Here is a 263,624-nt window from a genome sequence, read left to right as displayed (position 1 = left end):
AGATGAGGTCTAGGCGGTCATGCTGTCAGTGCATGTTTTGTCCAACCATAACAACTCTGCAAACCTGCTATCTGGTTTCAATCTGCTCTGACAAAGGAGTCAATGTCTGAACTGGTGAAGTTCCTACACGTGTTGGGACAACAGGAAGAGAAAATCCTGCCAGCAAAGTAAAGCCTGAAGTGCTCGCCCACAGCTCTGTGCCACAGATTCTGGTGGGATGGGGGATCAGGGGGCAGCAGCCAGGGCAAGAGGCATGGAGAAAAGCAGGATGCAAGGCTGCACGCAGACAGCACAGTCAGACAAACTGTTCTTTCTCACTGTTGGTCTTTGTCTACAAAAAAGCTTTCATCAAATTAATTAAGCCCTGGGAACACACTGGTAATTGGGGAAAGGCTCATTCAAGGATATAAACGTACATTGAACACTTAAAGCAAAATGAAAAGATGCCTCTCTAAGCTGGAAGAAGTTTGTCCTGTTTTGTACTTCAGTTTGACTGAAGTCAAAGACAACTGTAATTAAACCAGAGCAAGTGAACGGACAAGCAGCCTAGATTCCTGAGCATCCCAGACTCAGTGCTGGCATCCTGCACGCTCCCCCGTGGTGGTATGTTTTCTCTACTCACTTCACTGGGGTCAAATGCCAGGGCTTGTATTGGTTTAGGACTACACTGGATTAAATCTTCAACTCATATGTATAAAAAACGTCTGTAAGGGAAGGACTTGGTCCTCGGATTGTCTAAATTGGCCAAGCTCCACCCAGAGAAGTCACCTGGCTTAACATCAAATGCAACCCTTACCTGGGGACTTCCACTAAGGGTTACTACAGTCTGACCACTGACAAAATGGAAATTGTTCCTTTGTGTCCAGATGTGCACGATAAACATTAGAAAATGATAAAAAAAAAAAAAGAGAGAGAGAGAGTTAATAACCACTTTCTGAGTTTCCTTTTAAAGCTGCACTTTACATCATTTACAGAAAGTTAGGAAATTTCATCCAGCTTTCCATTTAGTGCTGTGACAGTGACTTTTGCAATAACATTTCAGAAATAAATCATTATACTCCCAGCCTGTGGTAACTAAACAGAAGATCCTGCATATTTCAGGTGATTCATACTTTCTCCTAAAAACATCATAGTCTTTAAAAAGGTGCTGCTCAAACACTCACCTCCCTGCATAGCACAGAAATCAAGGTAGATTATTACCAAGTCCTCCACACTGCTTCTTCTGGCAGATGCCAAAATATAGATAAAGAGAAACATGAAGAGAAAATCAGGTGGGATGTTGCAATGTTTTCAGTGGGTCAGGCAATGAAAAGCAAGTGATTTCCATTCTGAAACTTCATTTCTTAGGTACTGGAAAACCTGCTGTGACAACAAATCTCTCCTCCCAACCTTCTCCTTTATCATTCCAGCAATGATTTGTTTACTTTTTCAATAACTTTTAAGAAACAAATCACTATGCTTCCAATATGTGATATGTCACAGGTTGTATTAAGTTTTGTCCAGAGCAAAGTCCAGAACATGTAGCATTATAAAACACAAATTAGGAAGGAACAGCTGAAATGTTTCCCTTGTTCCTGATTCAAAAGTGGCTGCAGTAAAGGGCATTACTTTCAGTTTCCCTACAACAGCTCTCTAGCTCTTTGTGTGGGTAACACTGTAATGTGAAGATCAACTTAACTGCTGCTTGCTACTGAGAAAGATTTAGTGTGTTGAAAGTGAGGAGTGAGAGGCACCAGGAAAGGAGAGTCCCACGTGGCTGTCACTTCAGCTACCTTGAGGTTGTCTTGAGTTCAGGGAGTTAGCTCTGGAGGAAGGAAATGGTTTGCACAGGACCCTGGAGGGTTTGCCCGTCTCCTGCAGCAGCGTGTGTGATCTTAAATGTTTTGGCAGTGGCTCCCAGCAGTTCAGCTCCCTAACTGGATCTGAGTAGGGAGTTGGGAGAAACCGGAGAAAGCCTGAACCTCCCAAGGCTGCTTAATGCTGCAGTTCATCCTGCTCCTCTAGACACTAGTCTCTAAACAGGATGGAAGTGTCCTCTTCCGCTCTCCTAAACAATCCACTCCTCTGTCTTCACATTTTTCTTGACAGATCTGTCTCCTCCTCCTGTCTACCGTTGTATAAGCACCCCAGACTGGAAGTTTCTCCTCTAAAGACCGCTACGGCACCACTTAGCCAAACTGCCCCATGGCCCAGAGACTCCCCTTCTGCTCTGCCTTCTCCCTGTGCAGCAGCACAGACCTGCTCATGGTCAGCAGCTGCTGCAGAGCACCCACACACCTTTTATCCACCAGCCTCAGTGGCTCAGTGTTTCTTTTATGGGCAGAGCATAATCACTGAAATTACCAGGCATGAACCGCTTGCCTCTTCAAATCCAAGTGTATTTGTTTCAAGTATTTACATAAACTCTTGCATGGAAAGCCATTCTTCAAGCATGGTACAGAGCAGGACTGTTCAAGGATGGGTGCTTTAGAAGTCATCCTTTCTCTGTACCTGTTAAACCAGCATTATAGTATCATGGTATGGAAGGAGTTCTTACTGCAACCCCAGAGCAATTATTGAGAAGGCCTCACTGTCCCCTTTCTCCACCTCCTCCGTCTTCTTCTTTCTGTTTCCTGTTTTGTTTTTTTTTCAGTTTAGTGTTTTCAATTATTCAACACAAGTTGTTTATTAACTTTGCTAGAGATTATTGCAAGGGGTCCAGAAAACCCAAGTGGGGGCACCTCCTCTTTGACACTAAGTCACAGGCAAAGCCCGATCTCGTAATCAGCATCCCACATCCATTTCTGATCAAAACTATCCTGGGAGGCTTTAGAAGAGAACACTCAGGACTCAGAGCAGAAAAAAATGCTCTCTGAATAAGGAGTACAATGACATGAACAGAAGCAGAAAATGGCCATGAACACAGAACACTTTCAAACTCACTGTGGCCGTTCAGATAAAAAGGAATTTTGCTTTACTTTGGATGTGCGAAGATTTTTGTCAGGAGGTTGCTATGGTGACTTTTCAGCTTTCCCAAATCTCTTCTTACTGTAATTACATCTCATAGCCTTTGAGCTGGGAATCTTTGATTCTTTGGATGAAGAATGTGGGTGGCTGACTCTTCAGGATGTTTTTCAACCAGCCATATTTATTATAAAGCAAAACAAAAAGATTCATATCCTTGTGCCTTTAACAGCTGCTTACAGTTCCTGTTAAACCTTCTGGCCTCATTGGCTGTCATCCTCCTGAGACCTTCTTGAATATTTTTTAACTAAAAGGCTTCCTCTTCAGAACACTTCAGTACTGCACTGACCATCAGCTAAGGTTGTTTAGAGAATGCTTAGATATCAACTGGACTGAGCTTTCTTCACACCACTGTACATTTACTTTTGGTCCCTTAACTAAAATATGCATAATGACAGGGTATTTTTGCATTTCCTTAGCTTTTGTTATTTACATCAGTTGTCACTGATTGAAAGTTGAAGGCAAATATCCTCCTTATTTTCCTGTCAACAGACACCCCCATTTATGCACAGTTCCCCTGGGATAATGCACCATTAAACAAGAGCTACGGCCAAAAATACATACCTGTCAGTTGAGCCTGTGTTCATTCCTGGACCACAGATCTCCCTGTGCTGGCGATGGGGCTCTGGCATAACATGAAGAAGCAGCAAAGCACCGTGCTGGATGGGGTTTGTTCACAGGGCAGCAGCTGACCGGGGCTGACCTCTGGACACTGCCCTTCAGCACATGGCAACGGCAGAAATACAGTCTGTAAATAGCACGCTTGATCATAAACTGCAATCCTTCAAATTTTATTGTAGAAGATTAGATTAGTTCACTAAATAAGGGTGGGAAGGAAAAGATTAGCACTGTGTTAATCTTCTCTTTCAAAAACGTTGAAGGATGTAAATATTATAGTTGGGTTTGGTTTTTTGGTGCTTTTTTTGTTTTCGGAGGCAGCTAACATCTACTCTGTGCAAACTGTTAGGATAAAATTGGTTTTAATATAAAATGATTTTTTCCCATTCCTTTTTCATTTCAAAGCTATGAGAAAAGCTTTTTGATGATGATTTATTAAATCCCATAGTAGGTATGTTAGAAATCTGGGCAAAATCCTTATGAAGTTCTAGGCATTCAAGAAGTATGACTTTAATACAACCAAACTTTCGGAGTTATTCAGGTCCTTTGCTACAGGCTGATTCTGGAACAACATATATATTTTTGATTCTGTCAAAATATCCCAAGCAGCTATTTCAAAATTTTTCTACATTTGTTTCTAATTTTTTAAAATATATACTTTTAAAATTCAAAATGGAACAAATATTTTGTGACCCAAAATAATGTGTTCTGAAACATGTTTTCCTCTTTCCTTCTTGGTTATGTTCCCATACAAGAAATAGTAGACTTTTTAATGAAGTGAAAATCCCACTCCCCCGTGGATGATTACCAATGAAAGAAACTAGCCGTCAGCAAACATCTTGCACCTTGTTTATTGCAGTCTCCTGTGCCGTCACCTCACACTGCCTTTCTATGTGGCAGAACTGGATAAACTTCCAGAACATGACACTCAACAGGACCACTGCCACTTTCTTTTACTGCCACTGTGAGACAGCACTGCTGTTTTGGCAGAGTTTCTTGGGCAAAATATGCATCTGTGCATCCCCCACTGGGCAAAATACACCACAGGTGTTTGTTCACTTGCATCAATCTAATTGCATGCAACTGCTAAGATGTACAATCACTTTACTCACCACATTTTACAGCTGGAGCACTGGGTGCAGCTGCCTGCACTGAGAAAGGCCTCATGTGAGGTTCCTGACAGCCGGAGTGGCTCAGCCTTGGCCTTTCATCTGCCACAAATGTTGCATTAGCCCCAACGATCAAGCCTCACCAGCATTTCGTCCAGCAACTTTAACAGAGAATCTTCTACATGACCCCTGGAAGCTCTCGGCAGCACTTACTAGCTGGCTCATTGATCCAGTCCACTGCTGTTGCTATTACAACCACAACACATAGTCTCTTAATGCTGGGATGGAAAATGCCACTTCCATGCAACACACCCATGCTCCACTCCCTAGCTTAATGGCCCTGGAGTGACTGCAGCATGAAGGCTTACATAAATTGCAATGTTAATCTGATAACTGATTTTATTAGCAGTACTGCCTCTTGGTCCTCTGGAGCTGTGGATTATGAAAATTGCTTTGAAAAGTCATTTGACATGATGAGAATTTAAAACAGGACCAGAATGACCAGAGTAGTTAATATTGTTAGACTCACCTTGTGGGACATTTAAGCAATGAAAGAGAAGAAAAGCTGAGGTAGATGTGAGTGGCTGTAGTGGGATTTTAAAAGAGGAGAGACAGATCTGTAGCAAAACATAACTGAAAAAAAAAAATATATATATATATTCCAGAAATGACCTGTTTAAACCATCCTGTGTCCACGATAGAGTATGATTGAAGACACCTGGTCTGCTCTGAAAACAGTAACTCAGATGCCCTGCTCTGCACAAGCTAATTTACAACATTTATAAAACCCTAGCCTGTGCAAAAGACTAGTGTGAGCCCCTCACAGGGACTCTGATGAAATCCCCCACCTTTGTCACATCAGTCTGCACCACCCTGCGGTGCTTGAGTGCATTTAGCTGTCCTCGATGAAGCCAGTTGTGCCTTAGCTGCCCCCTGCCCGCCCAGTCAAGGGGATGCTGCAGACTCACGTGCACAGACTGGACTTAGGAGCAGACCACAGGGCTTTGGACTTGCTGGGGTGGAGGGGGATGTTCCTCACTTTCCTTGGCTTCTTTGGTTTTCCCCACTAGAATCCCATTTCCAGCCTACCTCACTAGGGAAAAGCAGTGATTCTTTCCGCTGCAAGAGTAACTTCATTAAATACATCCCGGGGTGTCTTGCTGCAGAACTCTTGACTCGTGACTTTAAACTTCACCTCGAGAAACATGAAGAGTGGGGTCCTTAGACTAACAGTTCAGCCTCACTAGACCTCCCAGTAGGTGAGCACAGTAAATATATACAATAAACAGCAGAAGGGCCTACAGTCACATACCATAATAGTTACGCAGGTAAGCTACAGATGCAGCTTTCCTTTTATGAGGTATCTGTGACACATAGGAGGAAATATTTTCATGGAATTGCACTTATATTTTATTCTAAGCAACTTCTCACCCTTCCCTTGTTAAATCATGTTACAGCCACGCCAAGGCACGCAAGGTGCTAACAGCACAGGGTGAAATCCTGACTCCGTGGCAGAAGTGACGAACAACCACTGACTTCAGTGGGGATCCAGTTCACTCGCCACATGGAGCTGAACCCTGGCTGACTGATACTTGCAGATGTTCGCAGATTCTGGGCTGACTCGGGACCACTGGATGTCACTGTTGCCCCACGCAAGTTCTGCTGATGGGCCTTTTCCTGGGCTCACAGCAGGTGGCTCCTGCAAAGAAAATGCCGTCGCTGAAGCAAGAGTGAAAGCAGCACAAAAAGGAGACGAACGCTGCTTATTTTTCCAAAACAGCATTTAAAAGAAAGGGTAGAATTGCAAGAAGCAGAGTGTGAATTTTGCTCTCAGTTCATTGCTTCCCCCCGGCAGTGACATAAGCTTGTTTCCTCGGGGCTCGCAGCAGCGTGAGAGCAGCTGCCCTGCGGAAGGAAACCTGTGCCAAGCTGGCGCATGCTGAACGAGGCACAGGCTGCATCCCTGTCAGCTCCGTGTTGCTGCTTAATGTATGAGCCTGAGAGACTAAAAAGGTTGCTAAGCACGGCTCGCGGTACACTGTAACCCGTCCGAGGAACCGCAGGGCTGATCTGCAGCATCCCTAGATCCTCCTCGTCTCCTTTGCTGGGTTCAGCCCCTTTTAAAATATGCTCCTCTCCATTTCCCAGGCACACGGACAGTACAGGAACAAAAATAGTCATTACAAGTACTGTCCAGTGGTTAATAATTCCTACCGCCATTCTTCTTAAAACAGAAGCACCTTCTAGAAGAAGAGTAAGAACCATTGGCATAACCTGGCCTCAGAAATTTCTTAAAGTCTCCTTTAGAATCATTTGTGCCAGTGAGACAGAGTCCCCCTTGGCATGAGGCCACCAAAATTACAGAGATCTGTCCCTGTGCCTTCAACATCTGCCATGTTACACTTTAAATCTCCCGTTCCTCAGTAAAATCTTAGTGGTATTCATGTACACACAATGAAGTAATGGTTCTCATCTGAACCAAGCGCTGCTACCCAGGCAGAGTTCAGAAAGAACAGAGACCTCAACAATAGCCTGCAAAGGGAGCTTCCTTCAAGCTACCACGGTCTCATAATTATCCGTGACCTTTTCATGCCTGGTGGTTGTGGTTTCAGTAAAAAGGATCCCCTGCTCTGAATTTTGCATCGGACCTTTTGCATTGGAAACCTGTGCTGGACCTGCTCTCTGGCTGTCCGTCCCATCTGCCGCTGCCACCAAGATCCAGTGGTTCAGTAACGGTAACATTTCAGAGAGTCAGCTGGGGCTGAAAACAGATAAAAGCAGCAGGAAGAAATCTTATTCCAGAATAGCTGAGGGGACACATGACTGCAGATGTGGAGGAGAGAGCACATCACGGTGACTGTTGCAAGGGGTGCACCCCACTGCACCCGGCTGGGGAGCCAGAGCAGCCTGAGCTATGAGAGCTATTCTGCTAGGAAAGTGCAGATGACGCAGAAACTCAAACAGATAAGTGTCATAGCCAAGATTTTTTCCACAGCCTGAATTCAGTGTGTCACATCACTGCTGCTTTTCTCATTCCTGTGGCCGGGGAATGTCTTAAAGTGATCATAACATTCTCACTAAATGTGAACCAAAACCCTGCAAAAGCTTTGTGGTTAAACATACGAGGGTGAGATTCATATCTCGTGTCAGTGGGTATAAATTCCTGCTTACACTAGACCAGGATTTAGCCCTGGTTGTGCAGTCAGTGGCCCAACACACGAGGACATGTTACCAGCTGGCAGCACACCACACCGTCCCATCAGCACCTGGTTTTCCCAGGACGGCCTGACTTGCTAAGGGGCAAGAGCCCTTCTCTGTAATGTGTCTAACAGGCCATGATTTATTACTAGTTTGTTTGTTTTTTTTTCCTATTACCGAGCAATGCCAGGAGTCTTTTTACTTAGTCTCTTACCAAAGAGAAATGCATTTTATCCATTAATTTTGCATATTAAATGTGAGTGGGAGGAAGAGCTACTGTTTTCTCTCCATTCCAGCTAGTCAACTGCTTGCATCTGGTGAGAAGGCGAAACACTCACACAGAGGTAGAGCCTGATCATTGGAAACGTTGCTCTGGGGCCTTCCCTGAAGAAGCTGGGGGTTTTGGTGCACCTCTCATGTAGGCGGTGTGCACCACACAAACTGCTAGCAGATCCCACTTACCCCTCTGCTGAAAAATGAGCTACGCCTATCTTTTCCCACCAGACATCCCTCCAGACAAGTGATCTGCAAAGGGAGAAAAGGAAGATGGTGCCCTGTTTTAGGATGGATGAAGGCCGGAAGGACTGCCTGTTCTCAAACAGTACCTCAGCCCTCGCTTGCCATCAAGCCCGGGGTCCAGGGGCTGGCCAGCAGGGGGGCTTCCTTCCCCTCCTGCAGCAGCCAGACCATGGGCACAGCAGCGCTCACATGGCCAGCATTTGCCCTGGGTACAAAAGGCTTTGTCCCGTGGCTTCTGCCTCCTGCCCGTGCCTGCGGTCAGCTGTCCATTTTACCTCTGCTAGCACAAGGCAAACCGCAGCGGTTTGAACCAGACAGGTTTATTCTCAGTGCATTCTCATGCCATCTGCACTTTGTGCAGAAAACTTTGACTGGGAATTTCATAAGGCACCCTTTTAACTCTTTTAATTCCTCTGTAAGTAAGCAACGGCCTTCACTTAGCAACTGCCTGACTCATTTCCTTTCTGAGCAATCCCCTGGGTTCACTCGACATTACTTCCTGTTCACATTTTCTGCATCTTCTGATATTTTTTCCTTTTACAGCTGAAACAGGCAGTTAAAAATAGCAACAGGATTGCAGTGTGTTTGTAAAATCAATACTGTCACCCCAGAGATCTTCTCAAGCCCTTTCTCTGAATCATTCCATTTTCTGTTGCAAAATTAGCATTAAGTCTTGAGAAAAGACATATTTTAGTAGTCCTGAAAAAAAATCTTTATGAACACGTTAACTTCTTCAATACAATTCAGATTTATGTTTTTTAAATACCTCTGAAATAGTATTGACATTAACAATCTTGTCAGAGTAGAAAAAAACAGACTGAAGGGATGAAAGCTTTTTGCCATCTTTGTATTTTCTCCAGATGCCTACAGGATATATGGGCTTCTGATACACTCTTCTATACTAGTTTACATTATCATCTAAAACTGTCCTAACACGGAGTTAATTTTTTGCTGTACAGAGATACCAAAATTCCAATACACGGAAGCCCAAACCCTGTAAATACTGAGTGGAATGAGCTGTGGTGTGCCAATCAAGATCATTTCAGCAAAAAAAATAGCCCTGATTTTAGGTTAAGGAGGAGTTTGGGATTTACCAGCTGCAACAGCATTGCTTGAAGAAAAGAAAATTGGAAATACCAGTTATTTTTTCGTCATGATTATGCTAGCTGTAACCCAGAGATCCCAATCTGCCAGTCAGCGTGCAAGGTGCTGTACCCTCACACCATGCATATCTCTGCTACGTACAGCAGGTGATGACCTGCTCCCATTCCAGGTGATCCTGGTCCCATTCCAGGGCAAAGGCCTCACTGAGGTCACAAGGAATACAGCTTAAATCTGAGACCTCACTACCCATCCAGTAAAATGTCCTTTTGAAACCAAAAAGTTGTGATCTACAGCTAGTGATATTTTTGTGACCGCCATTTGTGCTGGCAGAATCCCAGCTCGTGCTGCTCCCAGGTCGAACCCATCGTCTGGCAGCTGTCAAGGGCACATCTCTGCCAGGAGTACCACGAGCCACAGCCAAAAGTGCATCTCCAAGCCCTGGGTGCAGGAGGTGCTCCTATCTAAGCCTAGGTTTGAATTCTGTGGGATGGATTTATCTTTGTAGCAGCCACAACACCCTCCCGGTTCCCACCCTGAACATTACATCTGTGCTGTTCAGGAAGTCTGGGAGCTGGAGAGAGCTTTTAATGGTGTTCTCCCAGCTCATTTCTAATTGAATTTTGCTTTAGCGCTTGTACATGAGAGGAGCAATAATTGAAGGGGTAGGGACTCTGCTTGAGTCAGAAGCATACATGTTGAGCTGATTTATAACAGGTAATAACTGGGGCCTTACTGCATTGTTCCCATTAGGAAGAGAGGCTAAAAACCCCAGCCAGATATTTACATTATTGCACATAGTCTCGTTTTCTTGAGCACAGTAGAAGAAAACCAAGCAAAGTTTCTTCTGTTAAGCGTTTCCAAATCAGGGTCATTAGCACGGCCTACCCCCAAGACAGTCTGTCCTTCTGTTATTTCATGAGTCCATTAGATGAGTCCTTTTCTCACTGACACACAAACCACATGGCCTTCAAATCCTCTAGCCTTTACATTTGCAGGTACAAGCTGTGACATGTAGACCACTGTTTTGGCTAGGAAACCAAAGAGAAACATTGACTCTTAGCTGTCATTACAGAAATAGGTGGTAATTGCTCTTTCTATTCAGTTTCAAAGAGCAGAGTGGTAAGAGAACCACCAGCTTTAGCCATGTCTGCAATTGATGCACCCACCACCCCAAGAAACTGTCATAATTCCCAATTTATTCTGTTCTTCTACAGCTTGCTGGAGATAAATTTCAGATCAGATGCTACAAAGCACCCCTGTGTGCTAAATCCTACATGTAATCACTTCACACAGGTATCCATCTTGTTTCCTTTTCGGTATTAAACCACGCAGTGTGTTCAAGTGAATGGTAACTTAACAGGCCCTACTGCATGGAAGGCTTTTAAGGAAAATTGTCCCATGACAGCAAGATGAAATCCAAATGCAGAATACAGCTTTGCGCTTGTACCATTTCCCCCTGGAAATGAGCTACTTGTCAGAAAAACAGCAAGCAGGCATGAGTAGTTCTTTCTTTATCTCTGCAGGTGGCACCAAGCATTTAGTTCTGAGACATACTTGCTCTTTTAAAGCTATTTTGAATATCTAAAAGTTGATCTCTGTGCTATCCTATCAACCCTTCCCAAATCAATCTATATACTAGAATGATTCATAGCTAAGGCAATAGGTTCTGTTCTGATTCTTGTCCCTAGATGGTGGTGACATCAGATGCATCTCACTGAGGTGATGCAACGCTTCTTCCACCAGCACCTGAGTAAAACCATGACATTTTCAGGAGCTTCCTCTCCCTCGCAAAGAACAGGAATTAAGCAATTTTGGCTAAAAAGTACCTATCTTTCAGGAGGCTGTATATGCATACTCCTTTAAATGTTCCTGCTAGGGGAAATGAAGCTGCTCCTTCCATCCTGACCACAGCAGAAGCCCTTGCTCAGCCAGGTCCTCCTGTGCACCATTTTCTTGCAAGGGCTCTCATGCTGTGGGTCAGCAGACAGCCCCACCTCGCCCACCCTTCTCCTTTCCTACTGTGAAGGCCCCAGTCCTGTACTACTGGATGCAATGGGAATGTGTCTGAAGCCTACAGAAGGAAGACTGAGTCCCATCTCTCCTCTGTGCCAATCCCCACACCTATCTGTAGGATGTTTTTGCAACCTCGTATGCCTCATTTAATTTTTTTAATTCTTCTCTTTTTCTTAGCTTCAAGAGCTTTTCCCAGCCCTCGCTCCTCTGCTCTCTCCACAAGAAGTACCCTCTGAGCGATGAACACTGCACCCGGGATGTTTCAGGCTGAAAAGTCATAGTGACAGTGACATCTGCTTTGCTTGAGCTCTTCCATCCGGAGTGAAGGGGATCAAAACTTCACCCTGACATTAACCGAGGAGAGAAACTACGGACACGGGGAGGAATGCTGAAAATGTAAAGCTTTCCTTCTTGGATAGGTACCTAGGCAATATAAGGCACAAAAATAAAGGCAGAAAATACACATTATAGGGACATGTAGAGTCAAGATGTGCCGTACCGTACAGAGCCCCTCATAGCTCAACACGCTGCTCAGCTGCACGCCCGCAGTGGCAGCACAGCACATGGCCTCTCTCCAGCTCTGGGACTCGTGGACCAGTCCCAGCTGCCAGTGTTTCGCCCATCTGCCTGTGTTGTCCCTGGGACTGTGAAGGGAACTGGGGTGCAGCCCTGCGGAGGTGTGAGGTATGGACAGGCCGAGCCAGGGGGAAGGCTGCGCAGACGTTGGTGGCGTAAGGGAGAGTGGGGTTACAGCTGAGGCAAGCCAGCAGCTTGCTGCTCTCTGGGAGAGGACAGCAATCACCAGTCCCCCGTCCCCAGCTCTGGAGTCAACCCACACCTTGCACCATCCATCAACCTTGCAGGAGCTGCTGCAGGAAGCTGTACGCTCACACCCTTCACAAGGTCAGTTTTCTGCTGATTTAATCCAGCATGCCACAAGGACAGATACACCCAAGTGCTGGCAGCAGAGAAGCAGTGGCACCGCGTGGCCAAGGCACCCTTTCCTTTCAGCTGAGATCTGCATAGCTGGATGCTCACACTGCACCAGAGCATCCTGCCCCACGACAGCTCTGGCTAACCGACATGCCCACACTGATTTGGTGAACCAGTGGAAGACCCAGAAGTAAAAGCGGGCCCTGGTGAAGAAATATAAACTAAATATCCTTATTCCCAATCACTTGCAGTCACTGTAAAACTTCTATGCCACAGTCACAGCTCTCAGATTTGCAAATTATAAACTCCCACATGGTTAGCCTGGGTTCTTTAAGCTTTCAGGGCTCAGCTACGGATTATCAGTCTTTGCCAGTTACCTTTTTGGGTGCTCCTTCACACAGATGGCCTGACTTACTGCATTGTGTCAGAATCATACTGCATTTCACTGCAGCGTTTTGGAGCTATTACTCTTTCCTCAGGCTAGTGTATTTGCCATACTCACAAGCAAAGCAGAAAAAGACAGCTTCATGGCCTGAGCCAAAAAAAAATGTTATGACTTATTAATTTAGCAACACATTTTATTCACCACTGGCAGTACAGGCTGATGAGCAAAATAAGGAAGTCAGATTCATCCTTGACTCCCGCATTTCAAAATAAACAAATCCATCTATACTACTGCACAGTCATCCTCAGAACAACCATAGGATGCTGGGCTGGACATAGAGGGAAATAACTGGAAATAGATGATATTATACCTGTTTCATCCTCACCCTCATCCTGCTCCACAAAGCACTCTGTTGTTCAACTGGATTGTACGCAGGTTTGGAACTACATCCATCACATCTGACAGCTATCAGCATTATGCTTGATTTCTTAGTTGGGCTATCCATGTACTCAAGGTACATACACAATAAATTTAGAACTAATGAAGATTTTCCTTTATTTCCTTGTGTCTTTGGGACACGGGGTCATGTATTATTTCATTTACGTAGCGTCTCTGGGCTACAACTGAGTGTGCTGCTGTACTTGTTACAATGTTATAGAAACATTATAATACTTAAAACGTAGATAATGTCTTATAGTTTCAAAGCACTGTATAACCGTGAACTAATTGAGGTTCATGGCATCACTTTTAAGCAGATAAGGAACTACCACTGGAAAGTAAATAGCAGCCAACATTTATTACCCTGAGGTCACAACTACAGTAGTTTTTTTTCCAGGTGTGGGATAGCAAAACAATTGAGTTTGCTCAGATGTCACTGTTCAATAATAACTGGTAAATGTCAGTATTCAGATGGAAATTTGAAATGGAAACCCCCTCACCCCCATATGTTGTTCCACCCACTCACCAGCAAAAGTTGCACAGCTACGGTGCTGTTATTGCAGAATTTGTCACAATTTCTTTTCACACAAGCTACGCAGCCTTGATACTGCCCTGAGTCAGGGGGTACAGACTGTCTGAAAATCATGCCCCTGGGAATCCCCCGAGAGGAGGCAAGCCTACAAACCCGGTAGGCAGAGCAGGTTGCTGTTGTACCAAGAAGAATAACCTGTATTGCTGGTGGATGAAAGCACCACACACTCAGATCTACCAGAGCACTGGGTGCTTCTTTCTTTTTCATTTCCTGTAGCAGAGCAAGCTTCAAAGGGCCTCTGCATGAGCCTCCTGCTTTCATCCAGCGATAAAATGCCTTGAAATTGGGAATCTCATATACCAAGGCAGGTGCTGCATCACCCTGGTAAAGTAAATGATACTCTTCAGGCCTTTTCAAATGTCTCTCCCTTTTCTTTTTGCACTGGACAAACCGTGCAACCTCAACCACTGATTTGCAGCTGAGCCTATACACATATGGGTATTATCGCACTGTGTTCACAGTAATTTGTACTAGGCCACGTACCACAGGATTTCAAACCACTTAGTGCTCACCACTGTTGACTTGAGCCAAACCTTCACATGTCAAAGCAGAAGTCCTGGCAAACAAGCTAGTAGAAACTCTATTAGCAACTCTATGCCCTGTGCTAACAGCAATCACACCAAAAGCCATGCCAGTCCCAGCAAACAAGAGCCCTGGAGTTTTCCATTGGCAGGGAGAGAGGGCTGAAGAGTACCCAAACTAAAGAGTTTGTTCTGAAAAGCTCACTAGAGCATGAGTTTGACTGCTTTATGAAAACTGTTTTTTTGGCTACTGGCCATTTAGATGATTGGTGGCTGTTGGTCATGGCATGCTGTGCATGGGCATGGGACAGTGATGGTGGGTACACTGGAGGGTTCTGCTTAAATTAATGTCATTTATATGGTCAACAAGCATTGCCACAAAATGTATGTAAAGGATTCACACATGCTACTCCTATACCTCATTTATTGCAGAAGTGTGTAAATTTCTTGCTAGTTTGGCACTCATATTCCTTGGGGGAAAAAAAAATGTAGCTGTCCTTGGTAAAGATACAAATAAATGCAAGGCTAGAAGGTAACAGACTGGAAAGAGTGGATTTCTTGGAGGGCTACAACCCTGCATTTTGCTGAATCCATTGCCCACAGCATCAATTTACTCATCATGATGCACTTACCTATTACCTTATACTCACAATGGTAAGAACTGAGCCAGTGCTCATTACAGACAGCTACACTGGAGGCCTAATTGCAGAGTACATCACTGATTATATTAGAGGGATGTGTAATAACTGATGGGCTGTGCATGTAAAATATAAGTGGCGCACTTGTAGCATGTGCATGATTTGTATCTCTTATTTAGAAAACTCTAGTTACTATAGACAAGCCTGACATATGCCACCTCTACATAGCAAAATCTTGCTGCCGGCTGTTCATTTTATAGTCTTAATTTTGACCAATTTAGTTATTTTTTGGAAATGGAGATGTCCTTTCTCCATGGTGGAAAGCCTACTTCCGTTGCAGCTCCCAGCTGTATTTTGAAAATGACTTCTGCTAGGAAAACTTTGCAAGCACATTCTCCAGCACTCAGTGATGCTCCAAAGAGCAAAGCACAACTCTCTGCAGATCCCTGAGGAGGGGAAGCACGGAGTGAGGTGCTGGTGTCTGCTTCCTGGTCACTAAGGACATGACGTGCAGGAACGGCACAGAGCTGTGCCAAGGGAGGGTCAGACTGGACATCAGGAAAAATTTCTTTAATGTGAGGTTGGTCAAACACTGGCACAAGCTTCCTAGTGAGGTGGCTGATGCCCCGTGTCTCTTGGTGGTCAAGAGACATTTGGACAATACCCTCAATACTACGCTTTAAATTTTGATTAGCCCTGAACAGGTCAGGCAGCTGGACTTGATGGTCTTTTCAAGCCGCTTTCAACTGAACTATTCTGTTCTGTTCAGTACTCCTTGCTGTTATTGCTTCAAAACCAAAATGCTTTCTTTAGACTGCAATGTCAAAGTCTTCCCAAAACTGAAGTTAAAAAACAGATGTGAAGCCAAAGGGATCATGGAATGGTTAGCTTTAGGGTGACAGATGATTAGAAGATGCTCAAGGAGAAACATCTGGCCTTTCTCTTCATACTCCATGCCACCATTCAGAGCTTTAAATGAAGAGTAATCCAAATGGGAAAACATGAAACCTGCTTATGACAGATGCTAGATTTATTACGCCTGTCCCTGCAATACAGTCCACAGTTTGAAGAGTAAATTGTACTGCTGTTATTCTGTCAATGAATTCTCTAAACAACCCCCCAAAAATCAAACAGGGAAAACAGCCACAGATGATCTGACGCTTGTGTTTTAAAGTTCTCAGCTCCAAATCTAGCCACTTATCACTCCTTTCTGAAACTGAACTCCTGACTTTCCCAGTAGTACAGCTCTAGGTGGGCGACTGTTTACCAAGTGCCATCTAATGGGTTCAAAACTGACTTTCAGGTTAAATTCAGAGGGGAAAAATGTGTAAAAAGAGAGTTTTATCTGTGTAAAATAAGCACAAGTCTGATCAGAATCTGACCCTGCATCCCTCACTATGTGTGTGCATGGATGTGTGGGTGCAGGGAGGCAGAGGAAATATGTGACAGAAGTCATAAAAGCTCCTAGATAATGCCTCTAAAGTATTTCTAAGGCATTGCACAAGTAACAATATTCAGAGACATAAATTCAGACAGAAGGGATTTATTTTACGTGGACAGAAGAATACTCATGTAGAATACACGCACAAAGAAGCTTCTTTAGGCAAAACAAACAAACAAACACTGGAGTCATTTATCTCCTTGCCCTCTTTTTTTTTGCTGGAATACAGGAACTCCACAGTGTTACAGCCTAAAACTGTGGAAGAGGCCTCCCTCTGTCCCTGCTGAGTTCATCTGCAGAATCCCGCTTCAGCCTGTTCAGCTGGTCAGGGGTAGAGGGCCCATTTCATGGGCGGACAAGGTAGGGTCTATGGAAAAGCAGCCTGCGAGACCACGGCAGTCTTTCAAAATCACATAAGAAGCCAGCGGGAATTGCCAAAGCAGCAATCTCCATGCCAAAACAGGAAAGAACGCCATAGATTTCAGTAACAGCTACACTGCTGAAGCCCCTTTTCTAAATATTTTTCTTACAAAAAGGAACTACTCTGTTTGCTCAAGTGTTATATCAGAATGAAATTGGTCTTTGAAAACTTATTAAAGCAAACCAAGAACTAAAATCTTTCTTGATATAGTTGAATAGAACTTTTACCCCTCATTGAACTTGATAAATTTGAATTAATTGCATGGGGAGAGGCAGATTCAACAGCAGAATTAACAGACTACAGCTTCCATATGAGAAATGGAAATACAGCTTCTTGACACTGCAAATGCAGCCAGTATCCATCTGTGCCAGGCACACAGACTGTCATTATTGCATAGCCCTAGCAGTATCCTTCTCACACCAGAAGCATCTTTGGCTTCTGACAGAGAGGAAAACAAACTGGGTGTTGTCACCCTAAAGTACAAATTGTTAGCGCCCATTCCAGTGGAAGGGTCCCCTTACAACCTGCTTGGAACTGCAGCTAGATGGCAGTGGGACAGAGGAGGGCTTTTCAATTAGGTACCTCCCCAGATACTGCAAAAAGTTGAAATTTGGATGAACGTAGTTCCAGCTATTAAATGCATTAGTAAAATCATTATTGGTCTTTAGAGTTTTGGTGGATTTTTGTTGTTGTTGCTGAAAAGGATTTACTGCCTCCTCTCCCCCTCTGCGAGCAGGGTAGCGTAGCTGTCACCGACATGTTCTCCTTGGCTCGACTTCGCTCTCCTTCAGCATGGGAACAGCTGAGCAAAATGCTGTACAATTCCTATACTAAAACCGCACAGGGAATAAAGATGATGCGAGGAGGCCATTAAATCTAGGCCTGGCAATAAATCTGGGAAGAGCGAGCAGGAATATGAAGCAAAATGTCTACACAGAGCTTAGAAAATAGGAGCTGTTCCTGACAAATCTCACTGTTACTGCAGGTAGAGTCTCTATTCAAACTGCAAGCAAACAGCTTAAATCAGCTTAAGAAAGACAAGAATTCAGCCACAGCTTGTATCCTCGCACTAAGAACCTTCCTTATCGTCCTCATTGCAATCTGCTCTTTATTTTTGCTTTCTCCAAAAGCAGAGAGGCATCAGGAACTCTCCTCTGCTCTGCCAAGAAGCTCTGCACATAATGGAAAGCAGCGTGACCAACTGTTCTTTTTCATCCAAGGAGACTTACTGGAAAACTGATCTTTCAGAAGAACCCACCCTTGAGCTGATAGAGAGAAAAACATCTAAGCAGTCTTGAGTTACTGAGAAATATGTTAAATTCACAAATAACTGAAAAAATTACTCTTTATTCTCAAAATTCCCATGAGTACTCAGTTCTACATGGAGAACAAACAGAAGGATTTTCAGATCATTACCTAGATTTGAGGGGTCATATAAGAGTTTTCAGAAAACATCCTCTCAGTGAGATGCACAGCGCTGTCAGCACAGTACTGTAACTCTCCACAATGGTGTTTTATCTCAACACCACTTTGAACAATACAATATTCATAAAAAGCCACTGCTGGAATATATTATCTCACCAGCACATGATGATAAGATTAAATTGTTTGGTATTAGAAGTGATAAGGATTAGCGTATCAGTGTTCGGCTTGTTGGACTTGTATTACATAGTGCCATTGACAATAATCACATCACAATTTCGGATAATTTAGCAATAATTCAGTAATGATTACCAGATAAAGCTGTAAGGCAAAAAACAGTGCAGAATTTGTACAATGACTCAGTGTGATAGCTTTGTACCTAAGAAAATTGATTTTGCTGATTCACCTTAGCCTTTTATTTGGGGAATGTATGCCTTCAAATGAGAGCAGGACAAGACATGAAGGATATATAAGAAAACTATTTTCAGAACCGGTCAGCTGCTCTTCAAATCCTGCAAAAAATTCTGGCCTAGATTTTGGCTCGTTGCGGCTGGGAGTAGCTTACTGTGGTTCAGCCACTATTGCTGCAGGCTCCCAGGCACTGTGGCGATACAAATAGCTAGTGAAGACAGCACTAGGTGTTTACACATGCCGTGAGCACTTGAACACAAGGCATCTCAGTTCAGATAAACAGATGCAGCGTTCACGTGTGTTGTTTAGGCAGTCACTTTAGCAAATTTCACCCAAGAGATTAACTTTTGTTATTTACCATTATTTGCTTACTATCTTCAGCATACTCAACCTACCAAACACATGCATATAAAATGCAAATAGAGTGACTGTTAACCTCGGAGGGCTCTGCTTGAAGGAAAGCCGTAGAAGAAATAAGTAGTTGTATGAACACTGAAAAGAAAAGAGATGGTAAGAACAGGATTTTATATTCCTATTTTGACCCCAGTTATAACTACAATTTGGATGTCATGGGGAATACATGTGCTAAGGCAACACCTAGCTGTTATTCTGTTAAATGAGACCTGGTGGGCATGCACAGGATTACAGACAGGAAAGGAGTGGACCTCTTTCCATATTTATTATGTTCTAATGCATCTATCATATACCTAGTGCTTGTTCATTCTCACTTTATTCCTTTTCATATATATTGGACTCCTGTGCTTACAAAACTATTATATAGCAAAGGATTTAAGATACAGAATTGGTATTATGCACTGAAGCATCAAACCATTTCTGCCAGCTACCCAAGGTAGCCACATTGTCACGTTGCCTTCCCTTGAACTCATTCGTCACAGCTTAGTACACTCTATCTAAATTTAGAAGGCAGTTTTGCAACCCTTACATGGAATAACCCTTGTTCTGGCCAATAGGCCCAAAACCCACAAGCAGGAATTGTAGAACCACAGAGCTAGAAGAGACCTCGAGAGGTCATAGAGTCCCTTCCCCTACCCTATGATCAGACCTCTCCTTCTGGGCTGATGCTCATCCACCTACAGATCTCCATTGTCAGAGATTTACCACTTCCCACAGTGATCCACAGTTCCCTATTTCTACCTGATAATGTTTTCCTTAAAATTAAACATTAATCTTCCTTGATTAAAATCAAGTCTGTTGTCTTTTATGCTTTCCACTGCAGTCACAGAAAGCGGATTATCACCTTTCATTTGTCTCTTCTTTAGGCCTAAAAAAAATCCCAATTCTTTAACTTTTTTCATTAATCATCTCATCATCCTTTTTCACCTCCTCTAGATCTTCTCCAATTGGTTTATATCTTCAAGTATGCTGCCCTAACAGTTGTCCTGCTGGTGTCTTACCATTGCTGAGCTGAGTGGAAGTGCTGCTGTACGTCTAAGAGGCTACCCTTCTGGTCATGCTTTCAGGAAGGGTGCTTCCCTTCTCACAATACTGTGACACTGTTGACTCACACTCAGCTTGTGACACTGCAGATTTTTTTCTGTTCAATTTGCTACTTAGCAAGCTCTCCCTTCTTGTCTTTCTGCAGCTATATGTTTCTGTCCAAATATTTCATCTTGCATTGGTCCCTATTTCTCTTAATTTGTCATGGTTTATGAAAATTTTTCAAGATCATTTTAAATTCTAAGCTTGTCCCCTATATATCAGCAGTCCTTACAAATGCAATAGGAATGCCTTCGGTTCTATTATTCAGGTAATTAATAAACATACTAGACCACAAACAAAGGGCTTGATGCTGCATCTCTTATATTAAGCAATGTTGTCTGCTAACTTTACATCCAAGGAATTATTCATACAGATAAACAGAAGTGAACTTGAGCTAAGACTGAAAAATGCAGTCCTTAAAGTGCAGATGTATTAGTAACACAGATTGTTACAGGTACTTGTCCCAGCAGGAGAGTAATAAACAAGAATGTGCAGTTAAAGTCCATTTGGAAAGAATGTTCAATAGGTACAGCAGTTTTCATGCCACCAATTTTCTTCCTATCAGTGATGGCAGTTACATTCACCACAGGAAACCCACTATAATCTGCCACAATATATGCTTTATGATTTTGGATTTAGAACATTTTGGAATACTTTCTCCTGATTTTTTTGAAATTCTGTGCACAGATATATAGATAGATCTAATTTCCCTGGTTTCTAGTTTTAGCCCATATTCACTGAGATTCTTACATAAATGAAGCTGAACACACATGGACATTTTACTGTTAGATACTTCAGTGATCAAAGCAATTAGCATGCAGACATGCTTACAGAAAATTTGGGGGCTCTTTTGAACTAGAATGTAAAACCTGTTATAACAGATCTCAAACTGAAGTCCAGTCAAGCACCACATCTAATGGTGTGTAACACTAGATAACTGGGGAAAAAGGGTAAGAAATAGGAAATGGGTGGGTGCCTCTTCTGACACCAGATCTAACAATGGCCTTAGTATTTTCTGAGCTGGCATTTTTCAGCATCTGGGTCATTATATGCACAAGCTTCTACTTGATTAATTTCAACTACTATTATTTTGATTAATTTCAGTATTGTTTAAACTGAAATAGAGAGTATAAAACCCCTAGAACCACAAATTGCATACAGTGCCATAGCTCTACTGACATTCATCTCATAATGCCAATATGCACCAATCAATGATTTGACCTAAAACATTTTGGAAAGAATTGTCAGAAACTATTGTGTGAAAACTAAAAGGATAGAAGAAATGACTGTAAAATTAAATTATTCACGTTTCCACGGGGACAATGGGAAAAAAAAGGACAGTCTTTAAAGGATTAGAATAAATCAGCTACTGCAATCAAATCTGCAAATGCAGCAAAATTGAAAGATGATTGCCAGTGCTGCTGAAGCCGTGCTAGGTCAAAATTTTAATGAAGTTCTTCTAAAAATGCATAAGCAGTAATTGCACGATTGAACTGAAAATCTGAGAAACAGGGTTAAACAGGAAATTAAGATGGAAGTTACAGTTATGATTGCTGAAATATTACCTCAAACATTTCTAAGCTGCTCACTGAAGAAAAAGATATAATGCATTTTCCACATTGGGGCAGATTTTCTCAGATCAGTTGTTGTGTGCTTAAAGATGAAAGATACGCGCATCAAGCAGTATGTATATGTAGGGAGATCAGGAAGGGACAATGCCCTACTTCTAACTCAAGAGTTCTTTTATCATTCATGAATTTGATGTGCGTGCCCTTTTAAATTGCTTCCACTGTCCCACCACAAATATACCAAGTGTGAAACACTCGGTTTATTGGCCTTACTATAATTTATATTCTGAAGCTCTGCACGTGCAGAGTATCAGACATTAAATTCCAAGGACTGAGGCCACTTGTATTCGTGTCTATTGAAATGGAAAGAACATAAAATAATATCTCACTGGAAAACTCATTTTAGCTGGCCATTCCATTTGTAAATGTTATCTTCAAGCAGAGGGATTCCTCCCATGACAATTATCCTATTTTTCTCAGAGGAAAAAAAAAAAAAAGGATAGACATTGACCCTTTTTATTGCACAGTGTGTTAAACAAATTCTGTAACTTAAGGGACATAAATGCAAATTAATCAAAATTTAAAAGCACCCCAAACATTCACGAGCACCCTATGCAGATATGAAAAGTACAGCCTCAGAAAATGTATCACTTATAGAACTTGCAAAAACATAAAAATTACATTTTTTCAGGTAGTCTGACCGCTTTTTGTACCATGACGATTGTAGTTTATGCTGTAGAGAATCAATATAAGCCATACTGGTGATATTTTACAATAGCTATTGAAAGAAATAGGGAAAAAGACGAGGATACAGAACAAGGAATCAAGACACCCCAGCTGTTTTATTTGCCACACTGCTTTGTACATGACATAAGTAGAGACTTTGATTTCAGTGACTCAGTTTTCCCACCTGTAAAATGAGGATAACATATCTACATGTCTCTCAAGGTAATGGTGCAATTTAATTTCACCGTGTGTATAAAGCTCATTTAGATTGCTAAGTGGCAAATGCTATATAAATGCAAGGTATTATTATTACATTACAAACACAAATTTGGGAAATTTGGCACAGAATGTTTTGGTTTTATCTCCTTTAGCTGCCCTTTTATTTTAAATAATAATTATCATTGGTATTCTATAACATTGAGAGGAAACAACAAAGGATTCTCTGTACACACATGCTGAAGTGGGGGAAGCCAATATAACAAACAAGAAACAAAGAACAGGGCAAGTCTGTAGTCCGAAAAAGCAAGTTAAAATGGAACCCTGCTCTAAATTTTTGTAAGGTTCCTTTTTACTCTCTTGAAATACCACATGCATGATCTTACAGCTACTTTTTCCGCATTCTTCCCATTTATGGGATAATGCCGTGGCCCTCTGGCAGGTAAACTTTCCATTTGTGATTTCAAAGGGAGCTTTCAGCATAAGATCCAAAGAAACTAACCTTGAATAGAGCCACTGATGCTGTTTTATCCTCACTCTTCCAAAAGCATAAACCTAGAGGCAAATCAAGAAGAAACTGCTCCAGAATTCATTGATAACCAAGGCAGCAAAGTAACAAGAGACAAATTCAAATTGTCATAGAACAATAACATCTGGGAATTTATTCAACATTTTTAAGCAATCTTTTTTTTTTTTTTTGAAAGCCTTGACCACCTCACCTCACCCTTAACCCCATTCTTCTTTTGGAAATGTGTAGAGAAACAGTGGTGCTTGAAATACAGGACTCAGTCCCCAGCACAATCGCAAGCCAGTGTGCACTTAGTTACAAACTGGGTGTAACCCAGCTCATTCATTTGTGGCTGCTTGCTTCTTTTGAATTCAGTGAATCTGAATTTCCATAGGACTGATAAATCCCCGGACGTGCTTCACCTTTAGATCTGGGGACAACCAAGTTTAGCAAATCATCGGCGGCACATAGCAGTGTCTGACAGCATCAGCAGCTACAGCCCCTGCTAGCTCATCCAGTTGTGTAAGTCTTCTAGAGCTTCAAGCCAACTCGGCATCTGTCACAGCAAGGTGACTCCACTGAACTACGTCAACCTTTCAGCCATCCAAGCTGAGGCTAAAACTGGGTGCACCACCTGAAAATTCACCTGCTTCTGCTTCGCCTGAGCCCCTTTACCAGGCTATACAGTAGGAGCGGTTATAACGGCTCGCTCTCCTGGACATCTGGACAGCCGGCTGAGGAGTTTATTTCTTTGAGTGCTCCCTCTTTGCGGGCAATTTATCACTAACAGCGGGGTAACGTTTGCAGTTGCTGCAGGGCCATGCGGGGCAGCGGGGTCCCTCCGGAGCAGGCCGCAGTGGCGGCGGGGGGGGAGGCAGCGGGCGGGGGGGAGGCACCGGGCCGGGGCTCGCCCCGCCGGGGGCCCGGGGCGGCTGTGGGCGGCCATTTCTCGCAGCCTCGCCAGGCGTGGCCGTCCATTTCGGCGTGCCTCCTTGCGGGGGGGGATGGAGAAGGGGGCCAGCACACCGCTCCTCGACCTCCGCCGCCGCTTGAGGCAGGAAGGGGCCAAGCCCGGTGGTCGCTACGCCCCGGCAGGGAAGCACCGCCCTGCCCGGCCTCGGCGAGCGGCCGGAGGTGCGAGGGGCCGGCGCCGGGCGGCGTGGCGGCTCGGCGCAGCCCTGCCCAGCCCTTCCCGGCCCTGCCCAGCCCAGCGGCGGCCCTGCCGGGCGGCGCAGAGCCTGCGCACTGCGCTCCGGCTGCCCCCTCCTGCCCGGCCGGCAGAGCCGCGCGTCCCGGCGCTGAAGATGGCGGAGGGCGGCGGCGGCGGAGCGGCGCCCCACTCCTGCTCTTCCTCCTCCTCATCCTCCTCCTTGAAGGGGCTGCGGGAGCAGATGGGTGAGAGCGGCCGGGAGGGGAAGGGCGGCTGCGGCCGGGCGGGGGGCGGCCGGGCGGGCGAGCGAGCGAGGGCACGGCCAGCCGCCGCTGCTGCTGCCCCCCCCCCCCCCCCCCCCCGGTCCCCTTCGTCCCTGCGGGGGCCGGGGCGGCGGCGGAGCGGAGCCTGGGGCCGCCGGGGCTTTGTGTCCGGCCGGCTGGCGGCGGGGCGAGGAAGAGGAGCTCCTCCCGCCTTCCTCGCCCGGCCCTCAGCACCCCGCTTCTTCCTCTAGCCCGGCTGGGGCTGCGGGGCTGCGGCGCGTCCCCTTCCCCTCGAGGCGGGTGGCGGGCGGCAGCCGCGGGAGCGCCCCAGTAACTGGGTCCCCTGGGGGTCGCCCCGCTGGCGCGGCTGCTCGGGGCGCTGCGCTCCCGGGGGCCCCCCGCGTTCGGGCCTGCAGCCCCTGCAGAGGTTTCGTCCCGGCGAGGCGTCCTGTGACTGCGCCGGTCCCTGCAGAGGGAAAGGGACAGGATGTGGCATTGCTTCCGAATCAAAGATTTGATAATAACTTGTTTAAAAAAAAAAAAACAAACAACTGAAAAACTGGTGTCTTAAGAGAGCTAAGGAAACCCTGCACTTCTTTGCTTTTGTCCTCCAGTGCATTTGTGTGGCTATTTGTACTTAAGACCCCTAATAATTTGTACTCTGAAATGTGTATTGTGCATGCCTGATGTATGTTCCAAGCATAATTTCATGGCACAGCTGCACACATTAGCTTTGCGGGTGAGCCATTGTAAAAGATAAATATTTTCTTTGCCCAGACTAAAAAAAGTAAGGACACGGAATCATGGATTTTGATTTAATTTCATCTAAACTAACCTGGACTATGTACAAAAAAAACTAGCGCGGCAACCTACCGTTTAATTGTTTTCAGTGTATCTGTGTAATTACACAAAGAAGAATGCTGGCAAAAGGTCCTGAATGATCAGCTCATATCTGGCAGTCTTTCTTGTTGGCTGTGTTCTGTGTCAGAAATATATTTTTTTTCCCTTTTGAAATTAAGACAATCTAATGTTTGAGAAAGATAACAGCCTGCCAAAAGATAGCACCTCTCACCTGCACAGGCCATGTCTATTTGATCCTTATCCTCACTGCTAGAACTGCAGAATTTCCTTTTGTGCATTGGATGCTCTTATACTGTGGATCCTACATTTTTCTCTGGCAGACAGCACCCATATTTGCTGACAGCTGTCACGGCCCAGATTTAGTCCCAAAAAAACAGAGGTGAAATGTTCCGTGAACCAGTCAGCTTCTTCTCTCTTTAACTACACACATGTTCTACTGTGCACATTGTGTTTAAAAAACAAAAACCCCTCACTAGATCCTAGAAAGGATAGACCTTGAGTTTTTTGTTTCCCCTGAGGCAACAGAAATCACTGAACCAGAATCTAAACTTCAGTTTATATAGAATGGATTTCTACCACTTACGTGTTGGAAGATGAGCTCATTGCTAATCTGAACTGAAGCAGTGCTGTCTGTGAGCGTACAGTTCTGTTCCTAACTTCTCCTTCACTATCTGGAGAAAGCAAATAATGTTTAGAAATCATCCTCACAATCCAGCGTTTAACAGCGGAATTTGTGAGATAATTGCCACCGTATTTGCTGCTGTTTGGCAGAGTTGTGAGCAGTAACTAAGCGATACAGCAGCTGTTTGGGGAAGATCTGTTAAAAAAAAAAACAAACCGTGAGGAACCTTGTTCTGTCCCACGCTGCTGTTTGTCAGGTTTGGAGATGTGGGGAGAAGGACATAACATTCTGCTTTTGTAAGGTCAGATGGCTGAGCGGGGACCTTCTCAATTCCAAAATACCTGCTAACCAGAATTCTAACACCCAGCCTCTGCTGGGCTGTGGACAATTACCTACTTTGCTGTCTTAATCTGCAGATCAAACATCTCTGCAAACAAATACAGTGCTGCAAGTACATTCAGTCCTTTGTCTTTGAACTTCTGGTTGGGAATCTCATGTTTAAGGCCAATAAATATAAGTGGGCAGCATCTTGCTGAGAAACCATGGCTCCTTCTGGTATATGTGTGTGTATATATATGTATGTGTATATATACATGCATATGTATGTATATAGACACATACCTTTTGTGAAGTTATCTTTTGCGTAGGTTCCTTTTGTAGGTCTTTAGTACAAGACACTGCCATGTCCTTGTTCCCTGCCTCCACTCTCTGCTACCAGCCTTTTGATACTGGTTTGATTTTTAGCTGATTGATGCTGGTTAGTTACTTTAATCCTTGAAAATGTAGAATCCCAGGGTGCCAGTAACTTCCTTATCTATGTGGTAAGTTTAAAGAGAATATTTTTCTTGCAATTCAGGCTGGTATCAAGATAAGGAAAAGGTGTTTCTTTTTCTTTGAGTATCAGCTGTAATTAAGAATCTGCGGGTCAAATCATGCTTGCTGTATCAGTTCTGCAGCTCCTTGGCAATATTTTTCTGCCCTACACACCTGTCCAGTCTTATTTCCTTTAAGAAGGTGACAAAAAGCAGAATTTGCTATTACAGCTAGAAGCTATTTAACGTTGCAATCAGTGATGCATGAACAGGCAACTTCCATTACATATAAATTGTGATTATACGCTATGAAACAGCAGCATATAAATGGCAGTTTGTTTCTCCATTCTTGTGGTCCACACTTGCTGTTGTCATCATCAGGGACGAAGAAGAATTTTTGCTCAGATTCTAATACTGTAAGCACTGCTGAGGCTCATAAAGACTGAAGAAGTGGGGGATAGTCAATTACTTGGTAGGTTACCCAGTAAGTGAGGGGTTTTGAGTAGTATGGGTAAGCAGAATTTTTAAAATACATTTTTAAGCTGTTGTAGTCTGCATTTATTTTATTGTTTAATCTTCATTTTCACCGAAATATGAAGATCTCATCTTGTCATTTGTAGTATCAGTGACAGGGGATGTGTCTTTACTTTTGCCAGAGCTTGGATACACAGTGGCTAGGATTTCCACTTGTATTTTGAGTCATTGTAGTGAAGGTGGTTCAAAACATGCATTTTGTATATTAAAATGCTGTATGTTAATTTTCCCTTCCAAGGCCTACATAGGTTTCAGGAAACCTGTTGCATGACATGGGACAAAACTAAAGAGCCTTTTTTCTTTGGCCTTTTCGACAAATCTAGCTGCAGGCCTGATTCCCATTACCTTCATGGCCAAGCCCGGTTTGGTCAGTTGTCTACTAAAGCAACAGCTTCAGTCAATCCAATTGTTTGTATCTGCCCTGCTTAAGTGACTGTCTGCCTTTGTCCATTTTGCCTGGAACACAGCTCCTGGTAACTTCTTTACCAAACACCTATATACAGAATTTACATTAAAAGAAGTCTAAATGGATAACTAATAGGGAAAATTAATTGCTCAAGCAAGTATTGAGGAACATGTGCAGATTTGTCTGGTCTCCAGGTAATAGTCATCTAATAAAACGTGACTTCAGTGCACAAGTTCATAGCAACAGCTATGGAGATACTAGAGAAGTGGTGTGTAGAGAAAATGCTTTGGGACCCAGCAGCCTCATCAGACAACTGATGATTTGATCTCTGCATCAGAGCTTCTGGCTGGGAGAGAGGAAGAACTAACATTCAGATTTGGCTCTTCAAAAGCCTTTCAATTTTACAGAGTGGTTGTGACTAAAGGTGGTCTTCAGAATTTTTCTGGGAAACTGCAAGATGAAGAATCTGCCTTTGCCAAGTTCCTGATAGCATGGAGGGTGGTACAGTAAAAAGCATCTTCAGTATTCAGTTGTCTTACTTGGTAGCATTTGTACAGATGGCTCATGTGTTTTCCACCTGTGGAGCAAAGGCAGCCTGGTGACTGGGGCATTAAAGTGGCATTTGGTAGATATGGGTTCAGCTTCTTGTGTTCTCAAACTCCTCATGGCTTTGGAGAAGGCCTTTAAGGTTCTCCTGTGCTTCATCTTACTATGCTTATACGTAAAGCAAAAAAAAAAAAGTCTCAAAACCATATGCATATACAACATATTTTGGGAAATTTCTTATTCACAATGTTCTATTTCCTCCTTGCTTTTTCAAGCATTAACATTACAAAAGATACATTTGGATTCCATGCTTCAGTTGAGATGAAAGTATTGAACAAATAATGACTTGCAAGGATCACAGCTGTAATGGTGGAAGCCCAGAGATTCTGTCATTTTTACTATCCCTAACTGTATACAGCCTTAAAACATGATTGGAATTAAGGACTGCTTTTTCTTTATATGCTTGTCTTTTGAAATAAGAAAACGGATAGGAGTATTTCAATTACTGATATATTGTTATTGATTCTCAGTTCTTAAAAGCAATAAGGCAGTTTAAGCAGAAAAGTGAGGAAAATGGAAGAAATATTCTGGGATAGTCATAATTATAGAGGTATTGAATTCTGCTATCTTTATGTAAACATGATTAAATAATCAAAGATACTAACAGTCCTGTTGTGAAAGGATATCCTGACAAATAAAATTCCAAGCATGCAATTCTAATGACTTCTCTGAATATGACTTACCAGATGACTTGTGATGCTTTAAAAACAAACTAGGGACGACAAATTCCTGTCAACCACAAATGTATTAGAACCATTTAGCTTCTAATTATGCAGCTTACAACCAGGTAGTTCTTAATTGATGATATGCTTTTGATACGTTTGCACATGCCTGTCCAATAATTAAAACTGTTCTAGATGTTAGTGATTAACTTGCTAGTGGTGTAGGATTCGTGGAACAAAACCAAATGTTGCTCGATGTGTTTTCATTTGAAGGAGAACCAGTAGCTGCCATGCATAATGCCTCAGCAATCCACAGAGTGCGGCTGTTGTTCACGGCATACGTAAATGGACACAAGCATTTGCTCTTAAGGAACGATGCTTTAGATGCTTGACATTTGTTTTCTTTTGAATTATTCTCATTTTCTGGTCAGTTTTAAACTTCGGCCTTGCAGGTGAAAGAGCCCACAGTTGTAGTTGCCTTTGACAAAAATCGTTACCATTGATAGTGTTCAGAATACCTCTTCCTTTCCTCTGTTTTCTGTCTTCATAATTCCCAGGGAACTTCTAAAATACTGTTTTATGAGTATTTAGCTGGCTCTTAATTCACTGACACCCTCTGCTGTTTAAATGTACTGACCCAAATCTTGGGAGGGAGCAAAGATACTGCTGTGGCTTTTGAATAGCCTTCTCCAAGTAAGAGTTTTAGCGCTTTTTAGTGTTAAAATCCTCCCAAATCAGAGGGGGGTTGGCTACAAGAGTATAGAAATTCTGTAGAGATCTTTATACTAAAAGAACATAAATGAATAAATGTGTTCTATGAAATTGAATGTTTACCCGCTTCGTAGTTTTCTCGAGATAATTTTGTAAAGAAACATAGTTTGGTGTAACAGTGCTGATCAATGATACGTAAGTTGAGTTCCGGATGTTCACAGCCTAGGACAGCAGTCTCAAGGCCAGATCAGCAAGTGTCACCTTACATTCAGATTTCTCTGAAAGATTTTCTGTCACTAGGTAATGAATTAAGGAAAACCATAGTCTCTCGATTGTTCTCTCATGCCCTTTTATCCTGCTTGTTGGTGTTTTTTTTCACCCATTGGTCATTTTTAACTTACCTTACTTGTAGTGGAATGCCTCAGAACTTTTTATTTTTTAATTGCTTAGGTTAAGCACACAGTTTTAATAAAATTTACAGTTTAATTCCTTTTGCATTTTGTGCCACCATGTTCTCGCTGTTGATCTGTCAGCATCTGGTAGCACTGAGCTGGTGCACGGCCGTATGTGAGTGCTGTATGGGTCTGGAGGTTGGTCTCTTGGAGGTAAATGCCAGCGTAGTCTCCCTACTTCTGAAGCCGAGAGAGTGTTGGAATGGGTTTTTAAGCTGCCATAAGAAATTCATCAAGTGTAAAAGGCAAAAGCAGTAGTTTTCACTGCTTTCGTGTAAAGGAGCTATTATCCTTCCATCTAAAGAAAGCTCAGAATTGTTTTCGCAGGGTTTGTCTCAAGTTAGTTGTGACTTGTAGCGCTAGGCTGTGTTCTGGCATTGTTTTGGCTGGGTGAATTAAACAATTGGCAGCCAGCAAATAAGAGGACAAAAGCATTTACAAGAAAATCCTTTGAGCAAGCAAAAGAAACCAAACTATTCAGGAAAGGGGGAAGTAGGGGATAAGAGAAGTTAGCTGATTTCCAGTGTTACGGATAGTGCAATATAAAAGAAAGAAATCATAAAATAGATGTGAAAGAGGAAAGGAGAACAGAAGTTTGTCCTGAAGTTACTTTTCACAGTGGCTGTGCAGGTGTATGAAGAGGAGTCAATTTAAGGCAACCTCCATAGCTGGGGGAATACACCAGGTTTGGCTGATGTCTGTCTGTCTTGCTTTTGTTGGCTCCTGGGCTGGAGAAGCACAGCAGGAACTAAACTGCTCTGTGCAGGTTCGCAGTGGGACTGCTCTGACAGCTGTTAAGCTAGTCAGCATGAGGGACAAAACACATTAAAAATGATTTTTGAATTTATTTCAGGAGTCTGAGGCATTTCAAAGTGTTAGTAAAGAAATAAAAAAAATTATCTGTACCGAAGAGCGAGTATGTACCATGCACCATGTATAAAATGTCACTATTTTACCTTTTTGTTCGTTCTGTAGCTGTTGAACCTGTCTCATTCTGTCAGGTTTGCATACACCTATATATAAGCATATAACCTATGTCATGTAACACTTAAATTTCATAGTGAATCCACATATAATGATGTACGGGTATATTTATTATATAAATTACTTTCATTTTAGGACAGTGTATCAGGATATTAGGATATTGAAATTTCCACAATGCAGTAATAGGTAAATATTGATTTCTGCTATGCTTGTGGATGTCCACAAGAGATTTTCAGTCACAGTTTATTTCATCAGCTTTAAAGTCATTGTTTAATAGCTCTTTAAAAGAAATCACTCAGGGTGGATGAGAGCAATTTTTGTTTGTTTTGCAGTTGGCAGAAGGAGTTTGTGGCTGCCAACCCACAGAAACTTTGTGCAGAAATATTCTCTTTACATCTAAAATGCAACTGTAATGTGTTCTGTTGAAGAATTTTATTGAGGCATTTTAGTGCCTTGCTCTTTCACTGAGAAACATAATGAGCGTTCCAAACTTTCCAAATCTGTGGCCTCCCTGTACCTGCGTCCAAGTAGGACTCTGCTTCTAGACAGCAAGGAAACAATAGCAATGCATGGCCATTTGCTAAGGAGTACAGTTGGGACTGTAAGCTTTGTGTATGCCTTATGTAGGAAATGTCAGCTCTAAAGAGAGGTCATTGTGCAAATGAGCTTGGTAAGCACAATGCAATAAAGAGATTAATAACTAATACCACATAGAGCAAAGAAGTGATCCAAGTTGCATTAAACCTTTGCAGAGAGTTGGGAATATGTGCGTTGGGGAAGCATCCTCTTGGCGTGCCTTTTTGTACAAATCATATCATGTCAAAAGAGGTCAGTGAAAGAGTACTTTCTTATTTAAAAGGAAAAAAAAAAGGAAAAAAAGGTGAAATCATGCTGAACGCAAAGCCTTTTCACTTTACTTTGGGAAGGTGAGGAAGAACTGTGGGGAAGAAGAGAGTGGCAAAGGAGAAAATGAAGGGAGCAGAAAGCCACTGAGTAATTGAGAATAGAGTATCTGCCATGACTCAGTTTCATTTCTTTCAGGTGGTGAGTAATAACATACCTTACTAGTAAAGAACCCCAAGCTGTGAAGCCTGGTCTCTTTTCCAGAAAAGGGGGGTGCATGTAGCTAGTCAGCCCTGTAGAAGTCCTCTGTGTACATGGTATAGAGCTTCCTACCAACTCTGTGATGGCTTCTTGAAGAGTTGGTGACATCTCTTCTTCCTCTTTAAGCCTTGTGCGGGAAGTTGCTTCCCCCATTAAGTAGAGAGAAGCATAACTCTGGTCTGAGTGGTGTGAGTAAGGTTAAAGTAACAGAATATGAGAGAGAGTAGGAATTAGTAAGACTCTCCGTAGGAGGTTGGTTCACAGTATGTATCGCTAGCTTTTGGACCAAGCATGGTACTCAGCTGATGCTGCTTTTGGACAATGGGATAGCTTCTCTGGCTATAGAAAGTTTTTGTAGATGGCTGCCAATTCATTTAAGAACAAATTTTGATTCTTTGGCCTGTGCTCTTACTACATTCAAGTTTGGTTTAGATTGTATGCTTCCCTTAGGGAAACGTGTACAGAGATCAACCCACAAATTAACTAACAATCTTCCTGGTGCCTTGCTGAGCATGCCCTAGGCTGAAAGAGCATGTAACATCTTTTTGAGATTGCTTCAGCCACATCTTTGTAGAGTTCCTAGTAAGAAGTAGTTTTTTTTTTTTAATTATGTGGATTTTTTTTGATGTTTCCAGTTCTTAATCTGAGTATGGGTATTTTAAGGGTAATTGAAAACTTACTTTCTTGCAAATATATCTCAAGTATTTATTTGTAGAGCTGCTAATTTGTATACTACACATGCTTGTGTCAAGCAGTTTTCCAGTGGGAGCAGTACTTTTGGTGAGCTGAAGAAATCATCCTAAGCTGCCTTGAGCATTGGGAAGAAAACCAGATTGTAGTAGAGAATTAGGTACAGAAACAGACTTAAACACTGCAGGACAAATGCTTGGGGGGAGGAAAGCACATAAAGGTGATAAAATAGATATCCCATGTAGGGAATCCGTCTAAAATGAAAGGCTGCAAATAGAAACTAGAATAAGGGTAGGACAACAGGAAGCTCTTCTGGCCTGCTGAAGCTGAGAGACGGCGCGCTCTGTTTTCGGAAGATCTGCATGCTTCCCATCTGGTGACTGCCCAGACAAAACAGGAGAACCATCTGCCTCCCAGCTGGTCCGTCAGAAGGTGCCTGCTGGGCGGCACGCGTGCCGCTGGTGGAGCCCGTCGGCCCTTGCAGCCCGAAGGTGGGACGTGAGGGGCACCAGGGAAAAGAGAGAGAAGGGGGAAAGCAGGGAAAAGAGGAGTGCGTAGGGAGGGGGCTGTTCAATTCATCATTAAAAACCTTGTTGTCCACCCGTTTAGGAGAGGGTGCGGTGCGTCCTGCTGCCAAGGAGTAATGCTGTAAAGACAGTACCCAGTTTTTCAAACTGTCTAATGGATGGTCTTGCATCTGTTTATCTTAACCTGTGGTAATTGATAGGTGGAAATCAGCTTAAAGGAAAATACATGGAAATCTCAGCCTTGAATCCTAACTTCTTCCTGCTTTGGAAAAAATGTTAAAAGACATAGGATCTGAGGAGTGTTACCGAAAGGGATTACTAGCAGCTAGGCAAAGAGTTACTGATTGAGAAAAGAGTTAATGCAATACAAAAACGACATCTTGCAAATTTGACACAGTCTGCTATAAAATCAGAGATGTTTAGTGGGAAGTTCAAATTCATTCTGTTTTATGCGTTGCTCGTTGGCTTCTTGGTACCCGATTTAAACATTTGTGAAAACGTGTAGATTGATAATGATGCTTAACATTGAAGAGATCTTCTAACTTTAGTTTCAAAGGCTTACCCTGGGGTTTTTTTGTTTGTTTGTTTGTTTTACATAATGAGTCATTAAATCGTAAGAACCAGGATTGCTGTGAAAGTCAGCATATTCTGCTCTCCCTTCTGGTTTGGCACAGGAGAGGAAGAGAGAGTGGGGCAGCATCTGGTCGGGTCAAAGACACCGTGAAAGACGATGCGATGGAAGCCCTCAACCTTGCTAGGTAAAGGGACGGAGCCGGTTCAGGTCCTAATGAGGCTTGCTAAGAACAGCAACTGTGTGGGTCCTTTGACAGTCTTGGCAGTGGCCAAGAGCATTAGCTCGGCGCAAGGATAGAAATAGAAATAAAGCTTTATTTATAGCAGCGGGCTCTTCAGGGCATATTGGAAACCTAATCAGAGAGGGAAGTGTCGTCATGCTCGGTGCGAGGGAGGTGCCACCAGACCAGCGCTGTTAGCTGGGCTGCGGGCTGGAGGTGAGCTGGGAGACGAGTCTGCCTTGTCCGGCCCGTGGCAGCTCTTGGTGCTCCGGTTGGGTTGGGTTGGGTTGGTTTGTCTTATCCGAGATGTGCTGGGCCAGATGTGTGATGTTAGGTGGTAGTGACAAGGCAGAAGGAAAACTGCTGCCCAAGTTACCTAACCATTTTCTGTTCCAAATGGCCCTATTTTATTATGCACGAACGCAGATATTGGTACTGGCCACATGGATGTCTTGTGCCTCTATTAATTTTAGCTGAAGTATTTAGACTGCTGTAAAATAAGCACACATATCATGCTGCTAACAAGTAATTGTTGTGAAAGCCTTTAGTGACTGCTGTGGGAGGGAAGCTCAGAATAGAAATGAGATTTAGTTTGCCTCTAAGAGAATTTTTCTGCTCCAGGAAGTTTGCTGAATGTGTCCGTGAAGGCATCCCCCAGTAATACAGCACATGATACAGGCTGTAGTGAAGTGGTTGTTAACTGGTTTCCTGTTCTGGGGTTTCCTGATTAATTACAGAAACACTAGGCTTATTTTACAAAGATAGATAGGTTTTGTGGGAAATTCATTTCAGTGAAGCTTTGCTACATAACAGATTGCTGCATTTATTATGGGAAAGTATTCTAAAAAATCACAGGCATCTTATGCTAAAGAATATTAAGATCTAGTAAAAAAAATATCTTTTACCATATTAAAGAAAAATAAGATCTGTGTTCTTTAGAATTTGCACAGTACAACAGTGTGTAGTTAATCTCCCCATACAGTAGAATGTTGATGTTGAAAATTACAGATTTTATCGTAAATTTACCGTAAAATTGACAAGGGCCATTAAACCTTTCTGCTGATGTGAGATTTGGTGAAGTTGAGCTCACACGTTTTGAGGATACATCTAATGTGATAGCTGTTTCCCTTTTAATAATCGTGTGCTTAAATCTGTAGTTCGTTTTTAATTCTAATTTTGTTAGTTAAATGGATCGTTTCGGTGTGACATGAAGGTGCACTCCTAGTGCCTCTGAATCTGCCACTTTCAAATTTGTAAGCACATTATTTCTATTAAAATTACAGATTGCTGAATCAGTGATCAGAAATGTTTTAACTGCCATGCAAAATCCTTTGGTTAAGTATTTTTAGACCTTTTCCTTCTCTGTGCCCTTTGCAAGTTGTACTGGTTTTGTAACCCACTTTTATGTTCTCCTATAGAACCTCAAATATTTTTTGCAACCTTAATTATATTTTTAAAATGAACTAATTGCCTTGTAGATAGGACACATTTTTAAATGGTGCCTTCTAATCATAAACATTAGTTAAGCGTTTGTGTTCTTTTTTTTAGTGAATAAATACATAATCCCATAAATCCATAATAACCAGTTTGTTCATCAAGATTTCTAATAGTAAAATACTTCTGCAGGTAAAGTAAGATTAATTTGGTACCTTTTTACATTACGGCTTGCTTCTTCCTGTAACTTTGTTACGGAAATTTGGGTGTTTAAAGTTTCTGGGAGTACAGACAAAATTCCAGTGTTGGTTTTGACTACAACCTGTGTCCAAGTCGGGTGAATTTATTCCGTTGTGCTCAGTTCCCAGCTGAGCTGGGCTGAATTGGCTCAGCCCACCCGCGTACCTCTTCCGATGGAGACTGAAGAAAAAATGCAACTGGGTTTCTATATTTCTCTTAATTTAAAATTGTATTTGAGGATGCTCATTTTTTTTCAGTCTTTGTGGTCTACAGGGGTCTCACTGGGTATAAATGTTCTGGCTGTATGTTCTTGTGCTCAGAAAAACCTGCAGCAGGCTGTTCTTTCTCAGTGTTTTCACGTCTTGTTGTGTGCAGCAGTTACAACTTTCCTGTTTTCTGGCTGGTGACCTGAGCTAGATTCATGTCCATGTGACGTGCAGTACTCACAAAATCAGCTTTTTGCCTGACTTTCTGTGTGGTGAAATTACAGCGTGCCCTGTTTTAGCTCTTCTCTTTGCAAATTGGTAATCTTACCATGTCGCGTTATATCAGGTCTCTTATTTGCTTGAAAAGAGCCTCAAAGATGCATTGGGTAGAATTGAGGAAGACTTTTGTTTGGGGCTGCAATGAAAAATTAGTTCAAGACATGGCAACAGCTGCGGGTGACAATTTAGAGTTGCTGAATAAGTATTGTAATCAGCATTTATCACAGACATCACATGGGATTAAACACTTTGAGGTGATTGTTCTTGGGCACAGCCTTAGGGAGGATTATTACCATGACAGAGCTAGTTGTCATGGCAATACATGAAGAGGAGAGAGGCTCTTCCTTCCTCTTTTGCAGTTTGCACTCCTCTATTAAAGGAAAGCCTGAGATCATTGACAACGCTTTTTTTTTTCCAAATATATATATATTATAATTTTTTTTTTAATATAACACCAAATTCTGCTATTCATCCTCCGTGTTATGGTTTAAATTATAATTAACTTTGTGCATTACCCTTTCTGTTTAAAACAGGCGTTAACTTCTACTTCTTAGTGTTTAGTTGATGGCAAATCTGACCGTCTGGTGCTGCCTGGTGCTTCCTCTCGCTTTTTCCGAAGTTAAGCTTTTCTGAAAGACCCCAATTGATCTCTCTGTATCTGTCAGCCAAGGTGACTTGATGCTGATGAAGATGCATCACTTGTGTAAAGATTGTCCCGTTCAAAGCTGGGCAGGAAAGTGGGGTAAAGCTGTCTGTCCCGCAGCCTGCCCTCCCTGCTCTCCGTGCAACACTTCGCCTTCAGACCCTAAACATCACTAATTAAAGTGAAAAGGGATACTAAAATAAAGCAGATTTGTGAAAAGTGATACAGTAAATAGTCTCCCAGACTTCTTAATGGCTTTTGTCATTTAGTGAAATTAATATGGCCAGCATTCAATTTCTGTATGATTAACTGGGAGCCATAGTCCCGCAGTTCTCTGTATTCACCTTGGTAGAACTCAGAGAAGGTGAATTGGTCTCTCCACAATTGCTCAAATTACTATTTTGGAAACTATTTTATAATTAAAATTTATTTTTGAAGATCCAATTTCAGAAGTACAATGTGAGCATTCCTAATGGTTTACTTTATACAGCTAATTCACTTTCGGTTTCATGTCATGAAATAATGAAAGATGCTTAGAAACTTTTTCCTGCTTGGGTCTCATCAAAATATTATTCTATTACTGCTAACAGTTTATTATGTTTGTTTAAGCCTGCAAATGTAAGTGCAGTAGCAAAGAGTTTTTATTAAGTGCTTAAGTGTAAGTCAGACTCATAACTTTACTAAATATTGTTTCTCTTATAATAGTTCACTATTAAATAAGTTTGATTTTTTTGAAACTATGTAGTCCTTTCCTATGCATTGTAAAACATAAGCGTTTGTCTCTGTTGCTTTTACAAATAAAAGCTGTGTCACCTCTGAAATCTCATCTGAAAAGTTGTTTCTTCTTAAAAAATAAGCATACCCAAGTTAGTTTTTGAATTAAAGAATCTGCAGCCTCAAATAGAACTTGATGCTTTTATTTTATGTATTTATTTCATGAGTTAGGGTTGTAGAAATTTTCTTAATATGGAATGATTCTTTCTCACAGTTGCTGCAGCCCAAGCCATAGCAGAAGAAAGAAGAAGCCAAAGTGGTGTTAGCCCTATTGCAGTCCAGACCTCAATAAACATAAAGGCAGCAACTAAACCAGGTATGATTATTGGTCATTGTTCTTAATGAAGTATTGGGTTTACAGGGTGGGGTGGGGGGTTAAAAAGAAGTTTGATGCTCTTTCCTTAGTAGAGATTAGAGCATGAAGTGCTTGTTTAGATGGTTCACAGGTTCATTGAAGGTCTAGTTCTGATGACAGGCTTTTTGTTCTTGGTGCTCTCTGAGTTCAGCCGCTGAAGTTGCCTATCATTTCAGCAGGACATAACAATGAAGATAAATGCATTCTTCATGTTCTGGTTTGCTTACCAGTTCGCTTCTGGCTGAAATTCAAGTTTTTATACCTACAAAGACTCAGGCAGTCTTGGTTCTGCTTAGCCTGCAAAGTAGCTATCCTGCAGCACTTTGAATTTGTCATGATGCATGAACTATCTGTTCCCAGATGGAGTTTTCCTAGATTCCTGTATTTCTTGATCACGGGAATTAATATGTGCAGGAATAAGGATCAGAGTTGAATTTGGAATAAGTGTACATTCTTACAACGTCTGATGCTTGCTCAGGCTTTCTTTTGACTGTACAAAGTGGGCCTTTTCATCTTGTGCATACTTTCAGGTGCACATTAAAAAAGGATCAGTTGCAGTGAGGGAAGGGAAAGGGGAGGGTATTCTGCCTCTTCTTAGTTTTCCAGTTGAGATCTTTAATCTCTATATAAAATGTGCAGTGCTTTGGTGGTATGCATGTCTCAGGATGTTCCATAATCCTGTCAGTAGGAAAGACTTTACGACTACTTTATTTAGATTTAAATGTTCAAAATAACTGACAATTACATGTCTTCAATTTTTCTTTTGACAGTGATAGACGGTTCCACTCTAAGAACAGAAGAAAGGCAAAGGCTAGCCAGGGAGCGTAGAGAAGAGCGGGAAAAGCAACATGGTATTTTCTTGTTCCATTTGAAATATAATTTCTGAAAATCTTTGTGATAAAAGGATAACTCACTCTCTTACTCCTTGTTTAGTCACTTTTTTCAGCTTGCTGGAGACCACCAACCAGGTCTGCCCTTGGTCTTGCTTCAGAGACCATCTGTGAGCCTGAATGGAGAAAAATTAGAGTTGAGAGGAAAATATTACAGAGATTTTTGGCTTCTTGAAGCTGTATATTGCTTCTGTCCTTCCAGTTCTGAGGGACCACCAGGCAAATATAGCCAACTTCTTGTTGGAAGCCTCAGCAAAAACATTTCTGAAATGATAACCTTTATCTTAGAGCTTCCTGTAGCCCTGAAGACTGAGGTTTGGGAAACACTGATTCAGAGAAAACCAAAAAGGGCTTAGCTAGTTGAATGGCTTGATTGCCTTGAACACTGCTTCTCTTGTTTCCTAGCATGCTGAAAAGACTCGTGGATTTAAGTGTCAGCAATATATGCTTTATTTTAGCTAAGAATCTGAGACTTAGAGAAGAGTAAAACTCTTGCCCAGCTTTATGCTGTTTGTGATGTGAATCTCAGTTTATATATGTGAAGCAAGAGATGAAAGGGTCACGGTATGCCCTGCAGTCCTTGTTCTCAGTCTCCCAGCTGGTGAGGAGCAGTGTCTTACTCTGGCCTGCATGTCTGTGTTGCTTAATGTGTGATCAAAGACACACAGAACAGGAATGATTGTCTTATCCTAACATGAAGAGAGAACAGGACTGGGATGTACGTAAATTCAGAAGTATTTTGGGGGCCTTGTACGTAGATAATGCCAGTGCGTTGTTAATATAATTATCTGGTCTCTAAGCTCATTTCATCTGTCTAGCCACAGAAACTACCTCTACTGTGTATTCAGCCGCTAGATTTTTGTCAGAGGAGGTGAAGCTTCTTGTTAAACTCTGCGCAGCTGTATCTAGGTGGAGGCTGTGGAGAACAGTGACATAACTATTTTGTACTCAGACGCAGTATCTGCAGCGTTTTTCTGTGTTGTTGCCCAACACTTTACATCTTTTCCGTATATCTTTTATTCTAAAAAACTGAGAATTGCAACAGAAAATTCCACACTTTGATACTCAACTTACTACTTACTTATTAAGACTTCACTATTATGATGGCAAGGAAAGTGTTTATATACATATCCTGGCATTCCTGTCTAGACAGTGAAGTGAAATGGCAGAAAAGGTTCAAATTCATTGCCATCCTGGGGACAGAATTAGACATCTCTGTCATCATGTGAAGTGTCATCCAGCCCTGCTAGCTAATCTTGCTATGTGTTTTAGTTTGAAGGGATGATAATTTGGTTGGTAGTCTCTTGCCTGTAATCCGTGTTGTAATATCAATGAATAGTTAAGTTTGATTTTAATTTTTTCTTAAAAATTTACAGCTGCCAAAGAGACACAAATCCTTGAAAAGGAGAGAAAAGCAAAACTTCAGTATGAAAAACAGTTAGAAGAAAGGCAGAGAAAGCTAAAAGAACAAAAGCAGAAAGAGGAACAACGGAGGGCAGCAGTAGAGGAAAAAAGAAAACAGAAAATAGAAGAGGAAAAGGTACTGTGTCTTGAAGTTCTGTAGTTTTATAGGAGCTCCTACATTATGTTCTTACCATGCTCTGAATGATGAAAAATAGAAAGTCATCGGAATGCTGTGTGTGTTAGAATGTGAAAACATTTTACACATCTGTACAGTGAGCACATGTCCTCCATCCCCATCCCTGGCCTAGTTTTAACTGTACCTGAGGAACTCTGGACTTTGGGAGCTGTGTTTGCTGTTTGGCTAGTGATTATTTTTCACATTCACAAAAAAAAAAACAACAAAACACACTCTATATTCCTAAATATGTTGCTTCTTTTTGGTGCACTTAATAGATCCCATTTGTAAATTAGCATGGGTGACAGGTTTTAAACTTTTTTCAGCTCTATGTCTTGCTTTCTGGGAGCCCAGCTGTGGCCAAAGAGTCTCACATTCTTTCAGTTCTCCCAAATTATAATTTGTTACTGTATGTTGTGCAATTGATGTTACCTGTGTACTTACCATTTACTGCTTTGCACTTTGTATCAGCTGTTCTTAATTGACTGTCCCTTTGCCTTCGCTTTGATTGCACATGGACCAGCAGAGCAGTATTTAACGTGTGGAGCATGTTGCTGGCTTCATAGAAGCTGAAAACAGAAATAAATACATTACTGTGTGCCATCCCCTTTGACGAGTTGTTCTGCCGATGCATGTTAAATGTGTTGCAAGTTATGAAAGGGTTGATTTCCAGAAGTGGTGTGTGAGCACTAAAAGCATAACACACACACATGCTTTCATAAGCTAGCTGTAAGAACTTGCTGTGGTCATTGATGAAGAGGATGTAAGCCTGGCTGGATGTCCCCTTGGAGTCCAGCTATTGTCATGCTGTTCTAGGAATAGATTTTGTGTGGTTGTTTTTTTGACTGGCAGTATTCTACACTGGTGTTTTGTTATCTGTAATCAGCTTCTGGGTGTGTTCAGATGGATATTCCGTTTGAACTTCATGGAATAATTTACATTGCTGAAGAACAAGCAGAAATGTTTGGGGTGGGCCTTGACTGGAGTCCAGTGTGGTATTATCTCTTCAGGCAACTACTTTAAGCATCAAACATCCCTTATGCTTCAAGAGGTGCTGCCCCTAAGCCTACAGTATGTTTATTCATGAAATTTAGAGGACGGTAGGTATGTTTTAAGTAGCCACTGTGGTGAGTGGTAAAGGGACTAGCCGATGAGTTTTCGATTGATGTTAACCTTGTCTTTTAATTGGTCCCTGGAGGAAGATGATCTTGTACATAGAGATACGTGAAGAATCAGGGAGGTAAGAAAATAGTGTGCACTTGACCTGTAAACCTTGCTTTCAACCAGAAAAGGAAAACAGATCTTGACTTTTCGACTCTCACACCTGAAAAAAATTGCTTCTAAAGAAGCTATCTTAAGGCAGTATTTGCCAGCAAGATACCATCTTCTCTTGTAATTTAGCAGATAGAAGTGCATCAAAAATACATAGTCTGCCACGTGCTTGTAGGGTTCTTTAGCCAAGTCTCATTTAGTTAATTGCCTTCCTTAGATAATGCAGAGGAAGAAACACAATAGCGAGCAATGTGGAAAAATAAGTGGTTCTCTGTCTAAGCCAGTCTTGAAGACAATTAGCAATGGCTACCGTTGAGATACCTGTCTTACAACAATTACTCAATTATTCTGTACAGCTGTGCAACTGATTTTGCACAACTTATGTTGATGTCTTGAGTTGATAACTGATTTTCCGTTGTTTATAAAGCAAAGTCTTTAACTCTGACTTTCAAGAATTACCACACTGCAAATACCTTCTCATCTACAGATTACATAAAGACTAGATGCTTAGGCATGTTAGGTAAACTCTAATTCAGCTTTGTTTAACAAGGGATGGGGGGCAACAACTAAGCTTTATGTTCCAAAAAAAAAAACAACACCATTTCGTTTTATCTTTTGTCAGTATATGGAATGCTGCTTTCCTTCCTTCCTTCCTTTCCTCCTTCCTTCCAAGTTTACTTTGCCTGTTTTACACTGTGACCGTGTCAGTCCGTGTTGTGAAATGGTGCTGAAAGAAGGTGAAAGTCTTACGTCCTCAGGAGGGAGGGACATTTGGATAATAAGTCCCCTTGGCATCTTACTGTAATGTATCGGCAGTAAATACTGCTTCAAGAGGTCGCTTGGGATATGACTGTTCCAGAAGAGAAATCTGTTGTTGACACGTGTATGGAATGGTATGATCACCTGGCTGATCATGGAGAAGGAATGGTCTAGCATGGTTACATTTTGTCTTTGTACACAGTAGCTAAAGTTCCCACATTAGCAGTTCTTAGTCCTGGGTACAGAAGACAGCATTGTTCGGTACTCCTCATCCTGTCAGCAGTGATCGCTCTAGTCTAGAGCTGATTAATCTTTTTTGCAGATTTTTTGCTTTCATATCTTGCTATATCTGGTTTCATTGTGTATCTGTTGATGTCAGTATCAGTTAATATTTGGATCAGTGTTCATATAGTTCTCTGACAAACAACCTTATACTTACTCTTGGTATTTTATAATGGAGAATGTCAAGCACCTCTTAGAAATAACTTGAGAATATAAATAGTATAAAGAATAAGCAATTATTTTTGCTCTGTTTGGGCTTCATCCCTATTTAGAAAATAAGTAGTACTGTTTACTGAATAGGAAATCTGATGGCTATTTTAAGTAAAGAGTAAAATAGATTACCTGTGCTGTCACTCAATCTAATCATGTTTACAATTTTGAAACAGTTAATTGTCATTAACATTTTTGTGTGATAGTTTTTGCAACAAAATAAAACATTTTAAATCTTGCTGGAAAAAAAAAAGATCTGTATTTTGTCTTTAGCATAGCTGTGCTTTATAGTTACATAACTTCATAGTGGTGTTGTTTAATAATAGGAGCGATATGAAGCAGCTATGCATCGTACCTTGGAACGGAGTCAGCGACTGGAAACACGACAAAAGAGATGGTCCTGGGGAGGGTCTGTAACACCAGATTCAGAGAGCAAAACAGGTAAGTAATACCTTTTCTAGCATGGCTAATATTAAGTGTGAACACTGGCAGGTGTAGTACTATTCGTAGAGACCTGGGCATCTTTTCCTATGTTGGATCTTGTAACAGGATCCACAGGTAGGTTTGGGGGGAAAGATTCCTGTCTGTACTTGTCCTGAAAGGGTGCACTGGGAGAGATCTTTTCATGTACTGCCCAGCTGGAAAGCCCCTGCCAATAAGTAACTTTAAATTAGTTATTGTCCAGGAATAAAGTAAAGCCAAAAACTCTTCGATTCAGCCTATCTTCTGAATTGCTGGAACTGTACTGAGTGTGTTTCGACTTTTGTCTTAGTAGTGTCTTTTACTGCCAGCTTGAATGTTAATTTTTAAGTGTTTGTTTAAAACGTTTGAATGTGCTTATGATAGAAATAATCATGATATCCAACTTACCCATTTTTTTTTGCTTGACTTACATTGTTTATTATTTGACCTTGTAACTTACAAACCTTCTTCTTCCACAGAGCAACAGACCACAGATGAAGTTGGAGCTGGTGGTATTGATTTCTAAAATTTTCTTTTTCTTTTGTTTTACACTCACTACTAATCTTTTAAACTTGAGTTCTTGTTTCTCTAAAACTAAGAAAAACCATCTCCATGTAGATCTTCTGCTGGATCTTGGCCAGCTATGCAACAAATGTGATCCCTAAGTGGAAAGCAGTCCTCTACGTTTTTAACTATCCCTCCCAGCTAATTAAACTACAGCTTTAGTTGTGGCATCCTGAGGGAATTTTGAGGGAGAGGATATGTGCATTTAGGTTTTTAAAGATTACTAGATACAGCATGAGGGGAGGAGAAGAGAAATTCTTAGAGGATTGTATTTGAAAATAAATTAACTCAGTAGTCAGCTTTTTTTCAAAAATGGAAATTTTGAACCCTTTCATTGTTTCCTACTTTGCAAAAAGTGTGGGGTTGGTTTATTTTTTGTTTTGTGGTTTCTTTTTCTATTTTTTTTAATGAGCAATTGAAAATACTTGTAAAATCAGATGATTTTTGCTAAAATTTTGTAAAAGGGAATGGGTCCTATGTGCAGTTTGATTCTTTTTCCACGTAGGGCTTCGCAAAACTAGATGTCTTATTGTCTAAATGTAATTCTATATATTTAATGTATTTTGATTGTAGTTCTGGTATTTGCCAGTGTACAGAGTGAGCCATTCATAGAAACATTTTGAATCACTGATATATTTGTGAAGTCTGTATGTTTAATAAGTAAAATTATTTCGTGTAGGTAGTTTAAGACGACAGCTCTCAGCTGAGACCCGGCTAAATCTGAATTCTGAAAATCTGTGCATGCTCACAGCATTACTAATTCAACACAGCTGTCTTGCAATGCTGACAATATGAGAATTGAAAATGCAATGAAAGTCTGAGTGAGCATGATTTAACTACTGTGGCTTATTCTGGCAACACAGCAGAAGCATATGTATTTTATTTAAACTTCTCTCATCCCTTTCTCTGCATAGCATGAACCCCTAATTTTCTTCAAAATTAGCCACTTTTCACTGTATTGCTTTACCTGTTAAACATGTGTTCCTTAGATATATAAAAATTTTTATATATAATATATATATATTATATATATATATTAAAGATATATAAATATATATAAATCCAGATAGCATATTCCACATTGCCAAAAGTCTTTGAACTTGGAACGTAGGATATCACATTTGTCATGGATATTTAGGAAAGCATTATTTTTTTCTCCTGAATTCTTTTCTACCTTCTCTAATTTAAAAGCTAAACTTTATAACCAACATAAAGTAATGCCTTTGCTCTCTTCTAATTTATGTGAGGAAATGAGTCCTGTCTGTCCCTTTAATCATGAAGACTAGAATCACAGTACTGCTGAAGCATGTTACAAATAAACAGTCTTCCAACAAACGTGTTCCTAATGTGAAAATAAAGACTTAAGCTGTACCTTATGCTTCATGAAGTAGCAACAGGAAGGACATGTATGTTCTGCTACATTAGATCATTTGAATAACTTGGCACCAATTCTGAAAAAATTGACTGTAGAAATAAACAAATAATGCAGTGTTTGACCAAGGCACTTTTATGCACACTGTTTTAAATTTCTGTTAGTCTTTAGATTGAGATTTCAAACATACAGCTGTCTTTTCTGGGCTGAACAATACGAAATCATGCTTGGATTAATTCTTTTCATATTTATTCCCGTTTCAGGATTGTCCCTGGCTTCTTAACTTTCTGGAGCTCATTGCTTAATAGTTGTTAAAAATCTACAAAAAACATATAGGATGCATAAATCCAGCCAGCTTTCGAAGAAAATAATCTTTATTTGATCCCTTTCACCTTATATTTATATAATTGCTGGAAAGAAAGCAATTACTTTTAGAGTTTGGAATGAGCTCTGCTGCATTACATCACTGTGGCTGAGTAACGCACCTGCTCTGACAGCATGTCTAAAGCAAATTTCTATAGGGTATTTTTCCATCATCAGTTTCTGTGGCAGATTTGGGCTTAAAGTCTCCATCTCCATTTCTTGAAATGAAAAACACTGTGGGGCAGATTTCAAATATTCTTTATTTTATATGCTAGTCTTTCTTGTCTTTTGTGTTGCTGTGCAAAAAAAAAGTAAGAAATCAGTCATGTCCTTCCATGAACCAGCTATGCCAGCGGTAATATTTAGGAATGTTGACTGGTAAAGCAGTGTTTGTGGGTGATGGAGATAGCACGCTCTTGAAAGTAAACCCCATGTAACTGAACATTTCACCAGCCATCAGGTGTATTATGTACAGAATGTGATTCATTGAGACTGCACCAAATACCCCGCTGATGGTCTGAAATTTAAAAATTGATGAAAGCCCTAGAGTCTAATGTTGCATTAATGACATTGCTGTCAGTGCTAAGATGAAACATGCAGGGTGTGGGTCTACCAAGAAAAATGGCAAGGCTGTGTAATAAAGCATCCCTGACAACAGAGCCATTATAAATGAGGGAGGTTTAGTGATGACTGCTAAGCAAAACTAGACATTCAGGTGCACTTGAAGTGGAGACTTGTGCTATTAGAATAGAAATTGGGTTGCAAGATTTTCCCCTTTCTAAATAGATTCCCTGTCCTTGTAGAAACTCAGAAGGATCTACAAAACCGATAATTTTATTTTGTTTAGCCTAATTTTATGCGACCCCAGGTAGGCAGTGCTCCAGCACCCTCTGTCTCTCAGTGAAACTTGGTTAGAAGCCAGGGTTGAGAGCTGTTCTCTCAGTGATATTTGTAAGATACCATGTTCCATAGCTCCTTTCCCCATTGCTAACCTTGATGCATGGTAATCATGTTCTTTCTTTGGCTTTGTTGCTGATTTGTTTTTCCATACCGTTAAAAACCAGATGTTTGGTACCACGTGAATTATGCTATACGCTTTTTCCAGTTCAAGTCCCTTGTTGCAAATAATTTAACTTTCCCATCAAAGTACAGAAATATTTACCTATGTTACCAGACTAACTTACTTGAGAAAATCATGTCTGTCTTCCAAAGTTGTTTTTTTTTTTTTTAATAGCGAACTGTCCAAAGCTTTGAGGTTTTCAGAAGCAATCTTGTGCTTGAGGTAGGGAAAAATATGAGGCCACCTGATCGTGTATTTTCAAATGTATTGATCAAAAAAGCATTGAGTTCTAACAATTCTAGGCAATTAGTGCAAAGTAAACTTTTCTGGAAAAAGGTAAATTCAAATATCTGTATTAGTATGCTTTACCAATTTGATTTTTTTCAGTCAAGGTGTCAATTGTGTTTTTTTATCTGAACAGTCACGTATAGACTGTACATTTTTCTTTCGAGTCTTCTAGCAGCAGTTTCATCATTTGTCTCTACTAAACAGCACAGTTCACCTTCAGAACCTGTAAACTTGCTGAAAAAGAAGTATTTTGCATAGTGTAATTTTTCTCAAGGCAAGATTTAGTTTTCAGCCCTCTGGGTCTCGGTAGGTGATTGACTAAAGCTCATAATTCATGTAGGTGCTGAAGTCTTAATTTGAACAAAGAGAAATTATTTATATAAAGTATCTCCACGATGTTAGGCATTTGACTCTCGTGTGCTTAAATTAAGGCAGGAGCCGAGTGTTTTTTTGTTGTTGTTTGTTTGTTGTTTTTCAAATCAGCCACTAGAGGGGAGTGTTTCCCTTCGGAAAGACCCAAATACAAAAATCACAGGTTCCTGTTTTTTGTATATGAAACCTTGCAACGCTGTTTTAGTTATCAGAGTACTCAGGCTTCATTCACAAAATACCATTTTTATTACGTTAGGAAAGTATCATCTAAGCTCAGATTTTGTTTCTCAACTAGATTGACTAAACTCCCCTTTCTCTTACCCCATGGGGACTTGTCTTTTAATTCACTGTGACAAGAGCTTTCCATTTCTTTAGATTCAGCTTCAAAAGGTGTTTTTCACTTCACATGGATTCGCATTTGTTCCTTTGAGAGGGAGAACCTTAGCTCATGGTGTTTCAGGAAGTCTGGGTTGGATACATGAATCAAAAGTAGAGGTAGGGCTGTCCATAGGAATGCTTGTGCCCTGGCTCTTGCTGTAAGGAGCTGCTATAGCACACTAGCCAAAGGGAAAAGAAGCTGCCCCCTGTGGTGAGTAGTGCTGCTTTTTCCTTTGGCGTGTCGTATGCACTGATGTGTTCACATTAATCATCTTTGCAGTCCAATATACCAGCACAATCAATTATTTGTGTTAGATGTACAGAACTTTTCATGTTTATTATGCTAGTCCATAATGCTTTGCATGAGTTATCATTTTCTACTTATTGAGTTTCCATTGCAATAGATACATGCTTTTTCAAGGCTTTCATGCTCTGGAGTAGTGTTCATCCTGAAAGATCATTATTTGAAATTAAAAAGCAGGTCTTTATCTGGCTTCTGGTAAACTTAAAATTTTGCAGTGGGAGTTGCGATTTTGTGTGTGTGTGTGTGTGTTTGTATACTCATATAGAAGAATTAATTAATGTCTCAGGGTGTAGTTGTTTCAGAAGAGTTGGAAAGCTGGTTGGAAACATGAACTTAAGGAATAGCTTTTAGAAAAAAGAAATAGGAAATTTCTAAAATAAAGCAGCCCTTCAGAAATAATCAGAAATAAGAATGCTTTCTTGACTTCCTTTGGGACTTGGTTTTATACTTCCAAAAGCGTTTATTTTGTTTTGCTTTTCTTAACTAGTGAACGAATAACTGTTTTGACATACCTGAGCGGAAGTTACAAAGAAGGAAATTACTGTTATTGGGGTTTTTTGTTACTTTCTCTGTCTTGCCAATCTAGTAACAACACACAACCTCAGTAGCCTTTGTCTTTGTGTTAGGAGCAGAGAGTTTAAAAATAACTTGTTTGCATACACATGCTTAAAACCTATGCTTTATTGTACTAAAACTGAATGCCTTTCCTCTGCATGTTACAACTGGTGTTAATTGTATCAAGTACAATCAAAGGAAAACAAACAAACAACAACAACAAAAATAACACTTTTGTTTCTCATTAAACAAAACTTGAGATAGGTTTCAGGATGTAATACTTCCAAAGTTGTCTCCAAGGAAAATGTGAAAGGTTCTTCTGCAGGTATGAAGATGAATTCTAAAGTAACCACTTCTTTACACAGCCAGCAAGCGGTCCACCTCCACTGCAAACCTCAAACAAACGGAAGCTGTCATGAATAAACGTTTATCATCGTCTGCAGCACTTTTAAATGCTTCTGATCGAAGTAAGTGTTTGTGTTCCTGCTGGTAGCAGGTATACTGCTTAACTGTTATTTGGGGAGGAGACATGAGGACAAATGATACTCCTCTTCCTCCCTTGATGTGTAATTCACTTCATATTTTGATCTCAAATGCATTTCGTGCAATTTGTTAATCCAGCTTGACTGTTCAGGGCTTTGACCCAGTTGATGTGATCTCTATTAGAGGAGAAGAGTAACGGTAAAGATTACTGTCTTTTTTATTATTATTATTTTTATTTCTGTAATCATTTTACTAAAGTCAAATCTTGGTGAATGATTGATTCATAAATCATTTCCCATCATCTTTAGGGGGTTGCATGCCTTAAATCACATCCTAAAATTTCAGCAAACTAAAAATAGTACAAAAGTAAAGTTTAAATTTTGTTAGACAGCTTTAGTCATTTGTCTGTCTGTGGGGAGGAAAAAATCAGCTTAGTTTTGGCATCTTTCTTTTGTGCAGGTCCTGTACTCTATAGACACACTTTCTTTTTAATCTTAGAATTCTGCCTTAACCAAATAGAAGAGAATGCGTAAAAAACTCTTGACACTTCTGGGAGTTTTTTGGATGGGAGGAGGTTGTTTTGACTGGTTTTAACAGAGATCTAGAGGGATGGGATAGATCTCTGTTTTTTTCATTCTGACAAGCTTAAACATTTCAGTCTTCTCTCTTCCTCCTCCCTTCTGCCCCATCCCAATATGTGTACACTACCGGTAGCAAGGAAATGTGAAACAGACCTTCCAGAACGTAACATCAAGGTCATTCTGTAAATCCTAATGATCTGCCTTTTCCAATTAAAAAGAAAATAATTATTTAATTAAAAAAAAAAAAAAGAATTGTACTAATCTACTTGTTGTTTAGAAAAGTAAAGATTTGTATTAGCACATATCAGCTTGTTTTAGCATGAGACTTCCTTGTGGGAATCTCTTCTGTTTCATAGGAGCCTGCCTGTAACCGAAATGTTTCTTCCCAAGGTAATGAAAAGTATTAATAAGCCAAGAGCTGTTTAATATGAAATCACGTTCAGTTAAGTCTACACTGAAGTGTTCTGTCAGTCTTACAACGTTTGATCAAATTAGCTGTGCTAGAAAAATCTCTAACATGGACATGGCTAACAGTATTTTTGCTGGTTCAGGTTGGAAGGTGATGCAGCAGAAAAACTTGTATTCATGCACTGTTTGCCTGGTAGGGGAATTGGTGAATATATCCATACTGGCATAGCTGCAGGGGCAGTCTCTCTGAGTCACTGGAGACTGCTTGTGATCTGAAGTGATATTTATGTATAATGTGTCTGCAGGGTTCAGCCCGGGTATGAGTCAGAAACAGGGCTGTAGAGTAGAAATTAAGCACCTAACAAAGGAAGTCAGTAATTATCAGCTAATTGGGATTGCTTTCGAACTTACTGTCTACTATGAAATCCTTTGTGAATCTTTGTATGCATTGGAGAAGAAAATCTCAGGTGGTCTGAAATGGAAGAAATTGGGTAGGACTTGTGACCTCTTGGATTAGCTGGATGTAGAGGGTGACTTACTGACAGATTTAGATCACCACAGCAAGTTAGAACAATTCTGTGCTCCTGGTCTGGTGCTCAAGAAAAATGCCTGTTTGGTGAATGATGACTAAATTCAAATCACAGAGGAAAATATGGTCACAAAATTGACCAAATTGCTTCTGCCGTGTGTATGTGTCTGGGAAGGTGGAGGAGCAGAATGCATAAATGAGAGAAAGGAGCTTATTCCTGGATCAGTGGAGTATTTCTTCAGCTGTGTTAAGCTGTGTACACTTTGTTTCTGTCTCTTACTCATTCATAATGTGAACAGAGGCCTTTTAAAATTATTTATTCAGAAAGGCCTACAAAGATGATCCGAGTAGCTCAAACTGTTAAGATTGGCATCATGTCTCTGTGATAAGCAATGTACAGGAGTTTAAGATATGCATATATGGAGTGATTCTTCCCTATTCCAGTTTTCCTGCTTCTGAAGGATCTGTACTAGGAAGTGACTTAATTGCAATTCTGTGTATTAGGGAAGTGGGGCTGGTGTTGGAGGGGACCTTTTAGGCTTTTCAACAAAATTAATCCATGCGCTTTCACTTCCAGGTACCACAAAGCGAAGTGCCTCATTAAACAGGCTGAATAACAAAGTTCCTCTACATTCTCAGCAGTCAGCACTCAAAGGTTCACAGGTGGAACAGAAAGGTGCTAGAAACAAGTTCATTTTGAGAACTGGGAGACGGTAGACGGGGTATTTGATATCGACTTTAAACCATGTCCCAGTTTCATTATCTGGGTTTTTACTCATGCGTTCACTGCTGTAGCTGTGGTCTATGCACTGTGGCATAAATATTGTTATGCCCATTCCAGTGCCAGATATTAGGTGATTTCTTATAAACCAGACTTACTCCTCTGAAAAGTGTGGGGGGAGGCGGGGGGCAGAATAGACAAATGTTAGCCAAACCATTTCACTTACAAGAAACTGCTGGTTCATAATGATAGATCAGTGTTTTTAGCTGATTTCTTGGCAAAAGCAAAGCATGAGAATGACAATTTAGAAAATCATATATATATAAATACTATGTTAAAAATAATCTTCCATACGCTTGGTCTCCAGGAGGAACAGAAAAGAAGAGGAGCACATCTTTGAATAGAATGAGTAGTAAACCCCATTCCTCTCCTGAACTAGAAAAAGTGAAAAAGGAAGAAAAAACAGGTGGTTGTTTCATAAAGCTGAATATTTCGTTTAAAAAACATTCACAGTAAAGTTTGGATAGGCTTACTTTCACTAGTTTCCTTTGGTTGTTAAATCTCTAGGACTTTTTAAGGGCTTTTTAGTTATCCAGTGGTAAAGATAAAACTGTGAATAGTAAAGATTGAATTTCTAACTTGGGGCAGACAAAAAAATGCTGTAAGAAGGATATGACTTTGTTAGATTGTGCTCTAAGTAGATTGCAGAAAGTCTCTGCTCAGGAGAGAGAGAGGTGTATTTGAAAGCTGGTAGGATTAAGTGTAAGATACGGTAAAAATGTTAGTGATGTTTTCACTTCTTAGTTAAATGTTACTTTTGCTTTCTAAGCTCTCTTTCACTATTCAGTTTAATAGCAACTTCTCCGGTCCTGCTGCTGGTCTAAACTTTCTGCATGCAAATGATGAGGGAAACCTGCTTTCACTTCAGTCTCCTTTGTTCTGTGTATTCCCCACTAGGTTACAAATATCTTTTTTCTCTAGGGACTCTTTCTAAAGCAGAAGACTAGCAACTTTTCTAACTCTTTTTTTTCCCTTTAACAATTCTGAAACTTTCCTTTTTAGCAGCTGTTGCCAACAGTGGGAAAAAACATTCTTTTTCAGAATCTTTCCTGTTTGAGAGAATGATGAGTGCTGTCCATTTGTCTGTGCAAATGACGCCTGATGATAACCATTCACTTTGGCTTGAAAGCCTTCTGTTTATGTCAGAATAACCTTTCTTGCAATCTAGAGTGTATAGCTCTGAAGAGCTGGGTCAAAAACTTTTCATATTTTGACTGACTTCAGCCCTGTTATATGCATCTGTCTCTATCTATTAAATTGATCGGTATTAAGCAAGCCGAGGACAAGTGCAGCATAAGAGATTGCAGTGTTTATTCTTTCTGGATTCATCTTTTTTGGATTTCTCTCTCCATGACTTCAGTGTTTTTCTTCTAAAACTGCTATGATTTGCAACAGTGCTCACAAACCTCCTTTGCTTTGTACTGCTTGTCTTTTTCATTATATGATTTCATGTTGGATCCTTTTTGATTTGTTCCCATCATTTAGCTCGCCGCTCCCAGGTCAGTCCTCTGGACAGTAGCGTTATCAGTCGCCTCCTCGCCCCTACACAGGCATCCTTAGCTAGGAGTAAAAGTGCTGCTACATTATCGGCTGATGGACAAGATCCCTCAGGTAACAGGAGGGCAGCAAAGTGAAAGTTTTTTGCAGTCATTCTTCAAGCAAGAACTTAACATGATAGTTGCTAACTGCTGTGTTTCAGTCTGAATCAGACAGTTAATGTATGGTTATGTATAATATTACTTATCCAATATTTTCTTTGGTCAGTGACAACCGATTCGTATGCTATGTTGCATGTTTATTTAGTAAAACCAGAGAAAAACACTGGCTTTTAAAACTTAAACAGTGCCAGTTTACTTGGTTTGTGGAGAACCAAAATTCTGATACTTGTTTTGTTTTTTCCTTTTTTTGTTTTTTAACTGACTTGGAGATCTGCATTTGGGTGTATACTCAAATGAATCTGAGAAATACTAGTCAGAGAGCAGTGCTAGAAAATTAACAAAAGGGAAGAATAAATATATATATCATTTCAAAGGAGGCTGAAAGAAGTTAGTTCAAGGCCTAAATTTCTTTAGGGGGAGAAACTCTTGTACAAACATGGCAAAGGGGTTGTCTTAACATAAGTGCAGGAGCCCTGAGCTGGCTCCACTCAGGACGACTAGGAGTAGTGGCATAGCAGAAAGAGAACATAGTGGAGAAACCCTGTCTGGCCCAAGTAATTTTACACTGCTCCAGACAGCTGGGAAGCTCACACAGTGGCTCAGCTTAGTACTAGCAAAAGAATCTCTACATCGTGTTCTGTTGCAAGGAAGGCCTAGCTGCATTCTACATGTCTTACAATTATTACTGGTGTTAAGTATGCCCCAGTAAATATTTGTGTGGAACCAATGTGGAGTCCTTTCTCCTCTCTTACCTTGTAACTTGCATTCCCAGTTTTGTTCATTTCCTTAGTATATTCTTCCATCTTTTTTTTTTTTTTTTTTAATCTTATGCCACTTAACTTGGTCCTTGTTAATGGCAACATTTCTGCACTGCTCCCCTTGTGTAATAATCAGGTTTTTGGTTCATAGTCAGTGGTCATGTTTTTGCGCGGCTATCTATGTGCCACTTTTATTTTACCATGAATATTTCAGATCATGTCATGTGGGGAAATACCATCTTTTTCACCATTACTGACAGCATGTGACTTATTCACTATTGCTGAATTAAAGATAACTTTTACATTCTTATCAGTTTACTTAGAAGTACTTTCTTCTTTTTGGTAGAAACCTACCTGTGCTTTAGCACAAACTAAGCACAAACAGAATGCAGTTCTCCTTCCACAAATGCTGCAAATATAAAAATAAAATGTATTTTCCATAAAGTTACAAAATTAAGTGCTGGCATCTGTCACAATTTGTTCATACTCTAGAAGAATCACTTGTCTAATTTCAGAAGTAGATTTTTACATATATGTATGCTTGTCCATCTATGATTATTTTAGTAAAAGAAGTAATTAGAAGATATAATTTCTTTCAATATTGTATTATTTGTGAAGAGATTGACACCTAAGATAGAAAAGCTATTTTAGTTTAACAGTTGTCTCTTCTCTCTTATATGTTTATTTTACGCCACTTAAATTTGATTTGTTAACGTGGATAAAGGGTGCACATATATAGTAATAAAGGGGTCAGAGAGGCAAAGCAGAATAAAATACTGTTGCATAAATGCTTATTTCACAAGAAAAGTTTGTGAAGTAATGCTCAGATTCCTAAGGTAATGCTGCTTTGTAAGTACGTTGTGAAAAGAAGGAAGTTTTCCTCCATGAGTATGGGGGGAATGTACTTAAAATTTGAATGAAGAACTTGTAAAGAATCATGCTAAGCCATTAAAACTGTTCTGAAGTATTTGTGATGAGATGCATCTTGACTGAAATGAAAGTAATACTGGTGTATTGCAAATTTAGGCAATGTTTGGAAAAGCATTTTATTTTTATCTACTTCAGACTCTGCTTTCAGAATGGTTTTATTCTTAGTGCTGTTGCTTCCAAAGTACTAATCGTGTGGTGGTGGTGTCTGTGTCCATGACCCATTGCAATGTGCACTTCCTGTGATGTTTCTCTGTATGGTTTCTAACACACGCAATCTTTCTTTCTCTCTTTTTCCCTCTTTTCTCCTATTCTTATGCTGTGCACTTGGTTCTTGTTTTGTCTTGTCAAATTCCTAACTTTTATAGAATCTCACCTCTGTCCTCGTTCAGCTTCAGCCAGTTCCATCAGTTCCCCAGTCCCAACTCCTAAAGTGCCCGTGCGCAGTCGTAGCATCGACAGATTGAAGCCCTCTGTACCTTCATCTGATGCAAGTTCACCAGATTCAACCCAGGTTTGTTGAAAATCCACAGGAATTAGGTTTGTATTAATCCAGGGGTTTGGAACAGCTCAGGTTTTGTCTGCTTTGTTATTGAGATGTTTGATAGTGTGTGCTTCAAAAACATAGTATTGAAATTGAATTGGAATTTTATGGTCCTTGGTCTCTGTGGTATCTTAATGGCAAGCTGTTTTCTTCTTATGGTTCCTAAAGTTTCATTTAGGTAACAGACTGATTGGGTCTGTATTTTGGAACATAAAGGAAATGTAAAGTACATGTTTTTGAGGAGTTGTATGTTTGTAGTGGTAGCAGCTACTCTGTCTTTAATGTATCCTGGAGTGAGCATTATTTTATTCTTACATATCTTCTTAGAAATCAGAGATGGAAAAACCATCCCCAGGTTCTGGGTTAAGACGCCCTCCCTCACCATCTGTGTCTGCCCGTAGAAGATCCCCTTCTCCTGCTAATTTGGTGAAGCGTCCTCCATCACCTTCTACAGTTAGGTATGTGTCCTGGTTAAATAGCTTATTCAGAACAAAATGAAGGCTGCTTCCTGTCTCAAAGAAAGCTGTGCTGTTAGAATTCAGATAACACGGTGTAGCATAGGTCGATATACACAAGGATTTCACTTGTGGTCTGATTTCTCTTTCTTTGCACATTGAGGAATGCAGCACTTACTTAAGCCTTTGTCTCCTTTGTGCAGACAAAATACTCCTGTTTTTTTGTACGATCTTTGCACTGAAACCAGTAGGAAGCGTTGCAAGCTTCTGAGTAAGTCAGTCTACCTGTATTACGGTAGGAATTCCTTAGACTGGAATCACAAGGTTTATCCTTGACATGGAGTAAAAGCAGAACTGGTCTAAAAGACCTGTTTGGATGTTAGCCCATGAGTAGGGAGCCCAGGTGCCCAGGGTATTTCAGAATCCTCTGTTTAAGGTTTATGAGGAAGGCAACAGTATTTGTGTATGTATTTATTTTTAAAAGCAAGGTACATAATACAAACTAACTGAATAACAAGGTACATAATACAAAGTAGACCACTGTCCTCTTTTGTGTATTTGAGGTTTTTGCTGTTATCCCTGAAAAATATTCTTTACTTCAGCAGACAAAAGACTCGCCCACCTTCACCTAGTATATCAAAACAAAGGCCACCATCTCCTACTCCAGTCTCTAAACCAGCACCCATCCAACGTCCGCCTCTCACACCAGGTGTTATAAACATTACCAAAAAGAAAAGTGAAGCAGAGAGCAAACCAAAGGAAAAGAGCACAGAAGGAATGGGACAAGAGCAAGGTGCTTCACCAGCCTTGGACAGGGATGCAGTAGCAGCTAGCACAAAGACCAAAGAAGGTGAGTGCGTCTCCATGACTGAGACTCTTACTGAAGACATCTCCAGCATATATTAGAACTGATGAAATAATTCATTCATGAGGCAGACCACTGGAGATTAGGATGCTATGAGGTGGAAGCTGTGATTACTTATATAGTGATTACATGATTACTTATATAGTAGTTCTATGTGGTAGTGGATTTTAGTGCAATAGTCGGTTTATTCAACTTGGTGATTGAAGACTTAAGTCAGGAGCTTTCAATATTACTGCTTATAGTATAACTTTAAGAAAAATAGAAATCCTGTTCGCCTTCTGGACTTCAGGTATAATAGTTGAGAGATCTGTTAGCTTGAGGCTGGCAAAGTCAGTATTTAAACTATACAAAGGTCTTTCAATCCATTCAATAGTTCTTCTAATTGCTTGTGTAGAAACTTGCTTGTGGGAAGAAATCAACTATTGGTGCATCTCTGAGAGCCAGTTCTCACATAGCTAGAAGGCTGCCTCACTCTGGATTCCAGTGAACATGCTGCCTCAGGGAAAAAGTGGTCAGTGAATGTATCACGCTGAGAAATTACTGTGGTAGATTAAGGAGAGCCGTATACTGGATAAACAATTAGTCTCCTAGTCCTTTTCATTGTGCCAAGTAAGCACAGCCTCTGTCCCTCTTACTGGAAGAACACCATGTGCCATCTCCAGAACAGAGTCTGGGAGAGCCTTCTGATGAGGTCTTGCAGGCATTACTCTGTGGAGAAGGACTTAGGGGAGACTTAAGAGGAAAAGGTGGGATCTCTGGAGTTTAAACTACAGCCAATGGGCAGTACTGAGGGTGAAAATCCTTCAGAAATAAGGTAAGTGGGAACATATGCTTGCTGCACGTTACTGCATGTACAGTTCTTGTTGTGCATTCCTCAGCTGCTACAGTTATCTGTGATTTTTGAGACACTTCCTGACACTACTTGATGTTGAATGTGAAATACTCTTAGTCACCTGTAGAACTCATTTATGGTACGGTTCTTTGAGCATATGTTCCTGTAGAAGGAAGCTCAGATATTGTAGTCAAATGTCAATGTTACTATGAGTTGCATATGCGTCTTTAGTGTCACGTCATCCATCTTTGCAGTCAGAATGTCCATCTCTCGATGCACACTGTGATAAATGTCTTGCATGCCTCAGAGAGGGCATAATCAATTGTCATCGGTGTCAGCAGTTGGTTGAAACCTCTATAACATGTCCTATTCCTGTATCTTCCAGCTGTTCTGGAACAAGAACGCCTGTCCTTGTTCCTTGGATGCTCCACCTCTCTCCTGTCTGCACTGACTTCTGGAGCTGTATTAGCCCAGTTTATCTGTTTCCATTTTATTTTATTGCTAATCTCCAAGCTAGCTATCTTTGTAGTGGTTCGTAATGGGGCTGGGTGAAGCTCTTCATCTTTGGCACATATGAGGAAATTGTGGCCATATTCTTGAACCTAGATACGATTTGGTTTATCTTTTTCAATGTTTTGGTACAATGCAATATTGCTGAGAGAGGCAAAATCTTTGCTCTTATAAAAAAAAAAAAAGTTGCTTTCACTTTTCACAGTGTGTGCAATAGATAATGGAGAAAAGGAACTAATAATGGACATCTGTGTAGACAGTTTACCTTGTGGGTTGGTGCAATACCGTATTCCAGGCAGCTTCTGAAATCAAAGCACACCATTGGCATACGGCAAATCAGTCTCCAGGTCTCGTAGGTTCAACCTAATTTCAGCTTTGTGTACTTCTGTCTTCATACCAACTCTTCGCCCTCAAACTAAGCTTGATTGCCTGTTGCTGACAGACGGCAATCAAGTCTTTGTCTTGCTCTTTGTGTCTTCATACTAAAATACACTGTTCTGCAGTAAAACACTTTTTTATTTTTCAGTGACTCGGAGCAGTTGTCATTTCTGGCAGCAGCCTTTCGCAGCTTCTTTGAGAGTTAAAAGGCTCGTTTCAACTTTAAGCATAAGTGCTCCTTCATGAGCTCTCACCTTATGCGTGATGATAGGTAATAAACTATCATGGAGCCTCGCTTCTTTTCTAAGTAGTGAAGGCTTTGGAATATGATTCCTAAATCAACTGTGAATACATGACTTGCCTTGAAATGATCTGGAATCCTCCGTGTCTCCAACTAATAGTGCAACACAAACACATTTGTGCTCTTGCTGTCAGGCTAGAAAATAACAGTCCGGTAATGAACTGACACCAGTTTCTCCTCACATAGTAGATCTGTGTAGTATTCTTTCCACCTTGTTAAAAAAAAAAATAAAATAAAAAAAAATCCTGATTAATGGGAGAAGAGGAGGAGATTCAACTTCCACCTCTTCTTAAGTTACAGATTTCCTGCGTCCTTTCTACTCAGCTGTCAGGATAATACTGCTGGAGAGGAACTACTTAGAGCAGTCCGTATTCCTAATGGCTGCAAGAATCTTAAAAGCACCTCTTTGCTCTTAAACCACAGGCTAGAACTAAGTAAGACCGACAGATCAGCTATTAGTCCTTCAGATGCATTTTACAAATGTTCTGAGACATCTCTCCTACCCGTTTCCCTCTTCACCTTTCTGTCATGAAAATGTCCTTTGAGAAAAAGACAGTTCTTACCAATAATGATAGTTGGGAGTACAATGAAAATGGAGCTGAGGAGCTGAGTATAAAACTCTGGAATAGTATTCTTAAGGCATGTTAGCCATCATGTTGGGAAGTCCCATGTCCAGCCCTATGGAAACAGACTACAAAGGGCACATGGGCATGAAAGCACTATTGAAGTAACCGTATGGAAAGTGTCAGTAAAGTTTCAGCAGTAAAAATGCAATAGAAAGATCTTTCATAGACTTGAGGTCTCCTACACTTTGTTTTTATGCTCCCCCCGTTCTTTCCATATCTGTGGTATTCTGAATATTTTTTGACTAGTTCTATCATTTTTGATACCAGGTATTCATAGTATTTCAAGCTATTATTACCATGTGATAATCCTAAAACCTATACCTGAAAAGCCTAAAGCCTTTAGGCTTCCTGCTGAGAATTAATTTATCTGTTTTAGGTTCAGTTTTGATGGGGGAAAGAGTTAAATCTGACAGTAAATGTCAACCAATTTTGATATCATTGAGATTCCTGTAGCGTTGAAATAGGGCTGCTGTGCTGGTTGCTGTGCAAGTGCATAATGGAAGATGGCCTTTGATGTAAAAAGTGTCTAGTTTAAACTGGCAAGACACTTGAGTGGTAGAGAAGAAGAGAGGCGTTTTGATTTTCTTTAGGGTTGTATACTGGCAACACTAAATAAACCTCCCCCCCTTTAAATGAAAAATTTGCGGAATATAGAAAGAAGAACACTTAGTTCATGCAAGTCTTGAGTAGGCAGATTCTGCTAATATTTCTCACAACTGCAAGGAGCCAATCTTTCGTACTTGAGGAGGAGGTGGAGGAGGTTCCCTTTTGGCTGATCTTAGATTTAGAAGCATCGTGGTTGGATTCTTGTTTGTACCGATATAACTTTATTTTTGCCCAGATAAGATGCAATGTGCATTCTGGGGAGGTGCTTCAGTTTCAGCATTGGGTAAACCTAACTATCAGAAAACTCTTCTGTGACTGCCCTCTGTCAGTGCTGTAATCCTTTTCCTGGGACTGCAAGAACAATTTTTATGCACAAAGTACTACTATGATTCAGCAATTAAGAGTGTACTCAGTGAATTATGCCCTATAGCTGCAGGTAGTGATTACATGTCCACAGGATTTAAACAGATTTTCAGGTATTGAAGTGCCTAATGATGGCATATGTTTTGAATGATTTGTCTTTAGGTTGGAAGCAAAATAATGGATAAAACCCTGATGTCAGTGTTCATTAAAATTAACTTGGCTTGAAGGCTTTCTGAAACTTAAGCAGACATATATGTGCTAATTTGTGAGATATTAAAAAGAAGAAAGACACATCCTGACCAATGTTATGGTTCTGTTGCTCTACTGACACCAAGAGTGAATATTCAGATGACCTCTAGTTATGGTAGAATAGTATTATTTTTAGAGAGTGGGAATAACTGATAAAAATTATAGGTCTTTCAATATATATTGAGAGCAACTGGGTGGCAAGGGATTACTTTTTTTAATGTTAATTTATAATAGTATCTCTGAGGTTCAGACATTATAACACCAGGCAGGGTGAACAAACAAAAACTGCAGAGCTATATAAATATCTACTAACCTGGTGGTTGGAGCTGTTTTGATCTCTATGTAAACTGGAGAAGGATATGTTGCTAAAATATGATATTGCTGAAGTCATTAGTATGTGCCTTCAATGCCAAATTAAATGGGTGATCATTTGCATCCAAAGATACCCTATAAATATAAAGGCGTTAATGTTATTCATTTTTAAATTTCTCTTGTTTCATATTTCCTTTTTATAATCACAGGTGTGCATTCAGTTTTATTAGAAGGAAGTTAAATGTGTTTCCTGAAGCAGTATTTCTTCAGTTTTCTTTTAAGTGTTTCTAATTGTATTAGAATGAAAATATCTTTTTTAGAAATATGTTTTTAAGTTCCATGGTAACTGGAGAATACCATTAAACTGTATTGTCTGAAATACGGCTGGAACGCTGTAGTTGAAATGATTTGTTATCTCAGTGTTAGTGAGATATTGGTGCGCTCCGCCTTCTCTTTAGGACTGCCCTTTGGCTCTTGTGGGCCTCTATACACAGAGTATACTTACTGAGTGATGAGTGCTGATCTAAAAGTTAGTGGGTTGGTTGGCCAAGAAAAAAAATCTCACAGTTATAATGTCTTAATTTTAAGTTGCTAGGTCTTTTTAACAGTAATTTCTTTAAAACTTTGCAGAATCAGGTAGCAAAACAGTAGCAGGGACCACCACAGCTGAAGAAGCTGCTAAAATCTTGGCAGAGAAACGACGTCTGGCACGAGAGCAAAGAGAGCGTGAAGACCAAGAAAGAATTCAGAGAGAGGAAGAGGAAAGGTAATAGTTCAGGAGAAGGAAATGTTTTCTTTGGTGGGTGTGGTTGAAATGGACACTTCAGTTGTACATTTTCCTAAGCATTAAATTTGAGGTAGGACAAACTGCTGTGTATATCATTAATCTATACCTCAGTATATATGTAATGCATAGTCACAGTGCAAATCACTGCTTCCTTTTCCTAACAGTCACCAGTACTGCTTTTACTTCAAATCTAGAATGTGGTTTTTACGCCATTTATATTTGTTTTGTTGTCTTGAAATAATCAGCCTCTCTGTATGAAACTTTCCTTTGATGAACTCAGGAAGTGAGTACATTAAATCTCATTTTAGTGATCCTAAATCTGGATCAGAAATGTAGTAGCCAAATAATTCAAAGCAATAAATCAGTATACATTTGGTTCATCGCAAAGAAGTTGTTAACAATTTTGTGCTGACTAACTTTACTCCAGGTCATGGAGTAAAGTCTGAGTAAAGTCCTGTCTGAGCTTCTCTGAACACTATGGAATACCAGATTTTGTCTGTTTTCTGCTCATGGGTATAAAGCTGTCATGAACTTTAATAGAGTCTGCTGCAGATCAGAAATACATCATGCCCTTATTGGATTAGATCTGATGTGTACATCTGCATAATCTGGCAGTGAAACACCTAGTATATCTCTGGAACTAGGACTATAGAAGAAAAAGTGTTTTAGAAAATCTGACTAAATTCGTTTGACAGTGATTGAGAGCTTCATTCATGTTTTGGATGCAGGTGGTATTTATTAAATAGTTGTCTCTTAATCCAGTTCTCAATCAAACATTCCATTATTGGAACAGGTGGCTTTAGACTTGTTGTAATCAGCAAAGAACATTTAAGTGTATAGATAGTTTCTTTGAAGTTATTCTGCTTTTTCCTTTGACCGCTCTGGATGGTGGCATTTGTAATTCCACACCAGAAAGTATCATTATGCAATTATTCTATGGCTGACTAACTTAAAACTTTCTTGCCTAGTCTGTCTCACATGCATGCACACTCTTAAAGAACGAAATGCCCAGTCAGTAATCTGTATCTTGGAAACACTAGAATCAGAGAAGAAGAAATGGCCAAGAGAGCAGTTGAAGAAAAAGCACGACGGGAAGAGGAGCTCCGCAAACAGGAGGAAGAAAAGAGAGCGGCTTATGAAGAACAGCAAAGACAAGCTGAAGAGGAAAGAATCCGTCGAGAACAAGAAGAGCAGGAAAAACTTGCAGAGCTTCAACACCAGGTCTGTTTATTTGTACGCTTCCGAGTGTGTTCCTTGTACAAAGCTGCTGGTGTGTTTTTGAGGGGGTTGTCTTTCATTTTCTTTCATAGAACAGTTTTGACAAATCTCTGTGAGGAATGATGTAAAGCAGAGTTCATCTTGTCTGTGACAGGAGATTGGTTTAAAGAATATCTTGCAGTTCTTCCTTGCCCTAGTGTATGTGTTTTCTTTCAACATTTGATGAATTCAGGTGTGGGACAGAGGCAGATATTTTGGAAGTTTTCAAAATTTTTTTTTAGCCATCTGGGATGTTACTTTGCACACACAAAAGTATTTGTACTGAGACCACTTTACCACTGTATTGCTGTGGGTTATAAGAAAATGGTCTGATTGGAAAGTCATCCAGCCTCCTCTGATTCCAGATGAACAAAAAGAAAGATTGGTAGTGTTTCCAAGTCTGCTTTTCCAGTTGCTTGATAGTCTTCCACAGCTAATATATGTGTACCTTTCCAAAGGCGTCTTTCTAAGTGAATGAAACTGTTTTGAAGAAAGTGGACTTTCTTTAAACAAGATTAATTTTGAAAATCAAAGCAGCTTTACAATGAAGTCATTTGTGTTTAAAGAGTTGTATCTTATGGACAGCATTGAAATGTGTCTGAACATTTCTTTAAAAGCTTGCTTAAATGTAGTTAACACTTAAGTAATTGTCATATGCTTTTATTTTCTTTCCAGTCTTAGTGGAAAAGATTTTCCAGTGTAGAAGGAACAGACGATGCTCAGCACAGAGTATCTTGCAGAGTATACCTGACTGCCAAGATTTTTAAATTAACCTTGCAACATACAGAATTCAGTTGCTGTCCTGTTACTTCATAAATTATCCTTCTTAGAAAAACTTCATCCTGAAGTATAGTTTGAACTCTGACTAGCTAATCAACATCCAGAACATTTGCATAATCGTAATAAAGAAGTGCATACTATTTTTCTTTTCAAGTCAGTTTTTAAATGTCATAGTAATATAAATTTCGTTTCAGTAACTGTATCATTGGCTTTTAGCTGCAATGCATGGTACTATTAAATAGCTATTGTCTGCTATTCCTGTCTATCTTAAACCAGAATCTCTGTAATGGCTCTGCTTTTAACTCTTGGAAATGAGTTGTGCATTAGATGCTCTTTTTCTTTCTTTTTTTTTTTTTCTTTTTTTTGGCCTTGCTTTGTTTTCAGAGAGAAGAAGCTGAAGCAAAAGCTCAAGAAGAGGCTGAAAGACAGCGGCTGGAAAGAGAGAGAATTATGCAGCAAAATATGCAGGAAAGGCTTGAAAGAAAAAAGGTATGCTGTTTTGAAAGCAGAAAGGTTTCTCAGCCTAAAGTAGTCATTGAAGTGTTAGTATTAAAATAAACTGAGCAGGCAGACTGTCTCAGGTGCATTTAAATATAAGTAGTAGGTTTTTTTAAAGCTAGCTCTGGTTTGTGAGCTGTAACAACAGTGAGTAAAGCAGTAAATTTATGAAATATATGATGATTTATATGATGAACATTTAAACCAGAATGCTGAAACATAAAACTCTGTCATTGCAAATATTTTCCCCATTTTAACAGAGAATTGAAGAAATAATGAAAAGAACACGAAAATCGGATCAAAACGAATCCAAGGTACTTGTTTGCTTATATCTGTAGAATGACCCTTCCCAGAGAAGGCCTTGTCTTGTAGCCTATGTTCCTCTGTTACCTTTGAACAAACTGGCTTCCATATGAGGGTAAAAGTTCTGGTACGCTAGAATAATGTTCAGTAGCTTTCCATGGTATACATTCTTCTGCATTGCTTGTTCAGACCAAAAGTCTTTGATGCATTTTTGTTCTAGGCATATAGAAACAATGCGATCTGGCATTACCACTTGCAGATCAATTCCAAAACCCACTGATTGGTAATGATTTTATTTTTAAACATTACCTGTTCTTCTTGGGCTTTTTTTTCCCAGAAAACTTACATTCCTGGCTTCAACTGTTTGCTTAAAGGAAATCTTGGAATCCCTTTTGGATTTCTGTGGTAAACTGGATGTATTTTTGTTAGGGTAGTGATCTCTGACCTAAGGTTTGTGGTAAATGATGAGTATTTTATTGAGGAATAGTCATCTTTTCTGGCTATTCAGTGTGCAGACTCAAATCTCCATATGGCTGAAAACCAATAAATACTTAGTGCACACCTTGGAGAAGTGAGGGGAAAGGAAACTCAGGAATAGTGTATAGGTGGGAGGGGGCAGCAGGTCTCCCACATGTTCCTTTACAGACTCTGGCTCAGCAGAGCATGTTGTGGTGAGTGACCTGAAAACTCAAAATTAACTCCAACAGCCCTCCTTAGTTGACTTCCTTTCCCAGCCATGGATGCAGATTGTCTGTCATCCTCTGCACTATAGCATGAGAGCTAGAATTGAACCATTTGTGAAATACTGGATGGCAGCGAGCAATTGTGAATAACACTTCCTGAATTCAGTTGCAGAGTGAAGGGAAGTCTGCCGCCGAGGTTATCGAGGGAGAGGATATTGAAGAGGAGGAGGAGTTGGGACTTGAGAAGACCAGTCAATCAGGTAAAGAAATTTGATGAGTCAGATCTAAGTTGCTGCCAGCGTCTCAGTGATATTTTAGCAGTGTTAAAATGTCACTCAATTTATAACATTGTGGTGAACTGAGACACAAATTCCAGAAATGTCACAGAATCTCTGCTTAAATAGAGTACATAGTTGCCAGTTATAATAGAATAATCCTTATAATAAAATATAATAACATAGTATTGTATATAATTAATATATAATAATATGCTCATATAATATATTATTATATATTAATTATATCTAGTAATAATGTTATAATGTTAAAATATTAATAATATAATCCTTAAAAGATATGCAAAATGATTAAATGCAAAATGATTTGTGTGTGAAATGCAGACAGCATGTTTTCTTTTTACAAATGTATTTTGAAGGTGAAAAACAAAAATCATGTTGTTACAGCTTGTCTTTAGATTAACTTCTCTACAGAAAGAGGATGCATCAAATTTTGGCTAGGAAAGGTCTTTTTGACACTTGTATTTTATTCATTTAGAACAGCAAATCTGTTACTGAAGCTCTGTTTTTGTTTTTTCCTCCACACTTTCAGGAAAGCTAAATGGCGTTGACTTACCCCAGGAAGTCAAGGGGGAGACAGAGGTTTGTTTACAGACTGCACATAGCTTGATCTCTACAGAATTTGAGCAACAAGACGTGTCAGAGTTGAAGGCCAGTGAAGTATTTATGAATGGCAGCGATTTGAAAAGCGATGACGGGTCTCTACTTTTCACTGAATTAAAGGATTCCAGGTGAGTCTGTGTAGGTGGCTGGTTTATTGGCAAAGCAGTTATCTGTCACACAAGAAATCCCTCTGTGTTTAAATTCAATTTACTACTGTACATAGCATTGGATCAAATTTTGCACCCCACTAGTTTTCTGGTATTTCTCTGGCTTGCTCTAGGTACATGGTGTGTACATGCTGTCAGTTTGCAGGTTCACGCAGAGTCAGTTAGCTCAGGGTAATTGTTTGTTTAGGTGGCACCTTGTTGACAGTACAGGCTTTGCTAAGTGAGACACATAGCCAGCAACATGGCAGTGTTACTTATAAAGAATGGTATTGGCTTGAAAACTTTTTCAATTGAAATAGGTAGCAGTTCTTTTCGTTAACAAAATATTAAACAAGAAGGGAGGACAAAACTGAAAAGGAAGAATAGCCTACAGAAAGCTCTAGAACAATTCTAGTTGTGCTGAAACAGCAGATAAAACACAGAAACCTCCCTTAGTGGGATTTTTTTTTTGGTATTTCGAATTTTATCTCTTTAAACATAAATTTATTTCTATGTAATAGTGGAAAACGTGTCCTCTTATGCTAGTTCCATTTGTTCATCTAAATGCTAAAGGTTTAGAAATGACATTGAAAACTTTTTTTTTTTTTTTTAAGTAAGAGGAGAAATGCACAGTGCTAAAATACAATTTTAGTAGAGGAGGGCTTTAAACTTGCTGGTTCTTCATATCATTTCTGGAGCCAGACCTTACCTGAAAGTTATTAGTACAGTAAAAAGTTGTTATATGCTGGTGGGTCATTCTTCGCCACTGGCTCTTGGATGGGAGATCCCATGTGGCAGCTGGAGGAGCTCGTCTAGGAATGCCCTTCAGGATATGCAGTGCTTTGCAAGCCGTGTAGACTGCTAATTCAGCTGGCCTGTAATGAGTCTAAAGAGTAAATATCCAGAAATTGTAATACTAGTATCCATTTGCTTTTTCCAGCCATCCTGCAAAAGAAATGGTTATTGATGACTCAGTGAAGTTGGGTGTTAATGAAGCTGATCATACAAGTGGACTTACTCAGAATCTTAATGGAAAATCTGATTCATGGACTTTTGAGGAGTTTATTGACGTTGGAGTACATTCCAGGTCAACAAAACTGAGTTCAGACAGCCTCTCTGCTGGTAACTGTAATCAAAACTTGAATGATGCTGCTACAATACCTTCTAGTCCCAAATTGGCTTATGAGGAAGATGGTGCAGTGAATTCTTTGACCAAACCTATAGATTCTTCATCAGGTAATCCAAGCTGATTTCCCTATCTATCCCCTCCTCTGGCTGGATAATTAACTTTGTTGCATTTTTATTCTCCTTGCCTTAACTTCAGCTTCCTATTTTCAAGGCACTTTTTCCAATGTGTAGACTGGAGGGAAAGCTCCTTCTTTAGTGCTTGTAACTTGAATTCTGTCAAAAGGAGTCACCAACTGATGCCTTTTTAGGGATTTGCTCTATACAGCAGCTAAGGCCTGACATTAAGGGTCTTCCAAAGACAAAGCTGAGCCCCTGTGAAGCTCCAGTTTCTCCTACCAGCGCTCAAGCCCATCTGTTGTATTTTAGGCTTCTTCTAAAATGTCTTAAATGGCACATGTTACTTTTGAAGATACTAACAGTTTAAAAGGTGTCTGATGTAACTCTACAGACAGGACCTGGCTGCTTTCCCCTTTCCACTCCTAGGCATGTTCTGTAACTTTTTGATGCTGATCTGCACGGTCTTAAAAGGTCTTCCAGGCTCTGGCAAGATACTAGCTGTCCTCTATACTTACCATAGAATAGTCTCTCACGTCACTGATGGGTGTAACCCCAACCTTGAATTCCACAAACGGTTGTATTGCATTTTGGGAGGAGTAGTAAAGCTACACACACAATACTCAGAATTTTCTGAAAGAAACAGGGTTGCATCTGAAGCCAGACGTACTCGCCAACCCAGGCCCTGATGCAGTACAGCACAGTGTGTCAGAGAGGCTTCAGCATGCTAGTTTTCATGAGACTAAACTGCTCTGTTGTTGTAGCTAAACCCCAAATGAGCGTACTCACAGCAGGAGATCTCTGTCCACGAGATAAATGACTGCATGAAGAGTTGAAATAAATGACAGTGGGGAAAAAACAAGACTTGCTATCCACATTTTCTTTAAGTGATGTGTAGCACCTTTCTTGATTAAAGTGTAGCACTTTTCTAGACTGAACTGTTTCCTGAGTCTCCTCTGTCACTCTGCGTCTTGTGAGTTTTGGTCTTATGGACATAGTTATATTGAGACTTTCCTCCAGGCCACTACTGTGTAGGCTGTGGGAATAAAATGATTTAATGTGATATTGCTGATCACATTTTTTTCTGATCATTCACTCCTTAGTGAGGAAAGAGTTGCCTTTTAATTTTGAATGTTAAATGTGTTTTGAGACAATCTGGTTTAAGAACTGTGTATGCAACTTTGGAAACAAGTGCTCATATTTAAAAAAAAAAAAAAAAAAAAAAAACAAGCTACTATGCTGATTTTGGACTGTGAGTTACTAAGTGGGTCTGTGTTCACCCCCCCTCCCACATGTAGACTGACAGTGATGATAGATGTATGTAGAATACATGCAGTATGATGGTTAAACATTTTCTTTTCTTTGCTCTCTGGACAGAACTGTGAACACTAGAGACCTGGAAATAATCTGATTGCACTGCAGTAATCCAGTGTTTTATCAAGTACCGAAGGCCTTGCTTTGAAAAGCTGCTTGTTTACCTTTATCCATCTTCAAGTTTGAAAAAAAAAAAAAAAAAAAAAGCCATCAGGGGAGGGATGACAAACTTCTAGATTTGCACCTTGAAACATTTCAGGGAGACTATTGTGCTGATGTTCCTTTTCCATTTGTTTAGTTAATTGTTGGATAGAATTTCCTTGTCTAAATATCACTTACTTCCCTCTTACAGACTTTACGCTAACCTGTTTAAGTCTTTTTTGTTTTCATACCAGTAATGTACAGCAGTGTGCCACTGCAGACTTCCCAGTTTGCTACTGGTCAGATTTTAGATATTCCTAAAATGGCACTTGATGAAATAAGACTTTTTCAGTGTCTGTTAAAGCTCAAGTCCACTTGTAATGTTCTAAAAAAAAGCTGTACGCTTTCATTCACATGCTATTTAAAAAATGAAAAATTGAGTATCTTCAGTTTTGAATTGAGAAGGAAAAATTCGTATTTTCCAGCATCAAATTCCAGAATATTTCAAAAATGTTGAAATTTCAAAAGTTTCAAAATGCAGTGTTGTGTAATCACTAATATGTTTTAATCTATTGGAAAACATCAAAACATTTTACAGGATATGCACTAATATTACAAAAAATGTTGAATACCTAGATTTGTTTGTCATAGCGCAGTTTAACATGTCATGCTTTTAAAAATGTTTTCCTTTTGATTTATTTATCTACACTCATGTAAGTATTATTTTATTGTGTACATAACAGTATTAGACCATTGAAGTCATGTTTTGTTAATGTTAATTATTCTAAGTGTTCCTGTTCTAGCTCTATAACATTGACTGCAAGCTGCATATATATATTTCCCTTTCCCTAAAGCCTGTATTAAGTAATCTATTTAACCTAAACTTGCCTGCTTTTTACAGCATGAAGAGATTAACTAAGCATCTTCTGAAAACTGCTACTAAAAGTAATAATGCAGTCTTGTTCTTATGTCTCCTGTAATAGATATACTAAATAAGTGATTAATTTGAAGAATAGCTGTCTCAAATCCTGCTATAAACCATTGGCTGATAGTTCAATTTAAATGAATCATCCAAATGGCAGCTGTATTTTCAGTGGTTAAATGCAAATGTTTTTGCTGGAACTGCATTCTTTCCTCAACATCTGCAATTACAATAGGAAACCCTCAACCTTCTTAGTCTCACTATTTGCTATTCAGAATATGTTAGAACTGTTTTAGACTTTAGAGCAGTGCCTTAGGTAAAAAGAAAAATGTATTTTTGTATGATAGTTATTTCAGGCAGAGACAATCACTCTAACAAAGATGCTGATATTTTTTCTGTGCTGATATTATTTGTCGAATGGTCTGTTACAGCTCTATGTAAATATGTGCGCACTGTTAAATAAACTTTGCAGTTGAACAATGCTTTATTTCTGTAATGCTAAACATTACCTTACTAGGAGTCTCCAACCCCTTGCCGTGCTGAGATGCGCTCTGGTACTACTCTCTAACTACTCCACACTGCAGATTCCCAAAACTAGTAGCTTCTTTGGCAATTGCATTTATGTGGTTGGAAAGGTATTTGTACTAACACCTTTAGATTTTGCTGTGTTTGTACATGCCTATAAGATTGTTCATAACAGTTGAATTCTTTAACTTGCTTTTTACTGCAAGCCTTTGCCTTTCACTTGTAGCACCAACATCTTTATGTTCTAACAGTGAGTCTAGCAGCGTTCTGTGGCCATTGTGGAGCAGCAACCATCACAAAAACAGCAAGATGCTGCTTTCTGTTTATCCTGAGAGATTTCGCTGTTTCTGGTAGGTGTTTGTGAATGAAAGGGAATGACTGTAGTAGCATCCAGTTTATAAATATTTCTGTATGGTATCATCATTGCTATGGAGAAGAAAAAACAAAAAAACTTTAAACCAGCATTTAGGGCACTGAAGGGTAGTAGACTGTGTATGGACTATTTCTGTACATGTGTTTTCCAAAGGGTTTTTTTCCACACAGGTTGTTCTTGGCAGAGGGTCTAGTGTCAGTTATGTATTTTTTTTTTTTAGTTTATGTAAATTCTTGCTTTGGTCCTCGTGTATTTAAGGACACTATGGCAGAACAGCTGACTCTCTACTTTGCTGTGTCAAGGCATCAGACTTGATTGCAGTAGCTCAGCCATAAAAGATGTCACTCATGTAAGACAGAAAAATAGAAAAAAAAAAGTTTTCCAGACTGTAGGACTCCAAGCAGGCACTAGTCTCATTTTTATTAAATCATAAAACATACACTGACATGATAGGAGAGCTATGGTCATCTGAGCTATTTTTAAGGCACTTCTAAATGCATGTGCATTTTGCTGTAGTTGAAAGATTTACTACTTATTAATGGATTAATAATTATATGTAGATGGCCTCATTTAAACAATAATGTAAAAAAAGCTAGTGAGCAAAACTTTTGACAAACCATGCAAAAATCATAACCAAAACGAGTTTATGGAAACTTAACTAAAGCTAAGGCGTACCGCCAAAATGTTGTTATATGTAAGAGAAAGCCACTCCATACACTTGCTGCAATTTGGTATGGTAGGATAAGCGAAGTTAATATTGAGTTTCTGTTAATGGTGTGATATATATGTACCTGTACTTGTAAAAGCATAATAATGGATCTCTCTGATCCTGGGTGCAATGTTTGCATCTCTGTTTCCAAGGTGCTGAGGCTTGTGCATGCCTTGTCAAAAACACTTCATGTAAGTCTGAGCATAAATGTATACTAAACAAGTTTAAAATAAGCTTTTTTTTTTTTTTAGTTTAAGCCACACACAGATTATGGTACTTGGATTTCTAATGCTAAATCTAAATGGCATTTCAGGCCTTTACACCAATAGTTACTTGAAAGCAAAGTTAGCTTTTTGCAACAGTACATGCTTTCTTGCTGCAGGAGCTTCAAAAGTCAAACCTGATATATTTAGGCTATTTTAGTTTGTTTTATGCTTAAATGGAAAAAGGTAAAATTCTTAACATGCAAAACCTGCACCTTTACCAGGACTATTTTGAAAAGCAGGCCTTTAAAATCCATTTTATAGTAGTTGCTGTCTGCTCCTTACAGTCGTTTGGGACACTCAGCACAGTAAATTTTTCCATTATGGCAAACAAAGCGCTTGTTGGCCAAACCACGGGCACACTTTGTGCATTTGAAACAATAATCGTGCCAGGATTCATCTTCGTAGTTAACCACACTGGTTCCTCTTCCAAATCCTGCTAGGAGAGAAAACAATTATAGGACGGCGATAGTAGCTTTTCCCGTGGCTGGGTTAGCCCATCAACCAGCAGATCCCATTCTTACTGCCTCTTGTGTGACCGTATTTGTAACATTTAAAATACTAGCCCAAAATGCAACTGAACTGCAGTGTTTGCTGCTCTGTACTAGTGAGATCCAGGCACTTTAGCCTAGGCATGTGCGGCTTGTCTACAATAGGCTTTTCCCTTGGATCTTTTTCCCAGGGAGCTGTCAAGCTAAAGGAAAGGTCAAGACAGAGCAAGAAGAGGTTGGGCTAAACAGCCCACCTGGTTCTTACAGGCTCAGATCCATGCTCTGAAATGCTGAATCAAATGCAAGACTTACAGGACTAGAAGGATAGTGCACACATTTCAGAGCTGAGTTCTGTGCGATTTTCATATGCAGTAACTAACTGGGGCATGTAAAATATATTAAAAGTAAAACAAATAGTCAGTTTGGGGCAATACGACACTGCTCTTTTTAGACTTCAAGTTCCCAGACTAAGATTGAAGTGGGAACAATTCTACCTGGGGCAGTTTTGGAGGTAAATTTGAGGAGTTCAAAAGTGAAGAGCTCAGTTACTAACTCAGCCTCCATCCAGCAGGAGCATGTGGGTTATGTAAATTGTTGGAATGGGGCTTGGGATATTAGAACTGCTTCTGGCGTTGGTGGCCTCTGAGCTTCATGTCTTTGGGGATCACAGTTCTGACCTTAAGCACCCAGTGCCCTCAAGCTGCATTTATTCCAACATACCTGTAATAGGATTCTTGCAGCCAGCACACTTCTTGGCAACACATTCCTTGTAGCACTCAACACAGTAAAACTGATCCTCTACGGCTGTGAAGCGCTTCCCACCCAATTGCTTCTTGCAGTTGGAGCAAATGAAGCACTCTGAATGCCAAGGCTGTTCCTGGTAAGTGAGACCTCCAGAAGTGATGGGCTAGGAGGAAAAGAGCAGGGAAGAGGATTCAGAATCAGTACGGAAGAAAACAGGTGACACAGGCATGGGGTGTATGGTATAGGGGAGCTTTGTTATGGTGAAGATCGTTTGAAAGTTTTCATTAAAATGAAATATTGCAACACTTAAGTTCCTCTGGACTGAAATCTTGCATGCCTGGAGCTTTCATAATAGTTTACTTTACCTGCAATGACACTGCAATTCTACATTAATCAATTGCAAAAGTGTACAACAGCTGTTTTGCAAAACATTGTTTTGTTGCTAGAATATACAATACATGCTAGACAGCTATAAACCTCCTTAGCCTTGCCATCCCTAAAGCTAACATAATGCTGGTGCTCACTTTGTTTCAACAGATTCACACCCTGCTCAAGTACTCGTGCCACAGCCTCTAGCTCTCACATTATTATTACATTGCCAGCTGCTTGCACCAGTATCTCAAGGAAGAAACATAAGCAATGGTACAGCTACAAGATGATACGTCTACTGGTTTACTCTCCTAGCTTCTAACAGACATGTCAGGGCCAGTTTTGGCAGCTGCCACTGCAAAGTGGAAGGACTTACATTCTTGCATTTAGCACAGGTCTTGGCAAATTTATGCTCGTGGCAGGAGACACAGTAGAAGTCATCACCCTTTGGGAAGAAGCTCCCAGATCCAATCACTTGCTTGCACTGACTGCAAGTGAAACAGTCCTTATGCCAGACCATCTTCTTGTATTCAACATTTTGGTCTCCTACAACAAACAGAAATAACTTGTTAGGTGGGATTTCAGGCCTGTGACAAGCTCCGCAACCTCATGCAATGTAACATACCTGTAGGCAGGACCTGCCCATACAGAACTTTAATCATAACATGGACAAGGGAAGAGCTGTTAATTTCTACATCCGACTTTAACTAGCTAAGGCCTTCCAGATTTTCTTAGATATTTAGTCAGTCAGCTACCAGATCCTTTCTGAGAAGAGGATCTTCATTTACAGAGCAAAGCTTTTGGTAGAACTTGTCTAATACTGACTATTAAGGTGAACAATCCACATGAGGGTTAACTGCAAGGCAGCCTTTGAACACTTCTCTAAAAAGGACAGGTAAGAGCAGCAGTCAAAACGCGTACCACTTCTGTAGTTCTCCAGATTTTCACCATGATGCTCCTAACTGCAGCCTGCACGGCTCTTTTAACTTAACTCCATGGTTTTGCCCTAGAACAGCACTCAGCATTCGTATCAGTATTGCTAGTACCAGTACCTGCAATAATCGGCTTGAAGCAGCCCTTACACCTGGGTGCATCCTCAGTGGCAGTGCAGTTACTGCACCAGACCTTGTTGTTCTCCCTTAGCATGAAGGGCTCATTCACCAAGGATGTATAGCACTTGAAGCAGCGGAAGCAGTTGTCATGCCAGTAACGGTTCTTGAAATGCAGCTCCTGCAACAAACAGAAACAAAGTGAGCAATAAGCCCTTTGTTTTTTTGCTGAGCAGCTCTGAAACGACCGTTTCACCAGCCTTGGCATGGAAGTATCGATCTGCTAGTTCTTAAGCAGGGCTGCATTCAATGTTTGGAGGTGCAACTCAGCTGCGAGCAGCTGGGGAAGACCATTTAACCAAAAGCACTGACACAAGGGCCTTACTTATAATCACATTCAAAAAGCTACAGCTACGCGGGGTTTAAATTCACTTTGGATTTTCAAACTTCAAGCTTTGAGATTCAATAAGTGTGGTCTTCTCTGGTCATCTTGTTCCTTCTAGTTTATGTGTATGTTATTACTGCCATAAATGTGAAGCAATAAACATTTGACAAATGAAAAAAAATCACATCCTATGTTTCCAAGTGCTTTGCCCATAAGATGAGTTTTTGGGAGTCTTATGCAGGCTGGATAAACTGCTGTACTTTCTTCAGGACAGTTCAGCATTTGCAGCAGTTGGGTGGTCCTGTATGGATCCAGGAGTTGGACTGAATTATCCTTGTAGGTCCCTACCAACTCAGGATATTCTATAGTTCTATGATTCAGCTTATTGGGCTGAATCTAGATCCTGGAATTAGATCCAGAAGCAGCCCATCGTGAGCAGCCCAACTGCAGTGCCCCACAGCCTCTGGCTCTTTGGCTGAGGAGTGCATGCAAGCATGGCCCAACAGCCAGAGTACTCACAAGAGAACTTGCTTTTGCACAGAAGCTTGCAAACAGGCCAAAGCCAGGAAAATAGACACACAGTCTAGTTCTCATCACCTACGTGACCGCTCAGCATACCTTGGAGTCGGCACCGATGGGTTTCTTGCACTCAATGCAGGTGTTGGCACAGAACTTCTCAAAGCACTTGACACAGCAGTGGCGGCCCTCCTTCTGCACGTACTTCTTCCCTTGCAGCGGGTCACGGCAGTAGTGGCAGTCAAAACGCTCCGACATGGTGCCCACAGTGTAACTGCCAGGCCCTGCAAGAGGAAAAAGGGTAAAGTTAGAACACCAAAGGCCTGATAACTGCTCCAGCTTCTTGGGTCTGGGCAGATGAAGAGTAATGGGAAGGTGGCTCAGCCATGAGCATATAGTGGTGTCATGTGCCTCGAGGGCTTGTTGCTAGAGAAAGCAGCTTCTGGAACAGCAAAAATTGCCCCAACAGTGCTATCAGACAGCTCAATGGTTTACAAAACAAGACAGTTCTCTACCCACTGCACAGGCATTTTCCACATGCCTCCTGCTTTGCCTTTAGGGTCTAGGATAGGCTAACACACCATCATGCTCAGAGAGGCTGGCTGCAGCAGACAACCTGTGTTCAGTCACAGCAATCATGAACTCGTACACCTCGTAAAGGAGGTGGCATCCCATGTCACGTATTGCCATTCTGGATGTAGGGAGAGAAGTACCAGGAATTCAGAAAAACGTGGGCTACAGCGTTCAGCTCTGTGGGCTGGCTCCTGGCTGTGCTGCGGAGCTCAGCAAGGTCAGGGGCCGCCCTGCCTCCTGCAAGCGCTGTGCTTGCCACTGCTCTTAGCATAAGCAATCTGTTAGTAACGCAAATATTTTCATTTCCCTTAATAGCCATCCAAGATATGAATGCTAGATTTCTGCCTACAAAGAGGCAGGATGGGCTCTGGCCAAACACAAAAATGCAGCTCTCTGCCTCCTGGAGTGCAAACCGCTGTGCTTGCAGCGCTGTCCAGCTTGCTCGCTCCATGGCTCAAGGAACACAGTTGCTGGAGAGGGGAGAAGAGTCACACAACAGTCTTCCCCCATCACCTTCTTAAGAGGAAGGATACTGGACTGTTTTATTTACTTGTTTCACATCAAGCAAGGATAATGATACGTAATCAGTCAGAGCGACTTGGTTCATTATGGCAGGCCCACTGCAGGGCTGGCGAGATCCCGTCTGAGGCACGGCATAATCTGAGCAGAAATCACCGCCAACCAAGAGCAGAATAGTTTCCATGTTTCCAGCCTAAGCCTGCAGCCAGCTGCAGCCCTCCGAGGCCTTTTGTGCCAGATATTTGTGCAGCTTCCAGCTGCCTGTTTCACTAGGCTTTCACATATAAAGTCATGAGGAAAAACAAGAAAAGACCTTTTACATTCTTACATTTAAAGAAACTTCTTCAGCTCGTGCCAGCAGGATTGGCCCAACGGATGACTGCTCCCCATGGCCAGCTGGCTAATGCTCCAGCTGCGAGCCCAGCTGGGTGTGGGGGTCTCTTGACCAGAGGATTTTCCACTTTGGCCAGAGATGCAAGCTCACACTTTCCGCAGATACTTGCCCCAGCCTGCGCCCAGGCTCAGCCTTCCAGACCACCTCTGCTAAGAACGGCTCTCTTCATTTCCCCACGCCCTTCCTCAGAGGAAGCCAGCAAAGCCCAGCCCAGGAGGCTGCAAAAGCCCCTGGGGGTTATACGAGGCCCCATGCATGTGTCTCCTGCGTGCCTGTGGCCCCAGCTCAGCGGGGCTCTGCTTCCCCGTACTACAAGCAAGCTGGGATGCAACCTGGAACCTTCATCAGTAACCAGACGGGAGCTGTGGCAGCAGTCTGGCAATGGGACGTCAAGAGGAAATTTAATTATTCTTTTCCTGATGGAGCTGAAGCACCAGCATGGAGTGAAAGAGAGAAGGATGCAACCAGGCAATTATATAAATATAATATAAAAATATAAATTGCTGCTGCTTCCTCTTGTTAGGTGCAGGAGGCCTTTCACGCTTCCCCGCATAGCCTCACCTTGGACCCTGTCAAGCCCTGGTTTCAGGGTCAAAAAGCACTGAGACCAAAGTCGCTCCCACTGTGGTTGGCTGCTTTGCTGTCTGTGACAGCAGAATCAGCACGACAGTACAAATCAGAACCAAGCTTGGGGTTTTGGGGTGTAGAGAAGATGCTCTAGGGTAGCCGTCATCCCTAGAAGGCCTGTGGGTCCCCTAGCACTTGCCCTCGGCTGCTGGGTGCTGCGTGGGCAGGACTACCATGTTGTTAAGGCATGAGGGCCCGCTTACACAACTTCTTGGGCACCTGCCCACCCCAGTAATTCTAGATTTACCATCAACTGTGTAGCCCATCCTGACAGCCACCGAAATCCCCCGCTGGCATTAGAGCCCCAGGCCCCAGGATCGTTGCTGCTGCTTCTGCGAGGAGCAGGGCTCAGCAAACACAAACGCACATCAAACCGAACAGGTCCTGACCCGGGCACAGCCCCGCCAGCGCTACCCTGCAAGCCCAGGCAGCGGAGCAAGCTGGAACATTTCTGTTCCAGAAGGCTGGACAGAGGATCCCAGGGAGAGGAACGTGACACAAGGAGGCTGCAGCAGAGGCAGGGACTGGGTTCACACCCTTCCCTTCCCTTCAACTTACTGAAGTGGAGGCCGAGCTGGCCGGCATTGCACTCTGTGGGGACCGGGGCTGGAAACGCCGCCTTGCCAAGGTCAGGAGACGGCCACGTCCTGCTGACAACTACGCCAAGGGTTGTGTTTGTACCGGTTCAAGTAAATGAAACAAACAAACAGCTGGGAAACATGGAAACTATGTGAGCCACCGCCAGCCCTGCAGAGCTTTATCAAGCAAGTGGGTTTTATTTAGAAGAAACGCAGTTGCACAGAGTCCAGGGCAAATGGTATCGAAACGCTCCTGATATCAGGTTTAGGGTTGCTTTCAACCAGAAGATGTAATTGTGAACATATGGCTCAGGGAGTAACACGATCCAGTGTTCCCGTGCAACGCATCATCTGCTAACGTGAGACACACATTTATCACAGTAGCTTTAGAGCCCCACAATTAACATCGGGCCTGGCAGCCCCGGGAGCTTCTGCCCACCTTGTGCCATCTTATGGACCAAAAAGCCCCTCTCATACCTAAGCTGTGGCATGAATTTGCTCCCAGCTCTTACAGGAGCTTTCTGCCCTCAGCAGAACCACCCCTGCCCTAATCTAGACCTAGAAAGGCACCTCTGTCCCCTTGCCTGCCGTGAGGACACAAACACTGACCACGTTGTCCCAGCAAACGTGTCTGCCCACCCCTGCCATGCCGAGAGCCCACATCAGCCACACTGTCCCCTACAACCCTCCCACAGGAGCAGCCCACCAGGGGCTGGTGACGAGAGCCCAGAAGTAGCGGCAGCAGCTACACTGGGACCGCAGGGACGTTTCCCTGGGGTGGAGCAAACGTCCATCACGGCTTCAGAGCACGCTGCCCCCAGGAAGAAACGTTTGGCACCCTACTGCTGCTCCTCCGTGCAGTTCAGTCCCCTCTCACAGGAGGCAGACAGAACAGAACAGGTACTTGTTCTGTAACCAAATAAATACATTTTCTGACTGAGTCTAGATTTTGACTGAGTCTAGATTTTGGGAATGATTTCTCATGATTTTGGAAATGTTTGTCTCCTTAATAACTTCAGGCTCCAATTGCTCTGTGTTCCCACCACTTAACTTTCCAAAGCTTAACCCTGGCCTGTCTTTGCTGACTTGGAAAATAGGCAAATCATGAAACTCCGGACACACCAGAAACTACCCCCACTTCAAGCAAGGTGTCCCTCTCCTACCAGCCTGGCAGAGTGCTGTCTAAATGTAGCTCCCTGATGAATTTGGCTACAGCTAAGGGGCGGCTGGCCAGACCAGTGGCCTTCTCAAGTATCAGGGTATTTGGCACAAAAGGCCTGCTGGAATTCAACCCTAACATTTACCTGAACACAGAGGTACAAGTTAGCCACTTGTCCCAAAAGAGCATCTGCAGCTTTACAAAAGCAGCCCCTCAGCCCACACACAGACGACCGTGCCTTTCATCTTTCAAACAAAGGTCTCAAATGTTCGGGCCCCACAGGCTTCCCGTGCACCTCAAGTCATGCTGATACCGTGCTGTGGAGCAGCCGCAGAGCTGTCCCAGCCTGTGGTCAGCGCTACACCACTGCAGCACAGCAAGCTTTGGGACTGGAAATGGTGCAGAGCTGAGAAGCGCAGCCCCACAAAAGCTACGGCATTAACACAAACCCTGCCGCTCCCTTCAGTTCCTGTCTCCCACGGCCCCGTGTTGGTTCATCCCGGGCTGCGTACCACCACACAGTAGCGCAGTGGTTTGCAGAACAAATGAAATCAAAGCGCTCAGCAAATGAAGCTGAAGCATAGCTGATAAGCAAAGCACTTAGCACAGGATATGTGTTAATGTCTCTGGGGAGCATGTTTAAATGTGATAAACCACCAAGGAAGAACTTGAAGTGTGGTCTCTGAAAACAACCAGGGAAACTGTACTTAAACCTTACGGACTATTCTGTCACTTAGGAAGGAAGAGGAGGCTGAAGCTGTTAACCCTCTGCTGGGGTACTGGGTACACTGGGAAAGAGCAATTGCTTTTTGGCTCTCCGTCAGCTTTGTTGTTCTCAGCAGACCGAGTAAACAGCCCCCACGTCACCAGGTAGTGACAGCACCTGCCCGTTTCAGCTCACCTGAAGTTGTGTCACCTGGGTTGCTACTCTCAGCATTCTTCTATATGTTTTGTGGTTTGCTATAAATACCAGGCAATACCCTTAAAAGAAGGGTCCTGTTAATCAGAAAGGAGAAGCAACGCTGAGAGCTGCATCTCAAGGTCACTGGCACACTGCCCTGGACAACAAACATTTCTCTCTTTTCTTTGGCTTTGCAAATCACTTGCAGGTCATTTTCGCTGGGAAGGGCTGGCAGTAAAGAGCGAAGAGCTATGCTCTCCCATTGCCAGGCTGGGGCACGTGCAAGTCTCATACTCTATAATTCAAAAATTAGTCTGATGATAAAATAGAATCTTATTTATTTAGAACAAGAATGGTTCCAAGTTTCTCAGGCAGTTGCCAGAATCATTCCCTATGGTCCTATTGCCACCATGTCTGAGCACATCCCAATCATTATTAAATCTTCACAGTTCCCCAGGGAGTAGGGACGTGCTATTAAAAACACCCTGCAAACACATCCCCCAGGGCTGCCTTTTACACTTACTACAGAGCTCAGCTAAGGCTAACGAGGCTGTTGGAGTGCACAGCACCACTGCCTAGAGTAGGCCTGAGCACCGAGGCAGAGTTTAAGCAATGAAGTCCAAACCTTTCCAAACAAGCTAAATCAGTTAAGGCAAAAACAGTTCTGTTCAGCACCTGTGTGTTACTTTCTCCTCACTTACACTCCCAGCTCTGCACAGACCTGCACCATCTCAGTAGCTAGGCGCCCTTCCCATGCCCAGGAGTCCCCAGGAGCCTGACACAAGGCTTTCTCTGGCTGTGGGGTTCCTGCCCCGGGGCAAGCGCTGTGGCACCCCCCAGGTGATGTGCCAGAGAATGGGGCTCCCTGCTGCTCTAGGAATGGACATGGAGCTAAAACTTGGTGGTGGCAGCACTCCAGCCGCAGCACCTGCTCAGCAGACACTTCAGCATTTTATCTCAAGTACAACAACGAATGCTGGCAGGGCAGACCCTGGAGGGGTCAGGAGGCAGGACCAGCAGCCGGGCTGGACAAAGGCCCCTCGCACAGACCTGAAGGCTGAGGCATTTCTGCACCCCCTGAAAAGTGCACAGGATGTCAGGTACCACTGCTGTCATTGCTTCAGTTTGAACACTGGCTACTCTGGCTCGTGTTCATTGCCGAGGAGCCAGGGCTTTTGTGACCAGCCCCAGTCACTTGTCCAGGGAGTCTGGTAATGCAGGAATTCAGACTCGGCTCTCTCATCATCTGAGCGCAGTGCCCGAACTGCCCAGCCGGAAAGAAGCACACAGCAGTGACAGCTATTTTTATTATGCATGTGTGTTAATTGTGATTACTGCTATAGTAGCACTGGAACCACAACCACTCCAATGCCAAGCAAAGCCTGGTCCTTGCATCTGGGGCAAGGAACATCTTGGGACAAGGAACATCTCCCCACAGGAACATGAGAAAGAAAAGAAAGAAACAGCTAGAAGTAGAATGAAGTGATGCTATAGTATCAGTCAGTCTGGTGGGCTGAAGTTAGCAAATAAATGTATTCCTACAACTGAATTGAATGAATTGCACTTTTTAAACACCTTTGAGATGTTTAAAAAATGATACCATGGAAGTCAAATTTCACTCAGAGATATGTTGCGTAATGTGTATCTGCCTCACACAAGCAAATCCTAAGTGAGTTACATGCCATGCAAGAAGCCTCATGCTCATGCCTTGTCCCGGGTGGCTGAGCGTGAGGCTGACTTCCCTCCCTAATTTTTAAGGAGCTCTGTGCCCCCAGCCAGGTGAGGAGCACCACAGTCCCCTAGCTCTGAGTGTGCAGCAGCTTGGTCTGATGCCCACAGGAGCTGCAGCCCTGTGCTCCAGGCCATGTCCACCCCTCGGGCTACGTCCCATCAAGAGATGCAATAGCACTGCAATTGTATGTTGTCACTTAGGGCTGTAAATACATGCTGGGCACACACAAAATCAGTTTTTAAAAACCCCGAAGAGCTTTCAATGGCTTAGTAATTGCAGGGCTAAAGGAGACTAGTCACAGGTGGGGAGACACCAAATACCAGCATGCCAATGGGAACATGCAAAGCAAGAATCCTGTCAGTGTTAATGAGAAGGAAAAAATAGGTTTTTATATTATTACTACTGGAGAGAGTCGACCTGTTTGATCTACAAGATAAACACAGAGAAGAGGGAGCAAGCACACACCGCCCACTAGAGCAGAGCAAACCATCTGGGTTTACCCAGTGGGCTTCTGCTGCAGGTTTCCCTGCCCCAGGCAGTAATGCCACAACAAACTAGCTGCGGGGAGAAGCGCCATCCCCCACGTTCACCCAGCCTTCCCCAAGTAACAGCTGAGCCCCAGCCCTCTCACAGCAGCAGATACAAAGCATGAACCCAATGCATTTTACAAACGCGTAAACATTTACAAGGCATCCAGCCCATGCCACCATGCTCTTCCCAGCGCCAGTCCCACACACCAGTTATAAGCCTGTTTGTCATCATTAGTTACAGCTGCAGGTTGCAGAGACTTAAGACCACATTTAAAAGAGTTATTTCTCTGTTCGCAAAACCTTCCTCCCTGTTTAGCAGGCATTGCACGCACAGGCCTTCTCCCACAATGCAGACTGCAGCATGTCCAATTTACCTGTGTGCCTGTGGAAAGCCATGATTAACAGCCCAAAGTCACAGGCAGCCCCTGAGGCAACAGAGCGCACGGTCTCTTGGCTGATTAGAAGCTGCCTCTTTTGATAACATACATTTAAACGGAGGCTATTAATACAGACGGGACTCCTACCAGATGTCCACTCCCCTCCCCAGAGATCACAACCTTAATCCCCCTTGAAAATTCTTACCATTTTAGGTGATCCGAGAGAGAAGAATAGGATCCAGAGACCTCTGTAGGCAACATTCAAATACCTGCCCAGCTACTCAGCACCCAAATTAGTCCCAAAGGCAGAGAGTGCCTTAGGAACTTGACCCCATGCTAGTACTATTTGGCCTTGGCTTTGGAGCTAGACTGTGTCTCGTAACAGTCCTGAGCTAAATTACAGACCCAGCGTCAATTCTGCACCGCTGCTGCCGAAGGGAAGAGGAGAATCACGGTCCCCAGGGCCAAAGGGGCTGTGGTCTAAGGAACCAGCTCCGGACCGTACACGAGGAGCTGTCCCCTGGCTGTAGGGCCCAGAAAAGCCAAGGGTTGCACACCTGGGGACCCAGCAGAGATTATGGAGAAGCACCAGGAGCTACATTCCTGGGAGCTGGACTTGTATTCAGCATGAGAGGCAAGCTGAAGTTTTATTGCCTGTAAAACTACCATGCCTGGTCCTCCTCCAGCTTTTACCCTAAGGAACCTCAATGCATTAATCATCCAGAGCGAATGAGTCCTTGAAGAGCAGTACTTTAAAAGCCAGGTTTCATGATTATGGGGCTTCTCTAGCATCTAACAGTATGGTTGGGCTCATTCCCTGATAGGATTACAGAGAGCAATGGCTCACAACTCTGCCCTCTTTGCTCAGGTGTCCCCAAAGCTCTGTAGCACAATGGGAATTTTGGCGACCTACTTCTACTCGAGCTGTGGCAGGGAGCAGAGGGAGCTCTGGTTCCAGGCTCGCTCCTGCATGTAGACACAGGCTGCAGCAGCAGAGGCAGCTCCACGGCCACGCGTGCTCTGGGTCATGCAGTCAGCAGCAGCACGTGTGGTCGGGGCCGTGGCCAGGGACGCCCAGCTGCTAATCCCGCCTTGACACTGACTCACGGCATGGCCGTGGGAAAGGCGGTTAACCTCCCTGACAGCCAATGTTTATCATTCCAGTCGCAGCCCATCACGGTGGTGTCTGGCCTCCGAACAGCCCGGCACTGGGCACGTCACTGCTTCCCACCACAGAGGTGCCAAGGAACTCCTCAACTGCGTTTGTGGGGCGGGGAGTAAAGAGCCTTCACCCCAGCACCAGGCTTGGTGACCGCCCAGGGCCTCCATGGCCATCATACAGCCCCCACATAGCACACGTGAAAGGTCAGCATCATTCTGACATTCCCAAGTTTTCAGCATTGCCTGGAAAAGGCCACACTTGACAGTGTGCTGTCCCAAAACAGCATGGCACGGATCCACTTGTGTAGCAGTATGAGGCTGGGAAATGTGCTAACATACTAGCGCACCAAAATACTTTGGCTAGAAAAAACCCTACGTTACTCTGCCCCAGCTCATCTATAAACTCAAGCAAATTGTTTGCATAATTCAGATGGTAACAGGAACCCTAACAACTGGTATTTTCCTGTGCTAATCTTGCTGAGTGCAGTGTAATATTTACAGACATGAGTTCATTTTTGGCAATGCATGTCGAGTTTGCACCATTAACCATTCTCATTCCTTTCTAGTTCCCTACACAAAGCGCTGGCATGCTCCCACCTGGCCGTCGTTTCCTGCTTCCCCAGGATACCCTCCGCTCCCAATCACAAACAGTAACGTTTGCTCCCCACCCTGAAAAGCAGCACAGCACTGCCGTGCACCGCCAGCAGCTGCCACGTCCCACCCAGAGGTGGCTGCAGTCCAGCTGCAGTGCGGCAGCATCTCAGAGGCATGCGGAAAGTAGGGATGGACACTTGGCCATCAAAGCGCTTCTCGTGCACAAACGCACGGGTGTTGGCAGCGTGACAACAGGCACGAGCTGGAGGAGGTGGCAGGGAGGAAGCTTGACCCAGCAAGAGGAGCAGGACCCAGCCCTGTTGATGCCAGCGAAGTTTCAGCATGAGCCTCCCTGGAGCTGCATCTCATTGCACAGCTCAGAGGCCCTGGCAATCCCCCAGAGCTCTCTGTAATATTCTTATTTTGCTTGAATTTGTGGCCTCCTGGGCCAGCACAGCAGGAGATGCATGGGAACAACGCTTGCTGAGAAGACAGGGCTGCTCTTGTTGTTTTGGCTTGTTTTAGCCACATGACCCTGGGCAATTCCCATCTCCCCCTATAAGCCTCCTTCTTCCCTGCAAGCCTCCTTCTTCCCTGCAAGCCCAGCTCCCTCCGGAGACGATTAAACACAGCGGTGGTGCAAGGTATGGCACAAGCAGCAAGGAGGGACACTGTTGCCCTGTGAAACATGGCATGGAGCAGAAGCCACCAAGCAGGAAAGCCTGCCCCAGAAAGAAGGCAAGCCAGCCCTGCCTGAGCACCCGCCAGTGCCTGCAGACAGCGTGTGCCACTCATGGGCACATTGCATGGCTTCGTGCACTGTCACCACGAAGTCCCTGCTCCCACCTCCTCTGTGCCACCGTGCTCTGCCAGAGCTGGGCAGAGAGGAAAGCATGCTGCAAACACATCAGCAAGTGCACAGCACGACACACAGGCTTAGGTTTTCAGGTCCTTATCATGAAACCTCATCTGTCCCGTAGGTTTTCAGCCCCACAGGGAGCTGGTCTGGACACAGTCACTCCACCATGCAGGTCCGACTGCAGAGGAGCATGGCTGGTGCATAGTGTCATCCGCTCGGATAGACAAATGATTCACATTGTGGTTTCCAGAGTATTTTCTTGCCCTAACAATCCTGCCAGAAAAGGTCTGGGCGTCTCAGCTTGCCCACACATCCTACTGTCACTCAACAGGCTGCAAGTCCTAAATAGAGACAGTATAACCCAGGCATTGATGAACTATTAGTCACCATCATCAAAGAAAGAAGCAGGCAGCAGTAAACACGAGCAGGAGGGGGGGCACCTGTCCACCTCTTAGGATTAACACTTTACTTTCTGCTTCCACACGCTCTGCTTAGCTACGCACAGCAAACCCGCACAGAAAAGCACAGCCACGATTCAGTGGGCTCCCCACAAAAGCCGGGGCTGCAGGATGCTCCCCAGCCTTTCCGTCCTGCAGGCTGTCGGGGCTGCTGCAATAGCACAGGACCTGCACGGCCCCATCAGGCAGGGCTGCGTCAGGCAGCACAGGGCTTAGCACTCCTCATCCAGGTTTGCTCCCACCATTTGCACAAACGTTTCCTTCATTTCAAGTAACTGCAGATTCAGGTGGGTTTTTTTTTTGGTTTTGTTTTTTCTTCAAATCCACTCGTAGCTTGCATGCAGTGTGCATTCTCCCACAGCAGGGAGCACTCCTTCTGCCCAGCCTCCTGCAGACCTGAAATTTCCCTCGGCTCTGCTGAGGCAGAAACTAACCAAATTTTATGAACAGCTCTATGAACAGCTCCCTGCACCACCACTTTTTTTTTTTCTTTTTTTTTTCCCCCCCTCTAATGACACAGAAACACCAGCAGCGTTAGGGTCCAGGACTGACACCGAGGGCCGATCCAGCTCTCCAAGCACTCAGTGTCCCGCGTGCTTCCTGCTCCCAGCACTGGTCCTGTGCTGGTGAGAGGACTGCGGAGCGGTGTTTGCACAGGGAGGACTACAGGCAGAGAGCCCCACTGCAAGAGGGCTACCAGGGGGTGGCCCTTGCTGCCCCCTTCTAGCCAGGCACCCTGTGTTCAACCCACACTAAGACCTGGACCAAAATGCAGAGTTTCCACCTAACTCTTTCAAGCAGTGGAAAAAGCCATCTTGGTTATGCACCAGACAATTTCTCTTTAAAGTATCACATAAATGCTTCAGAAGACTCAAACCTGGCACAGTTCCCCTGTTTTGCACACAAGGATGGCCCTCCGCACCCCTGACGCATCTTGCAGGTGAACTCGCGTGAACGCAAGACAGCCTGGTCCACAAGGATGCACCAACATCGACAGCAAAGCCAGCAAAGACATCACTGCAGTGACAGAGGACAGACATACCAGCCATCAGGCAAGCCCCATGCTCTCAGGGAGCCAGCTCAGCCCATCCTCCATGGGATCCCACTTTCCACAGGGAAAGTGGAAAAAGAAACGGGCAGCACGTGGCAAAAGCACCCCAGGTGTTTTCCTTCCTTCCATGCTGAACGGTCAGATCCGCGTGCTGAGCCTGTCAGTGCCAAGGGAAGCTTTTAGGATCAGCTATGGAAATGTGGGGCAGAGGAATTGGGAATAAATTTATAAGAAGGGTTGGGTAGCCCTCCACAAACTGAGATATAATGTGAGTCCAAAAAAAAAAAAAAAGAAAGAAAGAAAGAGGAGAAAAGACAGATGGATAAGAAAAGACAGTAACAGACAGAAAAGAATGGCCCAGAGATAATGGAGCTGGAAATAAAGGGACCTGAAAAATAGCAAAATTGGGAAGACACGTAAACTCGGTTGTTCCCATCTGCCTCCATCCACAGTCTGGACTGTTTCCAGGACTATTCCCATGGCAGCTCCAAATTTATTTCCCTGCTGCCATCTGCTCTGCAGCTCCCCCCTACACACGCTCCCGACTGGCACTTGTTCCTGTCAGCTGTTGCTGACATGGCAGACCTCCGGTGGCTGCTGAAAGCCAAGTGACACCAAGGCTTGAGGAGAGCATGTGTATAAATCAAGAGCTGCTTTGTAGGCGCAAGGTTTTGTTCAGCTCCTGTCCTCCTCCGGCCTGCATCAGGAGCAGTGGAAGAAGTCCCCAGTTTAGCATCTCAAAGCCACACTCTCACCCACACTGGCCAGGCCCCTGCGTTCAAAGCTCCATGAAGAGCTCCAGGGCTTCTGCTCACCGCAGTGCCCGGAGCTTTGGCTCCAGACCTCCAGCTAAGCAGTGCTGCTGCTTCAACAGTGACGGGTGCGATGCCTCTCAGTCACCTCCAGCGCTCCCACCAGATGGATTCCACATGATCCTTGGGGAAGCCCTCCCCGAGGCCAAGCAAGCTGCACCGCAACCGTCATTCCCCCAGCAATTACTTCAAAGCTTCATGCTTAGGACAGCAGAGCTCTGTTAGGGCAGTCCTGGCTGACTGCAGACGTCTTTGTTCAAGTTTAGAGGCAGTCACATGCAGGAGGAATGACTGGTGGGGTCAAAGACATGGCAAAGGTTCGCAAGTCACAGCTTTCCCCTACGGCTTAGGGCTGGCTTCACAACTGAAAGTGTAACTGAAGTCCCTGTCAAATAAACACCGTGGTGATGCCGGCCAGGCAGCATGGCAGTCTTTCCCAGGAGAGATGAAGTCTGATGAGCGCTCACAGCAATATAATCTTACCATACCCATGCAATAAGTGCTCGTGTTGGGGCTTCACCAAGTAGTTACTGAGCCACCACTGAAATGGTATTTCACAACCTCCATTATGCTCTCTGCACTCCTAATTGCTTTCAATTACTTCTCATAGGCACGGCAGCTGGCTGAGCGATGCTGTCCCCCAGTGAAGTTAAACAGCTCACTGTGGAGAGCACAGAAGGAAGTTCAACTATGTGCATCACTGCCTGAAAGCTGGGTCATTCACCCTCACTGGAAATCTACCCGTTACAAATCAGAAATTAGCAGCTACCCAGCCAGCAGCTCTCCAGCATCCACCACACGGGCCTCCAGCAGCCCTGCCACCCGGCTGCGTCCATTCAATGGGACCAGGAAGCCAGAAGGACAAGGTGGGCACTGCAGGCTACGCCTGTGCTCTTCCTCCAAAGGCAGGGAACACATAGCGTGCTGAGCCCAAACCCCACTTCTACTGTTTTATTTTCAGGAGAGAAGAAGAAGGAGCTATTTGTGGGTGGACCACGATCCTGGCAAAAGACCTTCCGGGGATTTAGCACTTAGTGGGAGACACTGAGGACACAAAACTTCAGCTGAGGTGGTCAGAGATGGGTAAAGCAGACGCTTCTCAGAATAGGGCTAGGCAGAAGCACGCTGCCTGGCTATGGGTGAAGGTAGGCCACCACTTCGATGAGAAGGACGTGCCCTTCCAGGCATTGGCATGCCGGCTGGGAAGACTCCCTGGCATCCAGCACACCATCAAAGCACTGCCCGAACTTAGCACAGGCACCAAGGCCATGTCCTGAGCGCTGATTTAGAGCTGGCAGAGCCAGCCCTGGCATATGGGTTTAGCAGAACAACCAGCCCATTACCTCGGGCACGGGACAGTCGCCTCCAGCAAGATTAGCGTTTGGCTATTTACGCTTTCTGTTAGACGGCGCTGGTGGCTGAAAGGACCAAATCACCCTTGTTACGTGGTCATTTTTAAAAATAACATTTCCCTAAACCCCACAGTGCATAACCCTGTGTCCGTCTCAGATCCAAGAGCCAAAGATCAGCTTGCAGGGCTGACGGGGTATTTTTGGGCACTCTGACTAATTGTCAGGACATATGCTGTGCATTCTTTACAAGGAAAAACAAAGCTGCAAAGTCCCCTCCGGTGAGGCCTATGGGGTTGGATTAGTCACAGAAGTTATTCTCAGTAATTCTCTGCTTTGGGAGGGTTTGATTCCATTTCCAACTCCCGAGAAGGGTGTTTTAAAATGGAGGAAGGTGTCCGTTTCCTTGCAGCTTGATACCAATAAAAAAGGCTGAGCCACGTTGCACCAACAACAAGGGCAGAAGTGACAACCCTTCACCTTGGAGTGACTCCAAATTCACAACTGCTTTTTTTGCATCACACCACATCGGCATTCGCTCGAAGTGCCAAGGGACGTGCTCCAGGACAGCCTGGAGATGTGCTCCAGGACAAGCCAAGGAAAGGACACTCATTTGAGGAGCATGAGGAGGCCCACAAGCACCCACACACTTGTAAGATGGAGCTGTGGTGCAACCTCCTGAGACGCCTTGCTCTGGTCCTGCATTGTCACACATTTCCTCTGCTGAAACAAATGTCATTTAACTTTCCCCTTTTCCCAGGCATAGTTTGCGGCCAGAGTTCCTTTAAGCCACTGTTCATGCTAATACTCTGCAAATCAGCATTTCAAGTCTCTCATTAAAGCCCTGTTCATTTAACAGCTGCACACCACCCTGCTCAGCCAGGCTCTTTGCCCATCTCCTCTTTCAGGGAAGTCAGAAACCTTGCTGGACTAGGAGACCACTCGCTCTGCTTCTACTGGACATGCCTTGGCTGCTCCTTCCCAAACTGACTCCCAAATACAAAGACTCAGGTAAAATCAGAGAAATCATCCAGGCTTCATCATCCAGGCTCTTCAAGAAGAGCCTGAAGCCCTGATAAATGAGTATTTTGCCAGCCGTGTCCCTTTTCCTCCTCCAGACTCAGGAGCGAGGTGCTCCTCACTCAGCAGTGGCAGAGCCTTGATGCACAGCAGACAAAGTCCTCCTCAGAGGCCATCTCCCGAAGAGGAGCATCTTTCACCCATCTCCTCAGCACCTCAACAGCTCTTCACTCTCACGCCAGTTTAAGGCAGCACTCACCCGGCTCAATTTCTTTATACTTACTTACTAAGGCAACAAAGCCTCTGTGTGCAATATTGCCACAACACTCAGGGACACGCAAGCCCAGAGCAGCCCATGTTTCCCCATCACTGTGTGAGATCTGAGCACACTTTGCTCTTCAGTCTCAAAGCTGTTTTAATGCTTTAACCCTCGCTGCTGCCACCCCTGTGCTGCTGGCCCACACATTTCTGCTTTTCCTTCCTCTAGCATACAAACATCAAACCTTGCTCTTTTTGCTCAGCAGAAACACTGCACCAAAAGCGCACACATCTCAGGGTGACAAGAGCTCTCTGAAGTCTCCACCAGTGCTTTCTGCATATTTTTCCCCTAAGCTGCACAGCAATTTCCACTGAGAATAAGTGTTGTCAATTCAATTTCTAATAGCGGCATTAAAATGTATGAGCCATTTCTCTGGAGTCAGGAATAATTTTTTCAAAGTGCCTGTGTGCTACAAGAACATAATTCTCATTTTTCATAAAGCTATCAGGATCCCAGGTCTCCCTGGAAATCATGTCAGATCAGAGCTGGGCAAGGACTACACCGAAGAGCGTTCTCCACGGGGTTGGTTGGAAAACACTCACTCAAATTAAAAAAAAAAAAAAAAAGGAACAAATATCTAAAGTTTTCATCAGAGATAGGATTCAGTTTCTGCCAAAACCAGGGGGACCCAGCCCAGCCCTCAGCCCAGCCCTGGTTTGCAGCATCGCAGCTGAGCGCCTCGATGGAGGCTGTTTGGGGGGCTGGCAGGGAGCGAGCAATTTGCCTCCCCCCGACACCCTCTTGCTCCACTTCTCGGGGAACCTAGCAAAACCGCAGTCACTTTGGTGTCTTTGGAAATGTTAAGATCAGTAAACTAATACTTGACAAGACCTAACAGAGACAGACCAGCCCAAAGCAGTTATGGGGAGGCAAGGTTATTTATGCTGCTAAACTGAATTTGCTCCACATTTGCTGGAGCAGCAATTGCCTTCGTCCCTCACCTCCACGGGGACAGGCCAGGGACTGGGACTCCTCTCCCGCCTTCCCACCGCAGGTCTCACAGCAGCAAAGCACGCTACAGCATTACTATCAGTGCTCACTCTTGGAGCGATGGGCAAAGCCTACAGGCTGTTACATTTATCATACAGAAACCTCGGAATAAGAAAAATAAGATACTTAGAAGTGTGCTTAAATTTATACACAGAAATAAACCAACTGGAGTTGGTACAACCACTTATGTGTTTCATTAAGCCATCCTCTGCTCTGTGGCTGGATCCATGCCCAAAAAATGATTTTGTTTTCTTTTTCAAGTAGCAGTGAGACAATAAATTGAGGGACAACGAGTAACACAGTCCGCAAAGGGAAACAACCCTTCTCAGTACAATTGCTGCTGGCTGTCAAGCTACTGTCCAAATCAAACTACCACAGGATCGGCTCCATAAGACAAAAAAGCGGTGTTAATTGCACACAAGTGCCAGAGAAAACTGTCAAAAAGCTAAAGCAGATGTGAAGCAGTGGCTTGCTTTCTCTTAAAATGAGCTTGTGCAGCTGCATTACATGAGAGCCCACAAGCGCCTGCATTCCCCTGGGAACAGGGCAGAGCCACAGGGAAAGGGAGAGGTTTCCAAATCCTCAGCAACTTCTCTAGCAATTATGAGGGACTCTACTGAGTGTGAGACTCTACTGTCACCTTGCTAAATTACATCTATTAGGCCAAATTCTCTTCTCAGCTGTGCTAGAGCCAGCCCAGTAGCAAGGCTTGCCTGCTTTATACCAGTGTTGAGCCAGGTTAGACTCGGTCCTGGCCAAGCCCAGGATCTGAAAAGTATGGCAGTGATTTCAGCTGCGCAGAGGCAGCCAAAGAAGCAAACATGCCTTGGTACCAGGAGGTGAAACAGTGGGGTAAGGACAGGCTGCTGGAGGAGGACACAGCCAGGAGAGACATCGCAGACCTGCAGGGATGCCTGTCCCACCCCCAAAACCCAACACCTACTGCTCCATGGCACAGAAGAGAGGAGACAGAGAATATCAAACCCCACATCGAATAACTCACATGCACACTACACAAGCGGTGCCTCATCTCCAAAGGGCCACTGAAAGCAAAAGACAAAATGCCATGGAGCAGCCCGTTAGCTGCCTACCAGCTCAGTTATTGGCAGCACGGGGGATGTGGCAGCCAGGGCACAGGGCTCTGCCATACAGCGGAGTAACGCAGGCTCAAAGCCAGCCGCTTGGGTGGCACAGGCACTCCTCTGAGAGTGCTCCCAGCTCTGCCTCAGCTATAAAAGGCAGATGCATGCAGGTGAACTCATGCTTCTTTCACCCGAATCTCACTTGGTTGTAACTCCTCACGTTAAAAATCACCTTCTTCAAATGCCACCCAACCCAACTGTTAGGGTCTCATGAAACCCTTCCCTAGAGCTGATCGCTGAACATACTAGCAGCTGTGACACAGAGCTGCCCGTGATGCTGAGGGACTTGGTTGTGTCACCAAAGCATTTTCCGCATGGCCCCAGAGAGCAGCTAGAAGAAATCCACCCACAGGCCTGGAAGGGATTTGCAAGAACACAGAGACCTGTCACTCAGTGCTTGTAAAATTATAATAAAAGACTTCCAGAACATAAAAATACCTCTGCTGAAACCAACGTGCTGTTTATAGACACAACCTTTGTCCCGTGCTCTAGAATACATTTGGATAAGCCATGCGGTTAATCCAAAAAAAGATTGAGGTTTTGTATCATGTGAGTATGTTTGTGGATTACGTTTCAGGGGCTCAGCTTTTGTCTGCAATTGTGCTGTTGATAATTGGTATCTGCTTTCAATCACTATGTCTTAAAGGGTTTGGTGAACTCCATCAATTGGCCTCGGGCTTATTCGCTGCTCCATCAAGACCTCCACTCCTAACCCCTAGACCTACTGCCCTTTTGTGGTTCATCCCCAAAGGCAAGAGGAGAGCACAAGCAGGAGCACGGGGTGCTGCTCCATGGGTGCCACCGAAAAGGAAAGGGGAGAGTGGATGCCTGGGGAGCACTGCAGGGATGGGCAGACACAGAAAGGTGCCAGGTGCCGTCACCAACATCAGCCCCTCAAACAGCAAGTGCTGGTCTTGGTACTGTTCTGGGTATGTAAACTGGTGGGTGCAATAATGGCCAAATGTATGAGCTCCTGCCGGGGTACATTGCAGCAGGTGGGTCAGGTTTTTCTGAGTCCTTGTTCCAGCGCCTGGAGCAGCAGCAGGGGAGAGGCTCCATGGGTCACATTCACCCATGTAACTTCAGATGCTTAAAACCAGCCCTTATCTACAAGCCAGGCATCACAGTTCACCCCACAATCCTTGCACAGGGAGCGGTTTCCAAGATAGGGGAGAGAGCAGAGGAAGCACTCGCTAAACCCCTGGGGCTCTCTGACCCATGGTCCCACCAGGAACAGCAGCATTTCCAGGAATTGTGAGTGTCCTTGGCTCAGCAACAGCCCCACGCACTGTCCCCTGCACGAGCTCATTTGCAAGGCAAAAGCTTTCTGGCAAAGCAGCTCGCGGAGCGTCCAAATGTCGGCAGAGCAGGCAGCGTCCCTGGCGCTGGCTCCCTTTCCATCCGGCTGCTCCAGCTCAGGCACCAGCATTGCTCAGAGGATGAGCTCATCGCTATTTCAGGTTGAATTTGCACTTGGCCATCTCCCTGGTAACCAAAACAAATTACTCATTGGTTTATAGTAGATTTATTGGTTGTTTGTTTCAGGGTCTAGTGAAGTACACAGAGTTTCACCACACTACAGCAGCGACGTAGCCTGGTGTCGGAGAGCGCGTAGGACGGTATTTGCAGCCATTGCTATGGAGATGGGCTGCGCTAGCACGGGAGGTCAGTGGGATCAGCCCACGGCTGCCTTCCCCTGAGACGTGGAACTGTAAAAGCAGGTGTGCGGCATGGCCTGAGCTCACACACGGCGCAGATGTTGCCACACAGCAGCCCCCTGCCACCCCAGACACCAGGCAGGTGTTGGCCGCCTCCAGCGCAGCAAAGCAGCCAAGGAGAGGCTGCTCACAATCCTCCTCACCCAGAAATCAAAGAATCCTTCCCAAAACAGGTATCTGACACTGGTATATCCACTAACACCAGCTATCGTCAGCTTCATTTCACAAGTCAGAACCATGAGGACACGAGCCAGTTATAGGACTCGCTGCCTGTTTATGCTCTTGGACAGGAATTTTCCCCCATTCATCATCACAGGCAGCAGCACAAAGGGCACAGAGAAGCCAGGGAAGCAGGACTAACTCCACTGTATTTGCCCACAGAGTGCTTGAAAGGAATCAACAGTTCCCGTTTTTCTGTCACACCTAGACCTGAGCCAAGATACAGCTCAGAAGTCGCCCAAATTGCCATGTACATTTAACAGAGGGTTTAGGCTTTTGTTGTTTTTGCTGAATGTGTTTTTGCAAGAAAGAAAAACTCTATCCTGATGATCTCAATCCGGCAATCCAAAACGTTCAGAGGTCCTGCAGACACATAACTGGTGGCTGGGGCCCCAGCCCTGTCTTCCCCGACGAAAGCAGGCAGGTTGTGTCCCCTTCCTGCAGGAGACCTGCTGCAAGCAGCCCATCCTGCCACACAGGCAGGTCCAGAGCTTCCACTTTTAGTTGAAAACCGCTAAGGTGATGACGGTATAAAAGGGAAGATTTCAGCAGATGGCATGCTCATGCGTTAAACAAAGAAAAATCAGGATAAAATAAGAGAGACTTCAGTCCCTGCCGAGCACCTCTGTGCCTCCACGGGGCAAGCGTGGGCTGCCTTCTGGTCCTGCTCTGATACTGCCAGCCGTGCCATCTGCAGAGGCAGCACCGAAATTCGTTATACATCAAGTGGCATTTACCTGGCAGGCTGTTCCAGGGTGGAAGCGTGACCGGCTTTCAGTCAGCAGAACAGGGGTAGACAGGAAACAGGATTTGCATGTGCTGAGTGAAATATATAGCTCTGTGTATTTTTAAAGTTAGATGAGAACGGAGAGAGAGAGGGATTCTTGCACCCTCGACTGCTCACTACTGGCTCTCCTATGGTACTGTCAGAAGCAAGACCAGGTCGAGACACTGCTTAGAGATCACCAGGGAATTTTAAAGAGGAAACAAATCAGTAGGAATTACTTATATTTCTGCATCAGGACTAAATTAGGACCACACAGCCCGCTGCTTCTGGAGGCACCGTCTGCATTTGCATTCCCTCAAACCACCAACAGCCCTGCAGCAAATGCTGTACAGAAGAGCAGGATGCAGTGCCTGGCCCACAGGATGCTAACAGGATCCTAACGCTGCCTCAGCAGGTCGTTAATCTGAACAACTGGTCCACTGGATCGGGTAAATCATGCTAGAAAAATTCTTGTAGTGGCCAGCAGCAGCATGACTGCGCACAGCTGTCCCAGGGTAGCCCATCCCTCAGGATGCAGGTAGTCCTGGGAACAGCACATCTGTGGGATGTTTAAAAAAAGCTCTCTGCTATACCAATAAGAGAAAGGGCAAAGCAAGGGGGCAGAGCACAGAGTGAAAAAGACTCAAAAGTCCAAAAATGAGAAGAGAAGACAGAAGCTGGAAAGGCAAGCAGGCAGTGCCTCAGAAGTGACTAATTCCAAACCTTTGCTCCAGTGTTTATTATAGAAAAGAGAGATAAGAAAGGCAGCTGGTGGTAACAACTGCCAGGAGAAGCCAGTCCCAAGCTAAACAAATTGCAAATGCCTTGCAAGTAGCCAGCCAACTCAGAACGATTCCCATTAGTTGGGGCATTTCTTCAGAAGGAAGTACATTATTTTCTCCCACCCCACCTTGGTATTAGCAATAGGGAAGCTATATTTTGTGTGGTTTCATAGTAACTCTAAGGGTACTCAGCCAGGTACCACTGGAAGCACATGAAAACTGAATATTCCCCACTGAAGGCACTGCGGAAGGGCTGGGACAAAAGCCAACCAGCAGCCAGCTGTGGGTTTAGTACTGACCACTTATTTTTCTTAGCAAGGGAATAAAGGCACATCCAGCACACTGGTCCATAATACAAAGTTCTGGAGAATTGAGTGTTGGTGTTTTGTTTGTTTTTTCTTTGCTGTCTTTGGCCAAACAAAACAATGGAGACCAATTCTTGCTCTGCCAGAAGCTCTGAAGTCCTCTTCTGCTTAGACACCGCTGTGATACAGGAACACTCACATACTGGTGCAGCCACTTTGTCACTAAAGGCAGCTTGCAAGAGTCAAAAGCAAAATAGGTGGATCATCCATCCCTGTGCCAAGCGTGCCTCCAAAAAAAAAGAGTCCCTTGGCGCATCCAGCACATGCAAGTGCTTGTTAACAGTGGTCCCTTAAACCCTTCATGTCAGGACATGGACACCATGGAACTAACCATCATTTGAGTTGAAGCTCCCCTGTCTCAAAGCATCAGGGTCTCTGATGTCTTGAAGACAAGTGGGAGGATTTTCCCAAAGGAAAAGCATTTTTCAGCTATTTATCCTGTTCTTCCTCCCATCTACATCACAGATGTACAGATGTCAGAACTTGTTGAACTGTTGCACTACAGTAAAATAAGAAGTAAATGGACTCTGGAAGATTTTATTCCAAGTTATTACACCTCGAGATACACCTGTCAGGCAGCTCCTGTGAGGCGGATTTTATTCTTTTCCACTCCAGTCTGGTTTCCCCTTTTCAGGAGTAGAAAGACACTGAAAACCAGGAAGGCAAAGAGCCACCCTGCACTGCTTATTCCCAGCAGGAAGAGTTTTTTCCTGTTCTTCCTTTGAGGTCAGGGTGACAATTTGTGCTCTGCACTTGATCCCAGCAGATCACAAACATAGTCATACCCCACTTTTAATCCCTCGCAGGTACTGGCTGTTCGCTGCCCACTCATGCGTCAAGCAGCCAGCTCTGCTGGGCAGGTGAAAGCAGAGCTTTCCATCTCCAGTTCTTTTCCACTACACAGGAGAGAGAGATCCCAAGTTACATCAGTCTCTAGGCTCTGCTCAAGAAACAAAAAAGAACAGGCACATCCGTGGAATGAGTGGATCTTCTGAAAACACCATTCTCTCCAAGCAATCTGAGGTCAAGAGGTTTTGAATTTCCTATTTGCAAAAATAATGCAGCTCTGTAATACCATCCAAACCAAAATTGTAACTTTGCCTTAAAGTTTCCAGTCAGGCGCACAGCAAAATACCACCACTTCCACCCTGGGCTGCAGCTCCCTTGCTGTCGGGAACCCTGTCATGGCTGTCCAGCCTTTTCCAGGACACTCTTTAATTTGGCCTTTTTTTTTTTTTTTTTTTTTAAAAAAGATTACTTCCACAGGACCCTTTTTATCCCACTCCAGCACGGCTATAGTACAATCCTTGCTCTGATTTTGAACAGCTCCTAAGTCCTAAATGTCCTTTTAACCCTCTCCTCCCATCGGATGCGAGCCCTATTTGCCACGAAGGACAAGCTGGTTCCTTAGAGGGAGAAGCACAAGAGCATCTGCCCATCATCGGTCCCCCAGACAACACTGCTCTGTCTTGCTCCAACAGCAGGAATTTGCTCTGGCAGCACTCTTGCCACCACACGCACCGGGGTGATGTCCCGGAGCTGGCTCTGTGCTGCCAGTCTACAAGGATCCCAGTCAAAGCATGTCGGGGAGCTGAAACGCACCGGGCTGCACCCTGTGTCTGAACCCAAGGGAAGCCCCAGTGCCTCGGCTCGTACACACTGCCAAATGCTGCAGACAGGGTTTTGCCAGAGCACGGGGATTACCTCGCTCAAGCCAGAATATATAGCACAGCCCTTCTAAAACTGCGTTGCAGAAGTGGAAACAGGCATTTATCTAAATAGCATTTAATCCTTTAGAGTTCTAGTGTCCCAAGAGCCATCTGGTTAAAATTCCTCTCCAAATCAGGATATCTAAATGAAACATGAGGTCTCTTTCTTCCTCCCACACTTGCTCTGCCAAAATCAGACATAAAATGACTGATCTCAGACTTTTGTTGTATTATCCCCGAGTCTTCCATAATAAAGAAATGGAAAAAAGGAAGGAAAGAAATCACAGTGAATCAAGCTGAAGCATCTTGACTAAAGCTGACAATGTGTTTTTCATAACAAAAATCACAGGTCAGGTCTGGGAAGGTTCCTTATATACACATTATTTCCATTACCTTTTCAAGCAAAAGTTATGCTGCCTAACCAAAGTTACAGAACTGCATCTGAAACCTCAGCTTTGCTACCTAAATTCCCCAGCGTGCCCCCCAGAAGGGGGGTAAGCTCAAAAGGGCATCATTCACATAGGCTACTGCTGATGGGGCAATATTATTCCTGACTCACATCAATATTATCTCCGCTGAAGCACATTTCCCAGCTCCCCCATGCTAGGAGCTGTGGGTTCATAGCACTAGCAGCAAGTAGGTTTCCAAGACAGAGATGGGGAAGGCAACCACACAGGTGTGGTGCTCAGGAACAGTGGGATATCCTGCAACACTGAACAATCCTATTTTCACATAGGTATTACACAAAAAGAATTGGTTCCTGGGGGTAAGGAAGGCAGTTACGTAAAGCTTGCGTTATATCCTAGTGCAACAGACATGGACTGTAAGTTACATTTAGGGGTATGGGCCTAGGTGAGAAATAAAATGCATCCTACAGCATCATTCCCTCATTCGAGAGCAGGGACCCGACAGAACTCCCAGGAGCTGCTTCGTGCCATATGTCTAGATTTTCCATTCATGGTGCAGTTCGATGGAGAGGCTGTTTCCGAAATAAAGGCCAGCCAAGATGGGCTGAAGAGTGTTTACATTCAAGTGTTTGAGTACCATAAACGATGCCTCCTTTTGAACAGCTGCCTTTATTTACACCCAGGCAGAGAATTATACCAGCATACGTGGAAGCAAGCCATCATTCACAGCAGGGAATAACTTCTCCTGTTAGAAACGCTTCAAGAGACCAATCCTACAGACCTCTCCTGGCCAAAATTCCCTAAGAGCAGTGCAACTCAGAAAGCAGCTATAAAACCCAGCCCTAAACTGGTTCCTTAGAGCTCCAGTACAAAATCGGAACAGTTAAATTTCTGTTGTGCTGAGCTCTTGTGGTGCTAGCTCTGAAACACCCCCATTTTTCTGTCAGGTATTAGTCAAAAATGCATTTTTATATACTGCATTCTTTACCAGGAAATTAGGAACTAGTTTGTATTCAAGAATGCTGTGCTAGTGGGGGAAATAAAAAAAATTTAAAAAAGAGGGTGTTGTCACTGAAATGAAGTATGTGGGTGCTTTAATCGTTAAAAAAGAAAGTTTAAATTTTAAAGCCATATTTGGTTGCTTGATCAGCTATTTACTTTGTACATCATAGCTTAAGAATTTAATGAGTTTCCTTTCTGAAAGTTAAAAAAAAAAAACTTCCTCTCAAAACAAGGTAAGAAACTGTTTTAGATGGAAACTAAAGAAGAAACTGTTTTAGATGGTAGATGGATTGTTTTAATCATTTTTCCCTTTCATATGCTAGAGTACAGTGATTTAAAAAGCAGCTACATCCATTTCTAGACCACAGACTAGCTCCTGCTTATACAAGGTGAACTGAACCAGAGTCATATGCATTAACTTATCTTTTGAACAGTTGATAAAGAAAAGATTAACGACAGAAACACCCATCTCGCAAATACACAGGTGAATAGTTTCACTCATACACGTAACTCCACAAATACAGATAGATACAAGGGTGCAGTATTTGCATAAAGTTAAAGGTGTTTGCATTCACATGGGGACAGCTGCAAGTGTGGCTTGTTAGAAAATCCACAACTGTCCAATACTCCATAATACAGAAAGAGGAAGATGTAATTATTAGCTGAAAGCTTGCATTTCCACCTTCCCCAATTCTGTTAGAGCCAGCATGTTCCCACAGTTCAGTGGGTATCATTCCCTGCTTTCCAAGAACATCACATCACCTGAGGAGCTGACAAAACAGCCACTAGTTTAGCTATTTCCTCCTCAGCTGTCATTAAAAACTTCCAACAGGCACATCTGATCCCCCGCCTCGGAAAACAGGCTGCTGACAGCTCACACACAGCTCTGTACCACTGCAAACACTCCCGAAACGCCCACTCGGCTGGGAAGCAAAGAGAAAAAGCTATATTTATACCCCAGTGGCTGCCTGTACTTTCAAAGCCATCACCTTCCAGGAGGGAAGGCACGCGTCAGAGAAAGGATGCGAGAGAAATCAGAAGCAAGAATTCGGATAAATCCCACACCCAAAACACCCCCTAAAACAGAGGCAGTCTCTGAGGTTAACTCGGTGATCCATGAAAAAGTTGTTTGCTAAGAAGAGTGTTTCAGAAGTACGTTGCATACTCACAGACTTCCCGTTTCCCCCAGCCCTGCTCTCACAAACCCTTCCCCGGCCAATTCCCCAGGAGAGCAGCCACAAGGCAGAGGAGACCCAGCACGAACCCTGAAACCCGAAGACCCGCAAAGCGCGGGATGCTGAAAGTCTCCCTGAGCTGCTCGGCAAGATGATGCTCGAGAAAGGAGAGACGGAGGCATGTGCTTACTGGCTGCCGGAGAGCCTGGGAGCTGCTGCGAGGTGGCTGCTGCCCGGAGCAGGAGCAGGAAGGGATGGAGCACAGCTCTCGGCACAGCTGTGCGCGGTGCTGCGGCAGCGGGCAGGACGTGGGAGCGCCTCTGTCCAGGGCTGTGCCTCCAGCCCCTGGCCGGACAGCCCCTGGTTAGACACTTATAGCAGGGAGGCGCGTTGCAAAAAATTAATCCAGCCAATAGCACCGGTCCTGCCTGGGGAGCAGCTGGAGGGGGGGGGAACAGCCTGCTCCTCCCAGGGCCTCTGCACCAGCCCTTTGGGGGGAAAACCCAACCAGCAACGGCACTTGGCTGGCGTGGCTGCTCTCCCACTCCCCCACAGTTGTTGCTGGGACTCATGGGGTTCAGCAGGCTGGGCAAAGCACTGCTACCCCCAGGGTGGCCCCCAGAGCATTTCACACATGGAGAACACAGCACAAAAACTTTGTCTGGGGAGTCAGGGGGAGAATATGTCATCGGTCTCCCATCCTGCCCAAGCTACCCTCTTCCAAAGCTGAAACATTTCCTGGCAGCTCTGCCATGATGTGTGCCACCGTCAGGTTCATAGACAGAGTTTTCCAGGACAGAAAACAAACAGCAGGGATGTGTTTCAAGTCGGCAGCCTGCAGGCAGAGAAGGAACCCGGCTGAAGAGAACACAGTTTAAGCGATACCAAAAGATGAATATTTTCTTCAAAGCAAATATAGAAAAAGTACTGTCAGGTGGCAAATCATTCCTACATTTAAACAAATCTGCCTGTTTGTGCTGCACACCAGGCAAATCTGAGACAACATTCACTTCTGGTTTTCCCCCATCCCTTATCCCATTTGTTTTCTGCTCATATATCTTCCAACTTTGTCCTGCTTTCTTCCATGCTCCTCCTATTGGATACATAGCCCAGCAAGTTTATTTTCCACAGGAGGTGCTTGGGTTGGAGCTCTTGCATTACAAATAGGTTTTTGTGGTGCCTTAGAGAACCACAGAGCTTCTGAGTAAAGACAGGAGAGGCAGGGTGAGTACTCTGGGTATACCACTGCTATCCTTGGAAAGCAGATCACAATACATGGGCCAAGGGATTTCTGCTTGTTTAGTAAAAAGAAAAACACTACACTGGAGTAAACACACTCTTTCCAGAAGCATCTGCATTTCTGTGTGTCTGTTTTTCCATGCAAACAGGTGAGTACCACATTCTTCCAACATCCCCATCATCCACATTAACAATGTTCCTTGCAGCTACAAGAAAGCTGGGCTGTCCTGAAGTTCAAGGCTCAGACTGTCACCACCTGCCAAGAAAAATTTCAGGCATACATAGAATACAGATATGAAACACCCATATTATTTAGCATTATAGACTGAACTGATCCATTTTCACAGAAATCTAAATACTCGTAGGAAATCTAAAAGCTGTCTAGAATCTAAACTTGCTTCTTTTTTTTTTTTTCTTCTCCCAGCAGCTCTCCCAATCCACATAAAAACTTAGTTACCATCAGAAAGAGGTTTTCCCTAGTGGCTCTCTCAACAGGAACTTAGCAAAAGCCTCCTGACAAGAGGTGGACGGGTCATTACCCCTGCCACCACAGGGGTATTCGGGGACTGACCCTGCATCTTTGCAGATGCATCTTGGAGGAGCACAATCACTCTAATGAGCAAGCAGGCCCGCTGGCAGGTACCTGCAGCCCACCAGCAGTGCAACAAGCGCAGGGAATAGTGCCTGCCTGCCACCAGGACCCTCCACCTCCTATTTAAAACGTTAGACGCCATCTACAAACAATGCAAACTGGAGATTTCACCGTCAAATCCCAAACACCAGCCACCATCAAAAACAGCTCTAAGGTACAATGTCTATCAGCCTAATGGCATAGCAGCTAAACAACAAAATCTATTTAAGGTGTTCCATGTCGCTATTACAAGTCCCCCCATGATTACAGCAGAGCAAAGTGTTATTTGAGCAACTCATTGCTCTCCTCAGACTTCAGCTAAAAGCCTGGTCCTGCACACACTGCTTTCTCCAGACCCCATTGGCTTTCCCGGCCAGCCTCATAGGCACAACATCACATCCAAAGAAGCAGCAGAATAAAGGGCCATGAAGGCGCGTGGCACAGAGAACTGCTCTGCCCCACCTTCAGTATTGCTGCTCCTGACAGCAAGTGAGTGTTCGCAGTACCAGACCTTAAATCTGCAGACTTAAGATGACCTATATACCTGACACAGAAAAATTTAAGCACTCTTAACCTCACACATATCAAAACAGCAACTTAAATCTGTTTGAAAAAAAAAAAAAAAAAGTGATTTAGAAAGTAAAGACAGTATGCAACTGAAGTCAAAGAAAAGGCACTCAGGCATTGTTGTATTACAGATACAACATGGCACTATAAAAGCCTCTGCCAAAGTGCTGTATTAAACAAGAATAAACTGCAAGAATGACACAACTCATTTCACAGGGCTGAGACAACTCTGAGTCAACCCCACACTATCACCATTGCTTGCTAAGGAATATACCCAGATATTGCACACACTGATTTTTGGCAAACACAGTAAAACTTTTTTTTTTTTTTAAAAAAAAAAAAGAGGATTCTAATGTATCCTTGACTGGCTATCCAAACAAAATGAACTATGGGCAGAAGCACTTAAAACTAGGTCGGTTGAATTACTCACCCAAAAGCTAACTACTGGGAAACTTTATTTGGAAATAGCGGAGCTCATACAGTTGGGCAAGGAAGCCGCTTCACAGCGGAGTGCCCTGCAAGAAACCTCACGGAGCAGGACAGTACCCCCCACAAAAGCACAGATCTTACCTGAGGGCAGGAGATCTTGTCCACACTGCAAGGAAGAAGGCATCGAATATTTCGCCACTTTGAGACCTCCAGTCTGTTTTAATTCAGTCACTCTGCATCCACAGAGGAGAAGTCTTCTGCACCATCGGGCCCATTTTTTTAAGTCGATGCTCTTCAGAAGGAAGCCATTTTGGGGTACATCCATGCAGAAGGAGGTTCGCGCACCACTTGGGAGGGCTTGGCTGTCCTCCTGGTTTCCACACACCATGCTGGGGGTGACATGCCCCACACAGCGCTCCCAGGCCAAGGCTAACAGCAGTTACAACCACCCAGTGTGAGGGAACGGGGCCACTGCACCCACCTGTCCTCTGTGGGACACCACAGCCATGCAGAGCCACAACAGCTCTCCAGGCCAACACGAGTAGCCTCTCCACATATGCTGGTCTCTTCTCCTGGCATGCAGGATATGAGGGGACCTGACCTGTGCCTCAGCCATACCAGCTGCCTCAGCTCTTCCTTCTCATCACAGCCCGTCCCACAGCTGCCCCACTCCATGTGGGGGTAATTACCAGTTCCCTCCATTAGCTCTCTCCGGGAAAACCTCCTTTCTCACAAGCAGCATTTCTCCTTCCTACAAAACCAACTGGAAGGGCCCTTTTCTTCTCCCAAATTGCAGCCTGAAGGAGGCAGCCATTTGGGGGCTTCAGTTGTGCAACCACCACCACCACCTCCTGCCAGTGCATGAGCACAGGAAACCTTCCTGGAGGTGTTTCAAGGGATACAAAAAGAGAGGAGAGAAAGGAAAAAAAAAAAAAGAAAGAAAGAAAGAAAGAGGGAAGTAGATGCAGCAGTCTCCCTGCCCTGCACTGCCCCACCATTTTGCTGCTCAGGGGACAGCTCGTGGCCAAGCTGAGCCCCCACCCTGCAGGCAGCTGGGCCTCACCTGCAACGCACTAATTACCGTGCAGGCCATTAGCAAAACGTCTCCAGGCAGGCAAAGTAATGGAAAAGCTGAACTATTTCAGAGTCATTCCTCTTGGGGAGTAAGGAAGGGTGGGGCTTTGGGGGTTTTATAACGGTGTGGTTAAAACATCGGTGATGTAAACCCTTTTTCCACAGAGTTTAATGTGCTCAAGTGGCTGGGCTGCCTCAGCCGAGGAGCAAACCATGGCTCTGGGCCATGTGCACCTCTGCAAAACACAGGCATCAGTCAGCTCTCTGAAATAGGAAGCAGAAAGCAAAGCCTGAAGAGCAATGGCCAGCTCAACCAGTGAACCTCAGTAGGAGATGGGTGCCCCATCATTTCCACCTCACTGTTGTGGAGCGCAGTGAAGGGCAGTATGCATGCACATGTTCAAAGAAAAAAATTACTGAAGTATTGGTATGACCTTGCTAGCTGGAAAAGATGCTAGAGCAATGCACTACAGACAGCAAACCCATCCAGGTCCAAGCGGGATTTGCTTAGATTTTGCTCAGCTTCTTTTTCTCCAATACCAGGTGGTAAATAAAACTGTAAAACAGAGAGCACCACTGACAGAATAAGGCTTCTGCAGTAAAACCAGTCTTTGCTTACAATGTAATTCTTCCTGTCAATGTAGTTTGGACCCTACACACATGCATATGTAAAAGAGGGGGATTAAATTGCTGCTGAGGGGTATCTATGGATGGTTCTCCACCTGTGGCTGTGCAAACCAGTAAAGGATGAAGTAGGAAGTTCTCCTCAGGTTAGGGGGCAGACAGTAAGACACTAAAAAGGCGGGTTGGTTGCTGCTAACCTACTCATCTTTCCACCATTTAATGTCAAAATATATCTGTAGCATAGCCCTATAATGCCATCAGCAAACCCGGATCAACAGATCAAAAGAGATTTTCAGGAACTGGAAAATCACCTGCTGAAAGACCAATAGCAAATATGCCTTTGAGTAATTACAGTGACTGCGTTATTCAAGGCATCACTGCTACTCAGATTTTCCTGAGTGACACCAGAACCTGCACTTTGAGAGAGTATCTAGCTAGAGATCGTTCCCACCTTTAAAAAGCAACTGCGGGGAGGGCTCAGCTATCAGGTTAAGAGGAGCGGCTGTGTCAGCCTGCCTGTTGTCCTTTGGCAGAGGCCAAAATGCTTCTCCCAGTACAAACAGCTCCTCCTGTCCATGGAAAATTATGAAGGTGACTCCCATTTATAAAGGATGATGCACCAGGGCCCTGCAAAATGGACGCATCTGTTGGCTCTGTGGGTACATTTTGAAAAGGCAACACAAATGAAGGTTTCCACCTCTCTTTCCAGCAACAATATAAGTTTTCAAAGAATGTTGGCAGCACTGGCAGGCATTTATCTGCAGCCTGCAGGGGGCTGTTCAAACACGAGGTTTTCTGCCAAGGGTAGGGCTTGAGGTTTTCTGCTGCACGGTTATTTGAAGCTCAGCATTTCCAGCCACATTCACACACACGGTCCTTGTGTTGTTTCGTTTCCTCTGCTGCTGGATGCGGAAGCCACAGGGTACCCTGTATGGAGCCATGCTCCAGCTGGGCATACACCCATGGGATACGCTAGCCCTGCAAGCGTGCACACTTCTGCTTTGTCCTCCCCATGTACAAGCCTCTTTTGGTCTTACGGTTTGTATAAACCTTGTCTAACTGCCTTGCAGAGCCCACAGACTACAGCATGGGGAATAGTCTGGGCAAACAAATAACTTTGCTCATGCAGAACTACTGCTATGACTAAAATTTTTCGGCCACCATCCACTGAAGTCAAGTAAGTTTCCATTGACTTCAACAGCTGCTGGGTCACAATTTGTTTAAGTGTTTCCAGACTTCGGCCCTTCCAGCAAACACCTTGGCCAACCCCTTAACAATAACTGAAATCCATCAAATATTTGAGTATTTGCATAAGCAAACCAGATAAAATTTGAGACAAGGTTTGGTTCTTCTTAGTCTTTATCTATTATCAATTCTGGGTGGATACATATCCAGAGAGATTTATCAAACAAAGGATACTAATAGCAACGAGGTAAACTGATGGCAATATAATATCAGGTTTTACTTTTAACATACCAAGGGGATTTGTGAAGGTATCTGTTATCACCACCAAAAACATGCTTATTTTTATCTTACTATACATAATTACCCTAACAGTGTTCTTTTTCCTTGGTGTCAGGCTCACCACAAGTTTCATGTTCCAGATTTGAAAAATAGCTTCCAGGCATCAGATCAAAATTAGGCTCCTTTATTAATTTTAGCTTTAGATTTTAGTCTCGGGAAAAAAATAATAATAATAATAAAAAAATTCAGGGTACCCACAGGCTAACATAAGTAAAATAAGTGTTTTAATGGCAAAGGAGTTTTTCAAAGCATGACAAATTTAATTTTACTTGAGTCTGCAGCTAAAATCAAATCAATTAGAAAGCTGAGGACCATGAAAAAACACACACAACTGGATTAGATCATTGAAACGAATATGAGAAATGATAGGCACAGCATGGACTGAAACTTAGAGAGTTAGCCTACAGCTCAGGGAACCAAAATTGAATTCCTCATCCTGCTACAAATGTCTTGCTTGACTTTGGCTGAGTCATGTAACATCTGTCCCTCAGGCGCTACCTGCCTGGCTCTGAGGCTGCGGTGTAGACGTAACCCAGAAAGGAGTAGTTGTGCTCAGCAGCGCCTGCAGTCCCTCACATTCCTGGTTTGTGGCTGCCTTCACCCTGTCTGCATGCCCAGGCTGGAGGGGTTCACCTGATCTCACTTGGGTTCCTGCTTGTACAAAAGGGCATAACAGGACTTTTTTTTTTTTCTTTTTCCCTAGAGAGGGCTGCATCAAAGAATGAACTGCTTGGCTTCTGTTTAAAATGCAGACTTTGCAAATGAAACTGATAGGTAGAAAGAGAGAGGAAGCAGCAGGGAGAGGTCGAGATATCAGCTGTAAAAGCAAGCGCCCATGGAAAAGAAAGAGGTTCACAAAGCAGAGCTGGAGACAGCAGCAGCACTGCAAGGGGCTCACACAAACCTCCTCCGCTGCCACGGCCTCTTCCAGACCACTCTGCTCAGATATGGGACAGGACATGAGAGTCACACGCCAGTCCCCTCCACTGTCAATGTCTTCATGGGTGTCTGAATGAAAGCCTTGAGCTGTCAAGTCTTAGTACGTGCTCTGCTGGCTCTTCACAATTTTATATGACTCACAGTTAATGCCAGTGAAAGTCTTAGTAAGAGAACAGCATCTGAAGTGATGGAGAAGCTTGAATTTGGTGTGTTCCCAGGTACCACCATAAGCTCACCACATGGAGATTGTGCCACATCACGGAGCAAAGTGGGGAACAAGGCTGCTTGTCCCAGGACAGGGATGGGATCAGCCCAGGGGCTGGAGCTGACACAAGTCTCCAGCTGAAGAGACTTCTAGCCAAACCAGAGTCAAGTCCTTTTCTTGTACATAAGGGTTCTGGAAATCATATTTACTACACAGCCCTGGGCTGACGGTAATAAAAGAAGCCAGGTCACACCTTTCTGCCTGTTCTGCTTGTTGCTTGTGCCCAACAGTACTGGCCATATGAGTATTCTTACCTTCTCTCTCAATTCAATCTCTCCTTTCATGAAAAAGCTTTTATTAAAATTATACGGCTATTTATAGAAGGTTTAGTCTCTAATAAGGTTGGGGGAGGAGGGTTATTACCTATGTCAAACAAGGTAACAGTATCCCCTTAAACTGTGTGCTTCATGTTGGCTTCATAGTTAGGCAAAAAGAAAATCTGAGTGCTTTTCAAAGGCTTTGTATCACAAACAACAACAAAAAAAGAAATAGTCATGGGAAAATTACAGACTGTTTGGCACTAAGGAAATTATGAATGCAATTTCCTGAGTTCTGTGCTGAAAGAGCTGCAGTAAATAGCTGTCAGGCAGCTTTCTCTACCAAAAGATTTTAGACATGATACCAGTCTGTGAAGGAGATTTGTCTGTGCTGGACTTTTGCTTTCCTTCCATTTCAGAACAGATTTTTCAGCTGATTTAGTTCAGCTGCACAAAGGGAGCATGGGTGAGTTTTCTATGGTTTAAACCAAGTTTTCTGGGAATCAGCTTTTATGTGAAAAATGAGGAAGCTCCCATTTTAGCTGAACTCTGCTGAAGAAAAGTGATTTAAAGATGGGTTGCAGTCAAAGCTGAAAAAGACCCAAGAGAAAGATCTCAGATATATGCATGCATATAGACAAACTGTCTTTCTGCCACTTCCATACTGAAATAAATACCTTCAGTAAAAACAGATTGTGAGGTTTTTTTTCCCTCGGCAGCTCCGGTGAGGGTTGGGAACAGATGAAGGAACTAAACCAACAGCAGGGAAAAATATTTGGCAGTAGAGACTTTGGATCTGGGGAAGAACGTGAGAGGTATGCCGAGGCCGTTTAGATTTTGACAAATGAGCAGCAAACTGCAGCGCAGGGTGGCGGAGCCCGTCTGCACAGGCTGGAGGCTGATGCACACATTGACCTCGTAGTGGTACCAAAAGCATTTCTGCGCAGCATCCACACACTCACAGTAGGGCCCGGGGGGAGGATATGGTCCTGAAGGGATGTGCTCCAACGGAGCGTCACTAGAGACGTCTTACTGAGGTGTCCTTGTCCTCCTTACCCCAAGAGGAGAAGGCCGCTGGGTGCTGTGTATTCACTTCCCACCTCCCTCATGCACAGCAGAGCCGGTCAGTGAAAAACACTGCTAGGCTGACTTTTAGGGACTCAGCATTGCCTCCTGCCCCCTTCCCAGGGCTTCTGGCTAGGATGTGGGAGCTGGTGCCTGGTGGGTGCAGGGGGTTATGCTGTGCTGTGGCACTGCAGCTGGAGCCAGCCCAAGCCCTAGGCACTGCTGCCTCGGAGAAGTGCTGCAGCAATGCCCCTGGCTCCTTCAGAGAGGTTTCTGCCCCTCGAGCAAGCCTATGAGTGTCCCTGGCAACTCAGAGCCACAAACATCGAGTGGTAGGAGCCAAGAGGGACCAGCCAAACACGAAACCTGGTAACTGGGGTATAAATATTTACACTCTGCGCCTTGGCTCTACTCATTCTGCTGCATCAGGAGCACGGCCAGACAGAGAAGGCCAGGTATTAACTGTCCCACTTGTTGTGGTCCGGGACTTCCAGACGGACCATAATCCCCACCGCCTCGATGTCCCGGGTCAGATCCATGCCCCAGAAAGCTGCAGGTGCTCCTCACGCTCCTCTTCATAGCCTGAGGGTGCCAATGCATCGTCTTCCAGTCTCAGCATATCTACAGCATTAGATTTGCCCCACTCCTCCCCAAATCAGCCGATCCTTGCAGCCCAGCCTGCTCTGTGCTGCTGCTAACACAGCTGCTCCAGTGCCCTCTGGGCACAGCTGCCCGACCCCGGCTGTCTTCTCCTTGGGGCGATGCAATTCAGCCTTGCGAGCACTGCTGAGGCTTGGTGCTTGCTATGAAATCTCTGGGATGATCGCTTTTTTCCAGGGAATATTTTACTCAGCCCCTACACCCTTGTCACGAGTGCCATCAGTCTATTATCAGCTCTGTCATCGGAGCACAGGCTGATTCCAGCTGAAGCAACAAGTCGCTGATGGGAGCTGAGTTTAGGCATGTAACTGTGCCAAACGGCGCTGGCATCTCTCTAGCGGGACAATAGCACTGAGCCCTTTAAGGCATCTGGCCCAAAGCTAAGGCATTTTATCGACAGCAAATATCTCTGCAACAAAGCTCCAGCTGGTGAACCAGCCCATGCAAAGCAGAAATGAAGTCACAGGGGAAATTCATTTGCCTTTTGTAACAATTTGGGCATTCTCATGTAAGCAGCAGACACAGCTCTGAAATCCCAGGGTGGAAAACATGACCCGGACATATCTTGTGCTTTTGCAGCGTTATATCACTCACTTCACCAGGTAGTCACGTCTGCTCTGTCAGAGGAATCCAGTCTCCAGCTATTGCCTTGGTTTTGTACCTTGAAAAATGGACAGCAATGCAAATAGTGACCTTAGACCACACAACCAGACATACCTTAGCTAAATAGCTTTATGTTTATTCCAAATCTAAAAAATACGGTGGAGTATCTGGAGAAGGGAAGAAGACTGTATTAATTCTGTCATTGAGAAAGAGGCATTTCCAATTCTCTCTTATTACAGATCTCAAAACCTTCAGAGGCTAGGAGAATTCACACAATGCATCCTGAAGCACCAGTGATTAATATTAACTGCCTGGGAAAAGGGAGAAGTCAGCAACACTGCATCTGTTGTTCCACTTCCTCTTGTACCTCTGGAAGATTTAGGAGCAAGCTGTATCACAGAAGAGCAGATTTAGCCATCCATCACAGTGTGCAGAGGAGCTACTTCAAGGTGCTGCAGAGAATGAGGATACAGCGGGGAGGTGAGAGACAGACACCCTGGCAGAGAGGTGGCAATAGCTTCTCTTGCTGCATTTGGAGAATGAGCAGATCAGGAGCTTGTCATGGACCATGGACACCAGGCCATGGAGGGAGGAGGAGGGGGGAGGTGTCCTTGGCAGAAAGATCAGGCCGAATTCAGGGTACAGAAGTCCCTCATGGACAAAAAGTGCTCAGGAGTAGCTGCGGGGTACCTGCAGCTCTTGGCCATAGTTTAGCTTGTGCCTGCAGGAGGAGGAAGGGCAAGGGAAGTATTCCTGCTGCTGTTTCAGCCTGAGATGAGTACAAAATGCTCTGATGCACCGTGGGCTGGTATTTTCCTATTCACAAAGCATCTTTTGCACCACGGTGCCTTGCCAGCTCAGCACAGCCCGTGTGGGTAGGCTGGAATAACTAACCTTGCCGCTGCTGGGAGGAGAGCTGACACGCTGCATACAGCTGATGGCTTTAATTTATACACTTTTTATCTTTGTCTGCATTCCTGGGAGCTTATGCATACGGGAAGGGGAGCGATGCTCACACGTGTCCTTAGAAGTAGCTGTGACCACACTACTCTGTGAAACACGCCGGGTTAGGAGATTGCAGCCATATAAGGACTCCTGGGGCCAGAGCATCGCTGGCACCCCTCGCGAGGACAGATGGTGGAATTTCCTACAAAAGGCCAATTAAGAAAGATCAAATCCTTTTGTATATATATGTGTCTAAATATTTGACAACAAGTTCAAGGCTCTGCTACCTTGGAGCTATGAACCTTACAGTGTCTCCTGCAGCCTTTAGGGGATCTTGTAGCCCCCCACGCCGCCTCTGAGTGCCCATCATAGACTGTAATGGCTGGATTAAGCAAAAGCACCGAGATGGCCTGCGTAAGGGCTGCATGACCCCACAGTAACATGCTCCAGAGCCCCTGGTTCCCAAATCCGTTCTGAGAGCAGACCTTTGCACGCCTCTGGTGCTGTCCTGCAACACTGAGGAGTGACAGGCTCGACCTCTGCTTTCCCCAGCTTTGGGCTCTCCAGTCTCCCCACGGTATCTCACTCCGAAGCAGCCAACCCACCAAGGCTTCGCCTCGCTTGTTTTGGGGCTGGTCCAGGCATGAAGTGCCCCATCGCCCCAGCGAGCAGGGGAACACAGGGTGCTCATGCCGGGCAGTGCCAGGAGATGTTGCTACGCTTGCACGGGACACGGAGTACACAAACACTGCACTGCCTCTGGGCTCTCTCAGCGCCTGGCAGGTTTCGTTGTGACTGTCAGCAAGGACACCATTTCTTCACCCCCCTGCCTTGCCTCGTCTTCCGGTTATTCTCTATTCAAGCCGAAAGAAAAGGCTTGCACCACTGCAAACAGCCATCACAGCCGCCGACTGGGTGCAGGTGGCAGTCACCCCGCAAAGCCCACAGCCCGTTAGTCTTGCAGGCTGGGTGTTGCATGTGGAGCTTGAAGCAGCTCGGACACTTGGCAGCAGCTCCGGAAAGGCTGCACCCCGGCTCTGGAGGGCCACAGCTGATCCTGCAACAAGCTGGAGACCACCAGCCTTAAACTGCAGCTTCCAAAAGCTTAACCAAAATGAAAACGAACAAACAAAACCCAAGCAGCTGGCTTTAAAGGGTCAAGAAAGGTGGAGTCTCTGAGCACGAGGCCACCTCCAGCCTCCCAGGTGCCAACGTCCAGCCACAGATGCCCAGCTGAGAGCCCTCCCCAAGCTGCCCGACCAAGTGCAAAGGCAGCAGCGAGGCCATCGCTAAGCCAAGCACGTCCTTTGTGAATGCCAGCTCACAGCTGGCTTCAGTGAGAGGGCTCGGTGGACGAGCTGGTGGTGTTGCAATGGGGCATTTTCTCCTTTCTGCAGGTGAAGACTGGAGCTGGGTGGTGGGAAGGCGCGGGGAGCACAGCAGGGGATGGAGGGGGTCTGGAGCAGGGGTGGACTGCAGCCTCTGCACCTGCAGGGACACTGGTGACGGACCATTCCTGGCCTTTCCAATATTGCCATCTAGAGGACCCAGCAAGGACAGGAGATCCTTGCAGGATATGATGAGGAAGATTCAACAGCTTGCCTTTTTTTTTTTTTTTTTTTTTAAATTTTGCCTCACATAAAGATTTTGTCAGCACGGCATGGACGGAGAGCCAAGTGCACAGCACCTGAGAACACAGGATTGCTCTGAAAACAGCAAAGCAGCCCTGTGATCCTTCTGAGGCTGTAGGTACCTTTGGGAAGGAAGGCAGAGCTGATGTCCTCTTGGCTGGCTGCTGGGCTGGGGACACCGGTGGAAGAAAAGTTCTTGGTTTTCTCAGTGCCAAATCATTACAAAGGAACTGCTTTAAACCAAAATGTCACAGACGTTTTCACAGCGAGCATAGTTGTTTGGCAACAGCAGAGTTCCTCTGTTTTGCTAGCACAACAGAGCAGCTTTGCTCTCTTTTTTGTGGTGGGGGATGGCTCAACACAGGCTTGGGCCAGCAGGCGCCGTACGCCCGTGAGCCAGCGCTGTACTGCCCACCTGGACCTGCAGGGTGGGGGTCGCCCGTGTACAGGCAGGGCTGTGTGGTGGCATGGTCCTTCCCTCTGCTTGCCAAAATCAAACCCACAGCTATGTAAAGGAGGAAGGTAACAGACCTCTGCACTGCTATGGATGGAAGACAAGGGTTTATGAGGTTTCAGAGGCTGCCCTCCGGCAGTGAAGCGGAGCTACAACGTATTGTAATACCCTTAGAAAAGTGAAGGTTGCCCTTTTAGAAACAAAGCCCTCAAAAGCAGATTCCTGAAGTTTCCCAAATGACCTCAGTATTGAAAGATTGTAAAGCATTTGAACAACAAACCTCTTCTGCTGCTCCCACAGCACTCACAAAACCAATGTAGAGGAGCGATGAAGGGCAGAATCACCTCCAGAGGACAGCAGATCCGCTGCAATGATCCCAGCTGCAAAATCGACAAAAACACTGGGCATAAAAGTCCAGGAGAGCTCAAGACTCGGTTTTGCAAATGCCCCTTGTAATGCACAGGTCCATGCAGCTCTGCAGGGCGGCTGCAAGCAGCAGCACTGCCCCAGCGGGTTTTTGCTGGCCGTGGATGAGCGTGGGGTCAGCAGCTGCTGCCTTCCCTGGCTGCCAACAGCCGTGAGCAGAGCGCTCCAAGAATGTAAAGCGGCACGTCTTCACTTTGCTACAGATTTATTTCCATGTGAATTAATGAAACAGTACACACAATTCCAGAAAAAAAAAAAAAAAATCTTTTATAGGCCCATAATCCTTCTTTCACAGTACAACGCAACAGTAAAGGATTTAGTCAGTGTAAACAGAAGGTCCAATAGTGATCATCAGCTATCACAGATCAGCTGCACAAACACCACAGCTACAGGGTTAATGCCATTACCACACAAATCGACAGTACTAGTACAAACCATAACTTTACCTACAATGCTTTTTCGTGTGCAAAAACCATGAAAATTCAATTTACAGAAGGAGGGCACCTTCTCTAAATCTCCACGTGAGCTGTAAACTGCCTCCTTGGGGCCGTCCTATCTACTTGGCAAAGGGTCTCAGGGCCTGATTCTCTACAGTAACCCTTAAAATCGAGTGCAGCACACAAACCATCAGGGCTCTGCATCTGAAACCCAGGCAATCATGTATTCTCTGCTGCAGCAGAATAGAGAAAGTAATCAGCTGAGGATGAATCTGAGTCATTTATTAAAATGCTCACGAATTGCAGCTTACAGTCATTCTTTCACCAACACTATTTGAAATAGCCCTGCTTACATGATGTATGGATCATAGCAGAGTTCACAGGTACCCCATAAAATCATCTCTTGTTAACTTTTTTTTCTTAAATGTACTAATTGAACTGGCATCAAAAGCCGAGGCTTCTGGTAACGTGCTGGCAAACTTTCAGGACGTGGACACATTATTCAAGTGGGAGGGTCAGAGAAAGAGGAATGCCACTAAGGCTATGGGGAGACCTTAGGCTGTGGCCATTGCGCAGCTCTCGGCTCCAAGTTTGCACCTTGGTTGGGATTGCCTGGGATGGAGCCCTGCAATGCCCGCACGCTGCTCTCCTGCTTGGAGCCTGGCAGCTGGAGCACGGGAGCTGCCGGCGGGAGCGGGACCCGGCGGCCGCACCAGCATCAGCTTCGTAAATTGAATTCATAGTCTGACCATACAGGAAAAAACAAGAGGTAGTTATTTATCATACCTCTTCAAAAAGGCAAAACAAAATACAAAATAAAGGATGTAGAAATGATGCAGTAAACCTAAAGTCAACATGTACCTACTTTTTTTTTTTTAAACACGTGAAGTTAAGTTACAGATGTCATATAAAATGCACACTTTATGGAATTCCTGCATAGCAGGAAACAAAGAGGCTAGCGCTAATCCAACAGCTACGTTAACAGCGAGACTGCCATTTATTGGTGCAAGGAAGATTTCCTATCTAAATATAAACAGAGCGTACCCCCCTTCTAGAGGAGACCTATGGCAACACCTATACATTTTTTGTTCAGAAGGGAAAAGAAAGGATTTTCTTGGGGATAAACTGCCAAAATAATTAGTTTCACATCCGTAAATTTAAGGCAATGTTACTTAGACCTGAGAAAATGAAAAAAAAAAAAAAAAAAAAAATCGATTTTCTCAACTATAAATATACACGCAAACTTTCGGTATTTCCTGTCTTCTCCAGCTCTCAGGTGGTGCTGGGGAAAACAGCTGTAGGGAAACTGCTCTGCGGTCTCAGGATCGGATCCTAAGAGATGCAGAGTTTGTTGCAAGGAAAGCTAATGGGAGCTGGGAGAGCTCACCCTCACCTGGCTCTTTTTCAAATATTCTCTTTTTAAACACCTCTGTTTAAGCCTTCCGGAGTGGGTTAACTCCAGAACAGGCTATAGTGCACCAGTAACCCTGAAAGGTTTGTATAGCAAAACTGCAGCTAAAACAGACAATAAAATTACATACAGTAAATTTCTGTGCTTCCCCCTTTTCAGGAGGAAAAGAAGGATGTCAGGGTTAACAATTTCACTGCACCTTTAGCCATTCCTGTAACTACAGAGTAAAGCCTGTAACACTAGTGTGAAATCACAAATTGTTCTGTGCTCTTCCTTGGGAAAAAAATAAAATAAAATCAACTTGCAAACGCGTTTCATTAAATGGTAAGAGACATGAGAGAGATCAGGTGGGGATTACAGACACACGGCATGCTAATGCTAAGGAGTTATTAAACAAAGTGCAATGATTTTGACTATACAGGAGGACGGACAGATGGACAACTCCCCTTCAGTACTACCTAGATGCTAAATACCTCACCTCTGGAGAAGCCTGGAGGTACCGTGTCAGTCTGTAGCCACCGAGGACTCTGCGGTCCAGCATGGGCCGTGGCAGTGCTGCACCTCAGCTACATCCATGGCTTCAGCAGAGGAGCTTCACTCGCACAAAGACACGGTCGCTTCCCAAATGTGAATTTGGTCGCCAATTCAGGATTTGATGGCTGCTTCTACAAAGCTGCTTGTGCTAGAACCGAAAGACAGACTCAGCCCTAAAATCTGTGCACGCCCTGGGCAGCTTCTGCAGGACCAGCTCCTCCTCCCAGAGGTGACTACAGCATGACCCATGCCTCCATCCCACTCTGGGGGCTCCCCCACTCACGGCTAGCAGCTTGACTGATGTCTGACATTAGCCTGCTAAAGCAGTGGCTTGGGCAGAGCTGACGGGTCACTAAAAAGCAGAAAATCTCTGGATCTCAGCTCAGGTTCCCACACAGCGAACAAGAGTCTGCAGTCTGACTTTTTGCTGACATTTCACACGCAACTATCCAAAGATCAGAGGCAAAAAACCAATCCTCATCTGAACAGAAAGCAACTCCCACTGTTCACCAGCACCTCCCTACCCCACTCTCCCACGTTCAAAGGATGAACAGGGAGACAGCTCCTTTACTTACCCAGCTGGGAACTAAACCCTTCATCAAATCACACATTAAAGAAGCTCACTGTGTGCAAAAGACTCTTACGCTAAAACAGTTCCACCCTACACAGTGCAGTCAACACAGTTTTTAACTTAAAATCGCAGCTTGTTCTTTACAAGTGCTTGGCAGAGAATATTTATATTCTTCTGACACCATATAAATAATATTTATACAGCTTAGACATTTTGAGACATGCATTAAACTTTAGGTAGTACACATTTCTTGATCATATATGCAAATATTACTGTCAATTAAACCGAGCAACCTTATGCTGGACCATGTCTTGCGCTATCCAGGACGTTTGAGGGTGGCTCCGAATCGTCCATGGGAAGGACCAGGCGTGTCCCCCGGATCACGAGTTCATGGTCCCCAAAAGCCAGCTCCCGATCGAGCGCATCTTCGGAGCTGTTTCCTACGAACCGCCGCGACGTGCCGCTGGACGCAACCGAATCGGTGTTGACGGTGGAGTCCCCGTAGGTCAGACTGATGTCCCCATCGTTCAAAATGAGGTCAGAGTCATCGTCCTTCAGCTGCTCTTGATTCTGGGCAACAAACAGAAGGAAAGTGCTGTTTAACCCTTTCTGAAGGGCTGTGTTTGTTTGTCAGCCCGAGCGTCTGGCCTCCCCACAGGCTCCCAGCTCGATGCAGCACCCAAAGGCTACACAGAACTGTAAACACATCAAACTCCACTGACACCGCGACAGAAAGGACACCAAAGGTGGCATCGGACTCACTTCGTATGCCTGTGGACTTGTCAGGCACCGGGCAATCGGCCCACAGCAGCCGGGGAGCGTGGTCGTGAGAGGAGGACCGCTGTGTGTCAGCAGAGGCTTTAGATAGCTGCAGAGAGGGTTAAGGAAGAAAAAGGAAGGCGACGATGTCGGGGAGTCGAGGGGTGGGATGCAGAGGCAGCAGCAAGGAACTCAGTGTCTTGAGGAAAGGAACACAAAACCCTGGAAGCACAAAAATGAAAGGGATGAGCAACCTGAATTAAAGGAGCAAGAGGGACACAAGTGGACCAGGACACAATCCTGTTAAGAGGTTTTCCAGCATCACTTGTCCTGTCATCCTGCACCCTCTGCCTGGCAAATTACTGCTCTGCTAGCTCATGACAAAGCATTTGAAAGGGAGGAGAGACACTGATCCGGCGAGAGGGCTATAAATGGAACGTCCCTCTGCCTCCCTGTCCTCCTGCCATGGGGAACAGGGACCAGAGACCTTTGGAGACCCTCTGGAGACCCTTCCAGCCTGAGAGCCCGGCTTTGAACTTGGCCACTGCAGCATTTCCAGTAAGTGCAGGTGCAAACAGCCACAAACACGAGGACGTGCAAGTCAGAAAACAACCGTGAGATGGGGAAGCAAATGCTGGCTCATCTGCGAAGCAGGGAGGGAGTCGTGCTCTGAGTCAGCGGAGCCCCTCAGGCACAGGGGACCCGGCACGGCACGCGCTGACTGCAGTTCAAGGATACTTGTGATCGAAGTTGTACCACATGCGGAAGAGCCAGGCGCTTTCTGCCTTTGTGCTCCTCCTCTCGCTCTCCGGGACGCCCTGCGAGAACACAAAATGTTAACAGCGGCAGAGCAATGTACTGAGACCGGGTTACCCAGGGGAACGTAGGAAAATGCCTTCCCACCAGCTCTTTGGAAGAGACCTCTGGGCTGCAGCGAGCATAAGGACGTCACTCACACCGCGACAGGCTAACAGTGCTCGCAGCGCCGGGCTCTGCATTTAGCAGCATCTGACGGCCTTAGGGAGGTGGCATCAAACCAGGGCAAGCGCAGAGCGACTGCTTTCCTGCTAGAGCCTTCCAGTTTCTGGCCCCAAGGTTTTAAGTGCATCGGAGCCAGCAACTGCATCCAGACATCGCGCTTAATAGCAACTGACAGGTCCAACCTCCCTCAAATCTCCCTTGAGATTTAATATGCAAATAATCTTGTGCCACGGGCATTCGTGGCTTCCTTTTAGTTGGAGAAAAACACAAAGCTGTTTGGAGGGCACTGTGTACGTAATACAATTACATATTTCACAGAAATTTGGCTTTCAGATTTATGGCTCCGGGCTGCCTCCTGTATTTGGCACTTTCTCTCCAGGAGGCGAGCAGCCCAATCAACATCTCTGCACAAAACGAACCTCCAAGGTGCAGACCCCACACTGAAATCGATTAGAGGCACAGCCGCAGCACCGCCGGGCCGCAGACACACAGCTGGGGGCTACCAGGCAGGTAGTGCCTGGTGCCGCAGGGCTGCAGCACGTATCCCACCGCGGTCAGCGGTCCCCACTCGGCCACGTAGCTGCTCGCAGCAAGCAGGAGGGCGCAACAGAAGTGACGGCAAACCTGAAGATACTACTTAAAATGGGGCAGTGAATGGCATTTCTGTCCTGCACAGGACACTGGGATGAGGCAGAGAGCTTCTGTGTCATGCACGTTTTGATATTAACTCCAAAACCAGTGAGAGACCAAATGTTCTGTGGCAGTAACGTGGACTGACTAAGCACTGCAACATTACTTCTAAGGCCTTCTTTCAAACAGAATAAAGAAAGCCTCATTATAACTACAGAGGGCACAGGAAAGAGACGATTCCTACTGACTGCAATTTTCACCAGAGGAGCTAAAAAGCCTCCCTCCCCCAGCTGAAAGGGAGCAGAGCAGAGAGGAGCATTCACACAGTCCCAGACACAACCCCTGTGCCAAAGGGCACAGCACAAACTCCCCTACCAGGACCGCCCGACGGCGAGTAGCAAAGCCCTGCACTCACCACGTTCTCCTGATCCGCATCCACGCCGACTCTGTGGAGGAGAAAACAAGCACACGGTGAGCACGGGCAATGCCAGGCGGGTACGTGCCGCACATCTGGGGGACGGACGGGACCTTCCCGTCGTCGTCTTTGGGGCAAGCGCAGCGCTTTCAGCAGCTGCTCCCCCTGCACAGGGGGATGCCCCGGGGCACGTGCAGGAGCGTTTGCCAGCAACAGGCGCCACAGCTCCGCAGGTCCGTGCGGCCGGTCCCATTCGCCCATCTGGTGGCATCACTCACACCGCCTCACGTCACGCAGCCGCGGGCGCCGTGCGAACCGCGGCACCGCGCTGATGGGGCGGCGTGGTGGTGGCCAGGAGCGCCCCGCGCCGCGCTCACCTGATGTTCAGGCAGGACAGCATGGCCGTGGTGCCCCCGCCGAAAACCCACACCGTGAAAAAGACGATGAGGAGCGTTGTGCTGAACATCATCTGCCGGGCGTAGGTGGCCGTGTCACGGATGGCCAGGGCGAACGCCATGGCTCCTCGCAGCCCTGCAAGGGGAAGGGATGGCAGAAGAGCGATGTTAGCTTGCGGGACCAGAGACCACATTCACTGTGGGCTTCCCGGCCCGGGACCGGTGCCACACTGCTCAGCCTCCCCTGCCCCGCGTGGTCGAACACCAGGGAGCCCCGGGGAGCCCCGTCCTGCCCAGCCTCTTCTCCAGACGTTGCCCTAAGAGGTTGCTCAGGGTGAGGAATGTTTGGAGGCAAGGATGCATCAACGTACCAGCAAACATCATCATATGCTGTAAATTTGTTCCAATCTTATTTCTCCTCCCCAAATTCAGTAAAAATGACAGCGGGTAAATATTGGCAGCTCTTCCTAGGAAGATAGCAAGCTGTATTTGTACTTGTTAAGGAAACTGTTCTTCCTGTGTCTCCCATTGTATCCCACCTCTGAGTGCTGAGCCAGCAGAAGCACGAGGAGCTTCACGAACACCAGTCCTTAGGATGCAAAGACAATAACCCAGCTCCGAGTGCTACAGCAGTGCGGGAAGAGCATGCTACTGCCTCACCAAAGCAAAGCACAGACTGCAATTCAGGAATATCATATAGAGACAAGTGCAAACATATAAACAAAGGAAATGATGAGAGGACAGATTAGACGAGAGAAAAACCACTGTTTCCCACTGTATGCTCTCCCCTGCTGTGCTCATTTTCCACCACAAGAATTACTTGTCCTTTGCAAAGCCCAGGTTTCACGGCTTCCACAACCTCTCTGACATTCCCCAGCACGCCACACTTCACAGTTTGGCTTGAAGCTATAAGCCAGGTCCCATTCCCAAAGATTATTCAGCAAAATGAAAGCAGCAGCAGTCGAGAGGAAAAAAAAAAATCTAATACTCTTTCTGTTTTCATAGCCTGCGAGACACAAGAATCAGCAGCCCCTTCATATTGCTTTTATCTTTGAAGCTGTCTTTTAATACCAGCACCCAGATGGCAAAAATAATCTTGCAGCCAGTATTCAGTGCAGCCTAGAATAATATGCAAAATGCTTCCAGCTTTTACGTTCTTTCCTGAACATCATGAATTTGCATAAGAGATGTATTTCATGATCTTTCTCATGAATGAGCTATTTCCTCAGCAAGCTAGCCAGTTCCTACCGAAAAGGCAGAGCACACAATTTCAGTCTAACTACCCAAATGCATTTCTAGGCTCTTCACTCCCTTTACCCTACTGCAGCCCTGCAAAAGCTAATCAGGGAAATTCATCAAACCCCGCTGGAAAGCAATGCATCAGCACCAGTGAAGATAACATTTTATTTATCCGTATAAACCTGCTTCAGTGCAGGCAAAGGGTGAAAATAATTCCGCACATCAGAACTGGCTTCCCTGTGAAACGAAAAAAAAAAAAATCCTTCAAATCCTCACTCTTCTGAAACATATTAGGGCAGCGTCTCCGCTAGCATCAGCCTGCAGAAGGGGAAATCCTTTCTCGTTACATCATTCAGAGATATCTACTGTAGCTCTAACTGTTATTTTGAAGAAAAAAAAAAAAAAAAAACGTATTTTTTTCAGGGTTAACCAAATGGAATAGCACAGAAAAGAGGAAACAAGGAGGTATCAGGAGGTCCCCATTTGCAAAGCTGCTCCTGTACCACGCTGCCACAGGACGAAGCTTGGCGCTCCAGCACCATGTTCACACCCAGCGCTGAGCCCCTCCCTCAAAAGCTGACAAGACAGAGAAAACAAAACAGAAAAGCTGGGAAAAGAATCTCCATCTTCTTAAAATAACCAAAGGCACCACTACACAGTAGAAACTCCCTTTTAAAAATAAAGTTAGACTGACTGGGAAAAAAAAAATCACATTTGCATGAAAAACCCACACTAGGAATGAGGCACCTCTCCCTTTCTTTTCTTGTTTTATAAAACAAACTCCAAAGGATACAAAAGCTCCCACCACGAAGGTAGGGTTGAAGACGTGGTTCTGGAAGGTGAACAGTGCAAGTCCCATGTAGGAGAAGATGAAGTTTTCTGCCAAGAAATTCAGCAGTTCGAACAACTGAAAGAGGAAAACAAATTAAAAATGAATTAAACATAACTCAGATTTAACAAGAAAAACATGTTAGCCCATCCACCACACAACGAATACTTCTGCAGGAGCGACTCCAGCAAAATCCAGCTGTAGACTGGCAGATGCACCTAATTCTGGCTAGAGGGAAAGAAAGAATACCGAACTGCAAATCTGGAGGGGATTAAGGGGGCTGAGGAGCTCTCACCTGCTTTGTTCTGTGTTGGGATTCTGTAGATAAGTTGTTATAGGTATAGTGAGCCTGTGTGATCCCACAGAAGAGTACAGCCACCACACCTGGGGAGCAGAGCATCACGTTAGACTCGTGGCCATGAAAAGGGAACTGTGCTGCACCCAGCACTGTAGGGTTTTTAACACAATAACCCCAAACCCCAAAATAACTAAACTTATAGGAGCAGAGGGAGAGTCCCATCTGCAGCCAATACTTAGAGAAGCAAAATTCAATAGCCCCACCATCCCTGCAGATTTCCATTCTAATGCAGGGCAGTGCTGGAGCTTGCCTGTAAAGCCACACGCCTCAGCCAGCAGGAACGTGCTCCAGGACATCAAGAAGAACAAGCCGGTCTCCAGCAAGGGGAACTCCCGCAGTTTGGTGAACTTGGTGACGTTGCAGATTGTTAAGGACAACTTGGAGAGAAACTGTAGGCTGAGGGGATGTCTAATCCAGCCGTGTATCACAGCAGTACTGCACAGCCTGCCCCTAAAAAGGCTGTGGCATTGCCTCTCATTAATTTAGGCATAAAATCTTGAAACGCTGGGTCTGGGTGAAACGCAGCATAGCAAAAGAAGAAGCTGTGATGTAAACACTTGGAAAAACAACAAAAAGGATATTAAAGCTGTCACAACTCCGGTAGCTGCTCCCATTGCAAAAGACCCACTGAATATCCCCAGGAAGATCCCAATAGACTTGAACATCGCTGTGACATCAAACGTGTGGCTGTTGTCGCCCGCTGGCTGGTACGCAACAATAGAACTGAAAGAGGGAAAAAAGCACACACAGGAGCAAAACACTCCTTAGTCTGGAGAGAGGGAGATTTTCACAGTGCTGTGCGAGCTTTGCAAAGTGCTGCGACCACTGCAAACCCTGAGCGTGAGAAATCAGAGCATCGGGGAGGCAGCACAGCAGCAGCACGCTCGCCCTGGCCCGGAGAGTTTGGGCTCCCCCTCATCCCCAGCCACCTCCCTGCAGCTCAGTCACCCTAGGCAAGGCTCCTTCCAGATGCTACAAAGCATCAGACCAAAACGCATCTCTTGCAGGGGATCATGCAACTGAGTTTGCCAGGCAACAGTTCCTCGTTTACGATGGCATTTTGGGGGCTTGGCATCAGCTCTCTGGAAAGCCAGGCACTCTGGGAGCACAACGCATCCAAGTGGGAAGCCTACATTCCTCTGTCGACGCCACAAAGGCAGCTGATGTGAATATCCCCCGGAGAACTGCAAGTTACTCAGTTTTACTGCGTTTAACGTGCGCTACGTTCATTTTGCACGGCTCTGGGTTCTGAGGGGAAATCTTGCAGGGTGGCAAGGCGGATGGCGCGGCGCCAGTTCACAACAGCAGCGCTGCCGTCTTCATCCACCAAACTTTAACGTTTCTTTTTGACAAGAAAATCAAAAAAGATTTTCCATGGTTGGCAGATCAGCCAGCCACGCTGGTGTCCCCCGGCCCGTGCTGGTCACGCCGCTGAACGTGCTCCCTCCAAACCCCTCAGCAGGTACCCAGAAAGGCCGCGATACAGGCGGGCCCCTATCCGTCTCCTAAATCCTGTGTTAATACTGACTCCTTGTTAGCTTTCTTTGATGTAAACTTGCTGAGAACATTAACTTCCTTGTCAGCAACCCCTCAGCTGGCTCTGTTAAAACTCTCAGGCTTGAACTTTAACTAGTCACCGTTTAACCTCCCGAGTTATGCAGGAAGGGAAAGTTACCGTCTCACGAACACATCCTGCCGCTTTCCTCCCTAACAACAGGCCCACATTCTTCTGCACCGTGAGCGATAACCCTACCCTTTCCAACACGTAACAGGCCACTTCCCTTGCTAAACTTCCCTGCTTTTAATAAATTGTATTTTTTCTCCATTGTCTTTTACGCCACAGGCCTCAGACTTCTCCCTGACATTTAAGGTCTTTTGTCGCTTCCATCTCCTACTTCCCATTCACCAACACGGCCTCATTCTGGGGTTTTGTTGTTTTGTGTTCGTTTGTTTTTTAATCCAGCCTAGTTTCATTTCCCCTCCGTAACTGACTGTGTGGATGTCAGTTTTGCACTTTAACCTACTGCGGCCTTCCTTCTGGTTTTGCTTTTTGCCCCACTAATAAGAAATTAAAGAGGGAGAAACTAAACTGGGAGGAGCAGGTAGGGGCCCTGGGGCTGCACTGCTCCCTGCCCGCAAGCCGCAGCCCCGGCCCCGCACTGCTCGCTGCCTTTTGGTTCTGGCTTCGATTCCTCTTTACACGGCCAAATCCTGAATCAGGTTCCCTGCCACCAACCCCACCGGAAAGCACCTCCTCGCGGGATGGGGAGTGGCAAAGCCCGTGGCTTTGTGTGCGTTGCTTCCTCCCAACACCAAACCCCTGTGCTCAGCCAGACGCAGCTGGAGCCCCTCTTCACCCCAGGGCAACGCTGGCATCCACCCACGCCAGCCCAGGTGTCCCCCCAAAGCCCCCAAATCCTCCACATTTCCGATCCACCCCTCCCAACCACCGTGCTGTGGAAGCAGAACTGCCCCTGCCGCTCCCCACTTACACCTCTTCCGTGCAACAGGCAAGTGCCAAGCCAAATTTAATAAAGGGGAACCACAAATAAGAGCTGCAGCGGGTCGCTTTTGCTGCTTGGAAGCCCTTGAGAAGTCAACACGCTGCTGGACCAGTCTGTGCACAAACCTTGCAGCAAAACAACGGCTGGCTGCAGCTCAGGGCTGCCGGGTTTGGCGCAAATTACCTTATTCCAGAGGAGGGGGGCTGGACTCAGCCCGTGCAAAAAAGGAAGGGAGGAAATCAGAGCTACAAAGCTGGGAGCAAAACAGCGCAAGGGGCAAATGAGAGCACACGGTGCAGGCACAGACACGCGCACAGACCCACCACAAACTCCACGGCTCTGCTGCTGAGCCCACCGACTCCCGGCAGGCTCCGAGCCCCCGTCTCCTCCCTGCTCTGTGTTACTACTCAAACATGACCTGGCTGCGCAGAGTTGACTCTCGCGCCAGTGGTGACACATCCAGCATAAAAGCCAGAGTGAGCAATACAAACAGTTCTAGAAACATTCAATTTAGTAAATACAACTCAAGCAGGTGGCGATACGAAGCTCACAATATGTTACTTGCTGCCTCCACATCAGTAAAACCCACGCAATCAGCACGCCAGCATGACAAGTATTCCAGAAATATTTTCTGCATTAGTCTTAGCTATAAGTTAACCTGTCATGACTGCAGATACTATATATTTCCAAACAAACTCCCATGATGGCAACACAACGCAAATGCAGATAAAATACGTCCTACGTGCAGAGGACATAAAATATTAAAGAATATTATAAAACACTCTTTAGAAAGGCACCCGCTTTCCAATTCAGGATACTAACTCCAGAAATACCATCTTCTTGAGGCAGAGAAAGGAGGCAGCTGCTTTACCAACTATCTCCACCGAAACAAAAGCGGGTACTTGTGGATGGGAAGGCAGGCAGGTAGGAGCAAAGCCATCAGCGAGGGGTTTTGGTGGGATTCTGTGGCTGAAAAGCAGAGGTGGTGCTTTTCACATTGCAGAGAGACATGAAAACTTCCTTCTGGCTGGGTCAACAGGCCATAAAAGAAAAACACAGCTATCCACCATGCAACAGGAAGCTGTAGCTACAATCCATGCTCTCAAACAGTGGTCTTCAAGGAGGAGGCTGATCAGAAGGTCACTACAGCTTCTGGGAACACTTAATAGGGAAATCTGCTCTGGCCGACACCAGTGCTCCTATTTTTACAGGAGCAAGGCCAGGTGGCTCCCCCCAACGCCTGACACAGAACATACATAACAATTAAAAATAAAAACAGAACACACTTACGAAGACAGCACTATGGCAACGGCATCATTGAGAACGCTTTCGCCAAAGAGAAGGGCATACAGCTCAACATCAACCTGGAGTTCATGGAATATGGCAAGAACAGTCACTGACAAATAGAAAAATAGAGAGACATTCAAGAAGGTGCCGTTATTGTGGTGTAATCAAAGACAAAACATCCCTTTTAGAAAGCTGCCTTCCTGTGAAAGCCTTCCTTCCTTTCTTCCCCTCTTCACCAAATGTAGGTAAAACGAGGGGGAAAAAACAACCATCTAACATACCTGGGTCAGTAGCTGAGACGATGGCACCAAAGAGGAGGCAGTCGGTGAAGTAGAAGTCTCCCCCGAGCTGCCCGGTGACCTTCATCAGCGCCACACAGCCATACATGACGGAGCTGTGGAAGCAGGAGAGACAACAACTCGTACTTGCAGTGCAAGAAGTTCCCCAGAATCTGCCAATTTAACCCCTAAAGTTGTCCAAATATAGGAGAAGAATACACTGAGAAGTTGTATTGCATGAGCTGAGCCTGGTGAAACACCAGGGTCTCAGAGCAGAGAGCAGGACCGTGAAATCCAAAGCACTGACAGCACAGGAGCAAAGCATGGTGCTGGGGAGGAGCAGGTACCACAGCTCGTCTGCCAGCACAACAGGGCCAAAGAAAAGCAGCGGCTTGTGGGACAGACCATGACAATCACCTTGCAATTGCTTCACAATGCTTGATGTTAACACGTTTCAATGGAATGACTTTTCGGTTGGCCTGACTTTCAAATGTCCTAAACTTGCAGCTACGAGCAGATAATGCGGGCACTGAGTTTGCTTGAATCCCCCTGGATCTCCGGTGGAAAACACCCTACGCAAGCCTGCGCGTTGCTATTCAGAACGGGAATTATCTAGCTCCCTCTGTGCACACAGATAAATAATTTGAAACACAATCTGTGTTTGCTAGGCATCTGCTCCCAGCAAGTAAGGACAGGACATGCATTTACGATCCTGCCCTCTACTCGTGTGTCTCACACTTGTTTGGGCTCCGCTTTCAACAATTTCAAGTCAGTGCCTGTTTATTCTCAGGGATCTGCAGAACTTGCCTTGCCGTGTGTATAAGCAGTCTGTATGGGATACGGGAAAGCACTGGGTAATGGGGCAGCAGGCACGCTGTCCGGCCAGCAAAAGCCCTTCAAGAAGTGGCATTAGCTGCCCCGCTGAGCAGCCCGGGGAGCCACCCCGGCCCCCGCTGCAGGACAGAGCTCTGTGTCCACGCACAGCTCGCAGCCCTGCCGAAAAGCCCGTCCGGCCGCAACCACTCACCCGATCATCAGGCAGGAAATTGCAGTGCCAAGAAAAGCGTATGCCAGGATTGATCCCAAGTTTCTGAAGAAGTGCCTCTAGAAGGAAGAAGGAAAAAAAATGAATTGCATTGTACTAACAATTTATTTCAAGCCGTGCCAACGGATAGGTACCTGCGCAGCACCCCCAGCAACTTGTGCCTGGCTTGAACACCGTGAGCTGTGTGAGCTTGGCTGAATGGTGCCTCACACAACGGCACAAGCAGCCAGACCAGCACAGCAAATGCAGCACTAATAAACAGGAGCGTATCATTTTCCCGTACTGGTGCACTGAATAAGGTGCTGCTCCAAGACCTGGGGACTAATTCCTAACACAGCATAAGTCCTCCTTCCTTCTCCCAGAGCTAAACAGGATCATTTTCCTCTCCCACCAAATCAGCACTTCAATGAGCTGCTGCTTCCTAAAACCTTCCCATCTTCTAAAGTGTTTCAGAATTCCGGATGGCCTAAAATACCCCTGCATAAACCCGTGCTGGAAATGGTCGCAGTTGCTGACCCTTCCTGGGATGAGAGATGGGTGAGACCTACAGGGGCACTCTCAGCCCTGCCTCCTACCATCCCGCATGTACTGGGAACACTGTCCCCAACTCTGCAGCCTTGGCCTGCTGAGCAAGCATTAAAGCACTCTCAAGTATTAAAAATGCTCTGGGGTCAGAGGAACTGAAAGCGTAGGCACTGTAAAGGCACGTACCCTTTTTAAGCTGTAGCCTGCATAAAATATAATTGGAGGAAGCAATATGTTGAAAAACACCTCAGGATCAAAAGTCACCTGTAAATAAATTTAAAAAACAAACAAACAAAAAACAGTTAATCGGTTTGTTAAGATTTTGCAAGACAAAGCACATAGAAAAATACCCTGTACTCCCACCAGATGAAGGGCTGTTAGGCGAGCATGGAGGAGTCAGGGCTCTTCCAGACACACAGCCCAGAGTTCAAACAGCTCACGTTAAGATCAGCTGAAACTAGAGCTTCATTACATCGCGTATTCAGCTTGCAATTTATGGGACCAAAGTAAAAACATAAAAATGCAATAAAAAAAAAATCACGTAATGCAGCAGATACAGGATTTCTGCATTTGCAAGCACCCCGCGGAGCATCCCTCACCACAAAATCGCTCCCTTACCTTTCTCAGCATCTCGTTATCCTGGACATTGTTGAGCTCCTGGGCGCTGATTTCCCCCTTCAGGGTGTACTCGTAGAACTTCCCGCTGACGTTCACCAGCAGCGTGGCAGGACTGGTCTGCACCTGGCAGCTCAGCGTCACGTTGTTCACATCGCTGGGGACGTGGATGCCGTAGCGCAGGACCACACCGACCAGGACGCCTGGGGAGAGAGGGATGCGTGGTGAGACGAGCAAACCGCCGGGGTGGTCACTGTGAGCATTTGCAGCTGGAAACCTGACAGGATCACGTATCGCCAGTACAGAAACGCACTAAACCTTTTCATTTTGGTAGGGGATTAAAAAAGGCACCAGCGACTCATGAATACTTTGAGGACGGTGAGCATCCTTCGTAAGACACTGTCTCAAGCCGGAGAGAAGAGATGCACTCAGGCACTGGCTGGCACAGCAGAGATGGTTTTGGGTCACTTTTCTGCTGGTTTTCTGATGGTTTTTTGGGTCACTTAACCCCATTTCTGAACCACACGTTTATGAAAAAGCTTGCAAACACGTGGGAGCTAAATGGAGACCGCAACACTCCGAAGGCTTCTCCATTTGCCTCCCAGGACGCTCAGGCTCTTCACTGCTGCATTACTTAAAATCTCGCTCTGCATTTTCCTAGGGGCAGGGCACAACCCAGACCGACACCAAACTCCTTCCCCACCACAGTCCTACAGGAGCAGAGAACGGGCACGAGCTCTGCAGCAGCAGGGATGGAGACCACGGGACTCACCCAGCACCTCCTGCAGCCAGTCCCCACGTGCCACCAGGCTTTCACCTGCTCTTCCCTTGACAGCACCTTCCCAGAACGAGATTTGCTCGTTTTGCTGACTGCCAGAAGAAAAGCCCCCACCTGCCCTGCCAGGGGATGTGATGTACAGCAGGGACACGGCTGGGGCTTAGCTCCTGTGAGCTTCCCGCGTGCTCCAGGAGTAAAGTAAGGAAATTCAAGGCAAGGATGTCAGGGGCATTGGGGTGCCCCAGCACGGCTCCATTTAAGCACGTGGCAGGGAGGTGCGTGACCACCACAGCATGGGGACAGAACACCCAGAAGATGATGGATGACCTCTGAGATTCCATGGGAGATGACCAAAACTCTTCACTGGGATCAAGTGAGCTTCAGAGGGTCCTTATATCAGCTTAGGACTATTAAGCAGCTTCTAGCAGTTGCAGTGAGAGCACAGCGTAAAGTCACAGCCCCAGAAAAGCAGAAAGCCAGACCGGAAGGCTCATCCACCTCCTACCCTTGCAACTCTGCTCCTACAGCCTTCCGGAGCTACCCCTTTCAAAAAAGTCTATTTCAGAGCTTCAGGCAAGAGTCAGAAACCTCCCGCAGCAGCTGCCTGTCTTTTCTCAGCTGGAAACCCACCCCGAGGCACCTTTCGACGCCGGGGCTCACCGCTTTGAAATGAGATGCCCTGCAAGGAGGAAGGAGGGAGAGGCTTTGGTTGCGGCTGGAAATTCAGAAAGGATCCTGACTCACCCACCTCTCGCCTCTTCATCCTTGTCCCAGAGCAGGGCTACATCTGACAGCAGCCGCGGTCGGTCTCCCCGTCTCGCCTGCCCACGCAGCTGTTCCCGGCCCCGCGTGCCGGCCGTGCTCCGGCCGGTGCCGAATTCCCGCTCTGCCCAGCAATGGGAGAAGGGAAAGGGGACGGACAAACCTGCGATAAACCTGCCAAGACCGCTGGGCTTGGGGCTGCCAAAGTCTGTCTTGCCCTGTAGCCCACGCAGAGCTCTCTGCATGAAACAGAGCTGGGTGGGAAGAGACGTCTGCGTGCACAACCACATCCACACGCGCACAGGGTGCTCGGGCACCCAGCCCGAGCCAGCCTCGCACCATCAGCTCCCGAGACCGAGACACGACCGGAATCACCTAGAGGGAAAGCTGCAGGGTGCCGTGCCTGAAGCCGAGAGCTCTGGTGTAGGAAAAAGCCCAACTGTGGGCTCACGCTGACCTTCCCCACGCACCTCCCACATCAGGGAGCTGGCTGGCGGCACCCGGGACACACCCGACCTGCTAGCAGGGTTTTTTAGACCCCCAAACCAGTCCTGCGCTAACGGGACCAAGGCCAGAGCTGGAGTACGTCCTCTTGCTGCCGACGGCCTCTTAGGAAGCGGTTGGAACGCTCCTGGCACTTGGAGGGCTGCCCTAGCTGCAACCCGCGAGCCGTGCCCCACCGGTATCAAAACGGTTCTGCTGCCAAAAGTTTTACAAAAGGGAGCCCTGGGAGGGAGCTGAGCGGGGGGACCCAACACCAGGAAGCTGACAGCTGAAAGCTGCAAGGAGCGAGGAGCTAAAGGCGAAGCTGGAAAATTAACTGAGTTCCTCTATGCAAAGCGCAAAAGATTATTTTCATTGCATTTATCCCAACTTCATTAAAAAGACCAAAAACCCGTGGGCTTTTTTTTTTTTTTTTTTTTTTTTGGTGCTACTGAACACTTCTGAGCTAAGATTTAAAACGAAGACTAATGCACTACCATTCAGGCACTTAACAACAATGGCAGCACGCAGGAACCCCCAGGCAGGCATTAATCTGGACACCAAAAGGAAAGAAAAACGCAGCGAGCACCTGAGAGCATCACGACAACAGACGATCGGGACGTCTGCAACCCAGGGGCCAACCGGGAACCAGTACACGGAAACTGAACTTCTAGAGAAGTTCCTGCCACATCCACCACCAGACTCCGAGAAGAAACGAAACAAGACTGCTCGTTTAATTGTCCTAAATGCTGAGTACCCGGGGTATGGGAACCTAATTTTAAACACTGAAATGAAGCCCAGGGGCTGCTGAACACGTATTGCCTATCACTGTGAAACAACTCCAGCTCTTGAACAACACCTCTGAGCCGACGGTGTAATTTGTAAGGTAAAAAGCCACCCGAAGCAACAGCTTATAACCTGGGGTAGAAGCACAGACTGCGAGGAAACCCTGACGGATTTCAGCAGGAAGAGATGTGGAAGTTTTGACTTAGCTGTCGAGGTTTCTTTAATTAGAAAAAAAGACAAGCTTTTACAGATTGCTTCTTTGCCCAGATGTAAAGGTCTGTTTTGCAGCCTGCCTGCTGCGGCGCTTCCACATTTTCCACCAACTTCCCCTGGGCTGAAAGCATCAGAGGGGGCCAGGCACAGCGAAGCAGAAGCGGCACCTGCTTTGCTCCCGGCAGCTGGCAGGCTGTTGCTGTAAAACAACAGGTCTCGACGCTCTTTGGGAACTAACACGTCCCTTTTCCTATGGAGGCCGTCTGACCTGAGAGGGCGATGCCAAGAGCCTTGACAGCAGAGAAAAAGTCAGGGTTTTGACCAGGCGGGTGAAGTTACTTATTTTGCCAGCAACTCCCTGAGCGCAGTCTGCAAAAGAGCAGACAGAAAAGATGCGTTTTACGGATCATCGGGAGACCGAAATGTCACGGGGCTGGGCTCTGGGACCAAGAGGGGCGCTCACAGGGGCAAGGGAGAACAAGAGGAAGACAAGTGCAGCAGCACGGGTCGGGCAGGTGACAGAGGTGCCCTGAGCAGCACGGGCAGTGCAGGCAGCAGCCTCACCGAGGGCTTGCAGGAATCTGTAAAGGCAGACCGGCGTTTTGGTATTTTGTACCCCCGGGCTGCAGCAAGCATCTCCACCCCTTCGTTCTGAAAGACGCCTCCAATTAACTGAAACTTAGGATAACAAAAGCCAAGGGCCTGAATGCACAAAGCCACAGCCTTCAGAGCTGAGCTTTCTGCTGCCGTGCGGAGCTCAGCCACGCTTCTGCTCCCACCAAGCTTGGTCGCACATCGCCTGCGACCAGCCAGGGGAGGGAAAGCACCAAGAAGAGACGCGGACTCCAGCGCTCATCAGAAAACACCTTTTCAACCCTATACTCCATGGATGTCGCCCAGGTAAGCATCCGTGGCTGCGTTAATCATTCCCCCAGCACAACTCCCAGCCCTACTTTGGTCAAACTCCAAGTCGTGCCGGGTGACCCTGGATGAGCCACGCGCTTTGTCTCCTTGCCATGGCCAGGGCACTTCGGGAGGCCACGTCACTCCAGTCCCGGCAGCACCTCTGGTGACAGCAGTGGCGGGCCACCATTAAAACCCAGCCAGCGAGAGGCCCACTCCTCGATCCACGGCCCCACTCCAGGGGCACCTCACCGAGGTGGGAGGAGGACCAGGAGCCCCGAAAGCAGGAGCTCACGGCTCCCCGGGCAGCAGGACACGGCTGCCAGCCCCACGGGTCTCCGAGCGCCGCAAAGGGGCAGACTGCGGGAGCGATCGTACTTCTGGAAACGGAGGTGCTCCGAACACGGGGTGCAAACCCCAAACTCTGGGCCTGCGGCACCCCGGGACACGTCCCCGCTCTCGGCCCGGGCCCCGTGCCGCCGCTCCCTGACCCGTGGCCACCAACCCCGAGCGGCCGCAGCGGGCGCTTTGGCTGTCACCGGGAGAACCGGGACGGGACCCCCGGCCCCCTACGAGCCCCTCGCCGCTCTCCAGCTCGGCCACCCGCAACAGGAGCCCCTCCGGGGCACCTCGGGCACGCCGGTGCCTGAGCTCGGGCGTGGAGCGAGCATCGCCCGCCCCGTGCGGGTCCCGTTCCCGGGCGCGGGGCCGGCACCGCCCGGTGCCCCCGGGGCCTGGGGGGCTCCGCCGGGGCCGTGCCCGCGCCCCTCACCGTAGATCATGGCGAGCCCGGTCTCGTGGAGGAAGCGGGCGCGGCGGTGCTTGAAGAGCCATATGGTGAGGATGGTGAGGGTGAGCAGCAGGATGAAGACGAGCAGGTTGGCGCTGTCCTGCCGGTGGCTCTCCTCCGCCGCCTTCTCCGACACGATCTCCTCCTCCAGCGCCCCGGGACGAGCCGCCCCGCCAGCGGCCGCCGCCGCCGCCCGTACCCACAGCCCCGCCGCCAGCACCGGCACCGGGCCCGGCCCCGGCCCCCGCCGCGGCCTCGCCATCGCCCCGGCCCGGCCCGGCCCGGCCCCGCCGCCACCAGGAAGCGGCGCTGGGCGCAGGCGCCGCCCGCACGGAGCGGGGCGGGGCGGGGACGGCGGCGCCGGGAGCCCGGATCGGGACCGGCCCGGGAAGGGGGGCGGGGGGGGGCAGGGAAGCGGGGAACGCGGGGGGGGGGGGGGGGAGGGCGCCGGTTGTCGGGGCACGGGGAGCTGGGCAACGGGCGTGGGGTGCGGGGAGGGCTGGGACAGCCGGCGGCCGGGAGGGAGGCGTGAAGGAGGGGCGGGTGAAGCACAGCGCGCCCCGACGGAGCGGGCAAAGCCCCGGGAGCCGCCGCCGCCGCGCACGGCACGGGGGGGGGGGGGGGGGAACCGGCACCGCCCGATGGCCCCGGGCCCGCCTGAGGAACCGGGGGCCGGGCCCCGCCCCCTCCGCCGCTCAGGCCCCGCCCCCCCGGCCCCGGCTCCGCTCCCGGCCCCGTGACGCCATCAGGCGGCGCCCGGCGGCGGGGGCGCCCCTGTCGGCGGCGGGCGGGCGGGCGGGATGGCGGCGGCCTCGCTGTGGAAGGGGCTGGTGGGGCTCGGCCTCTTCGCCCTGGCGCACGCGGCCTTCTCGGCGGCGCAGCGTGAGTGGGGCGGCGGGGGGCAGCGCGGGGCTCGGCCGAACCGAGGGGGGGGGGGTAGGGCCGCGGGGGAGCCGGGGTCGGCGGAGGCTCGGGGCCCGGTGCCCGTCGGCGGGGCGCCGGGGCCGGCCGCAGCCGTGCGCTTCTCTTCCGCAGATCGCTCCTACATGAGGCTGACGGAGAAGGAGGACGAGACGCTGCCCATAGACGTGAGTCGGGCTCCTGCGGCTGCCGGGTGCGGGGACAGGAGGGGAGAAGCGGCCCGGGAGCCCTCACGGTGCGCTCGCACCGAGCTGCCGGCGTCAAAAAGAGCTCGATTTCCTCCCCCAGCTCCCTGCTGCCTCTGCCAGAGGGAACAAAGGGCAGGGCCAGGCCTCCCGCTCCTTCCCCAGGACTGCCCTGAGACATCTCGCCCAGAAATTCCCCGAGCACGGCTTTAGCCTCAGCGCGCTCCTGCTCTGCAGCATAAACATCCTCCTCCCTCTGCCTTCTGTTGGCTGACATTTGTTTATCCGGCGTGGCTGTGTGCCCGTTTGATCCCAGCACAACCTGCTTCTGCAAGGGTTTTTCGTTGTAGTTTTTTTTTTTTTTTTCTTTTCTTGGTCTGTGACGGTTTAATTCCGCTTCAGTTATTACCTATTGTGTTTTTGCTTAATCTGAACGTTAAGGAGATGAAACACCCACCCCAACCAGGACATTTGGACAGAGCAGCAACTGCCACCTCTGCGCAGCATAGGCTGGCCACCGCCTCATTTCTCAGAAAGAGTTTTAGATCCTTAAGCGCACAAGAGCACGGTGGTTTGCCCCACAGATCGCGGTGAGGAGCTGTGCGAATCGATGCAGTTCCCGTAGCGCAGCCTGTCTGCCAGGTGCCGTAAGCTCTTAGCTCTGCCACCATCTTGTGGTGCCATCTTTCCGTGCCTCAGTTTCCCTACTGTTGAACTGCCCGCCTCTGTAAAGCACTTTCTGTCACTGGATAAAAAGCGAAAGAGATGCTGTTTGAAAGATGAGATTTTATTTTTTTATTTTTTTTATTTAGTAATCTGTATGTTGCATTGTTTTCCTCTCCTACAGATAGTTCTTCAGACTCTGCTAGCCTTTGCAGTTACCTGCTATGGGATAGTACATATCGCAGGAGAATTTAAAGATATGGATGCCACTTCAGAACTAAAAAATAAGTATGTTTTATTTCTTCTCTTCATAAACACGTGTATCTGTTACGCTCTATGCAAACAGCATGTCTGCAAAATAGCAGGTCTCTCTGTAGCTCAGCTCTTCTACGCATGTTGTAGACATAACACAGGAACAGTCACATCTGGGAAAGCCAGCAATGCGTGGAACTTAAGGCAGAGTTAGATAACCGGAAGAAATTAAATAAACTTTTCGCTTTTCCCCATCCAAAATCCTGCTTTGCAGATTTAGTAGAGGAATTAAATGTTTGCCTGAGAAGTAAGAGCTTAGCAGTCACAAACCGCTGTCACAAGATGATCTCAGACCGCAGGGCAGTACGCCTGGCTCACCCTCTGTTGCACGTTGCTTCTTCACAAGAGTCTGAACTACTGGAATCTCACAGTCTCAGTCAAGGCAGAATGTCAGACATCTGAAAGATTTTAAGAAAGTAGAGAATTTTGAAATGAGATTTTGAAACGGATGTGAAGTGGGGTTTGTAGAGATAATCTTTCTGGTCATTCTCAAAAACCTAGGTAAATACGGAAACTGAACAAGTTGGCATTGCTATATTTAGTGCTTACCTAAAACCCGTAGCTTCAGGCGTGGAAAGGGCTGGGAAGCTGACAGCATCAAGTTATTAACACAAGTCACATCTGAAATAAGGCCGTCACGTTTGGTGCGTATGTAGATGGTAATTCTCAGAGCTGCCCTTAAACTCAGGGAAGGAAAGTAAAGTCTGTCTGCAGCAGGGGCAGCTTCTGCATATTGAGCAGTCAGTATTTGTCAGGCATGTCGGCTTTGTATCTCTTCTGTGACTTGGTTTAGGAGACCTACAAAGTGAGCGTGTCTCCGTAAGGTTTGGATTCAAACCTTGTATTTCTGTGTATGTAAAAGCCGGTATACCCTAGACTGACTCTTTCAAAGCCTCTGTTCTAAAGCAGTATTAACATTGACTTTTTACCTTTATTTTGAAGGACATTTGACACATTAAGGAACCATCCGTCATTTTATGTATTTAATCATCGTGGTAGAGTATTGTTCCAGTCCCCAGACACAGTGAATTCTTCAAACCAAGATGCGTTGTCATCCAGCTCGTCACTGAAATTTCGAAAACTTGAACCTCTGCGCCGCTAAGACTTTTACAGATTATAATAATAATACAGGACACTGAGATGTAATATTCAAGTCGGGGATGTAAACACTTTTTTTTAATTTCTGGAGCAGTATTTATATTGATCTTCCAGACTTTATAAAGTATATATATATAAACTAAGGACCTTCTTTGTACACTGTTAATGGAAATGAATTGTGAATTGGCAACGCAGTGTAAATTATTCTACAATTATGCTGTGAAACACATCTTCAAATTTTCATATATTAAAAAAAAAAAAAGTTGCAGGTGACCTAACTTCAGATAAACGAAAAACAAGCTAGTTTTTACTGCGATTACTGTTCTTTGATTAGAGGGAATGTTTGAGTGCTATTTATTTTCTCAGTTTGCTTGCACTACAGTTTATGGAACTCCTTCAGAAATACTGTGTGCACTGCATCACTTAACAGCAGAAAAAGGGCAGCATCTCCTGTTCCTAAAATGCCTTGGAGACCTGCATGGTGTAGGCACAGGAAGTCAAAAGGTTGCTTTTGTTTTATTTTTTTTAACAATACTGGAAAATAGTTGTGTGAAGGTTGTTGGTTTTTTTCTCTTAGTTTTTCATTATCACATTTAATTTCTTTGTTGCTCTCCTCTGTTTAAATGTAAACTGTCCTGTGTTGCCCCAAGTTGCCTGGGATGTAGCTGTGCAGTTGGTGGCTGTGTGGGGAAGGCAGCTCACTTCGGATCACATAGATCATCTACTATGCTCAGCTTGTTTACCCACGCTATTTATGTTCCGTTTGGTTGTACATATAGGAATGTTCCTCAGATGGCTGAATGGTGTGTTAGTACCTCAAAATGGCACTGGATACTAGTTCCCAAGTCATCTTCTATGAGATGTATTTAAGTATCAGTAAGAAATGTCCCTTCTGTAAATGTTACAGGGGTAGGGTCCAGCAGCTATATCTGTTTACTGACGTTAGCACAGTACAGGTAATCAACAAGTCATGGTACCAGCCCCTTTTCTGTCAACAGAGCCTTTAAAATTGATTTCGTTTTCCAGCTGAGCCCTGTGTTGATTTAAGTTGACTGTCCTGATTGTATTAGGACAGATGATATGGTCCTTAGCTCTACTGGCTTCTCAATTCTGACCTCCACTTAGGGGCTGAATCAATGCTAAATTTTTTCTTGGTCTGGCATTTCAGTCCAGAAATGGAACGCTCTTCTCCCACCTACCTGCTATAGCAAAAGAGATGGTAATTTGAGATACTGATGGGGCCAACTAGAATTTTGCATAGTCTGAGGATGTCTCACTGCCTCCGAGCAAATTCAGCCTTTTGTCCCAGCATCTGTTTTTTAAACTGCTAAGAACGGTTCAAGGCAAAAAGCTTAGCAAAAATACCGTGTAAACTGAAGCCTCTTTTTCTAGCTCTGCCCATCCTATGGAGTGGGTGCCCCGATGCTAGAGCAATATCCATAGCTGCTGCTCTTCAATCACTGTTAAGCAACTGGGTTTGGTTGGGAAGGGTTACTCTGCCAGCTGAAACCTGAAGTGTTCTGGTTCCCTCCTAGCTGGTGTCACAAATCAGCTCATGACAACTAACTGCTGTCACCAAAGGCCTCTGAAATGGTGTCAGGTCAGCTCTATTACAAAAGAACTTTCCTTGGGGAATTGGGCTGCTGTGGTAGCAGTCGCTGCATGGAGAAAATGGCTGAACATCGGCCAGCTGTCCCTGCAAGGCCCGGAGGAAACTGCAGATAAAATTAGTGGAGAGGGAGGGAGAGGCAAGGCAGAAGGTCAGTAACCATTGTGCTGGAGTGATCCTACAGCTGTGGTGGGCAGTGAGCCACTGGGAGAGGGTCTCTTAGAGCAGGGCTGCTCACCCCGATGTCTGAGAAGCCCCATTTGTGCTACGGTAAGGCTGTGTGGACCTGCCCACGGTGGGTGGTGCTGGCGTGTGACAGCTCTAAGTCATTCTTGGAGAAAAACATTGCTTTTTCAGACTGTCATGCTAGGAGCACCCTGTCGGCTGCATCAGGTCTCTTGTGACAGGTAGCCTTACTCTTCAGCAGCAATGGTTATATCACAGAGCTGTACAAATTATTTTTTCTTATTGATCTTGCAATGTCCAATAAAAACAGATATCCTGAAAGTGTTTGGGAGTGGTCTGCTTATTTCTGACCTGGAGCCTGCTGCAGCAAGTCCCTGATGAGTGCATATTTAACAGTGCCTGCCCGGTATTGACAAGAAGTGAGCTTGCCTTCCTTGTGGCAGCTCTGCATGAAAATGTGTGCCTGGCCTGGCATTCAGTACTAGGAGATAAGATCGGTATAGGGAATGAAAATAACGTGCTACAAGTAGCTAAACAAGACGCTCAGGCTGAAAATGTTAGTGGCCTGCGGTTTTCTGCCTTTGCAATTCTTAGTCAACATACCTAGTGGAGCTGACACGGTTTCTGCCTTCCATTTAACCATAGCAAAGGCTTTTCTGCTGTGCGCTAATAATCCCCAGCCTATCCGCAAGGACAGGCTGGAGCAAGGTCTGGTATTGCAACAGTTGCTGGGGAAACTGGCAGCCAACCCACGGGGCTGGAGATAGTTACCATCGTGGCCTCGAGCAAGATCATTTTTTTGCTGGCTGTTCTGCTTTTCTTTTGGGGGATGTTGTAAAGTTATCAAAGAAGGAGCTTGCTTAACTACAGCATCCATCATGATTGCACCACGAAGAAAGCAGCAGTCACCCTTCATCTGCTTACTGTGCTGCCACGGTTGTCTGCATCCAGCACTGGGGACGAGTGTGTAAAAACCGGTAACTGGCATCTTAAAAGAAGGAGCACCTTAACCAGCTCCCGGAGATACACTGAGCTTACCTTGCAAAGCGCAAGCATCGCAGTTCCTCGCAGATAAGCTGCCCTGCTAAAGCAAACCAAAAGTTGTGCCAACAGCTTCTTGGGTCAGCCCGACTAGGAAGAGTTTCCAAGCCTGCCCAGCACACTTTTGCTGCCATCATACCTTCAGCTGATTCGGCTGCAGGATGGGATGTTCCTACTACATTAGATAGGAAAAACGCTGATAATTTGCATTTGTCACTGACATAGCAGGCTTGATCTGCCTTATTTTTGCTGTTTTCTCCAATCCTCCTCTCCAGCCAGCGTCAGTTCAGTGGGGAATTTGTTTGTTTCTTTAGAGGGGGCAGGAATAGTTCAGACCCCGACCAGGCTCAGCGCCCAGCACTGCCTTTTGTGTCAGCTCCCTCACTGCTGCCGCCCCTTCCCCGCAGAAGCTGGGCGAGGTTTCTGGTGGAGAGCTCTGGTTTGGGGCAGAGGTCAGCGAGGGCTGAGCTGCAGCACCTCCTTTGCGAGTAACTTCAATTACACGCATTAGTTTCCGAGTCTGGCAGTCACCAAGGTGCTCACCCTCCACACACCTCCAGAGATGGAGCGCCCTGGAGCTGTCTGCAGTACAGGGAAGCAAAACGCAGCCGTGAGATCAATTAGTGCTGCTCTGGAAGGCTGAGGCCTGGCGTGCCTTCTCCCCACTGCTGCAGAGCGCTGGCTTGAAGCCTTCTGGTGAAAGCTGGAGGCCAACCACCTCTTTTTCCCAGAAGCTCACAAGCACAGGCACAGCTCTGCCCCTGGAGAACGCAGGAAACGGCGATCGCTTTCTGCTCTGAAATGATTTTTGGCCTCCTCTCTCGCTCCCCACGCTTCGGGAAGCCCCTCTGGCCACAGTGGGACAAGGAGCCTGCAGCGCCCACACAGCTTTCCTGCTGTCCCCAGCCCGTGCCTGCACGGAGGGGAAGGGCACAGAGAACCTATTTCGAACGTTAAACAATCAGAAAACTTTGGTACCGGCTTTCCTTAGCCGGAGCTGGTAGTGAAGGCGAAAGTCCCCTTGGCTGGCTTGGCCTTGAGGTTCACCTTGAAGCTGCAATCACCTGGGGGAGAACCACGGCGTGAATAAATTTGGTACTCGAGCAGGTAAAAGCCTTTTAATCAGTCCCACATTGGTCTCAGTGACACAATGTCATTTCAAAACACGTTGGACTGCAACAAAAGCTATATTCCTTAAAATGGCAGCTAATTAATTTTCCCGTCCTGCTAACTTAATCCTTTTTCCAGCCAAGAAAGGCAAGTGGGAGTTCACGAAGCAGCGAGGCGGCCGGGAGCCTGGCAGCGCGAGCAGGAACGTCTGTCAGAACACAGGCCCCAGGGCGCTCTGGCAGGGGCCCAGGCTTTGCAGTGTCACAGCTTATCAGGCCATTTTCAAGGGAAGGGGGGGGTAAGAAAGGGTGAAATCTGAACAGAGCGGTGGTCTGTCCTACGCCAGCGGTCCAGGGCCCCCCAAGGGGGCCAAGCTCACTATTTACTCACGTTTCGGGGCCGCGGCGTAAGCGTGCTGCCAGACGGAGCGCCTGGTGCTGGCAGTGCCCTCCCTGTCCTTGCTGGTGCTGCTGAACCAGTTTCCCGGGGATTAGCCGGAGGCGCAGCACGCTGCGGGAGGACTTCACTCCAGATTTAAAAGAAAAGAAAAAAAAAAAAAAAATCCCCCTTCCCCTCCCCCCGCCCCAAGGTTTTTCAGCTGCGTGTTTTAGAGAAGCTCAGGGCCAGCCCCGTAAGGCCAGCCTTGACGCCCTCGAAGGCCCAGGCCACGCCAGCATCCTCTGTGCCCCGCGAGGTCCCTGCCGCAGTGCAGGACCCACCGAGCGCCCGGCACGCCGTAAGTGCTGAGGCGGTGATTTACGCCCTTGTCCTGCGCGCCCAAGTGCAGAAAACAGACGCTTGCATCAAAGGGCGGTTTTGGAGGAGACAGGTCAGCAGACAGGCCAAAAAATCAGCTCGCAAAACCCCCTCGAGGCTTCCTCGCTTCCCCACGTCAGACGTGCGGGCTCGGCCGCGCTGAGGCCAGCCCTGCAGGAAGGCAGCGGCTCCCTGCGCAGCCCGGAGTGTAGGGAGGGGGGGGGGAGAGAAAGGGCAACACAACCTCCCCTCCTCCGAGAGCACCGTGCTGCAACTGGTTTGCAGCCCCCCACCGCGTACAGATCGCTGCCCAGGGACCCCAGCGAGATCGGTGATTTCAAAGCCAGAGCCTTACCACCACCGCGAAGCAGAAGCTGGCAAGTTCTGCTTGTGCCATTACTTCAGTGCCCAACTTAATACAACAGCCCCGAACTGATCACAAAGGAAAAGCTGCAGCAGAGTGAGACCTACTCCCTTCTTGCATGGGATGGACCCACATATCCTATGGGATACAACAGCACTGGTTAATAAACCCCAGTCTTCTGAAAGCATGGCCAAGCTTCTGCATTGGTTTGGCCAGGGCTGATGAGAGAGGACGACCTCCAACAGGGACAGGGTGAGGTATCTTTCCACCCAGCACGATGCAAACAGAGCTCATTTCTTCCAGCATACCTGGTCAGGGAAGGCCTGCAAGGCTTTCTCCTCTCTGCCCTTGCTTCTCACACGCAAGAGGTAACTGCAGAGCTTAGCAGGGCTAAAAATGAGTCTCAACGCCACGATGTTCCCAGCAGCCCTGGGAGACTCGGCGGGGATCAGCTACCACGCAAGTTAAGACAGGAGCACTGAGAAAACCGAGGTGAGTCATTGCAGATGCGGTCCCAGAGGAGCAGAGAGGAGGCCGGGTGCCCAGCAGCACAGCACCACACACACACCGCTCGCCACGCACTGACCCCAGCCCCAATGTGAGATTGTGCCAACGGCCTCCCCGAAGACGTAGTCTGGGCTCAGGTTTCTGCCTTCCTGAGGAGCTCCCGTTCTGCACATTCGTACCCAAGGATGAACAGGACAAAGCTTTAATGGGCATTTTCGAACTCCTCCTGGTTTCCGACCATGACAAGAGCAGTCCCTTTCAGGTCCTTGCTTGCACGGCCCTGTCCCACCTCAGGAGCGGGCACCTTCAGTCCCAATGTGCACAGCAGATCCTAGGAAGGGAAGTGCTCGCTGGTCACATCCGCACGAAGGCAGGACTGTGCCACCTGGAACCCAAGCAAGGAACAGGCTTCCAGCTGCCCCGTGAAGTCAAAGCCTCCTTGGAGGCCCTGTTGCACACACTTCTGGAAGAAGCCATCGCCCAACCTATCCAGCAGCAGTCTCCTTTCACAGCCCGGCCGTGACTCACCAGCGACCGCTTTACCTCAGGGGAATACTCTGCCCGTCCCCAGGAAGGAGGCAGTCTGGCTTCCCTCGCCCTATCTCGCCCGCTGCGAGCCGCAGGCGCTCCGGCGGCAGGCGAGCATCCATCCTTTCCTTTCCAGCACCCCCCGGAGCACGGCGTGCCCGGGGCCTGCCGCTGCCATCGGTGCAGCACTGAGCCCCTGCACACCCTGCCCGCATCCAGCCCCGGACAAAAAAAATGCTGCTGCTGCAGCGTTTTAAGTGCCCACGGATTTGTATTCCTGGTCTCTGCTCCTGCGGAGGGATTTGCTGAATGTGATGCATCTCAAACGGCCTTTTCCAGAGTTCACCAGTCCCCCACCTCCTGTGCCACTAATGACTACTTTGGATAGCGGCTTCCACACTCTGCCCACTTGTTGGCAGAGGAAAGAGCCCTGACTCTGGGCACGCCAGAGGAATTTAAAACACACTTCTGCGACGGCTAAGACAAGGTGCCAGAGCAGCTCAGGTCAGAAACCAGAACTTGAAGAGGCGGCAGTAACACCACCAGCACCTACGGGCTTTGGCCACGTCTCTGTAGCCTCCTCCCGCCCTCTTTCTGAGCTCCCACTTTCCTCCAGCTCCAGAAGCGCACTTCCAGCCCACAGCAAGACGGCAGGGAGGAGCCCACCGACAACACAAGCCCAGCAGCCAGCAGGCTGCTTTGTGGTGGGATTTTCAACACCAGAGAAAGAATTCAGCGTACAAGACCAAATTAGGGCATGGATTTTATAACCATCTTTGCTAGTGACACACTCTATGACCTTGGGTAAGTCCCTCCATCCATCTTTAAAGACACTCTCAGAGGAGTGCCACAACACTTTAATTAGCAGCCCTGCAAGTACTCGAGATAGTTTGTCTCTTTTCCAAAATACCCAACTGCAGATGAATTGGAACAATCCTATTTTCAAATTCTGCAAGCAACTGGGATCCAGGCTGCTCTCAGATCAGCCACTTCAACAACGTAATCAAAGTTAAACGTGCCAGCTGTGCACGAAGGATTTTAATACGCTGCATGGATCAGAAATTAGCCTGAAGAACTACTGTTATTTTTCCATGTCTGGGATGCCACAGTCAAGCAGCTGCATTATAACCATCTGCAATCAGCAAAAAATTTATCGCTTTCTAGTCTTGGGGAGGAACGCTCGTTTTTATTTCTATCCAACTTACAAAAGCACCCTGGAATCCTGAGGCACCCATTACCAAGAGATCAGGCAGCTACTACGGCAATGAAAATCGGTAAGACGTCTTCCACGTTCTGCAGTGAAAACCCAATTTACATTGACAAGTTCCTAAGCTTTCCAAGTTGTGCACGCAGTAACGGCTCACGCTACCACCACCTCAGGAAACAGTACGTGCATTTCCACAAACCCAGGCAAAACCTAGCTCTGGTTGCCTGTGGTCACGTACCCAAGGCTCCCCGCGGTCAGCCGGACGGCTCCGAGCAGTCCCTCCCTGCAGAAGACCTGAGCGCAGCCTCGCTTCCTTCTCTGCACGCCACCTCTGCACAGCTGCGAGATGAAGCAAGAGGGGAAGCTTTCCAACTCTGTCCTTTCCAAAGGACCGCACATCTCTTTGATATGTTCTACATATTAAATATTTACAAATAAAATATAACATTAAAATATGCACGTACTTTGAACCAAGTGACAAGAAACAGGCAGACCACACAGAACAAGCTGTGCCCTTTCAATTACCAAACTGCTTTACTTTACCCCTCCTCCTTTCCACTGTCCTGTGAGGCAGTAAGCATTTTACAAGCAGAGGCACACCATCCAGATGCCTTCCTTACAAACAGCTTTCTGTCACTCCTAGCAGCTGCTCAGCAGCGGCGAGTGGAGCCCCGGTACACAGAGAACTGCCAGAGGTGCTCAGGTGCTTCAGGGACATCATGCAAGACTGCTTGCGTTAGAGGAATGACAGGGATCGAAAATGACAGCAAGCACGTATAAACAGCAAGGATCCGGCTACTTCCACTGCTGTTGGAGCTGGTCCAGGAACCAAAAATAGCCATGGAACTCCCATTGCAGATGTAGAGATGAAACTTCCCCATGCTCTCAGAAAACAGATAAACCTGCAGCAAAAACCCGATTGGGGGTTTCCATTCCACTGTGCTTCCCAGACCGAACTATTCAACTTTACCATGAATTGTACATCAGCTTCAACTCAAGTGCAAAAGCTCATAAAAGGCAGCTTCTTTAGTAGCTTTCCAGCTCACATTAAAGGCTCATTTTGTTTTCTTTACACAGTATCACGCAGTCCCCATTCCAGGCAAACCCATGTGGCTGCCAACCCAGGGAAGGCATATGCGGCTATATTCTCTTACCACATCTGAAAACATTCTCAACTGAGTTGACCACAAGGCTGTACTAACAGTGTAACTTCTTCCCTTGCGTGTTCTTCTTCTGAACTCTGAATAACCGGCTGCTGACGGTACCAGATTTGCACTCCCGGCCTGAGAATTGTCTCATATGCTTCTTAAACAAAAGCTCTGAAGTGCAAAACCAGATCAAATGGCACCAGCTTTCGCAGCACGCAAGGCACACCGCCTTTCCCACTGACTCCACCAAAACCCCCTACCCACGGCTCTCTGCTTGATGGATAACAACAGAGCTCTTGCAAAACTGCCCCACTGGTTAGCCACTACTAAGAAACAGCTGCAAGCATTGTCAACGCAGAATGAGAGAAGAAAAACATCAACACTAAAGCCAAGCCAGCAGACTACTTTCAAGGATGCAACCACATACCAAGTTGCAGCTGAATTGGAAATATGGAGAAAATCAGATACATCCAGTGTCTTTGGTTTAGTCTTCCCTACCTGAAATGCCAGTCTAAAACAGTTAAAAACACTGATCACAAGATTCAGATTTAACAGTCCAAGTTAACAATTCCTGCAGACCACAAGTTTTTCCTAAATCCCAAAGCATTATCCTCCAGTTTCTTCCTTTTCCACTTAAGACAGACTTCAGCTTGTTTTTGCAGACGTGAAAGCAGAAGCTCCTTTTAAATCCAGCGACTAAGTCATCCTTCCTTCAGTTCCCTGCCAAACATCGTTTCTGAGGTGTCTTTGGCCTTGTTTTCAGCTTACCGAGGTTGCAATATCTTCAAGAGGAGTGCTGCAGAGACCATTTGCTAGAGGTATGATATTGCCATGCTGCCTGGTGTCAAACAGTATAGTTCAGCTTTATAGTTCGCTTCCGTTACCCAATCCGTATCTAGTCTTATTTTTCTATCTTAAGTTTCTTAGTAGATATTAAAGAACAGACAAAACCAAACACAATACCCTACATCACTGCCATTGCAGCCAGACAGCTTAGAGGCAAGACCTGGAGAAAATTACCAGGAGGAAAAAAAAAAAAAACATCTTTTCTACCCTTTCCAGGAGTAGACACAGGAAGAGAAAAGGAGATAGGAAATTGCTCGGCCACTGCAAACCCAAACATAGCACAGTTACAGCCTCTCTGGCATTTATTTTGGAAGATAACAATCATTTTCTGATGCTGGCTAGGCAAAAATACACTCCTGCACATCATAAATGTACAGCATATGAATTAGGAACAGCAGCACCTAACAGAGATCTTCCAACCGACCGGACGCTAGGAGGTGCAAGGCTATGGGCTCACTTCAGGAAAGAGGAAAACTCCTTCAGTTTACAAGAGAAAACTAAAGATAGTAAGCACTGAGGATGCCCAGTTAGGGTCAAAAGAGACAGAAAAAGCAGAATACATACTGGTATCTGTGCTGCATTATTTTAACCTTGCTTAAGGGCTCAACAAATTTAAGTTTGAGCAAAGCACATACAGCATCCCATATTCCATCTACACATACATATGGATTTGCCAGTCTGTGCCGTTCCCTGATCCCGTTCAGGAACACTCCTGGTGCTCAGAGACTGCCCTGTCTCACAGACATGCTCTCAGCCATGCAGCTGTTGCTTCAGGGGTCACGGTCTCCACCCACAAGAGGGAAGGCCTGACACTAGGACAACACCCAGTCAACTGTGCCATTCGAAGTGTGTGGCTGTATTTTTTCCAATGCATTTGCTACCCACACCAAGCATGGCCGCTTGTCTTACAAAGAATTCTCTCTGTTAATATTCTCCTTAACACAGGCGTGTAGCATCCATTGATTTTCTAAGCAAGCAACGTTCCTGTTATGCTCCATTTGGGATGCAGGACTACATGCACTCCCAGATTTATTCCACTCATTTTTCTTCATCTTTTCATTGGCAAAGTCTGCGAAGACATCTTGCTTTCTTCTCACGAAGACTCACGTCCAGCTCAGTGTAAGGCATCCTTCCCCTCCGCTGTTCTAATCCAAATTCAATTTATTCAGATAAAACAATAGTGAGGTAAGAGAAAACTGTCTGAGTTGAACAGATTTATTTTGTAGTTCCTGTTCATTTTCTGATGTATAAGCTTCCAAACAAGTGAATGAAAGTCACCATCTTCCTGTAGCTAATTTAGCAGACAGCTGTATCACATCAGATGAGTAGGTTTAGATACTAACAAGGTCACAGCCCCTGCTCAGGCACATCATGATCAAGTGAGTGCCTCTGGAATCAGGAAAGAAACTTAAATAAGAATCAACTAGAAGAAAGCCGTCTCCTCTTACCACCACCTATTTAAAAAATAGCGTATTACATGCAATTCTATGCACATAGCCTGGCATTTCAAAACCACATACACACAGTATACCTGACCTACTGTAAATAATTTCCCTCTTACGAGTCCAACATTAGGCACGAGAGGTGTATTGTGGTGACATACAGCTGCCATGTAATGATTCTGAAGGGATGAATCGCCCTTTGTATCACTGCATTCCAAGGTATTATTGTGTTTTTAAGTATGTTCAGCTGTACAGATGAGTACATTACTGCTACGAGAAGAGCTCAGAAATGTTTGTAACAACTTCTTTCCATGTGTCACTTTTCCACGTAACATCGTAACAAAGATATGCTGCTTTTGGATTTTATTTCCTTCTTGAATTTCACTGGTGTAATTCCAATAGTCAAACTACCTCTTCCAGAAAGACAAGGCCACTGCTTCACAGGAGAAGGAAAAGACATCTCACAGGTTCACTAGTACTAAAAATACTAATAGGAACAGAAGTTCAGGCCATCAACTTAAATCTGTTTCCCTGCCTCTTGTGCTGGCTGGTCAAGTGGAATCCTTAGGATATTCGCAGTACTTTGTAAAGAGCTTGTTAACACGAGCACAACTTCAACCTGTCTTTTAAAACAAAGCTGTTAAAAGAGCAGGAGGATGTTTTTAAATGAGAACAACTGAAAATGAAATTATCTGAAGAGCCACTTACTACTGACATATTATTGTTTAAAAAGAAAAATTTAATTGCGTGCAGGTGCTTCAGTCTTCTTTGCATGTTCTGTGATACACAGCATTACCTTTGGACAAAAGAGTAAGAGGAACGGAGGAGAGGATATTAACTCAGGTAACCAAGGATTTGGTAAACTGGAACTTGGTGCCTTTAATACTTTCACCTTGGAGCAAAAACGTACACCCTGCACAGGCTGAGCTGACTGATGGGGCAGGTGGCTCCAGGGTACATGCTATTGGGAGGTGAGTACAAACACATTCTGCAGCTATTACCATAAGCGGAGTTTGAGGGTGTGCAGACTGGTTTCACAAAAAATATTAGCAGTCTGTTGGTAACAGACAAGTCGAGGAATTCAACGCTGCCCGCTACAGACTCCTCAGATTAGCACTTATTAAAAATTAATAAAATGGTTTATTTTATATATACATATGTTCCAAAAATTTTATACAGTTAAAATATCAAATTAGTGATCTGGTAACAATACTGTTCAAAATAATCTCTTTTGTATGAACATTAAAATACACGTTTTTAAAAGCGTTTCCTTTTAGTGCTTCCAAAGCACAGCGTGTGCCAAGGCCACCTGAAGAATCTCCGTCCTCCTCACAGGATGAAAGAGAACTGAAGTCGGGGACCTGGGAAGCCTCAGGTGCACTTTCATAATGTCTGCAGACAAAACAGAAGAGAGTCTGAGGTAGATTGTTTAGTGACCATCAGGTGGTAACAGTCACAGGGCTGTCTTTAGCTTTCATTAACACAATAGCAGTTTCTTTACTCTCAATCTACACTGAATCTCAAGTTTAAAGGCATGGCTAGCAGTTCTCGGGAACAAGACCCTTGTCTCTGTGGTGGCAACATGCAATATTACCAGTGCAGGTGTTTCTGGGAGGTTTTTTTTTGGGGGGGGAACACACGGGATCTCTCCACGATGCAGACAGTGTGTGCATTTGACAGTGCCCCATTTTAGTGCAATCTGCTGCCTATAGCACGTAAAATGTCTAATGACAGTGTTCAAATGAGTAAATTCTCATCACCTGCAGGAGGGGCAGCAATGGTTATTTTCTTCAGCCTGTTGAGCAAATAGCACCCTCCACAGGAAAAAAGCCACACCTTTCATAGCAAATCCTTAAGGTTATAGCCCAGCTTCTGCCGATAGAGGTTCGTAAAGTTAAAGCTCCACTGCTTCTTCTCAGACTCTGACAGTAAAATCACTTGACTGCCAAGATGGTGAGGGCAACAGCTACATCCTCTTCCACTCTTCTGTGGCACAGCAAACTCATTCCTGGTCCGTATTCGTCTGGCTGGTACACTATTATCTACTGTTGACATGATTAACTCTGTTGGGTAGGCTGTTGAACTCTAGTTCCTCTAGTATTCTCTCTAAGTGTTGTATTAAGACACGTTTTTTAAACCTAGGGAAGAGAAGGGAAGTATTTTCATTTTTTCTTCCAAAAATAACAGTTAAATAACTCGGTATTATTTTGCCATGATAAACAGTATTACCAGAAGCTCTCTGTTTCCTGCATGGAAGAGCTTCCTTTATTTCTGACATCAAAATGGCAAATTTAATTTGCTACAGCCATCTTTCCCCAACCCAGGCAAATTCCGGGTCTTTCTTCCATAACCACCCATCTTTCTATTTCACATTCCAACTCTAGGTAACGACCATTTACTCCAGAAAATACAATGGCAGTTTGACCACTAAAACTGCAATTATTTAAGTATGTCAAAACGAAGTACTTGTTTTGGAAAAGATTAAGATTTACTATCATGAACGAAGTTAGCATTTAACTCTGAATCATTTATATCTATACAAACCTTGCTGCTTCCTTTATAGCAAATTCAATGAAATACTTCTGAATTTCCATAGGTCCTTGTACCTCCTCAAGAAGAGAGAAGATTTTTTCATAATCTTAAAGAAAAAAAACAGATATTAGAAATGGATCTTGCAAATGCATTTTCAATAAATCTAACAGCCAAAGGAAAAATAACAAAACCTAGAGTTTCCCATTTCTGCATACAGTAATGTACATAAGACAAGAAAAAAGCCAGCATACCAATACTTTGAAGTGATATTGATTATCTGGTATTCAAATGTAGCACTGAAGAATTTTGTTCTCTTAAAAGAGCAGTATCTAGAAACACCTGCCCTTGGAAAATGCAGGCTAGGTTTAATCAGCAGAGAAGCCTTATATCTCCATGAACACACTGCCATGATTAGCAGTTAGTATGAACAAAGGGATACCAAGCCATGTTTCAACCTAGAGCAGTCATTTTTGAAAGCAGAGGTTTAAGATAATTCCTCTTTCTAAGATGACTAATCTATGTGGAGCATGAGCACAATTAATATGATTGTCTTGTATAAAGTTTTAAAAAAAAGTAGTGCAAAAGAACGAACTGGACACATTAGATCTGAAACAATGGCATTTTTTCATTTGTTTCCGTATTTTCTTATCTGAACCAACTATGAAAATATTAATGGTGCTGACTAAGCCTGCTTAAGAGTGCTGCAGCAAGTATAGTGAGGATATAAAGTCAGACTGTGAATACAGGTACTTCCTTTCTTGTTCTTCCACTACTCATACACAAGTAATCAAAAATCATTCAAAATCTGAAGTTTTATTTTCAAAAGAAATCCTCATTTCAAGAAAAATCTTCTATATCCCCAGCCCATTTTTAATATACTAATAAAGAACTTACTTCTTCCAGGTTTGCGAACCTCCTTCATCACTCTAATTTTGATATCAGCGTTGCTTCCCTCCAACATCGTAGGTGTTATTTTAAATGAATTTGGCACAGATTCAGAAGTAGACTCCATCACCCGTTTTTGGTCATCTCCGGCCACACTGTAATTTAGAGGCCCTCGAACAAGTGCATTGGTACCAGGTTTGTGATCCAAGCCATCTTCATTTAAGCAATTGAACTCAACGGGTAGAGAGTCTAAGTCATTGGGTAACATTTCGTCTTCTCCCATAACAGCTGGAACCGAAGAAGCCATTTGCACAGACAAGCCATCAATTTGCTTTTCCAGCAACTGACAATTTTCTGCTTTCTTCTCTCCATTACCATCCTGGACAATACTGTTACCAGTGTCTGAAAATTAACAAGATGTATCTTAATATTGCATAACTGCAGTATCAAAAACACAGAAGGAAATTATTCTGCATCCCTTCTTGTTTAAAGTACTGTGTAGAGAGTTACTCAGCACTGTCAGATCACTTCAGTAGTTTTATTCACCCTTTGACGCAACCAAAGGAATACCTCCTTTTGGACTGCTACCCTCTCATATGACTGTCTTGAAATAATTTTCTGTAATTCCGTTTCAGTGTTATGACTTCCAAGTAAACTTAAGTTTCCCCTCCTTCACCCAGTTCCAGCAATTTTTTCTTTTGACTCTGCTGCTGGTGGGTAAACTAGTATTTGTGAGAAATGAAAACACTTTTTTTTTTTTTTAAAAAAACTTTCCTTTCTCACTTCTCCCTTCCCCACTATAGAACTAAAAGCTGAAATGAAATCCTTGCTACCTCCAAACCATCGTGGTGAAAGGTTTCAGCACTTTTTAAAAACAGTTCAAAATTATTGCTCATTCAGGACTTCATTAGCTATAGCAACAGCCTGTTTGTCTAAGCCAACAAAAGAAATTCAGTCCTAATTACCTCTAAAACTTTAGTGTCCTTTTGAATTAACCTAGAAAGCACAGAGACCTTTTTTTTTGCACAGATATTTCCACTTATGACCACACAAGCTCCTGTACTACAACAACTCCAACATACCTTTATTTGTTGGCATGCCTTTGAGGTTCAGATACGATGGAGACCCAGCAGCACAGGGTGGCCCTTTCCCACCAACATGGTTTGTCACAACAGGTGGTGACTGTGGCCGTCGCAACAGTGGGGACATGCTACGCCTTCTCTTTAGTGATGCTGGAGTATTGGGCTCTCCAGGACGCTTGATCTTATTCTGAGGCCCAGCAACAAATTCATCTGCTTCATCTATCATCATACCCTGAAAAGACATTTTTTTTTTTAAAACAAGTAATAAAAAAATTGCTTCATCAATTCATTACTAGAGTAATTGCCTCTGTGTTACAATTCAGTTACTTTTCAAATAATGATACAGCAGATAGCAAGACTTCTCCTACCTTCTTATCCTGTTTGAATGGATTGCCAAAAGTATGAAGCCTTTTTGGTTGATCTGGATCAATCTCCCGAAGGGGTGAAGGCATCATTTTCAAGTACTCCTGGTAATTTCCCATTTGAGCAACAGGAACGCTGTGAAGGCAGTCTGCAGCAGAACAAGGTATCTAAATTTAGTCTACCTTAAAACTAAGGAAAGACAAGCCTCATATGCTTCCATTTCAAGTGTTAGCATTTAAGAACTAGAAATCACTATTTCTTCCCACTACAAAGGAAAAGCAAAAGGCAAATAAAGCCCCTCTTTCCTTTCAACATCACTATAAAAACATATACTGCATCCTGTTGTATAGGAAAGCTCACCCATGAAATTTGTTTTTATAATTCCAAGCATGCACAACGTGTTTTGTGACACAAGGCAGAAGTTTCATTCTTTTCCTTCAGAATCTAGGAAAGGACGACTGACCCAACAAATGATGCAAAGTCTACTTCCCCTCCCACACCGAGGAGAGAAACACTACTTAGGTGAATTAAATAGCTGTACCAGACTGTTAATAAATAATTGTGGCAATTTACCTTCATCCTGCCCCACGATATGCCTGTGTGTTTTCAGAAGATTGGTTCTCATCCTAGTTAGCTGATCTAGAAGACTGCGACGAGGAATATCATATGCATTTCTGAATGCCTGTGGCTTCAAATCCTAGTTTTATAATAAAACAAGTAACTTTCAGTTAACCCACCAGTTTTCGTGCACAAAGAAATTAACTGTAATAATGTTAACTACTAAAAAAAATATTCTGAAACAACTTCATATCTTCCTAACTGGATACAGCAGACTCAACCCTTTTCAACAAGATCTTTTTCAGCATTACCTCTTTCAGCTTTATTAAAACTAACCATGTTAATTCCTGGACTAACAATACTAGCTGTCTTTTGCAGAAGTCGTCACTTTCATCACAGTTGTCCTGGACTACTACTGTGGGATTTTCAAACTGTGTCCCAAAAGCACGTGCAAAAAATTGCATTTGCTCCTCTCACTACTTATGCCTATGGTACGTTCTTCACAATTCAGCAAAAAGTACTTACTTCCTTCTTCTATGTTAAGTCCATAAAAGTTACCCATTTAAAACAGATCAACTGCTTAATCATGCAAGATCTCTATCCTGTTTACCTTGTTTAAGAGTCCTATGTGGAAGCCAGCAAATTCTTTAACGTTCATTTCCGCCAGTCTCAGTGGAGATTCCCCAGTGATCCCTTGCAGCAGTTGCTTAAAATCCCTACTGTGTACCAAGGAGAGGCCACTGGAGTGATTTTTCACTTTTATTCCAATTTCTTGTGGAACTTTCTTACCCACTGAACCTATTATTCGTTCCGACTCTATTTTTGTCTAAAATGGAATCACATCGTGAGTTAAAGAATCAGCATGCATTGCAGATTTCCAGTATAAAACACATAGTAGATGAACAGAATAAAACTACAATTTAGTTCCCAACCACTCAACTACCTGCCCGGGGATATATTGAATATAAAGTAGAATAAAATCCTTGTGCTAGCATACAGAAAAAATATTTAGCCAGTGTATCTAAATTTATATGCCAGTAGGTGGTCTGTGAACATCCCTGATTTTGCTGCAAGTCTGTGACTTCATGTGCTCCTGAAAAATCATCTTTAAAAGGAAAGAAAGAAGTAACTAAAGGTGTGATACCTTAGGTTACTGTCAAGCGACATCTAAAACCATATTCAGATACAGTAACATCAGATTTCGTTTTTGAAACAATCTAAATACTAAGGTTTGCAACAAGATGAATAGTAGTAGAACCTGCATGTAATTTGCTTCATCAGTAAGTTTCTAGAAGGATGTTACTTCTCTAATTAACACAGGTTTCTTATTAATAGCTACAGACAATTCTACTGTATTAAGCTTTACGTGAATTCAAAGCAAGATTTTTTTAAACCACTTGCAATACCTCAAAAACACCACAGTGATTGCAACCCACTTCCCCCACATCTCATCCTCCACAGGATTTGCTTTATTATCTGTGGGAAACTCTGAATTTAAGGACAGCAGGAGCACTACACAATTCTGGCACTGCTTGCCCCTACATAGGAGCCTATAATGCATGCAACACATTTAAGCTCTTTCACAGGTTGAGAAAGTCTGTGAAAACCATAGTAGCCATATCAAGCCATTCCAACTCCATATTGCAGATAATAGAATTTGCATGTCATTACTGAAATACCCCAGGAAGCTTTATATCTAATAGATGCTCAGTCATTCTGAGGCTTTTGGAACGTAGTTTGTGCATTCTTTAAGGAGGAGGATCTTTTCTTTGTAATTTCTAAAGGCTGCACTGCTTTGCCGCTGAGTTCTAGATACCGAAATACTGTTATAGGAACTGTTCATGCTAAGGAGGCACGGCTTTCAGAGTTACACCCGAAAGGGCATTCTTGACAAAGACAGAAAGACATGTAAGACTATTTCCCACCAGGTCACACAATGGATTTGACCTGAAGGAAGCAGGAAGCTCAGACATAAAACATGAATTATGATCTTATTCCCCATGGCCAGGAACGTATACTTTTTGGAATGTACACACTGCCAAGGCACCCGTGGAAATAAATATGAAACAGAGCAAGCCTCTGACTTCAGCTGTGATGAATAATAGCAAGAGCAGTCATAAATCCAATTAGTGATAATCTTTGGAATTTAAAGGTCTAGCAGGCACTTAAAATGTGGCTAAAGTTCTCCTCACTCCCCTCCACCACTTACAGAAGGCACAATCACTGGCTATATAGTCGCTCTAGATTCATCTGCATTTGTTGTGGAAATGTTCACCCATCTTTGATTATAACGTATACTGCACACCCAAATGAACTCCCACAGGGAATAACTGTGTTATAATGAGATTACCACAAACTAAATAATCAACGCACTTCTAATTGCAAAGGTTTTATCAATACTACCTGTTGGCTGAGTTTTTTAAGGTAAGAGATAACACTGTAACTAAGTCCACAATCTAAATTATCTGATATCAGATTTGGAGCTCCCATCATCCTTAGGGCTTTCTTTAATGGCTATAAGGAAAACAAAATACACAATAGTAAGAGAGTAAGTCTTTAAAAAAAAATTGTAAAAGATCAATTACAGGAAGCTAAGGCACATGGATTAGTGCTCTAGCTTTTCCACTTTTGGCAACTAAAATTCAAGTCTATTCAGATAACATGTGACATGAGTTTGGTAGTCTAACTAGCTTGCAATGGACATGATGCCACATTACCAAGACACCACACAGCATGGCCACTGGCAATTTCCACTCAGAGGCTCAGTACCAGAATAGCCGGGATGATGCAAGTCCGTATTGAGGTGCATTGTCCAAGCTACACGTAAAAGGTGAATGGTTCCTCCCCCCCACCCTTTATCTGGCCCAGCCAGTTCTCTTAGTGTGAGTTTTTCAAGTTCTAGCAGTTCACCCACGTTAATAAACAAACAAATCTGTATCTTCCTTACCAAGTTACAAAAATAATGCCAAATTTGATTACAATCTGAAGTGTACTAGATCAAAGCTCATTTAATATTTAATGAACTGAAAACATTTAATATTTTAATATCATTATTATTGCTCAATATTACTAGAAATGTATTTATTTCTTTAAAAAAAAGATAGACCTGATCTACACACCTCTGCAAAACTGAATGTTTGCTACCAAAAATTTCATCAAATTTACGTAAAAAAAATTTACTAGGAAGAGGTATGATGCACAGGATTCTGGTCACACCAGCCATCATTATACCCAGGAGCACAAAATGAGAAAAGGAACATACCAGTAAGTAGTAAGGAGGCATTGTTTTTAAGTAGTTGTCAAAAGCCTGTCGCCACTTCAGATTTGGCTTAAGTTTGTGAACCTTAAACAAGTCATCTGCAACAAGGAAAACAACAAAAGAAGGTTTTGTTTATAGAGTCCCAGACCGTTAGAATTATCCAAAATTCAACTGCCATGTTTCCTCCCACTTTTCTTCTCCCTCCCCCCATCTCCCAATGGGGCTTCCCCACAAAAACTGGTCTTAACCTTACGTTTGAAGGGTTTTGAATCCCCAGTCCTAGCTGTAGGAGATACTCCAAAACAGTTCCTCATCACAGGCGAACTTACAAGGACACCAGACTTAAAAACTGCACACAACTACTAGTAACATGGTAGATGCAACAGATTCGCCTCTCTTGCATCATCAAAGACTCTCTGTATTAGCCGAACAACATTCATTTGGTTCAATTTCCATTGTCAGCTCAGCTGTCTTTTGTTCAACCTGTATGATGAATTCTGGTCTTCAATAAAAAAAAATAATAATAATCAGAGCAGGGAATCCTTATGCTACCCCCAGCAGACAAGGGGTGCACCTTCAGCACCACTGCCTGCCTCTTGCCAGAGCAGCAAACTCTCCCACAGACGTAGACGAGCGAAGGTAATTAGCTACAAAAACTGCTGCCTGTTAAGACAGGGACAACCAGACAGATTATTTCCTTTGCAAAGTGTTTTAGAGATACCTTGTTCGCTCTAGAGGTGTGCATATTGCCATTTAGAAATCACTGGGCTGAAGCACGTACTCATTTGCTGTGCATGCTATAACAGTGATTTCTAAACATCAGAAGAGAACACAGTATCCTGCAATTAATCATTTGAAATTATAAATTATCAACTGAGATCAAGCTTCTCCTTAGTAGGGCAATAACATGCTGGCAAAGGGAGGCTAGTGGAAGTAAATACAGAACTGGAGAAAGGGATGTCCAAAAATTAACTGTGGAGAGCTGCAGAATATGGAGATGCACACAGAGGAGGGTGCGAGAAAGACAGATGCAGCAAGGAAATTGTTTTCTCCAGATTGAGCTTTCAGGAAGATATATTTGGAGAAGAAAATTTGACTTGCATAGCATTCTGCACAAATGGAACAGATGTTAAGACACAATTTTCCAAGTTCTCATAGCCAAACCACACTTAATTACAGGTATTTTCTAATCTAAATTAATTCTGTATCACACAAAAACCACACTACAGATGCTCTGGTTCTCTTTCCTGGCCTGAAGGAAGCGCGGTGCAGTTTGAGAGAACAAATTAGAACTCAATTTTACATCTCAATATGCTTAGCGCTATTATCCAAAAGAACCCGTGGTAGTACCATGAGGCAAGTGGCAAATAGGAAATACCACCCGTTCTTATCTTACAAGCCCATTAGCTCTTTTGCCGCAAAAAGGAAGCTGAACTATACCTCCCTCACAAAATTAAAAATTAAAAATACCAGTCCTGTAAAATATTCAGTGTTAGAGCATTTTAATACTTTAAAGCCTATGAGTTGGTTCTAAGTACAGCTTGAACCTTCAACTCCTTAACAACAGCTTACTACTATCTCAGTTCTTCCTCCGCGAAGGTTGTTCCAACATATAGCCCCTGAAGTTTGATGGCACAGCCACTCTCAAATGGCACAGATTTTCATAATACATACTGGATCAACTACCTATGATTCTTAATCTGCAGCATGGCTGCAGTCTGAGAAATCAAATGCAGAAGCACCTTCCTGATCTTTGCTATCCAGGTAAGAAGTTCTCAAATCTAAGTAGAGCTTCAGCGAAGATTTGTCTGTCCTATCTACAGAGAGCCTCCCCACAGCATGAGCTTCCTTTAAAAGGAAGAAAGTCACAGTGATAAACATGGCCACAAGTCAAGGAGAACATCACCGTCAACATCTTACCTGCCTCTATAGCAAGAGTTTGAGACATGCACTGTCAACAGATTGCAACACAGGCACTTGAAATGCATTCTTTCCACCGTGCAGTGGGCTGCACATAATCATTTATATACATAAGGAAACAAACAGTAACTCAGTTAACTAGTTCATTCATGGATTAAATCCAAACCTTTTGTAGATAAAATCCAAAAGCACTGAAATCATCTTTACACAGTTTTAATCCAACCTACTGATTTTCAGATACTGCTCTGTGTAGTCCAGAAATCAATACCGTACTCTTTTCACTTCTAAACTCAGAGGGAGCCAAAAGCACTGGATAATTGGGAAGATGGCAATAGAAACAACCAGTAAAGGGCCACAAGTTGTAGCAATTCCAAGAGAACAGGTAAAACTACAGGCAGACCAGTTAATTTGTGCTCCAAATGCTCTTTACCACTTCAGACTAATGTACAAAACGCCCGAATCATGACAAACCACGATAGCAATACACATCTTCAGTAACCAGTACCACATAAGGGGGCTCGATGCACTTTCAAACTCAGTGAACAAAAGGGAGAGAAAAAGTGTGCAGGAGAGAAGGGTCAATAGGCAATTTTAGCAGTTCGGCAAGAGCCTAATTACCAGAAGAGATCATTTGACATTCTAGTTGTGACTGTTTATACCATGTAACAAAAAAAAGTTTAAGTTTTTATTTTGGTAATATCACTACCCATGCTAAATGCCACCTGAGCAAGTATACCACCACTCCCTGAGCTCCCTAACGTCTCTGCACTAATAGATATGCTCGTTTGTTTTAAGCAGTGGGAGACTCGCGCTTTTACATTCAAGAAAAGCAATATTCTTCCCTGCAAAAAATCTAGCCTAAATATAAGGAGCTACAACGTAAAATAGTATCCAACACTAAAAAAGGTACCGTGCTGTTTCCATTGGTACAAAATGTTTGGCCCTCCCTCCTAGTGCAAGGGCATCCTACGTTCGCATTTGTGAGAAAGACAACGCTTGGTTTCCAAAATATAAAATCATTACTTGCAGGTTCGCTCAAGCAGCCTGTAAAATCATCAAAGGAAACGACCCATATTGCAGTCCTTCACGGGCAGCCATTTTCTAAATGCTCATCCTTCTGCATATTTAGATCCACACAGAAAGGCTACTGACCACCTTCTGATGGTATTTTCGTAATAGCCATTTCAATACTACTTCTGCTGACCCTCCCAGTGAATAATCACTCCTGTTGCCCAGCAGTACCGGCCCTTCTATGAAAATCAATCAAGAAAGCATCTTAGTAGAGATGAGATGCAGCACTGCCATCTCTATCCCCTCGTTTGACTTTTACTTGATGAACTTGGCTGTGCAATTGTTTTTAAACAGTAGAATATCTCAAGTACATTAGCTATGCTAGTAGCAAAGGCAACAATCCTTGAACGGGAAATCTCTGTAACGCATAAGCCAAATTTACTCAAGCATCACCTGCAAGCTCCTTCATGCACACCTACCCTATCTTTTAGGACTGTCTCCTATACTTTTTTTTTTTTTTTTTAAACCAAAAACAGGATTAAGGCTTGCCCTGCTCAAGAACGCAGAAATACAGAAATGCAAGAAAAAAAAATCTTCAGCATCTTGTGGTCTGTTTATAATGCTTGAACACACGTAAGTCACTCGATAAGCCAGTACAAATGCTACAGTCGTAAGGTGTTTTTGACTTGTCTGAAAGAGACAATAAAAGGAAGGGAGAAGTATTATCCATGGTACTATACCAGGACAAGTCCCACTTCTCCAGCGCAGCATGGGCAGTAGCCACTAGAACCTCAACTGGTGGACCAACATTGGTGGGCTGGATACGCTAAGTTTCTCCTTGGTTTGGAAGTTCTCACGTCCTTTTTAATCTGGGTGAGAGTAATAGAAGGGGCTAAATCTGCTTTCAGGTTTAGGTATATTCCACAGAACTTCATTCCACCATGCCTTAGAGACCAAGGATAAACAAAGTTGTGGTACAAGATCTGAAGGTAACACTTCACGTATGCTTTTGTGTCACCAACAGAGAATGCTGTGCGTTCACGTTCTAGAGAAAACATCCATTTTACAACTTGCACAACATGGAAGCTCCACATTCTCCTTTAAACAGCCTTCGCAAACTTAAGATGTGGGATACCAGGCGGATGTGAGTGACCTGAAGAATAGCATTACACATACTGAAAAGGTGCTTTTTTTCAAAAAAAAAAGCAGGAAGAGCTTTATAACCCTGCAAAAAAGGCAGGAGGAAGACATGAGCTCCCAGGGAAGACATAGTAGAACTGCAAACAAACATCAAAAGAACATCAAAACAAACAGGGGAATTCTTTTAGTATCAGTAATGACTTTTCAGCAAGTGGACCTGCAACAGTAATGCATTAGCCACCAGCTTACAGAAAATGCTAAATTAGTCTTGAAGGATCCTGCTTGCACACTTTAAGACAACTGTTAGGCTACAAGGATGATTATATAAGGCAGCCACCTTACCCAGCAAGCACAAATTTCTTTTTTTGATTATGACCAGGATTAGGAAAAAGCAATCCCAAGTTGTTTTCCAGAACTATATGCAACAACCTTGTGCAAGAAAGTAATAATCAAGTTTGTGTTCATTCTCTCCAATTTGCACTTCTATTTTTTATCTATATAAATTTTATTTTCTATCTATTTTTATTTTCTATCTATATAAACAGAACAAAAAGTCCTACAGCATCTGCAACTAAAAGGTTTGGCAACACCCAAGAAACTCTCCTCTCTGCCATTACCTTTATGCCAAGACCCTAATAGACATAATTATTATGGCAGTTACTCACACAGCACCTTTTCATACTGTCTTTCCTGTAGAAAGTAGTTTATTGTGAGTGTAAAAAACATTGGTTCTTTGGGCAGGGAAGAACTGTAGGCTGTTTCACTACTCTATTCCTTCTTACTGCTCTAAACAGCATCAGGGAATTCCCTCTTCCCAACACCCATAACACTGAATCTCATCTTCCAGAAAAAAAAAAATTAGCTGCTACAAGAGCAACGGCAAAACCTGGATACACCACACCCTAAATGAGGGAAAAGAATGGAGGTTGAAGCTTACTCCAGGTTAAGGAAGAGGCTACGTGTCTAGGAGGTGAACAGCATCAAACATGCACTGGAAGCAGGTAGCTCTCCTCCTCTGCTGGAGAGAAAAAAAGGGAGAGGGGGTATGAAAATCCTCTCCTCCCAAATTTTATTAAAGAGTTTGCAACATTCTCTACTCTCCATTCTCCATTATTTTATAATGTCTCAAACTAAGGCAGAACACTGACCACTTTTTTTTTTTTCCTCAAGTAGCTGCATCAGCAGTCCAACGTAAATTTATTACCTACCTAACAATGGAAGTAAAACAGGATAGTTGTAAGGCATCACAAAGAGGTTTACACAGGTTAGAGTAGTGCTTGCTTTTAAATACCCAAATGGATGGCCAAGTTCACTGTATTTTCCACTGCTACTCACAAATACCTGATAAAGAAAAAAAATATGTATCACTATTAGAAGAACATGAAGAATACTAAGCATAGAGCACTTTAAAAACAATCTGAATCTTACTGCATTAAGGCGACAAGTTATCAAGAACAGCCAAGTTTGAGGTTGCACACATCAGGATGAGCATGCACTTGCACTTCCCAGTCACAAAATGCAAACATGCAACATTTAGCATACTCCCAGTCAGCGCGGAAATGCTCTTCACAATATAATCTTTAGTGCTTTAGTGAGCCTACTTAAGTGATGCTCTGAAAAGATTTTGAAATTATTTGAAATAGGTTAAGGGACATCTGTGACAGTTATGTTAATAAACAATGCATTTGAAATTACTCTTCTGACCTGTAAAATAGCAGGACTAGAATTTACAACACTGATAAAAGGAAATCTAAAACGTCTTACACATACATATCAAGCATAACAAACAGGAATATTCAGGGAACATCTTTCAATCACATCAAGTGTCCACACTCTTAATGTTGAGCCCGTTTCCCTAGTATGCATGGGTCTGTTAAGCAGCTGGGAGAAGAAAAGCAGTTTTTGGAAAATAGGAAAATTTAACAAGACTGTCTGGAGGACTTAGGCAAATAATATATCTATGAATGCTTTAAGGCCATTTTTGAAGTAAGTTTATTAGAAGTAACTTCAATTTTTCAATTAAAACTAACTTCAAAAATACATCTTATGCTTTCAGTTAAGTTTTAATATTTATTAGGCAAACAAAAATAGAAGATAGACTTCCAGTCCCATCCTTCTGGGTAAGATCCCACACTAATCAAGTTCCTCTTGTACCTATTAAGCTACCCTTTACAAGAACACCATTTAGAAGGGATTTACAAGCCTTATTTTATAGAGGATGCAGGAACACATCACTTATCCAAAATCACAAAAGAGCATGTGACAAAGGATTTCAACATCAGAACTTTTGCTTCTTCTAGGCCAATCTCATCAACAAGATCAACAGTGTCCATTCGATTCCCAATAGCAGCTTCAATTAACTAGTGGAAATTGTTACCTAATGAACATCTGCAGCTATGATAGAAACTAGCATAGTTTCCCCAAAAGCAAATGAAAGCCTACAGAGAATTGCAATTTAGCCAAGAATGGAATCTGTGGGACACACTTCTTAGCAAAATGAAATGGACCTAGAAACAGAATTAAATGAGATTACAAAGCCTGTAGAGGGATCACTCATTCTAACTCCTGATAATTCTATTAGAAAGAAGGTAACTGAAACCTTGACACACTTCTTCTCATCAACTGCAGACTCTCACGCCAGACCCCAACTCTCCAAGGCTTACAAAAACCAAGGTACTACCACTTCAGGATACCCATTTATTTGACTGTAGAAACATAAGGGCAAATACCTGCCAGCAGGTATGGGGAGACTTTCGTTCCAAGATGTACTGTGTTAAGGGCGAAGGCTCAAGCTCATACTTGTCAAAAGGAAGCTTGTCTATTACCATTGGCTCACAATCAACACAGGAGAATCTCACAACAGGGTGAGCTGTGCGTGGAGGCTAAAAGGAAGTGGAGAAACACATCAGTTATCTAGTACTTATGGTAAACAAATCAACTCTAAGAAAACAAATTATTCATAAACATACATTTTACTATCTTGTAAGCTTAAACTTTCAATTTCCAATTTATTTCAAAAAAGAAAGGGGACGAGCTCCTACAACAGAATATAAACTAACGTAATATTTCTCTAACTTAAAAACATACATGTGCACACAGGCACACACATTCTTCCCACAAAGAGAAAAATACGGTTAGCATTCCACTATTTATCTTGATATTTAGAAGCCTCCATGCCAGTCAATCCATGTCATAGATGGGTTTAAAGGAAACTTCCAACTCTGCTTCTTAGCTTGATGTTCGTAGAATTGAAGATGTGAAACTGCTCACTTCACAAAGAATATCCTCAAGATACTCCCTGTTGAGTTTGAATTTTTTTCCTCTTGAATCATGGGGGGAGGGCGGAACTGTATCTTGAGCACTTGCAAAGTTTAGGAAGAGAACATGCCTAACAAGAGAGATACCTAGAAAGCCTAGCAAGATAAGCCAAATGCATGATTGTTTCATTAAGAAAGGATGAATGAAGTTAATGATCTTTTTATCTCATTTTCTGAATGGGTAACTGTTCTATTTCAGTTTTAATTCCTTCTGCTAGTGAAAGAAGAGTCCACATCTGAAGTACTAAAAAAAAAATACGGTTGATCTATCCTCCTCATCAAAAATAAATACTCCGTGTTCCATCCAAAATGGATTTTATATAACAAATTTTAGTCAGAAGCTTTATATGAAGTAATTCGGAGTTCAATTTTATAATCTTTTGAAGATTTTTTTAAACCAAACTGATCAACCATACACATGGAAGTAATGCTTCCAGATAAAAAAAGTAAAATAAAAATCACAGCATACAGTATCTACATTAGATTATACTACTCTGTTAAAAAGTTTTAACTATTGTTTTCAAGCAAAGACAGATTGCATTAGCAAACACAGAAAGTCAAAAATTACTTGATTATTAATTTTCAGTCTGTTTAATTAGGTGTAGAATCCTTTTTTCAGTTCTTGACTTACCAGTGTTGGTGAATTCTGATCGGGCCAAAAAGATTCTGGGATTGGCCAATGCCCAACAGGAACACCAGTTTTAGGGTTAGGCCGTACATAAATGAGCTTATGACAACTATGCCACGGTTGAGAAGCAAATGAATTGATGGGTCTGGATGAATCAACAAGTCCATCTAAAATTTAAACAAAGCAAAATAAAAAATAAAATAAAAAGCTACATGGCATGCATTTGTCTCCCAGCAAAATTTTTCTATTAGCAACCAATAAGATGTTTCACTACGAGTGTTTCAAAGACACGGGATCTTCACATCAGCGGCTGAAAAAACTACGTATCAAAGCGTAGAACAGCATCATCTGAGAAAAAATGTAAACATTTGCCCACATCCACCCTTCTGCTCCTGTGGCTCAGCAATTAGCTGATTAGTGCAGCAGGGTACTTTCATATTACGGAAAATGTTATTTGGGTCTGCTTATTCACCCAAGTTCAGTACTTTGACATACATCTGATACGCAACAGCAAGTCTATCATTTTCAGTTCTGCTGCACCTGTAAAGACTGGTAATTCGCATTTACAGCCTTTCTATATGGGATGCAAAGCTCACTGACTGATGTTGCCACTCATGGAAACTGAAAGTGAAGAAAAGTTTCATGGAGAAGTCAGATGCATCTGGCAGGAGCAGCTTTTGTCACATTTTTAATTAGTAAGAAGTCACAAATCACTTAAAGCCCACTGTCTACTGGGAAGAGCGGTGTTCTGTCAGTCCGTTGTAACATACCAGCACAGACTTCCTCCACACTGAGCACAAAGAAGTCTGCAGCAGTACAGAATCTCAGAATTATTTTTCAAAGACTGCTCTTCAAGGCAAGTGACACAGAAGGGATCATGTATTTCAAGACTCTTTTTCATCTGAAGAACATTTTACTCTACTGAATTGCCCTGCTTTAAACAGCTAGCCAATAATACTGTGCAAAACACCTTTCAGTTACGTACCAGTTTTATTTCTCTGCATTGTATGTACAGTGATTTTTAAAACTTTGGTGAACAGCATCGCATTTCTCTTCAGTTGAGGATTTCCACAATTTATGTAAAGACAGAAGCTCTCCATCTTTTTGTGCATATGTATTCACAGCACATTACCATTTAGAATGTGACAAAAGAAAAAAAAATTTCACCAGCTGTTTTGCCACATAGGAGAACATTTGTGTCAACAGAGACCCAAGAATCTGCTGAAGTGCTATCCTGCGAGGCCTTACAGGAAAACCTTAAGCATACTTACAATAGAACGACGCTACTAAGCAAAAAGAGAAAAAAATATATAAAGCAAGAAAAAGGTGATTAAAAAAAGAAAGGAAAGTAGGGGTACAACTGGCTGTGCTAGGATGCTCGGGGACCCTAAAAGCTATTAAGCTTCTGACGTTCCAGAAACCTCCTCATTTCCTAACTATAAACTGGTCAGCTCTCTCCTTCCTTTCAGCCATGAAGTTCTGCAAATCCAAAAGATTTGTCCACATTAAGAATGCATTTTTCTATTCCGTTATGTACTTTACTTGCAGCTATCAAAATAATTCCTTGTTCTCTGCACTGAGTTTTTCGCTTGCAGCTACGAACACTCAATTGAAGTTTACTGTGTTTCTGATCAATTAACAGAACGAAAATGTCCAGCAAATTCAGCGCTGAAATTACTTCACAAATGATTAAGGACTCAAATACACTAATCCCAAACTTAGTTCATTTCAAACAAAGTTTTGACAGCAGCAATTCAAACTTTACCACTTCCTACTAATATTCACTTCCCTCTGTTACTTCCTTCAGCCCCCCAAAAAAAGAGTTTAAAAAAAGTGACAGGAGAGCTAGTAGCAGGCAGGTAGATTACCCATTCAAGTCCGTGCAAACATACAGCACTTTTTAACTTACCGAGTTAAAATATAATGAAAAATGTAGCTAAGACAAGGCTAAACAAACAACCCTAAAGTTATGAAAAGTACATCCATAGTGATCTGGGGTAATTAAAGAGAAATCAGAACTCTATCGCTGAAGCACATAAGCTCTATAGCTTAATCACTTTTTTAGACTAGGCATCTGATAAATCCTGTGCACTGCAGTGAAAAGCTAAAAGGAAGGAAATTGAAGACACTAAAGGGGATTTGCATGCATATACAACACTTTTTTTTTTTTTTTTAAACATTAACAGGAACAAGCGGTTACTGTACCTTCTCCAACAGGAGCTGGATCTGGTCCTGATTTTTCAAAGTTAATAACAACTCCGCTTTGGACTTTCTGAACTAGAGATTCTAAACATTGATTCAACATTCTTTGTGTCCGAACACAGTAGGAACGACCTATACAAGAGATCATTAAGATTACTCAGAGCTTGCTTTCATATTTTCCCTCTGTAATTTAAGAAAGACATTTTGTTACATAAGCCATACTGCCAAGACTTTCAGCTTTCTCTAAAATAATAGCAACAAGATTAGTAGTAGTTGATGTTAAATACTTTTCAAATGCAATGAAACCTAAGAAGAAAAAAAAACAACAACCTGCTTAGATTTTACTATTTGCTTAAAAAATAAAAAAGCCATGAAGGCAAAATCAGGCTGGACCAAGGCCAAGTTTATAAAGGCCCTTAACAACCTCCAATTTCACCAAGTCTGCATGCCCTATCTGCTTTTGTCTACCCAAACTTAATCAACTCCAATACATCCCCATACTTCCTCTCCCATGCAACACCTTCAAGCACATTTTTTAACAAAAATTCTGATGAAGATCTTGAGGAACAGACTCCAGAATTAATCATTTTAAGATTAAATTTAGCTTAATAGCCCTTTAGCAGAATTAAAATCCCTGTAATACATCTCCACCTCAACATTTAAATAACAAATCTCGTGAGTGAGCAAAATCAACTTCTGAAGGACAGTCCAAGAAATTTTCAAATCCCTCCTACTAGTGCTTGAGAAAATGATCTAGATCTAAAATATGAATATGGTTTTATTTTAAAGTTCTCCTGTGCAACAGGAAACCAAGCTCAAAAAGCACCACACAGATTCAGATGGACACTGAGTAATTCGTATGAAAAAAAGCTGGAGGGGTAAAGATTCGTCAAAGGGAAATAAATGTTTTAAGGCAAATGACAAACATAAGCCAAAGCAAAGTAATATCCAGTTACCTCCTGTAACTTCACACATCTGTGTGATAGCAGATTCATCAGTAGGCACACTCCCAAGCTGCTCTGGTTCAGCAGATGCAGCTCCGGGCAAACGCAGCACTAGAGCAAACAGTCTTTGATCCCAACGAAATGGTTCTTTGGTTAGTTCACTTCCAGGCAAAGGAGAATTCAAAGGAAGATGAAGCTGTTAAGGGAAGATTTAGGAGTATTTTCATGTATTTGACAAGACTTCTAAAAACATAATATCAAAATTTATCCATTACTCTGCAAAGGACTCCGTTTCTCTTCTATCCACTAGTTTATCTGAAGCTATAGTTTGGAAATCCATATGGGCTATGAATTTAGGGGTTGGGCAACAACACCACAGCTAGCTGCTTTTCTCTGTAGAATAGACTGATGGAACAGAGGTACTCTTTGCAGGATAAAAACGATTAGCATTCATCTCAGCATAGTGCCAACTTGCAAGATCATAATTCGAAAGAATTTAATACAAGTTTACCTCCTCTTGAACTCCAGCTGTATTTGTCAGTTTGTTTCCATCTGTGATGGTAATCAAAATAGACGGCTCCAAAAAGAATGGATTCCTTCCCTAGAGACAAAAGCACAGGAATGCTAGGAGTAACCTTAACACTCAGTTGTAGATTATTGTCACTATGAAGTAAGCAGTAAGATGAGCAATTTTTCAGAACCCTGAAGTTTTCTTTCAACAGGTGTGGAACCACGCAGAACTATGTGCGAGGTGCTACTCTGCACGTGCACGCACAGGCATTCTAAACACATTTTTAGAATTACTAGTCTTTTTCCTCCAGTAACGGCTACAAATCCTTCTACTCCACAAAAGGAATAAGTAAGTTAATATACAGCTACTCAATGAACTCAGTAATGTATGGTGGCAGCGCAGAAAAAACAGAGTACTTTGAACTGGAATTTCCAAATGTGAGAAAAGGGAAAGGCAGGACAAACTACAGACAGAATAAAACTGAAAAAGCAGATGTGCTGCCATCCAGTGTACATGCTCCAATGCAGCAACTGTACATCTACACTCTGGGTTATTTACATTACTGCTTTGTAGTTCAACAAGAAAAAGGTGCTAGTGTATTTCATGGTATGCTCAGAAAATGTAAAAAGAAAAACAATTTACTTTCAAGATTTAACACACAAACTATCTGAAAGAACAATTACAAAACAGAAAAAGCAAAAAGATATACCTGAACCACCAAAATCCCTCCCTACTATAACTGAGAAGCATACACAAATAAAAAGGAAGACTAGAAAGAGATTGTTACCTGTCCATAGTTGTCTATTCCAGACACTAATCTATTGAGATTTAACAAATCAAATGAAGATCTGAGTGCCTGACCAAGAGTTGTTAGTCCTGATGCCTGCAGATTTTTCAGTTCATTCATAAACGTTGCGTGGTTTTCTTTCCACCCAGCCTGTTATATAAAACAAAAAAGCTTTTCAGTTTTGCAAGAACTAGAATCAACTGTGAGTTGACAACCACCTCCCTTCCCACCAAAAAAAGGATATCCCTCATTGTTCAATCTACTGCATCACTTGTATGTTACACACACCTAATCCAGGTCTGCAGAACTTGATGTGAAATATACAGTATATATACAATGGGATACTGACAAAATACACACATTAAAGTGCTTGAAGAGCTCTAAAGAGCAACGACAAAAGATACAAGCAGCAGCATCTTTGCTTCTTCTGTCTTATGCCCACCTCCCTTCCATCCTTTCCTCCCCAAATCAAGACGAGAAGAAAGGATGCACATGCAACGTGCATATGCTTATACAGGAGTTAAAAATCTACCAGTAACAGTTAAAAAGAAAGAAAGAAAAGAAGCAGCAATAACGACTGTCACCTTTGCTCCCTAGTGACATATTCTCCCTCCCACAATTTCTCCAAGTAGGAAGTATATAAGCATATGAGTTTAGTTCATATGCTGATTTTTAATATACTATGTGACTCTTGCTTAACTTTACTGTTTTTCTTGTTTTTCTTCCCCGTGGGTTCATTTCATGCCATTTAATGTAATTAAGCTCATTTACCATTTTTACCATTTCAGTTACCACAAGGAGAATTAGCGGGAACAGGTTTGGGTCAGGTTTGCTTTCCTGAACCAAGTCAAGAGTCGTATCAGTGCAGGGGGAGAAGAAAAACGCTGCACTGGGCAAAGGAAGGACAAGACTGGCTTAGCTTCATCACCAAACTGCACTCAAAGTTCAAAGGCACTGTGCAGCGTGGGTTCAAACAGACAGGTCAGCGTCAATAAAACACCATCCGTTCCCTCCCAACTGTGGCTTAACAAAATACGGCATCTCATCAGCTGGGCCACTGCAACTCCCCACGCATGCTCTTAGCCCACGGCAAGCAACAAGTGCCAACGTGGGCTCCCCCTTTTGGAGAAGCGTTAATCATCTTTTACCACCACCCCCAAAGTAAAACACCACCAAATCCCAACAAGATGTTATCCTAAAAAAAACCTTTAATGAAAATTTGCAACCAACGAACAGTATCTCTAGCTTATCTCAAGTCTCAGGAAACCTCCCCGAGAGGTCACTGCCCTGGGAGTATTCATCACTTGCTGTTCTGCCTGTCCCGAGGTCTCCGACGGCAAAGTCCCCAAACGCGCACTTCGAGTACCTCAGCTCAGAAAGCACAGAGGGTTTCAGATCTCCAGACGAAACGTCAGAGCGTACATCACCCCCTAACGAACAACTGCCGTTCTTCAGATCCCTAGCTTTGTCATTCTGAGTGAGCTCTGCGCCAAGCTGGGGAGGGTTTCCCCACCCAAAATCCAGAACTTCTCCTTTAAGTGAGCAACTAGAAAAATCTTCTCGTATGAACTCTGTAAGCCCTTCGATGCAAGCGAAACTGCTACATTTGGTCTGGTACAAAACAGCTACCGAACGAGTCACGTTTCTTGGGAACAGCCAGGTTGCAGTTCAAAAGGTGTTTTTCCACCAGACTGCTATTTGAGTTGCCTTACAGCAAAGACACATCAGGGAGTAAAACATTTACAAAGGAAACACTATTCCTAACCTGCAACTCTAGAAGTGAACTCTAATGCATTTAAGAGTTTATTTTCTAAATAAACAGTAACAGGCTTCACCGATATTTCGGGATTCTGCTATTTTCCCATCCTGAAAGCATTTGCTCGGCTTCCAACTCCCACCGCGTTTGATGCGGCCGCAGTGCGGTCAGCTAACCGCCTGCAAAGCGGGCAACCAAGCAAGCTGAATATACACGGAGGAGCTCATCACCAGTGGCTTGTCTTCGAAGGAAACTACTTTTCATTGTACCACCTCTCAGAGGTTCTTCGAAGATAAACCAGAGGAGACCTGCGCCTTTCGAATAAACAGGAAAGTACCGAAGAATTTTTAATTAAGTGAACAAGGACAGCAACTGCAACACTTCCTGATCTCATGCACAGTTTTAAAATAAAGATATGGTAAGTTAACGTACTACATTCACTAACCTAACGTCAAAAGGTTTTGTTTGTTTTTTGATTAAAAACACCGAGTTAATGACAAGAAGGCTTACTTCTGTAAAATGGGTCTGCCAGAAAGACTCCGCTCAATGTGGGTAATCAGACATGTATTTCAGAGACAGAAACTAGAGCCCAAGAAACTCTGTTTTCTCTTCTCCATACATGCAGTAGAATCATTCTTAGGGCAAAATGAAGAGTCAAGTATGTAACACAGAGCATACGGATAATGAGTTCAACAAAGCACTTTAAAGTGATTAAATAATAATCCATCCTAAATTCAAAATACTACCACTAATGCTGCTTAGAAAAAAAAAAAAACATTGCTTTTATGAAACACTACTTCCACTTGCCAGCAGAAACGCTAAGCAGCAATTTAGAAACAAACAAAATCCACCACACACAAATGTTAAGACCACCAAACTCAAACACACCCAAAACACGTACCCTCTACAGGTCAGTAATTTGTAAGTCAAAACTAAGTATCGCTTATTTTAGTTGTTGATGAACCAATTCTAACATGGAGTAATTTCTCATTATCTTCAACATTACACTCCCACTTAGCTTTACGCCCCGAGTTTATTAATAGCAATTCGAGCAGCCTTTATCTTGCTACCATGTTACTACATTATCTTTTGGTAGTTTAGATGAACAAAGCAATTTTAGCCTCTACGTAAACACCAAAAAACTTTCAAAGACAGTTGCGGGGGGGGGGGGGGGGGTAAGACAACAAACCACCTCGAGTCCTGTAAGCTAAAATCTCACCCGATTTGCTTATGTCAAGAAGGGGCAAAGATGCGGTGTCACCGAGCCTTCTGTGCTGCCAAGTGCGAGCTGTGGGTACCACCTCCGACGCCCCGAGACCTGGAAGCCATGGCACCAGGAGCAGCAGCACGCTGCCTCCAGCTCCCGGCTTTGGCCTTTGCAAGCCCTCATACCAAGAACTTCCATACCTCGGAAGCAACTCCTTTTGTTGTGGCTCAGTTTTCAGACAAGTCTATGCCCTGCTCCGTTTCACCACACCACTCTAGCAGTGCTTCAGCAGCTTCAAAAAGCAGGTGAGGTCAAATGGCTTCTTTTGTCAGTAGATAGCCCCACATTATCCAGGATTCAGGCAAACACCAAGGTGAAAAACCTAGCCAAGAGGCGGTTTCATTTACCAGGACTAACAGCATCAGAAGGAATAGAGCTGAGCAGCGAGAGAAAATCCCATTCATAAACAGTAACTTGAAGAGACCTTCGACACACAGAAGAAACAACGGAAGAATATTTCAGTTGCAAGGGCCGGGAAATAACGTCTTATAAAATGCTTTGGTAAAGCAAAGCAAACTGCCTCCAAAGAATGGCTGCCTCCAACCATTTCTTAGCGCGTTTCGGCCATCCTGCAGGCGCAGAGCCAGCCACCTGACATTAGACCACAAGAAGCCCAGGTCCAAAGCACACCCTCCTGATTTCGCCAGCTCCATGAAACCTGGGGAGCTGCTGCTATGGAGCCTTCAAGGCCTTCCTTCTCGTTGCTCTCACAGGAGGTGCCGCACGGCAGAGCTGCAGAGTTTATCGTTCACAGGACTGCTTTCAGATCTCATTCAAAAATTGCAACATTACCAAAAATAATATTCCAAGTTAGGAGACAATTTGCAATCTAGCATGCCGATCACAACAGCCTCTGTTATAGTAACTACTCGGTATTTATTTAAACATACAGATATTTGTAGTTCTGCTCGTGTTTCCCCAATAAGAAAGTGATTTTAGATACTACAACACATTTTAAGTAAGTTTTGCAGTAATTCAAGGTACTGATTGCATCCATCTTAGGAAAACAGAGGCCAGTTCAGCATACCAAATCTGAGGCACGCTAGGCTGTCAGGGACAACCATTGGAAAAAGTAAGGTAAGAAAGAAACTGGTGAAATCTGAAACCACTCCTGCTAGGAATTTCTAAGTGCCATGTAAAGAAGGTGAAACCAGCTGACTATTTTGCCTCCCAAGTCACTGAAATGATTAATTTTCAAGTTACCTTTCTGTTCACTTAGTAACTTTGTGATCACCACTCAAATTTGTTCATGTCTGTGTAAGAATCAACTATTTCTGTCCTAGGGAAAATAATTATTCTTTTTGACTCCCTATAATGTCAGGGGTTGCTTCTCCAATTTCACCTCTTTTTAACTCTCCTGAACACAGCCCCAGCACTGCTTTGGATGCTCTGCAGCAAGGAAGACCCTCCCCTATATAATCTAAAGCTTCCCGGCCCCTGCTTCCCCTCAGAACGGGATTTCTCGCAACTACAATCTTCATTTTTCAAAAGAGCAACACTGAGAACTGGCCAACCCCGTTTAGTTATGACAAAACTTGCCAAAGGGGGAGAGGAGAAGAGGTCCTGGTACCGTTCGTCTCCCTTCTGCACATGGGGCAGGGTAACACTGCTTGGAGGTACAGAAAACTGCCAGTGCCTACATTACACCCCCTTTTTTTGGTTGGTGTTCAGAGCTTTACTAGCTAGGAATAGTTCACAGTGGAAGAGAGGTGCTCTGAAAACATCCCGTACCATTTTAACATTTAAAATTCCTAAAATGAGCCACTATCACACAACCTCCATCACCTACCAATTTCATTCTCTCAAACGTTTCTTTGCACCGAGCAAATGGGTCAGGAGAAGCAGGAGCTCCAACTTACAGGCAGAAGACTCCCCTCCAAATACTTGGGAACGCCACTGGAGGCAGCAGAGCTCTCAGGTCCCGTCTGTGCCTCAGCTGCAGCAACTCCTCTCTAGTTTCAGGACCTGTGCGCTCCGGTTACTTCTCCGCAACCCACCAGTCCTGTCACTGCACAGTACCCAACAGCCCTTAGTGAAGAGACTCCTAAGATCAATTCTTCTTCATTCTCGGCACAGACAGCGTGACACCGCCTGTCTCTCAGAGCAGAACGCCTCCGCACCAAATGCCCGCAGCACACAGGACTGAACTCGGCTCGTTGCCGGCTGGCACCTCAGGTAAGGGTCTGAAACACACGCAGCTCTTACCCCGGGCCTTCTCGGCACCAAATTAAGATCGCAGGGCAAGGGGGGGCATAAAGACACACATGTTTTGGTTAGCGAGCCAAGGCAGCTCATCTTTAGGTTTTCACATAAAAACCTGGTTTTGCAAAGCAGAACACGGACTGGAGTTTCAGGGTAAGTATTAGACGTGACCCTATCGCAGACACAGGAGAGACAAGCTCTGGTCACCCAGGTCACTGTTTGCTGCAAGCCCAGCCTAGAAAAAACATCTTTTCACAACTTCTCATTGGAAGAATATCTTAACTGATGGTTAAATTCACAAGTTTAACTCTTCTTCCGTAAGCCCAAACAGCATTCACTCACAGTAAGCGTACAGAAGCGCCACTTGGTCCTTCTTATGCTAGAGCTACTGAGAAGCAGGTTAGTTTTAATGCTGCTGCTGTGTACAGTAAGCAAGTTTTTTTCTTCCTGTCAAGTTATTTCTGTTTTTGTAAGGCACTCAGACTGAAACTTCGTGGTCAGGTGCTTCTTTAAATACAGAGCAGACTTTTGACAGGCAACAATAGTCAACAGAATAAATCTACATAACATATATGTATATATATAATATACCTAAGATGTGTCCAAGAGAACGTAAGTCTAAACTGTTTTAATACATCTTTATGTAAACAAGATACTCCAGTAGAGGATTCGTTTAATCCCGCACAGTTGACACATTGTGACTTTTTTTTTTTTTTTTTTTAAATCAATGCTGTCCTTTGTCCTCTACCTCCATCCATTTCCAGGCACCACAATTGTTCACTATTTACCTTGATATCACACACAGAGTCCTTCCTTCTCTCCCCAGGTTTTTTGTTTTTTCTCCCTTCACAACTTGGAACAGTTTAAATGCAAGAAAAAACAGGTTATTCACTGGCCGCATTTGGGCCAGCAGGCAAGGCAGCACAAACAACAGGTGGTTTGCAGAACAACAGAGCTGTCTCTAATGAGATGACATCCGCACTACTGCATTTCAGGGTTTTTTTCCTGAATATATATACTTCAGCTATCCGAGAGCATTGTCCCGTAGACCTGTCATCACTCAGTAACTGGAGTGCATCTTCCAGTTTTGTTTCATCCCAAAGCAATCCCATTCTCACACGCCAAGGCAGGTCTTCAAAGCGAACCAGGAGATCCCCCTCCATCACACATCTCCAATCTGAGCTCTCCTGTAGGTGCACCCATTGAAGACTAACTCATTTCCAAAGACAGACTGCACCAGCTTGTCTTCTAAAATACATGATATTAGTGAATACAAACAAGATCAAAACCGGACTTCAGTGCAATATTGTCAGGCGGTCAACTACACAGATATAATTTTCATTTTATATGGAAAAAAGTATTTCTCTACAATACTTCAAAAAAAACCACAACACACACACCTTAGGAAATGAGCTCAAACTACGTACGGTTCACTGCCCTTTTCAGATGAATTCAATATCGAAGATATAGAAATGCTCTCTCATCAAGAAGAAAATCAAGATGATTATATAGAAATGACTCATTAATCTTTAAGCATAATATCCATGAAAAATACTAGCAGACAGGCTCTTAAGGTCCATTAACAAAGCAAGAGCACTGCAGCCTTCTGTTAATGCCAGAATTCGAAGCAAAGCAGCATCTTCTCCTGTTAGAAGTGTCAAACGGAGATGCTATACGATCACTTAAAGCTGTACGCTATGCCTAGAATCAAGTGATAATAGTCAATGCTAAGGAAAAAAAAAAGCCCACGCTACCTTTCTATTCATTACCTGCTGCTCCTGCTTTAATCCATCTCTGGGTTTGAGCTTTTTGGTCAACAATATTTCATGTATTTTTGACAGGAACACTTGCTACACTTTTTGCTGCACAAGGATGAAAAGACTACACACGAAGAAAGGGAAGCATAAAAAGCAAAGGGATCATGGTGCCACCCCATTTCTAAAAGCATTCTCACCTAACTAAAAGAACACTACCCTGACATAAAAAGGCACTGTTCCTGAGAAATGCTCAACAGGCTGGGATATTTCAGTACAGAACTGAACCACAACAAGATACCTTCCATGCAACAGCTTAATGAAAAGGGAACAGATTTAATCAAACAATCTGCAGCTCTCATACCGTAAGCAAAACAAGAGGCTATGTGCTGCTGTTCAGTAGCATAGCAGTCATTTTAGGAATGCCATTATAGGTGTATTTAAAAAACACTACCGAGTGGAACAGCTGAAACACGGCTGTTTCAATCAAGAATTCCCATTGACTCGTAGTGCCCTCTGCTCTTCCAGACCACCAAACCTGCCTTCAGTGCCAGTCAGCCCCTCGCTCTGTCCTCCTGGCCCCTTCCTACTCAGCATTGCTGGAAAAGTCACAAGGAAAAAAGCTAAGAGGTTACAGAGCGTGCTATCATCGCGACGGATTCTTCATGGCACGCTGCTGGAACTAGAAGAATTACTCATGATCCTCCAGCTTTACAGCACAGAGCTGAGATGACACAGCATGATCCATGTTCATTTTGAAAAATCTCACATTCCTCCCCCTCCTTCCAAAAGCACATCGCAGAGCCAGCGCAGCTCACCAAAATGTTTCATGTACTGCAAGCTCATTCTGGATCTCAGGAAAGAACCAGATCTGAAAGAGGTCATCTAATCAACAAATTTCCCCAATTTGTATCAGAAATATTAACTAAGGCACTGCTACAAAAAAAAAAAAAGACTTTAGTTCACAACTAAATACATGTACTCACTGAAGGGAACACAAATTGAAAAATTCAACTAAATAGCCTAGCCAACGATGCCAACTTTGATATGGCAAAAAAAATAATGTTTTGGAGGAGTTGGTGGTGGCCAGGTGTTTGTTGGTTTGATTTTAGAGGAGGGTAAGCCAGCTTTTTGCTCTGGAGCCGTCCAACTCAGGAGCAACTATCTGAGCTTCAGAACCTTTGCAGGACCGGAGGCGCCCACCCTCTCGCATGCCCTCACGGCGCACGCCGTGCCCCTCCGCACGCCGCCAGCCCGCAGCATGGGGCCAGGGCCTTGTGGGGCTGCTGCCAGCTGCAGGACGCCAGGCCCTGTCCCCAGCCTGGGGCTGAAGGAACCGAGTCCGGGCTCAACGGATGCAGATGTTCCTGCAAACGTGTTTTGTTTTTTTTTTTTAAATTAAAAAAATCCACCAGCTCTACCACTAACACGCTACGAACACCGGCACTAATGCATTATTCCCACTTACAAACCCAGCACAGCAACGTCAGCTCAGGCACACTGCAGACCTTTGTTTGCAGTTAAGTTAGGCTCTTGACAACATCCATCTCACCAAGATTTGTACTCTTAAACGCTATTTCACACTTCCAAGAGTTTAAGAACATCCCAGAAACCAAAGCCAAATTAACGACTGTCTTCCACTTTCAAAAGCAAAACGCGGGAGCTCTGAAGACTGATTTTAACATTTAACATTTCCTACGCTGCTTTCCTGGAGGGTTCTCATAGGAGCCCGAGCAGAGAAACACAGTAACTGGGCAAGAAGTGAGACTGGCCTCTTAGTTTAAAAATAAATAAATAAATAATCATTTAGAAGAAAACAAGGCTCTGGCTGACTTACCTGGTATGAAGTAGTTTAAATTTCAGAGATACTTGTAAGTGCCAGATCGTACACCAAAAGAAACCCTAGTCTTTGAAACACTGCAGATTGAGTACACAGACCCATACAGCTTTATGGAGAACCACGGATTCTGATCTGCGCAAGAACCAAGTTTCATTACAAGAACGTACTCTTGGCACTCTACTAAAACCTTAACCCTAGAAGAACACGCTGTTATATTTAAGATGGATTACTACACAATCATTTTCCGACAACTCTAAAATTAACATGAAAAATGCAAAGGAAAAGATATTTTAATTACTCCCTCCTATACATTTTCAGTGGCGGTAAAAGCGTAAGTTATATATTAACTGGTACATTGTAAGAATAAGGTTTATGAAGGAAGAAAAGCTTCCAAGACTAAATCACAGGAATGAATTTCATGAATTTATTAAATAATAAGCTGCATTTAAAATTCAGAACAGCAACTGCCCTCTCCCTTTCGTGTTTTTGGTAGCCTACATCATTAAGTAAAGCCAGGAACACAGGCATCCAAAATATTGGAAGAGAAGAAGAGAATCACTGGCTGGAGACATCCAGAATCTTCTCAAAGCGCCCTTACACGTGCACTGCTCTCCCCTCTAAAAGCACTCATCTTCCAGAAGACATCAAGCTGCCTTTGAAAGTCACACAGTACAGAAATGACTTTTTTCCCCCACTAGATTGCAACTAGCTGAAGTATGAAAATACTGTAGGAGTCAGCATTAAGTTTTGTCTTGTCCATAACAGGCTCGGAACATCACTCCTGCACCACTGCTGCAAATCACTGTTCCTTCTGGCAAGCTTTTTCAACAAACTGCGCAAGGATGAACATTGTACAAGTGTCAGCAGCCTTAATTACCTTTTCCATTGTTGCACTAAGTAAGATTCAGCGTTTTAAACCGTATTAGCTAGCTTTTCCTGAAGGTTAAAAATAAACACCCATTCTGAAGACATGACAGAAGTATTCTGTGCCTATTCTTAGTTATACCACAAAGCCAGGCTGCAAGGCCCAGAACTTCCACCGTAAATATCAACAGAAATTAGAAGACGCACATGGAAAACCAGAATACAAGCAGCATAAATGGGAAGGAGGCAGCCAATGAAGATTTCACTGGGCAGAAATCGATTTCACAAAGCACCTTGCTTTTTGCAGATCTCACTACAAGAATACAACTAGGGAGATCCAACTTAACTGTTTGATTACACATTTTAAGCTTCTATTTTTAAAATAAAAGCGACCTTTGCACTGAGGATGAGTTAAGCCTCTTAGCGCAAACATATCTGCTTTTGTCTAGTTTATCCTGTAGTCTTAAGGGCTTACATCTTTGAACGTGTCCAAGATCAAATAAAGAACCAAATAAAAAGATGAAAAAATAAATTGCTACTGTGTCTATGAACAACAGATGTTGGTTTCCATCCAAATTCTTTGGCATCTCCACCACAGTGTGGGGGAACAACCTGCTTCAGATGAAAAAGCAAGGTTTTACTTTATGAACTCCAATAGGAACAGGACTGGTTGAAATAGTTTCATTAACAATTAACATTGCAGCACAGGCTCTCCCTTCCCAGAAGGGCAGGTAGCTGGTGAAAGCGCATCTTCAAGTATTTAACTGACTTCCAAAACTACGGGTGAAAGTGACAGCCAAGCAGAGTTTGGTCTATCACATCGATCAAGAAGAAGTTCATTTCTGAACTGCCCTCCCATTTAAAATCACTTTCCTTCAAAAACGATCACCTTCTTGCTTGAACTTGAATTTTTACAAGAGACCTCAATTTCAGACCGTACCAAACTGTTTCTCTCTTTTAGAGCGAATCACTCTGAGTTTTACTGTCATTGAAAAAGGATATGGTACGTTACCATACACGAAACTCCTCAGTACAGCCCTTCTCCTTGCCATACCAGTTCCTGCATGAGCATGTTGACCCTAAGTCCCACACAAAGGCAGACAGCATGAAGCAGTCACTCAGGACAAGAAGAGCAGCATGTTTATACGTGCTTAATAGCACGTCTGAGCTTCACCCAATGCATTATTTCTCAAGAAAGGGAACGTGCTTTTTAAAGGATGCTGTCTACTGAAACCCACTTAGTGCTACCGTAAGCTAAGAGGGGCTACAATACTTCATTGCGTGCTTGCTACAAGGATGCCAACTGATACTCAAGTTTTCAGTAACGTGATTCCAGAATTTTGATTTCTTTCACCAATAAAGTTTTATCTGTCTTTGGCCTTACTTGTTCAATTCTGAGATAGAGGCTTAATTTAAAAAAAAAAAAAAGGCCTTTTTGCATGCATACACAGTGCACGCATCCTGCATTCAAAGACTTACATGATAAAGCAGTTAAACAGAAAGGAGAAGGTAAAAACTGCTGGGGGATTCTCAAACAGCATTGTGGATTTTGTTTTGTCCTCAAAAGGAACTAGACAATCGGGATTTGCCTATGTGCTTCTTAAACAAGTACATGACATGTGTTTCTTTCTCTTCTTAAATCCATTGTGTCTAACAGAGTAAGTGCAATTGTTGGTTTTAAGCTACCAGTCATTTATGCTGAAAGTCAGTCCAGTGAAAATAGACAAACTCCATGACAAAAAACAAACCAAGCACAGTACAACCGGTATTGGAAGACAGGAGGAGAGGTCTGCTTGGTACGTCACAGGCAGTGAAAGATGTGTTGAGACACATGAGCAGATTAAACATTGCCAGGAATGACAAAATTTGTATGGAGGAATTGCTGATGTGAGAGGATTGGCTGCTTATCTCCAATAAACAAGCACAGAACGTATGCTCCTGAATTAGTTACCAGTAACACACTGTGCAGCCCACCTAGATGCCGTCCAGTCCTTCAGTACTACATTCTGCCTGTTTTCTTCTCTTCCAAGCAATTCTTGGCTGGTAGATTCACTAAGTTTGTATGGTATTTACAGCATATGTGGAGAGAAAGACAGGCCTCTCCCGCTTACCTCAGCCTTCTTTCCCTTTTACATCTATCCAAACAGCAACTTCCCTCTTGTTCCTGTAGCTGCCAACCTGCCTGCACACCTCACTAGCAACTTGTACCCTTCCAGTCGTACATACCTCCTTTTCCAGACAGGTCAGACCACTGAGTGCTTGCATGTGCAAAAAGCCAGACCTGTTAATATATAAAACTGATGATTTCTGGTATCTCCAAATTCATGTAAAAGCTTATCAATTTAAGATTATGCTATGCATTTGCTACGGGCATTCTTCTGGTTGTCTTCCTTGGCAGAAGTTAAAACACACACAAATGCACTTCCTATCACTTCAGGCAGCCTTCCTGAAGATCTCTGCCTCAAACCCAACAGCTTTCACAGTCGAGTTTCTCTTTCTCCCTGCAGCTCAGAAAATGAGATAACAAAGTTAGCCTCCCTGAGCCTGACCTTATGAACTTCCAGTTTTGAAGCACTACTTCAGTATCCTAAACGAACAGGTTATCTACGCATGCCAAGTACTCTTTGACAGACTCTTACAGCCCTGCACAAATTCCTATTCCAGCCTCTAGCATACCCCAATCTGGCATCAAAGCCTAAGGTCATCAAGCTCAACCTGTCAGGAGAATTTCAGGGAGACAGGAGAGGTTACCCAGACAGTACGTCATGAAGGCTGCTCCCACACATTGCTCCTTAGCTCTAGAGCACACGTTCAGAGTAGCAGGATCAGTGACAGACACGGAAGGCATCCCATTAATTCCTGTTTGCATCTCAGGTACCTCTCTTTCACTTTCTTTCTCCTGCCTACGTGGCACATAGTTTCAGGCTAAGGCTATCAATCTTTCCGCCTTCCCACAGTACGTAGACAAAGCTTCCAAAAGCATCTATCACTTCTAGTCACAAGAGGTGGCCACTCAATTATTTCTTAACACTTGTTCTCCCCATCACTTACCAGTATATCCCAAAAAAGCCTAATACCTCCCCAACATGGCTCGCAGCGATCGCTCTTCCCTCAGTAAGTCCCTTAGTGTTTTCTTCAAAGTCACAGTGGACACTAATCTAAAGCGATCACCTGCAGGCATTCCTCAAACAGTGAAGTTTCAAAGAGCAGTCACACACTATTAAGACTTTTGAGCTAGTTCTCAGACAGCTACATACGTCGTTCTGGACCCAGATTCAGGGAATCTATTTATAGTGCAGTCACAACTCACTCCTGAATTCAGCCTAGGACACAAACAGAAAAAACGCATGTAATTTCAGATTCAGCAGAATAAATGTAACTTACGTTCTCCCAGTCCCCAGACTTGTGACCAAATCATTTATGAAAGTCATTACAGAGTCTCACAAGAACGTTAAACAAAAGTTGTAATTCTATGACCCTGCCATAAATAATACTCCTCAAGCACTGAGGAAAGGCCGTGTCACTGTCGGCAGCCAGATATCAGTCACATGGGAACAGGGCAGCCCAGTTAATCAATAACTTCACATAAGACCACCATTGTTTTTTTCTGGGACTGAAGTAGCCATTTGCAACACAAATCCACAAGCAGACCACAAACCACAAGATGGGAGGTTTAACAAAATCAAGACCGGAGAAAAAAAAAAAAGAGCTAAATCTTGCTTTCCTTTTGAAAACTCTTTTTAGGCAGGGATTTGGGCACAAGCTCCATTTGCAGAGAAATCTAGATAGATCTTGCTGAAACCTCCCTCCCTCTTTTCTGAACTGCTGGCAAACAGCAAAAGCTTGGGTTAACTAGAGCAGGTGAGAAGACACTCCCCTTCTCCCCGTGCTTTTGTTTTAGCGCCCCTAATACAGGAAAACCCAAAGAAACCGGCTTAAGATCTTTCCCACTTAAATCAGGACACGCACTCAGCTACAGAGAAAACATCTGTGGATGCTAGAAGTTCACGCAGCTTCAAAAAAATCAACTGAGCAAATGCAAAGAAGGAAACGCTACAGAAGACCATTCCTGGTACGCCAACCCTTAGCGTGTCTCTGACGTGCACACTGTGGGGAAAGCAGAACTGCAAGTAATACCCTCGGCTTGTTTTCGCTCTCCTCCCCACCCATTCGGTACCCAGCACTTTTTTGCAGAAAAGGGTAGGCTGGCACACTTGGGAGGTACAGCGGTATCTGGCTGATGCACGGATGGGATGGAGCAAGCTCCAACAGCCCATTAATACCGACATCGTACTTCCCATCACGAATCACCATCTCTGCGTGATGCAGCCAACAAGAGCAACGCAGCCGAGGTGGCTTCGGAGGCCTTTGTGCTGAGCGGGAGTTGTTTAAGGCTCCCACCTCCTCCATCTTACTGTCCCCACCTTCCTAGGACAGTACCCCGTCCCCTCTTTAGGGGGGTGCCACCCCAATCCTTCGCAGAGCCACGCTGCAAACTCAGTGGCTAAGTAATCCCACTTAAAAAAGTGACACAGAGCTACGAGCAGTCAGGTAACAACAAGAACGACTGGGAGAAGAGCCACAGGTCTCAAATCATTTCAGACACTTTTCGCTGAAGACAGTTCCAAACACATCATCTTAGCCAATCATTTGTGCTACAGAAGGACCCCTTCATTTAGAAAAACACCATTATTTGTGTGACGTTTTCTAGAGACGTTCTTTTGCACCAAAACCAAAATCAGCATTGATTTAAAATACTTCAGGGCTACAGGTAAATGAACTCTGAAACATACAATTCATCTCTTAGATAACCCATGTAATTACTTCCCTCAGTTAGTTCCCTGCTAACCTTAAGAACTATCTGTGAGATTATGATTTACACTAATTAAACTACACAAAGAAAAAAGAGGATAAAGCAGACATTTGACAAAAAACAGTTGCTAATGCACGTATTTGGAAAGCAGACTTGCAAAATACTTTCACTTGCCAAGTTTGCTTACTCCTTTTCTAAATCAAAAGAGCCAATAAGATATCTAACTACAGCAGCGCTTGCAGAGAAACTGTATTTTATTTCTTTCACAAGCACATTTTCTAAGACATACGGAATCTGGACTATACTAGAACATTTTCCTGGCATAAATATGCTTATTAGGATACACTGGAGAAGGGCACCATAAATACCAGTAAAAAGTCTTGAGAACACATCTTCAGCTCGGAGAAGAATCACACTGTTGCTGTAAAGCTCTCTCTGCTTGAGTAAGAGACAGGGTGACAGCCTAACCATGTTAATTTATGTGGTGCCATGAAGCAGTTGTGTAATAGATCACAACTTCAGTTTAACTATTATAAGCATGCATTTATTAGATTGGCAGCCTGTTCCCACAGATTACTGACTTTTGGAAAAGTATTTTCACATTCTTTAAGGTCCAATTTGAAAATCAGCACACTAAAAGGAGAAAGAATTTCTAAAAGAGATGGGCACAGCATGTTGCAAGAACCAAAACATCCGTCTTCTTGGTCATTTACTGTATTTCAAATATGATTTAATCTTACAATGGGTACCACATAGTCCCATTTATTTCAGTCATTATCTACTAGAACTGGGAACGCAGATGCTCATTAGGACCTGGCACTTAGGGACATGGTTTAGTGGGTGATACTGGTAGGAGGGTGATGGTTGGACCAGATGATCTTGCGGCTCTCTTCCAACCTGAATAATTCTATATTTATTTAAAGCATAAGAATTTTCTTCAGCAGATCTGGAGTACAGCATTTGATAACAACCTGCAGCATTATGACGCAGATCTCCAACCAGAAGAGTCACTTTTAGTAATAAATCACCAGTATCCTTTCTAGCAGTGCAGTGGAAAGGTTTCTTCCTCAAACAAAAAAATGGCCTTCTTGTAAAATACTTGACACAAAACTTAAAGGAAAAACCCTCAACACAGGAAATTCATGGTTAACAGTGAGGTAACAGAGACTTGGTTCTCGCATCTAGCCACAACCAAGGATGGGGAAAACGGATGTGTTATGTCTTTAAAAAATAATAAGAAATTTAAAAAAAATAAAAACACTCTCCCCAAGGCAGACCAAGGTCTTTTGACAAACTCTAAGTTTCTGTAACTGAAATATGGTGGTTCCAAGTCACAGAAATATGAGTACTTCTGGCACCCTCTTCTAAGTGAACAGAAGGGAAAGATGTAATAACAACACAATGTAAAGTTGTAATAATAATGTGAGGGCCTAACAGCAAGTGACTCACAAAAGCCACTTATTTCTTCAGAAATCAGGCCACACTTTCAGTTGTGTAAATATATTGCTGATGGAAAGACCCAAGATTCACGGGTCTTGATAATTAACTTTCCTTATTTCCAAAAGATGCGGACAGACATCATCAGCAAGCACAACTGTTTTTCACAACTTTTCTTCCAAGTTTTACTGGGGGATCTAGGCAGGCCCATCTCTTCTTCCCTGGGATAACCAACAACAAGTTTTTATGTGGACTTGTCGCACACTGGAACAGGCTCCCCAGGGAAATTGTCACTGCACCAAGCCTGTAGGAGTTTAAGAAGCATTTGGACTGTGCACTTAGCCATATGGTCTGAATTTCTGGGTAGACCTCTGTGGTGCCAGGAGTTGGACTTGATGATCCTTATGGGTCCCTTCCAACTCAGGATATTTTATGATTCAATGGCCTTCATAATACGGGTCTAAGGCCCAGCAGTTCCCACAGAACTACTATACTGTTCAGGTCAAATATACTATTCCAGGATTCCTCGAGAGGATTCTAAAGCTCGGGCAAAAACCGTGTGTTCTGTAGAATGCTTTGAACACTCTAAACGTCAGCTGAACGTCTGTGTGTGAGATTTGGAGGCTGCATTTTAAGTGTGTCACCGTTTTTTCCTCTTGCCATAACCTCGTGGTGCAGCCGCCGTGACCAATGACAGGCCCTACGTGCCTCAGCGCTGAGGAACGAGGAGAGGGCCAGGAGCCAGCGCCAGGCAGCTCAGCTCGGCTCGGCTTTGCAGGAGGCTGCCTACCCGAGTCGCAACCACGAGGGCACAAAACTGGTGCGGGTTATAAAAAGCAGCAGGAAAAAACAGGGAGATGGTGAAAAAAAAAAAAGAAAAAAAAAAAAAGAAAAAACACCCACACCGCTGCTTCCTTCTGTCCGACCCACGGCTGGCGGCGGCTCGGGGCCGGGGCCTGGCGGCGGCGGGGGCCGAGGAGAAGCGAGGCAGGAGAAGCGAGGCGCGGCCCCTCGGAGCCGCCTCACGGGGGGCGGGCGGGCAACGGCCGGGGAAGGGGAGGGAAGGGGGAGGCGGAGCACGGCTCCCGCCCGCCTCCTCGGCCCGGCCCGGCCCGGCGGGGCGGTGAATCACGCTGCCGCCCGTCTCCTCCCCCCCCCTCCTCCATCTCAGCAGCGCCCTCAGCCTCTCTCCTCCATACAAAAGCAAAATGTCCGCCATCTTCAGCGGCCGCTGCCGCCGCCGGGCCGGCCGGGGCTGCGCCGCGCCGCCTCCCCGCGGCGGGCGGGCGGGCAGGGGGGTGCCGCGGCGGCGGGGAGGGGGGCGCCGTTACCTTGATGCAGTAGGGCGGCTCGTCGAAGGTGACCAGCATGTACCTGTCGCCGCGGCTGGCCGGGTCCCGGGCCCGCAGCTGCGGAGAGAGCGGAGAGAGGCGGCGTGAGCGGGCCGGGGGGGGGGGGGGGGGAGGGGGGCACGCGGGGGGGGCGGCGGCTGCCCCCGGCCCCGCACTCACCTTCATGAAGATCTCCACGGCGCCCTTGGCGATGTCCAGGTAGCTGGTGCCCAGATACGCCCGCTGGTTCATGGAGGCGGACGTGTCTATGAGGAAGAGGAGGATCGGCATGGTCCAGGCGGAGCGCCGGCCCGCCGGGCACCCTGCGGGGAGGAGGGGGCGGCTCGCTCCCCCGGCCGGCCGCCGCTCCGCTCGGCTGCGCCGCGCCCTGCCCTGCCCGGCCCGGCGCGGCCCTGCGCGGCTCGGCTGGGTCCGGCTGCGGCCGCTGCGGCTCGTTACTGAGCTGCTGCCTGTGTTCGCCCAGCCTCAACTTCTCTTCCCTGAGCTTCCACCAGCACCATGTGACCAGCGCGCACGCCATTGGCTGCCAATTATACCCGCATTTGCATATTCATGGCGGAGGGGAGCGGGGAGGCGGCGGGCTGACGGGGGGGGGGGGGGTGGAGGCGGGAGGCGCCGCCGAGAGCCTGCGCGCGCGCCCCGCCGCACCTGTCAGCGCGCCCCGCCCCGCCGCGGGGCTCCCCGCCCCTCGCCACAGGGGCAGCCCGCCCCTCACGGCCCCTCACGGCCCCCCGCGGCCCGGCCGCCCTGCGGCCGGGAGCTGCGAGGGGTCCCGGGGGCTGAGCGGGGCGGCCCCGCTCCCGGCCCTGAGGGGCTCTCCCGGCCACTCGGCTCCCGGCCTCGCCCCGCTGCTTTCCAGCCGGGCAGCGCCCGTGCCGCTGCTCCCCTCGCCGACCCGAGGGCCGCTGCGCCCACCCCTGCCCGCCCGCGGGGAACGTCCCGGCCCCACGGGGAAGGGCCGGAGGCGGCCGCACCCCGCACAAACACACGCAGGGCCGGGCCGCTGGGCAGGCCCCAGCCGTCCCCCTCCAGCCGTGAGGGGATGAGTGGGGCTGGGGAGCGGGTAGCGCTGCGTCTGCCTCCGGGACCGCATCCAAAACACACAAAAGCGGCACTGTCAACATGAATCTTAGTTAACAACAATAATTAAGGAGCTAATAACATTCTCCAATGCTTTTACATTCGAAGGCTCTTTCCACACTTTTTCTCCCATCTTAATTTGAACAATAGGCAAAGAGTCAGCCTTAGCTTTCACTCCAGTACTTAGAATTATTTGGGCAATACTGTTGCTTCACAACACCACAGGTAAATTCCAAAATCCCCGTAACAAACCATTGCAAAACGCAAACGTTTGTAAAGATCATTACCTACCTTGATCAAAATAATCAGAAATGTAAATCCATTTAATTCAGGGATGTACTCATCCCTTTTGTCATTTAAAAAAAAAATCCAAATACAGGACAGTGGCAAGTCTCCATATTGTTTTTAGAAAGACATTTGTGGTAGTTTTTTTGCCTCTGCAAATATTTAATATACTATTATGAAATTATTCAATTGTAGTGCACCATAAGTGGAGAAATTATTAGTTGAGAAGCAGCTTATTTTGAAAACAAATACTATCAAACTTGGAGACTCTCCATTCCATTATCTAGGCCTTCTCTGTGAGTTGTATATCTGTGAGTGGAACTGGGATTAAAGTTTCTGAATGTTAGAAATCATAGCAGAAACTCCAAAAGGGATAAATAATTTTATGTATTAGTGCCCACCAATGGAACCAGACCGTACAAACGGGGATTTCAATATCTACAAATAAGACAAAAACACAGATACCGCGTTTTTTTTTTTGTTTGTTTTTGTACTGTTCCATGTCAGTCTGTAAAGACAGCTCCTAGATATGAATAGATTTGCTAAGGACTGAATGGAAAATAAACTATTGGTACAAGGTGCCAGCTAATACCGCTAGGTCCCTGCACTGAGAACTTGATGAGGCCACCTATGCATTTCTCTCACATCAACGAGATGAGGTCAGAGACTAACTTTTGATTCCAGCTGACCTCAGCCAACTCAAACTGGCAACCCAGAGGCCCCACGTCCTACAGTGTCCTCAAGTCAGGCTGTATGAAAAGCTAAACAATTAAAAGCTCACACTCTCACTATTTTTTATTTTAACTCCAGACTGCCAGAAACCTAAAAGCCAGTTCTCTCCCATCCAAGCATAATATTTAAAGGTCAAGACAAAACTCTCTTGTTTCCAGTTTCAGAGGCTGACCTTTCCAAGGGCAGCAGCAGGCGAGGTTCACATACTCTCGTCTGTTGAGGGTTTTAGCTTTTGGAGCTTGCTCCTGCTGGACACCACAAGAGCTGAAGTCTAGCAATTTTCTGGGCACAACACAAGACATCTACTTAATTTAATGAGACTTCCTTTATTCCTGAAAATAATGGACACCATGGTTGCTAATGTGCATGAATGCAGCTAGAGTGGTTCTTTACGGCTACTCTGTACAAGCTGTGTTTGCACTGCTGACTACCTGGCAGCTATGGTGACAGACATTTGCTACATCTATAAAGTTCAAACTATGCTTGATTTTCAATTGAAATTACACTCATCTTAATTTCTTCAGCTGTGATAGGTAAAGAAATTGTCTCTATGGGGAAATTAATCAGAACAGCTACTGCAGATTAAGCTCTCCTACAAGTATTTTGAAATCATTCCTACCTCGATATTCTATCCCACAGTAAATAGGAATGTTATCCTATAAGAATGGTTTCGGTCAATTTCTGACCGAACAGATTGGTGGTATTTTTCCAGCTGATAAATTTCCCGTTGTGCTGATAAATTAGTATTTTTCTGTTCCTTGTCCTAACACAGCATAACATCTAAGCTGTTGGCACTAACAGGATTTTAGCTCTAACAATCTTACTTCTTAACACTTTTGTATTCCTTCATCTGTTACTTTTTTCTCACCTAGCTATTTTCTGACTTGAACAAGTAATATACCTGTGAGACTCTAGCCATGCTCCTTTAGGCACTAAAGGACGTCAGCTTCAGCACCAATTAGCCATCTGAATTTGGGACACGCTTGATACCTTAGTCAGAAAATATCTACTGAAAATCTGGATCAACAGCTAAATCCTGCACTCCCCCCTCCACATCTGTGGCTCCCTATCTCGGCCTTGTAATACAGCAGCCCTGATGACTTTCCTGCTTGATTTAAAAAGCTTCAAGCCAGAGCAGAAGCAGTAACCATTCTATCACTGTAAAAATACTGATTAATTCGCTTAGTGAGTTGAGAAGTATAAGCCCTATTATATAGAAAAGCAGTTGCCACCAGGGCTAAGGGACTTGCTCACTTCCATACAAGATAAAAGTTTCAGTACCACAGTGAGGTTTCACAGGTGCTTAGCTCTTAGCCAGCCATAAGTCTATACTGTCCCTGTCAGAAAGATGACATCTCTCATTTCCATAAAGAATTCACGTGCAGTGTGAAAGGTAAAAAATTGTGCTAAGTAACTTCCTCCTTCCACAGCTCCAGTAACTACATGGCAGAGTAAGAATACAGAGAATTATATTTGAGAGGGCAGAAACTGAGCAAGTTCAAGCCCTTTGATATTTTGTGCTGTATCAGGGATAAATATTCTCACCCATCAGCAGTTAGCCACTCTTAAGCCAGACAGTAGAACAGGACAGGCTGCTTCTGCCAGTCTTGCACGGCCCCTTCTGAAAAGGGGAAAAAAACAAACAAACAACAAAACAAATAAACAAGCCAGCCACAACAAAAGCAAACCAGTATGTTCCAGGATATTGCTCAGCAGCCCCCATTGTGTGTGTGATTTTGTAACTACACTACAAACTTCCACAAAACTGTAACTCAGCCGTTACAGATTTCTGCCCCCTTCACCTGCTCCATACTCTTTCTGGAATCATTCCACTAAAGATGACGAAGAGTTTGAGAGTCTGATCCAAAACTTGCCTTAATAGCAGCGAACTCTCCTCTGCCTTCCAGGAGTTTGGGTTTACAAGTTAGAGGAAAGTAACTGTAACTAAGGTGCAAATCCCATATTGCTGTGGGCCTCCCAACTTTGTGTGAATCTCACATTTTCACAGGCTTCTGTGAATCCAAAAATTCCATTTTTAGTGTAAGAAATAGACAACAAATACATGCCCTGACTGCAGCACATTCTCTGCTGATTTATTGACTGTACATAAATACTACAGTGTAATTGTCATTTTTAACCACAAAAAGAGAAAGCTGTATGCTTAGGAAAATAATTCAAGGAACGTCTGAGAATTTCATTAAGTCTTGTCATCTCTTCCACGTACTTCAGCAAATGAGGCCTATTAGCCAAGGGGTAAAGCTCAGCCAGCATCATTTTCTCTCCCCTCCCCACCACATGGGTTAAGCCTTTGCCATGCATGACAGAGCCTGAGGAGGTGGGGTGAGCATGCACATCAGTCCAGCTGGTACCATGCTAAGGAGAGATGTGAATCTCCAGTTCCTTGAAAGCTGCTGCCAGCAGGGTACAACATGAGGGCAGCGACAATGCACAAGCACAGCTCCACAAAACAGACTGTAACTGCCCCATTCTTGGCTCTTTCAAAGCCAGGAAAGAAACCACAAGCCTCAGGCCCTTGCAGGGCTGCCAGATGCTTCCATCAAAGCGTATCACAGCCCAAAGGGCTCCCAAGTACCTTTGAAAGGTTTTCATGTGAGCACGGCTAATAGTGCCCGTGGTCCAAAGGTGAGAGACAGATCACCACAGCCTGCGTAACAGCAGGCACAGTTTAATATCCATTTTGCTTTAAAAAATAATGCAAAGACTATGAGGAAGCGATTGGTTGCCTAAGATGGTGGATCATTTTGCAATAATGATAGATAAGCAAAATTCTAACAAAACGTCTGCGAGAAGACATAAAGTAAATCCACGAAGCAGCACTTTGAACAGCAAAACAAGCCGGAACAAATTTCCAGACAGGCAAAGCTTTCCATATGACAGCTGGTTTCAAAGTCCAAGAGTCTCTCTAGGGAAGAAAGAGCACTCAAAGTTTGAAAAAACAAAACAACAACAAACATTCCGACTACTGCAAAAAGTAGTAAAAACTTAATTAAACTTAGTAGTCAAAATTCAGTAAATTTAGGAAGCTGGAGGAATGAGTTGCTATAAATACAAAGATGAGAAAAAGAAATTAAAATACTGGACATACCTATACATATGCAGAGAGATACAAAACCAAAAGCACGTTCTTTAGCTCGGTACATCTTTGTGATCAAATTGCAAATAGCATCCGAATAAGACCCTGTATCTCTCACTGTGTTTTCCCCACAAAACTATTCTCTCTGTCTCATACATGCTGGGAGACAACAGAGCTTATTCCAGGGAGGAGAAAGGAATGGGAGAAGGATTTCAGGCTGTCTGAGGCAGGAGCTGTGTGTGCCAGCCAGTCACAGTTGTAGAAAACGGGGGCTCAGAGGCCGGAGTACAGGAGCCCTGGGGATGCTCTAACCTGTAGGTGCATTTGAGTTGACAACCAGCCAAGAACTGCGTGAAATTCCCTGTTACTTCCTTTTACTGGTCTTATGCTAAGTGTTGCTAAGCTGTACCTGGGAACCGGGCCAAATCAGCTTGGGATCTTTGGATGAAAGGCATTATAAAAAAAATCCAGAGTATTACCCATGTGGAAAGCAACAATATGAATTAAATGAATGTGCGAAGTAGCAGGATTTGTTTTTTATTACATTTTACAAGGCAAAATATAAAGACAGACTAAAGAATTGCTCCATGTGAGGAAAACTACATCTTTCTGCCTGGGTTTCTAAGAGGAAGAGTCATTAATGCAGTGTACCATTACCAAAACTGACACCTGAAAACACACATTTTTAAATGGACTAGAGACAACAGGGAATGGTTCAGAAAGTTGTTTTCCTAGGGTGGCATATACAGATCTGTGCTACCAAGAAGTGAACACCACCTCATCTATTATCAGTCGGCATTTATGACAAGGAGTACTCATGTAGGTTAGAGATCTACTCTGAACCAACAGGTTTCATCATGAAGGTAAAGCCTTGCTTGACTGTTTCATTTCTGGACACAGTTATGACTTTCTACTATATACATGGCTTGCCTGCAACAGAAATTCTCCCTTACAGAGTTCAAAGTATCTCCCACAGAGAAAGTTTACCTAACCTGACCATGCACTCCACATCCTGCTTGCGCCTGATCCAAAGTGGACCAGACCCTACTGTGAGTCAGGGAGTCTCAAACCTCATACAGACCCATGATCCTCCAATTTTGGCTCTGTAAGTCACTCTTCAGCCCTCAGCATCATTTCAGTCCATGGGGGAACACCCACTGTCTCCAGCTGGCATGGTGTTGTGACAAGAGGGTAGTGTAGGAACACTACTGCATGGGATGTTAACTCTGTACTTAGTGCTTCTTGACTCAAGAATTACTGTTCTTGAACTGGAAATCTGATATATTAACATTTCCAACATTACTTTAATAGATCATTATCATCACCTTGCTGGAACTGAACTCTTTCAGGCAATCAATAAATACATTTATCATCAGAAAACATCCTGCAATGAAAAATGCTTATAGTTAAATACAACACCTTTGCAAAATATTTTTTTCCCCCTGAAAAATTCAAAGTTTAATACTAATGGCCATTCTTCAGTGAAGACAGTTACAGAAGCAGAAAGAATCATCAACACAAGTGAGCTCTCACTGTCCCTGCTACAGACCTTCCCCAGCATCGTCTACAGTCACCTGGCCTTCCTGCCTTGGTTTCCCCAAGCTGCGCAAGGGCTTATTTTGTTGTTGTCATTCCTCCCCCCACCCCCAGTCCCAAAGCCACTCAAAACTGTGCCAAGCCCTCACTAAAGAGGCAAGAGAAATCAACCCTGCCCTGTAGTTCTCTCAAGCTAATTTCAGACATGATGTAATGAGTGGGTGGTAACAATACAGCAAGGCAGGACAGGAGAGAAAGGCCCAAACAGCACTGTTGCTGTTAGAAGGAAACTGAGCAAAGAGCAAGTGCAAGCGAGAATAAAACAGATTCTTTCATTCTTCAATAACGTGGTGTTTTGTTTTTTTATATATAACAAGGAAGAGGAAGCAAACGGTCATCTCCTTAGGTATCTGGTAGGTGTTTGGAAGAAACAAGTTTCCAGAAAGAACTTACTAGGCAGGGATACAACCTTTGTCTTGCTAGACCAGCTATCTCTGTGCAGTGTTACCTGAAAAAAGGAGAAGGCAGGAACAGGCAGTGCAGTGCATCAGAATTGCCAGCAGGACAGACCGGATGGGAAATTCAAAGAACTGAGAAACAGCAGCAAGCAAGAAATAGGTCTGCAGAGTCTTGAAGGGTCAGCTTGGATCTGAGGGAGTAAGGAAAAAAAAAGGGCACAAGGTGGAAAGTCTGTGTGACTGAAAGGGCAGCAAGGTGTTCCCAGCAGGTGCTTGCCCTGGGTCTGAAGATATTTGCATTTGCCTCTGTCAAATTGGGTATTTTTGCCAGATAGGAACGTAGATGAGATACCGATGCTTTATGTAATTTCTCTTTTCTGTCTCAAGATTTATCCATGACAGAAGATGCTGTATGTATTCTGGACTAAGTGGAGGAAAACCAAACCAAAATAAATAAATATTCTGCCCTCTCTGTTCCTGTTCAGCCCTGCTGACCTTGCTCAGTACAGCCTGAATTGCTGAACTTCCTGATCTCTCAGGTCCCGATTTTGTCACTTCCTTGCACTTGCGCAATTTGTGTGTGTGTGTTAAGTTTGAAGGTTTGCTGGCAGCAAAGGAGAACTTCAAATCCAGACACTTCTCCTGTTTACTTGCTGTGTGCTCTTATCTCCTTTTGGATATGAATGCAACCTCAAACTGGAGAGGTTTACAAGAACAGAGTTTTCACTTCCTTTCAGAAGCTTTTGGCAATTTCTAAGAGCTGAAAGGTAATTATTTTGGCACAAAGAGGCACCAAAGAATCTTTTGACTATGGCATTCCTGTATAAGGTTTCCTTGACACTTTTGTCTGAGAGAAAGAAGAAAGAGGAGTAATAGAAGCCCACATTTATCTTTTTGAGATACAGAACAGCTTCACTACAAGAAGGAATTAAATAGGCAAGAGTTCTTCAGGTTGGGAAAAAAAAAGTGACTGCAGAGGGAAATGATAGCTATAAAATCCTGAATGGAGAAGGTATATACAGAATAATTGTTCACATTCTCTTACAGTATAAAAGCTGAGGGGGCATCCAACAAAGTCATTAAGCATCAGGTTTAAAACAAACACCCAAAAGGAAGTATTTTTTCATACCACCCATAATTGCATAGTGGCAGTCATTGCCTTAAGAGACTGTGGAGACTGAAAATGGATTTTAGAAGACATTACGTAAATTCTTGGGGGACAGTGTGATCAATAGGAAATAAAGTAGCTAAGATGAAATGTTGGGGTTTTCAAATCCTTACCCTGCTGATTTCTGAAAGCCAAGAGGATACACCAAGCCAAGATTATTTTACGTGTGTACTTTTTCCTCACCTCTAACCATCTGCCACTGGCTGATCCTGGAAACAGCGTGGCAGTTCCTGTTACTCAGTGCAGAGCTACAAGGACGAGTGTTGCACATCAGTAATGAGCAGCGAACAGTTCTCTGCATTCTCCTGCTTGGCTCTTCTGTATCTTCTGGCAGGCTTCCTCCTAGGGTAGGAAATACTTTTGGCAGAGCTTCACAATCCAACCCTCCCCCCATTTTCCCTGCTGCAACCACACTAATAATTGTGCAGAGAGAGAATATTGCATTCACTCTTCCTAGTGAAGGGCAAATCTCAGATTAAAAAAAAAAAGGAAAAAATGTAATTCTATGTTTTCATATTTAATTGTAGCCTCTGTATCTCATATTCAGTTTTCAAAGGGTAGAAAACGCAGCTGTCCTCCATTCTCGGTCAGAAAGCTCCCCAGTCCCCAATAACGATTTGATACTCTCCACAACACAGTAGAGACAAATTAAGGCCATCAAACAACAGCTCTCCATAATCAAGTGAAAGTAACAATTCACCTCAGACAGCAAAAAGACAAGGAAAAATACAAACAAAAGAATAAAAAAAGTACCACGTTGAAGTTACTCAGTTTCATTTTTAAAAAAGTAACTTTCATTAAAGATTTTATATTCAATATTTATAAGAGACAAGAATTTGCAATTATGATTATGCCCAGCTTTTTTAAAAAAAGCTGTAATAACGCCAATTCTCTTCCAAACAATTTCAGAACAGTCAGAAACATTTTCAAATTTCAATTATTCCCTATTCAGCTAAATCTATTGTGTTTGCAAGGAAAGTCCAACTGAACTGGGAGTTTGTGCCAGCTATTTCCCATGTCACAACATGCTCATTTGTCACCCCAACACTTCTCCAGCTTTGCGCAACGCATACTCTACAGCCTCCCCGAGCCGAGGGCAGGCAGCTTGTCCCTTATCCCCCCAGCTGCCCTACCCTTGCCTGCTGCCCCCTTCAATCTCCCCTTCCTCCCAACACATATTCCTCCTGCTCCCTCATTTTATCATCTAGCAGCAGGGCAGAAAAGAAATAAGAGGAGAAAGCAGCAGAGAAAGGGGGAGGGAACAGGACATGGTGGGTGATCCGTGCTGGGCACAGACTTTACGCATACATAAGAGAGGATTGAAAATTCAAGGGGGAGACCACAAAAGCCTAGTGATGGTCCAGCACAGCAGAAATACACGAAGAGCCGCTGATGACTCAAGGTTTCCATAGCACTTGTATTCTCAGCTTTGGAGCACACTAAACAAAAAATACAAAGCAAGTGGTACTTGCACTAAGGCAGGGGGGTCCTAGGCTGCCCAGTGCTACTACAAGCTTGGTTCCCCTGGGAAGAAAATTGCCAGTACTGGACTGGGCCTTTTATGGGTTAGTATCTCAGTGCCAATGATTTGGATATTCCTACCAGGACCATGCAGCCCTTTTGTCCCTCTCCTCAGTTCCTACTTGTATTAAGCAACCCTGACAGAAGAGAAAGTAAAACTGCAGGAAAACAGAACTAAGTAAAAAGTAAAACAGGGGAAAACACTTGAAAAAGTAGTCCTGAAAAACGTAGATCAGAAGGTAAACAAGCACAGAAAGAAGCACAGTTCTAATGAGACTCTTATTTTTTTTTAGAAAGAGACAGAACTACACAAAATATATAAATTATTCATCTGAAACCATAAGTTACCCTTTGATACGCATAACAGGAACTTACCTGAAGCATGCAGCAAGCACCCACAGTCACCTTATAAATCTAAAACAAGCATAAAGGTAGAAGCTAACTTTCTTAATTTAATAACTTTCTTAATTTAAGAATTATCACCAATATATATACACTTAGCTATCAGACTACTTAACACAAAAATTAATAACATCTTATAGAGTACTAAAGCACGCTACTTCAGACCCATAGCAACAAAGGAAAAAGTAACCTCAGTCTCCTAAAAAGAATTTCAGTGAAATACAGACATTTCAGTTAATGGGCTTTGACTGGGGGCATTTTTGCTCTAGGCAGTTTAGCCTGGTGCACTTTGAGCTTAATTCTCAGAGGTATCAATCACTTGAAGCTCCGGATGAACCCAATAGGATCAGGGCCAGCTGCCCTGAAATGGTTAATCAAACAGAGGCACACAAAAATGTGAATCCACCAAAGCTTTGACAGCTGGAGATTCATCTGTAGTAAGACTAAAAGGGCAGCAACAGCGGGACCCTAAGATCCCAGGATACCCTCTGTACCTCTGGCAGAGTAATAAATAGAAAGGCTATTGCTCTGACAGTGATATCCACCACTGAGCATATTATTTTCCAAATGTGGCACAAGTTGCAACACACAGTACTCCAGCATGAAGAAGAGCAGTCCCTGGGCCTGAAGAGAGAGCGGGACAGCACCTGTAGCTATGTGGGTTGTGGCTCCTGCGAGGAATGCTGCTATGGCTGGGGCATTCCTCATTAATTAAATACAGTCCCTAGGCTGCCAGCCAATTATCCCTATAACCCTCCCGTGGCTATGTTTGAAAACCTATGGTCAAACAAAGGATACATGGAGAGCTTAGAAGGTAAGTAAACTCAAATTTAAAGTCTTGCTGCGTACCAGATAAAATGATAATATTTTTCTTACTCATTTACTATTTTCAAAACACAAGCAGCAAAGGGTATCTGTTATCAAGCTGAACTCTTACTTCCTGTCTCACAAAGCTGCAGCTCACTTGCAGAGACTCAGAAGGCCATCCCCTGGCCCTCTGCATCCAGGCTCTGGTACCAGCACACCCACAGGACACCAGCAGCTGGTGATGTGGCAAGCAGGGAGGGCAGTAAAACAAGGTAGGGCGGTGCTACAGCAACGTTTCGGAAAACTGCTGTGCTCAGTGCAAGTCTAACATAAACTCTTGCAGTCGGCGCACCCCTTTGCCGAAGTACAAAATGAGAGTCTTATCTTTTTCAAAGCTTTTCTTGAAACACTATACAGAGCTGTCTGTGTACAAGCATTATATTCAGCTGTTCCTTTTCCCAGTAGATAGTCAAAAGAGTGCTATCTAATTTCATAGACCAGGGCTACGCTATGGCTTCTGTCTCAAAATGGAATTTTCCCCTAACTGCATTAAAATGAAAGAAGTCCATCTAAGAAATGAGACTGAGGTTAATGAATGACTTACAAGCTTTAGGTTTTTTGCTAGCTGTTCTTTCCTACCGAGATTTATTTTTTCATCATAGCCTAATCATTAATTTCACATAGGTATACAACATACACATGCTCAACTGGCAGCTGGCAGTGGCCACATCTTGACTCCTGCCAAAATCCACTTATGGGGATCTAAACAGGCTCAGTAAAAATCCTCACTTTGTGACTGCTGTCCAACCAAGAAAGCAGGCAGAAACAATTCTGTCACAGCCAGGTCTTTCCACAGACCCTGCTTTCATGTTAATTTTTATTTATTGGCACAGAGGAGTTTCCTGCATCATGGGCTGGAAATCGCCTCTGCTGCACTTCCAAAAGACATCGAAGGATTTTGGTATCAGTCACTGTGTCAGGCAGGCCATAAACCAAATTTTAACAGACAATAGCAAAAAAAAATCCTGAATCATGAACTAGCATGACAGAAACTCAGTCCTCCCTCTGAAAACACTACTGTTTATTGCTGCCTAGGTCGATGAAACTATAAGCGAACTGCTTTAGCAAACCCCATAAATTTACATGTGTCAATACTCTGCATTGTTATTTCTGAAGATATCTGAAAAACGATTAAGATCAAAAGCAGGTGAGCCTCAAATATAGTAGCTGAACAAAAACTCAGTGGTCTGTGTGGCATCGAGGCTAACCTGTGGCTTCTCCAACAGATTCCCATGCTATTTGAATTTTGGATGGGGGAAATAAACATGACAATTTTCAGGGATTTCCGTGGAGAAAGTGTAAGAATTTTTGGTTTCAAGGTCTAGGGGCTATTTTCTACTCCCTCAAGAGGACCAGACCTTTATCCAGTGGCTCGAGCCATGCCAGATGTCCACCCCAAAATCCTGGAAAAATGTCAAACACCTAGCCTGGCTTTGACAGGGTCCAGTTAAATCCCATTATGGGCAGACTGGAAGAAGCTCTCTGGATGAGCTCAGATTTGGTCTGGGATTTTAACAAAGTGAAACTCTTCTGCCCAACCATAGTTACAGGCATGTCATAGAGCTCTAGTAACAAATTACTAATTTGTGTGAAAGTCAAACCTTCTGTATCTTATCAAAAACAAAAAAGGCGAACATAAATGACCAGCAAGATTGAGAATCAATGATGCTTTTGTATTACTTGTGTTCTTGCCAATAATTTGGCTTAGTGACAAATATTAATCCCAACTGTTAATAGTCATATAAACTAACTCACATCCGATGTGCTTCAAATGGTTTAAGTGTTTTATTCTCATTCACTGAGGGAGAAATTAAAGTCAAATTAGTGTGAGTCAAAGGCATTTTTGTGACTGAAAATCACAGTTGACTGCTGTGTGCCTCATTTTCTTCACCAGTAAAGAAGGCATAATTTTGACTATTGGTTATGTTTGATTTTTTTCAGAACTTTTACACTTACTGCCTTTTTAATTTGAATTAAGTGACAATTGCAGTCTGGTCTTAAATGACTTATGCAGGGCCATACATTGAGTATAAGGAAGAAATGAGAACAGAACCTCTATTTCCTTACTTATAAATCATGAGCTTTAACCACTCTTCAGTGCTGCCTCCCTTACTGAAATAAGAAACCATAAATGCAGGCAGTTCCAGTTTTCAGATTATATGATCCCAGCCTTCCTCTTTTGTTGTTGCTCATTCATCCTTTTTATGTAACTGTTCCCTTAGCTGTGAAAAAAACATAAAGGTCAACTTGACACTGAACTGTATCATTTGGAAGAATTATCAAAATTGTGGAAAAAGCTTAACAGATTGTCACCCATTCTCTTGATTTTGGGGAGACAAGATGTTTTAACATTATTCTAAACACAATTGCTCCAGTGAACTACATTCAAAACACTTTTGCTATCAAATTTTCTGCCTACGATTGTGTGTGCTACAGGGGGAAGCTGTAGATAAATGGCAGAGCCTTGCTAATGATTGTACATAGGGCAAAAGTAGGGTCAGATAGCAGTGCTGTTGTATTCAGTAAATTCAATGGATCCACTTTATATCTCGCCTTGCTATAATTTCAGTGGTATTACTTTATTGACTTTTATGCTAATATAATCCAAAATATCCCCACTTGTAGACTGTTTCTCCTAGTCAAAAATTTCTTAAGAGTATAGTAAAACTACATTGAATGTATCAGTATTACTACAAAAAGTACAAAGAAACTAAAATAGAAGGCATACCAAGGATACACCAAGTGCTGTATCTATGTTGTCTGTATTGAACTGTGCTGTTAGCACTGTATTTGGGAAAGGAGCAACCCAAATGCTGCACTACACCGGAAGTTTTATGAGGATCTGTGCATCAGTTATGCTGAAAACACCTTTCTCATCATAAGCCCACTTTTACTGTAATTAAATGCTTCAAGAAAACAGTAACTTTGTCAAAAAATCATTTTAGGGGAACAGCAAAAATTCTGAGACAGCCTGGTGTCATTTCAATATTTTCCCTTCAAAATACTTTTTCAGTACTGGACCATGCAGCATAGTGCCTACAAATATTACAGGGCAATACATCATATTACAGTACAATAGAGACTAAATTAAAACAGAAGTTTCAATCTATCCATAACGCACATATTTTCTGAAAGTTTCAGTTTCGCTGCAAATAACAAGCTAAATTTCACAAAACTCGTAAGAGAGATCTCTTCTTCCAGTATTCATCACGGAATTTCCTGTTTTTCCATTTCCCTGTGCTGAGCCGGGAGTTGGGTGGGCGCAGTCCTGCAAGGAGAACATGGCAGAAAGACTGCTTGTGGGCTCGCTGCGATGGAAGACATTTGCAGTTCAGGCGAGAGCTCAAGTCACCTAACTTTCACCACGCTCGCTCTCGAGCTGGCACGCTCTCGTCCTTCTCAGCTGCCGCCAGCGTGCTCACCGGGCAAAACTGAGGAGGAGGTGAAAAGCAGCATGTGGCAACGCCAGGCTGCGCGGCTGCAGCGGGAGAGCTGCCGAGGCCTCAGCTCTGCAGTGGCACAGCGGGCAGTTCCCACAGCAACCCGCAGCTCCCGGCCGCCTCTGCGCAGGCAGCACCGAGCTGGCAGGCTGCTGCTGAGCATGTCGGAAATTCTGCAAGAAAGGTTACCAACTTCAAACAGACGGAGATTACGCTCCAACAGGGTTGCAGCCAGTCCTAATGTGGCCAACCTCTGCCTCCCCACAAAAAAAAACAACACCTCGGTGCAGAACCGTCCCCTACGTTGCGCTCAAACTGTGCAGATGCTGCAGGTCTGTGATTAAACCCCAGGGTACACCGCAATTCTCCTGCCACTCCCAGCGGGGACATGGGAGCTTTGCTGCTTTGCAAGCTTTTCCTTGTCCCCACTGACATTTGCATGCGTTTCCAAAAGGTTATTCTATCTGAGTGGCAGCTGGTCATCACACACATACACAAATTAAATTAATTTAATACCAGATTTTGTTATGTTTGCATTTCAGAATAAACATAATTCTGCACCAGAACAACAAGCAATGTGAAATGAGATTTACAAATGTGCTGGTACAAGCTTGCACATGAGCCAGTTGCAGATGATTGATATGATGACTGACACTATAATTTAGCTTTTTATGCAGCTTAAATGAGCACTCAATTCTGTACCCTTTAATCACAAGGTGGCATTTCATCTCACAAGTAGTCAGCTTTAGTTCAATAAAAGAAAGAGTGCCCAATAGGAATAGGCAAAGTAGGATGAGGCCTCAAAAAAAAAAAAAAAAAAAAACAGATCAAAAGCATTATTTGAAAAATGAAATATTAATATGGGCAAGGCTTCCAACTAAATGTTTCCTTTGGTATTTGCTCAAGTGAATGTTATACCTCTAGTGGCAGTAGAAGTGAATTACTTAGTATAATGACTGGAAAATTCGGACTACAGTTAAGTAGTTTCTACATCTTGGATATAGGTATGTACATACAAAAACGTACGTCATTTTTGAAAAATGAAATCTTAAATCCCCGTGTCGGTAATTCACACAGCTCAGAGCCTGACAGTCAAGCAAGAGACATGAGTAGGCCTTTCCAAGTTAAATACTGTAATTTGTCCAAATAAAATGACAGAACACAGACTCACACCCTATTTGGATGTGCCTATGGCTTCTGCTTAAGTTACCAGATATGTCCATTACCTACTCTCAAAAGAAAGTTTGTTATAAAAATGCTAATGTACAGTTTGTCCCTTCAGGGACAGGGGAGGGCAAACTGGACGCTACAGTAGTGCTGGAAGACACATTACACTTGAGAGGGAGGCGTAAGGCAAGACTGGTTTACACTGTGACAGTGCCGGGAGTCTGTCTGTGGACACCTATCTCCTCCCAAATCCAGCTGTGTTGACACAAGAGTCCTCCCCCAGTCTGCCCAGGGGCTTGTGAGCATTGCCCTGCAACAGGTTACCACCCCTCTGATCCGGATATACTCGTTCTAACACTCCCTAACCTATTTCAGTGAATATCAGCTGGGCCAACAAACCCTTATTGCTTCAAATGTTAGGCCACGGTTGCACAGACATTTTTTCTTCCCTGCAAAGCAAGCTCCAGCTATTTCTACTCCCCAGTCTTTGGCTATGGTTTTCAACCTCTACATCTCCTCCACCCACCCACCCACCTCCCCCCTTGTTCTATGCACTATTTCCTGGATTTTTATAAACTTAAATTGCTTTTTTTTGGTTTGTTTTTACTTTGTTTTGTTTTTAAGTTGGATTTGCCCCACACCCCTGATTCACTTACCTAAATGTTAAGGTCTGTGCTGACACAATGGAGGAGATGGCAAGTGGCTGGAAAAAATGGCCATAGGGTTCCTAAGTCAAATTTGTCTCCAGAAGAAATGTTTGGAGAACCATGGCCTGATACCCTATAATCCCCCTCTGAATTTGTCCTCTGGAAACTACATGACTTGTTTTACAATCACCTCATTTACAATCTCAATCTCTTATTAGCATCATGTTCTCCAGATCCACCACTCAATCAAGTCCACAAAGTTTTTTCCTGGCCTGGGCCTTCACCTAAGTAATTCAGGATGTGGCTATTGCTGAATTGTACCCTCCCATACACAGTTCAGAATATGTCAAAGGCAGCTTGCTTCTAATGCCTTGGAGTCAAAGGAATCACAGTAATACCAGATGGAGAAATAACCTCTAACCACTGTGTATGTAATCCAAGTACTGGTAGTACCTATGCTGATGGTGTCATGTTCAAGTCAGTGCCTGTAGATTATCTACACTGTAAACTCCTCAATTATTGGAGGCAGTAAAGCCCAAATCCAAAGCTTTTTGAATTTCCAGGTCAGAGATCAACTCTGGCCCACATGCCTCCCAGATTTCTATTTTCTGCAATGTGTTTGCGAAGTACCAAAGGCTGCACAAAGAAAATCTGCTAGCAGCAATAACACTTGCTTGTTCTCAGCTCCTAGTTTTTTGAAAATCCTTTGTCTTTGTCCTGCTGACCATAATAAGGAACGAGTACAACAGGAAGGACAAGTGGCTTCCAGAGTAATTCCCAGCAGAACTCCATGAAGGAGCAGGTCTTGGCGCCATGCTCAAGAAACAAAGCATGCGATTTAAGAGTCCTTCAGAAAGGAGGCAGGATCAGAAAGAGAAGGACAAATGGTACTTGTGGTCAACTTTTAAAGTCAAATCTAAACATAGGTATTGGCTAGCAAAGTAGCAAAGCCCTCAGTAAGGCTGCCCTGTCTCCCCTATACAGCTGCACAAAGACTTAATAATTTGCACATGTAGAACACTTGAGCAGCAGAGGTGCAAAATGGATTGTACTGAGTGAAGCCTTTAATAAGATTTTGATAACAATAATTTTTATGTTAATCTCCAAAGAGTTTGCTTTTGTAACATTCAACTGATAAGCATATAATCTAGTTTTAATTTAATCTCTGCAGGTGTTTCCCAATAGTAAATGTTAAATTTTTATTGCTTCCTTAGGCAGTAATAATAGGGAAAATCACTGTGAGGCTCCTACTTGTCCATTTGTATGCAGATAGCATCATATTTTATAATAGCTGTAAATCTGTCAGGCTGACCTCTTACTTTTGAGATGACATTATTAATAAGTGTCAAAACTGAAGTAAACATGTTTGGAAGGAAAATGAAATAGAGATGTTATTAGAGGTCTAATGAAACAACCGTTAACTGCCTATTTCCGAGAGATGTGTGCGCACATCCTCGAAAGAAGCGGAGACCATGCTGAGTTTGCAGCTTTTCGATAAGGAGGACAATGAAGATTCTCAGCAGGGTCCTACAGACAACGCAGAAATAGATCCTACACTTCATAAAGATGATGACTGTCTATAAAACTCTAAACGTTTGCTCTCTCTGAGGTTTCTAAATGATTATAAATACTGTGATGTCTAAGACCCAATTATGGCTTCTTTTATACAGCTTCACGGAACAAAGCATATGTCAAGAACTCCTACATGAATAACCATAAGCCCAGACACAAAGTAGAAAGAAGTGAACCCTGATACCTGTCTGAAGTACAATACAAGTATACTTTGTGCAAAATTCACTCAGTATAAGACGTGAGCCAAACAAATGAATGCTTAGATCTCACACTGGCCTTATTCTCAAGAAATGAGCGTGCATGAAACCTGCCCTTGGTTAGTATTTTAAACTGAGCTATGCTTTAGGCTATACTTTTCCAAATCATTTTATCTGTTCTGTAGCAAATATGGCTTTCTGGCATGCTGTACTCACCATAGGCATGTCTCAGGGGCCATTAGTAGGGGCACAGAGCTAAGGTAAAGGACTTCTAAGCTGGAACTGGCTTGCTTCCAGACAGTCTGGAGCATGGGCAGTGAGAGCTCTGAGTTGTCTTTACTCTCTTGTATAGACACGTCCTGAAAGGGATTACACTTTAACAGAGGTTTAGATATTTCCTCAATGGTACTTAGATATCTGGCTCCCAAGGTCCACATTATTAGTCATAAAAACAAACAGTCTAACCCCTGACACAAAAAAATACATGCTAGTACGTTGAAGTCCCAAGTGACGTAAAATGGGAATGCAACATGCTGCCACTGGGGGGTGGAAATTTGAAAAGTTGCCACAGAAGCAAGTCAAAAAACAAACCACAAGTTTTAATAGGTGAATTAAAGGCAAGAGAACTGCTTAGACAGTTAGGCTGAACAATTCTTGCTTCTGTTGTAAATCAGAACATGTACGCTGCTTTAAGGTGGTAGGTTGAATGCAGTATTTTCTTTCTTTGATAGTCTTTTAAAAGGAAGAAATCTTTTATGAAGTTTTGTTTGTTTTAATAAACAGGTATTAATTATAAAAAAATATCATTTTCTACAGAAAGACAAGATAAAAACATAACATGGGTGTGAATGGAAATAATACAGATACGTCACCTCATTTCCTGAGGTATCTGAAAGGCGAAGTGGATTTTCACTGCTGTGCCATGGCGAAGGCAACTGTCAAGAAAAACAAAATTCACAGGGATTATATCAATTATTTCAAAAACAGAGGTATTACAGTTTGCTTGGAGGAAGCACGATCCTTTAAAAACAAAACAAAACTATTAATTATTAAGAATTAAATGTATTACAAGCTATGGGTAAGACAAAGATACATAAAATGTGCTGCACTCCTGTCTGCACACCAGTTCTTTTCCTATCAGACTTTGTAAAAATACAATTTATTTTGTGTAACTGCTTCAGACTGAGAATTCATTAAAGGAGGCCCCCTCATAAACTGTATTCAGTGAGCCTGTCCAACTGCACCACTGAAACACATTTGCCAGTGTTACAGGCATACCGGACTAGCAGTAAATACAATTATCTTTCTGTCATGACAGATAAGGTAGAGTTTTTGCTACACAAGTGTGAAAACTACAGGAATCAGGCGTAATGCTGTGTTTCTCACAACTGTAGAAAATCTTCTCCTTGATAAATGAGTTGAGAATCTCCCATATAAAGTATTTAAACAGATGGATAATCACCACAGCAACCAAAAACACTTCCACAGAAGTCATTTAGGAGCGTTCTGCATTTGCAGACTCTAGTCTCAGGTTTCTGGCTGCAAGTAGGCCATATTTTATGTAACGGAAGACTAGCCAATGTTTTTAGGTAACTCACAGTGGTTTCCACGGTAGGTAAAAAATTAAGAGGGCCAAACATAAGCTACAGAAATGGAATCTTTTTACTCCTCAGATTAAGCTTGAAGTGACCTGACAAGCTTGTCGCAGATTCTCTACTGCATCTTATGTCTCTATGCCTTTGGATCTGTATTTCTGATTTCCTCCTCATCCACATTTTTTTCTTCTCTTTTCCCCACCTTACCAACATTGTCACAAGGACTGCAACCTCAGCCTGCCTCTGATCCCAGAAATAATTATTCAGGCAAAATAAAGTAATGTGAGGAGAAAGCAAAATAAATAATAACCTAATGATAAAGAGAACTTCCCACACATCTGACATAATTCTAGTTACTGCCACGCATGGCAGTAGTCTCCATCTTTCACATATCAGATGAGCAGTCTACCACAGCACATGGCCTATGGGCACAGCTGTATACTCCTTTCAGTATTTTTTTCATCCATCTGAAGTACTGGGTGTTGCTGGCAAGGCAGCAAGGAGAGCGTCAGGACTGTACCAATCCAGGCGTTGTGCATGCTCCACGCCAAGAAGCTCAGCATCAGCGAGTTTATCGAGCAGCTCTGTAACATTTTTGCATATGTCAGTGCTGGTGAAATAGTGATGGCACATGCATCCCTTTAATAATGCCCAGTATGGGGCACAATCTCTCTCAAGGGCCCTTTATTGCAAAATTGTCAATGATGTGGAGTTTGTGCTGATGCATCAGGCACAAGAAACCAGGACAGAAGAACATGGCTGCTACTCAGATATATACAATAGTTTCCACATTTAACTGGAGTCAACACAGGGCTTTTAAAATACCCAAATAAGCTAGAAACAAACCACTGTGGTAGGTGGGTGGAAAAGAAAGGAGTCCAGCGTGATTCCTGATTTTCAACAAGTGGTCAGTAAATGTGAACATTATTTTATGTGTGAGATAAAAAAAGCAAGAAACCAAAGCTGAGTCCTAGGAAACTTACAAATGGAGATCTAAATGTACTCTTACAGATTCTGAACTTTCTTTGTAAATGAGCTGGACAAACTGGAAAATATCAATTTGGCTAACTAATGTGCTTCTCAGTCTAGCCATTTTAAATTATGGTGTGTTTTTTTTTTTTCTAATTTGATCATTTTGTTTATTATTGATTTGAATATCTCTGAAGCGTGTTTATGTCTGCTACACTAGGAGCCTTTCCTGAGACAGGTTTCCAAAATCAGCAACACCCTTTTAATACTCAGTAAAAGCATTGTAATTTTCTAAATGTATCCTGAAGACTCAAGTCTGCAAGTCCATTTGAAAACAGTAATTCCAGTTTATTTCTAAACATACAGAAATACAACTATTAGCCAATTGAAACTTGTCAAGAAACAAACAAATTACCAGTTTTCACTGCACAGATTTTCAGAAACTCTGACAGGATTTCTATTTCCTCTATATTTTAACTGTAGTATTGAGTAATTTGTAGCCGTGAAACTAAAACTGCTCATGAGCTACCAGCAACGGTAAGACCTTCAGAGGGAAGTATTTGGAAAAAGATCAGTGCTAACACACACATCTTGGCTAAGTTGCAAAATGAGTAACTTTGTTAAGCATCTTCCATGATTTTAAATAGACAAAAAATATGTTACTTCCTGTCCTGGATTGTTTCATGATGATATTGTGAAATACTAATGGCCGCTGTGTTTGTTTCACTGTAGACGTGTGTTCGTTTCACTGCTGGGTAAAGTCTGGTAATGGGTAAAAAGGTTTTGCAATCCTGCTGGCTGGAAGGCTCAATATAAATCTTAATTATTCACCTGGCTTAAAAAATAATAATAATTAAAAAAAAAAACATTGCGGTGTTAATCTTACAGCTGGAAACGATCTTATGTGGTGAGTGTAGGGCTGCATTTTTTGCGTTATACAGTGCTTAAAAGCCCATGACAGAATAAGGCAGCAGTGAGGGCACCGGAGGGCTGAGGGACACTTCGGGGACGGCGTCAGGCCGCAGAAGTCATGAGGAGAAATGGATTGTTTTTAAGATAACAGCCTTCCCTACGAGGGAAAATCCGGGCCGGCTGCACCCCGTCCCCAGGCGTGCTCCCGAGGGGCCGGGCAGCCCCCGAAGGCCCAGCCCGGGGCCGTGCCGGTGCCCCGACCATGGCGGCGGGGCGGGGCGAGGCGCGGCGCCGTCTCGCGATGGCTGCGGCGGGAGACAGGCGGCCGCCATCCCGGCCCCATCCCGGCAGCCATAGCGACGACGCTACCGGCGGGGACGGGAGCAGCCGGGGGGGGCCGGACAAAGGGGGCGCCGCCAGGAGCCCGCACCCAGCGGCCCCGAGGGGTGAGTGCGGGCCGGGGGCGATGTGGGAGAGCGAGCACCCCCCCCCCCCCAGCCACCCTCTTCCTTCCCCTGCCCGGCCCCGTCAGGCCGAGCCTCCCCGCCGCGCCGCTCCCCTCAGCAGGGCCGCGAGGGGCGGCCGGGCCGGGCCGGGCCGGGCCGTCCCCGGGCCGGGGGCTGAGGCGGGGCCGGGGCTGGGCTGAAGGTGCCCCGGGGTGTCGCTGGGGCCGAGCAGGGCCGGCCGGGGGCCGGCTGCTTATCGCCGCCGTCAGGGCAGGGCAGGGCAGGGCGCCGGCTGCGGAGAGAGGCCGTTAGAGCGCAGCCGGAGCCCGCACCGCTGCTGCTCCTCGCCGGGTAACGAAGGGGGTGAAGCGAGCGGGGGCAGCCGGCCTCGTTTCTCTGCCTTCCGTAGGTGCGCCGCAGGAGTCCAAGCGGGCTGTCTTACTTCCCGTGCTGCCCTTAAGGAGTGTTTTCCTCAGCTAACCTGGCGTCCTGGCGTGTGAGCTGAGTGTTTGAACGTGGTCTGAGACAGGGAGAGCGACCGCATAGCGCTAATGGACACAGTACATGTTTAAGAAACGGTTTGGTACGTTAAACATAGCCTGAAAGGGATAAAATGCAGAGTAGAGCAGATGTGCCCTTGAAAGTCTTCCATAGGATTCTTCTGATAGGATGGATCGGAAACAGTGCACAGCTGTTAGTCCAGATTTCCCTGGTTTCGCATGCCTCTACGACCATACTGCAGTAACATTTATGTCATTGTCACCTTTTCAGCATCTGAAAAAAAATAAAGGGAAAAAATAATGCAGACCTAATGAGCTTTGCTGTTAGTATCAGCATGATTTATGCATGTTGTAGTCATCCGTTCTAATAGGTAACGCTCTGGGACTACTTCATTTTACAGCATCCTGAAGACAGTTACCAATTACATTTCTCATCGCCCTGTAAGGAGGTGGACAGTAGTGTACTTCATCCGAGGCCTTGCAGAGTCTCAGAGTGGTTCTGCCGGTTTGAATGTGACTATCCGCCTACTTAAATACTTTGCAGAATGTGTGCCTTCGTAGATGAGCAAATTGAGGTGAGGTTAACCAACTGCTCAAGGTCATAGAGTCAGTGACGGAGCTAGCAATAATGGAACCCAGCCGACCTGACTGCTGGGGCCGTGCTCGAATCATTGGATGACTCTCCCAAATAATTGCAGGTAGTTTAAACATTGGATTGCGTAAGTGTATTATGAGGCCTTCAAAAACTTTTGGAGAAACAAAATGTTAATAGATCTGCTTCAGATCATATGCTCTATTTGCGTGTAGCTTAAAGGTAAGATAATTGCTCTGCTTGGCATAGGGCGGAATTTTGAAGAAGACTTCATGGCTTATTTTGTAAATATGTGCTCAAAAGGCATACGTACCTCAGTCATGAATTTATTGAGTTTATGCAGTGTAGAAAGGCTTTTTGTGTGGATTCAGAGGGTAGATTATGAGATAGAACAAACATAGATTACACTGTAATTACACATTTTTAATAAGAGAATGTGGAGACTGACTGTAAAAAGGTTACCTTCTGAATAAAGTGTGTACCAGATGATATTCTGTCAAGTTATTTGACAGAAATAACTATCTATACACATATATATATGTATGTATACGTACGTATGTACTGGGAAGCCATGGTGATGACGCTGTTGGAAGTTAAAGTGGAAAAAAAAATTCCCCACTTCATTTATTTGTTCAGCAGATACTTGTTAAATAAAAACAAATCAGAGCTGGTGTTATTTCTGAACCTAAAGAGAAGTTACGTTTCACTTCATGGTGGTTTTTTTTTCTGTCAGGTTAAATTTATGAAGAAAGGGATTTCACAGGAAATGCTGGCAGATCTGTGCTATTGTGACACAAGCAGTATATATTTACTTCAGGGAGGAAAAGGGAGAAAAGATCCTTACTGAGCTGAAGAAAATATCAGTGGAAACGGTTTGTCTGGGCTTCAAAGAGTGTTGGAAAGCAATCTGGCATTATTCAGGTGTTACACTTCAGCCCCTGTCCAGTAATGAGCATTGCATTTGACAGATTACTGCAGCTGCGTGGAATTTCATTGGTGGTACTAGAAGTCCATGTGCACAGATGGTCACAGATTAAGACCACAGGTCTCAGTTTTGTAAAGAATTGTTTGTGCTTCCCTTTAAGTTCTGAAGTAATTATGGTGACCACTGACTGTACAAAAGAATCTGCTGCTTGCAGTGCACCCCGAGAACAGTGATGGACAAGTTTCTTTTAAATGAACTGGCTGGCGTGCCAAAGGCAGCCAGCTGTGTAGCTTTACTCTGGACATTTTTGAGGAGTGCTTCTTTGGGTTTGAACTACGTAAAGAAGTTCTGGTTACAGACATTCTCTGTAAAAAAAATCTTTACAGCTTCTTGTTGATGAGTGCTGTGTGAAAGATGTGCTATTGCTAATACTAAATCATCGAATCTCCGCAGTGTCTGTACAAGTTATAATGCAGTCTTTGGGAAGAATATTTTACTGACATTACTTGGCGAGGTACCCCAGCAAGGTGACTTCTAAGCCAAAATAATTCTCTCAAAAAGGATGTTTGTTGCTTGCTTAGAAACCTAGAAATTTATATCCTGAATGACACTGCTGTGTCAGCAAATGTATCTACCATAGACCTGGGTTTGCCAGGTTTTACTTCTGCCAGTTTGGAGTGGCGACTTCTTGTCCAGCCAAGCTAAATAAGAAAAGGAAGCAATAATGGGATATATTCTCTTAAGATTGGTGGCTTTCAGCCTACAAGTTTGTGGATTCCTGGGAGGTTTGTGCACTGTGTTATCAATGGATACGTGAGAAAAACAAGGCTGCTGGTAGGCTTACTGATCCACTGTTCCGCTAACATGATTTGTGGGGTTTTGGACACCTGAACTCTTGCTGTTGGCTGAACTGAAGAAACTAGAGTTGTGGTGTAATACCAGGAATCAGAATGAAACCTGTGCAATGTCTAAAAAAAAAAAAAAAAAAACAACAAACCCACTAAAGATCAAAATTGCATTAATGATTACAAATAACCATCTGTATTTGATTAAATCTAGTCATGTTAGAATATCTAGTAGTCGTTTGATATTGGTTGTGCAGTAGTTTAAAACACTTGTTAGGGAAAAAAAAAAGTTAATTTCAGAAGATGGCCTATATTTCTGTTATATAGCATTTATGCAGCATGAGAACCAGTGGTTCTTCCATGTGCTTACTGTATATTGCATGGAGCTAATTCCATTAAAATTTTTTTTTTCTTCTGCCTGTGAGAAAGAAGAAATGATTTTGTGTGCCTATGATTTGGCAGCTTTTTTCACGTTACATCTTCATATAGTCGTCATATATTTGAATGGAACAGTGAATCTCACTTTGCAACAGTACGTAAAATTGTTCAATAAATAATACTTACAATTGCTGCACGAAGTGATTTTAGAGTTCGTTAATTCTTCTGAAACAAAACAGATTTACCAAAATTCCAAAAGCACTGTAGAACTCAAATGGCTACTTACAGATCTATTTCTTTTTCTAGACCCTTCTTAATACGGTAGCAGAACATCAACTTGGAACACTATCATTGGGGATTTGTTTTCAGAATATTATTAGTAGCGTTTCAGTGAAGTGGAAATAAACCTCTGCTCTGAAAAGAAGCTGGATCTGGGGGAAGGACTTTCCAGTAAGAACCATAAATTTAAGTTCTCCAAGGATGAGTTGTTATTTTAAAAAATAAAGAAATTGAGAAGCTTAGTTTGTGAATAAGAATCACAACCTGTAAGTCTGAAGATACGACAGGGACTACTAAAATAGTCTAGGTAATGTTCTAGTAAACAACTAAATTTGTGTCATGTTTCAAGTATGAAGCATGTATCTGGTGTTTGGCAGCATGAACAGCATGATATTTACAATGTGACAAATAAGCATTTATTTTTTGTTTGTTCTTAATGCTAAGGCGATTCGCTGCTAGAAATCTCAAAAACTAAATGTGCTATGTTGCAACGAGATCAGATTATTAGTCTGGAGAACAGTTTAAATGGATGTTTTATAAAGCTTCATTGGAAGTGGAAATTATAGTTAATAAGTCAGTGGGAACTTTGTTCTTCTGATGTTTTCTACAGTAGAATAAAGTTAAGCCTCAAATGACACCTTTAGTTAGGTAACTAATCTATAGGAGGTACAGTAAAATGTGACATTCTTGCGGAAAATATATATGTAGCTATTTCACTTGGTTTTGTCTGTAGTTTGTAAAGTCAGTGACATGCACGCTGAGGAATCTGGCCTTAATTTTATTTTATGAATTGCATTTGGGATTGTTGCTTGATCAGGTCATAGGTTCTGGTTTTAGTTCTGGAATGCCACTCAAAATAAAACAAAACTGTGGGGATGGTAGAAGCGGAATTATGGTGGTTATGCTTTGTTTAGAGACAGTGGTGGTAGAAAACATTTCTTGTTTTTTAACCCAGTAGTAAATCCGAAGTCTGTTTGGTGTTAATCATCCCAGTTATTTTTCAGTTCATTGCCAGTAACTACCATGCAAGCATAACAAGACCTGAGCTTAAACAAAGCATGAAGATGTTCCCCATTCCTTTGTTCTGAATCTGTAGGGTTTGACATACCTCAGTGCCTATGCGAGCAGATACCTAAGTTGCTATGCCTCATCCAGGAACGTTCTGAGTAGGTCACCACTGCAGTGAGATTCTTGCCCAAATGGTGACTGCTGCTGCCTTACACCTCTGTGTTTCCTCATTTCTGCTCTTTTCTCAACTGTTAGTTAGCCAAGGCAAGAACGGCATTTATTTTTTTGTTGTTTGGTTTGTGTTGCAAATGTTTGACCATTATAAGCAACCCTAGTCATAGACTGGGACCCCAGAATCTGTTATACACTGAAGAAGTGCTTATCCGTTTATTTTATAGCAGTTTGTTAAATAGATATACATCTGATTCTTTTTTTTTTTTTTTTAATATTTCCATGTTTTTAAAGAATTTAAGTACAGGTAGATACATAACCAGGCATCAAGTTTTTTATTTTTACACATTTGTTGTCTGTCTCAGTTTAGTATAGATTCATGGAAATAATCTTGTTTTCTTTTCCCTTTTTTTCCCTTTTTTCCTTCAGAATTGCCAAAATGCTTTGGAATTCTTAAACGATTCAAAAACTGAAGTCCCCGAAGATACAAAAATCATAAGAACACAAGAAGCAGCAAGGAGGATTCAGTGCCAATGCAGCAACAAAGAAGACAACCAGAGTTAGTGGAAGGAAATCTTCCTGTTTTTGTTTTTCCTACAGAACTTATATTTTATGCAGATGACCAGTCAACACACAAGCAGGTGTTGACTCTATATAACCCCTATGAGTTTGCCTTAAAATTCAAAGGTGGGTTTCTTAGGTTAAGTTCTACTTAAGGATTAGTTGGTGATCTTGAAAAGTCCAGTTTTAATTCATGTAACATTATATTTGTGGCAAAACCAAACTTGTGTCTTTACATATATCTGTTGATGAAATTAATGAGGTAATAATTCATGACTTGTTACCACTACTGTTCTTTTCTTTGCAGTTCTTTGTACAAGTCCAAATAAATATGTGGTGGCTGATGCTGCTGGTACAGTGAAGCCTCAGTGCTGTGTTGATATGTAAGTAAAAGTGTTTTTGGTTTTTCCTAATAGTAGGATATTTGATTACCTTAATTTCTTTTATTATTTTAAGAGGTAGTAAGTGACAGCATGCCTAGTATAAATTAAATTCTATAAATACTATGTTTTCCTAATCTCTTGTATTCTTTTGGCCACCCCATCTTTGCTATCCTGTTACCGTAGGACAGAAGTAACAATTTGCAGATACTCCCTTCTTTAATTTTCTCTTTAAGCATAAATAAAATGCTAGTAAATGCATCCTGTAGTATACTGTTTAAACCATCAGTGAGAGTAATACGAGCCTCCTGTGAGTACTTTTGTGTTACTTCTAACAAGAAGACCAAGACCCCCAGGGTTGGGATTTCTTTGTGAGAAATATTTGTTTGCAGATTTGCAAAATGAAAATGTATGAAGTTCTACTGAACACACTTTCCTGGGACATATTTAATAAAGGTACTTTCACCTACCTTTCACCCTGACCACCTCTCTTGTTCTTTCTTCCTCTGTTCTCCTCTTCCCTCCCCTTTACTTGCTTCTCCATTCAGGTCCCAACCCAGTAACAGAGGGAAGATGAACCCTGGCTAAGTTACCACAATATTGTGTAGGGCCTGTAGGCTGCTATAATTCAAAGTGGAGGAAGCAGTAGTTATATAAGCTAGAATAGCCCAACTTCTTTCATCATCTGTTTGCCATGTTATTTCTGTGCTGATGTACAGGTACAGCTGAAGAAAGGATGACATGCCTGAAAGAGTAGACTGAGCTTTCTGACTAGAAATTTGTCAACTGTAAAACACCAGGAACCTCTGGTCAATTAATGTCCATAAACAAAAACCCCGCTATTGAATGATTTGTCTTTTGTCAAATAAATAATAATGTGCTTGGGGAATGGCTCTTTCCTGTAGGCTGGTTTCCTTAGGTGTGTTTTGGAAAATTCCAAGGACTCACCAAATAGAAAGGGTATTTAAAATATGGAACTAAAAAGTTTAAATGGGCAGGGGCAAGAATCCTAAAAATGGAACAAAGTTAATATACCAACGTGTCTGTCTGTAAACTACTCTAGTCTTTAGTAGACACACAATCTTGATGACATTTGATCATCTTAAATGTCTTCTATTAAATAAAGAAAAATAAGGTGTATCCATGTTTCCAAGGGAGTTTTTGTGTGGCAGGAAACCCATCTCATTCCGTTGGTTGTTGTCTAAGGGCAGTGTTTACTTCCAAGATATGAGCAGTACTATGTAAGTATGGCCATTTGCCAGATAAACAGATATTCTACAGAGCTTCCAATTATGCAATGGTCTCTAAAAAGAAACAGGAGAATGTATCTGTTTATAAGGGTCTGCAGAAAACATCTCTTTGCTTGGCAGCAGATGCATGTTCTCATAGCACAGTGTTACATAAAGATTCTGTTTAGGTTAATTGGTACTATGATACTAAGAGGAGAGAAAAAATTAAGAAGGAAGTCTCAAAGAAATGGAGCTGAATCTGCTGTTGTGATATGCTCAGAGTTGGATGAATTAGGATTATCAGGGGAAAAAGCCTTTTTGTTTCAGTGAAGGCAGTTGCCCAGCCAACACTCAGCTTCCTGAAAGCCTGTCATAAGCACACTTTTAGCTTCTGAAGTGATGTAATACCGCAAACATTCCCGTACCTTTCTAGCTTAGGATGACGTAGTTTCTGTTTCCTTGTTAAATAGACTGTTCAAACCAGATATCAAGCATTAGCACTTTCTCTGTGATCGTAGATCGCTTCAGGTGATACAACTCCTTTAACTTAAGTCTGAAACAAGAATCTATTTTTTGCAGCATTTTAATCGCGTATGTTATCACAGAGATTTTTTTGAAACAATTTTAAGAGCACTATCCTATATTACTAAGGAGAAAATCACTTTTTCCCCTCAGGAGATGGCAACCTTCTTGAAGTCACATCACTTACAAATAGGTATTTTTTCCAGGTTAGCTATTATTATCTTAGAAATTTAGAATAGCCTTTCACCAAAAAAAAAAAAAAAAAAAAAAAAGGTCCTCCACTTTGGAAAAACACTTAAAATCTGTATTAACCCTTAAGAGCTGATACGACTTAAAAACTTGCATGTTCTAGTTTTTTAGTGCTAAATATGGATTTTCATAATGAATCATAAATGCAGAGAGGAGGCAGGTGAGCAGAACAGTGTGCAGAGTTCTGTGTTGACTTTGATCAGTGTTATTTTAAAACTGCCTTTTATAGGCCCTGCATGATTTTTTTCCCATGAAATAATGTAAAACTAGAAGCAATTAACAACTACCAGCCTGCCTTACTATCGAAGCCATCTTGGTCAACCTGTTCAAAACAGGTTCAGAGTGGTTGCCGGACAGTATAAAAGTTGCTAAAGGAAAACACAGACTCCAGGTATGACTCAGTGTGTGCCTGCACTGCAGTCTATGTTGTGATTGCAGCTTGGGTAGGTAAACCTGGCCTAGCTCTTGCTAGCTAGTGAAGTATCTACGGCATTTCAGTGCTGCAAAATATTCGCAAGGTAGCTACTAGATTGATGAACAAGGCTCTAACAGCTCTACTGTCTGTCTCTGTATCCAAACATGCTTACTGAAACACAGGTGAGAAAAGTTTATGTAGATACATAGCTGTAATTCTGACTGCAGTTAGATGCTCTAAATCAGTGGCTTTCTGATTTTGAAAATCCCTTTACAGCTAGCTGACTCTCATCCACAGAGACAATGAGTGTAGCATCTGGGAAAGTATAATTTTAAAGCTTCAAGCCTGCTTTGCTCAAAAAGCTAGACTTTTGCCATCACCTTGTCTGTCCAAGGGTTCAGCAGTCCTACTTTTCTTTTCTTCGTTGTCTGCCCCAGCTCCCCTTATACCTTCTAGAAATCACTTGCCAGCATCAAACAGTTCTGCTAAAAGAGGAAGCATCTTTCAAATAATGAATGTTTCATGAAGATTGGCAGATAGGTGCCAGATTGAGGCAAAGGTGTGTTCTTAGATAAAGAATTAACTACTCTTTTTGGCTAGCCAATTGCAGCATCTGTTTAGGAACCAGAATACCCTGTCATAGCGCAATGAATGTAGGGAGGGGAGAGAGAAGGCAAGACCAAATCTTCAAGAACATTGTGTGCTGGAGGATGGAATGGGGATCTGAACTGGGGGGCGGGGGAGAAAGGGGAAATGTTGGGATTGTAGGACGTAATTCCACAGGAGACATAGACTAGACAAACTAGTTCCTCTGTTTGAAAACGTTGTTTTCCTCTGCAGTGTGATTCGTCACAGAGATGTTCGGGCTGCTCACTACGGTGTGATAGATAAATTTCGTCTGCAAGTGTCTGAGCAGAGCCAGAGGAAAGCACTAGGGAGGAAGGAGATTATTGCTACTCTACTTCCATCTGCAAAGGAACCACCACAACAAAAGGAAGAGGAGGAAAAGCGAATAAAAGAACACCTGGCTGAAAGTGTCTTTTTTGAGCAGACTTTGTGTCAACCAGGTAGTTGAAATCTTTTACCCCTCCTGTCCTCTGAGTCAATTTGGAATAGCTCAAGTGACTAGAAAGACTAGATGAAAATAAACTTCAAAAAAAAAAATCAGTCTTACAAATAAATAAAGAATTAATCACTGAGGGACGATAGCACTCAAGAACCAAACTATGGCAGTACTGCTTGTGCTGTCTTGATTAATCATGACTTTTTTCTGCCCCGAGTTTCGTTATTGTACCTTGGAGAGTACCCTCTATATTTTTCTGGTGCAGCAGTTCTGTTACTGCCAGTGGGAATTTATCTGCAAAAGGATCAGTTACTTTTTTCCTTGGTCTCTTTCAGAACACTTGCCCCTTCTGATTTTGTTCCAAACCCTTAATCCTCCATTTCCTGATGAGCAGGAAATACTGCCAAAACATCTTCTAAAGTGCTCCTTGTTTTGTGCTGTCTCCTTTGTCTGAAAAGTACAAAAAATCAAAATTGCTAGCTGGGAATGCCTCATTTTGTATATGAGGAAGTAAATCAACAGTCTTGGGCAAAGCCTGGACCAAAACGCTAAATCGAAGTAGTAGGGAGAAGAGAGAGAAAAATTTTTACTGGAAATGAATCTGATTGGATTCTTGACTTGACAGTCTACTGATTTATGGTGTAATCTTGTTGCTGCTTTCTTTTTCATGACAAGAACAAAAATAATTTCCAGAAAATGGATTAACTTGCTTGAGAATGTTCCTCCTGTTATAAAACAGTTTCAGCATTTATACATAGTTTGTTGGCTGGTGAAATACCTTACACTAAAAAAATCCTCAAGATGGATAGTAGGAGGATACGTGGTTAAACTAAACCTACAAGTTCTCAGGGCTCACAGAACAAAATGTTACTATGACAGTTGTTCCAGTACAGAGGGTTTTAACCATCCTGAACAATCTGATACTGGTCTTAATCCAAATGCTATTTCACTGCTTTAAAACATTGTTAGCTAAATTATATTGCTTGCTTACAGAAAAATAATAAACAGAGCAAGTAGAGTCTTTGCATATAACCTGCAACCTAGAAATAATAGATCAGTAGAATTAAAATGGGACACATACTGCTAGTCACTGTGAGGATAGAAAACTTTGATAAAACACTTGCTAATTTCTAATGGGTCTGAACAATTTGGTTAGAAATATTCAACTAACACATTAACAGCTCTTTAAAAAAACAACGATACAGTGTGTCTTTGAGTAGCTTCCAGCTATTAATCTGCCGCACAGTAAAGAGCGCGAAGGACAATTTAGTCTATAGTTTGCATTTCCTTGTTCAAGTGATATTAGACTGCCATGGCAGTTCACTCTCTGTTTCTACAGCAACTTTGAAATGCTGCTCATCTGTGGCACATAAGCTTGTTCTGGCAGGTGCAGCCCTTGAATCCTCCTCTAAAAGAAATAAGAGAAACTCCTCTGGCCGAACAGTTTGTGATCTTGCTGGAGCCAAGTTTTGTTCTGGAGGTGTAAGCAGAGTTATCTGCCTGTGCACCTCCTCTAGGTGTTCTTTCCCAATTGACTATTAATCGCTGAGGGAACGTATCAGTGTCAGGAGTCAGGATGCATGGTGAAACCTCCAGCATTGCTGAAACATCTAACTGTCATGAGTGTGTGTGTATATATAGCTACTGAGCCTGGCAGGCTCTGTTCCTCCAGAAGGGAGGGGTTTGGAAAGTCATGTGAAAACAAGTTCCAGCATCAGCTTTGGAACGCGGAGCAGCCTTCTTCACTGCAAAATGCAGAAGGCATAGGAAAGTGGGTTTAAGAGTTGTTTTCCATCCCCTCCAAACTCCAGAGGGAAAAAGAAAATTTTGAGATAGTGCAGCTCTGATGTACTGCAAACACTTCTGCAGAATATTTAACACTTACACTGGGTGTAACCCAGCGGTACTATTTTGTGTTTCAGAAAACAGAACTGCCTCGTCGGGACCTAGTTTACTAACAGTCTTCCTGGGAATAGTGTGTATTGCAGCACTAATGCTACCTACATTGGGGGAAATGGAATCCCTGGTGCCTCTCTACCTCCATTTAAGTGTGAATCAAAAGTTAGTTGCTGCTTATGTTTTAGGTGAGTATTTTGGATTTTGTTAAGTATTTTATTGCAACTTCTGTGATTCGAGAAACTTCTCCTGTGTTTGTCAGTGGCTTCAGGAAACTTAATGGAGACAAAGCACCGCATCCGTTTTCTGTTGCATCCCCACTTATATTTTAAGTTACAGCCATAGTGATATCAGGGGAAAGTGGTAATTGTAACTATTTTAGACCAGATTTTACTCAATATTATACAGGCCCCTACATGCTGAGTTTACCTTCATTTGGTGACTGGCCAAATTACTAATACCTATAATCATCTGCCAACAAAATTGAATGGAATGTGCTGTTGTTTCTTTCTCTGGTATTGAAATAGTTACTCTACTGCAGAACCTAGAACTCTTCTGATTTTATTTCTCTCTCCAACTCAGATGAGCTGTTCTGAAAGGCTCCATTCACTACCCTCTTGATAAGCAGTTAAAATGTTTAGAAATAAATTGTTGTAAACACTTGCTAGGAGATCACTGCCATCCACAGCTCTTCCAGATCGCTAACTTCCTCCTAAATTAGCAAGCATAGATAAGTTGCACATTTAATTTGACTTTTTCTATAACTATTTCAGATTTGAAGAGCAGTCACACTAAGCTCAGTTCTCCTGTCCCACTACGTGGCAGAAATGAGGATTTAAAGGAAAGGAGCTAGGCAGCTTCAAACTGGTAGCTAGAGGTGAGGTAGTGATGAGAAATGATGCAAATTCGTGGTGGTTAATGCGCACACTCAGTTTAATGACTGACTTCTGAGAGTCAGTCTACTGAAAAGGTTTTAAAACTCACCCGTTGCTAACCAGAAGCCTACATCGCTATCTGAGCTGATGGTAATGTATTTTCAGATTAGGATCTTGCAGTAATCCTTGCTTTATTTTTACCTCTAGCTTTGAAAAAACATTCCAATTTCTGCTGTTGCTAACTATAGCATTAAACCATTTGCAACAACTTACCTGCTTATAGATGCATTATGAAGTCCCTGTGCATCTTGATCCTTCGGTAGCAGTGCTCTTAATACTCAGGAAGCGTTGTGTATAGCACACTTGCTCATCTAGAACACAAGTCGATTGCCCTTAAGAAGATGAAACTACTTTCTTCCACAATGAAGTACAATTGGATTGTTTAGCATTTAATTGAAAAAGGAGGTTTATGCCGTGACAACTGGGCCATGTGACATTTGAGAATTTGCTTTACAGAAATGAGTTAAACCCTTTCTTTCCTGAAAATGCATACACACATGGTACGGGCTGTCCTGTAGCACCTTCCAGAAGCCTGTTACTTCGGCAGTGATTCAGATAATCCAAATTAGGGCCTGCAGCAGTACTGGTGGTAGTGATTGCCGAAGGTAGTGCAGACCTTAACAAACAGCTGAACTATAGTTCCTCTTTAATGGATAAAATGCTTATCTAATGGAAGGCAGTGTTACAGCTCTGTTCTATCATACTTTTATCTTTAATGTCTTTATAAAGTTAAATCAGTATGTAGTGGCAGGATAACAAAATACTCTCAGCAATTGCTTTGTCTGTAGTCAGATCTCTAGACTTTAGCTAAGATCTCTGCTGTGAAGAGCTATTATACTAACATCTTCCAAGCCTGAAAGAAAATAAGATGGCCTAGGAACTGATGAATTACTATTTTGATGTTACATGAGGGTGGGATTCCAGGAGCCCTAATGTTTTTCCATATGCCTCTTTACCTTGTACTATATAAACTTATGGATAAGAACTTGCAGACTTGTACTTTTTTCCCCTGTATCAGCATGTAATTAAAGTGAACTCTTCAGTGTGGCGTGAGTAGTTTATTAACCCTGTATTTTTTTGCTCTCATCCCTGGAGCTTCTGCTGCTGCTTTTTATTTTTTTAGCTCCGTCAGAGCAATTCCTCTTTTCCTTCTCCTTTTAAAGGTCACAACAAAGTCTGCAGAAAGCTCCCTATGCAGACTGATCAAAGACTAGTTTTAGGCAACGATGTTACTGTCCACAGAGCAGAATAAAAAATGGCTTGGAGCTTTCAGCTAATCTGTCTTACTGATGATTCGGCATTTAAATTACACTACCCCTAGCTAGCCCACATCAAAACTGGGGGTTTGTGTGCTAGTGTTATACTTAGCCAAGTCAAAATCTCAGTATTAAGATTTCCAGCTGTGAGTTTGATAATTGTTTGGAGTGGTTATACCTTCTTTGAAGTTTAGTTATTAGATAACGCTTGAGTGTAAGTTTATACACTAATTTTTATCTACATCAAAATTTGGAGCAACACTTCTGGTATTTAAGCGATGGATGTATATAAATTCATTCTGCTTGCACATATGCATTTTTACCCTTTTTTTTTCTTGGCCAGTGACAGGATAACTGTCTTATCTCTATTTTGAATGTTTTATTCAGTGAAATTAAAATGTCTAGTTCTTAATTCTTGTCTTTCAGGTCTCATCACCATGGTTATTTTGAGAACATGAGCAATGACTTAATAGGATGTCAAACACCTTACTGTATATTCACATCATGAATGTGGACTGCCTTTTATTCCCATTTGGCTCATCAAGATGCTAGCAAAACCGTTCAGTGATTTAAGATACCTTCAGAAGTGTAATATATTTTAACTATGTATAATAAATGAAAGACTCAAAGCACTTTTAGGTGCTTCTGTAACAGACAGCTATGAAATGTTCAGTGATACCTGTGAAAATAATTTGAAAAACTTTTATATTTACACCTACTGTAAAAAATCCTTATTAAAGCAACATTTGTTATTTTTAGTCTATGTTCACATTAGTGTGTGATCACTATAAAAGCAAACTGTCTTATGTAAAACATTTATTTGGTTTGTGGTTGTACATGCTGAGGCTGGTGCCTAACACTTCTGTATACATACCAGAAGAAGGGTGAGAGTCATGGCTAATCATTGAAGAAAATGAAAAGATTCATCAGTGAAACTATGAAATAAACCATTAAATTTAGGTGAAGAAGTAATTCTCAAATTCCTTACTTCATCATTACAAATATATCACTGAGTGCTCATTTTCATACCTGGGGAAATAATTTCTTCAACAACTGTCTTGTATCACAATTGTAGACAATAAAAACAAGTTCTGTAATCAGATCCTTTCATTTCTTAGGGATGCGTGCGACATGTGCACTAAGTGGCAGTAACAGAAGTTAAACGGACCCTGCACACTACTACAAAACTCAGCATTCTTTTCTGCTTTAGAGACCAAACTAAGTATAGCAGCGAAGGCATTTGTCCACACTTTTCCACCACCATCCCTTACAGCTAAGGCAGTAGATGGCTTTTGTAGCAGGAACTCCTGCTCAAAGTTAAGTTTTATATTCTAAGCGAACAGTTCGGGTTCATGTAACAAGTATTTCCCTTCATTTAACATTTCATTGTAGAGCTGTTTAGTTTTAAAATCTTATTTCTACAAATCTGACTCCTACTGAGGACCCATTATTGCTGTATTTGGCTCATACACACAAATCTTCATAAGTCTATAAAAAAAAACGTTTTTGAAATTAAGCCTTCCCACTGTCTGGGTGTTGTGTGTCACTTCTCTGTTTATGCATGGAAGCACAAAGAAACCATGCACATGACTGCTTAGTTTAAACTTTATTATTATTATTATTTATCACTATTTTTTTCTTACATATAATGCACTAAGTCTTTAAAGGGCAATAAAAATGTTACTTTAACTTGATTCCCAGAAGAACTGGGGTTGTGTCATCTATCGGCATCAGATGATAAAGAGACAGTCAAACATTAACATTTCAGAAAAAAAAAGTGTTATTAACTGGTTTGAGAACTCGGTGTTCCAGGGTCCATGCTACAGACAATGCTCTCTTCCAGTTACAAACACAGATCTTGTTTGGGTCAAAGTGTTTTCCTGCCACTATAGAGCTGCCTTCTTGTAGTTTTGCTTTTGTTCTTAAGTATCTACACTGTTAATTCTGAGTTTCATGAGGTGGTTTAGCCGCCTCTTCCTGAACAGATTTTAGGGAGATAAAACTGACTTACTAGCCTGGCTGTAATGTATTAATACATGTACGTTTGTCTGTGGGCAACAGGAGCAGGACTCAATTCAGCCAGAGTCCTAAATGCCTTTTTCCCATGTCCCTGAAGTGCCAGTCGCAGGCCAGCGCTTGTCAAGCACGTGCAGAAGTACAGAAGAGAGAAACCCCCCCACCCAGAATCCCAGAGTCGTCATAACCGCGTCTCGACACCAGCAGCATTCTCACTCCTGGACAGTGCACACACGGGACTTCAAAAGTGAGACCACAGGACAACGGAGACCTGTATTGCCAGTGTGCTTTTTCAAGGAAGTTAAAGAGAAGCGATTGGTTTCAAAAAAAAAAAAACCACCTTGACCAAAGAAATCAGTAACAAAGAGTTATCAGCAACTAAAAAAAACTAAAACAGTGGAACATTTCTTTTTCAAGGTCAAGCAAGGAGCAACACACAGATAAAAATTAAATGCACGGTGTAACTTAGCAGCTGTAGCTAAAACTGGTGCTTGGGCAGCGTGAGCGTGAAAAAGTGTGAATTTGTCTTTTCTGTTTCAGAGAGATTACAGAGCACTGCCGAATCACAAATTTATTCCAGCACTGGAAAAACAAGACCTGAGAACAGCTTCAGTTCACAATGGTGGAGGAATGGAGCAACTCATGTAACAGCGTAGTCACAGGGAGACACTAGGAAGTTTTTACTATGTGGCTATACAAGGATAAACAAGGTTTGTAACGTTTTCTGATGCCTATACATACATATATATGCACACGTACCTCTGGTACCTTGAGGCTTATTTAATAAGGTTGTTGAAAACACAGAATGCCTTTGGAAATAAGACCTGAGACAGTGAATATGCTTCCTCTTAGGACACCGGGAAAAATAGTTAAGTGTTCGCGTCATTTCCCATTCCTGACTCTTAAAGACAAACAAAACAGTCATTTCCTTGAAAAAGTATTTTGAGCAGACAGGAGTGCCTTAAGATCATCCAGCAGAAACAATCATCTTGTTTACCCAGGACTTGCTATGGCACTGATACCCCAAACAAGCAATGCTGGCATGCAGGAAATGAGAGTGCTGTTAAGATCGTTTTCAGCAGTGTCACTCCCAGTAGCTACAGGCTTGGTACATGATCTTCTCTAGGTGTTTGCACTCGTCTGGATCAGAAAATGCTTAGATTTCCCTTTTTGCTCTGAGGAAGTCAATCACAGAACGCTTAAAACTACAGTTGACCCAGTATAACTGATTCAGAGTTCCAGGGACAGACGGGGCTTTCAGACACCCAGTTCGTTCCACCAGGGAGCACAGCTGATGGGTGCCCCCTGAGACTGGAGAATGGGTCAAGCAACCTTCTGTGGGAAGCACCTGAGAACAGACAGTGGCCGTATTTCTCAAAACATGCCTGAGGAACATAACCAAACATGGTATCGGGTGGTAACAGTTCCTGCTCTTATTTTAACAGCTTAACGGTGGTATTTGTGGCAGCTCACAGAGAAGTCCATGCATACAAGTGTGCTTTCAACAGCAAAGCAAATAAATTCTTTCTGGAATCAGCTAGTTAAGAATTTCCAGTCAGCTGTATATTATTTCATTTTATGTTCATATGTAGCAAGTATCTGATAACCAACAAGCCTCAACTAGGGAGAGGCTGCCAAGTAGGTTTGGCGATAAGTCACCGTATGTCAGTGCTTGTTTTTCAATGTATACCGAACATGCCTGGCTTTCCTTATAAATGCCAAGTTCCATCACCTGTTTCCTTTGTCAGCTGTATGAATCTCACACTTAATCACCCAACACCTTCTCCTTCTGATGTGCACTGGCAATCCATCCCACTGGTAGGGACGCTACAGATGGGAACCTGTCAGGGCCGGTAGACCCAATCCTAGAATACTTTGTTTACGGGACAAAGTTATCAGGTGCCAAGTGACACATTTCATGTGTTCTGTGGTGATCTGGGGCAACCTCAAAATTCAGGGACCAAGCTGTGTAGGTCTTAAAAGCTTTAATCATCCTCTCTGCCAGGAGCAAGGTTGAGTCTCGGTCAGAGCAAGTCGTGCTTTTTCCTCCGAACTTCTGTGAGGTCTCTCCTGGCCAAAAATACCAGAAGTACTAAGGGAACGGGCCGTAATACAAATTAAGACAAACCACTGAAGGAAAATAAGGAATGTCATTGCCAGCAGCATATCACTTGCATAGTACTGCTCCACATCAGCTAGTGAGGATTCGGAAACCACTGTCACACAGTCTAGCAAGAGCCCTTTAAAGATACTGAACATATAACTGAAAGGAGCCTAGAGAATCTGTGTGTCCTCAAAAAACAAGTAATGGCGGTAGGAACACAGGCAGGGAGGCAGCACAGTGTAACAACTAAAGCCAAGTAAGGGGATACACTCGCTTTTTGGTCTATTTTTGTCTTCTATAGAACACAACTGCAGGAGCTCACTGCTGTAAGCTAACTAGCTGTTTACTTTATATGATAAACTGTAGCTAGTGTGTACCAGCTCTTGAAAATTTACAAAGCTCTATAACCACACTGACAATAAATTGGGGAATTACATGCAGACAAAGTAATGCATTCTGGTCTTTGAAGTAGCAGAAAGTAAATAAGCAAGAGTATTTTAAGCAAGAGCACAACCACGCTTACAGTAGCGCAATCAAAGTGACGGCCGAGCTCCCTACGAAGAAAAAGCTAATAAGGTGGCCCACCTGAGTAACAGGTTCCCTTTAATACCTGTGTGGTGGGATATAAATTCAAACACATGTAATTGCGGTCATCCTGATCCTAGCACATCACGAGACACTAAGAAGGAACTAAAATGACCGATAAATTGCATGTCAGAGACACGGAATAAAGAACCAGGAGCTTGTAGTGGAACTTAAATCCATGTTTCCACTTAAAATAACTACAAAAAGTTAAACAAGGTTATTCTCCTTTAGCTTATTTATTTCTCTCACGCTTCTACCATAGAACCCCAAAATGGAAAGCAATCTCCCCCTTCCAGCATGAGCGTGGGGTCTGGGTCACGGCTGTAGGGTATCTGTGTGCTTGGAGCCCGCTGTGACAGAGGAACAGCATCTCCCTGACCAAGCCCCTGCCTGCCTCTTGCCTGGGCCCGAGTTCATCACAGGGACGCTGAGACCAAACGAGGATGCTCATTTTCAAAATCCGCATACCAAGTGCAAAGAAAGGGGAAGACCGTACTGTTACAGGTTAAAAGAAAATCTGGAAACAGACACCACACAAGAAAATGTGAGGTGACAATTTTTTTTGCATGTAGTTGTTATAAAGGATTCCTGCAATCCAAGTGCTCCTCTGTGGATTGATAAGGTTGATAATTATGGTACTGTAGCTGTAAACATTCAGTTACATTTACAAATATTTTAGCTCTGTGCTTATGAGAAGAGGGATCAACTAAAACTCCATCTGCCAGTTGGTGATGGGAAAGGTTGCTTAAAACAGGGTACAAAGAGCTCACACGTTCTAATTATGCCTCCTGAGCCTATTTTAAGCAAACAAGTTACAACTGCAACATATGCAAGCACACAACAACATAAAGTGAACAACATTAAGTGACTACTGCTACGAAACGTACAAGCTGCTTCCCAGCTCAAAGCTAGCTGACGGAGCTCCAGTGGTTATTCCTATCTTCAGTTATTTCACTAGCAAATAACCTCACAAAAGCAGGACTGGACTCACAAATACAACGCTGACATGAGAATCCCAACCATCCTAAAACAAAATATCCTGGCCTCACAAGAACACGCAAGACTTTGCAGATCCATTTCGTTTGTACAGGTTAGCAATCATTTACAGACAAGTCTTCTGAAGAAAGGCAAAAAGGACAAATTTGGGATTAAGTTCTCATATTAATCTTCAGGAGCACCGAGGACAGCTGTAGAGTATTCGCATCAATTGGCTTGCTGACAACACAGAGAAGACCCTAGCAAATTAATCTGGCTGATGCACAGGCTCATTTTTCCTGGTGTTTGTATCACTCTTCCAACATGAAGTATCTGTCCCTCTGCTAAATGCAGTAAGTGCTCATTCCAAAAATACAGTTCCCCTGAGCACTGGCACGGTTATCAGTGTTCCCTCGGCAACTATGTCAGTCTGGAGAAGGTGGAAAGAAGACAAACGCCTATGAGTTAGCAAGGAAGACACATTGGCCCAAGACCCAATTTAAGTGCCAACAAATCCTACAGGGGCAGCTTTCAAACAGAGCTATCAAATGCCGATCACGAGCATGACTGCAGAAGGGTGTCTTTCGAGAGGGAGGAATGGCAGAATCCTGGAGAGAAACAGCTCGATGTCCTGAACGAACAGTGGAATAAAACCAGTTTATATATAATACTTACACATATACACTATATATAGGACCATCATAGAGACGAGAAAGATGCATTTCTCAGACGATGACAAAGACAAAAACACTTGTAATACACTCAGATCGGTTAAGAAACATCGTATGCAATACTACTGTAACCATGTCACAGTGCAAGCACAGCTCCAACATTCATTGTTCTCAAGTAAATGGAAAATTAGTAAAATGCACGTAATACTGACAGCACGAGCTGCTCTGTGTGTTAAGGGTCGATTATGTACTTTGTATAAGATCCTAATTCCCTGACCTCCGATATATACATTTTGCAGCATAGTTTAATTCCAAAATTCAATCTCGCATTTCAGTGGAAAATACTGTAGATGCCTCTTGACTCCAGGGCACAAAACCGCAGCTAGTTGATGACACAGATGGACAAGAAATTGAGATGCCTTATTCTACAAGTTTAAAGTGATTTCTCTTTTACAGAAGACAGAGAAAGAGCAACTTCAAATACTTAAATATTTCTTCTTGCTCCAACCACATACATTGCCCTACCAAGGCAAACCACAAAGACTATCTTTTAAAAATGTTCATTTTTATTCTTCAGTTTTCCTAGAGTTGTCACAGAAATTGAAGATAACATTGCACCACGAAAAAGAAAAGCGTGCTGCAGAATTTAGGGCCAACTTCACTGCAAACCAGACTGGGTGGAAGTGTGTTACAATAGATATTCTGATTTTAAAAAGAAAAAAAAACATTTAATCACAGATTAAAGTAATAATGTAATATAGTTACCTCTCTAACAAAGCGCAGAAACAGAAAAACATTTATGTTTCCGTTTATTGGCACTTATTTGAAAAATAGCATAAATATTCAACAGAAAAAAGACAAGTTGACCCACATGCAACTATTAAAACCCTCTATTGATGCATCTTTTTTTAAAAGACTGGGACAGACACCAAGAGGCTCATTCTTAAGAAATAAGCAAGATTTAAAAAAAAAAAAAAAACCAACAGTCTTGCCCTCACCACAAAAGGGTGAATGCACAGCAACTCTTTGGCACATATCTGAAACTGCAAAAGGAAACCATGCCATATTAGATGACAAGCAAACAGACATTAAAGACAAGTTTGTCCATCGGCCACAGGGACAAAGGGCAGTCTGAACTGAAAAAAAAAAAAAAAAAAAGAATCTGCAACCAGGAAGTTGACTATTGCAATAATTTAAGAGGAATGAAGTCAGCAGTAAACTATGACATACCTTGATTGAACTGAGTAAAACTATTAAATAGGTTCTATTTTCTTTCTACAATAAGGATAACTGGTTGTTGGTCCTCAGATCACCAGGTCTTCATGCTGTCATCCATTTCTACTTTTATGGCTGCTTTCAATCAAAGCTTCACCCACGTGAATCACAGCAGAGTTCAGAGTGGGCTTCTCTCCTACTTGAGGAAGTTTCCAAACTTTTCTCATTTTATTACACGTTACAAAGATTTAGTGTTTAAAAGCAAAACATTTTGCTTCATTATTGACTTCTCTGGAGAGAAGGCTTAAAACCACAGAGTAAAGACGCATACACACATACAAAGGGGGGACCCAGCTGGGGAAGTTCAATTGCATAACAGGAGTCAACAACCAAAAATGAGGTTGCCACTGGAAAATTTGAAACAGCTCTCTATGATGGTTTGCAGATTTGTCCTCTTGTTTGGGGAATTTCAGAGTTGAAATAAGGATGCCTCAACCTACTGACTTTTCAAACAGTATAAGAATCCTGAAACACATCAGATTACTGAATTCTAGACTTTCAATGAGCATCTGAATGTCACAACAGCAGAAGTAACTTGATGTCAATATTTGGGGGAAAGTGACATCAGGAGATTAAATACTGATTAGGCAGGTTTGATCACCTCAGCCTGTATAAAAGCATTCGTGGTCCCTCATTATTTCTGTCCATCAAAAGTCATATACGAGGACAAACACTATCTGTTAAAATAATGTACTTCTGAAGTATTAGATACTAAAATCTCACAATTTAATGTTTTGTTCCAAACATTATTACTATTTTTCCCCATTAAAAGATTAACAGAGCATCTACCACTCTAACACATCATCTAAATGGGGAAGAAGAAAAGTACAAAACCCCAGAAGGTTCCACACTAACTTTGGATTTAGTCACAACAGCAGTCATGATCATGAGTAAAATCCAACATGTAAATTTAAGATGATGATTCACCAACTTGTTCTTTTGGTATCTAATTAGAACACAGAACTGATTAACAGTCAATCAGAACGCAAGAGTCACTTCTTTTTCCCCCTCACTATTCTCTCTTCCACATGAAAACAAAAATTATAAATACCTAACACTCCAGGAATAAAAACAAATTAAGTAAGCTGCTTCATTGGTTTAAGACAGAGGACAAACGTGGAAGTTTTCTTTTACCACATAGAGCACCGCTTTCTGTTAGTGAGGACACCACCTTTTGGCTGTTGGAAAGCCAACGTCCACAAGCAGAAGGTATATACAGTATTTGTAACTTACACCAACAAGAATATATCCGTGAGAAATCCGTAGCTTGTACACTCATGTTAGCATCAGATATGTTTGCAATTCAAATGCTTACTGTACTGTTAGTAAATGTCATACAAATCACTAGAAACGTGAATTCCTCCTCAAGGAACTATTCTGGAAGTTGTCTAGAAATAATGACATTTCTGGAAGTTCCTATGAGGAACAGAATCACATAAAAGACTCAGTTACACACAAGAGAAAGTCTTATTGATATCCAGCCTGTTGATTGGTGTCCCATTAGCAGACTTGTGCTTCTCAATCGATAGGTAACTTAGCTGTAAGGTCTACTGGTAAAAATGGAGATCTGGAGTCAGACAGTGAGACTGGAGAGTCTGTGTTGGCGCTAACTTCAGCTGGCGAGTCGCAAGAAGAGCCTGCACTGCTTCTATTGTCATCAAGAGCATGTGACGACAAACTGAAAACACAGCAACATCAAGATATGAGAAATTAAATATTCTAATATTTCTTAAAAGTTTCAAATACTAGCTTCCCATTCATTATAAACCCATTTTAAAAGCAAATTTACATCTTTGAAGGAACAGTAAACACGGTATTTTAAACAAATCTGTAACAATACACCTTGCAGTCTCTTCCAAACACAGAGATAACATTCTGATAATTTTCTCCTTCAGCTTACCCAGAAACGATTTAGAGATTTAGAGGCATCAAGCTGAAAAATTCATTGCAAGCTTCACCCCATCTCCTAACAAGGTCCCCATGTATCCAGATGCCTTTTGCCAAGGGATTTAATGCATAGTGTACATACTTCAACTTACCATTCACTACATGTCTTATAGGATGCAAAATTATAATTGTAGATGTTCTATCACCAGTGATGGCATCAAACCATTTTTAAAAATTGCCATCTCCTAAAACAAGTAGCAGCAAACTAAACCTGCACTGCTATGCCTACTATGAATAGAATGTGGGGAAAAAAAAAAAGATATGTTTTTCAAATATCCTTAAAACACATCCATTTTACTATCTCCACTGCAACAGGCTCAAAGCTTGTGCACAGCTATGTGCTTTAGCTGGGAGGCAGAAAGGCCAGAGGTACTGCAGACATTGCTTTCTTGATAGTTTTGTAGGCATACCATATGTATTACTACCTTCTTGACTAAAATGCTAAATCAAGTTACCTTGCTATTTCAAGTCATTATGATTTTTTTTTCATGTAGTGCTTTTTATCTCCTCCCAGCAGGGAGGGTCAGACTAATTTTCCGATGTGACTAACAGCAAGGGAATAAAAAAAAAAAAAAAAAAACCACAAACACCCACAATCATTAATGTTCATGTCTGACTGCAAGTTGAAACTGGATTCCAAAAATTGCCAGCCATAAGGTATCTTTTCCTAAACATGCTCAATGCCCATATACGTGAAGCATGTTAACAAAGGTTAACAAAGGTCCAAGAAATTCTAAAATTGTAGTGAATACTACTGCCCATTTACTATGATACTTTTGGTGCTTCAAAAATACAGGATGTTCGTATTAATAATAAAAAAAATACCACAAACTTCTTGTGAAACTTTCTTCTGATGAAATTCACACAAATAAATAGTATGGCATTTACCATCCCACACTGTCCGTGTGATGTGAAATTTCAGGAGTAAGCACGTTCATGGATCCTTGGAATAGTCTTTTTGGATGATCTTCCATCTCTGTTACCCCTTCAGTAAGAGACAAGGGAGGGATAAAAAAATAACATTTCTCATTTGAACTAAAATCTACTTGCAATGTACTTCCATGAGCAAACAAAATAGAAGTTCAAACTCATAAAATAGCACCCACCAGACTGTAATATTTAAAACATAGGAGTTTGATGCTGAAATTTTAAAGACTACTGCTTGGAAACCTTTCAGCCTAATATTTAGGAGAATTTAGTGAGCTATAGACTGAGGTTTAGGTATCGGATAATTATCCTTCAGTAGAGGAAAATCAATTTTTCATTTTGTTTATTCAGCTAATCAGTTCACTGACTAGCTCCATCAAAGTAGAGAAGCTGAGAATAAGGAAAGGTGGCTTTCCTGTTGCAATTAATAAAGGCGGTTCAGAATTATCATTAAACTTACATATTGAATTTGACTTCCAAATACACTAGAAGGACAGCAGATATATGCTTAAATAGACTATGTAAGAACAAAGAGAAAAGCATTTTAAAAATCTGTCTCAAGAGTCAGAAGTGATCTGTTACAAAGATGAAGCAGAAGATATATTTAAAAACAGATGCAATAAAATAACCTTATGCTAAACTTGAGAAAAAATGTAGGATGATAGAATATAAAGCTGTAAGGTGTCTACCAGGTCTCTGGATCAGTTTGTTTTTGAAGAGTGACTTTAAATATACAGTATTCGCGTACTTCAATTAGTCAGGACTTTAGAAGATTTTTGTGAAATTAGGTATACCAATGGTTGCATTTCTCTTCCGTTAAGCAGATTACTTCAGTTCCTATCAGATCTATAATGCCTCTCCGTTGCTGTAGTCATAAGGTCAGAACAAGTATTAGTTTTACAGAATAGAAAATACTAATTTATCAATTTGACTGTTTTATCACTACAAACAGTTCCATTTATTTGGTCAACTGTAGCACCCTCTATTTCTAGTCACTCACAGCATCAGACAGTTGGACAGAATTATGAAGAAAGTTATATAATTATTTTAAAAGTAACAATTTATAATGTTAGCCAAAAAACAAATACCGTACCTTTTCTTTTTATTGACCCAAGAACACTTGGTCGAATGCAGTTAATTGGACTCTGGCTTCTCCTGCTAAAAGAAGGCAGATGCTATACTGATATCACCATTAACAGAGGAAGCCTGAAAACATGCAAAGAATCAAAAGATATTCAGATAACAAACAACACTAAGAAAATAGCCATTAAAACAGCCTATCAAAAATATTTCTTGTTGTTTTATTTTCATTTATTAATTTATTTAAAAGAAGTACCAGGAAGTATAGACCTTAACAGAAAAAGTTAGGTCACAGTATTTCACAACTGGGGCAGACTAAAAGCTCACATTCTAGGTAGTGACTATTTCTTAGCTGACAGGGAATACTTTGCTGAAGTGTTATGGCTCAATGAAATTTAATTGCTTTATTCCTACATAACTCAAAACAACATCCAATAAAATCAAAACCAGAATCTGTAAGAAACTCTGGATGTGTTTGTTTTTTCTTAGTAGAATTACTTAAAAAGTGATTAAGAGCAATATAAAGACTACACTGCAAAGACATGCTGAAGTGCAGCCCACTTTCCTGATGTTCTGACATGATGACTTCAACAAACATTTTTAAGGCACTGTAAAATCTAATGTCTGGATGAACGTATGAAGTTCATCTGTAATCAGATATCAATTTTAATTATTTATATAACAAATTCTCGTATTTCAAAAGCTTACTGTGAACTAGCTATGCCAATTTCCTATTATTGATATGATCTGGTACTTACCTTGAAAATCTCCGTGTTGGACTTGGGCTAGGACTTGGAGGTAATCCACTGCTACTAACCAAACTTTGCAAAGATGGTGAGAAACATTGCTGAGAGCAAAATAGTTTGAGTTATTTACGTATAAATGCTGTATCACACACGGTAAAAACTGATCCTTATCACAGGTAAATGAGCAAACCAATATTAATTTAAATCAACCAATCTGGCTGGGTATACCAAGATATCACTTTTGGTTACTGAGGAAAAAAAAATTTAGAGAGATTCAATTTTTACATAAAACACATGCAAGTTGGCAAGCATTTATTTCACCATAGTCTGGTTAAACAGACTAGTTCGTAAAATAAGAATGTATGCCCCCTCTTCTTAATTTACATTGAAAGCACATGAAAAATAAGTTTTATCAACCACAGATTAGCAACGGAACACTCCATAAAAATTCAGATGGTGGTTTCTGTTTTGGAGTTTCAGGGTAGGTGTTTTTGTTGGTTTGTTTACTCTGGTTTCTGGTTTGCAGCTGAGGTAGAAAGGTGCAGGTGGCTAAATCTTTTGCTGCTAAGTTGATTGAATTTAGTTAGCACTACTTAATACAAAAGCTTTGTTACTGCATTTTGCTCACCTTCCCTATTCCTCTGGTAGGTGAAGGAGCTGGAGAGACTGGGACAAAGTCTACTTGCTTTGGTGATGATGATTTTTCAAAATCATTGTCACTCTGTAAATAGGATGTACAATTAACCTTATGAGCAGCTATCTTAACATGAAAAGGACTGTTTCATGTGGAATTGAGTGAGATTCCATAGTTACCCCCTTCTTATTCATATATATATATATATATATACACACACACACACACACACACATTTACATAGCCATGTAAAAAAAAGCCTTAAACATTACTTGTGGAGTATCAAAACATGGAAGAATATTTGGACATGCAAACATTCACGTTATTTTTTGTGACATACCAGTCCAAGGAACTGACATGTATCCATTTAAAATTGATAATTCTATGCCTTACTAGTGTGAAAAATTGCTTATCAAAAGCAGCAATATATCAACACCTTAATAGTAGGTCAAAATATAAAAGAAAATGTTGACATGCGAGCGTCTAGTGTCTTGATGCTGATAATAGAAATACAAATGAAAGCATGAATGCATTACCAGGCTCAAGCTCTCCTCCCATGACTGGCTCATCTGCATTGCTACTTGCACTTCCCTATAAAGAAGAAAACAAATGTATTGTCCTATGCCCACAAAAAATTGTATTAAGTATGTTAGTTTGCCTTAATGTTTACCTTTCATGTACTGTTTCTCTGTTCATCAAATTCATTCCTTCTTCCTATAAGAGTAGGAAATGAAAAATTAAGATAAAAAAAAGATCTGCTACAGCAAGTCAGCAAAAAACTAGTTTCATTTCACTTCAGCATGGAGAAGATTTTATTCAGCTCTGTTGAGTAACAGTAACCTTAAGCTGTCCCTACATGAAGAGAAGCAAAGGGGAGAGAAAAAGGAAGAAACATTTCAAGATAGACCATCACATAACAAGTGTTAATGGGAGGTAGTTGTTTCTCAAGAAGCTTTTTTTTCTTTGTACATTCACTATTATCCAAGAGGTAGTTACAAAACTGAACAATGTTGATACAAATGAAAATTTCTGCCCATGATAGAGTATCTTTATGCACTCTTGCATAGTATTATTTTATAAAGTAGAAACTAGCATAAATAATGCTTAAAAGCATGGATCCACAGAGTAAGGTGTATTCCTTATGCTACGTAACTAACTAGACACTGTCAGCATCTGGGATATGGTATTTTCTCTAAAACTATCATAAAATACTATTAAAATGGATCAGAAGTGTAATTAAACAAACTTTAACACCAAGTACAAAGTTGATTCATTCCCCTCTTGACTATGAACCATTCCTTAAAATGCTAACTGAATACTATCAGTCCGTTGAGTGAATGAGGAGATTCCATAATTCAGTTCAAGAATAAAAGTGTAACTAAATATCTTCACAATCACCATCATATGTAGGGAGGGTCTATCTTAGTTCAATTGTGTGATTTGCTAAGATTTGAAAGACCTCAGAATTAGAGCACGCTGTTCCCATTTGTGCTGGTAAGAAGAGAGTACTGAGAATTTCAATTTCTGAATTCAGCTATCAAACGCAAATTAGGAAGTGTCAGTGTTCAGCTTAATAAATGTATGGAATAATTTTGAATACAGAAGTATTTTCAAACATTTTGAATTATCAAACTTTATTTCACATAATAAATATAGCAACAAAACTATAGTCATTCATGTTCTCAGCTCTAAAACTGACTTGAGCGCTTCAGAATCTGTTCAAGCCAGTACATTGTTTACTTAGTAAACACAAGCAGTTATTTTCTTCAGGGTTACTATGCGTGCACCCTAAATATCCAAGGCAAAAAGCAGAAGCACTTTACACTACCTCAGAAGTCATATTCCAAAAAATGCTGTCTGAAGCATTCAATTAGTTTTACAGAAAAGAAAGAAAACAAGTCTATCCATTGCAAACTTGCAAGTTTAAAGGAAAAAAAAACATCAAACATCTTCAAGCCAGTTTTATCATTCTACCGTCAAAAAGTCAAATTTAAAATGGAAGAGCCACAAGAGTTTCGGCTTGTTGATTTTAAAATTTGAGTCTTTAGACTGTGGTCTGTTGTCTGGTGACAGTGCTATTTAGGCTGCAGATATTCACCACACCCCTCTCCTTTCCTAAGTATTTGCTCTTACGTCCTTCCCCTCATGCCATAACAGCACAAGTAATGATCTGGATAAGAATATTATACAGATGAAAAACAGCCCAGCCAAATGCATTTGAACTATTTTTTTTTCCAAATTGCTTCCTTATCCAGTTCTTTTTATGGCCGCACAGTCTTGTGCCAACACAAGTTGAGGAATACTTTGTCACTGCCCCTGAATATTTATGCTGGCTCTAGTGCCAAAAACTCGGTGAAACTTTACCCTAAGGGTTTACATTTAAAGGTCTCTTTTCTAAAATGTCCATTTTAAGATTTTTTTTCTTCTTTCTCAAATCTTCTCTTTACTATAAGAATTGTGGTTTGTTTGTTGTTTTTTTTTTTTTTTGGATAAAATTTGTAACTCTGCAAACAAGATACAGCCTTTAGTTTTGAATACACCCTGAAGTAGTGATACAGAGCATGCAGCAGTCTACTGTTATAGCAAAATCTATAGTTATTTGAAGGCCATTGCACATTAACTGCAAAAAAGCTAACCACCTACAAACAATATTTAAAAAGAATTGCAATCTGTTCTTACCTGTTTGATTTGATGAAGACGGCTGCTAGGAATACGTATAGGAGATGATGGCACAAACTGCAGAACAAAACAACATACAACTGAAACACTTAAAAAAAAAAACACAGGGGAGAAGGGAGGAAAAGGTGCAGGAATGTTAATAACTATAGCACTATCCTAAACTGACTCTCTCTATATATATATTTTAAACTGCATATAATGAGTTTATTATAAATGCTAACTACACTGTACTGTCTTTTCTACAGAATGATGCTGCTTTTAACTAGCACACTGCTGCCTTTCATATATATATGGTTGCATAAATATTTTCATCCAGCAGGCTCCCCAATAGATCCTTAAAAATACAAAGCCAAAACTACACATTGTGAAAAAAACTTCTGGACTGTTGCCTGCCTACAAATGAGTACTTTGACAGATGAAAATAAAATCATCTATTGGAAGGCTATCAAAGAGTTAAATAGTTCCTTTCAGGTTTCTCAAGAGCTTCACATATTTGGGTGACAAAAATTGAAATTGGAGAGGATGTCACTAAAAGTGCTCTTAATTCTATCAAGCTTTGCATCAAGATCTCCCTGGAACACTATGATCTAAAAGTGTATTCTCAAAAACAAAGTAATTAAAATGCTTGTTTTCTCAAAATATCACTTCCTTTCATATATTTCCCATCCCTCAAACATTTGACCATCACTTGGCTTTTGTCGTAACTGAACCAGGGATCAAGAACTCAAAGCTTTAGTGAGAGAGGTTTAACTTCCCTGAAAACCCCTAAAAAATACAAGGCATCTTTTTAAAACGGATGTGTTCAGTAAGTAAGGTTTGTACTATCACTAAATGTTTGTCATATTTCCTGCAGTATGAGGCCTCATCAGCTTCACAAAGCTGGTCAGAGAACTAATACTCATTCTGTTAACCAGGTACTGCACCATCTTCTAATCAGTGTCATGAAGAATACAAAGACTGCTGTCCTAAACAAAAAGCTATGGTAAGTTATGACAGATTACTAAGGCTTCATATATCCAGAATCCTCCCTCTAAACAAACAAACATCGAGCCCTTTTACTTGCAAAAGATTTTAATCTCACACAAACAAAGAGGACGTTTAATGCTCATAGCAGAATGTAGTCACGACACACACTACTGATGTCCTGTGCTTACAGTTAGCTACTTCTTAAGTCTAGTTTAAGTCAACTTTACTATTATACCGGGCTCCCAGAAATCCTATAAACCTACTAAAATTTCGTCCAAATGTGATGAACCAATATGGACCTTGAGTTGACCTTGATTCTTGTACAGAAAAGGATCTGGACAATAGTGCATTCCTGCCTGTGCACTCTGTCACTCCCCAGCAGAAATGCATTTGTTCCACTCATTACATTCTGATTTTATGACTGATCCAAGCACTTTAAGGTTTAACATTAATAGAACATATACCAAACCAGTGGGTCCCAGTGTATAGTAAAAAAAAAAAAAAAAAAAAATAGAAAAAAGCTAAGCATTCCTCAACAGGATCTGATGCAGATTTGACTAATCCTACATCCCGTCTCTAACAAGTCATGCTCTTCACTCTGTGCTCAAAGTCCACTTTTTCCCTGTTCATAGTACTTTAATTCTTATAAAAAGAGACTATCAGGAGCCCGAGTCACTTTAAAATGATACTTGCTAAAGCAAACTGAATCCATCTGTTAAAATTATGCTAAGTCCCAGACACTTCAAGAGAGCACAAAGCTCAATAAATAAACAAATGACCAACTATTAAGACTAAATTACCAACATGGAAGAGAAAAACCGTCTGCTTTTTTCCTTTTCCAATATGTTGTATAATCTTTTTCACTGAAGGTAAAGTTTCACTAGCACCAGTTTGGCAGGCAGCACTACCAAAATAAGCAGTCAGCTGCCCCTGGTGCCACTACCCTTCCATTTCTGGCCCTGCACTGCCCCCTCTCTTCTGCCAACACAAGCATCTGTGGGGCCATGCAGTGAACCATTACATGGAACTTACCTAGCAAAAAAAGAAGAAAAAGACACAAACCAAAACAAAACTTTTGTTGAAATAGCAGCTGAACATCTAACCACAGCCTAAAAATGTTTTGTCTTAAAAGAAAAAAAAAATTACTCACTAGATGCCACTGATGTATTCTGGAAGGAAATAAACAGTAGATTCTGAGTATAGATGATCCTTTCTTGGCAATTACATGTATTTACCAGAAAACTGCAGATTAAGAACCAGACAGAAGTGCATAGCAGCCCCTGTCGTTGTCATTAGAAAAGAGTTGGAGTCTGAGACTTGGAAATGTTAGTAAAAAAAAAAAAAAGAAAAGATTTTAGAATGTAGTTGAGCAACTAGGACAACCACCGCCACGGCCCTGAAGATGGTGCTAGAATATGACCTTCAGTTACCAAAGCATTTGTAACAACTCCCATTGTTCCCATGAGAGGTAACAACATAGATCAGAAAAATGATTATTTTTTTTCCCCGCAAATTTAACATAAAATGTTAGGTGAACTCAAAATTGTTTATATGAACTCTTTACATTAACAGTTTGAGTCAGTTACTGAACCTTTTAACCCTCCTTATTACCGCTTACACAGTAGTAAAACTTAGTTTTTTTAAACACAAAAAATGTTTTGAAGTATACTTTATCACTTACCTACTGTAAAATTAAATTTATCAAAGCAGATGTCATCCAGCATTTTGGAATATTCTCTAAGGTCAGAAATTTACACCTTGCTCTAAAAAGAATACCAGGTGAAGTTGCTTAAGGTCCTTCATGCCGAAGATTAATTATTTTCTGAAAATTGCTTAGCTATAGCTGATCCTGGTTTAATGCAAGAGAAGTATGGGATAATCTCTAAATTTCTTTCCATTTCCATGCTGCTTGCCATCCTCAACAGAAACGTAAAACAGCCCAACTCAAAGAACTGTTTCAAAGTGGACAAGGCATTGATATGGCAGCCAGTGAAGCACCTGATTCTGAGCATAAGTTTCAACTGCATTTTGTCAGCACCTGCACAGCAGGGAGAGAAGAAGAATTACAAGCCTAAGAAATCTACAAGACCGCAGGGAGACATCTTCATGGGTGCCGGTGTTTACTCCCAGTCTCTGATGTGCCCCCCAAAAGGGGGTGGAAGGACAGGATCCTACATAGCTCCAGGTGCAAGATAAACACGGAGAAAAAGCTCTTCATATAGAGGAAAATGCATGGTAGGGAAAAGACAGGGAAGAGACCTATAATACCTGTCACCTCTCGGTCTTGAGATGCTGCTTGCCAGTTTTGGAGCCCACGCTCTCTTCCCTGAAAAACTTTTCTACTTCAGGCATGACAACCCAAAAATGCAAACTGAAAATTGTTCCTGAAAATTCCTTTGTTAGCTCTAAGACAATTTTTGTTCTTAAGTACTGCATTTGGCTTTCCTCTCTTAACAGAGGAAGTTACCTCATTTTCTAGAATATTTTTATTCTTAATGCTGGAAAAACTGTCCATTGACAAGTATTAGTTCTCTTTGACGTTCAACTTTTTGTTCATTTTTAAGGAATCCCTTCTCATTTCATTCCTTGGTCATTGAATCAGAAATACTTCTCATCTACTATTGAAAACAGCATAGTTACAAAATCCAGAAGACTGCAATGTCTGTTTCTGGTACAGCCATACCAGAACTAGTCCCGCTTCATGACAAGTTACAGGCAATGCTTCCCAAATTAGCATCTTTTTTTCCCCCAACAATTGGAGATATTCAAGAAGTAAACCTAGGAAACTGAGCTTTCACCTTTGTTTCTCCTTTAGTCTGTCCACAAGCATAAACAAACTTACCCTAAGCTGCAACCCTAGAAAATACATGAAATAAAGAGACTGTTGTTTAAGAATTCTTTACCACAATACAGTCTGTAACATTTTATTTCTTAGCAGGAAAAAGCGAGTTCTAATAATCTTTCTGAAGCTTTAAGTAAGTATCCTGGTTCTGTTACAGACGCAAGCCTTTGCTGAAGTACTTGCCTGGCCTGACTTTAAAGCAGAAATTTACTTAAGAGGCAGCAATCAAGAAAATATGAGAGTGGCATTCTTCACCTATTAACACGGGGCTAACAGATTATTTCTAAAGCATTGTCAGAAGGTATCTGAAGATAACTGAAGGTAACTGCCATCAGGTTTACAAGGGACTCCAACGTAGCAAAAAAAATCAAGGATATCCACAAATCAGAATGCACTGAAACCAGTATGGTAGCATTATTTTGTGAAATAATTTTAATTAGAAAATTAATGCTACTCCACTCCTACCTGAACATAGCTCAATTTTTCCAAAACTTGCTGAATGCAGCTAGGTGTTATCCTAAGCCTACCTGTTTCCTAACGCTGTCTTAGAGGAAAAGTTGCACGAAACTTTGACAAAAAATTCCTTTTAGTAAGAGGAAATAACTATCCAATGTTCCCTGGTCCTTTTGATAAGGGTTACCAAACCAATCTATGCAGTCCTGTGCAGGTGTTCTCAATTGGTCAAAATCACACCCTCCTATCACAATTCATAAGGTACTAAAGCCACAAGATATACTACATTTTCTCTGGGTTGAAGCTCTGTATTTTCAGATTAATAGTTTAAAGATTCAGATTTTGGGGAGCTGTAGTAACAGAAGCATGATAAAATTTGAAATCACAAACGAATGTTTCTAAGAGGAGGAATTACTCATTCTGGGGGTCTCAAGCTCCGTGTTCTATCAGCCATTGTATTTTGTTATATCAGTTGTTGACTACAACACTCTGTTCTGACTTTTATACAAGAAATTTAAAATTGGAACATCACTGCATTTATTTCTTAAACTTCAGAAATAATTAGCACATTGCTTACCGAAAAATAATACATCTATACAATTAGTTTTCTTTGCCAACTACCTTTCTTACTCCATCTTAGAACATCGGCTTGCATTTTATAAACGAAGTTGTGATGACAATGAAATGCAAGTACTCTCCACGGTCAAATGGCCTATAAATAACATTTCCCTATAGCTACAGCATATTAACGTCAGCGTAGAGCCTTGTTTCTGAAAATATGCGGTATTAGTTTCACAGATTACAACCTCATTTTATTCTTTCCTCCTGTTTGCACACTTCTGCTTTGGGCCGAACGTGGTTGTCTAATAGTTTCCTTACCAGACTGTGACGATTCATAACTGTGGTACTGTTCCTGCGGGTTCGCAACACGTTAGCCTGGAACACCTGTGAATTATCACTGTGAAAAGAAACACTTGTCAAATGCAAAAGCCATTTCCTTCCCATCAAACAGTACCTCTTATTGTAAGCTCAGTTTCAAATGCTATGACAGCAATTGTTTCAAGACAAAGCGCCTGAGAGACACATATGTATGAACACTTGTAGCATGTTGGCTGAACGGAAAGCAAATTGCTCTTCCACCCAAATCTCAACTACTTTAATTAATGATTTTAATTAATCACACTGAGACTGCAGAACAACTGAAAAATTAAGACTGATCATTTCTGTGGGAATTTATTGTGTTTGGAACAGCTACAGGCTTCAGACATCATTCAACAGAACAAATTTGTAATGGCATATAAACAGTAACTGGAAACTAGCTTGAGTGCCAGCAGCACAAAAAATCCAGCATCTCGATAACACTTATCGCTACAAACATTTAGTAAGTTCTCAACTCTTTTTCAGCAGAGGTTAAATTAAGCATACTGCATACATTCTTTAAAAAGTCCTAAGACTTTTGACCCCAGTCATGTCTGTAATCAGGAAACAGCACATCAATTTAATAGCACAGGGTTCATTATTTGCCATAACCTGCCTTCCTTTCTCAAGGCAACTTTGTTTCTGTTGACTCCTAAAGTAACTTTCTCTGGTCATCACTAATGTTATCAAGTGTACTTAATGAAAATGAGATTGAAGAAAAGAAATAAATTGTTGTGGTCACTAGAACATAAAATTTTGAGCCGCAACCCTGCAATCCTCATGCCTAAAAATCACTGAGGAATTGCGTAGGCAAACAGATCCATATGTAAGGTTGTAATAAGATCCAAATAACAGGAATTCACTGGGTTGTATCTTTTTGTCTCAGCTACAACAAAAATACAGTCTCTTAAAACTAATCTGACCAAGAGTATTAGTGTGTTCTAAAGGCTGATAATCATAATGCACTTTAAAGGCATGTCAAACAGAATCCTCCACTATGAAATGCACCAGTTGGACAGAAGTTTTAGATCATTTTTATTTAGAGCTAAATGAAAGCTAACAAACCTATACTCAGAAGTAAGAGTCAATAGCAACTGTTACAAGCACTGTGCTTTTCACCAAGAAGAGTGTGTTGCCTCTAAAACATCAAATACAACGATGACTGGACATCATTTACTTTTTTCAAAGACATTTCACTCAATTTACACCCACGAGAAATCAAACATTTGCTCTTTGACAGGAAGTAGAACAGGAGGAATTCAAAGGGGCCGTGATTTGACATTTAGAGATGAGATTTACTGGCTGAGGCCAACAACTACAACTTCTCGTTAGTGTAAGCGTACTGGCTGGTACACCAGTGCACAGCACAGCATAAACGGTGCATGCTGAAATCCAGGTTTTGAATGGAAAAAAACAGGTTTGAAGGATTCTGTAACACATTGTCAGAGGCTGAGTCCAGTATTCAGTGCTGACTAGAAGAGAAGAAAGGGAGAGGAAGGAAATATAAATATCCTTACCTTTATTTTCCCTTGCAAAAACACTAGAGAACTGGTCAGATCTCAGACTTACCTTTCACAGAAAATTCTTATAGTTCCCAATAAAAAAGAAAACAAAACAATTTGATTTAGCATGAGAATAGGAATCAAAAGTTCTGCGAAAGGTATATTCTGTGATCTAAAATATTCACCTGGAGATGTTCTCTGGCTCTACAGTACCTCTTTCTCTAAGCTTCTTACTAAATCTGTTAACGAGGAAATCAAGTCAGTAGGCAGTGACGGAGCAGAAAGAGCAAGCTGTCCAAGAGCAAGAGCTTTTGTTTCAGTTTACCCAACAAAGCCGTTCTGGGAAAAAAATGAAGTTTCTTGCCAAGAGCTGTAATCTTGCAAAAACAGTTTTCTGCTGGAAAATTCCTAACTAACAGGCAAACCACTGCAACCACCTGAAATTAGTTCAGTGGGATTTCAGTTTAATCTCTATAAACACCTAGTGTAGTATACACGCCGTTTTAAGGCAAAAGCTCAGGCTACATGCCCTGAACTTGACTCGAACAGTTTGTTTACAGCATGATTATTAGATGCTGGGCTGTTTCTTTCACTTGCCTGTTTTGTATTTTTAAAACGTAGAGCGTCTCAGAGTTCATAAGGAACAACTTATAAGGCTAAGCTTATAAGAACACCTACGTCTTGGTTACATAATTAGTTTACCTGCTCAGAAATCTGCCTGAGGAACAACTACCATTCACAATACCTCTGCACTGCATCAAACTGTAAACTGACAGCACCTTCATTAAAATTATATAAAAGAAATACAATGTTTACTTAAAATTTAATCACGACTGAGTAGCAAAAGCACTAATTTTCTCTGAACTGTAGCGCAGTCAGTTGCTTTGGTACAACATTTATGAGAGATTTATTCATCAATACCTATTGATGAATACCTATGATATACCTATTTCTTTACAGAAACATGAAGTTTAAGGGGAGGGAAAAAAACAAGTACTTATATATTATGCTATCTTTTACAAAAGTTTAGTGTCAATATGCTCTCCCACCTGTGGACATACTGCTACTAGAAGCACATAGCCCACCTTGAAGTTAGATGTTACTGACATCATCTAAGAGATGTGGGGGCATCCCCCAACTTCACAAACTGCCCCAAAGAGGCAGGAAACGGCACTTTGAGTTATAAAGTTACCCAAACACGAAACTATATAATCATAGACTGGTCAGGTTGGAAGAGACCACAGAGATCACCCAGTTCCACCAGACCAGGTTGCTCAAAGCCCTATCCAGCCTGGCCTTGAACACTTCCAGGGACGGGGCATCCACAGCTTCTCTACGGCAACCTGGTCCAGCGTCAAAGAAAGCACGCGACAGACCTGCACGTCTGAGAGCTTTGCTCTTAGCCCTTGCCTGTGTATCAGCCGAGGAGAGCTTGACAGAGAACACGGTGCAAAAACTTGAGCCCCCTGCAAATACCAGCTGCTGTCACGCTAATGGCAACGTCCAAACAAAACTACCCACCCAGCTCCACGTGTTAGTTCTGCACACTAACGGAATCAGTATCAGCCAGGACACTCCACAGGACATCCGACGCTGTTTAACACCAGAAGCGCAACTCGTGTAGCTGCCCGGGTACCATCAAACTACGTTCCTCGCTGTCGCTGCCAGCTGTTCCAGCAGCACTGACTGCTGTAATGGCACAGAGGGCGGTGACTTGTGCCGGACTCGGGCCGCTCCAGCAGCGGCACAGGTCGCTGCTTCACCCACTGCAGCGGCCTCAGCCCAGCTGCCGTGCAGGGCACCAAGGGGTCTCAGCCCCAAAACCCCACGGCGGGGCCGGAGGGCAGCGAGGGGAGCTCTGAGCAGGGCGCAGCTCGGCCGGCGGGGCTCCGGGCGCCCGGCCTAACCTCCCCCCGGCACCGGCCGAGGGCTCCGGGCCCGGGCCCTGCCGAGCGGAGCGGTGCGGGCCGGGCCGGGCCGCGCTCACCTGAGCCCGTGGATGAGGGGGGCGCTGTTGGATCTCCTCAGGCCGCCCCCGTCGCTCGGGGCCGCGGCGCTCCCCGGCGGCAGCTCCAGGTCCAGCTCCATTTTCTCCTGAGCCATCGCGGCTCCGGCCCCGGCCCCGGCCCCGGCTGCGCCTGCGGCTCGTCCCGCTCCGCCGCGACGCCCATTCACTGCCGGCGGCCGCCGCCGCTCCTCATCTCGCGCCGCCGCCGCCGCTCCCCACGGCGCGGTGCGGCCGCCCCTACAGGCCCCGCGGGCGGCGCCGCGGGCAGGGGCCGGGGGCGCGCCGGGCCCGCCGAGGGGGGCGGCCCCAGCAGCGCCCCATGCCGGGGGCAGCCCCTACAGGCCCCTACAGGCCCCTTCCCGGCCCCGCGGCTCCCGGGGCCGCCGCCGCCTGCGGACGGGACGGGACGGGACGGGCGCGGAGGGCAGGGCACGGGAGGGGAGCGGAGCGAGCGCCTCGGGCCCGACGCCCCCCCGCCGGCGGCCGCGCATGCGCCGCCGGGAGCCCCGCACGGCGCCCCGAGCCCGGGGCCCGCGCCTGCGCCGAGCCCCCGCGGCCCCGGGGGACCTCAGGGAGCGGGGTCCCGGCGGGGCGGGGGCAGGGTTTAGGATTTCGGATTTATGATTTATACTTTTGCTGTTCTTTGCAAGCTCAGCTGTCTCTGCATCGGTTTGTATTGCAGGCGAGATTTTCAGGCAGTCTTTCAGAACAAAAGTTAGCGGAGCAGAAAGGCGGGTCATAGACAAGTACCATTTATTCCATAAATCCCATGCCTAGTAAATTATTCAAGATAGCATTTTTGTAACTTCAGTCGGCTGTGCGCATTCCATCCACTGGGATATTTCCCTGGTATTTTAAAATACTCCTGCTTTGTCACCCAGGCCATAACTCTTCATGCCCGCTCATCCCTCTGCATCACTGTGATCTTTCTCCCCGTCGCTGCTTCCCCACTCTGAGTTTCCGTCCTTCACCTGTATCCTCCCAAGGCTCTGTTTAATATATTCTGTCCGTTCTTAATCCCTGTTCCCGTGTGATTTGCCCTGTTTTTCTTCCTCAGATCTTTGTGATTTCCTCATTTAAGCCTTTCATCTCATTCTGTTCCATAGCACAGCTCTTCCACAGCCACATCCCCTTTTTTCTGCCTCGTTACCCTCCTCTTCCCAGGCCTTAGATGTCCACCTGAACAGTCACCACTTTTTTTCATATATGTTCCCATTAAGGTTCTCAAGCTTATAGTAAAGCCCTGGTCAGGTAGCAGGTTGTGGTGGTGGTGCCTGGCACTTACAAAATTTGAGTCTGTGAAGCAGGTGTTTTTGAGCTCTCAGCCACGTTTTGGATGGTGTTGACTTTTTCCAGGTACGTAGCATTTGAAGCTTTTTGCTGTCTAGTAAAATCCACATAGTTGCGTGATGTAGTCACATTTTGCAGGTGTTTTTTATATTAACAGAGCCAACAGAGGCATGAATATATTTCCATTCTGGGCTAGCTGTTTTCACTCAAATTGACTTTTTGGCACTCTTCAGCTGTCATAAAGTGCTTGTGCTGAAGCACTAGACAAGGAGAATGGGGCAAGATCTTTAATAAAGCTTAAAAATATGGTGTTGCTTTTAAGGGAATGGTGGCAGTAAGAAGTGATTAACAGCTTTTTTTTTCCCCTCTTGAAGTACTAGATCCTATTTTTCCAGTTAAGCAGACTGACCATAATTACCAGAAATCAAGCACAATAAAGCCTTACGTTATTTACCTTACCTTGTTGATCTTCAGAGGAGATAGGAATTCTGTATCATCTCACAGAAACGTGTCACTACTGGCTACAATATATCATAGCGGAAGCAATGGCACAAGGCTGTAAAAGGTTTTCCTTCTGCAATTATACAAGGCAGGGAACTTTGTCTCCAGGTTTTTCAATATAAACACATGTTGATAAAGCTTGAAAATACTTTAAGTGTACTATGTGTAGGCCCTGTTAAGTCACCTCAGATACACAGTAGGCACAAAGTTCTTCAATAGCATCAGTATAACACAAGAAATACTAAACTTCAACAAAAACAGTTGATTAGAGTCCTGCATTGAGCGCAGAACAATGGAAAGCATTTGATTCAGTCTTGATTGACAAAAAATGCAAGCAGGTACATAATAAATAGCACACTGTATGGACAGTTCTACTCAGTTACCTAAGGTCATCTACATTCAGTCCTTTTCAAGTAGCAGAATAATTTATGCAGCCATATTTCCAGTTAAGAAAGTTGAAATAGCAAGAACTTAAAGTTTTCCACGCCAACTTTTTCTGTGCTTAACGCTCTCGAAAAAAAAAACAATAGCTATTTCCCGGAAGAAATAAGAACTTTTTGAAATGTGATGCTGTTAAGGACCCTGAAGAGACAAACATGTGTATTGCAGCTGTTATTGTAGACAGATATTTAAAAAATAAAAAGCAATCAGAAAACACAAACTGAAATATTTTAAGCGCTTGGAATTGAGTGAGAAAGGTCAGTCCCAAACTTAAACACAGCCAAGAATGGGAATTGCTTGTCTCCTAGTGACCTTTGTGCTACGTCTCCGGAGGCAGCGCAGACGTCCACATTCTCATTACTCATCAAAAACATTACATTCTTTCGCAGCAACACAAAATTTAGGAGCGACCAGAAAAGGCAGCGCGATTCAAGCTGCGGACAGAGAGGACCCGAAGCCGGGCAGGGCTGCGGGGCCCTCCCCCTGCTGCCTCCCCCTCCTGGCCCGGCCACCGCCGGACTCGAACCCGCGGCCCCACACACCGCGTTCCCGCGTGCCGCGGCCGCCGCCCCGCCGCCCACTGGCCCATTTCAAACACACGCCCCGCCCCGACGGCCAATCGGCGCGCGCTCCCGCTCCGGAGGCTCTCGGGAGCCCGAGAGGAGCCGAAGCCGGGGCTCGGGCCCGACTCGGCTCCCGTGGGCATGCGCGGTAGCGGCGGGCGGCGGCGGGACGCGTGCGCCGCGGCGGGCGGTTAGCTGGGAGCTGTGCCCCCGCCCTGCCTCCAGCGCATGCGCGCTGGGCGGCGGCGCCGGGGCTGTGGGGGGCGTCGGGCCCGAGGTGCTCGCTCCGCTCCCCTCCCGTGCCCTGCCCTCCGCGCCCGTCCCGTCCCGTCCCGTCCCGTCCCGTCCCGTCCGCAGGCGGCGGCGGCCCCGGGAGCCGCGGGGTGGGAAGGGGCCTGTAGGGGCCTGTAGGGGCTGCCCCCGGCATGGGGCGCTGCTGGGGCCGCCCCCCTCGGCGGGCCCGGCGCGCCCCCGGCCCCTGCCCGCGGCGCCGCCCGCGGGGCCTGTAGGGGCGGCCGCACCGCGCCGTGGGGAGCGGCGGCGGCGGCGCGAGATGAGGAGCGGCGGCGGCCGCCGGCAGTGAATGGGCGTCGCGGCGGAGCGGGACGAGCCGCAGGCGCAGCCGGGGCCGGGGCCGGGGCCGGAGCCGCGATGGCTCAGGAGAAAATGGAGCTGGACCTGGAGCTGCCGCCGGGGAGCGCCGCGGCCCCGAGCGACGGGGGCGGCCTGAGGAGATCCAACAGCGCCCCCCTCATCCACGGGCTCAGGTGAGCGCGGCCCGGCCCGGCCCGCACCGCTCCGCTCGGCAGGGCCCGGGCCCGGAGCCCTCGGCCGCCCCGGGAGCGCCCTGGGGCCCGCGGGGTCCCGGTGCCGGCCGGGCGGTGCCGGCCCCAGCCCGCCCTGCGCCCTGCGTGGTGGCTGGGGCGCGCCGGAGGCCTCCGAGATGCCTCGCTCGGCCCTGGCGGTGCGGGGGGCACGTCTGCTCTGGCAGCTGCAGAGCCGTGCCCGGCACAGCTCCGGGGGCCGGCAAGGAGAAGTGCTAGCCAGCCGCCTTCGGTACAGCGGTGTAGCTGTAGAAGTAAAATGGATGTTTTCCGTGCACTGGAGATGGGAGTACGTACCGTAGCACTGCGTAGTTTTAAGGAAAGCACACCTTAGAAGGCTGCTCACAAAGCCTTTTTTTTTTTTTTTTTTTCTTCCTGCAGTGACAACTCGCAGGTTTTTCAGCCTTACGTGTTGCGAACTCGCAGGAACAGTACAACAGTTATGAGCCGTCACAGTATGGTAAGGAATCTTAAGCATGTTTTGTTTACACCTAACAAGAAGTAATTGGGCTGGAGAAATGAAGTTAAACTTGATTTGTGTTTGCGCTAAGCGTCAGAGCAAGATTCCAGACTGCAGAATATGCATTTTTCACCTGCAGCTGCTGCCTACAATAAAATAATGCTTGTGCATTAGCTGTATATACCCAAGAACGGAACAATATCTGGAGCCATGAGTGATTTCTGGTATTAAGTACCATCTTAATGTTAATTTGGACCTGAACATGGATAGGAAGAGACAACTGCTATCACAATTGAAAGTCTTGAATGGTTCTTTTAATTTGTTGTAAAAACGGAAGAGAGGGATTTGCAGTACTCCATTGACCTGTTTTTTTCATGAGGCCACTTTTTTTTTTTTTTTTTTTGCAAAGGCTGGACGCTAGACATCAGAGAATCACATGAAGAAGAGTCTTATATCCTGGGTGTTATTCTGCCCCCTGTTATAAATCTGTTAGGGTACAGTAGTGCAGTTACTTCGTTTTTCAAAGATGTTACATTTCACTTTTCTTCCTTTCTTTATTGTCAGCTTGTGCTCAGCTGTGTGCTCTTCCCTGCTATTTTTTTTCTCTCTCACCCAAGGGTAGTGAAAATTAAATCCTGTTTTTCTCAAAACCTGTGGAATGTGAAGTCCTAAAATATGCGTTACTTCTGTGTTTTTTATCTTGTTCAGAAAAAACGAGATGGAGTTTTAGTTCAAAGTCTTTTGTTATGAGGTATGTTTAAAAGCAGACTCCGAAACTTTGGAACTCAAATAGTAGGTGTCAGGTAGACAGACGCATGGGCATCCTGAGTGAGAACTGTTGGCTGTTTGTATGTGGCACTGGCCAAAGGTTCAGAGGGATTAGATGCATAAGATGCTTTGCAATTGCAAAAGTAAAGGTTTACAGAATGCTGTTGAAGACGGAGCTGAAACACTCTATAAAAGGGAGCTGGTTGAGTAAGTTAGTACAGGGGTCTGTCATCTTATTCTAGACAGTAGGGAATTAAATAATATTCTCAGTTTCATTTATAATCCCTCTCTTGCCTAAACGGCACATACAGCTGTTTGTGCACTTGAGATACTAAGAGCATGCAACTCTGAGATCAGCACCGCTTGCAGAGTGACAGAATGAATTTGTAAGTAGTAAAACTAGTCTTTTCTTTTGAAGGTCAGTGTTTTCATTTTGCAACATTATTTGAGTCATCCACATGTAGTTGTACAGCTCATTTTTAATTCAACAAAAATGTAGGTGTAAGGGTGGATGCAAGCTGTTGGTTTGCGATTTAATCATGGTGGCTGTCGCTTTTTTTCAGTTGCTGTCATCATCTCCCATTCGTATTCCTAGTAGTCGACTTCATCAGATCAGAAGGGTAAGTGAGGTTTTTAACTATACATTTAGTAACAGAATGAAAAGCATTTAGATAATACTGAAATACTTATATAATGCGAGTTTCTTTCCTATTGAGTTTTTCAAGTATTAGAGGAAACAGCTAAAAAAGATTTAATTTCAACATGGAAGTGTCATTGCAAGGCTTATCGTTGTCATGTTTCAACTACCTTGCATTTTTGGAGTGCTGTTTCCTTAAGAGGAATGCTGAGGTAGGTTTGTAGCAGTTTTTCTTTCTGGAGAGCTCCTACTGTCCATATTTCAATTCTAAAAGCAAATTACTGAATCATGAGTATTATTCGAAGTACCTGTGATGAACAGATGTTATAGAAAAACTTAGAATGTTTATCTCCTGCAGGAAGAAGGAGTGGATTTAATGAACAGAGAAACAGCACACGAAAGGTGAGTGTTATTGAAACAAGATGATAAAACAGTCAGTCATCCTCTTTGTAGCTACTGATGGGATTTTTTGTATTCTAGGGAAGTGCAAACAGCAATGCAGATAAGCCAATCATGGGAGGAAAGCTTGAGCCTGGTAATCTCTTTATAGATGTTTCATATTTAATTCCACTTCTACGCTCAACTGATGAATTTAAGGGAAAGAGAGGAGTAACTGTGGAAATAATCTAAGATAAACTGAAGTTCATCTGTTTTAGCTCTTTTGCATAGTTGGCCTAACAACTTTCCATGGAAGGTTGTAGCTTGGGTTCTAAGGTAATGTCTTGTGCAACTGTGAAGTTTGAAACTTTTATATTTACAGAGCGACAATGACTTGGACAAGTCTGAGAAATCTTCCTCCCCAAAGAGAATAGACTTCATTCCAGTTTCGCCGGCACCTTCACCTACAAGAGGAATAGGAAAGGTAGGATGAGTGAAACACCAAACACATCTTAGAATTTTCAGTGAAGGTGAACTGTGAAGGTGTGAAACTTCACAGACTGACAGTTTAAAAACCAGCAATGACAAAACCCAACCCAAATCCACATATTACTGTTTTCTAAGAATCAGATGCTTATCTTAGAGCCTGCAGAGTTTAAGCAGTGTGCTATTTCTTTCACACTGCATGTTTTCACTTGCTTCTGTCTGTGTAATGTTTGGGTGGTTAGGATTCTGGTTCCAGGGAAGCTAGAAGAGGTCATTGTAGTAATCATATACGGACATGATCTTCAACTGCATAATTGGGGCATGCTGGGGAAGAAGCACCAAAATCTGAACGTATTGTATGTGGAGAGGAAGAGAGTAGGCAAGTATCAGAAGCTGCAAATCTGTGTGGTGAGGAGGAGTAATATATTGGTTATGGAAAGGAAGGCATAAACTCACTGAAGGACTCAGCTCGAATTTGGGCAGGCTTAATTTGCACTGAAGACTGATAGCAAATGCTGGAAAAGGAAAAAGGTGAATCTTGGATAAACTGCTTTTTTCAGTAAGGATGGGAAAACTGAAATGTTAGCACAGAAAAAATGGTAACTGTGTTTAAAGGTGGGCTGCCTGACCTTGTTCTCAGCCTTTTCTTTTGTGGTTCTGCTTTTGTACTGCTATTGTTTTATTGCAGTCCTGCTCCTAGTAGTACAACACTAGTGCTGGAAGCTCATCCTGTACCTTTGGAATAGGAACTGTATAGTAGTAGTGAACTTGACAGAAATATTTGTGTGCTTAGCTTTGGGTATTCGCGGGCTAAGATCAAATAAGCTACAGGATCACAGAGCTAAATAGTCTGTTCTGCTCTGGCAGATTGTGTTAAATTTTCAGGTATTTTCAAATATTTTGAGTAAACTCAGCTGGTTTGCATAACAAATGTCTTGGAAAAAAGTAAGTCCTGAGTACTGTACTGCTATTTCTAACTGTAAAGGGAAGAACAGAAGCAACAGTTTTATTTAGAAAACAGTCTATTTAAATTTTGGATTTCATATGGTTTTGAATTTCAGATTAATCTGAGCAGTATTGCGTTAGCCAGTGTATTTCTGCAAGTTAAGTTTTAATTCCTCTAAGATTGTGTTTAATCGTTTCTGCCTTATTCTGTTACTAGCTTTTCTTTAATTGAGGGTATTTTGATTGGGGGAGTGACACTTAAGTATTTAAAAGGGAATTCTGAATCATCTTTATGTAATTTATTCTGCAGCAATGTTTTTCACCGTCATTGCAAATGTTTGTGAGCAGTAATGGATTACCTCCAAGTCCTATTCCCAGTCCAACAAGGCGATTCTCCAAGTAAGTAACTTCTGAAAGCAACAGGTATACATTGGCTTAAATTCCAAGGCTAGCATAAAGATAGTTAATGCTGATGCCAAAGCATTAAAAGAGGCTTCATTTTTAGAATAGCTGAAGCATTGCCATGTAAAAATGCTCTGCAAGTTCATTCTTTACCAACAGTAGCTTTACATGAGTGTTCTTACAAGAATCTGAGTCAACTTTAAACTAGACTTTGTATCTTGTGAGGAAATTCCTTGGTCCTTCAAGTGAGCTTCATTAATTTGTCGCTATATCAATTTTACGTAAATATTATACTGAAGATAGAAATGGCTTGAAGTGAGCATGTCCTAAGAGAAGGAGAAGACCATAGAAAACTTCAACAAATTTTCTATGGCAGATAATTTGCTCTAATAGGCAGCATTTCTTTGTGTATTCAGATTCCCTAAGCATTCCAGTTATACAAGAATAGCTTTAACAAACATTTGATATATGGTTGTGTTGATTTGGTGCTAAGTATGGTGGTGTTCAAACTTGGAACCTTTACTATCAATGTTTCCTCTAGCAGGAGGAGTCAAAGTCCAATCAACTGTATCAGGCCTAGTGTTCTTGGCCCTATTAAAAGAAAAGGTATGTGTATTTACATTGTCAGATGCTTTAGTATGGATGTAGGTTTGCAGCAGGAAGATACACTTTTCTTTGTTGTTTTCCTGTAAATAAAATGTGCTTGTATCCATGGTGAACTGGAATTTACCAATTGTAATCTACAAACATAATAAAGTAGCTAGTCTAAAATGCAAGAATGAAAAACATTAAAACAGCTACTGCTTGAAAGAGGCAAACTTTATTCCACATCACATTAAATGTTTGTGAATATTTGTGAGCCCTGGCATTCCTAAGAGTAACCACTGTGCGGTGCACACCCTTCAGATCATCCAAGGAATGTTGCTTATCATGCAGTATCTTCTAAACTTAGTACTTACTGAATGTTTGTTTTTACTATGAAAGTTGAGAAGGTGAGAGAGAGAGACGAGAGCAGGGCAGGTCGTTGTTCTTTTACAGAATCAGAGAACGGTTGAGGTTGGAAGGGACCGCTGGAGATGGCATAGTCCAACCCCACCCCTGCTGAAGCAGGATCCCCTAGAGCACATTACCCAGGGTTGTGTCCAGATGGCTTTTGAATGATCACCAGGGAAGGAGACCCCACACCTTCCCTGGACATCCTGTTCCAGTGCTCAGTCACCCTCAGAGTAAAGATGTGAAGCCTTCTCTTCTCCAGGCTGAACAGACCTGGCTCCCTCACTCTTTCCTTATATATGAGATGCTTCAGTTCCTTATAATTTTAGTAGCCCTTAGCTGGACTGGCTTCAGGAGCTCCACATCCCTCTTGTACTGGGGAGCCCAGAACTGGACAGAGTACTCCAGCTGAGGCCTCACCAGTGCTGAGCAGAGGGGGAGACCCACCTCTCTCGACCTGCTGGCAGTGCTCTTCCCAATGCACCTCCGGATACTCTTGGCCACAAGGGCCCATTGCTGCCTCGTGGTCAGCCTGCTGTCTACCAGGACTCCCGGGTCCCTCTCTGCAGAGCTGCTTTCCAGCAGGTCAGCCCCCAGCTTGCACTGGTGTTTTTTTTGAGGGGGGAGGGAGTATTCTTCCCCACGTGCAGGGTGCTGCATTTATTTGCCTTTGTTGAATTTCAAGAGGTTTCCTCCTGAATGAGGAAAACTGCATTCTTTCTTGACAGTAGTCTGTGTTAAGGATATTCAAACTACATCCTAGAAACATTATCTGTACTGGCTGTAGTGGAATTGTAAGATTAACATGTACAAGTGTGCCTCTAGCTATGTTTAGCCTTTCTGGATATCTGTTTTTTTTACTTACGCATTCTTAAATGCACCAAAAGCATGTCATTTTATTTTACAAGACTTAGATATATGATTTAGCCTTCAGGAAAAGTTGTATTTTTTTTTTTTTTTAGGACTGACTGCTTGTCCTGTCAGATAAAGAGTGTAGCCTAATTGGATTGACAAGGGAGAAGGAAATATTTTCTCATAGATGTCAATTCCGTCTTGGCTATTAATTTCTGTGAATTTTAGAATCATTAAAAAATGAACAAAAGTGTATGAAGCTCAGTGATAAACAGGGAGTAGATATTCATGCTGTGATGTTTTACTTAAAATAGCTTGTGTACAATTGTAAAGGGTATTAAAAACAGAACAGGTAAAGGGCAGGCTTTCCTCACCCTGTGTGCTGTGGTGGAGCATCTTCTACAAGGTGGAGATACAGGGTTTTTACTGGAAATATCAAGGAATAGTTCCAAATGTTACCTAACTTTAAAATATCTAATCCATATAAATGAACCTAATTTATTTGCCTAAATGCATCAAGCATTTGAGAACATTTCACTGCAATAGGGAATTAATACTAATTGTGCTGTGCAGTGCAGCTTTGTCTTTGTGAAGTTTTTCAAACTTCAAACTTTTCAAACTGTCAGATTTTCAAACTGACACTGCAGCTGCTGGTAGGTAAAAAGACAAAGTTATTTCCGTTTCCTGTGTTTTTGCTGCCAAGCTGAAAATTAAAGTATATTGTAGCAGAGAGGGTTTTCTTTTAAGCTTGTTATCTGCAAGTTCTTGGTATTTCAAAATGTCTGTTATACAGAAGCTATTAATGAGCTAGCTCGTTCTCAGGGCGGATTATACTAAACAGACCTTATGAATTCTCCCCATCATGTTTAATCTTTTAATGTCAGTAGATGATTACAGGTACAAAGTCTGATCCATGATGAGTAATTGGAAATGCATACACATGCTCATTTTTTTCTATTCAGCTTTTATGTAAAAGTGTACATACGTTTAAGTATTTGTTGTACTCAGGAGGGCGAAACTGTGTACCAAGCTGGCATTTCTATTTCCGTAACCACTAAGAATTTTAATCTCCAGATTTTCGGATATGTCAGTTGCCTTATCTCAACTGCTTGCTTAAAATTATGCCACAGTAATTAGTTTTGCTTTAGATTATTTTGTTTGATTGTAGTCTGAACTTAGCAAGTGCCTGTTCTTGTGTCTTTGAGATCTTTCACTGTAGCCTGTCAGATACTGCCGAAGCATTAGTTAAAGAATGGACTAGATGGTTAAACAACAGCTAGCATAAAATTCATGTCTTATCTGAGTGCTTGATTGACTGAACTAGAGGACTTACCATGTCATAAATGCAAGCTTGCTCTATTATGGGACAAACTTCTCTCTTACAACAGAAAAATATTAAATGGACATTCCAGAGACTCAAGTGAGTTTGATTATTTGCGCTATTTTCTTTAGGTGAAATGGAAACTGAAAGTCAGCCAAAGAGACTTTTTCAAGGAACAACCAACATGCTTTCTCCAGATGTTACACATCTGACAGATCTCAGTTCATGGTAAAATATTGCGTGCCCTAAACTGCCAAACCAGGGAATGTGCATCTATACCAATCCTTCTGTTCTTCAGAAAAAAGTATTTTGCATATAGCTTGCATATACGTATTACTGGGAATTCTGTGATGGTGTAGTGTGATAATGTTCCTGTCCATTTGATCAATTCTTCCTGAGCAGACACTAGCCTGGGCTTTGTGTGTCAAAACTGTCGTTCTGAATATAGTCGTTATAAATCCCGATTAGTTCATTAGCGAAGTTACTTCATCTGAAGATGCTTCATCATTTCAGTATTTTGTAGGCAGTGATTGTATAGTATCTGTGGCACTTACCTGAATGCCTAGACGTGTGTGAATAGTTGCTGCAGTCACATAGTTCATATTGACAAGTTCAAGATTTTTAGTGTTAAGTCTGTCTCCTTTCTGTATTATGATCATAAAAACCTGAATACTTTGTCGGAAGTCAGATACTAAGTATTCTAAAAATATCAACTCTGCATTACTATAATTTCAATATACTTATGGAATTGGGACCTAGAAATATTTTGTTCATTTTACTTCCAGCTAAATTACAAAAGCATCTTTTTTACAAGCTGTCTGGAATCGTGTGTCAAGACTTCAGAATCCAAACAGAGTAATTCCTTACTTAAAAAGGAAAAATGCATTTCAAAATCTTGCTTTGAGTAGTGTAACATTTAAAAACATAATAGCTAAATAATGACTTCTATGCTGCGTTGGTGATTAGATTCTTATTATTTCTTTCCTGTAACCTTTTAAGATTTTGCTTGTTAGTTGTCATCTCCTTTCTGTAACCGATTAAAATCAGAGCAGTAATTTATTCTGCATGTTAAAAAAAAAAACAAAAATTCTGCTCCTCATTCCCTTAAGGAGCATGAATATACATATAACATGCTACAGAAAACAAGGAGTCTTCAGGGCTGCCAGTCTTGGAGTAAAGACTGAGTGGTAGTATATGTCTCCTACATCTTTCCTACAAAGGAGAAAAAGAACATTAGCTTTGTAGACAAATTCATGGTGCCTGTGTTACTAAATAACCATTTTCTTTTTCCTCAGCCTGTCTTCAGACATACTTGATGGGAGTAGCAGCAGTGTTGGCTCTTCCTCTGATTCGCTGACTAAAGGCAGCATAACCACAGAGTCTCCAGTAACGTGTTCAAATTCATGCTCTTCATTCATTTTGATGGATGATCTCTCACCTAAGTGACTTAATCAGTTCTGAGTCAGTGTTTGGCTGTGCTGTTCCCTTACTGTACACTCGTACAGAGAAACGAACTCTGATCCTTGAACCGTTAACATGAGGATTATTACATGGAAAATTAGTGTAACTGTAATCCTTGGCAACTTTCCAGTGATTTTGATTTATCCATTTAATGGACATTGTAGGCCATATTAATGTCTGGTTTTGCGGATTTATTTTTTAAACAAGATGTCTGCTCAGATTATACTAACTTCTTGCTTTCAAGAACTTGCATACACTTTTTGATTCCGAGATAGGTATCTACCTATTAGTGTTGCAATTTTTAGGAAAATACTTTTATCATTATTGTGGTCACTATGTCTAGGGAAATAATTTGGTTCAAAAGGATTTGAAAATACTAATTTATTGTCTGGCACTTCAACCAATAAGTAAAACTATTCTTGCTTTTTTTTTCGTTAGTCACTAGCCTCAAATTCTTTTTGCAGAAGGGAGAAAACAAATTTTTCTTAGTGCTGCTAGTCACTTTTGTTACAGGAGACCACAATGGGTCTGGAAATCTCACTCTATTACATTTAAAAAAAAAAACAAAAACTAACGACTGCCACTTTTGCCGTCGGTGAAGAAATAACAATATTCTGCGAATGAACGTGATCGAAATAGCTGCGTAGTTTTCTCCCCAGATCCTTCGTCCTATGGACTATATGAAAATACGGTCAATAATCAGCAACGTTTGGCCAAGGAAAATTAATCCATGCCTCGATCTAAGACATACAGTGCAGATAACTAAGTTATTTAAACTACTGTGTAGGAGAACATGTATGGCACCATCAATGTCTCCTGTGGCATTGAGGTCACAGGTATTTTTGTGCCTTAGGGGACATTGTTACAGAATTACGGAATGTAAACCAGAGGGGGGGGGGGGAGGGAAGTCCTTTGTGTACAGCTTGTTTATAGAGTGCTTACCAGATTCTGTCGTCAGTGCTGCTTTCCTTAGCGTTCCTTTCCGAGGTGTGTGCTCCGTTGCAAGGTGCTGTGGGCAGTCCGAACCACGCTGTGAGATGGCAGCCTACGCAGTGACTTTTGAAGCTGCTATAGACAGCGTTTATGCCTTCGTAATGAGCAGGGCGAATGGCAAAGTGAACGTTCGATTTGTAAGGAGAGACCTTAAAATTTAGATTGAATACAAGCTCTGCAAATTTGTCTGGCTAAGGAGTTACATTTGGACTATGACTAGTCTCGATACAGTACTTTGGTCAGTCTGAGGAAAGACAATAGAGATTTTACTTTTTAAAGACTTCAACGGGGCAAAATAAATCCGTTTGTAATCTACTGTGTTATGCTATTTATTATTTATAACTATGTAAAAAGTCTGTGGTGATGAATTATAGTATTTTTTTATGATTGAATAAGTTTTTTATGTTCGGTAATTGCTGGCTGGTTTGTATTTAATACGCAACATTGTCTGCCAGAATCATAAGCTTCCATTTTTGAATGTTTGTAACATAATTGCTTTTGTTATCTGAAAGTACAACTGATCTTTTTGAAAGAAAATAGCACTGAATTTAAAGTAAGATTATGTGCTTTAAAAGTGAGCACAATCTCTGGCAATATTGTCTGGCTAAAAAGGGGAGGGGGAGAACCATAGTTTTTTTCTGTTCTGAAGAAGCCGTTGAGTTTCCAGAAGACATGTACATACCAGATTATTTTTTAAAGTGTTTTCATTAAATTGTAAGAAGTACCATAATGGGCCAACAGTGGCACTATCATTTGTATTGTCATCTTCACCTGTGGAGCATTAGTTCCCCACCTGAAATAAATGTGCATATTGTAAAATATTGTCCATTGGTGCCATTTTTAAATGAGCTCTACAGTATTGAATGTTAATTTTATTTGTATATGCACAGTGCTATTTCTTGAATTTTTGATGTCTTAAATCGCTTAATTATTTTTTTATTCATGCTTGTATCTTCTCTGCCTTTTTGATGCTGAAAGAAGGCTGCTATTACATTTGCAAAAATATTGATAAACAGTCTGTGATAAAATTCAACCTGTTACCTGTGCCCCGGTTTCATTATACTGTGCTTTTATTGGTTCTGTGATCTACAAATCTGAACAAGGGGTGGCAGAAGGGGCAAACCTATTGCATGCTTTCTTAAAACTGAGAAGAGCATAGCTATCGCTTATTTTTGGCTGGCTTACCTGTACAATTGATGTATTCCAGATTTGTTTGTTAGTGGAGAGTCTTATATAAGTGCTGCCCTTTGTAAACATTAGAATGTAAGCTTCATAAAGCAAACGCACAAATAATGGCTCTTGTTACAGCATTTTTTTAGTGTTCTGGCTATTCTCCACTCTTCAGAAAGCATCGCTCTTTTATAAAATATATGTATATATATAATACACACATGCTTTGTCTGTTGTTTCAAGATGAAATGTCTTTTTTGTAATTGTAATAGGTCCCATCTAGGACTGTATTTAACACTCACAACTGTAATACCACTCGCTCATTTTAAAACTAAACAGATGAAGTCTTCTAATACTCTAATAGTTGATATTTGCACCTAAATGCATGTGAGTTTCTGCTGCTTACGGAATTGATCTTTACTGCAGTGTAAAGGCTAGTACAGCACAATCTGACTAAAACTGAAAAGTTGCATTTCTGGATTTATTAACTGTCTTGTCTGTAACTAGATATCACTTTGGGGAAGAACACCAGCTGGTGCTGGTAGTCAGCTTTAACAGATAACCACTGACACAGCACTGTTTTTTGTGTTTTTTTTTTTGACTTCATCAGACTTACTTGTGCTGAATTGCCATAATGAGTTAAACAGGAATATGAGAATTCCCGTCTTTCCCCACCTTCTTTTTTTTTTTTTGAAATAAATCATTAATGCACATGTACTGCAGAGAATCACCAGTGATGATTCCTTCTTATGTTGTAACTATTGAACCAAAAGTTAAGATACTAGCAGATATCTGTGTCATTCAAGCAGCATTTTAGGTGGCATATTTTTAATATGTTAACTAGCACAGCATTATGATGTTGATGTTTGTACAGTTCATTACAACTAGACTAGCACTGCCTTTATACCTGAAGTATACTGACTCCTTTCTTAGCAGGTTTAAAAAATGCTGGAAGGATTTTACAAGTTGTTTAGAGAGGTTAAAAAAAAAATATGTCAGCTCTGGAACTCTGTTTTGATAATATCAAGTGTTCTGAATCAGGAAATGGATTGCAGTATGCATGTTTCATTCTAATTCATTGAATTTCAGATTGGGCCCAAAAGCCTGTATTTAAGGGGCTGTTTTTCTGACTGTATGTGATTAAATACTTTCTCCTACAATTAAATTAATTAAACTGTCAGTGGGTGAGGATGTAAATCTGAGTCCTGCAGACTTTATTGGAAAACTCATTCTTGAAATGCACAAGGAAAGCTATACTACATAAAATTGGTAAAGTGGGATTTTTTAAAATTTCATAGAAATACTCATTTTAATGACTGGAAATGCTGAAGGCATTTTAAATGTAAGACTACAGCTTGGGAGATTTCTCTAGGCAGAACCGTGTTGGGGACTGTATGCAGAGGTTAACTTGAACAGGCTTAGGCAGATTGAGGACTCTGACTGTGTGTACTGGAGTAGATAACCCTTGGGAAATTATTTTTTGCAAATGTTCACATTCTTATCTGTAGATCTGAGTAATATACCGTGTGACAACAAAGATGAAAACTTGTTTTTCATGGAGGAATTTCATCTGCATAAAATATTCCTGGTAATTTCATAACAACAACAACAAAAAAGCTTTGCGTTAATATTTGTTCAAATATTTCATGAAGTCATTGGACAGTTTCATTTGCTTTTTTGGACTAAAGGCCAAGAAATATTTTTGGAGCTATACAGACTGCCTCTTGTATTCCAAGGTTATGATATAAATGGCAACAGTCCCTAGTAAGAGCGAAGGGACTTTGCCTTCTATTCAATATTTCAGTCTTGAGATTTATTAAATAATTCTTAGCAAATCTGGTGATTATTGTAAAATGGATTATTTAAAGTACCAGGTGATCCAGTGAGCTGCTGAAGGATGTACTAACTCCTTTGACTATAAATTAGAATTTTAGCCCCAAACATAGACCTGGTTTATCCACCTAATTTTCAAATAAAAAACAAGTGTTTCAAGCAGCTGAGGCTTTTATGAGGGTAGAGGCTATTCAAACTTAGAGGAAAAGACTCCTTGTCAAATCTAGGACTATTTTGTTCAATCCATCCCCAAAACAAAGCTATGCCTGCCGATCAAAATTCGGTTAGCACTTGTCCTACTTCTATGGCCATCTTTGGAGAGGACATGGAACTGGTGATCAAGCTTCTTTAAGGACTGGTTATCTAATTCATGGCTAAGACCTTTGTCATCAGGGTTAAATCAAAAGTAGATGTTATTTTAGGGTATTTTAGGGCAGGCCTGTTTTCTGAGGAAGTAAATAGGCTGCAGAGCTGGTTTAAGCATGATAGCCTGTACTTATTTCCTGCTACAAATGAAGAGTCTTCATGTAAGCAGGTTATAATGACCGGGGCTGCTGGCTTGGCACTACCATTCCCATGAATACAAAGGCACACAACTTCCACTTTTAACTTGTACGTGTACCTCAAGGCTATCCTTTTATTAGTGTGCTGGGCACTTAGCGGAAGTCTCTTGTTTCAGTCCGAACCATTTTGCATTAAAGCTGCTTTCTATTACTTGCTTTTAGATCTGAAAGCCTTTTGATATGGGGCCTATTGGGCCTTGGTTTTGAGTCTTGACTGTGACAAGTGTGCCAGGGCCAGTGTTTTCTTTTTAAACGTGGAGCAATTTGTTTTGTTCTTCTTATATTGTCAAGTCTGGAAATGCAGGGTAGGTAGGTAGGTTCTTGCTATTAACAAAGAATGCGTGTTAGCTTTAGTGATCATGAAAGACTGGTGTTTTAAAAGAAATAAAAGCTGAAAACACAGAACAAAGAAACACCTATTTTTAGTTAAACCAATTTGGCTGGTTTGATAGCAGGCTCTCTCTCTCTCTCTCTCTCTTTAAACGTAGGAAGTAGTGTTTTGAACATATCCTTAGTAACACAGCAACAACATCTAGCGTGCTTTCACCCCCAAATGCTTCTCTGTCCTGCGAAGAGGAACTTAGTGCTGAAAGACCACAAGTTTTGTTCATCGACAACAGACGGAGGGCATGGCCTGCCTCAGGTCTCTGAATAGCACTGTGGTAACAATCCCCTATGATTCAGCAGGCCCGTTGCTGACACCAGGCTGTCTAGCGTTCCTGTCTGAACCATCCAAAAAAGCATCATTTTCAGCTATAATAATGATTCTGACATCCTTAGTCTCCCTTATTTTATTTCTGAGGAGCATGAGATTTTACCTCTTATACGAACACAATTATCGTTTGCTGTTAATTACCATACGTTGACTTTCTTACCAAATAGCTGTGGTAAAATTCCTGGTGGACTTCGTGGGTGCTTTTTTGTCCCTCATTTTGGGGTATAACAGAGTCTGGGATTTTTGA

General features: G+C 43.3%; 8 protein-coding genes and 1 non-coding gene across 22 annotated transcripts; 5 read left to right on the top strand and 4 right to left on the bottom strand.

Annotated features, from left to right (window-relative positions):
• The first annotated feature begins 24,499 nt into the window (after positions 1-24,499).
• Positions 24,500-70,721, top strand: MAP7D3 (MAP7 domain containing 3). Its single transcript, XM_050713436.1, has 20 exons — positions 24,500-24,679; positions 38,253-38,354; positions 39,164-39,244; positions 40,660-40,823; positions 43,712-43,826; positions 44,327-44,359; positions 49,469-49,570; positions 51,682-51,780; positions 52,193-52,291; positions 53,371-53,496; positions 55,597-55,742; positions 56,100-56,230; positions 56,833-57,077; positions 61,900-62,035; positions 63,097-63,277; positions 64,478-64,582; positions 64,852-64,905; positions 65,744-65,837; positions 66,406-66,604; positions 67,563-70,721. Exons 1-20 carry the CDS (start codon positions 24,589-24,591, stop codon positions 67,870-67,872), a joined length of 2,613 nt encoding a protein of 870 aa, XP_050569393.1. The 5' UTR covers positions 24,500-24,588; the 3' UTR covers positions 67,873-70,721.
• Positions 70,722-71,534: 813 nt separating this feature from the next.
• On the bottom strand, positions 71,535-101,384 carry FHL1 (four and a half LIM domains 1). Of its 2 annotated transcripts, none has more exons than XM_035541323.1 (6): positions 101,144-101,384; positions 75,768-75,949; positions 74,768-74,945; positions 74,092-74,261; positions 73,323-73,509; positions 71,535-72,550 (listed from the first exon to the last, which is right to left on the bottom strand). In XM_035541323.1, exons 2-6 carry the CDS (start codon positions 75,921-75,923, stop codon positions 72,393-72,395), a joined length of 849 nt encoding a protein of 282 aa, XP_035397216.1. In that variant the 5' UTR covers positions 75,924-75,949; positions 101,144-101,384; the 3' UTR covers positions 71,535-72,392. The 2 variants fall into 2 exon arrangements, with proteins under 2 accessions (XP_035397216.1, XP_035397217.1); XM_035541324.2 differs by having other exon boundaries at positions 71,535-72,547; positions 101,144-101,327.
• A 13,096-nt stretch (positions 101,385-114,480) lies between these two features.
• SLC9A6 (solute carrier family 9 member A6) lies at positions 114,481-134,560 on the bottom strand. Its single transcript, XM_035541612.2, is given in 18 exon segments — positions 114,481-117,809; positions 118,002-118,107; positions 118,737-118,816; positions 120,025-120,055; positions 120,402-120,555; positions 120,791-120,902; positions 122,452-122,565; positions 122,783-122,871; positions 123,096-123,201; positions 123,427-123,568; positions 126,640-126,745; positions 126,918-127,030; positions 127,942-128,018; positions 128,671-128,748; positions 129,103-129,302; positions 133,797-134,154; positions 134,156-134,283; positions 134,521-134,560. Coding segments are annotated over 18 exon segments (2,310 nt in total). The 3' UTR covers positions 114,481-117,533.
• MMGT1 (membrane magnesium transporter 1) lies at positions 134,549-139,109 on the top strand. Its single transcript, XM_035541365.2, has 4 exons — positions 134,549-134,696; positions 134,850-134,902; positions 135,768-135,871; positions 136,838-139,109. Exons 1-4 carry the CDS (start codon positions 134,615-134,617, stop codon positions 136,995-136,997), a joined length of 399 nt encoding a protein of 132 aa, XP_035397258.1. The 5' UTR covers positions 134,549-134,614; the 3' UTR covers positions 136,998-139,109.
• A 9,542-nt stretch (positions 139,110-148,651) lies between these two features.
• On the bottom strand, positions 148,652-186,609 carry LOC118245314 (integrator complex subunit 6-like). 6 transcript variants are annotated; one of them, XR_004777831.2, is made up of 19 exons: positions 186,321-186,609; positions 186,141-186,218; positions 168,877-169,026; positions 168,090-168,179; positions 167,591-167,774; positions 166,638-166,766; positions 164,436-164,599; positions 163,217-163,369; positions 161,696-161,828; positions 156,420-156,514; positions 155,561-155,671; positions 153,768-153,983; positions 153,173-153,296; positions 152,605-152,747; positions 152,237-152,468; positions 151,164-151,556; positions 150,282-150,375; positions 149,498-149,875; positions 148,661-149,152 (listed from the first exon to the last, which is right to left on the bottom strand). XR_004777831.2 is itself a non-coding variant. In XM_035541362.2 (18 exons), exons 1-18 carry the CDS (start codon positions 186,429-186,431, stop codon positions 149,776-149,778), a joined length of 2,700 nt encoding a protein of 899 aa, XP_035397255.1. In that variant the 5' UTR covers positions 186,432-186,609; the 3' UTR covers positions 148,652-149,775. The 6 variants fall into 6 exon arrangements, 3 of the variants coding, with proteins under 3 accessions (XP_035397255.1, XP_035397257.1, XP_050569392.1); XR_004777829.2 differs by having other exon boundaries at positions 148,664-149,129; XR_004777830.2 differs by having other exon boundaries at positions 148,665-149,129; positions 149,574-149,875.
• A 21,489-nt stretch (positions 186,610-208,098) lies between these two features.
• Positions 208,099-222,553, top strand: MOSPD1 (motile sperm domain containing 1). Of its 4 annotated transcripts, none has more exons than XM_035541476.2 (6): positions 208,099-208,249; positions 213,377-213,634; positions 213,816-213,891; positions 217,144-217,370; positions 219,289-219,450; positions 221,880-222,553. In XM_035541476.2, exons 2-6 carry the CDS (start codon positions 213,481-213,483, stop codon positions 221,909-221,911), a joined length of 651 nt encoding a protein of 216 aa, XP_035397369.1. In that variant the 5' UTR covers positions 208,099-208,249; positions 213,377-213,480; the 3' UTR covers positions 221,912-222,553. The 4 variants fall into 4 exon arrangements, with proteins under 4 accessions (XP_035397369.1, XP_035397367.1, XP_035397368.1 ...); XM_035541474.2 differs by having other exon boundaries at positions 217,144-217,373; XM_035541475.2 differs by lacking the exon at positions 208,099-208,249 and adding an exon at positions 211,796-211,939 and having other exon boundaries at positions 217,144-217,373.
• A 6,043-nt stretch (positions 222,554-228,596) lies between these two features.
• LOC118245354 (P2R1A-PPP2R2A-interacting phosphatase regulator 1) lies at positions 228,597-246,003 on the bottom strand. 2 transcript variants are annotated; one of them, XM_035541473.2, is made up of 10 exons: positions 245,761-246,003; positions 242,233-242,311; positions 237,093-237,149; positions 235,084-235,127; positions 234,950-235,004; positions 234,408-234,500; positions 233,792-233,880; positions 233,047-233,108; positions 231,915-232,011; positions 228,597-230,757 (listed from the first exon to the last, which is right to left on the bottom strand). In XM_035541473.2, the coding sequence occupies exons 1-10, from the start codon at positions 245,874-245,876 to the stop codon at positions 230,598-230,600; spliced, it is 852 nt and encodes a 283-aa protein (XP_035397366.1). In that variant the 5' UTR covers positions 245,877-246,003; the 3' UTR covers positions 228,597-230,597. The 2 variants fall into 2 exon arrangements, with proteins under 2 accessions (XP_035397366.1, XP_035397365.1); XM_035541472.2 differs by having other exon boundaries at positions 233,047-233,111; positions 245,761-246,001.
• A 3,111-nt stretch (positions 246,004-249,114) lies between these two features.
• On the top strand, positions 249,115-259,915 carry LOC118245540 (PABIR family member 2-like). Of its 4 annotated transcripts, none has more exons than XM_035541827.2 (10): positions 249,115-249,343; positions 249,782-249,860; positions 251,192-251,248; positions 251,624-251,667; positions 251,746-251,800; positions 252,026-252,127; positions 253,385-253,473; positions 254,021-254,082; positions 256,774-256,870; positions 257,938-259,915. In XM_035541827.2, exons 1-10 carry the CDS (start codon positions 249,228-249,230, stop codon positions 258,086-258,088), a joined length of 852 nt encoding a protein of 283 aa, XP_035397720.1. In that variant the 5' UTR covers positions 249,115-249,227; the 3' UTR covers positions 258,089-259,915. The 4 variants fall into 4 exon arrangements, with proteins under 4 accessions (XP_035397720.1, XP_035397719.1, XP_035397718.1 ...); XM_035541826.2 differs by having other exon boundaries at positions 249,117-249,343; positions 254,018-254,082; XM_035541825.2 differs by lacking the exon at positions 249,115-249,343 and adding an exon at positions 249,549-249,689.
• LOC118245644 (small nucleolar RNA U109) lies at positions 257,704-257,851 on the top strand. Its single transcript, XR_004777917.1, has one exon. It is a non-coding gene; the product is annotated as a small nucleolar RNA U109 (small nucleolar RNA).
• Positions 259,916-263,624: the final 3,709 nt, after the last annotated feature.

Source organism: Cygnus atratus, chromosome 13 (assembly GCF_013377495.2).
Source record: "Cygnus atratus isolate AKBS03 ecotype Queensland, Australia chromosome 13, CAtr_DNAZoo_HiC_assembly, whole genome shotgun sequence".
NCBI classification, from domain to species: Eukaryota; Metazoa; Chordata; class Aves; order Anseriformes; family Anatidae; genus Cygnus; species Cygnus atratus.
The sequence above is the reverse complement of the archived record's forward strand: the minus strand, read 5'-3'. Positions and strand labels throughout refer to the sequence as shown.

What these genes read in the sequence shown, in the direction of transcription:
- MAP7D3 (XM_050713436.1), top strand. Translation starts at nt 24,589, where the DNA reads ATGGCGGAGGGCGGCGGCGGCGGAGCGGCGCCCCACTCCTGCTCTTCC. An exon ending in TTCACAGGTGGAACAGAAAG is followed by an intron (nt 51,781 to 52,192) that starts GTGCTAGAAACA and finishes CTTGGTCTCCAG; the next exon opens with GAGGAACAGAAAAGAAGAGG. An exon ending in CCATCACCTTCTACAGTTAG is followed by an intron (nt 56,231 to 56,832) that starts GTATGTGTCCTG and finishes TTACTTCAGCAG; the next exon opens with ACAAAAGACTCGCCCACCTT.
- FHL1 (XM_035541323.1), bottom strand. Translation starts at nt 75,923, where the DNA reads ATGTCGGAGCGTTTTGACTGCCACTACTGCCGTGACCCGCTGCAAGGG. An exon ending in CCATCGGTGCCGACTCCAAG is followed by an intron (nt 74,946 to 75,767) that starts GTATGCTGAGCG and finishes TGTTTGTTGCAG; the next exon opens with GAGCTGCATTTCAAGAACCG. An exon ending in CTTCAAGCCGATTATTGCAG is followed by an intron (nt 74,262 to 74,767) that starts GTACTGGTACTA and finishes TGTTTGTTGTAG; the next exon opens with GAGACCAAAATGTTGAATAC.
- MMGT1 (XM_035541365.2), top strand. Translation starts at nt 134,615, where the DNA reads ATGGCGGCGGCCTCGCTGTGGAAGGGGCTGGTGGGGCTCGGCCTCTTC. An exon ending in ACGAGACGCTGCCCATAGAC is followed by an intron (nt 134,903 to 135,767) that starts GTGAGTCGGGCT and finishes CCTCTCCTACAG; the next exon opens with ATAGTTCTTCAGACTCTGCT. An exon ending in ACTTCAGAACTAAAAAATAA is followed by an intron (nt 135,872 to 136,837) that starts GTATGTTTTATT and finishes TTTATTTTGAAG; the next exon opens with GACATTTGACACATTAAGGA.
- LOC118245314 (XM_035541362.2), bottom strand. Translation starts at nt 186,431, where the DNA reads ATGCCGATCCTCCTCTTCCTCATAGACACGTCCGCCTCCATGAACCAG. An exon ending in GATGTGTGAAGTTACAGGAG is followed by an intron (nt 166,767 to 167,590) that starts GTAACTGGATAT and finishes TCTCTTGTATAG; the next exon opens with GTCGTTCCTACTGTGTTCGG. An exon ending in AGGCATGCCAACAAATAAAG is followed by an intron (nt 151,557 to 152,236) that starts GTATGTTGGAGT and finishes GTTAATTTTCAG; the next exon opens with ACACTGGTAACAGTATTGTC.
- MOSPD1 (XM_035541474.2), top strand. Translation starts at nt 213,481, where the DNA reads ATGCAGCAACAAAGAAGACAACCAGAGTTAGTGGAAGGAAATCTTCCT. An exon ending in CCTCAGTGCTGTGTTGATAT is followed by an intron (nt 213,892 to 217,143) that starts GTAAGTAAAAGT and finishes TTTCCTCTGCAG; the next exon opens with TGTGATTCGTCACAGAGATG. An exon ending in AGTTGCTGCTTATGTTTTAG is followed by an intron (nt 219,451 to 221,879) that starts GTGAGTATTTTG and finishes CTTGTCTTTCAG; the next exon opens with GTCTCATCACCATGGTTATT.
- LOC118245354 (XM_035541472.2), bottom strand. Translation starts at nt 245,876, where the DNA reads ATGGCTCAGGAGAAAATGGAGCTGGACCTGGAGCTGCCGCCGGGGAGC. An exon ending in TTATGAATCGTCACAGTCTG is followed by an intron (nt 237,150 to 242,232) that starts GTAAGGAAACTA and finishes TTTGTTCTGCAG; the next exon opens with TTTGTGCCATCATCTCCTAT. An exon ending in CCAACACGGAGATTTTCAAG is followed by an intron (nt 233,112 to 233,791) that starts GTAAGTACCAGA and finishes GCCTTCTTTTAG; the next exon opens with CAGGAGAAGCCAGAGTCCAA.
- LOC118245540 (XM_035541826.2), top strand. Translation starts at nt 249,228, where the DNA reads ATGGCTCAGGAGAAAATGGAGCTGGACCTGGAGCTGCCGCCGGGGAGC. An exon ending in AGAGAAACAGCACACGAAAG is followed by an intron (nt 251,668 to 251,745) that starts GTGAGTGTTATT and finishes TTTGTATTCTAG; the next exon opens with GGAAGTGCAAACAGCAATGC. An exon ending in GGGAGGAAAGCTTGAGCCTG is followed by an intron (nt 251,801 to 252,025) that starts GTAATCTCTTTA and finishes TTATATTTACAG; the next exon opens with AGCGACAATGACTTGGACAA.